Raw genomic sequence first — 224,664 nt, forward strand, 5'->3', positions numbered from 1 at the left:
TGCAACTCACTTCTACTCCACACAAAGCACTGCCTTGAAATATGTTCACTCCACAGATACTTACATTTTCCCTTTATTTTGACTTTGGGTACAAATACTTTGCAAGGAGTATGTCCCCACTCTTTCCTCCCCGCTCAGTCCCCACATTACTAAGAGCCCTTGGTAAAGCTCTTTTCCATGCTAAATATGCATCCAACCACTGTTAATGAGCTTTGGCCAGCTCGCAAGGAGTTTTGACAGGCCTGTTGAACCGGTGCCAAGCAGAGATGAATGTTTGGCTTGGACCAGCACAATGCTCTGTTTGTCTCATTGTTACATTGCAAGTGTTAGCAAACTAATGTGACAGGATGTAGACGCACACAACTGAAAAATGACTGAAAATATAATTCCATGTCAGCAGTGACTCCTGAAGGATTATTTGTCTCTGGTGACTTTGAGGGAACTTTTCCTTACGGACTCAAAATAAAGACAGGTCTGTGTGCTCGGGGAAGGCGATCAATTAGTTTTAAAGCTAGATGTAAGGAGCTGCACTCCACTCTCGCTTCCTAAGATTTACTTCTAAATCAACCAGGCACTCTACCACAATCCTTTTCTTTTTCTTTTTTTTTTTTTTTTTTTCCCCAAAAAAGCCCTGCAGCTGGCTGCTTGCACAGCCTGGTAAGAGCCCAAACTCTGCTCTGCTCCCTGCTATAGGGATGTGCTCCAGCAAACCCTTCAGGAAACCCTCTAAGCCCACAGGTACAGGAATTGCCAGACTTTGAGACAGTGCTGTTTGAACAGACTTCATGAGCAGAGCAATGGATCATCTCAATACAGACAGTGTGAGGAGTGGAGAACCATCCCTACCACGCATCTCCTCGCTTTCTGGCACTCCGCCGTGTAGGGAGACCTGGGGAGCTGGAGACCATCTGAACCGTCACGTTTAATAGCCACGTGGGGATCCATCTCCTTATGATCTATAGCTTCTGAGTTTGGGGAGTTATTTGTTTTTAATTGTTTGTTTGTGTGTTAGTTTTGGAACTGATCTTCATCCTTGTCTCTGCTGCATCATTTTTTTCCCCTTAACGTCAGAGGAAGGATTTTATCTTTAAAAAAGCATATGTATAGGCAGCCTTGTGCTGTTCTTTCCCATGAGGAAACAGGGTCACACAGGAATCTGTTCAAAGTTACCTCCCGATGTCTGTCCTCTCCAGACGAGGAGGAGCAGTAACCCCAGTAACCCAGCGTCCTGTCTCTGGCAGGGTCCGGCAGCAGAGCATGGAGCAAGCATACGGTGGGATTTCCCTGGGGAACTCTGGTGCTGAGCAGCCCAAAGCTTTCCATCACTGTGAGCACCACTGCGGTGTTTCTGGAAGTTGGTGCAGTTTTCTTTCCTGAATGAAAGGCATTGTTTTAGGACTTATTTGAAATTTTACCATCCTGAAAGCCTAGCGGCAGCGATTTCCACACATAGAGGACACACTGTGGGAAGAAGCACTTTTGGTTTTGCTAGTCGGAACCCTGCCACCATCCTTTGGGCTATTTTGGTGTATATGGTAATAGGGGAGGGCCTGCTAGATTTTCAAAAGGTATTTAGACCTCTGAATGTTCAGATAAAAATTTAGCGAGACTCACAAAAGGTACTTAAGTCCCGTTGAAAGTCAGGAGGAGCTGAGAGTCTCATTTAAAGCTCTTCAGTAAATCCTACTAAATGCTTATCTGTAGCTTTCAGGCCTCATAAACCCTTGTAGATCCAAACCGTGTTGGTAAATGACATTGTTTATGTGCAATATAGGTGGATTACCATCCCACCCCTAGTTCAAAATTACGAACTGTAGATGGACCCACCTCCCTCACGGACTACTCTGCTTTGCTATATATTTGTTCATTTGTTTCTTTCATTTTTATAGCCAGCATTGCACAGATAAATATGTATGGCCAAAGTCGACATACTGGGGGCTGAAAAGAGACAAACCACAAACATTTATTTGGATTCCGGGTGCGATATTACAAATACCAAAGTTCGTTATAAAAATCATATAAAAGCCTCTGTAGCATAAGAGCAGCTTTGCAAATCCTTTTAATTACATCTATATTTTCAACCGCTGACATGTCAAAAGGAGATGAGATGGTGCTAAACACATTCAGTTTGTTGTGGTTTCAGTCAGTTTTTCAAATCACAGAAAGGTTTTAGAAAAACTTGAGCCTCCTTATCTTGTCATGGGTTATTTTTTTTATTCATGAGACAATTTAATAGCAACAGAAGGTATAAATCTATATTTCAGTCTTAGGAAAATTGCTCAAATTCTTGTCTAAAGCTCTGGAAGGGATTGACAGAGTCAGCGGGTTGTCATGTGCGGACTTGCATGCACAGATGCTATCGGTTGTGGCTCTTTGGGGACGACGACTCCGTTGCTGCATGTTCCACTCATGCAGGGAACAGCACAAAGCAGATCCACTCTAATCCCACCAGAAAGGACTACAAACTTGGAAAAAAGACTTCTTGAGAAGTGTTGTTTTCATTTTGTAAACCTCTGGTCCATTTCTGTGGGGCTTTTCCATGCTCTCCTAATGAAAACTGTTTCCCAGGAGCCCCATACTGCTGTTGAAAGCTAGGGGTTTGGTATGCACTGAAAGAAACGGCATTGCATAAAAAAGATAGTGATGGAAAATTTTAACAATGCTGATTGTTTAGGCTTTCTTCCCCTTCTCAAAATGAAACACTTTTTAAATCAAGCCTTTTTTTTCACCGAGAGCTTTGTGAGCACATTTTTTCACCTGGTTCCAATCTGGACACTATTGCAACACAAACAAAGAGTGAGAGCATCCACCAAGGGAGTGAGCGAGAGCATGCTTCTGGCACAGCAAACCTCGCTGCTTCCAAACTGTCCACCAGATCCTGCAGTGGATCACACAGGAGCGCGCAACAAATACGACTCTGTACACGACAAAAACCCCCGAGGCCCGGAGCAGCTCGGAGGGGTGGCAGCAAAGGGCCCTCCCTCCGCTCTGGAGGTTTGATGGCTGCAAGGCACTAACACTTCTTTCTCCCTGTCGATGGTTTAATGGGTTCACACCAAAAAAAGATGCCAATTTGGATCCAGCACTTGCTTAAGAAACAGTTTCTTCAGAAGAAACCCCAAAAAATGTCACCGAAGAATAGGACTGGAGGGCTCAGGGCAGCTGTTGACCCAGCCCTGCAGCTACTGCAGCCAGGCAATAGCAACCGAGGCTGGGGGTCCATACCTCACACACCAAAAACATCTCCAGCACGCTCAGAGCAGTAGAGAAAGGCCACAGCACTTACAGGCTTCAGGAAAAGAGCAGATGAGGGGAAAAGTACCACCAATAACCCCAAACCTCACAGCCCCAGCGGGGTTGTTGAAAAGTGTAGAAGGCCTATAGCTGTCCTGTGGCACTCACAGGGCTCCAGCACTCACTATGCCCCATCTGGGTGAAAACCAGCCCCAAAATTCATATATATATCAATGGTACAAGCCTCAAATCCCTCATGGTCCAGCTCAGGACCAGGACAAGCCCAGACCCATAAGAGGAAAAAGGAAAGTTCAGACAAACAGGGGTCCCTTTCCCACCAGGTATCCTGGAGCCCGTGACGTGGAGCCCGTGTCCCATGCCGCTCTGCAGGCCTCTCCACTGGCTTATCAAGCTCCGTCTTGAAACAATTTGGGCCTTGAACAGATTTGTTATACAATGTAATATGGAGAACAAGGAATAAAGATGAGGAAAGGCAAAATTAGATTAATGCTGTAGATAACTTTTGAGTATAACTAATGCCAAATAGCTGGAGGGCGACATGTCAACAATTTAATAGGGCACAACGTAAAATAATGTTTTCAAAACAAGCAGTTCATTGGATGCTTCCCTTTTGAATCAGATAAAGCGTATCACTGCAGAGAGATTTGCTTTGATCTGCTCTGTAGCAGAAGGTCAAGGGTGTTTAAACCAGCTATTCAAAGCTTGCGAGTAATAGAATTAAACGGCTCAGATGACTGGATACATCCCCGAGTTCTCAGCATCCTCCAGATGCCGGGCCAGGCCCCGGGGTGGGAGCATTCGCTTTGCCCAGCATCGCTGCAGGCAGCTCCCAGCCATGCTGAGCCCACAGCCAGGATCTGCGGGGCTGCCCTGAGCACCCCGCCGAGCTGCCAGCCCTGGGACGGGGCACCCACGAGGAGAGGGCTGGGGTGAAACAAGTCCCACACGTCAGTCCTGGGCACAGCCAGAGGTTTGTGAAACCTGGGCACCGCAGGGATTTCACCCCAAGGCAGGTTTCCAGCTGGATGGACGCTGGAGGTAACAACCCCAAACGCCGGCATGCCTTCTGCTGTTTCTCACCCACAGGGCACGGGGGGGCTGTGCAGGGGGTTTCGCTCTCACCGACCTCCTCTCCATGGGTCACTTGTGCTCCCCTCCAGGAAGGAAAGACTGGTCAAATAGGAGGTGGAAGGATTAAAACAGAGCAACAGGTGTGCGTCTCATTGCCATAGTGTTTTGCTGCTTATCTCTGCTTTTCCAACCATAAAATCAAAGCAGGCTGGGCCAGCCCATCCCATGCAGACCTGGCAAAAGAGGTGCGGTGCAGGAGACCTCAAGGCCCAGCCGCAGAAGATGCCATCTCCCAACCCAAGAGACCATGACTTCGGGCTTCTTCTTGGCAGGGACGCTGCGGTGTGCTCTCAGCACCGTCCCAAAGCACAGAAACATATTTTAAGAGCAAGACCAAGTGAAGAGCTCTTGCAGGCGCCATGTGCACAGGCACACGTGCACAGACACAAACACAGGACCGAGCGCTGCGAGACGTGCCGTGCACCTCAGCCACCGCCTCACAGGGCTGCAGCAGCTGCCGGCGCAGCACGGGGTCCCCGGGGACTGCAGAAGGACAAGTGCCACGATGGGGCTCATTTGTATCCGGTGGCACCGCGACAGCACGCCACGGGGTGGGAGCAGCACACGGCGGGGGCTACTGCGTGCACGGGTACTCGGGCGGACAGGGGCAGTCACACAGCGGTCCCTCAGCACGTCTCCCTGTGGATCAGGTGCCTCGTGAGGATTTACGGCCTCACCTGGTTTGAACACAGCTCCCCGGAGCCTCCCACAGCCACAGGACTCCAGCTGTTATCCAGTTCTGCCAGCCGCACCGAGGCACGGCTGGGTTTGTTTTGCCGGCTGTCACGTCTCAATTAGCTGTCACCTCGGCAGGGCAGCGCGTGGCATGGGGCCACGGGGTCTCCACAGCTTCGTAACTTTGGAGTGAAAAGGTAAATCCATCCACAGGGCCCGGATAATAGGGCTGCCCTTTCCCTGTGAGGGGCTGGCCCCGATCAAGGGGGTGGGGGACCCCAGGTCCCCCACGATGAAGACAGCTCTCACCACCCGATGGCCTGAGCAGAAAGGCAATGAGACAGAGACAGGGCTCGGCAGGGACTGCCCGGAGCACATTTATCAGCAGCACCACTAACGAGATGCTGGAGGCAGGTGGGTGCCGCTGTGCTCAGCCCCAGCCCATGGAGCTGCCTGCCAGAAGCACTCTGCCCTGGGGACCGCTGTTTAAAAGCGAAGCAGACACCGAGAGGCCCCATAAATCCTCCACCTGCTGCTGCTGCAGCAGCCCCATCCTCTCCCCTGGATCCCCGCAGCCCCCAGCTGGCTGTCAAATGCCCCCGTGCCCCCCAGCACTGGGGTCCCCCGGGGCTCCCAGCCTTGGGCACGGCGCAGACATGATTTTTCGGTTGAAGCCCCGCGGCGGCAACTGTCCGCAGCCACGGGCTGCGTGTGGCGGGACGAGCTTGTGAAAGGAGAGCAAATTTAGCCCCGACTCATCTGGGATAAATTTGCCATATTCGCAGCAGGGCTGCGCCAGCTGTGTGTAGCTGTGTGGCAGCGGGGAGGGTGTCAGTGCTGCGTGCCCAGCCCCGTTTGGTGGCGGTGAGAGGCATCGGGAAGGTTTCCGCACCCAGAAGGCTGTCCCGACGTTTCATTGCCAATTGCGGTAATTGATAAGGCGGCTCACGAAAGCGTTAACAAAGCTGAATTTGACAAAAGCAGAACTGAAAGTTTGTGAAAACGGGAACGATTTTTCCACTCACTCTAATAGCTGGACACAACTGCTCGAGCCAGGCGGATCTGGGGACTGCTCAGCAAGGTGATTAGGGGTGCATCCTGCCAGCTGCACGGCATGGAACAGAGGAGAACGCACTTCTGCAGGACACAAATATCTGGGCTTCGTCAGCCAAGCCCGTGGGTGCCCGAAGGGGCAGGAGGGAGGGCAGGAGAGCTGCAGCCCGCGGGGCTGGGGCTCTTCTCCTCCCACGAACCCACCAGAGAGCAGCTCTGGGGGAAACCCCGCCTTGCTGTTCCTGTTAGACTAACACTTTACCTGCGAAATGGGGGTAGGAGGCTCTTACATGTCTCGTAGGAGGACCTGGAGGAGGTGAGAGCAAACAAGGCAACAGTCGGCTGCAGCCTTGCTTTGTGCTTTCTGTCCATGGGCACGTTTGTTTAGGGACCGGGGGGGGCTGCAGTCACAAATTTAGCATTAACGCAAATGCCCGCTTCATCAGTTTCGAGGGTGGGTTTTCTTTAAAGCTTTCATCCTGGCAGAGATGTTTGAGGAGCTAAAAATAGGCAGCAAAGTCACGTGAAAACCTCCGGATGTGAGAAATCACATAAAAGATACGAGCGTGAGTCCTTGTTTCCTTGGAAATAATAGTAGTAGTAATTCCTGAACGCGAGGCTGTGATGGTGAGATCTAAAACTGGCCCCATGCCCCTGGGGTGCTCCGTGAGGGTCCGGGGCAGGGCAGGAGCCCAGTGCAATGAGACCGAACAGCGGCAGCTGCGCCGGTGGGGCTGGAGGTCTCAGTTTGGGATGAGCCCAAAGAAAAAGCCTCCACCACCGCCCCCCCCCCCCAAGACTTGGTGTCTGGGTCTGGGTTTAAACTCACAGGCACAGCTGGGCTGGCTCCGAAACTGCGGCTCCAACAGCTCTGGGGAAATCTCAGACCTGGAAGTCTGCAGCACGAGCCCACCCATCCCCAGGGGAAATCATCAAGCTCAACGGCGGCATTTCTGTGGCAGTACAGGGCTCTCACCTATCTACATGAAATTACCTATATTTACTTTTTAACATCCCCAGCACCATAAGACACTCACGCTCAGCTCCAGCCGATCCCCAGGGAGCTGGGCAGTGCTTGGCACTGTTAGGAGAAGCTCAGCACCCTGCAGCGCCAGGCACCCATTTCCCATCACTGCAGGGATGGGGCCAGGACAGCAGCTGTGGCCCCTGTTCCTTCACCCAGCCTCTGTTTTCCACCTCTGCATTGCCAGCCTGAGCCACGGGCTACCTCCCATAAACCCTTTCTAAATCAGCATTAGCATTTAATTTATCTTAAAGAGACTCACTGCTTCTTATGCGTGGTTTCTACATGGGAACACAGCTGAAGAGTTCAGATCCCGCAGCCAAACGCTCCCTGGTCAGTAAATGCCAAAACGGAGGTTTTGTACCCCGTCCTGAGCCAAGGCTGCCCCACAACACAGCGATACTCAGACTTTCCGCTGACAGTTCCCAGCACCAGGCCCGCTGCTGGCCCTTGCTGTAAGGCACCTCCAGACACAGCAGCAGATATGGGTAAACCCCTTCACAGCTGGCATCGCTCGCTGCGGGTCGGGTTTGGGCAGGGAAGCACAACGCCAGATGCCTGCCCTTGCCTAAATCCCATTTTATTCCTTGGAATAAATGGATAAGCGGTGGCACAGGCACGGGCATACAGCTTAACCAGGATCTCAGACTGCTCAGGAAGACCTTATTGCTGCCTGCCCATCGCGGTGCCCGCTGCTCCGGCCGCTCTCCGTGCCCGTCTGCCCCCCGCTTTGCCAGATGCCTGCGTGGGGCTCTGGTATGGATGACCAGAAACCGAATTAGGCTGCCTCCAAAGAGACAGCGCGACGTTGCTAGGCAATTACGGCTGGCTGAAAGGAGCTGACAGCCATGCAGAGTTACTGATCTGTGCAGGATGCGGTGATAAGGTTATCTAATTCTGCATGTGGGACTGGGATGAATTTGCGCTAAACATGACTTCGGCCACGGAGGTCGAGAGGGCTTCGGCTCAGCTTCGAAGCTGGGGAGCGGCGCGGCGCCTTGGGATGGGGCCGCCCAGCAGCACCCACATGGGGTAACTGGTTATGGGATGGTGCGGGGGAGCACTCAGCTCCAGCAAGGCTCCAGGAGCAGATCACGTTCCTAAATCCAAAAAAAAAAAAAAAAAAAAAAAAAAAGGAAAATAGCTTTTCCTTATACCCCCTTAAATTTTACAGGTGGTGGGGAGGCTCCAGGTTAATTAGCACTTCCTCATTAGGGCTGGTGCCAGGGGTTTCTGTGGGGAGCACCAGGACAGTGCTGGGAGGAACCCAGCTGGGATCCGGGCAGCCCTCCACTAATTTTACCTTCTGTTAATAAACCGAGGCTGTGCAAAAACGTCAGTCAGGGGCTCTGACAACTGTGCTGGCGTTGGCTCAGGGTGGCTGGGGACTACACAAGCTTCCAGCCCTGAATTCAGCCACTGCCAGACACAGAAAACAAGGAGGAGAGGGCTGTTAAGCCAGAGCAGTGGGTAAGGGACTCCAGAGTCAGCTCCTTGGCAAGCCCAGAACCAGAGCTCGGGGATGCACCGCCAGCGGTCACGGCAGCGTTGAACAACCCTGAGCCACGGCGCCTGCAGGGACAGGGGCACATCCAGCCCGAGAGACCCGGGGTAGAGGGCAGGAACAGGCACACACATCTTAAATGTCATACCTCCTTTCCCCTCTGCTCTTTGGGACAGGAGGATACAAAGCTCCGCCTTGACACCATCCAAAAATATAGAACCTGTTCTGCCACGACAGCACCCGAGCAAGCCCCCGAGCACCCTGCCAGCAGAGAGGGAGCTCAGCAGGCACTGAAGTGCTGGGAGAGCAGCTCAGCACCCTGCTTTCCGCTGCAGCATCCCCTTTTTTACTGCAACACCCCCCTTTTTTACTGCAGCGCCCCTCTTTCTGCTGCCCAGGGCCCCTTTCTGTGCTGCGAGCCCCAGGCGCGGCGGCCGGGGCCTCCCGCTGCTGAGGAAGCAGGCGCGCACCCTTCGCTGCCTCGCAGGATCTTGGCTTATAATAGCAATTGGCGCAGAGTCATCCTTATCAGCTAGCACATTAATCTTAATTAACAGATCGACAGCAACAGTTCCTCCCTGCAGCTCCCCTGAGCATTCGCAGCCTTCGCTGGCTTTCGCAGCGCTGAGCCGCCACGCCGGCAGCCTCGCTGCTCCCACCGGAGGGAGGGCCAAATCCTGCACGGATCCGGGGGCATCTCCGTGCTGCACCTCTCCGAGCAGCCAGATTGATTCCCACTGCTTTGCAAAGCCCAGCCTCGGCAGGGCTGGCAGCGGCGGGTGCCGGCGTGCCCCAGGAGGTCCGGCCGTCTGCGCCCCGCTCCGCTGCAGGCAGGCTTGCTGTTCACCTGCACCGACTGCCTTGCTAAATAAACACGCACTGAGCCCCTACAACAACTTTGCGACTGCACAAGGATTTCCTTTTGCAAAGACTTAAAGTCCTAACATCACAGGACAGATCAAGTCCCGAACGTTTTTAAGACGGGAACCCGGAGCTCAACGTCTCTGTTTGCACAGATGCTCCCAGACACGCAGCTTGGTTTTCAGAAGTTGCTTTCCGAGGGTGCTCGGTGTTTGCAGAAGTTCTGGCAAAGAACTTCTTTAGTTCAAAGAACATGGCTTTAGACATGGACTTCTGAAAGCACTGACCTGAGTGTTTTTCCAGTTCAGAGGGGGAAAAACCCATCTCAGCTGAAATACCGGGGCCTTAAAAATCAGTTGCTGTTCATGTGCAGTAGCTCTTGTTATTAAAAACATCATAAAAGTTTTACTGTGCTGACTTAGGGTGCACGTAAAGAATCTAGTTTGTCTTGACAGACCGTAAAGGAACTTTTATGACCTCTCGGGTCAATGATTTGCGAGGAAGGATTTACACGGCGGCGCAGGGCAGGGATGCAGGGCAGCAGGAGGAGAGCAGTGGGGCTGCAGGCCTGAGAGGTGGCCCCGCTGCGCTCTGCACACCACAATTTGTACCCACAGCCCTGGTTGTTACAGGGGCCGTGCTAAGGCAGGAGGACACGGGGTTAGGTGCTGACTGGATGCAACCGACGGGCCTTTATTTGTTCGGGGTCACGACGGAGCTTTGGAAGGAAACCTCCCCATGCTCAGTGCTGCCCAGGGCTAAAGCTTTGGGAATGCAGGCTGAAGTCCCAGCTTTGCAGTTGCTTTATCTTCCGTCGCGAGGTGCTGGGAAAACATCGGCTTTGTTGGTCCAAGGTCCGGCCTCATTAAGGTCCTGGGGGAACTTGGGGACGAGGAGGCTGAGTCAGCACACTGACGGCAGCCCGGCAGGACACTGCCAGACCCATCTCGGACAGCTCGGATGGTGCGAAGGGAAGTCCTGCCATGCCACGCCGGTGGCCTCGTACCAGGTACACGAGGGCAGGGCATCTCAAAGTGCTGCTGAAATCCAAACGCACGGTGCACCTCCAGCCTTACAGGCTGGGCAGGGGGCCCTGTCCCACCTGTGGGCGATGAAAGCTGCCCTGGAAAAGAGAACAACCTCCCAAATTCATGGCTGGTGTCGGAGCCGTCCCCAGCGCCGGGCAGCAGGAGAGCATCCCAGGCACCCACCGACTGCTCCCTGCCCTCTGTGCTCGCCTGTAAGCACCACAGGGTGCTCGGCCGGTGCTGGTGATGTCCTAGAGCCCACGGCAGCTCCTCAGCCTGGGGCAGCCCTCCAGAGCCAGCAGCCTCCCAGAAAGGTGAAAGCTTTGAACACTTCCCTCCCGAGCGGCTGCATGAGCTGAAGGGAAAAGAAATAAGATGTTTTAAGCTGTAGCTCCAGGGCTTTTTCGGAGCAATTCACATGTAGCTGCTCCCCTGGGCAGCACCCTGAGGGTGAGCAGCATCCTTGGCCCCCCTGGGTGTCCCCGCAGCCTCGGGGATGCTCGTGTGGATGTGCAGCTGGATGAGGCTCTCCAGAGCCTGTCCCGGCCCCGTCGACCCTTCCTCCTCCAGCCAGCATCGTGCTCAGCGCGGCGGCTGTGCTCTGCAGGCCTCCTTCCCCAGCGCCCTTTCCTTCGGCCCTCAGCATCCGGACGGATGGAACCGGATTTGCTGCACACGTGGCAACCAAATGAAATGGTTTCTTTGGCAACAATAGCGAAAGCTCGGAGAAATTTTTGCTTTCTCTGTGACTCCAGCAGCCCAGGTAACGCAAAGAAGCCGTCTGACTTAAATTACTGCCTCTGATAGGAATCAGACGCACTCCAGCATGTCTGCTGCACGCTTATTTATTTATTTGGGGGCTGATTGATTTAAAGACTCCCCATTGCCCAAGCAGCGGCATGGCACAGTAACTCACTTGATCTCTGATTTATATTTCGCGTTCGAGCAAAGCTGGCTGCTGCTGCCCAGCACAGGACCGCGCTGCGTGTGCCGGCACCGAGCTCAGCTCTGGGGAAGGTGAGCACGTACAAGAGCACAACCCGGGGCTGCAGAAGGGAACGAGCACGAGGCAAACCCTGCCTTGCAGCACCCAGCTCTGCACGGACAAAACCAAACCAAACCAAAAGTGTTTGGTTCCCAAACCAAAGCAACGGCGTTATGGGGGCATTAGGCTTCAAGACTTGAAGCTCTTCGCACCTCAGCGTTGGCCATCCCCATCCCACTGCCACGTTCTGCCCCGCGGGGCTGGACACGTCCCACCCGCCCCACGGCAGCCCCCCGGGGACCCCCACGCCCCCCCGCTGCACCGCGGCACCAAAAACAGCTGGGAGCTATTTCAGTCCTTGCCCCTTTTTCTTTTTGCAGACCTCGTTGCGCGGAGCAGAGCTAAGATCTGCCGTTCTCCGTGCTGCCTCCCGCTTGGAAATACCCTGTGGGACTGGAGGAGGATAAAAATAGCAGCATTCAATGGAAATACAAGAGAGCTCTTCAGAAGGTGCCATAATCACACGGAGCCCAATGCTGAGCCCTCCGTCGCAGTGAATAGCACTGCCAGTTGATTTCCTTCAAAGTAGCGTTGAATGAGGACTTTGCCTGATAATTTAAGGGGATGAAGCCCTTCCTAAGGTTTAGAAGATCTGGGTTTTTCATTTTACATCACCTTCTCTTGGATGCCACAATTAGAGCCGGGGGCCCCCTCGCTGCTCCATCATCAGGGGCCCTTTTCCCCCGACAGGAATGTTATTTGTGCTGCACAGAAGATTTACCAACTGCCTTTATAGCCCTCCCTGCACTAAATCACACTCCTAATGGATCGCCTGAGGTAAGAGCACCACTGTTTATTGTATTTATTTTTTTTAAAAATCTATTTAATGGCAGGATCGCACACACCAGAGCTGCTGGGCTGAGCTCTGCCTCCTGCTCGGGCAGAGCAGCTCGGGACGTGCTGCAAGGCTCCCAGGGCCCGTCGCTTGCACTGGCCAAAAATCACGAGGAAAGGGGCCCCTCGTCCGCAGCCCTTCAGGCAAGGAACTTCTCTGCGCTGGCTGGAGGGCTTGGTAAGCCCCACATACCCCGCTCAGGGCACCAGGATCTGGACAAGAGGGCTCGCTGGGTGCCAGCAGTGCCCACGAACACTGCTCTGCTGGCTCCAAACCGTGCGCACATCTCCTGCCTGCCCCGGCCCCCTCCCAGCTCCGCGGGCAGGGGAACTCCAGGCGCCTCCCCGTTGTTCCAACTCATCGCCTTTCGCTGACGCTTTTGATTTATGAAGCCTCGTGGCATGTAAATCTGCAGGATTTATAGCTTGGCACGGGAGGGAAGCGCCGCCTGGCATCATTACAGGACGATGGCGAGTGGGTGGATGGGCCCTTAGGGGTCCTGAGGCTGGTGCTGCGCTGGGGGGCAAACGAGGCAGGAAAGGAGTGTAAGGGCCGGCACAGTGACCATCGAGGGTGGCCGGCGGGGCTGTCCCCAGGCCACAGCCACTGATCCCAGGCTCCTGTCCGTGCTGTGAACCCCGAGCAGAAGGGCCCAACTCGGTGGGAGCAGCACGGAGGCGGAGGCAGCCACCACAGGGCACTGCGAGGGCTGACCCCGAGCCCTGGCACCCCGCCGGCTGCCTCCCGCTGCCATCACGGAGCCCCGCTGGCAGCGATGCTGGTGCAGCCCCTCTCGCTTGCAGTGGCTGAATGTGGCCCTAGCCCTTGGCAAATGCCAAAACCTTTCCCTGTGCGCTGAGATGTGGAGATTTCAGAGGGTTCCCACAGTCATGTGGCATGTGCAAATGCAAGAAAATTTTACGTTTTGGAAGATGCCCTGGAGCCGAATGCATCTTCTCCCTCCGTGGCCCACGAGCATCTCCCAGCAGCAGAGCTGGGGCTGGAGCAGGGCGGCCCCGTCTCCTCCCCGTGCTGGTTCCACCCCAGTTAGTACCCAGCAAGGTATTAACATCTCGTCACATCTGGGACAAATCAGGATGGGTAAAAAAAAAAAATCAACCCTCCCCGAGAGCAGCAGCAGCATCAAGCCCTGACCAGGCTGTGTCCAGTCACCATGTGCCACCCCTCAGTGGCACGCAGGGTTCCTCCTGACTCTAATTTTGTCCTTGGATCGGAAAGAAATGAATTTAACCGAGAACTGTGTTTTTCTTACTCAATTTTACAAGCCACCCTGGGAATTAAGGCACGTGGTGAGCGGGGTGCAGCCCGCCTGCTGCTGGACCCACCCGAAGGACAGACGGGGTGGGTGGGATGTTGGAAACCCTCATCAGGGACAGCTTGGTGCAAGTCACGCTAGTAAACCCACCACCCCGTTAACCTGCCACGCAGAACACCCCTACAGCCCATTTAAAATCTAATGTATATGATTATATGTAATAGATTATACATATTAGCTATTAGCGTGCAGAGGAAGGTAGAATTAAAACCTCAGTGGCTCCAAGCGCCGCTCCAAGCTTTAACCTCTCCCAGAATACACACACGAACACTGAAAATTCCTCCTGCAAAGTCCACTTCAAGCCCCAGGACCGCATTTCGGGGATGACCAGACACAAGTTTATTCATTCCTGTTCCCCTCACCTGGGCAGCAGCGTGCTGTTCCTGCAGCACACCCACCTGCTCCTTGCCACGTGGGTATTTTCTGCCCAAATTCAGCTCCCAGGCTCATTTTCCCCAGCGGTCACGAGGAGCTTACAGCAGCCCATGAGACACCTCGGACCTCCTCCCTCTGCTCCGGCCAGCTCCAGTAGCTGTGGCCAATTAATGCTTCCTAAAAGCTTTTGATGTGCTGTTATCAAGCACGCGTTACACCGAGAATTTCACAATTTCACGGCGTTTAAGCGAGTGCTATCAGCATTACACGCCTTGAACGTCTCTGACTCACCTGCTGGCGGGAGGAAACGAGGATTGCCAAAGCAGAACAATGCGGATTTTCACACCGTAACTTTCCAGTATTTAACCTGCCAGTTTAAGTCCTTCTCACAATGATTCTGTAAAGGGAGGTGATCCGGGTGCTGGAACATCCTTTTAAGCTGTACCAGTTCTGACAACTCCAAATGTAAGAAGTTGGGGGAAAAATGGAGATGTAAGAAAGTCGTGAAATTTTCAGGGTCCTGGAAAGAATAAACTGGCATGGTAGAGACTTGTTTTCTGGTGTGCAGACAAAGAAGTATTTATCTCTCAGTTCCTCACCTAGAGGCGTGCACATCTCACTCCTCGGTGCTTCCTGCGCTGCCAGGAGCTGATCTCCCTGCTCTGGGGACAGCAATCCCTGTTCGAGGAGCGACAGGGGACTTCAGAATAGATGTGTAATAGTTGTGCTACAAGATTTACACAATTAGTTCCTAGCTTCATATTAAATGAAGACCAGAGTTACATACAGATTGCTCTGTACTATTGCAAGGTTCCGCGCTACCCTGTAAGGGTTTTGCAAGTGGGATAATTGCTGGTGTGACCTGAAACGCTTTGAGTTTGGGATTTCTGAGGTCGCTGTTTGATGTTACTGGTGATTTCTGAGCGCATCTTATTCTTTGCCGAGATACACAAACAAGCAAAAAGAAAACACTGCAGACGCTCCTAAAAGTCTTCCTATTAAACAGGTTCAGACAGGATCAGCACTGGCCTCAACCCTGTATAGAAAAGGGCTGCTTACAGGACCACGTAGCCCTCCAGCAGGACCAAAACCCAACAAACCCTCACCGCACCAACCAGCAGCGCAGACAAAGAGCAGGGCTTATGTACCTAAGTACTACAGAAAGGAACAACAGAGAAAAGGAAAGGCAGAAAAACCTGAGGTTTCCCTGTCCTTATTACAGCTGCAAAAGCCATGAACAGACTTGAAGCATTGCAGATCGCACACAAGGAAAGTCTGCCAGCCCCGGCACCCCGGCTGCCAAACCCAGCTGCTGGGGAGCACCCGTCCTCCCTGTGCATCCCTTCGGGGCACCTTGGGGCCTCCGCGATTGGGGCAGCGGACCCAAATGAAAAAAAGTGAAAGACGGTCAACCAAACATTCTGTGAATTTACCTGAATGCCAAGGAAAAGAAGGAGATTGAAGAAAAATCTTAAACAAGACAAGCATTGGGTAAGATCCCTACAGTTTTGGTGTGAGCGATTTCTTTTTAGGAGGGTGATGGGAAAGGAGCACAGGACAAAAGAAGAAAAAAAGGTCTGCAAAACATGGATTCTTGGATGAAAATTATATACTAGCTTTTTCTTCTTTTTATTTCCTCCCAGTTTGTGAATCACAGGCAAAGTCTCACACCGCTGCCTTTGAAGTACTGGAGCCTTGGGTTTCCACCTACCCAACCACACCAGCGGGGCGGCAGCAGGCCCTCTGCGAGCCAAGACACTTGCCTGAAGGCCCACAATTAGCCACGGAGGAACCACATCCAGGGCCAGCAGCACAGCAGGACCTCACTGCCCTGCCCTCCCGCAGGACCCAGCACCGTGTTCCCCAGCTGGGCTGCACCGCGCTGCTGCCAGCAGCACCCCCGGCCCCTCCTCACAGCTGGCGTGTGGGAATTAAAATAATGAGGAACTGGGGTTTTGGGGGCATGTAAAAAAGGAAATTTGGGCAGTAGCTCCACTGTGCCAAGGGTGATTTCTTCTGATGCAGCTCTTTGTGAGGAGGCAAGGAGCTTGCCCGCGCTCAGGATCCAAGCACAACCCCTGTCTCACGGCGCTTTGCTGGCCTGACAGCACTCAGCACTTCCACCTAACCTAATGCCTCGACAGAGCTGGGCCAGAAACAGCCGTCTGTCACCTCTGTCACGGCTTTTGTAGACAAACTTCTCGCTTCGGCCCCTGGGAACTCCCACGGTGACAAACACCAAAGCTGCTGCGGGCCGCAGGCCGCGCATCTGGTGCTTCGAGAGCAGGCACCGGCCTGCCGCCGCTGCCACAGTGCTTTCCAGACTTTTTTTCCTCCCTTGTGTAAGGGAGGTACGTTCAGATTTAAGTTTACATCCCCTGCAAGTAGCGAAGTAAAGCCTTTGAGCACGACACTAAGCTCAGCACATACCTTAAGGACTCGGTGCCCTCGCTGCTGCAGCCGGCTGCTGCCTTTCCACGGCTCCACGCAGACGTCGTCCCACGACGGGCTGGCCCAACCTGTGCTACCCAAGCCAGCGGTACCAGCACGGCTCAGCCCCAGCCTTACCCGTGCCATCGCTGCCAGCCCACAGGGCCAGGAGCCTCCGCTCCTCGCGGCCAGGCCGCTTCTCCACTCGCTCGCCTGGCAGGGCAAGCCAGCGCTCCTCAGGTCCGTACAACAAGCGCTACCTTTCCTGTTTCTTCATATTCTTGGCACCAAGTGTTTTGACTCGTTTCCAGCTGAGGTTAAAAGCATTTAAGAGAGTGTTTGCATAGTTGTTTTTTTTTTTGTTTTTTTTTTTTTTTTTAAAGCGACCTCTGGCTGTAACATACACTTCCCCCAGCACACACGAAAATATCCAGGTTGCTTTTGGTTTAGTAACTGTCTCGTATTCCTTGGGGGTTGGAGAGGAGGGAGAATCGACAGCACCCACACCTCTGGAGTAAGGCTTTTTCTTTGCATTTTACCCATCACTTGGCTTCCGAATTTCAACTTGGCATTTGGACTGGCACAGTTACACCAAATGTCTGCCCTCTCAGGTGGGGAAAAAAACAAACGAACTAGAAAGAGAACAGCAATTTTACATCAGCTTGCTTCCTAGCAGAGGAAAAAAATGCTTACAAAATACCTGCATTTTTATGTCACAAAAAAATATAATTAGGCCCTCAATTAAGTTCTATTAATTTTACTCGTGGGAGTTTGTCAGCACAAGACACCAGAAGGAACTCCCAAGGGCTCTCACTAAAATCTTCTGCACTGAGCTTCGCTGTTTCTGCAGCCACAGAGAGGGGAAAAATGATTACTTCACAGTAAGAGAACCCAAATTCTGCAGACACCCACCACGAGCTTTCCTTGTACCGGCAGTCCCGGGGAACAACACGGACGTACTGACGCGCCTGAAGCTTTCCACGTGTGTAACCGTGTCTGCAGAACTGGGGTGCTCAGGGGATGGCTCACGGGCAAGACGTACAGAGAGATAAAGTCCTTCAGCAGGACTCCACTGGTTCCGAATGCTGGCATCTCCCAAAAAAGAGAGCTTTCAGATTTAATTAAATTTTACTATTTTATTTGTGAAAAAACTACAAGCAGAATTCATAAATAGACATTTCTATTTAAAGCAGGAAAATGATAAAGTGGCTTCTAATAACAGTCGTGCACATGCCAGTAACAGGAATATATTAACATCTTTTATTTGCTAGACAAAGAGCAGTGTCCAATATAAATTTCCCGAAAACATTTAAGACCTGTGAATTTCTGACCAGTTCACAAAACCACCATTGACACTTTAGCATGAAGATTAAAACAAACCTAACAGGACTGTCAGCTCTAAAGACTTTACAGAGCGGAAAAACTTTCAAAAGCGTTATACAAGCTGTCTTTCTGGGCAAATGAAAAATATAGCTCGTATAATACATTAACATAAAAATCCACAAGATAAGATTATGTTTTGACATACTTAAACAAGCATTCTATATTTGTCTCCAACAAACAAAGCTAAGGAAATAATGTAACCATCTTTACACAGTAAATTAAGGTTACAAGTCATACACAAGAACAGAACTGCTTGCGCATTAAAAACTGTTCAGCTCCATTGTCATACTCTAAATGTTGGCTCTTAAAACCATTCGGTTACATACAAGCAAAGGTTATTATATAGTCAGCAATTAATAAATTTTCAATAATTTAAGTTTATGGTAGAGCTTAAAAAAGTAGACTGAGAATGATCTTGGTAAGGCAGGTGAAGACGTCTCAGTGGAAATAAACTCGCGGAAGCTACTGCCATGTTTTAGATCTGTCCAATTCAAAACGAGCAAAGTGTTCCAATTAAAATAAATAGCCTGGTTGTGTAAAATGCCTTTTTTTTTTTTTTAATTTCTCCTTTGCGTAACTATGTCAAACTGAGCAAGTCAGGCAAGCTGTGTTGGTGTATGTGTGTGTCTGTGTAAAAGTTGAAACTTAGCGAACGTAACACTGTGCTTTACTTACCTGCTTTCCGTGCCACTGAATACCAAGAGCCTGGTCCTTCCTCTATACTAGTGTTTTTGTTGGCTTGGTTGGCTTTAAACATGCTCCCCAACAACAGCAGGATAACCAGAGGACGCAACGTGTGAAGGGAATCCCATTTCCAGACACATGCCTTGGGGGTGCTAACTTCAGAAATCAAGTGTAAAAGCAAACGCTATCCTCCAAATCCACAACACAACAGCTACGAATGAGGCCGGGTAAGTTCAACGCTTAGCTAGCAATTTCTACTAAATGCAGAATTACAGGTCACTTGTTCCAAAGAAATTTTCCCACTTATGTATAGTAAGCTACTTTATCAAGGAGGCACACCCAAAGAAACAGATTTCACTGACTTAATCAGTAGCCTATGAGTAGCTGGTTACTGCGTTAAAGCTTTTTCAACTAATCTACAGGTCCATTCACTTTAAAAAGAAGCAATTTCCTGGTACACACAATGCTTTTTTTTTTTTTTTGCACAAATTCCCAGATTCAACAAAGAATGCAAGCACGTGTTTGACTAAGCACCAGAAAGAGCCCCGCTGAAGGGACTTGCCACTCGCTTACACGCTTTGCTGGATCACGGCCAAAATGCACGCAAGCCTAATCGATAATGGATCATTTATAAAGCAGTGCAAAATATACAAGTTCAGGGGCATCTTCAAAAAATCTCTCTTAAAAAATTATTCCAATACATTTCAGTAAAATAAATAAATATGGCTGACCAGTTTACCCTCCCTGAGACCCTTAAAGGAATAGTAAAAACTGGAAAAAGGAATGTCTTTGCAATATCCCACTAATGTTAAAATGTGGATTGAGAAATTCATAGTATTTAAAACTATGTATAATAAATTGTCTTGATGCTCATAGGAAGCATCTGTTTTCCTTTGGTTCTTTAATAAATACTTCAAAAATGCTTAAAAAGGTACAGACAGCCTATACTGTGAATATAAGCGGAATTAAGTTGGGGTGTCCATATCAACGTACTCAGAATAAAACCACCACCACAAAGGCATTGCCACCGCACGTATCTTCGAGCGGAGGTGGTAATGGATTGGTACCTCACAGATTTCTGTCGCTAGTGTGAAAGGAACCTACGTCTGCTACTCAAAACCACACGATTTTAAAGGAAATTTCAAATCCATTGCCTCCACAAAGAGAAATCACTCTTGCTAAGCAAATAATTCACAACACAACAAGCTGGCACGAAGTTGTCAAGAAGTGGCCCTCTTTCCTCACACCCAGAAGTTATGCATTTGATGTCGAATAAAGCCACAGCCTCTGTGCCTGAAATTACTGCAGGGCACCCTGGGGCCACTAAACAAAGATGAAAAGCCAAAGAGGTGTGTTTTTTTTTTTTTTTTTTTTTTTAAAGTTTGTTTCACCTCCTCAGACTAGTGTTTTAGCAGGATAGTGCATGGAAGGTAAACTGTAAAGCAACACTAACAGGCCAGGAGAAGAAGTTACAGCCCGAACAGCTTCAGAACGCAACCGAAGAGATACTGGGCGCAAGCAGGAGTCGCAGGCGCTGCGGGCTCGCCAGCGGGGCAGCTCATCACTACGCCTGCTTCCCCAGCAGCATGCCCAGAGTGTCCTAGTGTGGACAAGCCTAACATCCTCACCAGATGACACGCTGCTCAGAGATCATCCCTGGGATAGGGCCGGAATTCAAACAGAACAGCGATCCCGGCAGCACGGACAGGACAGGCGGGAGGGAGCGGACGATGACCGACCCGCACACCGCTGGGCGCAGCAAAACCCACAGCGAACAGCTCCAGTTTTAACGTTACCTCAGTCGTCGACGCAGGACTGGAAAACTGATAAAAGTCATTAAACCTAAGGATACCGAACTTCTGGGGGGTTGGCTATGCACGACATAGCAGTGCTGATGTTACCGAAACGCGTGAATCCGTGGCGTGCTGGCACCAGACTAGTTCTGAACACTTACGCTCCAGCTGGACACGAACCTGCAAGCTGTCAAGCTGAGTTACCCTAGTAGAAATACACATTTATCTGGAGCAATCTCCTGATTTCAAATCCCAAGGTATAAAAAAAAAAAAATCAAAACTGTGTCCAGTACACTTATAGCCATTGCTTAGGGAAGAAATGGGGAAGGAACAAATCGAGAGAATGGGTCCCATCTAGGTTCAAACCTTCAGGAACGCTTTTCACCTAAGACCAGTTCCATTTCAGTTTCAGCACTTTCACAGAAGGGGACTGTCCCGGATCTTTAACTGTTCAATATTTTTTTTTCACTTCACAGTGTTTCAAGCACCAGCGTTTCCATGTATTGGTTTCAAATAACCCTTTATATATATTTATTTATATATATATTTATATATAATTTATATCAAAACTGATAGTACACAGTATAACTGGAAGAAGAACTGAACTTAAAAAGGATATGTTGAGAGAGGATGGAGTTTGTGAATGCAATAAATAAAGCCCCCTTCCCTCCCCACCCACTCCCTATCCCAAAACAAAAAGTTGTAATGTTCATGGAAAATTGTGCACAGCAGATATTATAAAAAAGTAGATTCAGGAGCACATCCAATTATAAATGATTGTTAGGAAAATCATATAAAACAATGGAATACATAAAAGTGTCAAGAGTAATCGTTAGGGTGAGAAATTCCTTGGTGGCCAGATGCCCACGGCAAGCAGAAATTATCCTGGTTGCATCAGTAAGAGGTCGATGTCCAAGAAAATGTGTGTTCAAGCACAAAAGAGGCTCTCCAGGATCTGAACAGCATGGGCAGGTGGAGTGTTTGAATTTCATACCCTGATTCATAGTTTCCACAACTCCATGTGCAATTTTCAGAAAGATTCATCATTGACTGCCGACATGTCCCCCTTTGGCGTGGAGGAACGGGACGAGCCCTTGTCTGTGCTCTCAGAGCCCGAGCTGCTCTGATTCTGTTGTTCTGATCCTGCACTGGAGGTCACTGTAGAAGACGACGTGGAAGAGGAGCGAGTCTTTTCTTTAAAGTCTGTGATAATTACTGTGACATTTCCCACTGTGACTGCCAGCTGCTGTGCAGTACTTCTGTCCACATTTTTCAGTCTGGGTCTAAAATAAAGGAGAAAACATTTATAAACAGGATAAAAATAAATGAGAAAGGAAGAGTTTGTTACAAAAAACAGTATTCAACAAACTCGGTGACTTTTCTTCCACTCGCCTGCGCAGACTGCAACAATCAGGAAGAGAATCTAGGTAGCAGTAAGCACTGCTCAGCAGAGGACAAAGGTTTGACCTTCTGCTCCCTGCAGCAGCGCAGCCTGTGAGGGCTGCAGCAGCACGTTGGATCCCGAGGGGAGGACCTGTCTTGTAGAGCTCGGCAGAAGGTGCTGTGCTGTAGACGGTTATCTTTAATCCAGCTCAGCCAGAAAGGAGGACACTAGAAGAGAGTCAAGCAGACAGGAGCCAGGGAGACCTAGGGATCTCCTCCCCAAGGGGCAGATGAAAGAATTCTGTTATCTAAACTCCCCATCTCATCATGTGCCCTGATGCTATGAGACAAGGCTGTGACTCCGCAATACAAAACCACATGAAAGCATTTGAACACGGTTCTTTCATTCCCATATTGGAACTCTGCAGCTGCAAACAACACAGGCACTGGGACAACTTGGCTTTTCTTTCAACTGCTTTGAGCTCGTACAAATCAGATGCCCAATCAGGCTATGGATAAAATCGCTCAAAACATTCCCTCTGGAAACAAAGCTATTGAAAATAAAATCCAGAACGTACAATGATATTTCTTGCAGCTAGCTCTTTTTGGTTAGGGAAAAAAAAAACACAACAGAAGAGAACACACTGGTATTTATAGCTCAGGATTATCTCAGTAATTTGCATGCTGTGCTATCATTCAATTAGTAATGTAGCTAATAAGGGTCTAGACTCTAGGAAGCTGACATTCATGTGCATTTCAGGGGCTGGTCCAAAGCTCTGAAACAACAAGCTCTTGGACACTCCTCCAGCTACCAACCAATTCCAAGTCGGCTGCAGCAACTGCTGCAATTTACAGCTTTTGCTCCTAATTAAGGGTCAGACTTAAACAGTGGAATATTCCCAGTAGGGAAATTAAAAACGAGAGTCTTTATACTTCAGTGAAAAGTAGCTTGCTGAGAACTGCCTTATTTCAAGAGATGGAGGGAAGGATAGCGTACTTGGGGATCAAGCTCCAGCTTTTAAACCTATCTTCTCTTTGTCTACAGAATATTAGGCTAATGCAGCCTAAACAAAAACAGAGGAAATTAAGCTGACTTTGTGTTTGCCATGCATACTCATTAGCTTACAGCGTTAAGTTAACAAGAGGGAAGTCCTTAAGGAGTAGCTATCCAAGTGGTATTCCAGAACTGGACAGAATAGAAGAAAGTATTAAGGATGGATGTACAACTTCAGAAATAAACAACAGTATTTCTGCAAACTTCCTTAGCAAAAAAGAATTTACTGCACCAAAACCAGTGTTTTCATGTCTAACCTAGGAGGCTGTTTCAACATATCACATGTGGAACAGGAACAGCATTTCTAATAGAAAATACAATTAAAATGCTACCGTGTGAGAATAACTACAAGTAAAACTTCCTACTTGAATCTGCCCCTCGGGTCAGAGACTGCCCTTTTCAAAGCAGTACCTGTGCTTACTGAATTGCAGCAGCGAGACATACACCCACGTGTATGCGCTGTACGTACGCACTTGTGAGAGTTAGCAAACTTAACACGTAACCACAGACTAGATGAAATGATGTCACCGTGTTTGTGGGTAACAAGAAAGGCCAGCCAGCTCAGCAACTTTTGGGGTTTCCATCAGCTTTCGGCTAGCGTCTCAGCAGACCAGCGCTGCCCCCAAAGCACTGGCAGCAGAGGCAGCAGTAAACATTCCCGGAAGCGTAGTACACGTACGTATTTTCCTCCTTAAACTCCGAGTTCCTCTAGGAAACCCGGTTCTTCCTGTAATTTGACTAGGTCATTTGTTTTCTCTTGTACTCTGAAACAGCCAAAGAAATGCCGGCCCAGACACCGGAACAGACCTTACTGCCTCCACCTTTCTGCAGGGCTGAACGTGCATTCCTGCTATTGCTTGTCAGAAGCCATCACTGATTTAAACACACCGATGCTTCACATCCTCTTTTATAGCTGAAAAGGTTTATGGCCAAGCTAGGAATGTGTTTCAAAACAATCAAAGAGTGCGGGAAGATGCAGAACAAACCAAGGTATTTTTTTTCAGAAACAGCCATGGTAACCAAGAAGTTCAAACAGGATCCCTTAAAATACAAGTTACCAAAAAAAAAAAGCTAGGAAACCTGGGCACAAAAAATAATTGAATAGATAACTTGGAACTCTGTAAAAAATCAGGTCCTTTTAAAAGATTCTTGAGAGCACTCCTGAGGGCAGTGAGCTGCAAGAAAAGTTCCACTAAGCTAAGTACTTAAAAAGACAGTTTAATAACTGAAGGAAATGATACATCCCTTAAAAATACTCCAGCTAGTCTTGATACTATTATTAAGGGCTAATTAGGAATGAAAAAAATCTTGCCACAAAAGATGGACTAGATGATTCTGCACTAGACAAAGTGACTCCCTTTAAGGAGTAAAAACAATTATTTGACGCAATCTATCAATTTAATGTTATCTCATTAGTCAAGTGCATCAAGTCTCCTGCATCCTAAGCCTCAAAATAAGTACTGTTTTGAAAAGCACAAGACAAAAATATCATTGCAATGAAGCTGTATTTCTACAATCAAATCAGGAATGGACAGTTAAATCTTTGGGGACTGAGGAAGAGTTGGCAGCAGTCACCACAAAGAGCTCGGTCTTCCAGTTTAAGCACAGCAAATCTCACAATGCCTTCGCTACATTCCAGTGAATTACTCTGTAAAGGGCAGTCACTATTACTAAATGTTTTCATGTTATTATTTAAAATCTTCCAAGACAGTTTTCTGCAGTCATGGCTTGCCCATCTTTATGCTAACACAGAAGTGAAAGCCATGTTTTGCATGTACTTTATGACTGTTTGCAGCTAACAAAAATTGTGCTTCTGTTCACTTAGCTTCCCTATAAAACATTACGCGATTACAGGACGGATGCAATTCTTGTGTGCCCCACACAAGGAGAGTACCCAGTTGAATTCTGCTTCTTGCAGTTCTGTAAGTTCAAAAACGTAAGAACTGTACTTTGACTCTGAATTTTTGAATTATGAAAAAAGCACAAGACACCACCCTAACGAAAACAAGCATGGAGCATCAGTGTAGACTGAACAGCTCTCCACAAACAGCTGCTCATTTGAAATAGATAAATACAAAGCCAACCATTCATGCTTTTTGTTGATAGCAAGATTCCAACAAATCTGTTCATGCAGTCTTAACTCCAGTATACTCAGAGAATTATCCTGACAATTACAATTATTTAATTACAGGTAAGGAAATTTTTTAAAAGTAACCTTCGTTACTGCTACCAAATGACGGTATGAATTTGATAAAGACCACTATGATTGCTGGTGAATTTTGCCCAGTGTATTTTACAGCCAGGAGACATTACTGCCCAGTTGACACATGTTTATTTAAGCAGAAAAATGAGAACCAAGTGGCTAATAGAATGAGTATTTCAAATGCTTGAATCTGTCCTCACCATAAGTGTGGTTGAATGCTTATTGCACGCATGCAAGGCCCATAGCCACTGGTGGCCTTGTCATACCAACTCGGCCAGATCCTGTCAGTTAGACCATACTCTGATGGTCCACCAAAAAAACAGTGTCTGCAATTTATACAATTCTCAAATATTAAGAGCTTAACTTTTCTATAAAGTTACCTTGAAGTGTGATTTGAGTCGCTCATCTTTGTTGTAGTATTCCCAGATTGTATACTATTCGCTTCGCTAGGAGGATCTTTCACAATATCTGACTTTGGTCTGTAAAAATTGGAGGGAAGAGGGGAGATTATGATGTTAGTTAGATTAACTTTTAACTTAATTAATCAATGCATGGTACTGAAGTCACACCACATGTAATAGAGCATCCTTGAAACTTACTTAGTCTTCTTGTTAGTGTTCTTCTTTGTAACACTTGGACTAATTTCCTTCTCTTTGTCAGGCTTTTCTTTGTCTTGTTTTTCCACCTTTTCCTTCTTCTCCTTCTTAGGTGGCGGTGGGGTTGCATATTGCTGGGCAACTTGTTGTGCCACCAACTGAGAGTTTATCCTAGGTTTTCTATAATGACAATAAAGAGATCTGCAGTCAGACTTCATACAGCAAAGACCACTTCACAAAAAGCATCTATTTCAGCAACTGGGGAAGAATACTTCACTAATGAAATACCACATGGATTCACTTATTTAATGTCGAGTACTACAGTTGCTACCAAACAAGACAGAAGTTTTCAAATGAAAACATTGGTTTCCTTAGTATCTTCCAACTTAATTTTTCAAATGAGTTTCTAAGTTTGCTGACGCAGCGAACAGCGCATGTAACAAAGAACAAGAGAAGGTAACTGAGATGACTTTGTTCCAAACACTGGGATTGAAATTCACTGGAAAGAACACAGAAAACAAACAGGCATTCAGTACTCCATCGGCAGAAAGACTGTGCCAGCCTCCGACACACTGTCCTCATACAATTGTCTGAAGTCCCTGAATGGTGCTCAGTACTATACACGCTGCATGTTCAGACTGAAAAAGCAACAAAAAAGTCAGGCACTTGCGAAGCACACAGAGATTCCCAACAGGCCGATTTACACAGCAAGGGGCAGGAGAGCACGCCAGCATGCCTTTTTGCTGCCAGAGCATGCGGCAGGCCAAGGTAAGGCAAGGGAAGCGACACTCATGCTGCGACCACTGGCAGCAGGCTCCAGTTTGAGGGAGCTAACGGAGTTCAAGGGCAGTGCACGGCACAAGTAATGCTTAGGAATAAAACTCAGAGGTTGGAGTCTAAGAGAAAAGGAAGAGAGGTAAGCAAAGCTGTCTTTAAAAGGGCATTTCAAATTATGATTAATACAAAAAAATGCCTTAGCACGCAAGGAGAACCTGGTGCTCACGCAGTCTCACAGATTTATGCCTTCGTCTCTTCTGCATTCCTCGTCCAGACTTTCACCTCCTCTCGGCTTAACAACTTGAAATCTCACCCTCGTGGCCTAGCACATCACAAAGCAGTTTATTCTCTGAATACTCTGATTGCCCGTGATGGATGGACCTGCCAGAGACATCTAACGCCCCCTGCACCATCCATGCAGCTTAGGAGGGGAAGAAGGCCGGGTTATCAGCTCCAACCGTCTTCAATTATGAGCCGCGTGCTAATTGCAGCAGTTGTCTGTACCTGCCCACAGCTGTTATGCGGGTTACAAACACAACTCAAGTTTCTTGCACAGGTCAGATGTTAACACGTTGTGAACGGAAGCCCTCGAGGGGCAGCACACAACCACCAGGAATGTCGGGGAACCACGGGGCCTGAGGCCAGCCCTCCTCGTGCCACCAGTGGGAGCGCCAAGGCCGCGGCCTCGGCCATCGCCACCAGGCCTCGCCGAGGCGCCCGCGCGGCCCAAAGCTGGCCCGAGTTTGACTGCGCCACAGTTACTGCGATGATTGCTACTGAAACACGCACCCCGAAGCGCTGAACCCTGTTAGTCTGATCATCACCTACTTCATTAGTGCTGCACTGCTGATTACCCGGCTCTCCAAAATGTCATCCTTTGGCCCTGCTCAGTGTTAGCGAGCACAAAACCCGCGGCAGCTACACGCGCCCCGGGCGCTGGCGGCTGCTGCCCCTGCGGACAAGGAGCTCTGGTAAACCTGCTCCAGCAAGAAGCACCGTTACCCTCCAGAACCACCTCCCGTGCTTTAACTACACATACAGAGCCTTTTTTAAGAAGCTACGCGGTGTTTTCATGTTCTTAAACAAACATACAAAACATTAACCGCTCAAATGTAGCATCTGCATTTAGAGACCAATGCAGGCAGTGGGACTCTACAGTAGAGTCCTACCTTCCTGTCACATAAAAATCCAAATTCCTAATACGCCTCGTTCAGTGCTGGTTTTCTGTACAATGGTACGAAGAGGCTCGTAACTGAAGCCATATATACCCAGATATTCGATTTCACTACCACAGGTTATCATCAAGTCTACAGGTTGGAATCAGGCCACTAATCTATCCCAACAACGCTGGCATGTGGATTTTTCAACCATTACAGAAACTATAATGCATTTTATGCAACAATCTATATGTATTTCCAAGTGATTAAACAAAAATGATATGGACTTCAGCCTTAAATAACTATGATCCTCGGAAGTTCTGCAGATCAGATCAAGCAGCCACCTGTTCCACCAAATATTTTACAGAATAGTGGAAGTATTTAGCATCCTTGCTTTTAAAATCCTGGTATACAGCAACTTCTGTCTGGGTGACCGTGAATAAACACGTAAGAGTAAGCGTTTTGGTTATACAGAAGTGATTTTCAGATTGATGCGAGCACAATGAAAGCTGGCAGCAGCTTGTCTAAAGCAACCTGTTGACCTGCTGCTCTTCCAGGAATGGCAGAGCTGTGAAACTTTTCCTTGCCAGCAGCAAATTCTATTAGATAAAAAAAAAAAAAAAAAAAAAAAAAAAGGATGTTCACACACAGTTTCCTGATCTTCATTTCCCATATCTTAAAAAATAAAGTAAAAAAAAAAAAAAAAAAAGAAGTGTCAAGAAACCTTCAAAGGAAGGGCAGATACTATCTCCCTACGTGATTAACCTCACTGCTTGAAGCTGCCTCCTCTGCCCAGACTTACAGTTATTTGCTGTTTACACAGCCAGTTAAATCAGAAACTCGAGCCGTTCATGGGAAATCCCAATTCAAGAATCTGAGAGCACCTTCAAAGTCTTTTTGCTGTGCCTGGTTGTGATGTTATTTCCAAACCTTATTTCTAACCTTAACGGCTACCAACATGCATTTGGCGTTGCAGGAGCACTGCCCTGCTTGAATAAAGATGTGAATTTTAAAATGGAAACTTACCAACTAAAAGAAAAATGCAATAATCACACCGTATTTCCCCAGGGAAGGTTACACATCAAAAAAAAAAAGCTTCTTGCAGAGCCGCCTCCCCCCATGACCTCCCACTCCTTATCTGTGCGTCTGACAGCACACTCCATTTATTAAGTTTTATCATTTTCTGGCCAGCCACTGACATAACTAGCACAACTTCTCCAAAAAACGCATTTGCATACTCCTCCTTACGCACTCCCCTGCTCGCTGCTACCAGCAGACATGAAAGCAAAAGCCCCGCGGGCAGGAAGGCGCGTGCCCAAGGAGAGGGGGCCCAGCGGCGCTGGGGGCGTCTTCTGCACCCAGCCAAAAAACTGCCAGGGCTTTGGTGAACACACTTCAGGATCTGAGGAACAGGTTTTTTATTGTTTTTGTTTTGTTTAAATGATGCAAATGCCGGAGTGGCTTTCCAATTCATGACTTGGCCATTTCACTCACGCTAGCAGCAAGCTCAGGAAGGCTAAAGAACAGGTCCGTTAAGCAACTGGCATAGTAATAATAACTGGAGTCATAAAATCCTCAGAGGCAGGCCCACACTCCTACTACAGCCAGCATACACTGGTTACAAGCCCTTTACGAAAAGCCAAGCAAAGCAAGTACAACAGCACATTTTACCACCGCGAGCTATAACCATAGTAACCACAATCGGGCGAAATATCTGCGATATCCAAGCCTTGCTCCAAGACTCCCTGCCCACCAAAACCACACGGCGAGGGCTGGCACTGATGTCACCCGGGCTCCCCAGCACAGGTCACAGCTCCCCAGGCACGACCAGCACCGCACCTCGCTGCCACCCCTTGCCTCAGGCTGCCAGCTCTCCTCCAGCTGCGACAGCTTGCACTGCCTTCCAGAAACAGGAACGGGTATAAACTCAATAAGGGTTTGCAGTGGATACTAGCCGTCTTCCCTTTCAGAGTATGAGCAATAAAATAATTAAAAAAAAAAAAAACACAGTGGAGAAACAAGTTTCATTCCCACGTGGGCTACAATGATTTAGCATCCTTTGGCTTACACCACAGAATTTCAAGTCATAAAACCAGAAGGATCCCTTTTTACTGTTTTTTTCCTTTTTTTTTTTTTTGAACAGTACAATGTGGCTGAGTCTCTCTGCCCCTAATTTTGTTCCCATCTGGCACTTTTTTTTTTTTGGCACTCTCCAAAGAGAATGCTTCAACTCAAATAACTTATATTAAAATAATAATGGTGTATCATTCGAGCAGAATAACCTGAACAGAAATTCGAAGCCCCTTCCAGATCTTTTGTAAGACTGAAGAGCCTCAGAAACGTGCATTAACCATTTTTACCCCAAATCTGCCTGTCACCTTACTCTCTGTAACATTAAAACAATTCATATAAACCGCAAACACGTTTAGGTGACAGAAATCAAACCCCAGCTCAGGCCCTTCTAAGCCTTCCAACCGGCACTCACGCTTTAGGAACATCTCACCGTGCCATTTAGTAGGTCTGAAGTAACAGCACTGTGCACAAAGCACAGCCAGCAAACCTCAGCTTCCAAAAGCAGCTATGCGAAGAGATGAAATTCTCGGTGCTGCATTCAGTGCACGAATCCCCACGCAGATCCAAGAGCTGAGCCCCGGTGCCGTGCCCCATCTCGCAGACACCAAGAGCAGGACAATGTGCATTCTCCCAATTGATGCTCCACGCACACACATCCCAGGGTTTAATCAAGAGCCCAGCCAGAAGTGAGGATTTACCAGAATGGCTCAAACCAAGAGGTAAGAAAGGAGAAAACGGCAAGTATTTTCCTCTGGAAATACTAAGTATGATATCACGCTGTCTCAAAAAAGAGAAAAGGAAAAAAACAACACCTGAAACCCAAACCAAATTATTTTCCTTCCAGCTACAACATTCACCTCCATAGCGGTCTCAAAAGCCCACACCAGGGACAAGAAAACCAAAAGTGCCATCACGATGCCAACAGATGAGCATAAGAACAGTTCTTCAGCACACGTGTCTGAAAGAGCTAAGTTTTCTTCTACCTGACATTAAGTAAAGGGAAAATTGTCCAAGCAAAGCCTAATTAAAGTGACAGCCTGGGTAGACTCAGCTGTCACGATCCAGCCCTGATGTGACAAACAAATGAGCATTACCCACTTCTTCAGTATCACGTGAAAAAGATCGTCTTCTCCCGTTCTAAAACTAAGAGCAATTAAACTAAATTAAACTGTGCTTTCAAAGGTGTGTTCAGCCAAATTGTTTCACATTAGTTAAAGTGTTACACTGCGATTTGCAGCACAGGAGCAGGTATTTGCAAAACTCTCATGATCATTGCAGCAAGGAAATACTGATACATGCGAAAGCTGAAACATTTTTCTATTTAGAGTGATTTTGGCACTTAGGTCCTTAACATGAGCTACTGGAAATGCTGCACACAAATAGTCCCTGCTGCCTTTCACCAACAGAAGTGCTGTGCCTGCACCTACCGTTCCTGGGACTGTCCCAGGAGGTGGCACTGCCAAGGCTGGTTCATGGGGAGCGGAGTGTAAGCACCAGCCCGTGCACGAAGGGCTCTCTGCATGTGTTACTACATTCTCAAAAAAATCGGTATTTCTAAGGTTTTGCAAGTATCTCCCAGTGCATTTTCTTCCACATCTCAAAGCGTGCCTTTAAAAACCCGTTTCAGGACTAAATGCAGAACACACACGGTCAGGAATTCTGCTGCTTTACGTGCAACCGCTGCAACCAGCTGCACGCACAGATCACACCCCACACGTTCATGCTGTTAATGTTTACGTGGATCTGAACTTACAGAAGGATAAAGGAGGATAAGTTACACTTCTTTTTTTCCTCCATGTAACCTTAATTTCTTTATCTGTTTGAGATTTCTTTGGTCCTGCTTGAGCAAATGCAAGCCACCCATCTCCTGGAAGCATCGGAGGAGCGGAAATCGCAGCTTGCTTCATACCCACAGCAACACCCGCAGACCTTGAGGGACGCCACCAATCCCCAGAACTGTGGATCTAATTAAAATTGCTCTTACTTTCCTACAACTATGTTATCAGAAGAATGAAAGTAGCATCAAGTGGGATTTCAGAGCCAAAAGCCTCATGTAACATGAAGTACTGAGGATTTGGATAATTTCATTCTGTTCCAGCTTTGATGCAAGTGGTGATACAGCAGACCTCTGAGAGGCTCTCTGTTTCTTTGAGGAAATCTGTTTCATATGCAGTACAGTGTAAAGTTGAAGTACATGATTATTTTAATAATCCTAGTAACACATGAATATGTCTTTGCTCAAAGGAAAAACAAGACTAAAAGTATTTATGTATTTATGAAACCATTAGTGCCAGAACAATAGTACGATAAGCCTACTTCTGAGAAATACTGTACAGGGAGGTTAGAAACTAACCCATTACTATGTTAAACGGAAAAATAAATCACCTCCTTAAAAGAATTTCACATCTAGAAGACCCCAAACTTTAGAAATTAAGCCATAAGCATGACAGGGTGAGCACTCGTTCTTGTATGCATATTTTCCAGCTCATTTGTGATGACCACATTGACCTTTTTAGCAACAAGAAAACAGATGAATGGACAAGCTGTCCTTCGTGCCCAACTGCAGAGCACTATGGAAGCTATATACGTTTATCTGAAGTTCTCTGTGCAATACAAGACCGCAAGACAGCCAGCACTAGAAGGACAAACAAAGAAATACGCGATTGAGCAATATTTTGTCGAAAGAACAGGATTTTCCTTTAGCACTGATGTACTAATGCTGTACTGTTATTTAAAATAGACGTTTAAACATAAAGAAGTTAACCTAAGGAGCACTTCTCTTGGGTTGCAGGTTTACTTTTTCACAGCATCATGAGCAAGACAATTATCTTTCAGCTGAAAGAACAGGATTTGCTGCTGACCTTATACAGAAGGACACACCAAAGCGTTCTGTCAGTGTTAAGTCTGAACATTTTAGAAAAAACGTGAAAGAAAACAACAATTTCACAAAACCCCAAACAACTGTTCCCCACAGCATTCACTAAGCGCACTTAAAAATGCACAGCCACCTCCAGAGAGCCTCCAACAAACCGTTCGGTGACTCCTTGACCATCCCACCTGCTGCCACCCACGTCCTCTTAGGAGCTAAGAATAGGCAAAGCAGAGATAAAGGAGTCTCAGTTTCCTGATAACTCGTCCTAGCTCTGACAACAAACCTTGAGCTTGTTAGACTTCCCAAGGAACCGTATTTTGAACGTTCCGGTTGTCTACCAGAAGTTGTTAGACTTCAGGACATTTCTCAAAGTTTGAATACCTCCCGTAGTAGTTAGGATTTTAAACTTCCAGAAGTTTGAAATTATTAGCAGTATTAATTATTCAGTGGTCTCTCAAAGCTGCTAGGTCCCCTACCTCTTACTGGAAAAAGCTGCTTTCTTCCAATTCCCCACCTCCCTTTTTTAATTAATAATATAAAGTTATTAAATAAAACGCAAGTATTGCTGAAGAAAGCATTTGCAGGGAGCAGCCAGCTGCAGCCCAGCTAGCACTCTGTGCTTTTTGAGGCTCTTTCAATGATGCCTGTAAAAAGAATACCCAATTCTTGCGTGTTACCATGAGTCTCAACATTGTTTATTCCTAATTATTTGGGTTTATGTACAAATCATAGCACTATTTCATAGAATCCCATTGCAAAGTAGACTAAGAGGAGGGCCAGAAGGTGGTTTTGGAAGCGGTTTGACCAGAGCTTTCCCATGGCAAAGCTGCGAGTGGTCACAAATTCCTCAAAACGCTCACTGTAGCACAGGACAAAGCTGAAAGCTGCAAATACCATTTCATGTAATCGGTTGCACGGGCACCACCGCAAATCCAAATGTGGAAACAAATCGGCAGCATTACCCTTGCACCAAATTAAATAAAATATGCCTAATGCCGTGCTTGCACAGCACAATGTAAGAGCTGGAGGAGCACCAGCCATAAGCAAGTCCCCAGCCCGGAGCTCTCCCGAAGCTGTTGGGTCGATGGGGACGGGAACGTGCAGCTGCACCAGATGTGTTCGTGGGGTGGATTTTCTTCAGTAGAAGCCTCCCAAAGCAGCCCGGCATTGTTTGAAGACCAAGGCTTTTCATTCGGCCACTTCTGGAGCACTCATCACCAACCCAGAAATGCCCCCAGGAATAACGAGCTGCGAGGTTAAAGCCAGAGAGCGGGGATATGGGGTGTTTCTTGGGATATTCTTCACTGGGGAAGCACCACTGTCTGCTTTATTGTGAGTGTACGGGACCGGCACAAAGCTTCCTTCTTTAAAGGGAAAGTGATAAATCACAGAAGAGACTCTCTGGTTAAAATGTACTGAGCCAGGGAGCAATCATAAACTTGGATCTTTACCCAACCTCACGGGCTCTGCCAGCATTACTGCCCTGTGCCCTTCTACTTCTCTACTGCACACCCCTATGAAAAAAATCAAAACTATGACTAAGAGTGTATGGTGTGCATGTTTTGGACTGCAGGATTTTGACTAGGGTAAATGCTGATGCCAGAGAACCAAGGAACGGTAACACCTGTAACGAAACACCGAGGCTGTGCTTTGTCCTGTGTCCTTTCCACAGACATACTCTAGGTACCAAACACCAAAAAAAAAAAGTTTAAAGGTTTCTGATATGCCTCTGCACTTCTACTGAACCAGCTGCACCCACGTCCATCTACACTCTGGCTCCTGAAACAGGGCAGACCTGGCATCCTTAAAGAAATATATGGGACAGGCAAGAAATTAAAGTCCTTCAAGTAATATTTTATATAAGCCATGGCAGAAGGCCTCAGAAGAGTCCCCCTCAGTTTCCTCTGAAGTTTCCCATACTTAGAACAAGTGACAGAGCTCACAGCACTGAGCACGTGGGAGCGGCAAACATGAGCTCCTCTTGCAGACACAAGAGCAGCAAGGCAGCCTTACAAGGTCTTCTGCAAAACTGCACTTCTGAGAGCAAAATTCCTTCCTTGCAGCTACGTAACTACAAATTGCTACATGCCAGGAGGAAGAGTTGAGCACAAGTTGTTCTTTAGGCTCGTTTGATACCAGATTGTGGAGGAAAAGTAGCCACGTTAATTTCTTGAAGTTACTTCTCATGGGAACATCTTTTCAGGATGGGGCAGGCTGAATGACCATCTTCTTCATTCGTTACAAAATAAAGGACGTTTCCCCGAACACCAAGTTCAGAATGCACTCCTAAACTATTGTGAAATGAAGCAAGGTTTGGCAAAAACACCCCCAAGTTTACCTTTTAAGCACACTTTTTGTCTTAATGGAGACCTGCTCAAACACATCTATTCCCCCCGTAAAGATTTTAGGCATCTCTAATTAAATCAAGGTTTAGAAGAAGGCATCACGCTTCACTAGGCAAACATTGTAAAGCTACTGCTGATTCGTGTCCACTTATGAAACCTCAGACAAAAGCAGAGGACCAGAACTACAGCTTCTCAGGTGCTTTCTTTCTCTATTTTACACAAAAATTATTTTTCCACTAAGGTTAGGGTTTTTTAACGGCAGATTTTAAAATATGAATTTAGGAAAAAAGAGCACAATCTCTCCTGCAAAATTTGCAATAAAAAAAATCCACAAGTGAGTTTGTATGAAGTTAGATGCAGCTGTAAAGACCAGAGCAAAGCTGAACTCAAAAAGATGGCCCTGAGACTGTGAACTCGTGTTTCCTAGGTATTTTCTTTGCTCTCCAACACGCTTACTCTTACGTTGCAAGCACTGCACAAGCTTTACTTTTAGACTCTGCTTGCAGCCCCCCTCACCAGGCTGTTGCCCCGTTCACTGATGCACTGAGCTTCAGGTACTTGCTAACCCACCACCGAAAACTCCGGCCAGCATCAGGCTGTAGACCGGCACAGCACAATTTGTTGTTGCTCGGTTGCTTCTGGTGCGTTCATCTGCAGACACACTTGATTGCAAAATGGCAATACCAAACTATCGATTGTAAACCTACGATTTACGAGGACTTACAAAATTGTTATGGAAGATTCACTGATACCAGCACAAAGCTTACTTGCCTACCACCACCAAAACGGTGATAAAACTGAAGTGATTTCACTTGCTTGTCAAAAATAAGCTGCTCACACTAGGAAAAGTTTGAAAACAGTTCGTGAAGGTGGCAGCAACCAAGATTCATACTATTTACAACAAAAACAATTCCTTGAATACTTCTTCCCGTTTGGCTCTTTATTAAGCTATGTATAACCCTGCAGAAAGCCAAAGTCTCGAACTTCCTATTTAGCAACAAGGTGCATTTAGCAGCAACAAAGCATAGACGAGTCAGATGAAAATTTAACATGCAGATTCCCCAGAACAACCACTCACGCCTATTTTATTATGGACTGAAACAATGAGAATTTGAGGAAAACAGTAATTTTAGCAACTCTACCTGAAGCCAAAAACCAGGAATACCAGACTTGGTACTAAAAAAGCGTTTTGTAACCGCTGCTAATACATATTTCAGTTTCTGACACTGAAACCTTGAGTAGAAGTGGAAATTGTCAAGTATAGATCATCATTTAATTTAGCTTGACACGTCCCATCCAGGAGCATCTGCCTCGAGGCTTTGAGACATTTCTTCTTTCGTGCTAATTGAAAGCCAAGGTTAGCCTGACGGTTCTTCAGGCTCGGGTGGGGATTGCCTTCAGCAGCAGCTGAACGAAGGATTCATACGGGTGTCACCAGCTCCTCGTCCCCACTCCCGCAGCCCATCCACCGAGAGGAAAACCAAACCAACCCCAAGCTACACGCAGCAGGCAGCTTCCCCACCAGGGGATGTGGAAGAAGGAAAAAAAAAAAAAAGCAGCAGGAATGAGACCAAACTTGAAAAAGCTGCAAGCAAGGAAAAGGAGAAATGCTGATAAAGTGAGGTCCCTAAAAAAATAAATAAATAAATAAATACAGATTCGGCTGTCAAATTTACTACCTGAAGTCCTGAGATGTGATAGACTATTCTCTAAAACCACAACAAATACACCCAGTTCTGAAGTTGCTCCCATCCCCAAAAGTCTCTACGTAGAATACTTTTCCCAAAAGCATCCTTCTTAAAAGCATGCTGTCATGTAAGCAGAAATAGCAACGCACGTTTTTCTCTTACCGGAACACATGTTCTAACAGCACTTTCTCTGAACATCCTCAAGCACCTCAAAATTTGAGTGTGTATCAGATATCCAATGCCTAATAATATTTTTTAAAGGAGAAGAAAAGTTAACATGCTCTAATCTGTATCTGCAAAAAACAATACTTCAATACCACCTAAAAACCTGTTGTACAGCTAGTGCTGAACAGCATTTTAAGGCTTACAAGTTGCACACCAGTATCGGTGCAGATTTTGTACTTTGACAGCACATTCCAAACATTCATAATTTCTATTAGAAAAAGGAGGGTAAACTTTAAACCCTCAAATGATGGGAAGTTATAAACTTTGGGACTGAAATTGTAAAACGTAGAGCCTATCCTCCTGTAAATCAGCTCTGATGCAAGGTGATCAATTTTTTTTTTTGGCCATCACCACCACCCTTTCAATTGCTGTCCTAAGACAAGCAGCGGCAGGACTGAACCAGCCTGCAAACCCGGGAGCGATGGGCACTAGCAAGAACTATGGGACGTGGTTTGCAGTCGCCGTTGGAAAGCATAATGCCTAAACTTGCATAGCACTTAGCCTGTGAGAAATGCAGACACTCTGAACACCTATCCTTCCGACAGAAAAGCATGAGAGCTTTGCCTAAAAGCAAGCACAAAACGTCTATGGAGTAGCTGTGTTGCAGAGCTACGTGGCAATGCAGGGACGCGCGAGTTGCTCAGAACAAGATTGTACCGCACTGGCACGACACACTGGAACAGCATACACCTGGGGAAAACGCTTCTCTATCACTTACCAGCCAGCCTAAATTCCCACAGAAGCAAAATGAGAAACTACCTGTTCTACAACAGATGCCGAAGAGTCTCAATAGGCTCTGAATCCCCAGGGATGCAATAAAAAAAGAGCCGGCTGAGCAAGGCAGAAATTTTAATTCAGCTACATCAGAAACCGCAGGCTTCACCTCAACGAGGGACCTGGAGTTTTTCCAGCGAGGTAGACCTTTTTGTAAAGGAACATCAATGGCAGGATTTCCTCTCATATTAGGTGACGTTTTAAGAGTCCTTGGACATCGGCGATGGGCTGGCCGGCACGCGGTGGCAGGGCAGACGTAGCAGGCTGGTTTCTGGTGTCCGAAAGCTCAGCTGCAGCCCCAGCCAGGTGGCACGAGGCACTGCAATCCCTGCCCTGCACACGTGTTTCTGCCAGAGGAAGCCCAGAGAGAAATCAGGTGCTCAGCTGCAATCAGCAGCTGACGTTCAGGCACCTGCATGAAATGCAAAGAAGCACAAAACCTTGTGTTTTCACAATTATCACTCCTGGGCTCTGAAGGAGCTGACCTCAGCTCAGTTTCTCACCCTAACTAGAAAAGCCTTAGGAAAATAAACAACCGACTCCTCACTTGGAGCAGCAGTGCTGATGCCTACATGTGCCTAACACACACCCACAGGATAAGGAAACTCAATTACCTCTCCAAATGGAGCCAGCAGAGCGCTATCCCACACAACAAAAAGCTGGGAGCAGTTGATTAAAACAACAGAAACGTTTCCGAGTCCTCTACAAGTCAACTTCTGATCGGCAGATAACAATCATAACTGCTTGTCCAGACAAAACTATCCCTTTTAAATAAAGCCCTCAGATAGCCTCGAACCTAAACCACTCCCTTTCTCCTCGTTTTGAGCATACCGTCAGTTATTTATCATCCTGCTGATTACTGCGCTGCAGCCTCACACACACTTGCACAGCCCGCACGTATTTGTATACGCACAGATGGAAAAAAATCTCGAGCTGCCCTCCTTCTGGGCCCCAAGGAGGGAAAGAAAGCAAATTCAGTTAAGTTTTCCCCCCCCCCCCCCCGGTGCTCCATCCTAAAGAAGCGGTCAGCCTCGCTGAAAGCTACCAGTTAAACCATGAACCTGTGCCAGCTGCGAATCACTCCAACCACCCTGGCACCATCATTTCGAGTCATTTTCCATTTAAAGAGCCTCACATCAACGCCGGGATAGCCTTTCATTACCCGTCCCACTTAATACCCACAATCTCTCCACAGCTCGCTCGCCCGGCCTCCGCTGACCAAGGACCGCGCGGCGACCGACGTGTGGATTATTGGGATTCCTGATGCTTCCCCCCCCCCCCCCCCCCACCGGCTGAGCGCTTGGCAGCGCGCCTGACCCGCAGCACGTGTGGGACCGTCAGCCTAATGCAAGATGTCATCTGCAGCGGCCGCCGGCTTCCCAAAGCTCCCGCGGTGCCGGGGAGGATGCCGCCGGGTGCCTCCCGCCGCCTGCATCCCGAGGAGCGAGCACCAGGGGAAGGGCAGCGCCAGCACCCCGCACGCTCCCCGGGCTTCGGGTTTGGGGTCGGCGTCACCGAGCCCCGGCTAGCACCGGGCGCTCCCGCACATTTGCGCTGCCTCGGGACCTGAAGTCAGGATGCTGGGGTTGAGTAACTCCTTTTGCCACGTAGCCCGTCTTCTGCTAACGAAATTGGGGTAGTGAGAGATCACAAACTGGTGCTCACTGTATTAAGGAGCTGCCGCTAAACTTTTCTTATGCCAGGCACTTGGTTACGGCAGGCAGAGAGGAGGCATCGGTACATTCTGTATACGAAACATACACAGCCCTTTTCCAGTGTGGGGCAATACATCAGCCCTGTAAATCCTGCTGTTCCCTCTTACAGGCTGAATACACAACCGAGGGCAAAAGGAAATACCAGACAACGTGCTAATAGCAGACGGGTGCACATTTACTGTTGTGCCCAACTAAAAAGCGTCAGGAAAGTGAAACCCGTTTGTAGATGAACGAAATACGGATGCCAGGGGAGATCTTTCTTGGAAATGGAAGAAAAGGATACACAAAATACATCTGCAGTTTCACTTCCTCTGTACAGCACAACACGACCAGAGAGCCCAAGAGCAGCACGTGGCGCGTCCTTTACAACCCCCAGACATCCCCCGCTGCCCACACGCACCAAGAATTTCTTACAGCTGATGTCAGACTACCAGCTCCCGGCACCACAACATCCAGGCACCTCAGTCGCGCGTATATGCATCAAGGTTAGGTTCATTTCCATCTAACCGTGACGAAGCTGTGACAAACAGTGACTTGCTCGAGGGTGACTACAGCAGAAGAAAATCTATGAAGGCTTTCTGAACCCCGGGATGACACCACATCAGAGATGCACGTCTCCAAGATTAGAGATACTACTTGCTGCTACAGATTTGCAAAAATGAGTCAGTGAGATGCTACCATTTTACACTGCTTCCTCCTCTAATTTCTTCCTGGATTTGTGCAGCTAATTGCTTACCATCAGGATTTCCAAGTAAAAGCAAGCTAAAAACAGAACCGTGTTTTTACTCAAGTGCGCTGCACAAAACAGCGTGGACTGCAGCAACCACTTCCTAGGGAGTTCGTAACCCCACGCGGCACCAAAGCCAGGGACTGAAAAAGAGCAGAAGTTACTGGATTAGCATAATTTTGCGACAAGCCATCTAGAAGAAAAGCAGAAGGTATTTCCTCGTTATCTTGTCCCTTATTAATCTCCGGGGTGACTCTCAGTAGCGGTAAGTCACAGAATTTGAACCAAGCCTTTTGCTAGTACAGGGACAGGACCGCCCTGACACGAGGATTTCCAGCCTGACCCCAAACCCCAGAAGTCTGCACCACTGACTCTATGAAGATGCTTTAACTTAGAAAACGGTGTAGGCTTAAATTCACTGCTCGGAAATTATGACCTCTCCCAGGAGCGCTGGGGGTGTGCAAAGCAGAAAAGACTGCAGCAGCCGCCTTCAGTAAACACTGCAGGAACAACCGCAAAAAAGAGCCGTTCGCTTTGCAGGTGAATTTCCTCAAAAGAAACCCCAAAAGTAACACAGAAAAATGAATGGAAGTCATCTTTACGGCACAAAAACAAAAGCAGAAAGCTTTTACGTGCCTCACTTTAACAGAATAAAGCCTGACTTTGGAACAGCTGCCTCACTCCCTCCAGGACGCGCTCCCCTACGCAGGGGCTAGGTTTGGTTTTGTTTCTGTTTATTTCACAGCTTCCCTGTTTATTCAGCTTCTTCCCTCCCCCGGTAGCAGGCCGAGCAGCATGGGCTCCTCGCTGGTGGCTGCGGCGCAGGGCGAGCGGCCTCGTCCAAAACCAACAAACTCCCTCTGCGGCCAGCCGCTCCCGCAGCCCCGCCACGCACAGCGCTGCCCCGAGCCCGGGGGGCTGCTCCCTGCCCGACTCGGGCAAGGACTCTCGTAGCTTTTAATGAGAAGGCGGAAAATCACCTCCCAAGCTGCTTTAAAAAAATAACCTGTTTTTTTTTTTTTTTTAACCAAAGTGTCAGATTGAACTGAAAAAAAAAAGTAACAGAAGCTAAGAGGGCGCAGCTACCAAGAGTTACACAGTCTAAGCCCTGTGTTACACCCAGGGACCCTGATGCTACCTCTTACAAAGTGCCAGACCCAGGTCTCTGCTGCTGCTGCAAGCACCAAGATCCCTCTGGTTACTGACGCCTACACCTCAGCGGTGCTTCAGATGATCCATCCCATACTGGAGCTTTACCTCTGGGTATCAGTGCCACCACCTGCAAGGGAACTACTCGTGCAGGCGAAGGACTGCGCTCCTGCAGGATTAGGACTGAACCAAGAGTAACACGGCAAACCTTTCAAGCAGACACATTTGCAGCAGGAAGGCTGGCTACCAAATACCCTCATTTTTACATTAATGGTACAGCTCTTCTGTGAGGACTTCCGCAGAACACCAGATTTTTGACAGAGTACAGGTCTCGTTCCCCTTCTGTTCAGACCTCTGTGCCTGCATCACGGTGTGAATCCAGGGGTACAGTTCTCCAGATCTCAGGCACACCTAGGCAGAAACACGACTGCAGGATATAGAAGACACCTGTGCTGCTCGTGGTGTTGTAACAGGCTAAAGCAGCAGCAAAAAGCTGCAGGGCTGGGATTTGACACAACTTAGCCCCAGGGCCCTCCGGTGACACGGCAGCGCCCGCACTAGCCGGTGTCACCACCCACAGCGGGGCACAGGCACGCTGCCAGGCCTGTGCCATGGTCCAGAGTTCAAACTCACCGTCACGTTTTGTACAGCGAGGGAAAGCCAAAACGATCACGTGGGGCGAAGCGAGCGGTGAGAGCTTGGTGGCGAGCGCTGCAGCACAGGTTTAAATGGGAATTATGCTCGCAGGAAGGCACGCGTATCCTTGCTGCCAGCCCGTGCTGCTCTGTCCTTAACATCGTCAAGAGCTGGGCTGCAACCGTGGTTTGACTTCACTGCACGGATACAGCCTCGGCCTGAGCAACGCTCTTCCATCACCCGCACCCAACCAACAGCCCTGCTGGGCTCGGCACGTGTAACCCCCTTCCCAGCGAGGGGAGCCAGAGCAGGAACTGCAGCAGAGCCGGAGCAGGAACAGCAGCAGAGCTGGCAGCTTAAAACTCTGCAACACCCACCCTGGAAGTCAAGACAAAACATTTAAAGAAGGGTTATTGCGGAACACGAGCTAACCGCCCCTGTCTCATCTGAACTTCAGCCATGCTGCAGTGGTGGCCGAGAAATCCTCAGCCCTTTCAGCCGTGCCTGGCAGGTATCCACACCTCCGCACTCTCTCTTTTTTTCTTCCCCCCAAGCTCCGCAAAACCAGTGATGGACACCGTGTGGACGTAGGCAGGAACGTGTTACAGGTTGGGCAGTGCGGGCACCGTCTATAGCAAGAGGTCATCCCCTCACGTGGAGGCTTACCTTGAGCCACTGCTTCCCCTGCTGCTGGCTTTGTTCATAAAATAAACATCCCACCAGGTCTACATGTGGCATTAGCAGACGGAAAAGATGGAAAAGCAGCTCTGGTTGTGTTGTGGTGGGATACAAGCGGGGAGGAGAAAACATAAGCTTGACGGTGAGCCTGCTGTAAAGCCCGGCTGCCGGCTAGGAGGCTGGCACGGTGACCCTGCTGTAAGGATGGGGACAACTCAGAGATGCCATCCGTCCACATGCATATATTGGTGGTCACCTTTGTCCACTCTGGGGCACTCCTCCTTCCTCTTAAGTACAGGTGTTTGAAGTTAACAGCTGTAAAAAGAGTTTTACCAAAACAGACACAGACTCCCATCGAAGTCCCTAATAGAAAGGAGTCATTAAGGTAAGGTGCTTCTCGTATATAAAAAGCTTTCAGGAAAAAAAAAAGTCGCTTTTTAATGTTAACAGACGTTGTCTCTTAAAAGCCATCATTTTAATGACTGATATGTGGTGACATAAAGTAAGTTTATAGAAAGAACACTAAAACGTCAAGTCTAACGAAGCCGGCCTGTTCACCAGCAGCAGCAGTATGCCTGTGCTGAGCCCACTGGAAAACGAGGACCCGAGCCTTCCACAAATTATTTTGTGCTGCTTCATAAACAAACAAAACCACCAGGGTAGTTTCACAAACGCACTCATCTGCTGCTTTTGTGAGACAGGTTCCACTGACGACGTTAAGGGGTACGGATCTCCTGTGCTGGAGGCAAGTTTAAAAGCTCTCAACAGACAGCAACACACGGGGAGAAAAAGGAGTCAGTGGCTGTGACAGCAGCTTCGTTTTAAGTCTCTTTTGTTCGAGTGACTAAGTCTTCTACTCAGCTACATCGCATTAAACAAACCTTTCTGAATTAAACAGACACACTGAAGGAAAACCTAGTTTGAATATAAAATCTGTGGCCCAGAGCCACCTGGTAAGCCACCAAGGTGAGCTGGAAAGCAGCTACGCGTGTTATCTATCCCCTCCTTCTCCAGAGTGCTGGCTGTACTGGCCAAAACGTTCCTCAGTAGCCACTCCTCAAATGCCAACCTCCTTCAGCCAGATCCCGGTGAATTCAGAGGCAGCCAAGTCTTGCACAAGCCCGCTGAGGGGACAATGGCTACAAAGGGGACAATGTGAGAGTGTCCTCCTGCAACCCCAGCAGCAGTCACTGCCCACAGTATTAGCTGCTGCTGCTGCTTGTAATCCGGATTCTCGGGGAAACTTGAAAACAAAACCGTGCAGCAGTTTGCAAAGGAAAAGGAGAACTGCATATCAGGTACCCAGCCTACAAAATGAGTTGTTTCAGGACACGCACAGGCATGTGAATAAGGACCCAGAAATTACCGTAAGCAGCAAATCCTTAAGTGACATGCCACAGAGTAAGGTAGGCACGTATTTACCATAAACTTTTGTTTACTAAAAACATTCCAGGAAAAAACACGCATCAGTTTAGCAGCCCTGTGTTGATTTTGCCTGCAACACAGCCCGTCCGCTTAATCACCATTTCTCAGAACTGGAAGCACAGTGGGAAGTGAACTTCTTTGTGGAAACAGGTGTGGAAGTTAGAGCTGCGTCCCGTTCTGCCTCACTTCTGCAATAAACAGAATGCAGCCTTCCTTAAAGCTCCTCTTCTTTAAAACATTTCAGTTGTGGGATTTAGTTTGTGCCACTTGATGCCTGAATTTTTTTTTAAAATGTATTACATTTTTCTCCATAATAAACTTTACACAGTGGCTGAAAAGAGACCGCTTGCATAACAAGCGTTATGCAATTTCCCAAATAAATAATACCCTTGCAGGAGGGAAGATTACAAAGTCCCCAAGATTTTCAAGGCTACAGATTTGGTTTCAGAGGCCAAGAGTTTGTAAAAACTGCATGCCATCCCGAATCTTCCTGATAACTACAGACACTGCATCAGCACCCAAAGATCCCATCAGGAACAGCGTCCCACTGCGGATAACCAAAAGACACCCCAGCAAAATCCACAACTTACCTCCGCAGTTCTGTCTCTCAAGAATGTAGAGTGGTTGACACCAGCTACAAAAATCCAGCATGGACGCAGCTACACTTTTAAAGTCGCTTTTAAGGTTTGCCTAGTTTCTTCTAGTGCTCAGATGGTTTCATTGAATCAGTGAGACCAGAAACCCCCCCAGAAATGCAACCTTGTTAGCCACCTCCACCTCCGGAGCACTACGCCCTGCAAGTACAGTTCAGTATCTCGAGTGAAAATCCTACCCTAAGAAAAAAGCCCACCAAAATACCACGCAAATGAGTGAGTGATCATCGCGGAGATGTTTAGGACGCCGCAGTCCTCTGCGAACAAGCATGTGCCTTAAGGAGCGTACCAGGAGTGGCGCTGCTTTGGAAGAAGCGCGCGTGCTCCAGCATCTGCTCCGGCCACCCCGCTGCCCAGATCTCGAGCCCGGTTCAGCGTACAACAGCAGCCTTGTGTTTGCCCTGAGAACAGCCGAGCGGCTCAGTAAGTAAAAGCAGCTTGTATTTACTAGAGGGAAGAGGCTCGTTGCACGGTTCAGATTCTGGAGCCCTGGGAGACTTCCCCCAGCATCTTTACGCGGTGTCGGGGAGCAGAAGAGGGAGGGACGCCGAGTTCTGCAGAGGCAGCATCCATCCTGCCAGGGCCCGCAGAAATTACGCTTCCCCAGCTGAGCTAATCAGCCACGTTCCAAACAGAAGCTGCATTTATCTCCTCTGAGCAGCAGACTTTCTTCTTAATTATCCAAGGTCAGCGGCAGTGAATATTGAACAAACTAACACTCGGGGAATCCGTGTAGATGCGAAACTGGAGGGCAGGCAGTCTCAAACGTGCTTAGCAGCAGTAGCACATTTTAACAGAAAGTTGCTCTTTTTAGGCAAGGGAATCACTTTGTGAATAATCAATCAATACATTTGATAAAGCGCCATTTTTAGAAGCCTTTATCAAGTTGTGTACCAGCATAACTCTCCCCTTTTTTTCTTTAAGACGAAAAAATGTTTTCAAGTGTTGGAGTACGGTTCAGACAACTGAAGTCAGCAAGTGGAATAATGGCGTTAATCTTTCATCAAACTCGTTCAGAATTCCAGCAGCAACTCGGAATTTTGATCTATGTCCCCTGGACAGTCACAGAAGTAAATACTGCTAACCTGAAAGCATCACACACCCAGTCTGATACCAACAAGGCACACCTGAGGCGCACGGTCTCATTTGTTGTCCAGCTGCAATACGTAGCTTTTCCCAGCAGGTCCGAGCTCACCACAGAACAGCAGCTACTTTGGAAATCTCAATCACCATTTTGGCTTCCCCAAAAACACAAGTGGTGCAGCTTTACTAGTAACGCACAGCACAAGGCTATTGTACAATTTCCCTGAAATTTCTATTCCAAACGCAACCACAAAAACGCTGATGAACCTCAGCCTGAAGATTTGTTTCACGTGCTATCTGTAATTACACAATAATGGAAGACTTCTGCAATTACAAAAGCAACAAATAGATCCAACAAGTGGGCAGGATTCTTGGTTTGATCCTGTGCTGGTGGGAAAGGTATCAAAGAGGGGAAGGGGAAAGGCACTGCAAGCTGCTGCCACGCGTCTCGTGATGCAACCAACGTAACAGCAAAAAAATCTGTCCTGGTAGCTCCATTTCCTGGGGAGTAGCCACAATACCTCTGTCAATACCACCAAAGTCTTTGTCAGCTTCACAAAAAGCCACGTGTGGTGGCTGGTCTTGTTCACATGCCTTTTCCTGGAACAGCAGAAGCTAAAGATCACATAGGTGGGACCACATCCTGCCCTGAAATCGTAACAGCCCCAGGCAGAAACGCAGCGCCCTTTAAATACGCCGCGCGCCTCAGGCTGTGCGGGAACTGCACGGGGCTGTAAGGACAATTTCCCTCAAGAGGACATTTCTTTTCACCTTACCTGCTATTTTTATAAGCTTGCAGATGACATTATATAATATAACCATTAATTATACTGCAGTTCAGCATAATTCATCTGCAATGGTTCAAACTGCTTCCAGTAGTATAACAACCCAAAGTACGATCCTCTGACAGCAACTGACAGATTCGGAGTACTCAGCTCCTAACAAAAGGAAGAAAAAAAAAAAAATCAAAACCCTCATCAGCCCTGGAATAAGGCTGAAAAAAACGGCTAGTGATCCTGCTGACCAGCCCCACAGCTTCACCAGGCGAAATGTAGAAAAGTAAAGCAAGAAGCTGAAAGCAACTGCTCGCCCAGATGACACAGAGTTGGGCCAGCTGGTGGCAATCTGCACCCCAACACAGTGCCCTGTCAGGGGTTTCTACCCCTCGCTACCTTCTACGAGAAGCAAAGCTGGCTCCTGCAGGTACACGCGGGTTCTGCTCCGGTCCTGCAGGCACTGCTTCGTTCCTTCTTTCCAGGCCAGAGGGCTGTCGCAAAGCACACTCACCAGACAAATCCTCAACATATTCTGAGCTAAAACTAGTCTGAAATGAAATTTCATATTACTTTTTTTTTTTGAATGCACTTTTTCCTCCAACACGCCACACCGACACACCAAGTACGTTGGTTAACACAGCAAAGAAAGACTTCCTCCTCAAGATTATCTCAAAACCAGTAAGAAACATAGAAAATTGTGTCTCTTTTGCATCTTACTTATCGCGGGCACTACAAGATCTCAATCATCAGCATCCACTGGACCCAGCAGCCCCCTCCCTTGGAAGCGCTCTGTCTGCCCTTTCCACCCGCTCTGCCAGCATGAAGCTCCCTCGCAAGCTCCAACACAATTCTGCATGCATTATTTATCCCTCTTGCTAAGTCATGCAGTGGGATAATTACTTAACTATTGTAATGATATTTTGCAATGGCTGTACTCTATTATTCTAATTGATTTTCATGGGATTGCTTTTGCTGCATGTTTTGAGCACAAGAATTTATTTTCCTGCAGTACAAAAAGCTAAGTTTATTTTTAATAAAAACAATGTTGATATATTGCTCACATTTTTGCTCTCCCTGCTAACAACCACTGAATACGAGACTTTTTTTTTTCCAGAAAACTAGTGAGATAGAAAATTATATATTAACTAATGTAATAATTAACCAGAAAGTGTTTTCCTTACAATAGGAATTCATTTGACTTGTAAGACTCCAATGGGTGTAACTGCCCAATTTTTGAAAGGTGGGAGACCCACAACCTTTTCACAAACTAAAAGCTAAAGTCAAAATATATTTGCACGGTCTTGCTTAACAGCACACTAAGTTTTACCAAGATAAATGCTCAGCTTGAGATTGGGAGAACTCTTAGTACAGCACTAAATGAACATCAGCCCTGCCCGTCCACTCAGCACGACATAAGCCACACACCAGAGCAGCCCAAGAAAACAGCTATTTGTGCCACCCTGCCCCCGGGATATTCTTCAGGCTATGCATGATTCAAGATGTACTTGTAAAACTTTTGTGAAGAGATGAATAGGATCTCAAAAAACACAATAGCCCCAGCAGTTCAGAACTGGTAAGAAAGCTTTTTTTCTGCCTTGAGCCAGAAATTCTTCCAGGAGGAGCTCTGCTTTGAGCTACTGAAGATAAAGGAAGGAGAAGCAAGGAAAAGCAGCGTGCTGCTGAGAGTTTACTCATCATACCTACCGCTCACCTGCCACCTAAATGAGGAAAGGCATGGATACAACTCAGGAGAAGGAATATGGTCTTTATACGTTAAGATCAAAACCCAAGAACTTTACTCAGTTAGCAGCAGAAAGAAGAAACTTTTGACAGACGAGACTCATCACAGGCTAGGACCATGCCTTATTTTGTGAATATAATGGAGCATGCACTTTGTTTTCTTCCACTTAGTAACAAGGAATCATCTGGGTTGGGTTCGATTGCTACCTATGACGTGTGTTTAAATTAAAAAAAATTTAATTTTAAGTTTTATCGGTCTCAGCACTGTCCTAACTTCAGAGACTACCAGGACAAGGAAAGCAACGAGAAATCTGAAGGAGTTCTCTGCTCAAATGGGCACAGAACTCTTCCCCAGAGCCTCATTTCGGGCTTTACACAATACAATTCATTTCTCAATTCTTTTTTATCTGTTAAAAAACACTCTCTAGAAAAAAAATAGTCCTGGAAAAAACGCAGTTATTTTCTGTGATCTTGCTTAAGTTTAATGTCATCTTACTCCCATCCTTCTCAAAGTGTCAGCCTCAGACGCCTAACCCAGCTCCTGCAACTGACAGCCAAGCGCTGCCCTCACTTCTGCAGCCCCTGGACATGATTCAGAAAAATCTCGTGCGAACAATAAAAGGTCACGTTCTCTGCATGCGTCAGCTACCTGCCGAACCACGATGAAGTTTCAAAAGCTAGCACATTCAGAAATAAAGCCACCAACTGTTATTAAACTAATTTCAGAGCAGCACTCTGGATTCCCACACCCATGACTAAATAAGCACGCTCCTTACACTATATACCTTCACGTAAAAAAAAAAAAAAAAAGCCATTCCTGCTTGTGACAGGCTTTTAGAAACAAGCAAGCATAGTACACAGCTGTACAATCTCCTAACTTTGAATTCAGAGTGCCTGGTTTACAGTGCAAAAAAAGGCAAGAGGGGAAAAACTAAAGAGATGGAAACAAAACCCAGGTACTGCTAAGTGTTATCCCTACACATTAGAAAAAAATCTGACAACTGGCAGAGAAACGTAACACGTACCTTATTATGGACTGCTTTCCATGACTGACATCTGGCACAAGCGTGAGTCTTCCAAGCACAGGTGGTGAGACTGTCCTCGGACTTAAATCGTTATAAACGCAGACACTGAATATTAAGGTGCCATCTCCTATGCATTTAGAGTAGGCAATGTGGGCATGATGCTCTACCGCTCTGTTCATTGTTGGCTTTTGTATCAGTTGGTTAATTTGTAATTGGGAAAAAAACCATCATCCTCTTCACCCAGGTAAGGAGGCTGTTGTTTATTACGAAGTTTCGCTATCGCTTCTTTGAACGCCGGCTGAATAACAGCGAGTCCCAGCACAGCGCTGTGAATTCCCTGCACACTTCAACACAGGAGACACAAGCTAGGAACCCACGGGTCTGCACTTCTCAATGCAAACGCGCGGTCCCAGCTTGCAGAGGTGCTGTGAAGCTGCCATTCCACGTAAGTCATGTAACGAACCTCAGGGTTTCGCAGTTCGAGCCCTGGTGTCACAGCCTGTCCCTGCGGACAGCCCCCCAGCCTCAGGGGCACTAAGCGCACTCACCGGAGATGCCTGAGCTCATCTTGACCTCAGAAGTTAAGCAACTTGCAACTAACTTGCGTCACATCCGCTAACAAGTACTTGGAGTTAATGACTCTTAATTGCTCCCAGAGTACTATATTCCTACACCCACAGCTGAGCATGCTCCTCGCTCTGCTAGCCCACACGTGAAGTTATGCAACTCTAATGGTGCCGTGCCTCTGGTAGCCGTGCGGGAGGCAGCTGTGAGGTTTCACCGGAGCCGAGGAGCGAAGACGTCACCGTTTACAGCGGCGAAGCAGTGGACAAAGCCTGCCCACCTCCTTCCAGGAACCACTTCGCAGCTGCATCCTCATTCACTTTCTTGCTGCGCTTGCTCTCGTTTGGAATGACCACCTCTATGCCGTTTAGAAATCAGAAGGCTTGTTCTGAAGTCTGACTCCATGCGCAGTTTTTGAGAAAACACTTCGGGATTTTGTCGCGTTTTCCAAAAATTGACTTCGCCTCCTGCAAGCCGTATGCGGGGGGAGTTCTAATTACATCTGCTCGACAGGCAGGTAAGCCAAAGCACGCCATCACCTACCTGTGCTGTGACCGGGAGCTAAAGGGGAAAAGGAGAGGGACCCAGCCGCCCTGCCTCGCCCTCCCCGCTCAACCCGCCTGGCTCAGCCATGCCTCTGCCACCACTCCTGCCGAATTCGGTTTCGTTTTGTGTCACGTGGCAATCAAACAGCTCCGGACACCCAGGCACTACTCACGTAAAACGCCCAGCCCTGCATCTCGCAGAGGAATTACCCCAGACACTCCTGTGCTCGCGGAGGCGAGCGGTTCCCTGCAGACACCTGCCACAGCTAGGGACAGCTCCTGCACCCTGGGGAGAGCTCCTGCACCTCAGGAAAGCCCGGGCTGGCTCCTGGCAAGCGCCCCTGCCACAGCCTTTATGCTGCTGAGAGCCAGGAGCCATGGGGGAGCAGCCCACGCCGGTCAGCACTACCCTGCGAGCACACCACAGCGCAACCCCGCAGCCTCTCCAAGCGCCCACCAAGTGCTTTGGCTCCATCCGACCACAATAACCTCTGGGATCCGCAGGCTTCACTTCCAGTGGTTTTCCTCCGAGTAAGACACGCCATCCTTGAATCCAAGCGAGCAGATATTCCCTGCAAAACCGGGGAGCTCTGCTACCAGCAAGCCGAGCGGAGATGAAGCACGAAAGACCGACTCCCTGCCTTAAAGCCACACGAGGTACGTGTGAGGGAAGAAGCCCCTACCAGAGGGCATCTTCTCGCAGCTGTGCTCAGCGCTAAAGGTGCTGGCACGCTCCTGCTCTGACGTTTTCTTCGCACTTCTGAGGGTGGGAGAAATCCCACACAGCTACTTTTTTCCAAAGACGTTTTAGGGTTTATAAACCACTGGAAGAACTGCCAACAATTTGTGCCACAGGTTATAATAGAAATAAATAAATAACTGAGGAGAGCAGCTTTTAGGAGCCTGGCTCTATTCACCGAAGAAGTCCATTCCAGTTGCAGCCGCCTGAATTGCTGACAATTTTCCAATGATCATTTCTCACTGGACAAGATTACCAGAGTTACGCAGGCTACAACTCCTCGGTGACACGATAAAGCTTTACGGGCACTCAGCTGTTCCACATCAGGGATGTTTACAATTTTACACCATAACTTCACCTGTAAGCAGCACACACGATATTTGATCGAATCGTAAAGTACCACTCTTACTGACAACGCAAGTCTCGCTGCAGAAGATGCATCTGAAGCAGATAAATTAGTCCTGCTTTATTTTCCTACCGCAGTGAGGCAAAACACAAAACCCAGTAACTTTTTAAAATGTCCTTCTTGCTCCTTCTATACGTCACTTCTTAGACAAAAGCAGAACCCCAGTCCTACAGTTCCTTCAGAACAGGTTGTTTTTACACACAAGATGCACGTAATTCCCCCCAAATAAGCCTCAATCTTTACGACAAAGTTTTATCTGCTGTAGGTTTCCCTATAGCTAATAACATGCTGAACTGGAAACACCTCATAAAGCGTATTTAATATTTTTGTTAAGCTGAACCACACGCCCGTGCCTGCTGCAGATAACAACTGGCAATGGCTGTTTCCCCTCCCTTCTCCATACGGCACCTGTAATAACTCAGTAATAGCAGCAAACAGGCACCAGCGAGCTCCCTGGCTGGATTAGCATCACAGAGGAGAGCCTCTCCTGCCGATGCTAATGATGTGCTCTACCCTGCTATCCCCAGGAGACAAATGACTGCACTGGCTGATTGACTCCATCACGGGGCCATCGTCCATCAATGTATTGCCTCCTTTATTGAAATCTCATCTCGGGAAGAGAAAGTGCTCGTACCACTTCGGGAAAACAGCGGAAGCGCTTTCAGAATAAGAGCTCCAAGGCACGCAATTAGAGCCAAATGTTTCAGCAGAAACACACGTTTCCAGCAACCCCAACATATATACGGATGCTTTGTTCAACCAGGACAAGAAAGATTTACATCCTTATGCTAATCCAGGTCTTTCGGTGGTGGTGGGTTTTTTGTTTGTTTTTAAAAAGAGGAATGAAACACCTACTACAGGTGTAATTTACTTGGTCAAGCTAAAACACAGACGGCGAATATAGCCATGCAGATTAAAGAAGGGAACCTTGAGGGTATTTAGCTACCTGATTTGCTAAGAGATGAGTTCCAGCTCCTTGGACACAGGCTCAAATGACGCTAATGCGGTATTATCCCCAGTGACACCTGCAAACGGAAGTGAGCACATACAGATCTTTCTCATTTATCTACTACATCGGTAATAACATGGAAAAAAAGAAAAGGAGGGATCTATTCAATTAGGAACTACCCCTGTGATTCCAGAAATGCTGCACATTCTGCAGCAGGAACAGGACACAGGCACTAAACCCCGTCCAACAACGTTCTGATCGAGTTTCTAATACGGTCCTCCCACATCGTAGGTCCACTTCTGCGATTTGACTATGTTAAATTGCACGTGAATTACCCAGACATCGCTCCACCTGCGCAAAAATAATTTAGTTGAGGAAAAATTTCTGATTATAATCAGTCTCGCATTTGTCTGCCCAACAATATAAATCTGAAGTAGGCAGTTTTTATCTCAGGCAAGACATTTTGTCTCACTTAGCACCTCTGCACATTACAAGCAATCCGTCATAATTCTGAAATCCCAACGAACAATCTGCTTCAGAAAACACATCTAAATATTTATTCCTCGCTTACCCTTAAAGGGACTCCAACAAGTCTGATAAGATCCTCACGCTAGAGTTTCTGGAACTCCTGGAGATACCCAAGCGTTAAGTTGGACTTCTGGAAGTTTGCACCTCCGTATCGCAACTGACAAAAAGCACACGCTGTGCTTAAACACGGAACAGCCCAGCCCTCAGCAAAGTGCTCAACAATGGAGGTTCAAAATGTAAAAAACGTAAAAAAATTAAAATTCATTTAAAAGTCAGATGACTTCTGCTTCTGTGGTACCTAATTTCACATTTTACTGTTCTGACCCTCGCAGCACAGACTGTTACTCCGCAATCACAGGCCAGTGCCCCAAGCAAGACACCATACTTCTCCAAATCAGGCCTCCTGGTTTCAAATCAGGCCTCCTGAACTTCAAATCCGTACAACCCCTTTTCCTCAGGTAAATCCAGTACTGCTTATTAATAGACGATTAACCGTGGGTTTACTTTTCACTTGCAGAAACACGGGCAGCACCTTCAATAATAAAACACTGTCAAACTCAAACAAGGTCCAATTTTATCCAGCTGGTTTCATTTCTTTTAAGGACTTAAGATCCACCTCCGAAGATACCGAGTTAGTGAGCAGTCAAACAAAACACTCTAGGCCAGCAAGAAATGAAGCTTTTCCTTCTTTTAGTTGAGCCGCTCAGAATTACAATCTTCCCAGTGGTTAACAGACAGTGAATTTGTTGGCGTGCCAATTAGCAGTCTTCTCCAAAGAACACGTTCCTAATTAATAGCTGGCTTATGGGAAGAACAGTGCTGAGGATTTGGTCATACCTCCAGACATAACGAAAAAGAGTGAATCGAGCTGTGGTTGATATACAGGAAAATCACTGTAGTTAGCAGATGTAACCTGCAAAAGGGACTTACATAAGCGAAACAGGCATTTTCACCCTATTTCTGTTATACCATCTAATCCTGGACACCTGCTTACGGTAGGGATGTATATTCAGGATATGAGTATTTGAGCAAAAATGCCCAAATTTTTCTCCTTTCGCCTTGGGAAGAAGGAGAGTGCAAAGAGATGCGAAGTGCTGCTGCAAGATGCAGCCGCATCTGTAGTTTGTGTGAGTCTTATTTCAGGTCAGAGCTGCGTGTTACGAAACTCCAGCACACCTTGCAAGTGACCTACATCGTGGAATTAAAACCCACTAACCTACAGAACCATCTGAAAGCCCACAAAATAGGTCAGTGGGTTTCCTGGTAGGAAGAATTACACAGCCAAAAAGACACACACGTAACAAAGAACACTGAGATTGCGTCCTTCACCTAACGAATACAGGAGCACGCTGCAAATCCTGTTTTTTACCCTGCTGCCACCGTTGCGTGCAAGCGGGACTTCCCACAAGCAACACGAACTGCTTTGATTCTCACTGAGGGACCCTGGAAGAAGCCTGCTCCTTCAGGTCTGGTGAGGCAGGGAGGAAAGGAGCAGCCCCACGCGCAGAAGCTACACCAGTGAAGCTGTGTAAGCAATTCACAGTCCCGAAGCGGAGGGGGCCCTGAAGTAGCCAGAGCACAAGCGACACCTGATTCATAACCAGCAGCAAACTGGCCTGGAGTTATGGCAGAGGTACCCGAGCACCAAGTCTGGATAGAGACAACCAAAATAATTCATCTGGCCCACTGCACGTTCCCTGACACCTTTCATCCCTCCGGGGTCTCGGGTCACAGGCGTTGTTTTCAGAGACCTAATAATTCAGCCAAAACAGAGCCCCACAGCACTTGGGGTTGTTGGGGAACGTTAATATGCAGCACACGACAGTAAGTCAGATCATGCGTGAGCCGAGCGTGTCCACAGAGAACTGCTCCTCGCATCCACCACTTCCCTCCTCGCAGCTACTCCTCAGGGCGATGCTGTACAAAAACGTTCCTATTCCCAGGTCATACGAGGTCCCAGCTATTTGATGAACCTGCGTCAGGGCACGAGACGCACACGCCGATCTTGCAGCTGGACCAGCCTTTCCGCAGCCAGCTACCCGGAGCACGAAACGATCCGGTGGGTTTGAGAAAGGCACGCAGAGAAAGCCGCGCCGCATTCCTCGGCCCACGAGGACCTGCAGAGAGCGAGGCCCGCGTCCCACTGGGTGCGATGGCTGTTCTCGGCTCTAGGAGAAAGTTGCGTGCCCTCTCCTCCCACACGCGCATGCATACTTTGATTTAGATTCCTGTCTCCAAAAAAAGCAGCCTATGGAGGAAGGAGAAAATGAATAATATCCACGCTGCATACTATCGATGACAGATTAACGCACTCAGTGCCACGGTTTATCAATTAGACCTTTAGACTCTCTCCACTGGAAACAGGGGACGGAGCTTTAAATCCTACCACCTGCGATCACTTAACCCAAACGTGTCACCTACATGAAAACTGTAATACACCTTATCCACACCGAGCATTTTACTATGCTATTAAACATATTTTTTTCTTTCCCTAGTACAAAAGGGCCACAGTAGGTGCAGTTAGTATGCCTTACCACGATCTTCAGGACCAAAACGTGGTAGAAGAGTCACAGCAGCCAACAGCCCTGCTATGCTCGTCACCTACAGCATTTCAGGTACCCAAAGCTGGAAGCTAGAGCTAGGAGCCATCCCAAGACACTCCACACCAATGCAGAGGATCCTCCCTGCTCAGAACGATTCCCCAGAGGTGCTGAGGCCCAAGAGAAAAAAACACTTTTGTGGTAATGAGATCATCAATGCCAGACCCAAACACCAGCAAAGAGCAAATCAGGACACAACTCGTACTCCTTCCAGCAGCCAAAGCACAAGAGACTGATCCTATGCCAGCTTTCTGCCTGCACCAGTATGACAGATAACACCAGATCTGAAGCTGAATAGCTTCATCCGCTCAGATGAAGTCTTACAGACTAAGGCTATCCTGGTTAAAAAAGCATACCATGAATCTGTACCAGCAGACAGCTTATAATGGCTCATGGCTGATGCATTTCGGGTCTGACAACATAAGTCATGAAGTCAAACAGTGTATCGTCAAAGCACAGCCTCAGAATTCAGGTCTGGCTGGGAACAACCAGCGTTTTCTGCTTGTGAAGGGCTGATTGTATGTAAGATTCGCAGAAGGCTCCTATTCTTAGCTCCCGTGCCACAGTGGGTTTGCCAAACTTAGCGAAAGTACTCTTCCTCTACAAATTCAGAAAGTAAGAGCCAATTAGTTTTAGACAGTGCTGGTAAACAAGAATTGAGAAAACCGTGGTCTGAAGAGCTCCCTACACACGGTCGAACATTTAGCAAACGCATATTGTGAATCCCAGCACTCCAAGTGACCGAGGCACGATTACGTTGCTCTCATCCATTACCAACCAAGCAGTCCCCGAGCGGACTCAGCCTCCAGACCCAGATGGCCCAGGGGGCACTCGCACGGCTCCGGGCTGGGACAGACCTCGCTCAGCTCCCTTACAACCCAGCCGCCATTTAACTCCAACGGGAAAAGCAGAGACGATTTACACATGGTCCTAAACAGCCAGTAAGTAAAGCTAATATTCTAGAGAAGAGCACCAACTTCCCTTCCCCAACAGCTCTTTCTAGAAGTCCCCTACTCCATTTGTATAGATATAGCCCACTCAAAAGGGCAGCCCTGATGCAAAAATAAAACCCCGCCTAACACAGGTGAAAGATACTTAACTTTAAAGAACTGAATGAAAACCACTTTGCTTCTAATCTACACCACCATGACACACCAGCACGTATTTTTAGAAGGGTCCTGCTAATAGACAGCAAATAAGCAGGGCACATATTAGCTCCACAGAGGCTGGGCTCGTAAGCCTGATTCCTCATTCCAGGAATAGCAGGACTATCTGGTGTCTATTCTGGTCAGCCCAGCCTGGGTACAGAACAAGAGTACTTGCGCTGGTGACACGGAGAGCAGCTGATGTCCTTCAAGGTGCTAGCTTAGATACTGCAGACGTGCAAAGGGATTTTCTGAAGAACTGAAGAGGAAGGAAGAGCAGCATCCGAGGCACCTGCTCCACACAAAACAAAATTCATTTTAAAATTACGCTGCTTGGCCTCCCCTCAAAAGTATGGCACAAGAGTGAAACACTACGGATGCATGCTCCTTGAGCACTCCACAATGAAATACATGTTCATCTCCCCATGCAACCTCCAAATCACGTACTTTGGGTATACAGATATTAGCAACAAATACAACAGAAATTCTTATTACTAAGTGTATGCCTTCCAGAAGGCATGTATGCTATGATTTATTATCTTACTATTAAAAAGTCCCCCTTTTTTCTTCTTAATTTGCACGTCAGGTATCTAATTGCTGCTCTCACACCTTTTGGTGAGTACTTTCAGTGTGTTTCTTCACTATAAAGGACATGAAGCTCAGATAACAAAGTGCTTATCCTCAAGTTAGACAAAACCTAACATCAGAGAAGCTCCGCCACCTCGCACTGCTTGCCTGTTAAACCGAATGGAAAACTGCAGAAAATAACTATCTGTGAGAAATCAGAGGGAAGGGGGAATAATCTGCTTCATGATGATGCTTTGAAGCACACAGAAACATTCTGCACAGCCACGCCTGGGAGGAGAGAGAAAGCTACAAGTGCATAGGAACACAACATATGTGAACCAGAAGAGAAAGAACAGGGAAGAGGAGCAAGAACACCATTAGGAAAAAAAAAGGAAACAGGGAGACGGTCTCACGTAGGAACCTACGACTCCCCTTAACAGGAAATGCAAGGCCAAATTCTGCCCCAACATTCTCAGGAAATCCAAAGTAAACTTTCTTTCCATGTCTGGAGTAGTAATGGGTATTGGAAGGGAACGTGTGTTTGTGGAGCAAAATTCCCAGCAGAAGTTTTAATTCAAGTCTTCCTCTGGGTTCAGGAACCGACGGGGGCTCTAGCAGAGCAAACCACCAGGACAGCCAAGGGACACAAGTGGAAGCAGTGACTAGCACCACCTCCCTGAGCCATTACACCAATACAAAAACCTCCAGGAAAGAAAATTATTGCAAACCCCAGCAAGCACTTTACCATTATTCATTCCCAAGCTAGCCAATTAAATTGTCATCTCGCTGAACCGGATGTTGTGCTGAACACAGCTTGCATCTTTGCTGTTAGCCTCTGAGAGGAAAACTTAAGGAAAACTCAAGGTGCTCCATACTCGATATACTTACCTAAGTACAGAGAAATGAAGTTTAACCATAAAAAAGCAGGAATAGAGTTGGGGAAAGCGTGCTGGCAACATGTAACAAATTCAGGACTTGAGTACTACAGGTTTAATATAAGCTTTGCCTGAAAACTCTCAATTCTCTTGAGATGGATTTGACTTTTTTTTTTTTTTTTTTTTTTTTAAGTCTAACTGAAATATTTACAAACAAGCCCTTGAAAAAGCATTCAGGTGCAGCTTAACTGTTTAGCATCCACAGCGATTTTTATTCGGTACATCTCTAAGAGTTACTGTACGTAGCTAAAGCTCTTTTTTTGGGAGCCTAAGGAAAGGGGATAGTTGGATCTGAGAAAGCAAAAATTCTACAGGCTGCCAGCCACCCCTCCCACACACACCACACAAAGATTGTATCAAGTCTGAAAAAAACACACGCGCAGTAGAATTAGCTAACATCCTAACTAGTTCTCAAATAGGAGAATATTTGTCCGCCAAAGTAAATTCTACAGCAAATAACTGACTTCACGGGGGGGGGGGATGTAGGTCATACTAAATCTTATTAAAATACTGAGCATACTGTTATTTCCCACTACAATTTGATGAAAACCAGTTGCCCCATCACATCTACAATGTTCTTCTTTCACTACTCTGTTGAGTTGGTTTTTGTTGTGTTTTTTTTTAAAGAGAGTTTGGTAAGTTTCTGTTAAGTGTCACCAAAGCCAGCCTTAATGAAGCACGGTGGATTTAAATGGGGATAGGTGTCATCAACTCATCAAATTACAACTTAAAGGTCAAGCTCATCTCATATTTGAAGTAATAAATTATCAATCATAACTCACTAGGTTTTCTTCCACCAGTGACTTATTAAAAAATTCTGATGAATTTCCCAGCCATTGACTTGTACCTCACGTACTGTAACACTCAGAGCAATACCACAACAAAGAGCTCTGACCTCCCAGGTCTTCTCAATGCACAAAGTTCACTCAACATCCAGCCACTCCTGCTTTCGGTTAGATTTATTCACAAATCATATAAATATGCAAGAAGACATGATGGTCCGTTGAATATTTAGAATACTTTCTCTCAAACTCCACAAACAAAAGCAATTTAAAAAGCAGCAAAAATGAATAGAAAGCTGATGAATTAAACGAATTAAAATTAGAAGCCATTCAGAAGAGTCTATTAAAAGCTAAGCATAAGTATGACGTTCTAGACATGAGGATCACATCTGGCAAGTAAGGCTACAGTTCTTAACCTGAAATCAATTGCTATCCCTTTTAAGGGCCCTTTAAAAGAGAAACATCTTACTATCTCAACAAACCTTTTGAAACTTCTCATTAAAAAATAAAAAAAAAAGGGAGGAAAAAAAGCCTTCTGCTCTCAAAATGAATGTCAGTATGGTGGCCAAATGAAAATGATCTGGTATGATAGCAGATACAATCCATGTGGACTCCTACATCTCATTAAGACTCTCCTCCTACAAACACTCGTGCACATGCTCGACATTATGCTGTGAGAACTTTCAGCGACTGCAAGGCTGCACTGTGCTGTAGCAGCACAGTAAAATACCAGACAACTGCAGGATCAACGTGTTTTACCTGAATCAATGGGGAAGCCAAGACAACAGAAACCCACAGAAATCAAGCACGCTTTGAAGGTTTAGTTGCATGACAAAACAAGATTGAACAAAGCCGGTGAAGAATCAGATCTACGCGTGTACAGAACGCTACTGTCCCGAAAGACAGACCTTATTCAATGATGTAAAACAATTTTAAATAGCATAGTTAAGTTCAACACCTTGGCATATTCTGTAAAACGTGTAGGGATATTTGTAATCAACATGCATCATGAAACACACAGCGAAGTGCTGCAACTCTATTGCTGTAACTCAGAGAGCTTCCATGGCCCAAAAGCATGCTCCCCATTAAAAATGTAGGCACTTCACATTGTTTAAAGCACAGTGCAAACAATAGCTAACCAAAAACACTGTAACCTCCTTTGTCAATCAAGTCAACACACCCAAGTCACGAGAACAGCCTGCCCAAGAGAGCATCTCAACGCACATCTCAACACACTTTCAAAGAAGAAAACTGACACCTTTCACAACGCAGGTCTTACAGACCGCTTCCTTGACAGAGAAGAGTAACGTGAACTCATATTCAGGCCATACATCATTTACAAAAAGCATATCAGAAGACAACATCATAGAACAAATCAGAAGAAAGAGAAAAAAAAGCAGACAACGACATGCCTATTTCAGCACCAACTGGTATTTCCAGAACCAACTTTCTGAACCAATTAAACTGCAAAAGTGCAATTTTGGGTTTTTAGGAATTAAATTAGCCACTGTACTTCAGCTGCACAACCTTGCAAAGACTTCCAGTTACTCAGCGTAAGGCAATCAGAAAGAACTGACAGCTAAAGCTTTCAGCAGTCCGCACCATTCCCACGAAAGCCAATTCCTTTGAGATGACAACAGACAGAGAGATCAACATCTCAGGAAGGGAGTTGTTGTTCTTGTGGCATCCTTGGTTTCAGCTGTTTCCCTTCTCACTCCCTAATCCTCAGTTATTTTTTACTCCTGGGGAAAACACAGGTAGATCTCTCCCCAAAACACAGAAAACCATCGGCCCCAAAACACAGCCCGAACATTTTGGGCTGCCTGCAGAGCTTTAAGAAGTCTTTCTCACAATAGCAACAGAACGGAACAACAAAAAGATTCAGGTCGCTGCCACAGTCATGAAACACATTTTCCAGGTCTAATTAAGTGCTTGAAAGAGAATTTTTAAAAACCACAATATTTTAAACGGGGACAGCCAGGACTACATCTCAGGGAAGGGGGGGGGGGGGGGGGGGGGGGGGGTGGCACGAACAATGGGGATCTGGAAAACGGTGGAAATCAACAAGTCAGCATAACCAAAGGCACGGCTGAGAGCCGCGTTTAAAGGTGGGCATTACCTTGTGGAGGTGCCTTTCCTGACATCGCAGATGCTGCATTTGAAGGCTTCGGCGCTGTTCCGAAAGGTGCACACGCTACAATCCCAAAAGCCTTCGTCGGCTGCAGGTTTGGCTTGCCTTTTTGGCCTTGAGGAGGGAGAGGGAGAGGGAAAGTGTGTGTGTGTGTGTGTGTATGCGTGTGTTTGGGGAGGAGGAGAAAAGGAGGAGGAGAGAGAGAGAGAGAGAGAGAGAGAGAGAGGGGAGGAGGAGAGAAGGAAAACACACACATTAGAAACCATATTACACAGCCCTCCAGCCCGGCGCCTTCTCCCGCCCGCCCCGCTCCCCCCGCACACCGGGGGTCGCCGGAGCCCCGCGGGGTCCCGCAGAGGTGCGGGACGGAGCCGTGCCTCGGCCCTCCCCGAGGGCCGGGCCGGGCCCTACCGAGCCGAGCCGAGCCGAGCCGGGCCGGGCCCCCCCGTGCCCCCCGGCCCCGGGGGCGCCGCCGTTGGGGCGGGGGCAGCGCCGGTGGGGCGGGGGCCGCCTCCCCCTCGCCCTCCTTTTTCGGAGGGGCGGGCGGCGAAGAGTTTGAAGGCCGGGAGGCGTGTTCGGCACCCGCCCGCCGCCTCCACCTTGTTAAATCTCCCTTTGTCTGGGAGAAGTGAGTGTGCGGGGCGGGAGTGCGTGTGCGAGCGGAGCCGCCATGGCTGCTCTCACACCACAGCAGCCCTGGCACCGGCGGCGGGGAGGCACAAACACTTCTCCTCCTCCTCCCGCTGCTGCCCTTCCACGCTCCCCTCCATCTTAGGAGCCTCCCTCCGAGCCCGCAGCCACCCCGCGGGGCCGGGGCGGCGCGGAGTTGGCCCACCTGGCGGGGCGGCGCGGCGGCCCCCCGCCTCTCCTCCCGCCCGCCCGCCCTCCCTCCATCTTAGGCGCCCCCTCGTCGCCGCCCGCCCGCGGCGGAGCGCACGCACACCGCTGCCAGCCAGGGGCCTACCCGCCGCCGGCCCCCGCCCGGCAGCGCCGAGCCGCCGGCCCGCCGCCCCCTCCCCGCGCTCACCTCCATCTTAGGGGCCCCTACCCCGACTCTCTCCCTCCCCCCCCAGCCCCGGCCGCCCCCCGCCGCTCTCACCTGGTCGGGCTCTTCTTGTCGCCCATGACCATGGATCGGGGCCGCCCCTGCCCTGCGCACAAAGAAAGCCGCGAGGGGGAGGGCGGGCGGGTGGAGGGGAGGGGAGGGCGACGGGGCTGCCTGCGGCCAGCGGGCTCCGGCTGCTCCTCACCCCCGCGCCGCCGCTCCTGCCGCTGCCAGGCTCCGCTCCAGACTAGCAGAGCAGCCCGGCGCCCTCCCTCCCTCTCCTTCTCTCTCCCTCCTCCTCCTCCTCCTCCTCCTCCTCCTCCTCCCCGCGCCGCTCCGGCGGGCGGAGCTCGCCGCCGCGCCGCGGCCAATGGGGGCGGCCCCGCCGCCAGCCCCGGCGGGGAGCGGAGCGGAGAGGGGGGCGCCCCCCTCGCCGCGGGGTCCCACCCCCGGGCCGGGGCGAGGGCGGCGGGGAGCCCTGGGGGGACTGCGGAGCCGGGGCTGTGCCCCTCGGGTTTGGGGGGGGGCTGCACACAACCACCCCCCCCGCGCCGGGACCCCACCGGCGGGGAGGGTTCTTTGAGCCGGAGGCGACCCCTTCCCTTCCCTTGTTCCCCCCAGGACCGCTCCCCGCCTGCCCGTCCCCCGAGGGGCTCGGGGCTGAGGGCGGAGGCGCCCCGGCCCCGGGGCCCGCAACAGGAGGAGGCCGCCCCTGCCCCGCCGCCCCGCTGAGGGACGGGGAAGGCCCCGGGGGCCGGGCGGCCCGGGGAGATGAGGGCAGCTCCCCTCGGCACTGAAGGGGGCAGAGGGGCCGGGGGGAAGAAGGCAGGCCGGAGCCTGCCTCCTCCTGCCGTGCGGGAAAGGGGAGCGGGACGTGGCCCGCAGGGTGCCCACAGGCAGTGCTGAGGGGCAGGGGGGCACCGCTCGCCTCAGGGCTTCGCATTCCTGGGGTACATGCCTCCTTTGCGTCCACCAGCACCTCAACAACTGCCTTCACCAATTCCCTTCTCTCTTTGGGTCAAGTCACCAACCCAAGCAGAGGCTGCTCTGAATTTAAGGCATTTTGACAGCATTTCCCTAGTCTTTCAACAACATCCTTATCGATCCATTGCAGATCCATAAGCACGCTTCACCAGAAAGCACAAGCCGCAGGTCTGCGAAACTCCTGAGGCGGCAAAGAGTGGCTCTTCCCCAGAAGCTCGGCCCCAGGCCTGCGCTACGCCTGCCCCGTGGGCCTGGAGAAACGCTCCTGGGGTGGCTGGGGGTGGCAGGTTGAGGATGAGCCCTTGTCACCCTCGCTGCACAACCCCTCAGTGTCCCCTGCAGCAGCTGTGTGAGAGGAGGTGGGGCTGAAGGGCCATGAGTGAACGGCTGGAGAAGGACTGGGGCGGCTCCTGGTTTGTGGAAGTTCCAAATATTCACGTTGTTACAATCCAAGCAAGAGCAGACATGGCACAGAGCATGTTTTTTGCCCCTTCCCTCAACTTACAAAGAGCAAAGAATAAAGACAAAAGTTGGTTTAACTCTTTGTAGCTGCACACGTGCAAGCCACAGAGGACAGGCATTTTTTTTTCCACTGTATTTTCCCACTTTTTCAGTGGCAACAAAGCCCAGATAGCTCCTGCCAGCGAGGAGCAGACTTCACCCCAGACAAGAAATACAGCACAGTCAGGAAGGAGCCTGCAGCCTGCGAAAGGAGGATGAGAGCAGGAGCGGGGCTGCAGGGAGTGGATGGAGACAGTCTGAACAAAATTAACCCCTGGCAGAGTACAAGGAAAAAATGAAAAAACAAAATGCTACTTAAAAAGCAAACCAATGTAAGGGACTTAAGACAGGATATGCTCTTACCATGACAGGACAAAAGCATAACCATGTCCTGTGCTTTAAAGCGTTAGCGATCTGGAGTTCACAGGTGTTCTGGAGATCACAGGCAGAGGTTTTATCCCCCTCCAGCAGTGCCCACTGAGCAGCCACGTGGTGCTGACTGTCACCTCTCCATATTTAAGGGCTGCATGTAATCCTCTCACCGTGCCCAGTTCCCCACATCCACACGCAGGTACCTTAACCCTTGCTGGCACCTCCACTCACTTCTTGAACCATGGCTTGTGCAGACAAAGACTTCAAATGACTTTTTCGTACTCTGTGCAAGTTTCCAAACAATATGGCGAGAAGCAGACATACTCCAAGGGCAGAGTTAAGGTTGTGTAGTTATCACATGTAGGAAGTGTCATTTTCCCATTGCATCTGCTGTTTTCCAAACATTTTTGCTCTTTTAGATTGTAGCAGCAATGTTTGCTTCAGGAATCTGTGTGGGAACAGTCACTCAGCAGCATTCACAGGGGTATGCTGAGCACAAAGTCCCGTTGTGCAATTGCTACCAGAACTTCACTGCAGTGATGTTTACGGGCACAACAATAATGTGTTTGGGGACAACATCAGCGGAGAACCTGAGAAGAAGCACACAAAGACAGAAAGTCCTGAAACTTCAACTCAGAAGCAGGTCTGAGCACTGCCTGACTCCCATTTTCTGCTACAGCAAGAAGAGGCTGCAGCTATTCACCTGAGCTCTCCATTACCGCGTTAAACAGAGCAATGGCCATGGCAAGCACAGAGCAAGTTATTGTGGAAACGCAAGGGAGCTACAGGACATTTTTAGAAAGCAGTTTATCTCCTCAAAAAGTTTCAGGGTTGCTGTATTCACAGCAAAAGTTGTTTTCTTTCCAAAAACCTACTACATCCTTTATTATCAATTCCCCTGGAAACCTTCCTTCCTCAGCAAGTAAGTTTTCAAAGTCACATGGTAAAAGCTTGGCAACCTCTGGACAGTGTGACTTCACTTAATCACGTACATCCAACAGGAGGTAATCATTCCCGGTTTATTAAACACTCCTCAAGTAGCAATTAGGTCTCTCTACCTTCACAGGCTGGATGGCAAAGCTGGGATGGTTCCTGGAGCAGCACTGTGACTGCAGACGGGTCCAGCTGAAGCTCCAGAGCTGCTGCATCCCATGGGAAGCGCTTCCCTCTTAACCCCTCCAGACACCAAGAGAAGAGCCATTTGCGGAAATTAAAGCAAACTAAATTGTAGCTGTGCTGGTAGGGTGTTTATTTCACACCACATTGCTCGCACCGTGGATTATCCTGCCTGCCTCAGAAGTCGCCGCGATGACGTGGGCAGCGTACCCTGCTGAGCATCTGGCGATTTTTAATGGGGTTCAGGCTCTCACAGGCTCGCAAGGCAGCCTTGGGCAAGTCATTTAGCACTTCTTCTCATTAACTCCAACACTCTTGATTTGAAAAGTGAATGCAGTAAATTTCTAAGCTCACACATAAATCCATGGCACCAGTTGTAAAACTGAACTCATTCCAGCCAAATATTTTGGACTCCGTGTTGGTGGTGAGTCTAGCTGAAGAAATTCCTGCCCATGGATGCAGAAGATGCCACTTTCTCAGCAGTACCGTGTTCAACCGCCTGCTTCAGAGCTCTCCCAACTGCAAGAGGATCCTGTTAATCCACATCTTTCCACCTCTCCCCTTCCCCCATCACATGCATTTTAAAAACAAAGGTCTTGCACGGAGCCGCTGGCTGCAGACGCTTCCCAGGCAGGACCCGAGATGCAGCAGCCCCTCGCAGAGCCACCTCCCTCGCCCCAGCAGCACCGCAGCTGCTCCTGCTTCTGAACTCCAGCTCGAGAGCAGGCACTGGTCCAAAGCTCCAGTCTGCACCTCTGCAGCTGGCCAGAGATGCTCGGGGCACGCTGGCAGCTCTCCTGCCCCGAGCTGAGCATCCCGTGAACAGCCCCTGCAGAGGGGAAAGAGCTCCGAAACCTGGGGTGCCGAGAGCACAAGGATATTTCCATGCACCTGGACCACTCGTATACATGGGTTTAAAAACAAAGCAGGACGCTACGCACCCAGCCAAAGTCAGTATTTGTGCATAGGGTTCAATGCCAAATATAAATATTAACTCGAGCTTCTCGGCCCCATTAGTCACTGTGGTAAAGATGCATTTTTGTGATTTTGCATCAGATCTGCGTAACTTCTCAGAAGTGACTGCTGTCCTCAACAGCCTGAGTTCTAACCACTTGTAAATGAGTTTTCTGTTGGTTTAACAGGGAATTTCTTACACAGGAATTGGAATCGGGCTCGGGACACAGGGGTCCCTGTGAGTTTAGCCAGAGCTAAAAGGCTCAGAAGTGATGCTCTGGGGCAGGAAAGTTGTGTCTCACCGCGTGATTAGCACCTTTTAGTAGAAGTGGGTGAAAAGGGAAATTAGCAGTTGAGGGTGAAAAGGTGAGCCAGCTACAGCAGGCAGCATTCGCTTCATTGTGCCCAACACATCCCGCTGAATGGGATTAAATGTCTGGCCTCCCCAGGTTTCCAAGCTGGGGAGAAGACATCAAGGGGTGGAATGAAAAGAGGCTGTGTGAAAGCCGGTGGCCTCCACGCAAACTAGAGTAATGTTTGCCATACAGTAAGAGCATCCTTGGCAAGGGAGGCAGGAGCCTGCGCTCAGAAGCCTGGAAGTCTTCACCACAAAACAAAACACCAAACCGGAGAGCACGCGTTAGCCAGAGGCGCTGGTGGCCAACTAACCGCACCCTCCTCTGCTTTCAAAGCACAGCATTAGCTGCCACTGGCTCGCAGGTGCTGATGCCAGCAAGAAGTCAGGAGGAAACTACTCTTGGAAATCTCACTTAGCACTTGACAGGACCTTTAAAAATGTGGCCCGGGCTGAGTTTGTAGGCTTTTGGGGAAAGGGTTGTGCTAGGAGTTGTGTAAACAGAGAACTTGCTGATGGATGGCCCCGGGGCACCGCCGAGCTTGATGCATGCTCCTGCAAAACACACGGAGTTAACAAGGGAGTTGGATTAATACGGAGACACTGAGAGACTTTACTGATAATTGTGGGAGAGAAGCAAATGATAAGAGAGAGTTCCCACACAGCATGCCATTTTCCAGACTTCAGTAAAGACTCCGCTACACTGTCAGATGGGATATTTTTAGCTGAGCTGGAAGCACAGGCATGGCACAGTAGGCAAGGGATGAGGCAAGGAGAACCACTGGGCTGCAGGAAAATCCTCAGCAGAGCTCCTCAAAAACCTGCCTTGGGATGAACATCAACATGCCTTGGGTGTTTTCATCAGTGACCCTATCAGGAAAACGAGGGGTTGTGCTAATAGCCTGAAGACGAGATGTGGATGTCACAGCTGAAGAAAAGAATAACTTCTAGAGAAAGTGAAATGGAAATGGGGTGAAATACGGTGTTATCTGACTTACTCAGTGGGGTGCTCATGAGAAAACTTTCTGACTTCGCTAGGAGCCCATTGCTTTGGCGCACAGGAGGATAAAGAGCTGTCTCAGTAGTTTGTGTGCCACTGGTGTGACTTAGCTCCTGGAAAGGCACATGTCAAGCCGCAGCTATCAGAACTCCCAACAAACAGAGACAAGGAAGCATTTAATGGCACTGTGCAGTGCGCAGGCAAGATCTTATTGGAGTTGCCATTCTCCAGGCAATTCTTGACAAAAACTTGCATGCGGGCTGGGACAAGCACAGAGGAGGGGTTCGAGGATGGTCAGAGTAGTGGGAAGCCTGTTTTATAAAATAAGTCTCTGTGAGTTCAACTTGCTCAGCCTGGAGAAACAAAGGTTGAGAGGGGATATGGCTACTCTCTATAAATACTCTGAGGAAGGAGGCAGCACAATGGGGTAATAGAAGAGCTAACAGACGAGAATGAAGAGCGCAACTGAGCTATGCTGGCCATGTAGGCTGGAAATCAGACATCTGTTTCTAACCTTCGGAGGAGCAAGGAACAGAAACAGCCTTGCCATGGGAGGAGCAAAGGCAGGCGATGTCAATATGGACCTTGATCGCTTGCAGGAGGAATCACACGGCAGAGCAGCTGCCCCGGTCCCTCCTGCCCCTGGATCCCCGTGGGATCGGGTCTGCATCTCCTCCTCACCCACTGCTCTCACAAGAGGATGGGAGAGATACAGGAGGAAGAGAGCTCTTCATCCAGCTTTTGCCTCTAGAAACAGATTTCTCAAACACCCAGGGATTTCCAAATTGATTCTAAGTTTGGAACGTGTCTTTTTGCCATCCCAGAAAACCTAAAACTTCCTCTGTTCGGCAAAATAAGGGTCTTTTTAAAGTTCTCTTTTAATATGATCTATTTATAGATGGTCTTTCATGGGTTCTTTGGAAAATAGTTTTAGAACTGAATTAGCAAGTGATCAAATGCCGACTATCAGGAACTTCAAACAGCAAGCCAAAAACTTTCTATCAGAAACAGCCTGCCGAAGAACAACTTAGTAGAAAAAGGATCTGAAAGATGAGGAGCAATATGCAAGCGAGAGCCAGTGCCAAGAATCCCAGGGGCTGCAAACCCTTAAAATGCCAGACAGGCAGGAGCAGCAAACAGCCTGAAAAGGTAGGGAGGCATAAAAAGCTGCGTGCGCAACAGTGTTAAATACAGAACTCAGCTGAGGGAAAGGAAAGCCAACAGAAAGCAGAGGCACCACTTAAGCATCCTGCATGCTGTACTGTACAGATAGCGAGGGCTGTGCAATTTAAATCTGTAATCCCTTCCCGAGCAAAGAGGCTTTTGCAATAGCGCAATCTGGATGTCACCAGCATATGAATAGGCATCTTGGGACTGCTCTGGAGAGCAGAGGTCAAAGTTTAGTGATGTATGTAGTTGTCTCCCTAATGGGCCTTATTGATTATTATCCATAGAAACAAGCAACGTCTCCAAATCTGCCTCCCCCTTTATGTTAGACGCTGGCAGCCAAGAAAAAGTACCTTGATATCCTCGCTCCCCGCAGTTTGTGGAGCACTGAAGCTTGCAACAAGGAAAGACACGGCGCTGCTGAACAGACTTCTGAAACACGGCGAGTGGGAAATGATAAATAGACCTGTGCAGCATCTGCATAGCAATGGGAGCGCTGTGTCAAAAAGTAATATCTAGTAAAACACAAAACAAACAAACCAACCAAACAAAAAAAATAGAACAGGTTAACATGAGGGGAGAAAGAGGAGGGAAAAATAACAAGTCACCCTTGGTATTCAGCCACCTAAATAAAGTATGGAACACACTACAAACAGAGCCCAATTTTTCCTTGTCCAACTTCAGGTATACCAGCAAGGTATCTTAAGTATTGCCGTGACATTGTCATATCTCTGATACAAAATCATGAGAATAGTTTGGTGTCTTCACAGCACGGGCACAGTTCTGTTGTGGAAACTCAATGGGAGAGCAAAAATAGAAAAACCAGCACAAAGGCTGGACCAAAAGTACGAAGGCTGTTTTTTCCCATTGCAGTGAGCGCTGCTGCGGCAGCCAGCTGGCACCGTGATGTCGGCAGAGCCACACAGCCACCTCCGCTGGGTGCTGGGAGACCCCTGGGTGGGGGAAAGCTGATAAGGAACCAGGGGTGATTATCAGGCCTCTTCAAACTTCCTGGGTTTTCAAGACAGAGCCTGAGAAAGCAGGCTCGCTGCAGATTTTTGGTACTTCCAGTTGTGGCTGCTGCTAGAAAGTGGAAGTGGCAGGAGGAAAAAAAGTAAAGGAAAAGAAAAGCGAGCCCTCTCTACAATATTTCAGAATCTCAGAAGAAATTTCTCCCATTTGGTTCCAGAGTCAGAAATTGTCTCAGGCAGCAGGGAGGTCCTGGCTCCCCCCGGAGATGTTTGCCCACCTCCGTACGGGGACATCAGGCCGTTTAGACCACCCCTGCAGGTGCACCGCCTGGCTGTCTGCTCCGTCCATCCCCGTCCTCAGCCATTTTCACTGCCTGCAGGCTGAGCACCCCAGCACAAACACGCTCGGGATGTGGAGGCGCATCCCTCTGCAGACACAGGCACCGCCAGCCCCCCGCAGCCCTTTGCTACCTCCTGCAGGGTTTGGGAGCTCCTGGCTCTGCAGCACTCACAGCTTCTGTAGCGCAGGCACCCGAATGACCTCCACAGCACAGACGAGACACTTTTGGGAGGCAGGAGCAGTTTTGCACGGCCCACACAAAATTCCTCTAAGTCCTTAGGCATTGCAAAGTTTTGCCAAAAAGGAGTCTTTGTGCAGGAGGCATCTTCCCCTGCAGTTAGGAAGTCTGTACAAGCCTTATTTATTCCCGAGTAGCATCTGTAGGAAACCTATCATCTACCTGCGTGCCCTCACACTGAAACGCTGGGTCTTCCCACCTGAGAAAGAAGAAAAACTGGAGAGTATAAAGCCAAGCACAGGCTGTGTCATCTACATTGGGGCCGTAGCGCCGGCCAGATGGGCAGCAACCACCTTCACTTCAGCGGCACTGCAGCAGCACGACGCCGGGCCCTGCCAGGGATGTCGCTATCCAGCACGCTGCCAAGCCACAGAACAGCAACAAGCCTGTCGTGCCCTCGGTTTTCTTACAGGTACAGCGAATTTGGCTCGCTCTGGGGCTTATGAAGGGCCCAGCACCGGGGAATCAGAGATGCTGTGCTCTGTGCAGCTGGCATTAGGATCACCAGCATCTGGTGGGAGTGCAGCTCCACAGGACCAAAAGAACAAAAAAAAGCCTCTCTTTTCTGCTAGAGTACAGCTGAATTCCCTTCCTCCCATTCCCTCAACAGATGTCAGAAAAAAGAATGAATGGCTGCGGCCCCGTGTTTGACTTGCACCTTTCACACTTGCTGCCGAGCTGGCCTACTGCTTCTGAATTCGGCTCTGAAAGGTGCTGCTTTCTGAAAAGGGAAAGAGAAAGGGAAAAAAAAAATCAACAACCTTGAACACTTAATAGTAAACTCCTTCAAAAGAAAACTTGCTTCAAGCCAAAAAGCACTTGCCCAGTTTCAACTAAATGTAAATTTTCACCACGCTGTAATAAACATCTCAATATGGGGGGCTCAAAATGAGAATGCTGAGACAACTTTGCTCCAAGCAGCTAAGAAATATATAGAAATATTATATATATATATCTTTTTTTTTTTTTTTTTGAACAGAAGAAAAAATCAAACTACCCCAAGGAGACATTTTATGGTGTTTCAGTTATATACATATATATATATATATATATATATATATATATATATTAAAAAACAACCAACCAAACAAGGAGAACAAAATGACAAACCATGGGTTGATCTGCTGCTCATCGTGCAGGAGGATAGAGTCAGGAGTGGGGCTCTCTCCGCCAACCCATGTCACAGATCGGGGTGCTGTCGGAGCAGATGAACCCAGGACCGCTATGGGAAGGAAGATTTTCCAGGACAGAGAGGTGGCCTGCTGCAGAAACGTGCCTGCAGAGCACACCTGCCCATCTCATCTCGCTGGGGCTCTGCGGCACACAGCGCTGGCTCCCAGTCGCCTCCTTCCCCAGCTCAGCACCGAGGGGTGCTGGACACAGCTGGAGGGGCTCCGGCAACGTCCTCCAGCAACCGATGGCGGTGGCGTTAGCAATAAAACGTGCCTCGAAGGGGGAAGAGTCGGAGTCCTTCACTGCTCAGGTGTTGCACGGCTTTCCTTGCCCTCGGGCTGGCAAGGTGGGGCGCTGGGACCTTTGGGTGCAAAGGGCGAGCACGGCAGCGTTATCTCAGGGCCGCGTCTGCCTGCCTGCTTGGCAGACAGCTGCTGATTTGTTTTGGAATGTACAAAAATGGCCTTAAATCCAATTTAGGCATTAAGGAAGAAAAAAAAAAAACACCACAAGAGCCGTATGGCAGCTTTGCAAGCCCACAGGCTCCCCCGCAGCTCCTGGGAGGGCAGCAGGGCTGTGGTCGCTGCTCCAAAGGCAGCGTGAGGGTGCCACCAGCTGCAGCACCCCGCAGAGAGGAGCCCAGGGACAGCAGCTTGTGCCCTGCAGCGGCAGGAGAGCGCTGTGCATCTCTCCGGGAGAAGGGGCTGTGCTCAGGACTGAAGCCGTGAGTTAGCCAAACTTGCCCAAAAAAAGGGAAAAAAAAAAAAAGCTGCTTACAATGTTCCCCCAGCCTAGGAGAAATACGCTTCCCTAGGATCAATTCAAACCTAACAGGCTGCTGTGCTCAGTAGCAAAATTAATCTTACACCAGGAGGATGAATTACAAAAGGAAGAGGTTGCTGCATTCATTGCTAGAAATTAATCTTGTGCCGAGAGCTTCCCTGTCTGCTCTCCAAGTGGCCACCTTGCCAGGTGGAAGGGAAGCCTGAGTGAAAATGGGAACTTTGAGAGAAACTGAGAGACAACATAAAAACGTTTCCAGGTGGTTTTGGTTAAAGCAAAGGCAGAGCCATAAGTTGTGTCGCTGCCTGGTCTCAGTCGTGGCAGAAGGTAGAGAATTGGCCAGGAAGAGAGAACCGCTGCTGCCGAGATACCGTGACTGGCCTAATTAGGTGGAATCGCCATTAGCTATTCCACCTAATTAGATAATTAGATTAATTATCTAATTAACTGAAATTGTTGTTAGACAAAGGCAGGTAGAGCCTCAGAGGTGATAAGGAAGATATCAGGGCAAGGTTACTTCGAGATTTATATTGATTCCTTTAACAGTTCAAGAATTCCCCTGGTTCCCACAGTTATTTACTCTCGTCTTGCTCCTCCAGGATGCTTTAAAAGTGATTAAAGCAGGGAAGAGGGGGGCTGCTTTTTGAAATGAGGGGAAAAAAAAAAAAAAAAAGAAAGTTTCACTGCAAGTTCATGCCCCCGTGCTCTGAAAGCAGGGGGGCAGCTGGCCACGCTGGCAAGGACTGGGCCTATCCCCAGGTTCCTGGGGCTGGATTTTTTGAGTTCCTCCCTTCAATCCTTTCTGGCTGCTCAGCTGTGTGTGTTCGGTGAGAGGCACAACACACGAGCTAACGCTGCCCCGATGCTGCTGGGTTTTTCCTCCATCCCTCGCCCCGTGCTCGCAGCGCTGGTGGGAACCACAAGCCCATTAAGCAGCCCTGTTGCAGCAGGCAGGGCATAAAAGCAGCATTAGAGCATCCCGCCCCAGAGACCCCGCAGTCCTAAATACCCAAGGGCTAGCACGAGGCAGGTCTGCACGTTTAATAACCCAGCCCTAATCACTTAGGCGTGAAGCTGAAGGCACGGCAGGCAGGGCAGGGGCTGCACCCGGAGCCTCTGCCCACCGGGGCTTCTGCTGCCCCCCCTAAATTTTGCCCCGACCGAGCCCAGGCGTGGGGAGGCGCAGGAAGGCGTGCAACCAGCTTGACCCTGCCCTTCCCGTCCTGCATCTATTGTTAGAAGCATCAAGGAATTTGACCCACTTTGGGAGTTTCTGTTGGTTTTTCGCATTCCATTTGTCCTTTCTGACTAGCGTTTTGCGCTCGTGTGTCACGGCGCTGGCTCTGCTCCCCGTGGTGGATGTTCAGATGGCCGTAAAAAGATCCAGCTGCTGCATCCCACTGTGTTTAGAGCTTTTACACGCCGTGTGGATCCAAGATGCTGCCCACGCTGGGTTTTGAGGCATCCTCTCCACGTACCAGCTCTACCTAGCATCCTCCCTCCTCACCCAGCTTCCTTCCTCCAGCCAGACAGTTTAATTCGGATACAGACATTGCACTCTCGCTCACACCAACGCCAAAAACACGAGCTTTTTTAACTACAACACAATTTTTGCAGCAGCCCAAAACAAGAGCAAAGATTTGGTGAGCAAAACATCCTCAGCACAAGCTCTCTTGCTCACCTCCCTGCAGGAATCCGTACGAATCTGCCGTAGGGCAGAAGAAAAGTTTAAACACCTTGTCAGGAGCTCGAAGGTGACTTCTGGTTTACCTTCTGTAGCGTTGGCTGGTCACACACGTGGATGTCTCACCACCATTTCCCCTCTTCTGCCTATCTCCTGTGCACCTCTGAGGTTTCTCTTTCATACGCCCTCATAACACCTGACTTCTTTCAGCCTTAATACCTGTGTATAATAGCTTAATAACTCTTATAATAGCTCCAGCCTGTCTCCTGAGAGGCACAGAAATAAACCTGTCTCTCCTCGTTGCAGGGAAGACGTTAACAGATCCATTACCGGTCAGAACGGAGCCGCTGAGATTATCAGCATCCCTCGCTCCTGCTCCCTGGGAGCGCCTTGGCTTCCTTCTCTGCAGGATGAGAAGCGCCTGCACCACAGCAGTGCCTCGTGTAGGAGCCGTGTGACAGCACGCGGGGTAAGCGGCATCGTGCTGGGCCCCAGGTGCGGCACGGGGCTGGGCTGGTGACTAAGATTTAATCATTTTCACCTAAAAGTGTTCAGCAAACTCTGAAACCCGTCCCAGCTGGCAAACGTGCTGCCCTGGGGAGGAGGAGAGCCACAGCCCCAGGGCTGCCTCACCTCTGACAAGCCCCCCAGTATTTTCGCCTGTCTTGGAAATCTGTCAGCAGCGTGCCGCAGCTGACCCCGATTAGCCAGCAGGACGGAGGGAGACCACAGGCAGGCAGGAATGAATTTAAACCATGCCCAGCAGCAGGCTTTTAGTCCCTATCACAGAATCTGCCTGCTCTGCCGCTGTTTCCATCCGGCTCAACAAGTTCGCAGGGACAGCACTGCCAGCAGTCAGGCTCCTTCGCTTTAAGCTGGAGGCTGATATCCGCAGGATCTCGGGGAGTTGATGTGTCCATCGCATTCGGCTCGGCCGGGCACTTATTTCATTTTCAGGGCTTGGAGATGAAGCGGCACTTCTCGCTGCAGCGTCCGAGTTCAACCCCCAAAGGAGAGAAGTCAGGGAACGGCGCGCGGGCGATGCCTTGTGCTCCTTAGCATAAATATCAATTTTCACACTGTGGTCAGGTTTTGTAAGTGTGGGGAATTGGTGTGGCAACAGGATTGTAAAGAGGTCTGCCGGAGATTAATCCCTCCGTAGGCAGTCCCCTGCGTGCGCCGATTCCTTGCGATCGCTCGGTAATTAAGAGACTAAACCAAACCAGAAGGGACCGCAAAGAAAAACTGCCCCGAAACGTCCAAATCTGCAAAACCAAGGTACTCGCTGGGAATTGCTACAACAGCATACAGACGCAGAACTTACCAGAACAGAAGGTGTATCGGGGTGGGTGAGAGATGTGGTATTACAGACACAGCACGGTAGGGCAGGGCTGGGACTGCCCACGGCAGAGCCTCACGCCAGGAGCATGTCTCTGGTGACAAACCCAAGTCGGCCGCCTCAGTTCCTGCCCTACATCACCCGGCCTCTTGCTTTTACCCTGTGGCAGGGAAGATTCCCTGCCCGAAGGCAGTCCAGCCGCTGCCAGAAGGGCTTGCTCTGCAGGAGGAGCCAGCGCGGCCCCCCAGCAGACCTCCAGCTCTCTGTCTGCCCACGGCTGCTCCCGATCTGGCCCCGCAAGCAGGGAGCGCAGCGCTCCCAAACCTTCCCGTCCCTCCTGCCAGCAAGCTCGGGCAGCTCTGCGAGCGCTGGAGCCGGGGCTGGTGGTGCTGGACGGCAGACAAACGCATGGCTGGGCCAGCCACAGGGGTGCAGGAGCCCAGGCTCAGCACACATCCACAACATTACATCCCTTCAGCACACACCCACGACGTTAAATCCCTTTTATTGACCCCTCTGCCTGCAGCATTAGCCCCGTAGCCTTGCTCCCAGCTTAGCGGTACGGCTCGCTGCGCTCTCGAGCGCATCCATCGCAAAGGGACAGCTTCATCCCCGCGTCCCCGCAGGGACCAGCCCGGAGGGATGCTGCGGGAAGGGGTTAGCCCGTCACACAGCCCGTTAATCATATTACTGCGGAAACCTGACACAGTTCCCAAAGTGTGAGCCGGCGAATCCTCCCGGCGCCCGGCGAGCCTTGGAGCCTCGTTGCAGCATGCCAGAGGTTCTTTAATTCATTAATCATATTTGCTTAATAACCCTGTATCTCTCCAGCGGGGGGAACTGCCAGGCTCGCACGAGGTAATTGGGGATGGCTTTTCTGGGGAGCAGCCGAGCTGGAAGGACCGGCACCGGCGACTGGGGCACGTGGCGCAGCTCTGCGGTAATTTCCCCACCTCAGCCCCAGCCCCAAGGCCCGGGGGGCACGCACCAAGCCCCGCGGGTGTCAGGCACCCTTCTGCCAGCGCTCCTCTCCCCGTCTGGCAGCAAGGTTTGTGGCGGAGGATTTATGACGCGCCGGGTCTGCGCTGCCTGGTGATTGACAAGCCCGCGCCCGGCAGCAGCATGTTTATTGCGGGTAATTACTGATGATGTCAAGGAAAAAATTGCAGAGAAGATCCTGCGCGCAGCCTGCTAATTGTACCTGCTCCTCGCGCTCGGAGTTGTGAGAGGTGTAATCCATCAGATGGGCTTTATGCGACTTTGCAGCGGCTGGCTGAAGGCCAGTTTTACTGCTTCAGGAGCCAACGGCAGCAGCGGGGCTGGCAGCAGCAGCCCCGGCTGGCACTGCCCAGCACCAGCACCAGCAGCCCCACGCCAGCATGCGTGCGGGTGGACGGGGTCAGCTCCGGCGTGTGCTGCTCGCCTCCGCTCACTCCCTGCCCCTGCAGCACCGGTTGCTCTCGTGCTTCTTCCGTCAAAGCCCCCGAGCCCAGCACTGGGTGGTGGCAGCACTTGGTAGCTGGGGTTCAGGAGCTTCCCTTGGATTAGGCTTGTTGAGCATCAGGCTTTTTTAATATCCTGTGATAACAGCCCCAAAAATCTTTAACTGGCACATTTTCCAAAACTCCGCTGCTGGCAAAACGTGCATCGAACATCCCATGGCTCTGCAGCCCCCCAGCATGCCCGTGTCCACCCAGCACCACCCGGATCCCAGCCGCAGAGCTACAGCCCCACGCTCCCCCTACAGTGTCACCGAGGGGGTGTTTTTTCCTCACCACTGCTCAGGGAAAAGAGTCACCGCTGGCAAATCCCGTGGATGGGGCGGTATATTTGATCACTTGTTGTCATCTGGTGCCATCCACCTGAAGCACGGACTGGGCGCACCAAGGAAGATGCTGCACCCTTATGGGGGACCACGGGGGGCTCCGGCTGCCTGCGGGGAGCATCCCGTGGCTGCTGCCGCCTCTCTCTTCCTCTTCCCAGGCGAGAAGCAGCTTCACACCAGCAGCCTTATGGCCACAGACCAGGCCAGCTTTAAATCAGCCCCAGCTGGGCCAGCTCCTTCTTCCAGAGGGAGCTAAAACCTCACCAGCAGGCTCGCTTCAAGTCCCACCAGCTTCGGAGGTGCTGCGTGAGGCCCTGCAGGCTGACACGATGCAGGATTTAAATGGTGTGCTGCAAGCGCCACAAACTACTTGCTAATCTTCACGATGACCGTTCAAGATGGACAAAAAATCACATTAATTTCAAGTTTAGAGATGGAAAAACAAGGGAGGCAACAGGGATGGGCAGGGACCACGTGCGAGGGGCACAGCTGAGAGCACGACAAACCTCTGCCCCGCTCATCCTCCCCCACTACTGCCGTCAGAGTGGCTCATCCTACCCAATGCAACCCCGACACGATGCTGAGGGCATACAAGAGGTCGCACACTCGCTGGGTGCACCCACGGAGCCCCGGGTCTGGAAACAAAAGCAGGGACCTGCGGCAGTGACGGGCGAGCACTCCGATGAGGACCTGGGAAATTAAATTGAAATGCTTTTAAAAAGCAAAGGGAAAGCAGACACCCTCCCAAGACAAGGAGGCTGAAAAGGCTATTGAGAGCAGCTATAAATACAGCCAGGCTGGTTCTGGTGGAGTCATGATATCATTTAATAACATTGCTCGAAGGCTAATTGCAGAGTTTAAAAGCAAACTTAATAAGTAGCAACTATGAAAATGTTAGTTCTTAGGTTACAGGATTATAAGAAAGCAAACTAGTCTATGCTGTATGTTAATGTCAGAACCAACGTATTAGAGCAATAATCTGTGCTTGGTCTCTCTGTATAAACCTGCTCAATATTTCAGCAGCTGGATATTTTTGCCTTGGTTCTCAGAGAGAAAAATACACTCATTTATTTCCCCGAAATAGCATATTATGATGGATGCAACTGCCAAGCTCCAGCTAATGGATGTAACATGATGGAAAACATCATTATTTAGGTGTGGGAAATTGTTCTTTAGGAATCCAGTGTCTGCAGCAAACCTGCACTCCCTGAACCTCAACCCCACAACGCGTTTCAGATGTGGATTTTCGGTGACTGTTTCTAATTAGTGCATCACAGGGCCCTGTCAGAATACCTTCTGGTGAATAGCAACAGCGTGTGCACGGGATTTTAAATCGCACCTAGAGAGCGGCCGTGGCTCCCCGCGGCTTTGGAGGCAGGAGGCCAGCACCACGAAGCAGCGGGGCAGCCCGTGCCCGGTGAGCAGCGGGACGCCAGGCGCGGTGACCTGGGGGGCTGCGGGGCGAGCCCGGGGCTGCTGCTGGTCCCGTGCTGCTCGTCCCCGTGCTCCTCTTACAGCAGAGGTGCTGGGGAGACGAGGCACAGGCGGCACAGATCACATCTGTACGGAGACCCCTGCAGAGGCTTCTCCCCAGGGCTGCACATCGCCTGGGTACCCAAGGGGTTTGGGATAGCAGGCGGCACCGAGATGCTGCCAGCTGCACGGGGAAATCGTGAGCTCCCCAGAGCCACCTGACGCGGGAGGAGGGCCTTTTGTGCTATTTCCCACAGGAAAATGAAAAGGAGCTAGCAAGGCGCAGTGCTGGGTGCAGTGATGAGCCCAAGCAGCCTGGCTGCTGCAGGGAAAATTCCCTCCTGGTGTGGGATCTCCCTCACTACCCAGACTGATGGAGTCAGCCCGGTGTAATGCCTGCAGGGAGATGCTCTCCGCTCGTCGTGGCTCAGGAACTGGCCTGCACTGAGCTTTCTTTGTCCGTTTACTCACAGTTTGGCACCGACTCGTTGCCAACTCCCCATTGCACCACAGCCCGAGTGACACAGGCCAGAGCCCAGCAGCCCCGGTCCAAAGGCATTCCCTCGCGCAGCACTCACTCGCGGAGGAAACGAGACCCTGCTCCTCGGGCAAGGGCAGCAGTATAAACACTCGCAGCTGGTTCACATCAGCCCCGCAGAGGCGTGCGCTCCAGGTGCTTGATAAATGCTCCTTGCTTCCTATGCAGGGTTCTGCTGTACGTCAGGGAGGCACTCAGCCTGCCTCCGCAGCCTCTGGCAGGGGCACCCCTGGCGGTTTCGGCGGTGCTAGAATAACTTGCTCTGCTACCCCAGCGCTCGTTTCTGCTCCTGGAGGTGTGCGAGCAGCTCCCGCTGAATCCAGCCTGGTCGAGGCTGCGCTTCTGAGAGCTTCACGGCTGCCTCTGCCAGTTTGCAAAGCACCCAAAGGCTGGGTGCTTTGAGGTGCTGTCAAGCCCTTCCTGTGCTCGAGGAGGGAAAATCCAGCTGTAATTACGTGGGCTGTGCCCTCCTGGTCACATCCAGTCTGGGACTTGATGGCATCAGTGACCACCAGCCCTCGCTCCCCAGGCAGGGGAAGCAGCGTGCGCCCAGGCAGGCTGGTTTTTACCAACACTGTTGGTATTGAAAGGGCACCAGCAACGTTATCTCTCATTAGCTGACTGGGAAACCCCAATAATCAACCCACACTAAACCTGCAATGCTGGCAGCCACGTGATTGTCACCATCATTCTGGGGATTTGTTCCTACTTCTCAGCACTGCCCAGGAAAGCCCCCTTCATGTGTATCCTCAATGGCCAGAAAGCAAAAGAAATAAAGCAGCAGAACAATTATTATTTTAGGATCCCAGTTCTTAGCTCACTCTTGCTGCTCCCATACCCATCCCTCCTTCGGTCCCCCCTAGCATCCCATACAAGTCCTGCCTCTTCCCCTGCACCCCCGGCAGGGCCCCCCCAGCCCCAGAGCTTTTTGTTCCTGGTGCCGCTGGCGTGACCGAGCGCTCGCACACACGGACACGCGGACGGACAGACGGACGCTCTCCCCCCATGCCGGCATTGTTCCTGCCGTGGCGTCCCGCCTGCCCGAGCTGCTCAGCAGCTGCCCGGGGGTTTTGTCTGGCTGTTCCGTGGCTCCCGGCCGGGAGCTCATTGTGCATTTCCAGCAGCGCCCGGGTGACCCAGGTGATCGCTCAGCTGCCGCGCGCGGCCTGGCGCCGGCACAACTTGGACGGGTTTCAGACACCTGGCATCACGCAAGGAGGCAGAGAGACAAAGGAGATCGATACCCTCTGCCCCAAAGGCAAACGAACTGCATCGATTAGCTCTGGCGGCCGCGGAGACGTTCGGAAGCGATGTGGGTTTCGGCAGGTCTCACGGACGCCGACTGACCCGGTCCAAACACGCATCTGATGTTCGGCCTCCCCGAGCTGCCCGACGTGGTTCAGGGCTCTGTGGGGAGCAGCCACCCCCTGGCCAGCAGCCCTGAGCCCCCAGGGAGCTGGGGGAAGCAGCAGGATGAGCACTGCCCCTGCCAGCCAGCTCAGCACCCTGAGCCCCCGCTGCTGCCTGTCCCCGAGGTCGGAGGCCAAAGCCTCCGGGAGCAGCTGCGGGGCCAGGAGGACCCGGGGCCCAGCCCTCACTCCTCGGAGGTGAGACGTGTCCGGTAGAAGACACCTTTCTCCGAGGCAGTCTAAATATGAACAGTGCAGGTACAAGGTCTGGAGACAGGGGACAGAAATAAAAGAAATCCATCCCTGTAGCTGCCCAGGCTTTGTTTCGGCTCCGGGACATCCCCTGTGTGAAGCAGCGGGCGGCTGCAGCAATGCTCACACAGCTCACGACTACGGCCCAGGATGGGAATTTGGGTCTTGCCTTCGTGGAAACGGATCTAGGGCTGGGGGTCTTCATGCACAAATCCTCCTCCTGGGGTCCGGATCCCCCTTCTCTCTCCATCCCCCTCCCAGGGTTTCCTGCGGTCCCTGCGCTCAGTGCCTGGTCAGGCTCAGCGTGGCTCAGAGGACCCCCCCCAGCTCCATGCCTCACGTGCCAACACGTGCACTGAGCCAGGCAAAGCGGGGCACGGCCTTTGCACAAACACCTGACCTGGGTTAAGTCTCCGTGCTCGCTGGGCAGGCCCCGAAATGGGGCTGGACAGTGGGGTTTGGGAGGAGGGAGGCTGCTGAATGCAGCTCCGAGGGGTCAGGGCCTGTCCTGCCCCAGCCCTGGGAGGCATCCTCGTCTCCTCTCCTCCCCGTCCACCCAAACTCGTTTCTTTGGGCTGCCCAGCGTGATACTCAGTCAGCAAGGACACTAATAAAAGGAGAAAGGCTTTTATTTATTATTCAGCCCTCTCCAGGGTTTCGGTGCCACAACACATTACCGTACTTCCCACATCCATTATTTATTTCCTCGTTCAGCACAGGTAAAGCTAAAGCGAAGCTGAAAGATGTTTGAAGCCCATACACAAAAGCTTAATCCAGCCCAGCCTCCCCAAGCTGAAATCCCTTTCCTGCTCACAACCCGGACGAAAGAAATCCCACTTTTGCTGAAGTCAGAGAGTTTTTGTAACGAATTTCAAGGGGTCTGCACTCCAATTCTTAGCAAACGGCTGAGGGAGGGGTGGCCCTGGCTGCAGGCAGCCCCTTCCCAGCACCACAAAGAGGGTGTCCCCCCCCCCCAGCCCCTGCTGCCCCCTCCCTCTGCCCCCTGCCCCCTGCAGCGCTCGGTCCCCGGGGAGCAGCACAGGAGCAGAGCAGCAGGGAGGATCCTTGGACCCTTGGATTTTGCCTGGTTTCTCCAAAACCTCCTCCCTCAGCCCCCAGCCACCCAGCTGGTTCGGGGAAGGGCGGCCCTCACCACATCAAACACAAATGATTACAGGATCTGAGAAAAAGACAGCAGGCTGGTGGAGTAAAACCAGCACTGCAAAATCAAAACATCTTGGGATCTAGGTACTTTTTTTTCTTTCTTTCTTCCTTTTTTTTTTTTTTTTTTTTGGCATCTGGTGTTTGAACGGAGGCGAATTCAAGACCTGGAGATATTCCCAAGCCTTTGGGTCACGGCTTGACCGCCACCTGAAAAGGGAGTGCTCAAACCTCACCTCGGCACATCCCAGGCTGACATCGGTGGCACTGGGAGGGCAGAAGGGAGCCTCAAATCCCTTGCCTGGGGGCATCCAGGGATGTGGGGACGGGAACATGGGGATGGGAAGGTGGGAATGGGGACGTGGGGATGGGGACACACTGCTCTCAGGTGCCACGATGCCGCGGAGCCCCCCGTCCCTGCCCTACCAAGGATGCGCAGCTAGACCGCAAAGCAGGAGCTCTCCGGAGAAGCCCCTGCCAGGATGGAGGCAGAGTCTGGCTGGCTGGCCGGCCATCCTGAGAGGGGATTGAGATCAGCTGAGATTATTCAGGCATGTAAGTGTTTGCGGAAAGCCGGAGCCTGCTGTGAGCTCGCTGGCAGTGGAAATGCTCCTTTTTGTCTGCCCGGCTGCAGAGGACTGGCGAGCTGGGCTTGCAACACCCGGCACTCACAAATGTGATCTGACTCCCCCACGGACACCTAAAAAGCTGCTCCCGAGTGCAACAGTGCTGCCCACTGGGCACTGCTGTGTTACAGGTAATTAGCAGAGCCACTGCTAATAATGCACAGAGGTAAGAGAGTGCTTGACCCGCGTCCCCCTGCCCTGTCCTGGCAGTGACATGTTACCTGGGTCCGGGGGAGGCTGGAGCCCCCAGCTCCCTGTGCCACCTGCACCTCAGCACCGTCCCGTTGCCTCCTTGCCGCAGGGCTGGCATTTTAATTCTGCCTTCCCCTTCCCAACCCAGGCATCCCCTTCGCCCAGAGGCAGCGGGGACACGAGGCCCTCCCTGCGCCCGCTCCCGGGGGCTGGAAGCCTCCCCAAGACAGGGATCTCCCGGCCGTTGAGCGTCGATAACATGATTACCGATTTGTTATGTTAAACACCGCTGTTTAAACAAGAGGTGCCCTTAAGCGTGGTGCTCGGGAGCCCATGTCAATATTGGCTCACGAGCACGGACAGCAGATAAGCTGGCGGCTGCAAGGACACCGGGTGCCGGCCCTCTCCGTCTGCAAGTAGCGCCTGGGACCTCGCTCCCAAACCTTTGATCGCTCCCCACAGTTGTCTCGTCCTCAGCAAAGGAATGTGGCCCTTTATAAATAGCGCTCGCTTTGATGTAACATCCCCAAACTCTAGGCTAATAAAATGGCCTTGATTCGGCCCAGCACCCAGCGCCCAGTTAGAGCCTATAAATATTGCTCTTCCTCTCCTCAGAGCCAGCGCGGGTCCCGCCGATATCAAAGGGGAGCACGCACATGCTGCAGCGCAGGGAGGATTCATCATGAGCTGCGATCCAGCCGGGCACTTAAGTGATTTGCTGAACCGGAGCATTAAATGGGAAGCAGCGATTTCTTTTAACTGCCTATAAATACCATAACTTCTTCTCGGAGCTGGAGCTATTTTTTAATGACTGGTGCTTAGATACATTGAAGTTTAAAACCCCGTGGAAAAAAAAAAAAAAAAAAAAAAGGGAAAAAAAAAGCCCTGCTTCAGCACATGGGTAACACAAAAGCAACATTTCTTGTCCATATGGAGAACATATTGGCTGAACTCAGCTACGGATCGACCTTTATCTTCGTTCCTGAGATGAGACCAATTAAGTCACTGGTGGCAGCGCAGCCGGTGAGTTATCGCTCTCCTTCCTCGGGCAGATAAAGGTCAGGCACGAGCGGGCGGCGCGGGGCTCGCTGCGGTACCTGTTGCCCCGAGCTGGCTGCAGATGCCCACGTGCTGCCGCTCCTTGTGTGCCCCAGAAGCTAATTCCCAGCTAATCGGGGGGTTTGGAGCCCCCCTCCTCAAGCCGGGTGCTGGGGAGAGGCTCTTCAGGTGGGCACAGAGCCCCTGCTGCCCTGTCCTCCCTCTGGGGACACACGGTTTGATATCTCGAGCCAAATAATCCTCCCAAAAAACACTCTCCACCCTCCAATGGTGAAACCAGAGCACAGATTTTGCCCTTTGTACTCAAGGCCCTCCCTTGAGCAGACTCCTCGGGTTATCTTTTTGGGTGTGCATAAATACATGGCTGCATACGAGTGCCTGTATCCATATACACCCTGTCACGGTGCACAGCGGGGCTCCGGGCAGAGCAGCCTGAGCCAACCCCCCCGTCCCCCTGGGGGCACGGCCGGGGGCACGCGGTGGCCTTCGGTGGCCTTCGGGCCGTCCATCAGCGCAGCCAGCATCAGGGCCAGGGCGCAGGGCAGCCGCCTCCCCCGGGGGATGAATTACGGAGCCATAAAGCGCGCTCGGCTCAGCAGGAGGGTTTTATGCTCGCCATCAATCAGGAGACACAAACAGCTCCATTCCCGGCAGAAACCGTGGCAGAAACGGGCGCGCAGGGACCCTGGGGGTTGTTGAGAGGGTCGGCTTGGGGGGGCAGAGCTGGGCACCCCCCGTGCACCCATGATTGAGGGATTGCACCCCTGTCCCAGCAGAAGGAGCCCCAAAGCCCGGCAGCCCCCAGACCAGAGGCTGGTGCTGCTCACACCCATGCACCCGATGCTGCCTGCTTCCAAATTTCACCTCCCTGAGCGAGAACCCAAACCTGCCCCCAAAACCGGGGGCTTTGGGGCTGGTCCGGAGCTGGCAGAGCCTGCCTGGGGCGGGGGTGCTGTGGGGACGGGCTCCCTGGCAGACACCCACTGCCCTGCTCGTCCCTTCGGTCTCCAAAAAAGCATCGTGTGGGAGAGGACAAGAGGACGTCCTCTGTGTGGAGGCTGTGGAGGCGGGGAGTGGAGGTGTGCACGTGGGGCTCGCAGCCCCCGCAGTGGTACTGAGCTGTGTCAGTGCCTGCCCGAACGCGGCCCTAAACATCTGCCCTAAACGTCTGCCTTACCATCATCTGCAATTAGCAGGCAGAGCAAAATGTGGGCCAGCACATCCGAATAACCACACCCTGAGCACAAACACCTGGACAGGGGGAATCTCTCTCGCCTGGTACCTGCTCGCTGGTGAATCTGCATTCTCCTAATAATCCTGTGTCACCGGAGGAGTTTCTCTCCCAAACACCGCAGAGCAGCACGCTCCTGTATCGCTTCCTCGCTCTGCTCTGGAAGTTTTCTTTGCTGTTGTGTGGATGTTTTTCCAAGCTAAAAATAGGATTATCTCTCTACCAATCGAGTCTGTCTGGGATTATAAATTCAAAGGGTGTGATATAGGGACGTGGAATAAAGGTTTAATGAATCACAAAATTGAATTCTTTATGGGCTGGCAGCATTTTTCTGAATAAAACAACAACTTAATGTCCTACGTGTTGTACTTTACGAACTGGGACCTAAACTTATCTTGTACAAAGGAAATTATAGAAGCAATCATGGGAGGTCTTTTATTAGTAGTTCTTCTCTCCCCGGCGCAGAGCAGAATATGAATTGATTGTCAGAGATTTTTTAAGTGCCTGTGATTGAGGAGATGATCTCTGATAAGCTGCTGGAGTAAAATAGGAGCCAACAGCTGCTCCATTTAACATCGGTTAGCCTCCAGTTCTGGTGGCTTGCTAAATGACTATTTTATATCCCGAACACATCTCCGCATCACGGCGCCGCTTGCGCACACCTCCCGGCCGGGGCTGAGGAGGTGCCAGCTGTGAAGCCTGTGAGGCCTCGGGGGGATGCTGCAAACAGGGACGCTCCTTCCCCCCCTGCCAGCGTGGGCACTGTGTGTCACACCGCCCGGGAGCTTCTGGTGGGGATGTCTCCCTTCTTCAAGGGGGGGGAGAGATCATCATCTGTGCTTTAGAAGGGAGGAGAGAAGATAACTCGCTCTCCGTCGCAGCGTGTCCATCACGCAATTAAAGCACAGCCCCTCGCAGCTGGTGTGTTTGGAGGGGGCTGCCGGTCCCCAGATAACCCTGCCGTGCTTCCCCCGCTTGCAGCACATTACATCACATCACCACTGGACCCGTCTCATATCTGGGAGCTGCTCATTGCCATAAATTGCACAAATTACCTACACTTTAATGCCACCCACACCCGGCCGCATCCCTGGTGCCCGCAGGAGGGCACGGCCACCCCGGTGGCCCCGTTGCTCCCTCGCCGGGAGGATTTGTGTCCCACAGCTCTGCCACGAGACGTGCCCCAGACACCTGCAATGAATCCCGAGCGCAGCTTTACGGCACAAGTCAGGGTGCAGCTGGGAGATGTATGAGGGCACGGCGCAAAGGCTTGGGGACATGGAGCTGCTGATGCCCTCCGTGCCTTCCCTGCCCCTGTGCCAGAGCCAGCAGCCTTTGACACGTGCTGCAGCCCGGTTTCCTGGCTGCCTGCGTTTGATGCTACCCTTGGAAGACTCTCAGACATTCATAGGCTCCATGTTTCGGCTGAGCAGAGCCTTTTCCAAAGGAATCACTTAAAGGCTTACGCAGGAACAAAGCTAAAAGGGCTGCTAATTATTTAGTTAGGCATGGCTGAGTTAGCCAAGCAGAGCCATCACCCCTCTCAGCTCCTCACCGTACGGCGGTGAGAGGATGCAGATTTCCTCGGGCTGTACAGCCGGCCAACTCCCGGGCTTAATTTAGCCTCGGAAACCTCGGGTCTCCTAAACAAAGCACAGCTGTGAGCCTCCAGCCCTGCGGGGCAGCTGCCTCGGCCCCGACGGAGCCGGGAGCAGGAGCTGACGCTGAGAGCTCAGAGGGGCTCCAAACCACCCTGACCTGGCCTGGCCCGGCTCTCCCCCAACCCGTGGGGACACTGATGTGTTGTTCGCTGTGGTGGCTTCACGGGATCGTGTCCTCCTCTCACCCCAGGCTGCTGTGGCTCACAGAGGCACGGGGAAGAGCGTCCCCAGGCAGGGGTTTCCAGCACCTCCAGGCTGGCCTCCAGGAGAGGCAGGAGCAGGGATGGGGCTGTCCAGAGGCCAGGTCTGCTCTTCCCGTGTCGTCCTAGCAGAGCAGGAGAGGAGCTGTGTTTGCACTGTGGGTAAGGGTGAGATATTGCTGGAGAGATGAAGGGGAAACTGAGGCAGCACCTCTGCAGCAGAGCTGAAGCCTGCTGCCACGCAAACGGCTCTCGAGGTGCAGGAGCATCCTTCAGTGTCCCTGCTGACGGCGATGGGGAATGAACCTGCCCGCTGTTGGCAGCTCACGGGGGGGACATTGGGCGCTGGGACCCCTGAGCCGCACACAGCCAGCGCCGCACGGCCAGGCGCTTCCCGAGGTCTCCGCAGCGCAGGAACAAACCTCCCGGCATTTGGTTTCAAGACGCAATTCCACCATAATTGATATCGTAAATATTAAACCAAATAAACCCTTCTGCACCCTGCCACGCTGGGAGAGCTGCCTGGGAGAGGCGCGTGCGGCAGCGCGGGCTGGATTTACGAGCGCTGTAGTTATAGCAACAGGCGCTGCCCTTGTGCGCCGCAGCCCGCGCGGCAAAGGCCCGGCACGGCGGCAACAGAAACCCACAGCCATGGGCTGGGCTGGGCAGGACGCCCCTAGGGCATGGCCCAAGCCCACCAGCCGGGGTAGCGCGCCTGCCTTGCACGCCCCAGGAGCTCCTCGCCTACCTTTGTGCCAGGAGCCGTGGGCACAGACCCGTAGAAAAGCCAGGCAGCGTGCCCGCTCTGCTTGCTCTTTGGTGTACGGGGGGTCAGCCGGGCACCCGGCGTCTTCAGAGGACACTTTGCCGGCTTTCTCCTCTTCACAGCATGCAGCCAGGCTAAAGAGCGGTTCTCCTGCCTGCGACTCAGACACCCTGCTAGGAAATCAATAGCAATGTGGTGATGTTGTGGCACTTGGCTCGCTGCATTGCAATGCCCTGGGAGGAGCCAGTCTCCGGAGCAAGCAAAAGCGGCGAGGGCCAGCCTGGCCTCCGGCAGATACTCACAGCACAGACACGTTCGAGCGGCACAGCCTGAGAAATCCACCCGAAATGGCATGAGCCTCCTCGCTGTGCCCACCCACGGGGTACCAGCCAGCAGGGAGCAGGCTGGAAAGAGCCCTTCGCTTCCCCACGTCTGCTCCCATGCGGTGCCGCCGCGCTCCTCGCAGCTGAGCAGTCCTGCAAGCCCTGCAGCGCGGGCAGCGCAGGCAGCACACCTCCTCCTGAGCTCGCCCCAGGAGGCAGGTATCCCGTCCAGCATCAAGTGAGGGTGCCTGGAGCATCTGTGTCAGGAAAGCGGGCAGTGGGCTCGCAGGGCATGGGCTCAGTGCACACAGACCGGTTTTCCGGTTTCTGCAGCTCCAAGGAGGACTGGGGTCTTCTCCTGGCTGCTGCCTCATCATCACGTGCTCCAGAACAACTACAAGGTGTGAAAAGTAGTTAGAAGTTGACCCTTTTATTTACCTTAGCTTAGCCTATTTACCTACAGAAACACAGAGTAGGAATCACAAAGTTCTGGTCTGGAAACTGGCAGAAGCTGGGAAGTGATGCAGGATCTCGGGATCAGCACCAGACACGACAGCAACGTGGTCCCGGTCACAGGCTTGAATGCAGAGCCAGAGACAAATGAAAGGTGGAGGTGCCGAGCAGCAGCAGCTAGATTAAAACAATCAGGAAACTTAAAATAGATTTAGGCAGCTTTGAGCCACGAAAATAAAAGCCGGTGGCGTCTTTGTTTAACAAAGAACAGTTGTTCTTTCCTGGACGTTAAGGAGGGCACGGGCATGGCTGGATTTCAGCAGGTTTCAAAGGGCAGCACACACATTATTTTAAAATGATAAATAAAATGTAATAGCCTGACCTCAGAAATACAAGGGTCTGTTTCCAATGCACTCCTGTTTCTTTCATTTTTCTCCATTGGTGCAGACTACAAACTCTGCTGCTTCCCACCTGCGTGCGCCGCGGTGCTGGAGCTGCTCTGGGTCCCAGCCGGGCCGGGAGGCAGACCCCCACGGGGGCAGGAGGGAAGGACAGGGCTCTGCAGGGGGGAAAGCTCAGGGCTCTGCAGGGCTCTTCCCTGGGCGCTGCCTGCGCCGAGAGCAGAATTAAGACCTCCAATCTATTCCTAATGGAGAGGTTACAAGAGGGCATTTGGGAAGCAATTGAAAGGTCGGTGAGGAGAGGCGGCCAGGAAATGTATGGAGTCTCATTACCTTTTATCTTCCAGGCACATAAAGTTTGCAGGATCTCTGTTTAGGCTAGGAGGAAGCCTCTGCAAGAATTATACACGCTGCCCGCCTGCTTATCAAGCGAGAAAGAGCTGTGCTCCATCAGCCAGCTGTGGGGCTTCGCGGAGATAAAGCTGTCCCCCTGCCCGGCAGCGCCGCGGGATAAATCATCCTGTCCTCGCTCTGCCGTCGCGCCTAACCTCTGCCTGGCCCTGCCAGCTGCACGATTTAGCTGCAGAGCCCGCAGGAGCGAGTGTGGCCGTGCCTGGTTGAAGCATCCGAGCGCTCTGCCCGCAGCGTGGGCAAGGAGGGAGTGCTCAGTTTACAGAGTGAATCAGCTCCGTTCAGCTGCAAACACTGAGGTCGCGGCTTAAACACACGCCCAGCCCGGCACCAGGAACTGCAGCGCTGGAGCTGGCACTGGCAGGATGCTCGCTGCTCCTCTTCCTGCGGCTCCCCACGGCCCCCCGGGGATCCCATCCCTTCCCCTGGGCTCAGCAGTGCCGGCGAGGCGTGATGAATTAAGGAGGCTGCAAACAGAGTGGGCAGGGCACAGACGTACAGAGTCTGTGGGATTCGCTGTTGGCCAACGCCACTGAGTCATGAAGAGTAGGGATGCACGTAACCGAAATCCCAGCAGGCTCGTTCTTCTATGTAAGCACCACATACACGCCTGGAAAATAAAACTGTGCGTGTGAAAGGGAACAAATTAAAATTCAATTTCGTCTATAGCAAAGAGACGTTACCATCAGTGGAAGGATGTTAGAGATATATCGGTACTAGCATAATTCCTTGGTGAACTTTTATGGGCCAATTGATAAAAAATATCCTCCTGAGAGCAATGCACATTATTTCCAGAGCTCCAGTATTTTACTAGCAAGTCAGTGCGGGGATGTGTGATTTACACAGTGAAAACAGAGGGCTACCTAGACATGGGCGGTACAAGCACTAGTGCTCCGTGGGGAATTCTGCCCGGGATCGATGCACAACGTCTCTGCTCGGCCTGCAGAGAGGATGATCTAAGACAGGGCTTACGGGGATCTCTGCTGTTAAAGAAGCGGCAGGCGTTTATAAAAGCAATGTTCCCAAGCAGGACAAAACGCACTGCAAAGAAAAAAATAAGATCCACAGCACTGCTGCATCTTTCCTTACTACGGTCTTAAACACCTTCAGCAGAGCGGAGCAATTTCCTCCGGCACTCCATGTGCTCTCCAAAATGAAGATGGAAATCTAGATGAAATGAGTTCATCCGCGCCTTCCCTCCAGCTGTGCGGCACCCGGCTGGAGTCTTGCACAGGAGCGAGCCGCTCAGACATCGCTCGCCAAGCGATGCTCAGCCTCGCGCAGAGCGGGGCGCTGGGCTGCCACCGGTCCCTGCGTGGTGTGGGGACTGTCCTGCAAGGCTCCCGGCACCTGAGCACCCCCGGGCGCTCCCTGGAGAGCAGCAAACTGCCCGGTCCCTGCCCCGACGTGGCTGCAGCTCTCACCGACATCAATCACAGGGCTTCCCCGTGGGACAGAGGACGCTGGTTCAGCCCCCCGTAGATCATCAGTCATGATCTGCTGATGGAAAACAGATGGAAGTGGCGCTCTTTGAAGCCAGAATTACGTTCGCTGCTCTGGTCTCGCTGAGTTCAGGGAGGTTTCAGCCGAGCAGGCCGTGGCTCTGCCTGCAGCAGCACAGAGGTGACGCTCGAGCAGCTCCTCTGCAGCCCCTCGGCAGCGCCTGCTGCGTGCGGGCACCCAGCTCCTCTCTGCTCTCAGGGGACTGCAAATTTAGATTTAAGAAAGCAAACATTGGTGTGGTTTCTGAATTCTTTGAATTCACCCGTCACGCCTGTGAAGAAGAAGGTTCACTCATTTAATTAGTGCATTTTACATAGGAAAGAGCATGCAAAACCAAACCTGCAGCAGCACAGGAAATTTACCTCGAACCTTGGAAATCGGGTGCTTAAATGATAGCATTCTTGCATTTTACTACACCCCTGCTGTCTGTCCCGTCATGCTGACTCAAGCAAATCACAAAGGCCCGCGACTCCAAGGATGCTTTCCCTGCATGATCCACCTTGTCACTCACTGCAGCAGGAGCAGCAGAGATCAAGCTTTTTACCTGGGGCAGAGAGAGGGCTGCAGGTCAGAACCTCTCACCTCCACGATCAGCAGGGAGATAAGTCACTCAGCTCCTCGTGGCACGAGGGCTCAGAGGGAAGGAAATATTTACTGTGCCTCAACATTCGCCTGATTTTTTTTAACTTCTTCACATTAACTCGTATCACAGCTCAGCAATTTGTTGGGCATAAATTTATTTAAAAAATAATCCCAAGACGGGTTAAAAATTAAAACCTGCCCTTCTCTTTCTACCCACTCATCACTGGATATATTTTTCCTTTATCTCAGGGAGTTTCCCGGCCCGCAGGAGGAGCGTGGTGAAGTATCAGAGCCGAGCATCGTGCACCTGAGCAGTCCCCACTGCAGTCCCCCAGCGTGGGACAGACCCCGGTGGCATCCCACGGAGGGGACGGAGGACGCAGCCGGCGGGGCCAGAGCTGCTGTGGGAAGCAGGAGCTGATCCTGAAGGTAAAAACTGCTGACCATACTGACTTCATTATTTTTAGCAGGCATGGTAGTAGTCACTGTGATCAACTTTGCTGCATTTTAGCCTATTCAGCAGTTTTGTCCCTACTCATCTGCCTGTAATAACATGCGTAACTATTTTATTGAAATCTAATGCAACTACAGAATAAATAGAAATCCATCAGCAATACTGAGGTCTTCAAAGACAAAAACATAGGCCACAGCAGGCGGGATCAGAAGAGGGGACGTCCAGGCTGACCCCTCTGTTTGAAACCAACCACCACCACTTTGGCTTGGCCCTGCACCTTCTCCAACCTCAGATTCTTTTATTTAAATGGTAAAAGGAGCTTTGCAGAGTGTCAGAGCAAACCTGAAAATGAGAAAACCCACAGGTGCAACCAGGCACTTGCTGTGCCCTACAGGGAACACCGGCCGGAGCCTCGGTGGCAGCACCAAATGGCTCTGCACAGGCTGGCGCAGCCGTGCCTGCACTGTCCTGTGGGATCTGGGGAATTCCTCTGGCTTCTCAAAGTACAGCAAACACGCAGAAAAATGTGTTCTAGTCAATAATTTATTATACCGAGATGGCAGCATAATTAAGTTACCAGAGGGCTTTGGGCAAATATCTGGTAGCATAAGGTGCTACGTGCTTTTGGCACAAGCTTTATTTAAACACATTGGATCAATTTGAATCAATCTGACAAGTACACACTTCAGGGCATGGCTAGTTTCAAATCAATTAAACTCCTTATGAGTTTATGATTAGAAACTTGAGGTTATAAAACATTAATACAAAAACACAGTTTGTAAAGTAAAAAATAAAATCCCAGTGTAATGTTTCATGAAGATCACAGGAATCATTATATAGGCTTCATTAAACAAACAAGGTAGGGGCAATTAGGCTGTAAATTGAGTACAGTAGTTAAAAAAAGAGAAACTATAATTAGGATGTGATAGCCACTTAAACAAAAATAAGGAAGTACGGCTAACTAGTTGTCTTCTGATTACAGACAAAAAAGCAATTGATTTCTTCATGAGATGGAGTGTCCCAGCAAAACCTTCAACAATGAAAGCTGTTTGTAGCAAATGGCTCTAGGACAGGCAAGCCAAAGGAATTGATTTTCAGGCCTGGAAAGAGAAGACACGGACTTAAAGCAACAAAATACATACAGATCTCGCACAAATAGTGAGTAAAAGCCCAGCTGGTATTACGGCCACAGCTCATGCTGTAACGATATGATTCAGCAGAGGACTCGGGCAGGTACCTGGGCACCTTCCTGTGCAGCAAACACAGGCATGGACTTTCCTGGAAGAGCCCGTGCAAGTCCCACTAGCATGGATGGGACTGAGACATGCACCTCAGTGCCCAGCTGAAATAAATTAAGCTGGGGTTTGAAAGTATTTCTGGGGGAAGGTCTGCTAATAGATTTTACCTTCTTGTGCGTTAAGCATAAGAACTGCCAAATCCCAAAGTGCTGTCCCCTGCTAAGCAAATGTTCATTACCAAAAGTCACAGGGGGTAACTAAATCCTTCCATTGCATGTTCTGTGGAAGGAGCATGATGGCCATGCTCCTTGGCTTGGCACGGGTTACACTACACAAAAACCGTCCTGCCACAACCGCACGTCTTGGTCAGATCCAAGAGACCTTTTCAAAGGCTGTGAAAGGCCTGAGAGCAGTTCTCCTTCAGAAACACAAACAATGATTCTACATGTGCTTGCATCTGGCCTGACCAATAAAAACATCTTAACATAATTGTTTCAGTACAAAAAATAAAGCAATAATAATAAACAACAACAAACACAACACCAGGTGCCGCGGACGGGAGAACACCACGGGCTCTCCCCCATTACACGTGGGGCACGCTGCCTCCCCGCCGTGCCTGGCTGTGTGCTGGCGGGCAGGGTCCGAAGTCCAGGAGCCAGCAGAAACCCTCGGCCGCGGCAGACTTTGCTCGGGGCCCCGTGCACATAGGCCGTGTCCTTTGCTCCTTGTTTTACCATCACAGAGACCTGGGGGACACACAGGCTGTGGGATCCTGGTGCCACCCCACAGCACGCCCTGTGAGCCCCCTCTGGCCCGCTGATGTCCCCGGCCCTGTCCCCTTCCCGGAGAGCCGACCGAGCAGCCAGAGGCTGCCAGGCCTGCTCCAGCCTCCCCACCGCAGCAGCGAAGCCCTGACGGCTCTGAACACACGGCGTCAAGCCTTAAAACAAAACCCGAATCTGGATCGCTTCAGCCTTGCGTTGCCACTTTGAAATTCTTGGCAACTGGTCCGAAGCCTTTGAAGCTTAATCCCGGCCCTGCCTCCCTCCCGGTTCAAACGCGGCGCGGCCGGGCCGCCTCCATCAGCTGGCCGGCACATTGGGCAGGCGACCCGTGGGACGGCAGCAGGCCTCGTGCTTCTCGCGGGGAACCTGGAGCTGTTTTCCCCCAGTGTCCTGACCCCAGCTGCGGCCACGGGACCCTCCTTCTGCCCCCCTCCAAAGGAATTATCCCAAAAGGCGTTCCTCGCCACCGGCACTTGGGAAGTAATGAGCTCTTAAACCCCATTTCTTTTCTTTTTTTACTGGTCATCCTGCAGTAAGAGCTGCCCAAAAAATATAGCAGGGGAACACGTGAGGGACAGGGCAAAATTAGGAAATTAGGCCTTACCTGCTGCCTGGTAAACCAGGCTTTGCACTGCTTCTTTCTGAGGTGACAGCGCTGCAGAAGGCGGGGAAGGAAAAGCAGCAAGGGTGGAGACGCAGCGATTGCCAGGATCCGTGCATCTGCCAGATGTCTGGGTACCTGACTCAGGCCCCAAAACCAGGGCGCTGGGATACAGCACCAGCAGGCTTTATCACATCAGCTCACTGCCTGAGGTTCAGCTTGGTCCCCAGCAGGTTTTGGTTCCGATTTCAGGCCACAAACCAGCACCAGGCCTGTGGGCAAACAGCTCCAGGGAGGAGAAAAACTGGTTGTGTTGTGTCAGAAGCAGCGGCGGTGGAGGCTGAAAGCCAGCCCCATGCCTGGGAAGGGTTTGGGGGCTCTGGGTGCTGCAGAGCCCTGTCCAGGGGCGAAGGCAGCGAGCGCTTCCCCGTCTGGCTTACGGGAATGCAGGAGGATGCCTGAGCAACACTGGCGCGTTTATTAGGGGACCTGCTGGCTCACCAGGAAATTGCACAACAGTTAAATGCTTTATGTGCTGGACTAGTTTAGGAAGGAGCTATTTGAGGTTTTTCAGAGGGGGATCACTCTGGAAAGCACGGTACGGAGAGCAGGAGTCAGGCCCCGAAATGTGGCATGGCTCGGTGCCACTGCATCGCTGCTCACAGAGAACAGGAGCGCGGCAGGCAGCACACTGCACAGTGCAGAGAGAAAGAGCCATAATCCCAGGAGCCTGCAAACACATGCAAAAAGGCAAATAGCAAAAGGTGTGTGCAGGGCTGCAGCCACGTCTTGGCACCAGCGGCCACTGCTGTGACAGGGTCTGGTCCATGAGCGTGAGCGCAGGAGGTGGCAGCAGGATAAATGCCACAGGGATTAACGCCATCCTTCTGTAGGGGTATCCCTGATAATGCTGGTCTCAGGCTGGGGCACCTGGCAGAGGTGCAGGCATCTCGCTGCCCCCTCGGAGCCCCTCAGGCCGCGGGGCTGCTGCTTTTATTACCTCCATTTTCCAGCGGGGCGAAGGCAGCTGAGACTCAGGCTGGCCTCTTACACGGGGCAGGACTTGGAGGCTGCCGGAGGGTAAATGTCAGCGCAGCAACTAACGAGGAGCAATCCCCGCCAGGTAAAGAGTGACTCAGGCACATTCCCCGGGCTAACAGGTGCCAAAACCAACACAGATAAAGGACAAACAATGGACCTCGAGACAAGAAATAAAACAATGTGCTGAGCGGAAAGGTCATGATAGGGACTGACCAGTAAAGTCATCAAGGCTGTTGCGGATAAGAGAAGGAAAAAAATGCTCTTATCACGGCAAGAGGCAGCGAAGGAGCACCGGGCTGCCGCTGCCACCCACCCTGCCACCCGCCCTGCAGCGCGCCAGCCAGCCCTTCCCCTCACAGCTCTTTTTGCCATGGTCACTGCATTTTTACCTCTTTCTGCTTTTTGGAGCTGGACAGAAAAGCTGTCCATGGCTGGTGGGGTGCCAGGATGCCAACCTGTGAGCTCCCAAAGGAGCTAATTAAAATTACTTCTACCAACCTGAACCAAAAGGCTGCCCATAGTGGGAGGCAGCCACTCCCGCGGTCACGGCAGCCTTCCTGCAGGTCCCAAGGAGGAGAGGCAGAAAATGAGTTTTCCTTGGTGGCCGTAACTGTCAGAGCAGCTTTTGCAGTGCATTGATTATCGCTGGAAAAAACAGGGGCAGCGAGCGTGTTGACCTTTCCAGAGGAAGCAGCCAGTACCTGCGGCAGGCTCTGTGCTGCCTTCGCAGGGCTCTGCCCTCAGCCACGAGCCCAGTTAGCCCGGGCCCAGCCGGGCAGTAGATCATGTACAACTGCGGCACTGTCACTGGCGAGGATGTGGCAAGAGGCAGCTACAGCCGCTCACCCATGAAATGTAAATTTAATGCAACTATTTGCAACGTAAAGTGCTTTGCACTTTGAAAAATATGTCATTATTTGCGCCTTTTATTGGAGAGAGGGGGAAAAATATATTCAGAAACAGTCTCTTGTGCATGTTCACTTCTTTCTGCATCCAGAGTTATGGAGTTTATATTGAAATTTAGCAGCTGTGGGATACGCGGACCAACAGTGCCATCACCACTAAATCATCTCTTATTTAGCTAATGCCCTTCATCGCTTGCACTCTCCTGCGAAAGCCACACACAGAATAGAAAATGACCTGCCAGGCTTACAACAGGCTGGTCAAAACAATTCCTCCTTCACTCAGTTCCTGCAAAATGCACCATCACCAGTAATACAACAACATATTTATAAATATTCCACAAGTAGTGGGTTTGTTCTTAGGCATTAATGACATTTTCCCCAAAATCTTCTTTTTTTTTTCTTTCATTCACCTTACCAGAAGCATCCACCTCAAAATGGTTAAATCAGATGTGAAGGAATGTATGTCAATGCATTAAAGAACACCTATCCACTATTAGAGTATTCTATTTAAAATTGTGAGAAAGACTTAACTATCTAACCTCACACTATATGTTGAGTTTGTTTCTTTTTTTCTGTACATCTGTAGATCTTAACAAAGCAAAGGAAAAGGCTTGTAGAGAGAAGTAATTCAATTATTTAAAAAAAAAAAAAGGTTTTCTTTTTCATTCTCATGAGTTTCAAATTCATCGTCCTTCCACTTTGATTTCAACATGGTAAATTATGAGTTTCACAGGGAAGCCAGTGAGAATAGAAATGCAGATATTTGGGGGTGAGGGGAGGAAGCTGAGAAAAAAATGGTTATTGTCAGAAGTAATGCAAAGAAACTTCTTTACAAACATTACTCCTCATCCACAGACTCAGGAGGAAATGCCTCCAGCAAATCCCTGCAGAAGGTGGTTTAAGCAGAGCTCTCTCATATCACATTGCCAGGGACTATTTATGCTCCTGCAGTCAGCAGTTGAGTGCAGGAGAGGAGTGAAAACTCCTTTGGTCGTCTGGATCACTGAGAAGCATCCGGCTGCCTCCTTGGTCTTCAATGAAAAGAAAAGACATGGTGTTGGTGCGGGGCAACCTGCTCTGAAACTCACATATGTCCACGGGAGAGCTTTGGTCAGAATCGGGCACGTGTGTCCTGCCTCGTGGGCAACATGACATTCCTTGTTTCTGCTTAGATTTAGCAAGTTAAATACTACATGCTAGTAACTTCTTTATAAATCCCCCCAAAACCACACTTTTGCCAGGGAAGCCAAATTCTGAAACATCACACGATGCGACCTGCAAGCCAGCACGAACACTTGGCCGTTTCTTTTCCTTTCTTTTCCTCAAAATAAATCAGCTGTTTGGTTTTTTTAACTGAAGGCCAAAGGCATGCTTTGCTCCAGACACTGTGAATGCATTGCCAGGCGTACGCTGGTGACAAGACTGGTCAGTGGAGGTGACAAGTGGCTCAGATGCTTTGTGAAGAACATCCTGGCATCAAACCTTAATCTTCCACTAAAAGTCAGATGTAAAACATTGAAGCAGAGTGCCTGGCACCCCGATACCGGCAGAGCAGCTGCATTTTATCCCAGGTGTGACACCACACCTCCCAGAAGCTGTGGCAGGCGCCTGCAAGGGACGTCCGTCAGGACACGAGGTGCCACCAGCCCCGTCCCTCGCCCAGATGCGCCACGGGGGCTGCAATCGGCGTCTTGTTACGGGAGGCTGAAGATAGATGACGGCGAGCAAGATTTTCATCATTCAGTGAGATAACAAGAGGCAGAGATAAATCCCTCTTTAGGCTGCAAGGCTGGTGGGAGTGATCTTACCTCCTGGTTCATTAAGCTTCCAGAAAGCTTCATCTGCCATCGTTAAGCGCTGCACTAATGGGCCTGGCTGGGTTTCCAGTGGCTCGGCTCCCAGGGACACGGCAAAACTTTTTCCAGGCACTTCTTTAAACACAGTCTCAGGGTTGTCTGACAACAAAAAAATGAGAAAAGAGAAATGCAGTCCAGTAGACACCGTGAGGGTGGTTGTGTCACTGATTCACTGCGGTGCCAAGGGTAACAGCGATGGTAAGCGAGGCGACCCGGAGCAGGGCTGTCCCAAAGCCTGACTGCCTGATCCTTGTGCCATAGGAAAGCAAGCACACGAAGCACTGCATGCAGCCAGAGGAAATCAGGAGTGCCTATGGGGTTCCTGCCTAAAAAAAAAAATATAAATAAAAGCCTAAAAAACCAGCTGAGCACCAGAAACACCCAGCCCAGAGAGGCAGGCTGTGCCCCCAGCATCCCCGTCCTGCCCAGCACGGGGGGGCTGGCCCAGGGGAGGCTGCCAGGGGGACAGGGGCCAGAGGAAGACATCGCATCAGTCATCACCCTTGTGGGCTCCTGAAGGCTTTGTGCACTGCGTTCCTTCCCATTCGGCGTACACAGCGAAACAGGTTAAATCCTAAAGCCATTTATAGTAATTGTTCTGGAGGTTGTCTGCAGATAATGTAGAAAATAACAGTGGATTTGGAAAAAAAAAAAAAAAAGCGCTTTTTAACCTTAATAAAAGCATTTCAAAGCAGTGGAAGGTTATTTATAGGGTGTGTAAGTGTAACTGGAGGGGAGGCAGAGTAAAGGGAGTTCAAAGGGTGTCTGTGAAAAGGAAAAAAAACCACAGTGTTATCGACACCGCTTCCTGTTTTCTCAGACTCAACAACATTCTTGAACCAAACTAGAGGAAACAACAACAACAACAGCAAAAAGCTCCCGAGAGCTATCTGAGACTAACTAATACTTTTTGACAGCTGGGCTCCTGCTACCTGTTGTGGGTCGGGGCTGGCGGGGACGGTGCGCGTGATGCCCACGGGCTGGGAGGACAGCGGGGAGCTCCCACCGGGCGAGGACACAGCCTCCGTGTCCCCAGAGTGTCTGTGCCCCGGGCACCACCCCAGCTGTGGCCACCGCCACCTCCTTGTCCAGTTGTCCCTTGTACTGTGACCCTCCTGCATCACCTACAGCTCACAGCTGGGGTATACTTGCAGGAGAGGAGGTTTTCATCCCCTCGGACTGAAGTCACCGGCCTCAACTGTTGTGGGGTGCAGCTCTGGCCTCCCCGCCACAGCCCGGACTCCGGTGGGAGATAGCACTGGATGCTGCGGGGTTGCCCACACAGACACAGGTCAGGACGCGTGGGGGAAGCTTTCCTGGCAGGAACACGACTTCAGGCAGAAATAAAATCGTGGACTGCCCCTTTCCTGGGGCTCTGGAGCATCTGCAGGCTGCACAGGGTGAGGAGGGAGGCTGAGGGCTGCCCCGCGGCTCCGAGGAGCCCACATTCACCAAAGGTCTGTCCACCGCATCCCCATCGCTAGCTCTATCTGTGTTGGTTGCTCTATCCAAACCCACCTCTGGCCCAGCGGGGGAACGCCGCTTTGCCCCGTGCTGCCAAAAGCCTTGCTCAGCCTTGGATTTCCCACTCAAAATTCCTCAGCATCCCCGCTGTCCTCCCCCTGCCCATTTCGGGCACCTGAGTCAGACACACCGCGACACGCTCTCCGACCCACTCATCGCCCATTTCCCCATGAAAAAGGAAGTTCACTCGAGAGCAACAAGCAGCACAGAATTAAAACTGCGAAACCAAGTCTCACCGTGGAGATGAGCCCGGCCTGCCCTCCCGTCTTCCCCAAAAAGCAGTGAAGCAGAAATTGAGGGTGTGCCATTTGGAAATACTGGTAACTCTGAGATTTCACGCATTAAAGAAACCAAAGGGCAAAAGGGAGAGACGGCGAGCACCAGCTGCCTGGGCTTCTCCTGCCCTGAGCAGCACAGAAAGCCGCGGATCCTGGAGGGCTTTGCGTGCACACAGAGAAGCCGCTCCGCAGGTAGTGCCCCCGAGCTGGAAGCCACTTCTGCATCAGGACCCTTCTGTAATTGTGGCTCGTTAGACGTGTGCCCAGTGGTCCTTATTAGCTCAAAAATGTGATGGGAAAGAAGACAAAAAAAAAAAAAAAGAAACTCGCAGTCGGCTTGGAAACTGTTCGAGGGAACATGCACTAAGAAAAATCTGCAAATGCCCGAGTGTTGGAGGTGGCGAGAAGCCTCAGTGGGGTGGTAAGAAATGCTCCACGTCCTAGCAGTAGGCGGGAGAAACCCAAAAAGCCATAGAGGAGGGAGAGAGAGCCAAGTTCCTTGCAAGGAGCAGGGCAGGGAGCGAGGCACCCGCTGGCAGGGACGTGGGGTTGTGTCCCCCCTGCTGATCTGGCTCCAGGAGGGAAGGGAGGCAGGCACCCCGACTGCCCCCGGGTCCCACCTGGGAACCTGCACGAGCCCTCCCGGGCCCTTCCTGCCTCCCGCAGCCGGCAGCAGTGTTGATGGAGCCAAAAGGATACAGAGCAGGGGGCACAACAGCTCCACTAACACCCTTAAATGCCTTCTCTTCTTCGTCTTTCGCAAATGCCACAGCTGAGCTTTGGGTGCTGGATGCCAGCCCCATCCTGCACGGCCTGGGGAGGGGGACTTGGCCCCCTGCAGGGATTTTCTCTGGGCGGTGCGATGCAAGATGAGCGCTGCTGGTGGAAACTGCGGGCTGCAGAAGTGCTTTTCTGTGTTAAAAAATCAGCATGCTGCAGGAGAGCCATCGGTTCAGCTGCCTGCTCCCATTCTGTTTCCTGAAAGCCAGGCAGTGTATCGGATATTCATTCATTTTGGGCTAACTATCTTTTCCATTTCTGAACAGCTTCAATTTTCTTGATGTCTCGGGGAATGGTTTATGAGGAAATAGAGCCTTGAGGGTGGACAGATGGAGAAAAATCTCCCTTCTCACCAAATTGATCACCGTAATCCTTCATCCACTGCCTGCGGAGCCGGGCTGCTGGCACTTGCAGGCCCTGCCCGATGTGCGGCCCCTCTGGGAGCGCCGGTGCCACCGGTGTGTCCCCAGTACCGGGGGGCTCAGGAGTGAAGGGGCTTTGCCTCACTGCTGCAACACATCCATGCTCCCAGATGTACCAAAACCTTGCTTTTTGGACTTCTTCATTTATCCATTTAACCCGTTTATTTCATTTTAAGAGAATATTTAAGGACGGGTTTATTCTGGTGCAGCTTAATTCCTGATGTTTCTGGTTTCAGTCTTTTTTTTTTTTTCTCCCTTTCCATCGATCGGGCCAAAAAAATAAAGTAGTGCCATCTCCCTGCAAGCTGCACGAACTCAATTAAGCTGATTTAAAGCACTCGGCGCTAACAGGGCTGATTTACTGCCCTCTGCTAAGCACCGTGCAGCTGCGCGGCCGCCTCCGCGCCAGGACTCAGCCCTCCCCTGCCTGCAGCTCCCACCGGCAGCCCCCAGCCTGGGCCAGCCCCTGCCCCAAGCCAGGGCACGACCAAAACACACATGTATAGGGATGTCCAGAGCCGCTACAGCAACAGGCGAAAGACTTTCAAACCAGAGCCTGCATAACAGCACCATGGATCCAAATGGTTTTCCCACAAACCACCTTTTTTGAGCAGCAGGGACGTAGCTCTTGGTTTACGCTTTCATGTTTGTTGGCTGCCCAGGAGCACGTCCTCCTATTTCTCGTCACACCTCACCAACAAAGCTGTTCCCAAAGCTCTGAGCTGCTTTTTTGTTAGGATACGGCGGAATCAGTCGGCCGGGTGATTTCTGCCTGGGGAAAGAAACGGGCAGTCCTCACCTCAGCCACCTCCGGAGCGAAACGCGCGGGTTCTCCGTGGTGCTGCTCTCGAGGCAGGACACCAGCTGTATGCTCCTCGTTAGGGGCAGCAGAACAGAGCCGCAGCACCGAGGTCCCCTCTTGGGACTGGGACGGGTCGCGGGGAGGAACCGCGGCGAGGCAGGGCCTGCGCTGATCGCATCGATCGATATAAATCACCGCGCCAGCGGCGCCGCTGCGGCAGTCTGCAGGTTCACACCTCATTAAGTTTCCAAGTGCCAAATTAATCAATGGGGTTCAGCACAACTGTTCTTAATTAATTGCCGTAGCGATGGAGGAAAGTAACGGAAGAAGAGAACGAGAACTTGCCGCCAGCACCAGCTTACGCAGAGCGAAACTCCTCTTCTGACTTGGCGGCGGGCTGGGGACGCCCACACGCCCATCTCAGCCCACAGATAGCTGCCGGGGGCTACTTCGGGGCTGGGGTGGAGTGCAAGTAGGGGCTGGTGGCTTGGAGAGCGTTTTCACAGGCTCCTTGGTGGGTTTCGCAGGTTGGCAGTTATTTTTCAGTGATTATTAAGCTGAATCCTGCCTACTTTCCCCAAAGCAAGGCGCAAACCCAGCCGTGAGGGAAGGAGAGGTGGGTGCTGTGCTCTCACCTTCACGGTGCCCCCTGCTTGCTCGGTAGAAGTTGTGATGCCAGAGTATGGTAAGGACATGGGGTTGAGCTTTGGGGACAGAGCCCGGGAGGGACAGGACTACCCCAAACACGACACCCGTGTCCTTGTGGGCTGCTCTCCCCCACGCACAGCAGCACCACGAAGCTGCCCCTGCCCGGAGCGCACAGCAGCCACCACGGCACCAGGTCCCATCCATGCCAACACGGGCGCAGGGGCTGCCAGGCGTGCTCAGGGGCGTTATCTTCCCATGACGGCCCAAATCTGACCGATTCTTTTAAAGGACTGCTCTGGGACCTCGCCTGCTTCCGTGGATTAATTTGAGTCATGCCTCCCACCAACGTGGTACATCATCATTTTCCTTAGTTTCTCTTTTTCCCATATAAGTCCATACTAAATTAGCAAAGCTGACAATCCATTAAGCGAAAATGGTCTTAAACTGTGTTTCTAAGCCCCAGAATTCCTGTGCTAGTAACCAGCAATATAAAAAAATATTATTTGTAGTTCAGTTTTGATATGTTGAGTGGGGAAAAAAATGTTGGCTTAAAGAATTCACGGAGGTTACGTCCAAATCCCACTTGCTGGCCAAAAATATCTATTTACATTATAAATATTTTGTTCTCTCGTATTTATTACTGCAAGAAGATGTGATAACATTTCCATGCTTGTTTTATTTCGAGGGATTGAAGTCGCAAGTTCAAGGCACAGCGATGCGAGTAGCAGGAGCAGAGCCGTGCATCCAGCCCCGTTTACACGCAGCTCGGTGCCAAGCGGCCCCGCTAGCGGTGCTGGAGAGGCGAGGAGCCCACGATGTGGCAAGGTATTTCACACCTCAGCTGCAGTCCTGCCAGCCGCTTGAGCCCTGAAGCACACCGCGGGCTCTTGTGAGAGGCTGCACAGCAAGTGGGCAGCGAGCTGAGCGGCACCCAGGGAGCTCCACAGGCTTCTGGTTTTAGCCGCCTGGAAAAGCAAAGTGATGCACGTGCACACACGCACTTGTGAGCACGCACGCTTCCTCTGCCACCTGCACTGCTTAGATATTCCCTGGTACCCCAGCAGCTTTGCAGCTAATAGAAAAGGCTTGATTTAGGACTTTTCGTTAGGGTCATTAAGAGCACAGCATTAAAGCTCCACAAGCTTATTGTTTTGGCACTAGAGAAGAGGTCCAAGACACACGTATCGGTGTAATTATTCATAACTCAAGTCCCGAAGGAGCACAGCCTTGCAGCATGACCTCGTTAGCATCGCTGCCTTCTGGGGACAGAGACTTCACCCAGCTGTCGGACAACACCGTTCTGCTTCCTCTTGCCCTACTCTGTGACCAGGGGAGCAGGCTGTCGCACGCCTGAGGGCAGAAGGAGCTCCCTGCTGGTGCTTCACACCAAATCCTGGCATCCGGGCGATGGAAAGCACGAGAGGACACGCCATGAGCAGCAGGGACAGCCGCTCTCCTCCCACGTGCGCTATCCCCAGCACGCCGTTCCCTGAGCACTGCTCGTCGCGAGGGCACTCAGCACGCACTGGGCGGTTCTTGTTCCTCGGGTGTTTTCTGCCCGGACCGACAGACAAACCGATTTGCAGAGGTGCCTGCCTCCAGCCAAGCACAGGTGAGCAGCGGAGCACAACACGTTATCCTGTTGGCACTATCGATCCACCAGCGGTCCTGAGAGCCTGAAAGGGGGAAGCAGCTTGGAGGTGCTGAGCCACAGACAGCAAACACAGAACAGCGAGGACAGCCCCAGCCTGTGCTCGGATCGTGCTGATCCCCCTCAACCCGCAGCACGAAGCACGGCGCTCGTCTCGTAGCTCATCACCATCGCTGAAGTGGGCTCCCAGCGCAGACGCTCTGACCTTGGCTGCTTCTACGCTTCTCCGTTCCGCTTTTAAAATTAATCATCTCATTCCAGGTAAGTGCTTTTAAATTCCGCCGAATGGGACTTGAATCTCGCTGACTGAGAAGTGCGGGTCTCAGCAGGGAAATAGACTCAGCGCAGCCCCGCTCCCCGATCGGTTCCAAGGCCTCAGTCGCACTCGCCTGCGCTAATTTTAAACGGGAAGCCTCACTATAGAGTAATTAAGCGCATGAGGAGCTCCGCAGAGCTGCCTGTCAGCACCTGGCGGTGGGATTCCCCTGCCAGAGGCACCTGCTCGATGGTAATTCCTCCTCTCCGCTTCTCTCCTCGCTCCCCAGCTTCAGCCCGAGGAGCAGATGGAGCCATCGCCCTCCTCCTCCTCCCGCAAGGCCCCCTGCTGCTACCCGGCGCCCGGCACGGTGGTAATGCACGTAATTAGGCAAATCAGTGGACAATGCAGCATATTAGAGTAGGAGGAGTCACATCAAGGCAAAACACGAATGCCGATTTATTTGCCGTAGGAAATGGGACGCTGCTGCCTGATTGCCAAAAATTGCAGGCACGAGGCGAAACTCGGCGACGGCACCGGCAGGAATGGTGGCGCAGGCGGGTCGCTGCCTGGAGGGCTCGGGGCACGGCCCAGGGGACTTTGTTCTCCTCCTGGCACACGATTTATGCCTCAGACACCCATTTCTATTTACGTGCTGCACCCCCAGCCCCTCGCACACCCAACCTAGGCAGGGTGATGGCTGCTGCCATTCACCTCACCGCTGGCTCCAGGCTGAACGGCACAGCCGGAGGCTGCGAAACCCTTGCTGCGAGGAGCATTGGGCAGCCTGGCGTGGGGCTCCCCACCTCCAGCAGCAGAGGGGAGGCGTGGGACGCGGGATGTGCCCGTGTACGAGCACGGGGCTGAGCCCGACGCGGCGTTACGCGCAGAGCGGTGCAAGCCAAAGCGGTGCTGAGAATTGGAGAGGCCATTACATTTCTTGGCTCTTCAGAGAAGGGGCTCCGTCTGCCAAGAGGAAACACCAGGGGTGTGTTTCCAGAGCTGCAAACAGCCTCACACACACACAGCGGGGTTTATCCCAGCCTATTAACAGGAGCATGGCTGTGCAGGGGATCGCCCGAGAAGCCCAGACCTTCCCCCAGAGCACCAAAGCACTGGTCAAATGGTGACCGGCCCTCACACGTCCCGCTGGGCAGAGGGCACTTACAGATCTATCCACACACAGCAGGACAAAGGGCCAAGCCTTCGGGTGTTGCTGTGTGTGTGTCTGTTCTCCTCTGGCTTTTCGGGCTGCTTTCCGACACCTTCGCAGGACTTCGTCCCTAAGTGGCTTCACGAAGTGGGTCGGGACTGCGAAACCTGGGGTGCTTTTCCCCACCAAGCACTGCCCGGCTGAAGAAAACCTCCCACTGAAGCAGCGGGCTGCCAGGTCGGGGCCGCCGCCCATCACGGAGCTCTGCCAGTGCCCGAGCCCTCGCACAGCTTTTGTTCCTGTCCTCGAGCATCCTGCAAAGCACCGTCCGCTGTGCTGAGCCGTGCTGTGGCTTCTGAATATGAGAGAACATCTAACAAAATGCAAACCAACATTACCAAACTCATTTCAGATACGATCTAAGCCAGGTCTGCAAACGCAGTAGTTGTGGAAATCGTACTGTCACTTCTGCAAAGCCTAGGAAAATAAAAATAGTATGATTTATGGGTACCACAATTCTACAAACCCCAATTTATTTTGTCAATGCGAAATCGTACCTCACACACGCCTGCATAACCACAGCCTGCAGCCACTCACCACGAAAAAGGAGAGAAACAGCTCCACGCCAGCAAACCTTCAAACCTACTGATCTGCTTTGCTGACCAGAGAGGTCTGAATACCATCCATGGCTGAAATATTTAATAAGAACCTTGCAAGTTCACCCGGGCCATTGGCCATGCTCACGGGACACCCCGGGAGGGGGCACCGGGTTTGTAACACCACCAGATACGACCGCAGCAATCCCACAGTCGGTTCATTCCCCCGGCTTATCTTTTCACAGCTTTGGAGTGCATTCTTCCTTATCTTGGAGACAAATGGCCTCCACGGAGAGCTCTGAACAGCAGAGCTATTTATCTGTTTGACATGTGTTTCCCTGTTTGTTTTCTCCAGCCTTGAGACAATCAGCCCCAGCTTTGACACCGCTCAGCTGTGTCAGTGGCGGGGGCTGCCCGGCCCCTTCACTCCAGGGCTGTGAATCAATTTCTTTGCCATATTCATCATTTACTGCAGTAAATCAAGTCTAATCGATGCTTTCTTCTTTTGATATAGAACAAAGTCTCTATAAACTTTTCAGAAAGCTGGCTGGAGGGGGAAAAAAAAAAAAGAAAAATCAATTCAGCTCTTTTTCTTTCAGGAGAGAAATGAAGAGGTGGCAGTGTCCTGGGGGTGACATTGTCTCCACCAAAAAAAAAAAGAAGAGGAGGAAAAGAAGTTTTATCTGATTGTTTCCAGTAGTCCACTTGTTGCTTTAATCACAGAAACCTAACCCTAGTCCTAAAGCACATCAAGCGCCAACCTAACCCAAGTGCTGCTCCTGGCCCCGCACGCTGCTCGTGCTGCCCCTTACTGCTGCCAAGCACACGGATGTGCTGGGTAACACAACCACAGGGAATTCTCATCCCCTAATAAGGAAAAACTTCCCATCCCGCTGCTGCAAAAGTCACTTCCAGCAGTTGTAAAATTGCCAATCAATGTAAAAATCAACATTTCATGATCAGCTCCACAACCACTGAAGAGGATTTTGGAAAAAGGAAGCGATGAACATCAAAATGACCCCAAGTGGAAGTTAGTTGGGTATGGGACCGGGTCTTGGCATACCCACGGCACAGCACGTTTCCCCAGGTGCAGACACGCAGAGGAACAGCAGGAGCAGACGGGACAGGCAGCACGCAGCAGACCTGCAAGAATGGCACAGGCACCATTATGTTTTAGGAGACAGGAACAGAGCTCAACTGTGCAGGGCCTCAAAGGTGAGGACATACCCGATGGCATCAAAGCTCTCTGCGAGTTAACACGCGTGTGCATCCCTTGTTCTCGTCCGGACCCCATCACGGTGTCACGTCATATGGGCACTGAAGGTATTTACACCCACACGGGATTCACACGGACATCGTGCAAAAGGCTCACAAGTGGCATTCAGAAAGCATGCTTTTAGAGGGGCAAAGATCACGTAGATTAACTAAATGTTGTCCTCCCTAACTGGCAGACAGTCCCCACAAATTAAGTGGGACTACTGGAAAAGGGTACGTCTAATAGTCTGCCACAAAACTGGAAAAAGGAGAAGAAAAAAGAGCTGAAGATACAGGATATTACAAATGCCTATTAATTTTTAGGGTGTATATTTCCTAACTCATACTAATTTAAGGTTCTCCAGCCCATGTTCAACTGAAGGAAGTTTCAGAGTTCACACCTGTAATCTGGGGAGGGAGGGAGGGAGGGAGGAAGGAGGGTTACTTTTCCCTTAAACACATTTTTTCACTCAGACATACGCCGCGTAATTGCGGCTACAGCGCAGATTTTATTGCTAGCATTTAGAAGAGTAAGTGCTCCCTGACGTGATGGGAAAGGTTCCTCCCCAGGGGAACGGAACACAGAGGCTGATTAAGCGACCGGTAGGTATTTAAGGACATAAAAGATACCAACAGATCGGGGCTGCAGTTCTCACCGAAAAGGAGTCAGCAGAGGAACAGAACTGAGCAGAACTAGCCTGCTGCTTTCCAGCAGGGTATAGAGCACTGGGGAAGAACAAGTCTTTAAGCATGGGATTTTTATATGTTTTATAATAATAAAAAGGTTGAAAAGTAATCATAGAACGGTTTGGAGTGGAAGGGACCTTAAAAATCATCTACTTCCAACCCCCCTGCCACAGGCAGGGGCACCTCCCACTAGACCAGGTCCCTCACTCACTGCTTGTTCCTCCACAGGGGTGAATCTGATGGTCCTGGCTCCGTCCACCTGGTGATGGTCCTGGCTCTGTCCACCTGGGGGACCCAACCTGGTGCTTCATGTCCCGTCCTGCCCTCCTCCACGTCCTGTTGTAGAGATTGAACAGCGGTGCATCACTCGCAGCAGCCACCAGATTTCAAGGACCTATCTACAGCTAACAGAAGTTAGCACAAAACATACAGACTAGAGTGATTATTTCAACATTTTGAAGACAAAAAGGGGCAAACCAGCTGGCCAAAGCTGTTCACCAGCTAAGTGACAAAGCTAGGTCGAGACAGAGCAGGTTTGCTTTCAGTCCTGTACTCAAGACCACTGCATGACGCTGTTTCTTCATTTTGGTTAATACTACTTCAGTGAGAAGAGCATACAGAGAAAGAAGAAATAATTAGGACTTGTGTTCTTTAAAAAGCAATAGCCGTGCTCACATGTGGAAACATTTCAAATTAGATGAAAGAATTAAGTTACTTCAGCACTTGTGATGTATTAAGAACTGCAGAAATAAGCTATAAGCTCTATCTTGCACTGAAAAAATTCTTTTATTTTTGCACAAAAATAGAAAAATCTTATTTATAAGAATTTACATTTTTAACATTACAACCATCTTCGAAGTGGTTAGCTAAAAACCATTTCAAAATGAAAAAAGCAGAAAACGTGATATACAAACATAACGGGAGTATTTCTCCAAGTAAATCCCAACATCTAAAGATATCTTTAATGATTCTGCAACTGACTTCGGTTGTGATTAAGGACATAATTCTACTAAACAAGCCTAACAAAAACTTTTTTTTAACAAAAACTTTTTTTTTTTAATAAGTTCACTGAAATTACACGTTCCCTCATGCAGAGATCACACCTGACTCTGTAAAACCAAAGAATAAAAATAAAAAAAAAAATGTGAGGCTATCATACATTCACATCCATTCTTTTCAAAGCAGTCTTGTCCTCCAGACTGTCAACACAAAGAAGAAAAATATCGACTTCTCTCTGCAGCTCAGCATAGCCTTGGGAACACCTCATTACAGCAATGAGCTGTGTTGCTATTGGGTCACACTGCTCTGCCATGGTCCCTTAGTCTTCATCTTCATTTGTACTGCAAAGAAAAAGCAAAGGATTTGTCTTTGAAGGCACCTCCAAGAAATTTCCCTTCCCAGTAGAAACCTCTGAATACTTGTCAGGTTCAGACACATGGTTTTCTTCTTGTTCCCGTAAAGCAAAGCAACTTGCAGCAGCCAGTTCTTTGGGCTGTTCTGAAAGACTAATTGCAGTGTGCATTTGTTTTTCTAATTCTTCTATCAATTTTCCAGGAACAGACGTAGATTGCAAAGAAGCCTTTGATTTTTCATCGCTAACCTCAACCATCGAAGTGTTTGCGTCTTGCCTTAATCCATTACAGTCAATAAGTGGAGCTGTCCCCTCCTCTTGAAGCACGCCTTGTGAAGAATTTATTTTCCCATCTTCATCGGCTGAGGACTCTTGCTCATCTGAATCAGAGCCTTCTGTCTCAGATGAAGTGCTGCTCGATTCTTCAGAGTCACTTGTCTCCGACTCAGAGGAAGGCAGCTGTTGCCTGGAAACTGCTGCAGCAGCTTTTAACTGTCTCTCCTCTTCTTGCACCAGCCGCGCTGCTGCTTCCAGCTCTTCCAGCTCAAATCCGAGGTGGGACTTAGCCAGTGAGGTTTTCTGCAAGGATTCAGAAAGTGCAGCCAACTTTTTTGACCTTTAAACAAGAACAAAACGTATTTAATGTTACAAACAGAACATTCCCATTTGATAATGAGAACAAATCAAACATTTCTACTATTCGCTTGGTTTGCAAACAACTTCCTATTTCAGTTATAACTGTAAAAGTAGATACACAAAAGTATCCAAAGTACTGGTGATTACTATTATTTTGAGTAATTTTTCTCATATGGCTAGGCAATATCCCACTGAAAACCTTCAGTGACATTTTCAGGAAAAAATACTGCTTTGTTGTTTCAGCAATACACAGCAAACTACCGATTTCACAGTGATTTTCAAAACACTGATCTCAGAAGAAATCTTTTCAGGATTGCTGTCTTTAGCAGTGAACTCTGCAGTATTTGGCTTATTGGATTAAGTTAACATGCAGCAGAATCATTTTGTTTTACTGCCCTTCCAGATGTCTGCTAAATGCAGATGAACTGACAGAGCACAGTTGATCAAGTCCATCTCAGTGGGTTGTCTTCATTATTTAAATGCTTAATTTTTTACCTTTAACTCTCCCAGAACTATCTGATGCCTTCAAATTGTTTTCAGATTTTATACTGGTTACATGTTTAACCACCTCTTAACTCTGACCTCTTTAAGAAACACAAATGACAGCCGATAATAAGCTGACTCCGCAGAACAGCACGCTCCTAACGAGCATCATCAGACTCCGGGAACGCGGCTCTCTCTTTGCAATGCAACCAAGTGACATTCATTTCATACATAAAAGCAATTGCACTACATTGAGTTGTATTCTTAGAGTATTGAAAACTTCAGTGCTGCAACTCCAAACAAAAAGCATGACGGCTCTTAACTGAAACTACAACAGTTTTTCCTCTGAGAAGTTCATGCTAGCTCCAATGTACAGCTCCTGGTGACCACCTTCCACTCTACGTGCTCCACAAAACTTTTCGTTTGCTTAGGAAGCATTTTCAGAGATCTCATTTTAAAGCTCTGCTCTGCTATTCTCTGACCAGTCCCCGCTCTTCTGCTAATTTTGAAGACTTCTTTAAAGCCTGCCTCTTAGAGGAAGTGGATCTTCCCTTCCCCTCCTCTACAAAGAGGAAACAATCCTCGTTTTTAAAGGTTATTTGAAATTAAATCTCACCTCCTCTCAAAACACATACAGACTTTCTAGGATCTGTCTAAAAATATAAATATTCAGGAAAAAAGTACACAATTTAAGATTTGAGTTATATGCATTTACTAACACGAAACAAGACAATAGTTACAAAAAAAAAATTCAGGATATATTGACAGAATCCATAACCATACTCCAGGCCTCCCAGAATCAATCTTTCCTGCATTAGAAAGTTTGAGAAAACTATTCTGCAGCTATGCTATTTATCCTCCACTTGGTTTCTCTGATATATTCTCCTCGCTTCACAGCTCCCTTGGTGCATCCGTGAGGTGTCCAACACACTGTGCTTTACCCTGCGTTTGTACGACAGATGAAATGTAAGTGAAAAAAAGTTATCGGGACCGTTCAGATAAGCACCACTACTAAAGCAGGCACGTTACCTCAGCTCCTAATCTTTGGAGCCATATCCATTTCCTCGAGTGCTCTGCAGTCAGCATGTGCTTTAAAAAAGCTTTAAAAAAGTGCATCGTGGATTTAAAAACAGAACCAAAAGCAAGGGAATGCCTCGAATTGGGGCGGGGGGGACAACACCACACAGAGGGGAAAACAGGTATAAAAATGGCAAGCATACATCCTGTTTCTTGTTGCAGAGTTTTGCCCCAGACTATCAATCAACTTTTCACCACTTCCTGCAACAGCAGGTCTACTATAAATCCTGCAGTAACTGACTGGCTTTCATTTCCTCTGCCAAAACCTGCTAACCTGCAAGGCACGACACGCTGACACCGGAGCAAGCAGCTGATAATGTAATACATGACTCCTGCGAGGCACAAGTTGAAGTGCTTGTTCTCTCAGCTGAATGATTTTAAAGATCTTTATATTCTATTTCCCAGGGGGGATAATTACTCAGTATAACATAGACTCTTCAATTTTTTTTTCCCCCCGCTCCTAAAGGAATTGGATTTAAAATTGGGGGAAGGGAAATTGAATGCAGCTTCTTACACGTTTTTAGGCACAGCGCAACGTTTAAAAGCTGAACTTGGAATGAAATACACCAACCTTCCTTTGCTCAACCCACAGAGTAGAAAACCAAGAATTAAGTGTTTACAGGAAATAACAGAAGCAACAGAAAAATGATATTTTTAGGACTTTTAACTCCAAAGCTAAAAGTTAAATCACAAATCCAAACAGCCTCCAATGTAAACATGGGTTTCAAATTTTAAAAAGCTGCTTACTTAACATTGCCCGAATTTATTTAGGTAAAATACTTCCTTTTTCTTTTTTTTTTTTAAATCAAGATCTTGATTATTTATTTATTTATTTAAGTTCCAGAGGATTTGAGAAGTTGCCTACTTTGTAACAGAGGAAACATTTTACTTACTCCTTAAATAAAAAGAAAAGAAGAAAGAAACCCCAAATGATGCACAGAAAGGTTCATAAGGCCTGGCAGGTAAGTCGTGCAGGAATAACTGTCTTGCAGGGAAATTTATTTCCTGAACACACCGGTGAGAAGCTGGGTTACGCTCTAAGTCACAGGAGTTTACATCCCTTTCAGAAAGCATTTTTCTCCTTTGCTTCTGAAACACGTCCTTCCTCCTAACTTCTTGCACGTACTCGTGTTATGTGCCTCCTCCCACTGTAAGAGCTGTTAACAACATGAAGGCACAATTATTTTTGTCCTACTACCTGACTGTCCACAAGAACACAAGCCCCACAACCTCAACTTGCGTTGTTACAGAGATTATTTTTTTCCTTGCATCGTGGCAGAGAATACGTGGTTCCTTTTAATTTCACTGACGCACCGTTTCCTCTGGTGACACATCTTCAACTCCAGCAACCTCAGTCTCACTACGTGTTTTACTACTGGCATTACAGATAGAAAATCAGTTTTTCAAGTCTTGTTTACCCACACACCTTTTCTATCATGTCTGTCGCTGTTTCCCAGCCCTGTAGGTATCTGTAGGTATTCTTTGGCTTTTACTTATTTCTGCTATCCTAATTTTTCCTGCATATTTTTCCTCCAAGATGTTCTGTCCTTGAAATCACTTCCTTAAAAACTTCCTTCCTCCTTTTTTTAGTATTTTCTTATAATGCAGTTAACACTTCGGATAAAGGAATATGCCACATAACCGAGTCAAGTATTAAGGAGGTGTATGGCATCATGTACATTTTTACATTAATACTTCACTGTGCTCCAGATTACCAATGACAAGTGGTACAGAAGAAAATATACAGCGATATGCTCATTTAATTCAACACACATTATTTTACTAAATTAGATGTGTGGTACCACTGACAGATAAAAGAATGGCCCCTCTAAAGCAGCAGGTTTTTCAGCACTCTACACTCACATGCATTTTTATCAATGAATTCAAAGAGAATGAATGAAAATGCTGGTGCCTGACAGCGGTGAACATCTGTCTTACTGGACAATGTAAAACTGCAAAAGGCATTCTTCTGAACATCTCGCTTTAATTCCTCCTGAGTGATCAAAGTAGACTACAAAATAATGATAATTAAGTCATAAAACAGCTGTGGCTTCCAGACTCACGTGTACTCCTTTTTCCTCAGAAGTTCTGCAAGAACTACCGAAAGAGGAGATGCTTTTTATCTTTACAACAGATAACCAAAACATGCCATTGATTCAACCTCACAAATCGATATTCTGCTTGAATGAGTAAATGCCTGCAAAAGGCCAACAATTCCTGCTCCCCAGATCTGCCTTACCTCAGTTCTCTCCCACGGGGTCCCAGGGAGCAGTGTGATGGCCAAGGCCCCAGAGCATGTTTCAGAAAAAAGAAACGGTGCAGACTTCATGCAGACCTGCACCACCTTTTCTAACTGCACCGCCACCAACCCAAGAATCCCATTACACCAACCAGAATAGGAGTCTTCTGGTAAGCCATAAAAAGCCTACAAAAATATTTTCATAGAAAACACAGAATGATTTGGCTTGGAAAGGACCTTAAGGATCGTCTAGTTACAACCCCCTGCCATGGGTAGAGCCACCTTCTGTAGATCAGGTTGCTCGAAGCCCCACTACTATTTTTTAGCTCTTAGCTGCATCGGATATTTGATTTTAACTGGATTTAAAAGAGCATGAATGAAGTATCTTTTCAGTTACTCAGATTTCTTAGCAGATGAAATGCTTCCTCCCAACTTTTACTCTGGTCATCAAGTCTCTTCCAGAAAAAATGGAAAGCCTACAGAGCTCAACATTTCAAATAGGAAAAATAAATTCAAACCATCGTGCTCTTGACAAATTTATATATAAAAGCTGCAAACCCCACTCCCCAACTTTCCAATCTTTTATATTAAAAAAGACAAGGCACTCAAATAGCAGCATTGTGTCATTCCCTCCCCACACCTTTCCTGTGCAAAGGACTGACAGAACTGCAATTAGCTATCAGTCCATCTTGTTTAAGGGAATTATCTTATTTCAAGGAGAACTGAATTTCAGGAGTGCATTTCACATCAGCCTTAAGAAAAGGTGGCAGTACTCTGTGGACAAAAAACAAGGGAAACAGCTTAAAAATCAGAGCATGGAAATGCTTTCAAGGGATACTGTGGGTCTCTGAGCTGACAGTTTCCCTGGCTGAAAGATAAGGAACAATTCAGGAAACAGAAGTGAAACACCAGAAGCGAGATACGATGTGTGAGAGGCTTGCAGTAAATAGGTCCTGCTGTTTCCAAAATCTTTTGAGTAGCATTTTAGAGATTAAACAGCAAATACTTTAATTTTTTCAAGTATGATTAATGGAATCGCATGATTACTTTAAGACATGCTCATTCCGTATGCACATTGTGGTAATGATATCTTATTATTATGGTAATAGTGTTCTTACATAAACCTGCATAATAAGCTTTAAAGGTGCTACACAAGGTAATTATTAGTTATCAAGACGTCAGTTGCTTAAGGAAAATGCTTAATTACAGGTTAAGCTGATCAGTTGCATGTTTTGTTTAACGTGCAGCTTCAAGAAACAGGTAACAACAGAGGCATCTCAGGTCTTGTCCATTTAGTCTGAAATTAAAATTTCATGACAGAAGTACTGTAATCCTTGCCTAGGCAGCAGGAAAGTTTGTCTAAAAGAAACAATAGATGCTGTTCCACAGATCTCAGATTATAAAAGAGTAAAACTGGGGTGAAAAGAACAAAGAATCAAAGGAGATTTAGTAAATAAAGGGAGATAGATAAAGCAGGAAAAAAAGAGGAATATGGCAGCAGGAAAGGGAAAGCTGGGTGTAGGATGGCAATCTAAAGGACCAATCGACAGACAAATCTGTAAGTTCGAATAAGCTACAGTCTACAGTAACAGTGGTGTATAGGAACTGTAAGAGTACTTCCTGCCTCAGCGGCCTTTCAGAAAACAGAGATGGTCTTTGCTACATTTCCCTCTTCCCTTCTACACCTCCTGTAGTGCTGACCATTCAGGATGATCACCAGGAGAGGTGAGAGCACTGGGGACTGAGTGCAGTGCCCAGTGACACGAGGGGTGGCTGGGGTGGGTGGGAAGCAGGACGCGACTTCCCCAGCTACAGCCCGAGGGGCTCTGGTTCTACCTTCTGTTAAGGAGTGAAGAGGGCACTGGGGTCTGATGAATGAAGACAGCTGCCATCTCCAGAACACGGAGGTACCAGAAGAGGTCTCACAGAGGAAGACACACTGCAGGGACTTGATTTTTTTGCAGGGACGTTTAACGTTAGCTGGAAGGAAAGGTAACCTACCAGAGTTAACCTAGCCACAGCAGGTGAAGACCACAGGACTTGGGGGGATACACCCAGACTTAAGATCCACAAACAGTTTTCTGTTTGGGGACAAAAATCAAGCAAATATTCACCAAACATTAAGTAAAAAAAAAGTGCTTCTGTATAATATGCTCATCAGTCAGAAACAGCAGTACGAAAAGAAAAGGTTTAAAGAAAAAGTGTTAATGGGCCAGGCCTTTCCATCTGCCTGGTATCTGCCTTGCATCCAAATCTCTTGGTTTAGCAGTTCGGCTGTCTTAAAACAAACAAACAAGAAAACAAAGAACTTGAAAAATATGAAAATCAGCATTCTACTCCTCATTCTACATGACGTGTGGCACTGCATACTCGATCACAGCATTGTGAGTTGCATACCTAAAATGCTGGGCAAAGTATTTGCAAACATAGGAGTAAATAGTCAAATTGGCATGACAGCCTTTAAAAACAGGAGTCAGCAATGTTTCACTACGGAACGAAGAGCGTCTTCTTGTACTGGTACAAGCTTTAGCTTGCTTCTGTTTTTGTAAACAATAGAAAAATTATTTCTACTGAATCATAAGCCTGGTTTTGCATTTTACAGATGTATACAAACATCCACTTTTCTGAAGTTTGTGGTGTAAACTAGGTATAACAGATAACAAAACTATAACACAACAGAATTTTCTTTTTTTATCTCCCCCTGCTCAATCACAATCAAGTTAGTGCACAGAGCACGAAGTCATGGCAGATTGTGTCGTACTTGGGCAAGAATAGCTCAAAAGCAAGAAAGCATGGGAACCTGTATATCAAAAACACTGACAACAGCTTTGGTTACCAGCCTGGTGTTTGAATGCGACCTAACTGGTCTTGGAACCGAGATTTATAACTCAAGTCCTGTTGTATGAGGCTGTTCAAATGTGGCTTGGGCCTGTTAATTGCGTTACAATGGGGATCAGTCCCTAGCAATGCTCTAACTTAGCTCTACAGAGCTGACAAGCCCCGTTTTAAATGTAGAACACTTTCCATTAATTATATTTAAGCCTTACAGGCAAGATAAACAACTCTCAAAGAAACAGTAGATACTTCAAGTGCAGACTTGCCTTTGCAGTGTTGTAGGCTCCACCACGTAAGAGAGCAGGCCTGTCTTATTGCTAAGCAGCCATCCCCTGGTAGGCCTACAGTTCCATGAGATGCATTCAACGACAAACTAGCAGCATGCTGTGCCAGCCAGCAGGACTAACAGATATAAAAAGGGCAGTTAAATAACTTATCTCCACTCGACAGGAGCTCCGGACACCTAGGATTCATCTAACAGCAAAGCTGCTGCGTTAAGCTAAAGGCTTCCCGTCTGATGGGTCTTCCAACCTCCTCCATATGCTGGGATGGCTCCACGAGAAGCTACTGAGTTTAAGGAGAAAGCATCAGTCTATATTTAAATTCTCTCCCCTGACAAGGCCTGGCAAAATTCAGACTTAGAAGAGAAAGCCTCAGAGACATCCTTTTTCTCAGATACAACAGATAAGATAACAAGCAGCACGCCCAGCCAGTACAACCACTTTAAAGGTGTTCCAGATGACAGACCTGGCAGCACTGCTTATCGTTTCCCACAATTTCTTGTTAGCTGGAGGCACAGTAAGTATCAGAACAACCCTAGAGTTAATACTATCTCAGGCATCACCAGATATAAACCCAAGCAGAGCCCCAGCAGCTCAGACAGAGGGCACCTAGGTGTAAGTATCTGCACGACACTGAACGCTGGGTAAGCTCTGAGGGATAAGGGAACTCTGCCTTGCCCCAACGGCAGAGGACAGGCTGCCATCCGACGTACCTGCTGCTTCTGGTCGCTGGTCAGCTGGTGCCGAAGCTGCAGACCCTGCAGCTTGGCCCTTTTCCTGCCCATAAGGCGTCTCTCTAGATTCCATCTATCGCTTTCTTCCAAGCCCTATTTGGCTTACGTGGCTACACAAGGGGTATGAAGAGACCTTGTTCAATGTTCAGCCCATTGATAATGCCAACATCAACTTCCTACAGGAATTTTGCGATGACCTGGATGAAAATTCATCTCCCTAAGACAGCAAATCTACTCCTGAAGTTCCCTTGAGGCAGAGGACTCGGTAAGTTACAGCTGACCACATCAAAAATAAAGTTCATACGAGAGTGACACAGCTGACCGAGCACCCAGCTATTCTTATGTACACTTGAGAAGAGAATGTATTGTTCCTCCACCTAGAATTTAGATATCAGCTTCCATCCAGCCTGCACAGCTGCTTCAGCAACCAAAGTGGTGATCTTCAGGGAATGTCTTGAAGATGGTAACTGAGCTCACCCTTTTAAGTAACACGGTAAGTCACTGGAAAAGCACACTCTGACATCCAGGGGCGGATGATAAGGTGGGAGAGGGAGACACACTCCTGAATTACCCTAACAGGACTAAAACTTCAGGGCTTTGGGCCAACAGTAGCATGCTTCCCCTAGAAACCCAACTAAAAGTCAAACATCCCTCCACACTTGAAAAACAAACAGCTAATAAGAAAAACAAAATGATTTAATTCTCATGATAGAGAACTGAAAGACAATTTGATTTTAATAAAATATTCAAGATATGAAGAAGTCTAGGTTTGATTGACCCTGACTGCAAAACACAAAAGCAATAACAAAAATGACATCGAATGCAAAGGCAGACTTCATTAATGTAGAAACACCTAGAGTCAACATGCGCAAAAAAGCATAAATGGTCAAACAACGAGATTAGATAACAAAAAAATCCTCCAGTCCAGGAACATAATCCTTACAAACGGACATTTAGCTGCGATCGTAAGAAACTCCTCACACTAAGCACACCATCCATTTGCCAAAACTACTCCTAAAGCCTCAGAATCGGCGCGGAGATAAGAGTCTCTAACTCAATTACACCTTTTATCATGTTTTATATGAGACACTGTATTTCACCACATTTTATTCCACTTTCAAGGTTATTCCTAACGAGTGTTTCAACTTATCCTTGATGCAGTGACCTCCAACCAAAGAGAAATGGTTCTGAAAAAGCAAGCTCAGAATTAGCCCAGACTTTTCAGTGTTTATTTGCTGGCAGTAGTAACACATACACCAAGAGTGAGCCCCCCCCCAAACTAAGCTCTGAAAGTAATTCACAGCAGAGTCTGTAGTCTTGGTAAATTTTAAACAGTGACAAACAGCTTGCCTATCTGCACACTCTGTTCTATTAGGAACTGCAAGAACAATCTCTAACTTTACATGATTTTTACTGAAAACTACTTTACATACCCCTTTACCCCAATTTACCACAGGCTTGGGGAACTATACACAGATTTTATCCAGTTCTGGGAACACAACCGGTCTCTACTGTGAAATAGAGCTAAAACTTTAACGAAGCAGAACAACACTACCCTGAAGTCTGAGGCATGAAGTGGAAAAGAAGAATACACATTAACTGAGCCAAAGGGCAACCCTTTCTTGGAAAGGAAACGCACTCATTCGGAAGAATACAGACAGTATTTTTCTCTCTCTCCATACACAGACAATACCTTAGGTTCCTAATGAGCAGAGAAGTTCAGAAGTCTAAAATTTTACATTTCTTTCTTCAAAAATGGCACATCTACCCACAAAATTCCTCTTACTGTACCAGTAAAACAGGAAGCCATTCCTTTATGGAATAGACAACATCTACTAAGTTGCTCTTTCTGACCTTTACTGTTATTTTACCCGTTTTCCTGAGATGTACCATCTGAGAGGTGGCCAATCATAACCCCACCTGACTTCGGAGATCTGAAAGAATCACAGAGAAGGTGGTATCATTAACAGGCAGCGAGATAAACTCGAGCAGCTCCATTCAACAGTTCTGTGCACTTAGTTTATTACATATTTTATAGTAAGAGGCAGAACCAATAAATAACCCCATTAAAATCTCATTAACTCTGATCAATGCGTACCAAAGCTAACCTAAGAACGAAGCTGACTTGAATGTGTTTGTGAAGGAGAAAGAGGACCATTTTCTTCAGGACTTGGCTAAAAATTGATCTAAACTTTAACTAATCTTCTACATTATCTACAGCAAAAGAAAGACAGATGAGTGTAAACACAACACAAATAATGCAACATCTGTTCACACAGTTTAGTACTAGACTAACCACTAACTTTATAGGTTAAAAAAAAAGTCTCCAGAACACAGCACTGAAAACCACAGTTTATAAACATCCTTATGAAAAGCCAGCTGCTAAAATAACGCGCCCAGTCTATTCAGGGTATCTCATGCAAGTGCAGGTAAGAATTCATTTTTCCATTTCTCAAGAGAATAGATTCTGATTTTTAGCCTAAATAATTTAGGCCTACACAGTTATACTATCTCTATACTTACGGTTAATTATTTCCTTTATAACAAATTTTGGAAATAACAGGCAACTTCAATCAAATTTAAAAGCAACTACAGGCTGAAAAAGATCTTTGAAGTCCTGCATGTTTCATGAAAATAAGCAGAAATAGATCAGAAATAGACAGCCCCATGAGAAAAGGCAGGCAGAACACAACCATGGTGTACTGGGTTGGTTGGAGACCACAGCATGCACATACCAACTGCTTGTACCAACCAGCCCATCAGCGCTCAGACCAGCTGCTGCCTCTTGCCTCATGGAGGTGTCAAGGGATAAGATGAAATGAGGGCACAAGGACAGGATTTGTACAAAGTTTACAGAACTTTTTTTCTCCCTTCCTCCTTTGTAGACATCAGACAAAGTGGAGACTGGAAACGTATTCGCTGCTCACCGAATCTTTACCTTAAAGGTAAGAAAATCACGCCATAAAAATGGGAGCACTGGGTTCAGAAAGAAGTCCGGAAAATATGTCTCCCTTTACAAGGGAGAACAGACAAGAGAAACCCACCGCTTGTCTTCAGGTGACAGACAGAAGTCCAGAGCACAAAACAAAGGCTGACGTGGAAGAATCCAACAGGCTTATGGGCAATAGAAAATGCTTTCATCCTGCAACTCTGGCTTCCAAAGGGCATTGCCTGCATTCTGAGCTAAGAGCGATATACTTACGCTGCGAGCCAACTCGCAGTCTTGTAAACACGAACTGCTATCTACAGAGCTTAAAGTATTACAGTCTGTTAAACATAAATCAAATATAAAACACAGCACCATCATTTCAATTTAAGTGACTTCTTTATGTTAATAAATCTGAGTATTTCAAGTGACTTTCCCTCCATATTTATTCTGTAGTTCCACAGCATTTCTTTCATAAAGAATCTAAATACTGTATGAGCTGAACTTCACATTTATAAATATTTAAAAAAAAGATGAAGCTTTCCAGTGTAACATTTTACTTTCATTACTTGGTCTTTTGATAAGTTGAAACTAAACATATCATAGATTATAAAAGAAATCAAGGACAGCTTATGTATATGATGCTACGAAAATATTCAGAAGAAAAAACAGACTTCTAATTAATACTGGACTATAAAAAGAAACTGAACAGTGTTTATGTTTTAAGAATGCTTTAACTGAGTTTAGAAACAGCTCAGTGTTGCCAAAATAGCTTCAATAAGTTGCAACCAGCCTAAACATCCAGCAACTGCGCGGCTTCCAAAGTTCTATATGGTAAATAAAATAACGCAAGATTAATAGGAACTCGCCACAAAACAGACACAGTGAAAGGAACAGATTTTAAGATGCGATAGCAAGTGTTGGCTGTGTGACAGAAACAGAACGCTGACACTTGTTCTACGTCAGCAGCATCTCACTTGTAAATTTCTTAATTGCTGTTACCTGTAGCTTGGGCTTCACCGTGGCCCCTCACAATCTAGTATCTCTCTATGGCCTCCTCTTGTCTCCTCTGCCAACGCCCCGTGCTTGCAGGGCACCTCGTATCGGCTGCCCTAGGGCAGGATCACCCCTCCTACGCCTTTTGGTGACAATGAGGCCACATCCCACCGAGATGGCCGCATACCTGGCTCCCCACCACGACAGGAAAGCCCGCAGCCGCGGTCCTTGCGGGAAGGAGTCCCCGGGGAATAGTGGGGGCAGGCCCCAAGCTAAATGATCATCCCAACTCCTTCAGCATTGTTTCTCTCGTGCCATCGCTGTTTGGTCTTGAGATTTACAGGGGAATCACCGCGAGGGGTGGGAGCGGGCGGAAGAGACCGAGGCAACACTGACAGGGCTGAAAACACAACAGGAAGGCATTAGCAGGCTGCTCATCGGCTCCCCGCTTTGATCACAGCTGCACACTCCACCTGCTCAGAAAGGCAACAACTACACGAGCCTGTCCTTCCCCCGTCGGAGCAGAAGCCAGCCGAGATGTGCCGCCTGCAGAGACACGGCACCGAGCGCTGACCCTTCTGCAGGCAGACAGGAGCTGCCTCCCAACAACTTTGGGAAATCAAAACAGTGGCCTGAGGGGGAAAAAATGGCTTTCTTCTTTCCCTTCTCTACCCACAGCAAGGTGCATGCAGACACAGCCGGAAGGAATACGAGCTATAGAAAAACGATGGAATAAATAGGGCAAAAAAAAGAGAGGAAAGGAGAGGAAAACATCAAAGGAAACTGCAGCTAGCAGCTGGGAAGAGAGATTAAATCCCTTGTTAGAAATCCATGCTTTACAGGGCTTGCTAAAACATATATAAAGGGAAATTTCTGGCATTATACCCACCTGTCTATCACATTTTTCAGCCTTTAGGGCAAACACTGTTTTGCTTTAAGCCTCTTAAGTCAGTATATTACATTGCTTGGGTATTGTTATTTACAAAGTGCTCCGTGTACACCTACTGCTCTACAGACAATTGAAGCGACACCTCGGGCCTTAAATAAGATGCAATATTTAATGAGAAGCATGGCAGCTCAGGATGACAGTAAACAAAGAGAAACTATATTAAAAACATACATCAAAATAGTGAAAGATGAGACAAACACATAATGTGCCTGCAAATTCTTAGTTACTATTTTTAAATCAAAGAACTGTGATCTAAGGATTAAAAGCAGATGACTTGGCATGGAAATAAATAAAATTTGGATTCTCTACCAAATTCAGGCACCAGCAGCCTGTGCACTCTGATAAATTGGTAAGCCCTTACCTAAGGTCTAAGTGCTAAATGATAGCATTTCCCTTTAAAAAAAAAAAGGACTAGAAAAGCCTATTTTAGTAACAAATTGTGAAGAATCTCAAATACTTTCTGCACCATATCCATAGCCAGTGTTTGAGCCATAAGGTACGAACCAAGAGTTACGTTGTCTTGATGGAAACAGATAAAACAGTACAAAAATCACCCAAAAACTAGGGAGAATGAGGCAAGTCAACATATCACTGGTCTGAATTTTTCCTGTTTCATATTCAATTAGATGGATTTTTAGCTGTAATTTTTTGTTGCTCTTGTATTACACAATGGCTAAACAACGAATCTCTGCCCCAGCATACTTGCAGACATGTCAAAAATCAGTCTTTCTTAGGAATGACCCACTAAGGTTTTCCAGTTTCTTGCCATAACATAGGTCATTCAGACACGCACATTCATGGAGCTTTTTCTCCTGTAACTCTCTCCAATTTTCAACATTTTTTAAAAGTAGACACGAGAATTAGTCGGTTTGTTAGCAGGCTCACAAATGATGCAGTCTGAGGTTGTGCCACTTTTCTCCTAAACAATACCATTCTGCTTCTTCAGTGAAACACCGTACGCACGCTCTTACCTACCGAGAGATGAATAGGTACTCAAGTTCAAACTGTTCTCAAGCATGACCCAAGCAATTTTTCCTGCCCTCAACTGTCTTATGCTCTTCAATTCATAACCATGATCTACAATCTCTTATTGTAAATGTGCCATCTTATACTTGATTGTATTAAAATGCATGTTGTTCAAATAAGCGTATGTTGCCAATCTGGGTCAGTCTGTGCAACTCATCTGTTCAAATCATTATTTCCTACTTTAAAAAAAGAACAACTTTAAATGTCACCAGAAATTTTATCTAAAGAGACATACACTGTATTTTCTTACGAATTGCTTAAGATATCAGCCAGTACTCAGACAAAGACTCTGAAGACAATGGATGATCTTCATTTCGTAAAGAAACAAAAAATGCTGTCCCTTCCCAGTTTTTTCCTTTTTCCAGTATTCCCTAGAACACTGACACATTAGTTACTCCAAGGGTCAGTGGTACGTAAACTGAAATAGGCATAAAATGAACCTCAAGAGCCTGCCAGGATACCGTTTGAAGCAGCCACTCCCATTACTGGTAAAACTTTGAAAACCAGCTGAAACATCTGAAAGTTAATACACTACTACACGCCACCAAAGAAGTGGTGGAAAAGCAAACCTAAAGCAGCACGATTACTTCAAGCAGTAAGCAAACGCAGTCTGCATGCTGAACTAGCTGCCAGCAATAGTAATGCCAGTTTACAAAGCCTGCTAAGAAGGAAATACAGTAACAGAGGCTTGTAATCGTGAGCTACTATTGCAAGGCATCGCAGGATAGTAAGGGTGAAGTCTAGGAAACCAGATAAAACAGCTTTCTTACTTCAGTCATTGAAAAAGTGTGATCACAATCCAGCGCACCAAGATTTATTTTATCCCTGGTACCTGCATGGATTGTAATATGAAGTGGAAACAGCAAAGGAAAGAACAACCTTCAAAGAACGATACCCATAGTCCAACAAGTTGTTTCGTTTTACATGGAGTGTGTGGGGGAATTAAGGGGCTTCAGTGCATCCAAATAATGATACCATTCAAGGAGGATAGTGAAAAATATAATTCTCTAACTACAAGATATATCAAAAGGAGGGATTTTGTAATGGTGGCAAGGAGGTTGTTCACTAATAAATAATATAACCAGCTACATGAGAGCATACGCTAAAAGCAGATGCTAATGGCAAGGCTGCTTTCAGAGCAATGTGGAAGCAATTTTGCTTTTCTCTGCACCACCTACTTGGAGTACTGGAATTTTATCAAACCTGAAATTACCGTATCTTTCAATGAACTAAGCTTAATTTGGGCAGTAATGAAGGTAAATAAAACCTACACTACAGCCAAAGCAGAGCGCAGTTGACCATGAAAGTGTAATTCACATAAAATACAATACTGTCAGTTGTATTCTTCCTAAGATCTTAACTGTAGGAAATGCTTTAAACATACCATACCAAACAGTTTAATCCCACAGAACCAAGAAACAGGATTTTCATCCAGAATATATTACTGCTTATGCTTTTGTTCTTCTGAATCATGGCTGCTGAATCTGAGAGGTTAACAGCTGAAAATTAGCATATTCTTCTAACACGAGAATGCTTTGAGCCACTGATTAATACTTCTTCTCTGCTAATGATCCCCACACACACAGACACAGACACACACACACACACACAGCAAATTTAATAAACTAGCTTGCTAGCAGCATACCATTTAACAGTCTGTTCGGATAGTTTTGTTCCTGAATCTTCCTTTCTGAACTTAGTATTTTCATCATAGATGTGCACAGTCAACAAGATCTACTCCATTCACCCCTCATTTGAGGGTACAGTCCTTAGCTGGATGTTACAGGTAAGTTACTCCTAGGAACACTGCAAAGCCATGAAGAGAGAACAGGACTTCATGAAAATTAACCCTGTAAGTAGCAAAAAAGCAAAGACCGAAAGATTTTTCAAAGTCTGTTTTTCCTCTATTAAAGTATTTTGATCTTTCCAAACGTCCAAACCACTGAAGAAAACAAAAATGCCAAGAAACAGAGGCAAAAATGGCACAAAGTAGTTTCTACACAACCTTCCAGAGTTTTCCGGACCTCAGCAAATAGTAACGGGGTCAAATTTTAAGTCTGCAGATGAGATGATCAATTTCACAAATAATTTTTTACATACAGCTTTTTATATTCACCTAAAGACCGTAATATTTGACTACACAAGCTTAAAGATGTTATATGTTATAAAAAATATTTTCCCAAATCTAGCCGAAGCTTGAAGCAGTTCTTTCAGGAGGGCTGTCAGACGTGGTCTGCTCTTAAACGCTCTTTGCCCTACAAGCAAGCACAGGAGAGTATATGGGGGAGCTGACATAACAAAACAAAAGGAAAGTACTACAAGTAAGATGCTCCACAGAGTAGAGAACTTAATGTAAATTAATAACAGACACATACAGCTATGCAAAAAGCTAAATAAACTGAAAAGAGGCTTTTGACAATTCAATGGTACAGTGTGTTTAGATGAGCACAACAGCAAGCTATCAGCACCACTCTGATTATCAAATGTATGTTTGGAAAAAAAACATTAGTAGGCTGCCTTTTTTTTCTAAATATAAACAGATGATCACTTGTAAAATAAATATTTATTATCAGTTAAAGCCAACAAAAGAGGTCAGAACCAATATACAGAAATCTTCCTCTACCAAACTTTAACCACAGCAATGGACTGAAACTATGATGCCAAAGGCTGAGATCCTTATTCCCCCACTTTAATGCCTTTATCATTTCTAATCTTAAAAATCCTAAATCTCACTGATCATACTTTTTTCTGAAAGACTTGTATTCCTCGATGCCTTTGCAACAGCAGCCTGTAAACCTTCAGGCCCACATACACCGTATTGATTAAAACAGTAATTCAGAAAGCCTAGGGAAAAGAAAAGGGGAGCTGAACAATCACAGTCAATCTCATCACCTCAATGACACACTGTGAGTGTAATTAATCCTACATTTATTTAGAGAACTTCACACCCTACACATCAAGCAGCAACTCCCTGCTGGCTTCTGACTAGGTAATTATGTTGTAACAAGGACTAGGTTTTGATTATAACAAAGAGATGAAAAGGAAAACAGAGCTATGAAGCTAGGATATCTTTTAGGGTATGTCTAACCTGCAAATCAACAGAAGCAAACCTAACATGTTTAGGAATACTGAGTTGGCTTTAGTCTAGTTCCAGTAAAGACACCAGCTTCTACAGAGCTGCATAAGTGACATCAGGGATCCTGGTTCTTTAAAGCGTACTCTAAAGCAAACAGTCCATGCTTGAACCGGCACGTTATACCTACAGTCATCAAAATTAGCAAGATTACATTTGTCATAGGTGTAAGTATATGTACTCTGCAACGAGAAGGTGTGACTGCAGAGCATGTACACACCAAAGCAGCCTGTACGCAGGTGTCATAAATCAAGTTGCAGGCACAGTTCCACGGGACATGCTGAAGCAATTTAGTGGCTCATCCCTCTTAACGTAACAGATCTCCTTTACTGTGAGTCAAATCTACAGCAATACACAATGTCAATAATGACTTTAGAATTTTTTGCAATAGAACAGATCGTGAAAAGAGATGAGATGGTAAGATAAAAATAGTGCTGTTGAAAATACAATGCAAATTATATGGGATCAAACATCTTACTCTTCTGCATTCCTTGTACCCATGAACTTTGGAGATGTATAAACTATAAAGCTGCCTACGTGTAACTACCCCTGGAGAACTGCCAGGGCCCCTAACAGCTTCAAATCCATTTCAGGAACACAGGAAACATACGTTTACCAATAATGAAGTGGTATATGTTTAAACCTAAACATGTATTTAAATGTTAGGTAAACATACTTTAACTCGGCGTGGGCTCAATTGTTTTCTTCCACAGGGATACAGAACAGCATGCACTTAACTGCCTGCCTGCACCACGACTCGAAGCTGTTCAGCCCTGCACTTCACCACTGATCTCACAGCCAGCAGCATCACACGGCTGAGCTACAAATAGAGACCGGTGCAAACTGAGTACAAAGCACTGGAGAAAGACATCAGGCTACACAAAGGAACCTCAGCACAGCAAGAGTCAGTGGGTGAACTACTCTGACATCTATCTGTAAGGGAAACAACTCCTATGGGGTCACAGACAGAACTATCCTCCAGCAAGGAAAGGAAGGAAAGAAGTTCTTCTGCAATAAGCCCACACTTGATTCCCCGCTCTTCACAGCCCACATGTAGCTATGAGACAACCAGTGGTTCCCCAAAGCTCTATCTCCTCTCCCTCATCTTCCTCTGCTTTTTATACCAGAATGGTGCGAAAGACAGAGAAAAGCTCAGACTTGTAATACAAGTTCAGTTATAGCTTCACTTTGGAGAGGCTGCCATACGTATCATAGCGGTTTGTAAAAGCTCTGACCTAAAGAAGAAAAGCATGCAAACCAGACAAATTAAATTTAATTTTATTATGGAAATGAAAGTAGTAACAGAAGTGACAGCAGGGTGGATGATAAGCTCACTTAGCAGGGGGATCAAATGAAGTGATGACATGTCATTATGACCTCAGGGGTTAAAGATGCAATTTTCCATCTGGCTGCATCTGGCTTTTCAACATAAATGTTGACACCACCTGCCAAGACTTACTACAGGCTGCCTGCGTAGGTCTTTGTCTAGCTTTTGTTACCCAGGTTAACCTTTACTTTTCTCTCTTCTGATAGGTTTTGCTGAGCAACGTGCTTCCTTCCTTCAAAACACAATGAAGTTAAAATGATTTTACATGCCATTTTATACCATAGAACAAATTATTGATTTCACAAGCAAGCTAGAAATCTAAAAAGCAGGTAAAACTAAACTTAAGACTGCAAAAGAAAAGATGAAACTTTAGCTATACTTGCTAATATCTTTTATTATCTAAGATTTTCAAGAATTCACTTTTAGTAGCAAGTACCTCAATAAAATCAGTCTCTCAAAAAATCCTTAGAATTAAAGAACTGGATTGTACTCACCGTATCCAACTGACTATTAGCCACCTGCATTTGTTTTTATTCAGAAGCTTAATCATTTCCAATTCCAGACACACTGTGCTTAAAATAAATCATCTTCTGCCAGCCCAGTGACACATTCACTTATTCATCTAATTTAGCCACAGCCAAACGATGATCTCAAACCAAATTTGTAATCTACTATTGACACACTGCTGGCTATAAGGTTTTGTTTCCACTCTGAAATCTAAAAGCTAGTAACTACCTGTGGTGTTCCCTTCCTGAAGGCTTTATCTTGACTATTCTCTTACTACCATATGATATATCCATTGCATTTCTGCCTGTGCCATAGTTTTTTTCCTAAACCTACGACTCCCAGAGTTTTCTCTGCCAGTACAGGTAAGCTAAAAATCTTGCTTCCAGCTGTTTTTAAAGTGCCCAGATTCTTCACTAAAAATAACCTACAATCTGTTTTAACTGTTAAACAAAGAGGCCCCAACCTCCACTAGGACTGGGTCACATATCATGGAAAGAGAGGAAGAAAAGAAAAACCCTTCACAGATTTTTGAGGGTAACCTGGGACTACAACTATGAATAGAGAGGAGAAAATGGAGACAAAGGAGGTTAATAAAGCTTGCACAGAGCAAAGAATAACTAAAAAACAAAACAGAGAAAGTATCCAAACCGAGTGGGCACGCAAATTATTTCATTAAAAGACCACTAAAGAAACCTATAGATTCCTTCCCCTCCCAAAACTCTTTCCCACAGAGGCAATTATCAGAGAGCTGTAACAACTTTCTTCCCCTGGAATGGCATGTGTACCACCCTCCCATCCCAACACCGTACTCACCTTGGGGAGCTGGAACCCTTGTTCTTACCAGACCATTCACCAACCATTTCCAAATCTGTTAGGTATTTTCTGAGTGAAAAGTGGACTCAGTACTTTCCTTCAACACTTACAAGGGGAAAAAAAAAGTGCCCCCATTCACTTAGAACATGCTTAACTTCAAGCACATGCTTCACTGCTGAACTGAACCAGGAATGACTTATTTAAGCATATGCTTAAATGCTTTCCTGATTCAGGCAAATTCATTCCTAAAAATAGGCAATGGTTTCTACTGTTCCTCTTTCTCTTGTTCTCCTAATGACAGACAACTATTGTGCCATGTCATTATGACAGCAAGATAGCTTAATTGCCCTCTTTCCAGAAGCTGTCAGTTCTGCTTAACTGGTACATAACGTATGTGTCTGGGAGTAAATGTGTTAATGTATCAGTCACTCGTATCTACCATACATTTTCTCCTGCTATGTTTACAGAAATTCTTGGGTTTTCTGACTAACTTCCTTATCACTATATTCACTGATATGGGCAGCAGTGATATCACTGTTCTGTGACTCATTTCTTTGCGAAAGATCATGAAATAACTCTCTCTTTCATTTACTTTTTTGAGTCAACTTCAACCTGAACATGAATTTCCCCATACTTGTATTTAAGGCCTGAGTGAAAAAGACCCCTCAGAAATGGAGATTTGGAATGAACTGGTTGTTCTTGTAACTAATCAGGTTTCATCAATCAAAAACTTCGTAAACATCCGTAGTCGCTTTTGCGCATCATCACCTGCAGGAGCATGATCTCTTTTAACATATAGAGAAGAGTAAGAATCATCTAGTACATAATAAGCAGTTGTGAACAAAAGGCCTTTAACCTTAGAAAGAAAAGTAAGCCAGCTTGCACACTACCCTTTCTGATCGTGAGAATTACCAAGCTCCCTCTATATCCCCTCATCACTTCTAGTATCTTGCGCACTGACTTTTTTTTACCTCCAGAAAACTCCTCTTGAATTGTGAACTAGAAGGCAAAGACTATGTTTAACCATTGTTAGGAAATCCATATGTTGCTGTATTATCAAACGTGACAATGGCACTTTTTGTATTTGTATTAGTAAGGCCACGATTCCCAGATTTAGTCTGGAAGCGGCAGAGTCACTGTTTCCTCTCCAGAGAAGTGGAAGCCAAAGCATATTGCCAGACAGAGTGAGCCGGCAAGCAACTACAGGGGCAACAGTATGCAGCACACAGATTTGAGACACTTACTCTGGTGTTAATAATCAATTGGTACACCTGCTACAGTTCATAAATCAACTGTTTCATACAGATTTAAATGGTCTGCATGTGCATTTGACCTGAATTGGAAGCTGTCAATTCTATAAGAAGTTGTAAATTCAATGCTGAACTCGAATTTGTTCCAACCATCTTCCAAATGTTACATAAGTCCTCTAAAATCTCTTACTCCTGGGATTGCAATGGCATGAAAATTCTCCTAAAGCTGTTTTTCCCCTAAACCATTAATAATCAATGAAAATTCACACCTGTATTTAAAAAAAATGCAACTCCTCCCTCCCTTCTCCAGTGATGCCACTACATAAAAAATGAACCGGATGTCTTCTCCCATGTTGTAGGAATACCTGGATAACAAGGTTACAAAATGAAATGACTGAAAACATTTCCATTTATAGGATGTAGCGTGTATTTTGGTTTTACTGATTATTTGTTCCTACATGCAGTATGCTAAAAACCTTTCCCACATCGATAACAAGTTCAGAACTTACTTGGTTTTTTGAATCCAGACGCAGTAGTCTGTAATGAAGAGATCATTAAGGAGGTAGGCAGGGTCGCTCTCCCTAAAAATCTTGTGAATGTCCAGCAGACACTTCAGAACCGCAGCTCTTCCTGGAAATAGATTTTTATTTCTGTAATTCACTAGAAATCATAATGACTAATTTTTATCTTCTTCCCACCTTTGAGACTTTAATAACAGCTATCTACAACCATCTTGTAACTTTAAGTTGATTCACCGTCTCAGAATTGCAGTCAGATGACTGCCCCTCGGCTCCCACATCTCTGTGGATGCAGAGCCTCTGACTTCAGCAAGAAAATCTCTGCAAGACTAAAGCCTCGAGGCACAGTCATGCGTGTAATTCTCAACAGCTCAAGAAGCCCCCTCCCCCTGCCTTTCCTTTCTTCTCACTGTATAGCTCTATACCACATCAAAAAAACACTCAAGCTGGAAAGTAACTCACAAATAACAAAAAGGTTATGCCCCATCATCATTCCCCTGCTGAAAAAAAAACATAAAGCCTATTTCTCTGTATGCCTACACAAACACCTGCATTGGGAAAAACTAAGGTTGGAAACACACAGCCCAGAGCAGGATCAGGCACCCAGAAGCCACAGCAATTGTGTAAGCCCATGTAAGCGATACCATTGCCTAACAGCTAACAATTGCTTTAAATTAAGCAGAACTTTTCCTACTGCTCTTAGTTACAGAGTAACTTGGCAAAGGGAGCCTCCAGAAAGAAAAAAATCACTTCAGGCTCAAGAAAATGCCATTTGACGTACAGTTGATAAATGCAGAAAAAGATAAAGCCTTCAACATTTCCTCATTCCACAACCAGAAATCCTTCTGTAGTCGGCTTGTTTCTGTTCATATGCAACTATTTCTTATTAGTAACTTCTCTTCTTCATGTAAATTCCAATTAACTAAAATCTCCTCCTTTAGTTTTCTGATGGAAGTTGCTAAGGGGTTAAATGCTGGAACACTAAACAACAAAAAAAATATTTTCACTGCTTAATGGGGGAAAAAACATTCAAATGAAAACAGCCACTACTGCAAATGGAATCTAATAACCCTCTCCCAAGAGACCGGCTCCTCCTAGGCTATGAAACCTGAACATGGATGAAATTACATTTTACAGAATTACAAAAAAGGAAAAACGATCAGAACTCCCCCTGCTGTTTGAGCACAAAATTTTTGTTTGTTGGTTGTTGTGGAGTAATTCCATGCTGAAAAATACATAGACAGAGAAAAAAAGTGAAAAGATGGGGAAGACTGCAGCATGAAAAAAGAACACGGAGAGCACAAAGCAATGGCAAACAAAAAATGTACATCAAAAGTACTATTTTGGAAAAGAAGCAACTGAAGAAAAGTCAGGGAAGAATGCAGAAGAAATTACAATCCCAAGTATAAGTGATGAACTTTCAGATTCCATCACCATCAATGCCTGTCAAACCAAACCTGTCAAACCAAACTATTTTGACTACAAAGAAGTATACTCTTTCAAAAAGAAATTATACATGGAATTAAAATTTTGCTCAACTTTTTGGTTCTAGCTGTCAAGCTGCCAGCCTGAACCATTTACAACATCCACTACATTTACTCAACTGCCAAGTACCTATGTAAATTAGTGACTCGAACTCTAATTCTCAACAAAGAAGTAGTCCTTCTTCATTAATTACAATTTTAGTTTACAGTAGCTTAACATCTCTGTCCTCACAGAGGCTGCAGTTCTAGCCAGCCTTAATCCCTGCTCAGCATGGACATTCGGGAACCCCAGAGCTGTGCCTGTGTTAGCAGAGGCATCTCCTCTTTCAGCCCACGGCTGCACAGTGAACAGCTGCACGCATGGGTGAACCCCGGCATCTCCTGTACAAAGGTGACTTCAGTGAAGCCCACTACCTACCTTACCTCTGCCTTGGAACAACACTTTCAAATCCTGTACATATTTAAAACATGCTATACATTCTTGTAATAAAAATATGATTTTGTATACCAGTACGGGACACTCCATTTGTGAAACATGACCAGAAGATTACACTATAGTTACAAAATTGACTTTGAGTAAGTATGCAGATAAAGCATTCCAGAGACAGGGCACTACAGTCTGTCTTCACGGTCTGGGGTGTTTTTCTGACTCTTCTGACAATTTGCTATTACAACTAACATACTGACTCTGTAACCTCATGGTTTCCCCCCCCCCCCCCCCCACTGGAAAGGGAATATATAACTTTATATTTAATTTACAGATTGTGGAAATGATCTCTACTAAGTCACATTGCACATACCAAGATAGAATGGGAAAAAAGACAGCTGCTTTTTTTGGCAGCTCAACCCTTCTTTGCTAAGATACACCGACATTAATGTAGATTAAATTTTCATCGTGTTGCCTCTCACAATCATACATCTCTTCTGTTACGAGAATAAAAAAATAAATTTGTGTATGAGTGACACACGAGTGGGAATGCTAGAAGGTGAAGACAGGTTGGGAACAGCACGGGTGAAAACGTGGCTCTTGAGGACTCTGTGACACTGCCATCAGCAACTCCATCCCAGTCCTGACATTCCAGGGGAGACCGATTTAAAGAAAGTCAGCAGAAAGTTATATCAAGTGCAGTTCAGTTACATTGGAGACAGGCATTCCCTCTGCTTGACTGCAGCAGCCCTTACGAACAGCCACCCTCCTCCTCCTCAGGCAGCCGAAGTCCTGCAGGGGGTGGCCGAGCAGTGACAGAAGCACAACATCTCCCTGCCTTTGGGAACTCGGAGCAAGTGCCTGGTACCGCTGTTGATCAACAACAGCGATAAAATAGCTGAAGGAATACAAACATGTGGTATCAGATGTGGTAACAAAGATAGGAAAAGATGAAAGTGTCAGCAACATACGCATGACGATCTTCAGCTGAGGAGACAGAACACTAAAACAAAATGAAAGCAAATGGAAAAGAAAAACAGCTCTTCAATGGATTTGCCTGGGTTCACACGTTCACACGGAGATTTTATGTATGCACATGCATGCAATACATCAAACAGGGAATCCTACACAGGAGGAACACAGAGCACAGCAAACAAACTTCTGCTTTCACAATATGCATCTTAGACATGGGGTCCCCGGTAAGTAAGTCCTTATAAGAACTCCTTACCACAGGAATCAAAAATAAGCACTGAAGAATAAACACTAATTAAGCCTTTAAGTAGGGTATCCCATAACACACAGATGATTCTTAGCCAATTCTTGTGAAATCCCACACCTTTAGGTTCTGTCTTTGGATACGCCTACTTCAGTCTCCAGCAGGCATCTGGCCCTAACTTTCAGGCTGCAGCTCAGTACCCAGCACCATTCCTGCTTACGCTGCCTTCAGTACCCTGCCGCACTCCTGCACCTCCCGCTTTTGCACAGCTCTTTGTGATGTGCCAGTGGCAGCGTTTGTGAAACCATACAGTGAGCTGGAACACGGAACTGCTGAAGCCAAAAGATGAACAGGTACGGGAATTTTTTGGCAGTTATGTCAGTCCCACTCACAGAAACGTTGCCTGTCAAAGCAAACCTAAAACGTGCTAGTTTTAAAAGTCTCACTTCTTTTCTAGCCCTAAAATTCTCATTTTTTAAAATTCACCGTACATTGTAGTTAAGAAAGCCATGGAACAGAACACGAAGACGTATCAAGCACAACCAATTTCATTTTCTTCCCATACCATGAAGAGGCAAGCACTGAAGTTCAAGGGTGAGGAAGGAAAATAATCTATTTAGAAAAAAAAAGAACTAAATGTTTACAGTCAGGAACAAGAAACTTCAATAATCTCAGGAAAACGTGAATGACCTGCGTAAAGTTACAGTTCTGCATTATATTGATCAATAAATATACCACTTTTTAAGTACAGATACTATTTCTGACTGTTTAAAAACCCACTAGTTTTATTTAAAACTACACATAAAAAGACTCCGACTTCTGTAATGGAAAGTCAAGTATTTCTCATTCTAAGCTATTAAAATTAAAGATGTAGAACCTAAAAGCGTATGACAATACAACCGGTAATACCCTCTATCTTTAGCCTAAGGATCAGTGTTAGAGGTAAAGGAGCACAACATCAACTTGAAATTGGATATATTGTAAAAATGAGATCTCAAGCCTAAGTACTAACCCACTGTTTTTCTGAGACAAAGGTGGTTTCCTTTCCTGACGTTTAAAAATCATCCCACTGCTGTTGGGCACACGATGAGGACAGTTGCAGCCTCAGAGGAAGAACAGAGAGGCTGAGCACCCAGGGCCGAAGTTCCCGAAGTCAGAGCACCCGGCTGCAGATCACTGGGTTCTGCTGGAGTTCATTGCTACAACAGCTGGCAAGGGGCAGCCCACAGCTTGAGTCGTACATAGTTTCAGAAATCCAGTTCTTCCCACAGATGACTTTTGAAATTGATATAATTCAACCCCAGCTATTCGCCACTTGATATCAAAACTACTGTTTTTACGCAATCATGAAACTCTACTGGTTTTAATACTGAATGTTTAGAAGTAAATTCATCCTTTTATTTTACATTATTTTGCCTATAGCCTATATTTTTCCATACGTGCAAGAAGGAATATTCACCTGAAGAAACAAACCAAACTTCGCTGTCTCATTAAGCAGAGAGAAGAATGCCATTCTGAAAAACAAGCAAAGGACTCTTCCCGACCTCTGAATGAAAATCTCCTGGCAATAACTTACCCTGCAGCCAACAGCGATAATTATTTCACCCTAAATCTATGAGCGTTAACTTCTGTGTGAAAGAGGCGAAGCATATTTCACGTCACAGAGGATAAATAAGTCCCCTATTTTTAGCTTACAGATGATGGCTTCCAAATCAGCATTAGGCAACGGTAGCACAATGGCAGTAAATACTGACAGAACCAGCTCGTGCCACGTACTTACTACAAGTCTCCTGAAAAGGGGCTCCATATATTTCCATAAATGCAGAATACAGATTTTGCTGGAAATAGCACTGTAGCTAGTACGTGCCGCTATTTCATTCTTTTTTTTAATTATCCAAAGAACAATACAGCACATATCCTAGACAACACTGAAGTTTGAACAGTATTGCTGAAGTATTTTATGTATTATTGCTAACTAAAACAGAATGAGAAAATCTGCTAAAGACCTTAATATTAATCAGCTTAATGCATTTTGTCTTATAACACTTTGTTGGGAAGTCATAATTCAAATTAAGAAGCGTTTCAACGACATGCAAAGTCCTTAATACCTTAAAAATGAAGTACCCTGTATTTTGGAAGTGATACATCAAGATAGCACCAACATTTAAAAAATAAAGTCAAATAGCTTGACATATAACTGTTCAATTCCATCAGAATTCTTTACTATTATTGAATAAATTCTTTTACTGTGCTCATTTCTTTAGAATATGAGAACTTTTTAAAAGCTGAATATTTCCTTAATTATTTTGTTAATAGTGGAAAAATTGTACAGAAAAGCTTTCAAATAGAAATGACTTTCCTAACATCTGTCTATTAAGTTGCTTCCATTTTACACTTGGACTATTCCTGTCCTGGTACACAAAATTTCAAATCTGCAGCTAAGATTTTGAGCACATTATTAATAAATACATGTATGAACACACCTGAGCCAAATCGCATCCAAAATGTCCTGATTTTATTATCAAATACATTATATATCCCATCTTCTGTTACCAGCACCCTGAAAAGAAAACTTAAGGACGTGGTCAACTCAACCCAGTACTTCCTTGGAGTTAAACACTTGTCCTCTTGCATAGCAAGAAATAGTTTTGTGGTCCTGTTTAACTGCATTCATCACCTGTTAGCTGACAGTCATTTTTACCTGCAGTCATCACACCTGCATTGCAACACAGTGCTGAATCAGGTTGGTGATGATGCATCCCGTGCACTAAACAAGAAGGGTAACAGAGCATTTAATGCTGTCTTCAATTGTTATGCTTTGCACGTTGCATAGTTTGCCCAGTATTCTGTAAAAACAAATCCCTCAAAAGCATGGCTTGACTTCCAGTGAAATCTGAAGGCAAAAACATTCTCATTAAACAAAGAGGTCTCAGCAGTACAAGCATTATCTGCAAACCCATTTCTTCTGACGCTTTTTCCTCCCCCCCACTGACTGCAGACAGGTATTATAGCCATTTTTTTTTTTTTTTATCTTTCCCAATACTTTGGTAGTTGGCTATTTAAAAAACATAGCACTTTTCACTCTAAACACACACGATAATAGGAAAGTAATAGGAAAGACTAATTTGATGCACAAAACCCAGACTTTTCACAAGAGCCAGTAATAATCACTACGACTCTTACCACCACGCTGCTAACTTGCTAACATCCCTCCCAACAGCCTTACAGCCACATGAAGAAAATCACATATTTGTGTTGGCCTCCCGGGCAGCACCCGGAGATAATCACTGCTCCCGCTCAAGATATCGCCCTCCTCTCTGCTGTTAACAACTCTGGCTGAAACGGGCACAAATCCCTTTTTGTGAGGCTCGCACGTGCCTTTCCAGTGCCACTGAGGCAGCCAGAGCTCCCATCCTGAACCCTTGTTAGGATGCACATCCACGATCTATTCTTCTTTTGGTTACTGATGGGTACACAACTGTGGCTGTGCACAGCTGCACAAGTGAAGCTGGAATAACCACAGCTTTGAAAGTTTGTCCTTTGGCAAGGAGAGCAGGAATTTAATGTTACATTAAAATTCCTTTCTGTCAAAATCCTAACAGGATTGACAAGGGTTAAATTTAAAGAACTGATCTTCCAAACAATATATCCTATTAAGGAAGCTGTTCAGATTCATCACTGCAAAACTGTGATCAGCAGAACATGAACTGAACAGGTGAAACAACTGAAGAGGATGCTTTAAAAACTTCCTTTAAATAGAGACAAATCATGGAAGTTATCAGAAATCCTTCTAGTCTTTTTCAACAGGACTTCAGTCAGGCAATTGAACACAAAGAACAACAAGACAACACAACTCCTGCTACATTTGTAGCAATAAGTGACTCTGCTTTGAAATATATCAGAAATAAAAACATAAGAAACCTTTAGAATAGGGTCTAAAACAATTATAGTATCTAACCTACCATAAAAAAGCTTTATTAATGTTATTTACTAACAGAAAAAAAAAACTTTAAAAACAGAAAAATACAGTATAAAGAAAAATACTTTAGAATTCGACATCATGTTAATAATTACAGTAATTTTCTCTGAAGACCTTTTCCCTAAAGCTTTACAAATCACAGTTGGGCTACACTGATTTATTAAGATACTAGCTCTGATCAAAGCTTTTTCTGAGGATGAGATATTCATAACACTTGTGTGGATTCTCTGGTGTGAATAATGTAGCTGAATTTCCCCCCCAACTGCATGCATTATCTGCTGCCTAATTAATGAGGTGCTTCACAGGCTCTTTCCTGGCAAGTACACTAATTGCGTTCCCTTCACTCCCCAGTCCCCTTTTCACAAAGCCAGCAGATGTCCAGGAATGTGGCTATCTATCAAGTTCAGGTGAAACTGGCCAAAAGATTAGGAAGTACTTTTTATTGTTGTTTTTTTGTTGTTGTTTTGTTTTGTCTGTGTGGATTTTTTTTTTTTTAACAGACATACAAACAATGTGGCTGAATGCTTACCTAGTTGTAGTATCATGACTGTATCATTCAAGGCACGTGTCACCAAGTCGAAATGTCTGTGCAGTGGATAGCACAGCACTCTTCTTCCAAAACATACCAGAACATCATGAATGTCATAGAAACACTGCATATATCAATGAAAAATCTGAATTAGTCTGTGTACTTTTCAATACTAAGAACTACTATTTCTTTTTATATATATAAGGAAAAGTAGCATAGATAAAAAGTAGTTTATGTATTATGCATCTAAAATCTGTACTTTGATAGACATGAAAATCAACATGTTAAATAGAAACAAGACTGTGCAGCTAGTTTGCAGAGCAGAATAACAGAAGTCCTATACATTTCAGTGGTTTTGAATTTAAAAAAAGTAGGGAACATTAGAATAAAACGTCTAACTTGAGACTTTGTCATTCTTTAGATTAAAGCAATAAATTCCATCTGCCCCACATTATTATATATATTAAAGGGAAGCTATAAAAAGCCTTTTAAGATTTTTTTTTCTTTTAAGAAAAATTAAAAACACATGATATTAACAAAATACATGTGTACATGTAAGAACTCTAAAAATGATACACGACGCTGCCTTTCATGAAAATTATAGATATTTGAGACAAGGATAAATATATCTGCCTAGGGAAAGCAGTTCATTGTCCTCCTTTATGAGTGAGGAAGACCTCTAATTTACGCAGACCAGAGGCATTAATGAGTTATTACATACTCTCTTACAAGAGCGATTTCTTTTCCAGCTTTCACTTTTCAAAAGACAAAATATTCCATTTATGAATTCAAATAAAAATACCAATTTCACCTTCAATACACAATTTATTAAAATTAATAAAAGTGCTTTGCTGACAGCGAGCACTTTTTTGTATTACATGACCACCTCAACTCGTTTTTCATTTTAATGACTGCTGATAAGCATTTTAATCATATTTTGTTATTTGAGTCTAAGGTGTGTACACATGACAATCAGTTCAAAAACGGCAGTCAGTTCAAACAACCCATAGCTGAGGCAATTTTGTTTACAGACTGATGAAAACACCCGCCTCTACATGGTTTGTATAACAGATATAGTTATTAACAGCTTGGTGCCAAGAGACTGAATTTCCTGGGTGTGAAGTATACTGTTGGCGCAGGCTGCGCCAAGAACTGCTACGTTATAGGATGAGCACATGCAGAAAACTCCTTCGCTGTGTTAGGATATGAATCTGAAAACATTTGGGAGTTGAGGCAATCACTATTTTAGCTGCACTCCATGACTAGCTACCACAGGATACCCAGCCGGACACAAAGGAAGACTGACCAACCTGGAAAATCAGTTGTGAACAGAACAAGTTCTTGTTACCCAATACATCTCTCACCACTACTAGAAGTGGTCATAGGACTGAAGCCAAATAGCCTGTCAGATATCTCATTTTTGATCCCGCAAACTGAGACGTGGCTCAGTAATTTCAGTAACGAGGGAGGGCCAGACCTTTCTAGCCCGCTGCCATCATGAGCAGTAAACGTCCGCAGGCCAGGTTACGTCCCTTCCACTCCCAGCTGTGTGACAACTTAATTACAGAGGCCTGTGAGCTTTCAGTAAACAATATGAAAGCACACTATAGAAAAAAAAGTTTGTTCCCTCTAGTCTATGCTGATTTCAAAGGGCTAGCAAATCCCCACAAGTAATGGGACAACAGTGCTGAAAAGAAAGGACTGAGTAAAGCAATATATGTCAACTGGCTAACTTTGCAAGAAATCTGAAATAAAAGCATTCAGATAAGCAGCTTTTTTGTATTGCCTGAGCTCAACTCTTCCACAACAGTCCAGAGCAAGGCCGAGCACCAAGAAACAGACCAGAGGTCATGCTCGAGCCTCTTGGGGCTACTACTAACTGGGATCCCAGAGGTCGCAATCAATTTCTTCTAATATTTATCAACAAGTGGATATACAGTTATTTGAGCTTCAATACCGAACAAGTAAGCTTTCCTCAAATGCAACGTACAATGCCAAGAACAAATAATACTGCAAATATGTAATGCAAAGGAAAAGTTTGAACTCACCTCCAGCCAGCACAATGTTGCACTCAGTTTCCTGACATTCCAAGATGATTCAACCTGATTTTAAGTGGAGACCATAAAACAAATATCATCTAATTCAACATTCAAGACTGCTGGCAAACTATTTAAGATAACATTCCTGCAGCAATTTAAGAACCTTTGTGAACATGAAGGAGTAATTACATTATATGCATTGAAATGGTCACAGGACAGCATTAAAAGTTTTATTGCAATGCAGATGTTAAAATATCTGAAATGGTTTCTGTATCGGGAACATCTAGCCCATGCACAAAGCCTTTAAAATACAACACCAATCACAAAGAAAATTATTTTTTGTGGAATTCTGTCCCTTTTCAGCAAGCAACAGGGACATCAATCTGCACAGTGCATAAATACAGATCAAGCTAAAAGGCCTTGTTTCATGAAAACAGCTCAAGACTTCTGGCTTTCAGAGGGTGTCCTAAAGCCAGCAGTACACACAAAATGTCATTATTCTTAAGATGCGGCAGATTCGTAATATTTTTGTGGTAGCATGGTCTAGGGGGATGATTATGGCTAAAAGCCAGGAAGCCTTCAACTATAACCCTGACTTTTGTAAAGATTTGTGTGGCCTGAATGTCTTAGTCTTCCTATTAAAGAGAAACAAGACAGAATGTGTTTTCTGCATATACCAACATATAACTATTGCAAAGCTCAATGAAGATTTGTGCATGTGTTCCTCACACATATGCATCTTTGTGCAACATTAACAAACGATACAGGAGCCCTGCGATTACTCTGTTCAATAGGCAGGTCTGCACAGTTCTGCCTGCAATTCTAAAATCCATGCTTCACAATTCAGTCTGATTAGAACAGAATGGTTTTGATTATATGTTGCAGTATTTTGATTAAAAGCATACAGAAAACATCTCCTTGGTTAGTATCAGCAGAGATGTTAACATTTTTATCTGGAAAGCAGGTCCATTTTAAAAAGACAAGTTTTCCAAAGAACTGCACAGAATCCATACTAAACTTCTGTTATTTTCTTCCTTCTTTATACCCTACAAAAAGCCTAGGATACAAAACACAAAATAAAGCTGGCTGCTGTTCTGTGCAAGAGACAGAAACACCAGAATACTGAAAATGGAAACCGCCTTCCTACTTCCCCCCAGCATTTGAATACTGGAGAAAAAAAAAAAAACTTTGTTGTTGTTTTGTTTTTAAATGTGTATTGATTTTAAGATTTTAAATGCCTAATGACAGTTTCCAGAGTGCCTCAAACATTTTTCATACCCACTGCAAAAGCTTAAAAATAAAAATGAATCAGTCTAAAAAAATTCATTTTTGTTAAAGGCATGTACTGATTGCCTATATAAAACACTGAATTCATAGTCTCAGTCCTACAGACTTAATGATTTTCCATGCTTTTTCAGAATCCAAATCAGCATAGATATCTATTATGAAACTGTCAAAAAAATCTGAAGAACCATCTATATAGGAATGCTTTCATGAAATCCACGTTTACATAAACAAGACACATCACAAATCAGAACCAAAGGGAAGTATCTGTAATCTCCCACATCTCCTTCCACTTCGCTCCCATAGCTAAAATTCTGCTCCCGAAGAAGTATTTAGAAATTGCAATAATCCCTAAATGCATCCCAACAGCTCAATCTAGAGATGGAATGTCTTTCATTGTAACTTAGTCAATTATGTGTTTTTAAACACTTGGAACTAAGTTCACTTTGAAAGTTAAGTTTTCCAAACAACAAAACAGGGTCTGGCAACAGGTTACTAAGACGTATTACACTTCCTTTTTTCTTTTTTTTTTTTTTTTTTTTTTTTTAATTACTTACATTTTGGTCTCCTTCGTTGATACAGATGTCATAGCAATATGCCAGAAGGATATCAATTAAACTCAGATACACGTGATGACGGCTTCTTTTATCCAGAAGATAGGATTTATTTGTGAACCTTCTCAGCTGCTCTCTCTCTTCTTCAGTGAAGACAACTACATAAAGTAAAAGGATAATTGATTATGAATTTAAAGCTGACACTTTGATTTAACGGGTGGTAACACTATTTCGACAGTATCTTTAAAAAGAAGCATTACTACTTACAAGTCACTCATCACTCAAGAAAAAGCCTAAATCATTCTTTACTATGTATTAAATTCTGATATACTCTTTGCAAAGTGAAGTTCCAGCCCTGGAAAGGATTGCATGTGTACACCGGCAATTTTGAAGCCCTCAGAAAGCACCAAGGATTTCCGTGGATGCGTTGGTAACTCGCATAGCAGTAAATGCATAATCGGGACCTCGAGAAATTTTAATTTACTAAGTCCGTGTTGTATGGGATAAGAAGAACACAAGAAAACAAGTGTTTTTTCTTATTTTAGGAAAGTGTAAGAACTAAATAAATAGGGAAGAAAGAAAGGGAAGATACAATTTTGTATTTCTAAACGTCAAATTTTGACTCAGGACCTAGATATAGGATTTAGGAGCATCATTTACACTGTCTGATAATATCCTCCTGGTGTTTAAGAAAGATCAAAGAAACATGAAATCCTATGCCACTGATGGCAGTATGAAAGCTACAGTTCCTTCCAAAGAGCTATGGTTTCCACTGCCAGTGACCATTGCATTTTGCTCACCTTCAGCGTACCTCAGTTAGTTAAGAACAGCTGTACTGAGCCAAGGCAGTGAACCACCTCACCCAGCACCTTCTCTTTGGGACACACAAAGAGGAAGGCACCACCACAGCAGTCATGCTGCGATAATGCATCAAAATATTTCTCTAGGGATCTGTGGTGCAGGCATGGATAGCTGAAATAGCATACTGAATGGCAAACTTCCTGAAGAGTACTTCAGGCACTTCAGAAAGGATGTCAAAATTACCTTGAAATAACAGCACAGATTAAGGAGATAACTGACTAAAAGCCATCTCTGCACAAACTCAAAGTACACCGAGAAGTCATTTAGTAAAATTAAAACAGCTAGAAGCCTGAGCTAAGAGATTTTCATCCAGGCAGCATGGAGTGCAGGCGTTCCGTGTCAACAGGCTCTGATTTACTGAGTCGGATGGATGCGGCAGACACATTTTGGTCACACCACAAGAGAAAGTTACAGACACAAAGCGACTTGACAGGAGAAAGCTGTGTTACCAGCTGATGCTCTGTTGCATTGCAGAAGCCCCACTCCGCTGTTTTTGCAAGTACCAGCAAAACTGGAACCAGCCCGAGTTTAAAGATGCCCTTCATTTAGGGAGATTTCTGAGAAGATAGGTACAAGCCTAATGCAGCGCTCTAGTTACACCTTCATAACAAGCCCCAAGTGCAAGGGTTGATACATGGTGTTCCACTTAGTTTATTGAATTTGATTTATTCTAGGAAAGGAGAAAAAACAACACCTTACAATATTAAAACCTCTCTTCAATTATTCTTTTACCACCTCTGAGTCACCGTGTTCTGCCATACTTAGCTGGGGGCAGAGAGAGGCTGCAAGCAAAACATTCAAACGCCGAAACAAAAAGCAATTATTGGTCAACACACCAGGATGAGGGGGTGATACTGACTAGTAGGTTCAGCACCCTGATAAAACACCTGGAGTCCCTGGTAGCCAGGCACCAGTCAGGAGGGGAAAGGTCAGCTTCTGCAGCTCTCCAAGGCAGATCCTCAAATATTAGTGAGCTGCCATCTTCCACCAGCTTCATTAGCACTAACAACTTGACCTGATAACCCAGAAATTCCCACCTCGACTCCCTGTTTTCCACATCACCATTTACCTCTGGAATCCTTAAGCCACTAACAATCCTGTCTCCACAACCTTACCTGTAATTTTACCACTGAATTTTCTGTGGACTTTCTCACAGCTGTCAACAGTGTGAGCCAAGGTTATGAGGCTGGGACATATCAGAGCCCCGGACCCTTGGAACACAAATAAATCCCTCGGGAGAGCTTACAACGCAGCTTAGAGAGAGAAAAGGTTACAATTCCTGGTAAAACATGTTTATTTTTACATCCCTTACTCATTTCTCTATTGTAAGGATGATGATCACGAAGGTGCTTAGAGATGTTTCTCCTCAAATAATTTATACAATCCACATTCTCAGAGATGTTACCCGTCTGCAAGACATGTGAACTTCTTCATCCAAAGAGCTTTCTACAAGACTTTTAATTTTATGACTGTTTTGAAACAAATGTTTGTGATACCAAAGGCACATACATATGCACACACCTCGTATTCAGGCATCAAATTACAAATTAAGAAAAACATTTTTGAATGTTTCTTCTTTATGAACTTTTTAAACGTTTCTCTCAGCTTCATAACCATGAAATACTTGATTTAAATTCCTATGGAAACTTCTTTATGAGCTAAAACATTTCTCTGGAGCCGAGCCAGTCTCCATTTATTTACAAGCTCCACAAAAAAATTCCAGCTTTTATGTCATCTTAAGAAAGCCGATCTCTTCCATTTGCTATGATCTAGTACAACATGACAATTTAGTGAGACTGTGGCAATTCGACTGTTCTCCCATTAATGCCATGCAGCTCAGTATTATCCCCTAAATCACCAATATAGATGGCACATCTATATTCTATCAGCAAATTTCTTGGCAAGTTCTTAAAATGCATTGATTGTTCAGCGAGTCACCTCCATCATTCATATTAAAACTATCCATAAAACCATATGCGCAATGTTGTAGCACACTGGAAAAAAATTAGTTTCTGAAAAACATAGCATAAAACCACTCTGAAAGTTGCTACAGTAGGGTGGGTTTAATGAGGTATCACAACAGGGTGTTTACAGTTAGGAGATCCAATTGGGAAGAAAAAAGGCATTTCCAATTTCAGCAAGCCTTCTACAGAAAACCCTCTCCTGGAGTAGAACACAATTTGTTATTAATAGTATATGCAAGTGGCACTTTCATCCTGAAGAGAAACACAAAACAGCAGAGGTGAAACCAAAGCTAAAGGAGCAAAAGAAATTCTGAAAGAAAAAAAAAAAGGAAAAAAGCCCAAGTCTGTAAGCAAAGACTCCCATGTCAGATCACATTCATAAAGCTTAAAATCACTTCCAGGGACTACAGTAGTAAAGCAGTTTGTTACAAAGAAACTAAAGATTCTCATGCTTTGAAAGAATTATATCACAGGATACAATTTCTGCTGGATGCAAGACACTTACCCCAGCACTCTCCGATTTCTAGGTCCATCTCACCGTGCTTGCTACAATTAGCAGCCAATTAGCAGCCAAGATAGATGTGCATCGGGATCGCTTCTGTTCACCTCTAAATGCTCACTATATTGAGTACTCGATCTACCACTGAGAAGTCTCCTTCCACTGTTCTTAATCAGTGACTTAACGACTACAAGTGGACATTTGTCTCACAGCTTACAACAGTTACTCTCATCCAGGTTAAGAAACAACCCACCATTGACAGCAAACATTTTTAATTCTACTATTGAATACTTGTTAGATTACCTAGAATCCACATTCCAGAGGTACATGTAAAATGTCAACAATGGTTCTACGTAGAAAGCAAAGAAATTGTGAATTCAGTGAATTTCATGAAACATGAGTCTTCTCTTCCTCTAAAATGCAAACTCTCTTGAAGCATTTTACCATATACAACTGGACCATAAACACGGAAAAAAAGTCTACTAGACAAGAGCAAAGAAGCAGCAAGACTAGACAAATCCCAAGGGTAAACGCTACAAGATGTTCATTAACTTAGTTACTGCAAAGTACCAGGTGTTCTTAACAAAATTTCTCTCTGGAGAAAATACTTGAAGTTTACAAATAAAGATCTATCAATTCCTTAAAGATCTTGAAGAAGAAATTATCCAGGCCTAAAACTAATTATTAACATGTCAAAACCACCACCTACTTTGTTTTCCTAATTCAAAAATACAAGTGTATAGTACAAGGTAATCAGAACAAGTAAAATCATAATTACATTTTCTGCTATATTAAGCCTGTTTTGTCCATTGGCATTACCAATGTTTTATCTAACAATGCCTCCACAACAATCCATATTCGCTTTCTGAAGAGCAGCATCTGCTGCTATTTATCAAATCCTAAATTTGCAACTTAACTTTGATTTTAAAGCATTTTATGTTTGTCACTGCCAAAATCATACCTCTTCCTGCTACTACAGGACTGTGTATTCATACACGCACATCTAAATGAATCGTGCAAATTAATCTCATAAACAAATTTCCTGCTATACTGAGACTACCCTCACTTTTTTAATCACTTCATTTACTTATTTTAAACTACAATTTCTCATTAACACATTTCAAATTGCTCCTCACTACCCAACTGTCAGTGAAGTACAATTTAATCTCTAAACAGTACGATGAGGGTGCCTTCTTACTGTGTGGCTAAAATTTTATACAGCTGATCGCATCACTTAAATTCTAGGTAAGGTTCAGAGTATTCAGCACCCAAGAGAGTGTAGTATCTGTATCTCAAGACTGTTGTGAAACTTACAGTTCCACATGTGTTAGGGGTACTGAGATAACATGTGCCACCTAGAGAGAGCCAACTCAGTGGTCAGACTCGCAGAACCATAGAGCAGTCTAGGTCAGACAGTCAGACAGGACTTCTGGAAATCAGCTGCTCCAGCCTTCAGCCCATGGTAGCACACCTATTCTGAGTTGTAAACAGCTTTAAACACCATAAAACTTGTAGTCTCTTCGCAAGCTGTATGCGTGGAAGTACCTCACCCTCTCAGCGGCTGTTCTTACTAGAAGCACCATCTAATACCAGCAACCGTCTCCACATCCTTCTAGGTACGTAACACACCTTGGCGGAATGCAGTCAGATTTCTCCCCGCTTCTAATGGAAATGATGCAAAGCTTCTCAAGTAGTAAAGAAGGTCCTTTACTCAGCACAGTCCTTATTTCTTCTGTGTGTGTTTTCTGTGTCGTTTCCATTTACTCAACATGCATACTAGGAAACACATTAATGCAGATATGCAATTAAATCGCAACCAGTTTGTGAGAATTCCTGGATCTGTAACCCAGATAAAGCAGATCTGTAACCCAGATTATCCAATCCCTTCAACTGGATAAACCGTAAGAGCGATACAAGAACATTTTAATCCTCCTATTGATCATCAGATTCCAGATCGAATAGCCTGGACCCCCTCCTGCCCTTATTTCCACATAAGAGAACTTCAAGTGGAACCTGTACTCCCTCTCATGGTGGTTTCTTTTACCACAACTCATTCAGGTTTAGCAGCCTCCGATGGCTTCAGATCCCCTTTCTGCTGCCTGCCATCGCTAGCTGCTGTTGCCATCCAAACTCTGTTACCAGAACAGAGTTCTCAGTTGGAGGGCACATGGGGCCTGTTGTCATTACCTAGCCCAAACACCAGATGGACACTTAACGTTATTCAAATTTCCTCAAGATCCTCAAAACTACATGAGCCTCTTCACTCTGCCATATGAAGGCCACACTAAGCTTTTTCTGATCATCCTTATTACAAAGAAAAGGCTGTTTTAACAAATGCTTTAGAGAAAAGATGAGCCTTTGTGAAGTCCCAATTTCTGTATAACTTTCCTTAGCAGGCTTGCCAGGCTTTTGAGCAGCTTCTGTATTGTTGCTTCCCCTGAAGTCCGAGAATGCTATGCATGTGGTTTTTTTTTTTTTTTAGAACTTCTATTTGGAATAAAAAATTATTCTTTATCAAAAAAATCATCCAGCAGCTCTTCATTTTCGTTACACTCCTTTACACAAACATTATGAATATTTCATTCACGAAAGAGAGAATGGGTAAAAACAAACAAAAGAACTCCTCATTATTCTATTTTCAAGCCTCTTGTACCTTTGTCCAACGCCTTTTAAATCAAACGCTTATGGTGGATATAATTAATTTCTAGTTTCAAAGGCTGAAGAGAGATCAGTAATGAAGATCAGATTACATTTGCAGTAAAATACACAGCATTTACCCAAATTCCATTGTTCTACCCCTGTAGACAATGTGAAAGTGCAGGTATTATTAGTGCGCTAGTATTTTATTTGTTACAGAACCTCTGCTAAAGGGATTATTGTTATCTGCTTCAGAAACATAGGATTTTCATACTACAGAGGAAATGAGGAAAGGACAATAAAAGAATATGCATAATAGTAACTTGTAATAGTCTCTACAATCATTGTGTTCAGAAAGGTAATGTCAGTTATCTGTTAACAGTACTCTTACAAGGTCATCTATTTAGCTTCTAAACTGACACAAAGATTTTCCCTTGAAAAAAAGTCTCTCGGAACCATAAAAACAGTTAAGTAATAAGTACCATGAACGTCTGTGGCACTGTATAAATAAAATGAAACATCCCACAGAAGACATGACCATCAAAGAGAGATAAGGGCTAGGAGTCTTCCACAACTGCTTGTTGGAAAACTTGCTGTGAAGTGTCTGCACCACATTTTTAAGTGGGCGCAAAATACAGTTTAGACTATCTCTTCTTTCAAAACAACTAGAAAAGGGGAACAATTACCTGAAAAATCAGAAAAGCACCAGCAACAAACAAGTGACTCACGTTCTAACTAATACAATGACAACACAAAGACAGGCTTCATTTGAGTGCAGATGCTGTGACTTGCTGACTGTGGCAGCTCCTTTAAAATCTTGAAAAGTCCCGGCATACTCTTAAAAGGAAACTTTTTTTTTCTGCACATACCTGAAATTCTAAGATGGCCTTCAAGAACAGTTGATTCCCAAATTTATTATGGAGACCAAAACCAGATCATGCACTACACTCCACAAACTAACAGGTAAATACTTTATATGAAATGACCGCTTTATAATGTACTGTGAACTGCTCCACGTACAACTCTTCCCGATTTCAGTATACAACCGTCCTTCAAAGAAGCAAGACAGTAACAGAATACTTGTCTTCCAGACCAAAAATTGTAGGCTAACACCATACTTTTTCCTTTAAGGATGATAACCTAGAACATAACAAGGCTTCACAGTAATTATTCTGTAATAGGTGCATACATACACATATATATATATCAAATACCCTCACCTAATGTATTGCTGTCGTGTTTCTGATGACTTTCTCCCTGCAAGGCTGTCATTTTTTCATGAGCCTCAACCCACCACGGTTTGTATTTCAAAACATGCTGAATAGCTTCATCTTCAAAAGAGTCAGCTCTGGGAAAAAAAAAAAAAGTCATAGCATACGGTCGGCTTTCTGGGCTGCAAGGGCACACATTGCCAGCTCACGTCAAGCTTCTCATCAACCAACACCCTCGTGTCCTTCTCCTCAGGGCTGCTCTCAGTAACATCCACCAAGGCCTACTGTGATGAGACAAAGGGGCAGATAAGAAGTAAAGCTATTATTTCCACAAGTGTTCTTAAAACCAAGCACCCATTGAAGACGTGAGTATTTCAATTGAGATACTTTTACTTGACCAGGTAAAATAAATCAGTACTCACAGGTAATGATCAGGATCGAACTTGGCAGCTTCTGCTGCCAGGCGTTTCTTCCTACGTTCACATACTGGAGTTCTGTCTGGATCCTTAATGTCTACAACATCACTGAGTTCGTCCTGAAAACGCATCAAGAGTGAGATGACAAAGCTAGAGATACAACATGCAAGATTCATTTAGTAAAAGTTTATGAAGGATGCTTATAAGCATTACAGTGTAAAGCCTAGATGCTGTCCAACCTCCCTTTCAAATCTTTCAAATCCAGGCTCTGCTATCAAATAAAAAAATCAAAATTCCAACGAGTTACAATTATAACAAATTCTAAGGAGCTCCAAATATTATGAGTTCTATTAATGCCTTTTTATCATCAGGCAGACAGGTTATTTTACAGTATGATGACAATTGTAATGTTTAACAAAGGCACACAACCACAAGAAGGCAAGATAAAAATCACAGATATTGTTCTTGTGACTCTTGAGATTACTGCTACACTCTGAAGTGGCCATACATTAATTAACAGGCAATTGTAGTGCCCTTTTAAATATCATTAAGCAGCGGTACTTTAATGCTGATGGGAAATGTACTTCAGAAATTTCATGGTAATAAACCAGTGTATATATCTGAACAGAACGCAAATACTTTCTCCATAAATAGCAATCATTCTGCTCCAAAGCCTTAAAATCCTGCAATTCATGCAGTAGTAACTTACAGTTATATGGTTTGTTTTAAGCACCTACTGCCAAAATTGCTTGGTGTAAGAACTTAAGCAGAACATTAAAAAGAAATAAATTAACTACTACTTGAATAAAAGCTTTGTACACTATGAAAGGTATTCTCCTACCTTGCATGTTACTGGGTGTAGATTACCTTCCATCTATTCATGAAATAAAAGAACTTCTGAATGTACAATAGCAAAGTAACCACATTTTAAAACTTCTGCCCTGCCAACTAATCCACAAAAGAAAGTTCCAGTGCATCAGCATAACCCTAGTAAATCTAACAGATACCAGGTGGTCTATCACCTTGAAGAATCATGATCTCAACCAGTAAATACCACCTAGTTATATTTCAATTTATTTTATTCAACATAGTAGATAGCTAGGCATCGCCCTCTTCATGAAATATTTTACAAGTCTAACAGCAGAAGGGCTTCACTCTGCATTTTTTTTAAATCTAAATATTTATTCAATTAAAAAAAATCACCTAATATGAAATAACTCTGATACACAATTAACTCGCTCAAGCATCTCTATTTTCGCTGAAAAACAAAGATCTGTCTGTACTATTACATGCAAGGGCATAATATACTCAGTCTCAGAATGGGACAATAGAGATCTGTTACCTAACAATCCCCTCCTGACTATGGAATGAGCCAGAAAGCCTATCCAACAGGAAATCTACCCGGAACTTTTGTTAGGAAATTAAAAACGCATCTACCTGCAGCCGCTGGAACACCCCCGAACGCAAATTCCCAAATCCATAGCAGTACTGTAGTGGTGGAAAGCTTTCTGCAGTTTCTTCATAAGGGGTCTGCTCTATTTCCCATTCAAATTCTTCTTCCTCCTCCTCCTCCGACAACGCAGCAGAGGCACCTGCATACATTGCATGGTCAAAGGAACAAAATTATTGTGTAGGAAATGTATATGATTTAAAAGAAAGGCAAACACCAATAACAAAATAAGCATTTTTCATTGTTATGTCTTTAAGAAATGTTTTACTACACTGGGTCAGCTATAACTTCCAGAAAAACAAAGAGGGGAAAAAACAGAGGCAGCAGACAGAGACAAACGTGAACAGCACAACTCCAAATCTCCCTTTATCTTATCCAGTTGACTGAGAGCCTCCTGAGAACTTCCCTACCAAATAAACCAAGTAGTTTGCATTAAAATTAGCTATAACAGACTAGATTCATAGATAACAAAAAGACAAAGATTAGGAAAAAGCTTCTTTTTTTTTTTCTGTTGATGCAACGCACAAATTCCCAAATATGGATGTTCAGAATTTGTGAGGTTTCATTGGACTTCTTGTGCCGCTATCTCCAAAGGGCAGTCTTCCAAAAAATTATAACTCTTGTCACCTGGAATCTGCAAAAGTATCACTTTCACACACAAGCCCCATTTTTTTTTTTTTTCCAATTGCATCGTAAGGTTGAAGGGTGGCATGTGCCTATATCACAGTTCACACTGGACTAGACTGCCTCTATCACAAAGGATTTTAGTGAACAAAGAAAAAAAAGACATTCACTGGTTACTAAAGTGTTTCAGACAAGCAGATGATTAAACCAATAATCACAGATCCTGCTCTAGATTCAACAAATTTCAAAAATGGAGATGAGGAAAACTAAAGCTTTTTGAGTACACTCACTCGAAGTCTGAAATCATTGTTCCACTGTATACAGCCACTAGAGGGGTACAAAGATCTACAGAGGATTAGCATATATTAAACACATTTTAAAAAATGTGATCACAACTAAGCCTACAGATACAACACCGCTAACTCCTCAACTCAAGACATTCCTTACAATACTTACTAGTAATTCCAGTCTCATTCATACTCTGCTTGTACCTTGGACTAGGTAAGAGTAGAAATACTCTTTTATTTTATATAGATAGATAGATCTATTTTCCTAACTATTTTATTATGTATCTGTATTGATAATATAACTAAGACTTTTTGTCTTACCTATCTCCTCCACTAAACGTTTTGCTGATCTTGATTTTTTTGGTGCTAAAAGGGATGTCACCATATCCAGTCCTTCAAAATACTGCCCAGGACTCTCCTTAGGTAATCGAATTGTCAAGGTCCCTTAAAGGAAGGTCAGAATATAGTTATGATATTAAAATAACCAAGACAAACAAAAAATGTGCATTTTTCCTCTAATGAAAAAGGCTCACAGAAATTGGGATACATGCAGGTAGCATTTTATTGTGCATCTATCTCTGTGCATGTTTTTAAACACCCTTAACAAGTTTCACAGAAATCAAAGATTTTTATGATAAAGCACAGAGGACAATATTTAACGAGTTGTGGTCTCTTGACTCACATTGCATAACACACCAACAGAAAACAAGCTTGAGTTTATTCTGAATCCTTCCACCAATCAAGTCATCAACAGAAGATCATAGGAAGCTATTCAGCATTCTGATTGTTGTTCCGAGTCAGTACACAATGAAGGCTTTGCAAGCCTTTTGTTTTGTTTATGAATGGATTTATTCCAAAAGGTAAACACTGTTTTCCAGAAACACCATCCACCTTAAGAGAGAAGACTGTCATGAGACCGCCTCAGGATTATCTCATTTCTACTTAGTACTATCTGACTTCATTGCGGATTTGCTAGAATAATGATCTTTGTACAATGGCATGTCTGGCCCCTATGGGCTTGAAGGGGACTTGTACGTATTTTTTTCATTATTAGGACAGTTATGGAATGTCATTTGTGCTTCATGATAGCCTAAGTACAGCAAATCCCCAGCAATTTTTTTTAATACTACATAACATAGGAGAAGCTTTGAATTTTTTTACATTATCATATACTTTGCTAAATGCAATGCCAGTGCGAGGAAGTATAAGTTACTGGAGAGTTAGTAACATTCTTAACAACAAATATACTAAGAACATTAAGCATACGTTTGTCTGCATTGTAAGATGCTTTTTCTCTGCCATCTTCCACAATTCTTCCAGGAAGCGTCAACCTGTGGGCAAGAAGTGAGATGATGACTGAATACCTGACTAATTCTGCAACTTAACATCTCAGCACACAGACGCGTAAGGTGCATTCCAAAAGCAGCACAATTGAACTACATGACTCCTCTTGATAATAACAGAAGCCATGAAGCTAAATCCCTATGAAGTTCAGGGTCACAGCCACCACAGAGACGAACAACATCCTTGGCATTACATGCAGCATTTGGAAGATTCTGTAATTTAAAAATTCTAAGCTAATCCACAGTGACTTGACGCAAGGTAACTAATTCGCTGCATTCTACCAATCTATTAAGACCCCTTGTGGTCTGCTAACATGTATTGGGTAAGCTTACCCAAGAACACAGGAAACAGAAAAGAAGAAGGGTTAATAACTCTCATCAGCTCTTACATGCCAAAGGTTCCCTTAGTAATTCCATACTGAGATTGCCTCTTGTTCCTTTTACTGCAGCATAGCGGGGAACTTGCAAGCTGTAGACTGGAACATCACTTCCTACCACCTGTACTCACATGACTTTTCTCCGTATGTTATTGGGCATCAAAATACATTCTTCATCAAACATATTGTATCTGGCTCTCTATCACTTACATGCATCCAAAGAACCCTGTCGTCATTTTACAACTAAAACTCTATGGTATGATAAACTCAGAAAAGCAGTTATTTAAGTTCCTTTTAAGGTGACTTAATGTCTGGAAAGAAAGAGGACGGATCCATAAATACAATTCCTTCCAAAAAAATGGGCTGCCTGAAGTCAAGAACGTCAGAGCCGTAGATAAAGAATGATCTGAAATACCCCACATGAAGTTCATTTTCTACTGACTTTTATATATTTGATGAAGCCCAAAGTTTTTTTTAAATGTTTCCACTACTTGCCTGAGAAAGTAAGGCTTAGAATAAAATTTAAAATCTTCCCCTTCAAAATACAAGTCGAACTCTGAAGCTCTCGCATAAGGTACTTCAATGATTATTGTAAGAAAATCCGGATCCTGGCTCAGCTCAAAAGCTGGAGTTATCATGATGAATGCCGCAGGCAAAGCAACCACTGACTATACGGCCCTATCAAAACAGGGAAACAAGAAATGGTTAATATGTTGTAGTTTCCATTTTATGACAGTAAATAGTCTCTTGAAAATTTTGTACGAAAAACATTTCAGATTCTCACAGAATTATCTTCTACATACTCAAGAAAACAGCAACAAAAAATGCGTTCCTATCAAGAATATGAAGGTACCATCTTGCTGCACCATAACGAAAACTTATCATAAAAGAACACAAACATTTGGAGCGCACAAAAGTACTTACTACATTCATCATAAAAAGCACACCAAGTTCAGTCCTAAAACTTGACAACTTCTTGTAACCGTTGTTTACTACTTCACAGCAAACTGACCATAAACCACAATTTAAAATGTTGACAAACAGCAGTATTTTATAATAACTACAGCTGCACTTTACAGTGGGATGCACACGAGCCAGAACACAAGCAACAGACTAAGTACACCCCACAGAGAGGAGCTGAGCGCACACCCTGAGCATACTGCCCTTCGTGTCACATTTACCACACAGGCCACGGGGACTGTACTTGCAGGGCAAGTCAGGGGTGCTCCTGCACAGTGGGCTCGGGCCACGAGAGGTGTCTCAGCAACACAAGCAACTGACAGCCTCAGGATTTCCTCACCTCCAAGGCAAGCACACTTACTATTTTGATCAGTTTCAGCAATCCTGAGGAAGCAGTTCAATGTCAGTTCCGCCTGAAGATTCAGCCAAAGAGCACCTGAGTACAACAAGTTGCACTGGATTAAGTTACCTGTACTTGGAATCTCCTTCAGTGAGTGTTTTTAAGGTTTAAATTGTCATCTAACAGCATCAGATGTATGTTTGTACATAGGTGAGTAAATATTTTGAACGAGGGAAGGACTTTACAAAGTACCATCCATCTGATATATACCACCTGTCTCACCCTTCAAAAGCTTCCTCATGCAGGTTATTTTTTTAGGTTTATCTTAGAATACAGTTGTAATTAAAAAAAAAATTACCTAAAAAAAGAAAAAAACGCGGAGCACCACCTGGAAAGTGCGGCTCCCCCCGTGCCGCCCCCCAGCCCCAAACGCCGGCCCCCCCACACCACCCCATCCCCAGCAGCGCCTGCTCCAACTTAACGCCGGGCTTTCCCAAATAACTAAGTTTCCCAGCCTTTTCTCTTTTTTTTCAAAACAAAACAAAACAAAACACACAACCCGGCCCTGCTGCGCACGTGAACAGTTGCCTATCGCAACTCTCCCCCGGGGCGCCGCACGGGACCCGCCTGCCCGCCCGGCTCCCGCAGCCGCCTCAGGAGGCGAGGGCTCGGCCGGGGGCCGGCTGCAGCCCGTGGGCAGGGCCCGGTGATCGCACCCGGGGCACCGCCGGAGGGACGGGAAGAGGCACGACGAGGCCGTTCCGCCGCCACTCACCATACCCGAGGCCGCCTGTGCCGAGCTGTGGCGGCAGCGCATGTGCGGGCCCGGGCGGCAGCTCCGCCTTGAGGGGCGGCCTCGCACAGAACCGGCCCCTACAGGCCCCACAAGCCCGTCCCTCACAGGGCTGTCCTTACCAGGCCGCCTCCGGCCCGCTGCACGCCGTCGGAGGAGGGCGCTGGAAGGGATGCGAGGGGTCCCCTGCTGGCCCTGGGCTCGGTTTTCCCCTCACAGCATGGCGCAGGCTCACCCCCCCTTCTCCGTAGAGAAGCCACGGCACTGACTGTGGTGGTTTAGTGCCCCTGGCGTCCTGGTTCTGGGGTTGTGTAAACGGTCTCAACAAGTGAAAGCAGTATTTGATGTTGTTAAGGCCCTAAGCCTCAACTACTGTCACCGCAAGCCTTACAAATCTGGCAAAATCCTTCTCAGAGGATGGGGTGCTGTGGGGGGAAGGCTGCCCCCATCACCCCAGCGCTTTCCTCCGATCACCGCAGGGATAGCTGAAAGTGTTGGCATCGGACATGGCCAGATACTGATCCTTAAATACAACAGACTGCTGAAAGTAAATTCAGTGCCACGGCTCAGAATATAACTGCTTGTATGTATAAGTACAGCACCTAGTGAGAAGAAATACCTCTGGAAAGAGGGAAGCTGAGAACTGAGTAGGAATGGAAGGTTTGGGCCTAATGTAATTCGAATTAAGGTATTAAGGATAAAGTGATTTCAAAAGCTGAAATGCAGAGCAGCGCAGGGGAGCAGGAAAACACAGAAGATCAGTCCCACAAGTACTGCTGGAACAGGATGCCCAGTTCCGTAAGTGTCTCGCAGGAGAGCGGGCAGATGTGAACCAGATTGTCCGTGTGAATAGAGGCAGAGCCTGGTGACGCCAAGGAAACAGCATTTGGGACAAAATACAAGAGGCTTAAGGAAATTGATAAAGGCAGAAAAGTCTGTTTAAAAGCCAACTCTTTAAATATAGAATTTAATGTAAAATTAATCTGATTATTCTGTTATTAGACGATGATTGGTATTCTGGTTCCACATCATTCTCTACATTTTTAAATACTACTGATTCTCTTCTTCCTGTCCCCTCTGAAATGCATTCAAATGTTTGTCCTGAAGGGATACAACCTCTGCTGACAAAGCTTAAAAAACAAAATAGACAAACATTCTTCCATGCTGATAAAGATTGATCTTCTTGCTGGAAATCCAAAGGATCTGGCATCTCTTCATGAGAAAACATCATCATTCTTGAGAAAACATCTTCACTCATACAGAACTCAGTTCAGCAGTTTCTCATACAGAACAGCAGTTTAAATACTGTGCAGTGTTTTGTTGACATGCACAAAAAGCAAATACTTGCTTCAAAATAGATCATTCTCCCCGATGATCTAAAACGGATGGACAGTTTTAATATTCAGCCTAAATGTTCCCATGTCCCATTTTTTCACATGCAGAAATGGACGATGCATTGTATATAGAATGCATTTTTTGTATTAAGAAGTTAATGGCATGTAATTTCAGATGCTGATTTGACTTAGACCAAGGCCTCAGAAACTTTTGATGCATTTCCAGAGAACTTCAGCACTAATTAACTTTTGGACCTTGCCAGTACAATCTATGGTAAGTGTGTTGGACAGGAAGCTAAATTATGAACCACTAGACACCATTCTCTCTAGATAAGTTCAAATTCACATACGATGAGTCTGTGAAAGATAAGAAGTTTCATCAGAGAGCTCATCCTGGTCTAACTGACGCTTTCCAAGACTGCCTCAGAATTATTTTTTTCAGACTCTAATAACTTCTAGCCTTTTTTGACTGGTAGTACTTTGCCTGTAAAAGAAAATTTATATGCTGATTTCAGTAAGGAAACTGGCACATCAACCAAAAGTTAAATTGACTATTAAGGCTCCATATTTAATTTTTCTCAAAATATAACTGTACTTTAAATTAGTTCCTTACAGATCTACATAATAAATCTTACGGTATAGCACAGGCCTTTGAATGATTTGCCTCTCAATACATATGATGTCATGGTACCGTGGCTGCAATATAAAATATGCATAACACACTTGATGTTAATAAATTTGTTCAAATGAAGCCTAAAGTATGTGAAGTTTTACTTAAAGCATGCTTTCACTGTTTCTTTTCTTTTTTTTTTTTTTTTTTCCAGACCTAAGCCACCTGTTTGATTATCTCTATAGCCACCGCCATGTAAGAAGACTATACATCACGACCAGTCCATTGCTTTGCCACCAAAGTTGAACAGTTTGGAGAGCGCAGTGGATTTAGCAGTGCTGACTGGAAGCTGTGCCATGGAATTCTTCTGCAGTCTGGTAATGGAACTGATTTTGTTTGAGTGTGCATGTTGGTAGCCCAGAAGAATTGATATCTTCACAAATGAAAGTTTGAAAGAAAATGGTGCACATAGGCAGGTAAGTGTAAACTGTAGCATATTACACAAATGAAGGGAAAAATCTCTAAAAATCCCTTAGAATGTTTTGCAGATTTCATAATGTTTATCCTGGTATTTTTATGCAGACATTGCTGGCATATCTCCTACATATAAAATAAATTTTATTGATAAGTAGTATAAAATCACACGTTGCACCGGTTGAGGATTTCATGGGATTGCTATTGATAATCGTTTTTATTAGGAAGGAAGTTTGGTAGGGTTTTGTTGTGGTACATACATTCTCTGAAGAGAGCATATGGTTATGCATTGTGGTTTTTCTGTAGCTTCTCATTTAGTATTGCTATTTTCTCCTTGTATGAAGTAATTTATACTTTGACATCTGCTCAGAATCAAAGTTGGATGAAATTCTGAAACAGTACATTTTCTTCACATTTCCATTGATAGTAAGGCTAAGTATTTTATAGGATACCATTGATGAAGACTCGTTGTGACATCAGTACAAAATGGCCAAGCTGCATAGCTTTGCTGGCAACTGAATGCATTGTAGTAGTGAAGGACCAGCTCTAGCCTCAAAGTAAATAGGAGTTTACAGAGCAGGGCAGTGCAGCAGGAAGATTCACCCTTTTGTGTGAGGTACATCATTTACTGTACACTGATCCTTACCTTGGTAAGGTCCTGACCCGCAAGTTCAAGCGGCTTTGGCCTCACAGCCTGTGGTTACCTGTCTGCAATGGCGTGCTTTCCCTCCGGTAGCACTGCAACCACTGTGGTGGTCTTCACATTACAGCAGCAGCACTGAGGATTTATTTTAAAACTAGCAGACCAAATAGCCTGATGGAGAGCACATCTCCAGAGAGAGGTGAGAGGCAGCAGGAGAACTGTGTTTGGCATGAGCCCCGCGGCTGCTCCAGTGCAGCTTGTTAGCTCACGGTTGTTGTCCGGCACAGCATTCCCTGGAGCTGAAACGAGTCTAGCTGAGCTCAAGCACTAAGACCACGAGGGATGGGTGAGGCTACAGCTCCTGCTCCCTATTCCAGTGTTTGTGCCACTGTTCTTTGAATAGCTTATGCTCCAGCTCCATGGGGCAGCAAGAATCCTTGTGTTTCTGTCATACTACACATTTAATGGCGATAAATTAGCTTACAAACCTAAGCAGGATTTATTTCTGTGAGGTTAGTTCTGAAGCTTATTTCTGGAAGGGGTTGCCCAACGTGTTTAAGGAAAGCTGGACGTGGCACTTGGGGACAAGGTTTGGTGGGTGATACTGGTGGTAGGGTGGCAGGACACGATGGTGTTGGAGGCCTTTCCCAACCTTGCTGCTCCTGTGAAGCTGGCGGCGTTGCTCTCCCTGCTGATGCCGCACAGCTGGGTGACCGCTCAGCCCCTCCAGCACAAGTCCCAGAAGTCAGACACCGCTCCTACTCCCGTTGTTGTACGGCCATGAGTTCCTTCACTAACTTTAATTTCACCCCGTGCAGCGGGCGGGACGACACGAGCCCGCCGGCAGGCGCTGACGGGAGGGCCGCCTTCCTCCGCTAGCTGCGGGGCCGGCCACTAACCGGGGGCCGCCTTCCTCCCCCCGGCGGAGGCAGCGGGACCACCCCGAGCCGCCTCCCCCGTGCCGGTCCCGCCCCGGGCCCCTCCCGGCCGTGCCGTGCCGTGGGGCCCGGCTCCTCCCCGCTGCCGGCCGGGGCTCGGCGGCCACGTCCCCGCTCGGGGCCGCTCGGGGCGATGGCGGCGGCGGCGGCGGCGGCGGGGGCGAGCCCTGGCCCTTAGCCCCTCGCCACACCACCCCCGGCCATGCGGCTGTCCTGCAAGGTGGCGGCGGCGCTGCTGGGGCTGGCCGGCCTGCTGCTGCTCCTCTACCTGCTGGCCGGCCGCCACGCCGCCCCCGCCCGCCGCCCTCCGCCCGCCCCGCCGCCCGCCGCCAGCCGCGCCTCGGCCGGAGCCCGCCGCGGAGGAGCGGGGCCGGGGGAGCCGGCGCCAGGTAAAGCCCCGGGGCTGCCCCCCCCGAGCCTGCCCCTGACACGAGTGGGGTGCAGGGGGGCTCGGAACCGCCGCTGGGGTGTAAAGCCGCGGTGTGCCCCGGAGGGGAGGCTTTTCCCCGGGGTTGGGAGGGGTTTGGGGTGCGGTGAGGGCCTCGCCGGCTGGGCTGCGTGGGGCGGTGCTGTCACTTCCAAAACCGTGGCTGGGGAGGGTGTCTTGGTGCCGCAGGAAGGCGCGAGGTGGCTGGTGCCTGCTGCGTGGTACTGCCGTGTCCTGGACGGGTGAGCCAACAGCTCGCCGACAGCTTTTAAGCTGTCCACGTCTTGTTCTGACTGCTCTTTACACGTAAAGTACTTTATCATAAGGGATTGAAATCGTGCAGTCTTGCACTCCCTCTTCTAGTACCTCACAGATGGAATGCTTAAAAAATAAAAATGTGAATATTTACAAAAAAATCTAATTCCTTCAGAAAAAGATAGAGGCAGTGTGTGCTTTCAGTGGGTGGAGGACTGTGTTCCCCGTCGCATTCCAACTTTATTATGGTCAGTGTGACCTCATATATCTAATTAACTTGGTATGTCTTTGTGCCTTTCATTCGTGATTTCACAGAGATGTTCTGAATGAAAACTATTCCTGGTTTTTGAGCTCTTATTCCTTAACTTACTGAAGCAGTTGGTTTCTTACAAGCATTGTTGCCCTGCTGAATGCAAGAGATGTTTACTGTGGCTGAGAATGCGTCATGGACAGAATTCAAATGCGTGTATTAAAGCAGGATTATTTCCACTAGCAACTGTACCTCCTGAAGTCATTTTTCTTTAAGGCATATCTCTGCGATTATCATGGAAATCGAGAAGAACACTGAGGGAAGGAGCCTGGAAAGCATGAAACTCTGTTAAACAACTGCTCCATTTCAAAGAGCTTTTCAGCGAGCATCTTCATGTTCCAAAAGTTGACGTTATCTGACTTTTCTATTATTTATTGATGACTTTGCAAGTATTTTTGACCAAAGTTGTAAACTTTTTTTTTTGTTCTGCAACACAGAACAACAACAGCAAAAGAGAGGAGTGATGTATCTCAACTTTTCTTCAACTTTTTTTTTTCTTTTCTTTTTTTCTCGCATTTGTTGGCAGCATGTGATGCTGCACCACTGACACCAGCAAGAGTTTGCATCGCTGAGAAGCACAATTCTAGGGGCCCAATTATGACCCTTGCTGAAAAACCGTGTTGCATTAGGTACTACCAAAATAAAATGTAGTTGTTGAGGGTATCCATACGAAAATAATTTAGGGGGAGTGACGTAGCGTGGTCGAAGTCGAGGAGGTGCCTGCCTTCTTGGAAAGGAAGCAGCACCTGCTAACAGGTGCCGTGCTAGTACAGATCACAATCCGCACTAGCACGGTGAAGGTATCAGGTGGGAGGATCAGCTTATTGTAAAAAGTCTGATCCAAAATATACTGAAAGCAGTGTGGAGGCTGTTTCCAGGGGGCTTGAATTTGGACCAAGGAAAACTGACAATAGTTGAACTAGTTCTTGACTTCAGGAGTGAGTATGCCCATTCATTTAGTAGGCTTTGCTTGGGCTTGTCCTTACAGAAAAGCACATCCAACTGATACGCTGAATCGGGGATTCACTCCTATCCTATAAATAGTGATTATTTTAGTTATTTCTCACGAGCCAAGAGAGATTTACAAAATTATTTTAAGACTATGTGTGATCTAGCCAATTCCTGCAGGATAAGAAGTCCGATTATGACTATGTAAGATCTATTATGACTATGTAAGATCTTGTGGTCTGACCGTGGTGTATGCGTTCATATGCAGACTGCGTGAATAAGTCACATAACCTCAGTGAAGTTGTGTCTGTGTAAATGTAAAAAGTTGTTTAAATTCAGTTTTGCTGAGTTGATTAGTGTAGTTTAGTCAGGTTTTGGTCTGAATTCAGAAATAATCGATGCCTAGTCTAGGACACGCATTTGTTTTTCAAGAACCACTCACGCTGCAGGCAAGGTAGTTTTGCAGGTTCACAAATGTAGTTTAACTCCGAGTCTCTAATGCTGCTTTCTGTAGTTTCATGAGAACAGCAGAAGGCATTCGTTTTCAGTTTTGAAGAAATTTCTCCTTATGCAAGTAGTGATGCGTGGTAAGAGCTCTACGAGCCACGTAGTCCCAGCTGGCTGGGACCTGGCAAGGAGTAGGAAGTAGGGGTACGTGTGCTGCCTCGGTCGTTAGATGATTTTGGCAAGTCTGGAGATAAGCATTACATTTGAGTTTCTGGTTAGCTTGGAAAGCGTGGTTTTGATGGGGTTTACTGATCCTTCCTCTCGGAAGCGAGAAGTCCTGGGCCTTCAGTAAGATTTTCTTCCTGTGCATAAGTACAAATACGTGCCAGACCGATGTGTGCAAAGCATCAAAAAGCAAAAGGGTTATTTTACATTTGAAGGGCAGATGTGACCACACTTTCTATTAAACCAGCGCGGCAAGGCTTGGGAAGTGAACCTCTGCCAGGATGTTTGCTTCCCTGGAAGTAACTTTCCCAAAGCAAAACATCTCTTATGTGGCAACCAGTCAAGACACTTTTTCTCTCTTTGCAGCCTGTGTGCACACGTGCAAGTTTGGCTTGAGGTTGATGGCCCAGAATACCGCGGTGGTTGCCCCAGTACCTCATACTTCTCTAACAAAGAGCACCCTTGATAAAAGAAGAAGATACAAACATCCGTTCTGCTCTTGAGTGTTTTCCCCCCTTTGTCTGAGTGGTAGGAAGAGGTTTCAACAGTTTTTTGGTTGTCAGCGACTACAGTCAGTTTTGTGCAACTGCATTAAAGTGAGAAAACTTTAAACATTTTGAGCCCTTCTGATTTATATTTTAAGGTGTGAGAGAGCGTTTCATGTAACAGAGCCACTGCTGGGGCATTGACTCAGTGTTGAGGCGCAGGAAGGGAGCCCATACAGTGAATCACGTTTTGATACATTGCCTAAATCTAACCTTGTTTACGCTGCGGGAGTAAATGAGATCATAATAAGAAGAAGGTTTCAAAGGCTAACAACTATATTGCGTTTTGTAAGAATCTGCATGCATTATCTTCCTCCCTGGAATAATTTGAAGGTTTGAATGGGTTAGGAGGCTCCGTAATGAGATGGGAATGCGTTATTTTGAATGGATCTGGATTGATTTAGACAGGTTTTGGGTTAATTACGTTTGAGACACTTTGGCTGTGACTAATAAGAAAATTGCATGTAATCCAAACTTTAAGGCCTAGAAATGTACGCTATTGTGCTGGAGCACTCAGGCTTCTTCTGTGATGTCAACAAGCATGCCTGTCAGGAAAAAATGTATGCAGTAAGTAAAATGCCATTGGGCATCTGGGTAGGAGCTGGTCTGCATTGGTGGGAGACCTTTGCTACAAGTATTTTGTCGTGCTACATCCTACCACCTCTGGCTTCAGCTGTTTCACAGGGATCTATTCTGCTGGTATTTTGTTAGGCTTTCTGCAATGCTTAATCCTCGGCAGCAGTGCTTAATTTTAAAGTCATATAATAATGGGGAACAGAAGGAAAGGGAAAGCAGGAAGCTATTTTCTCTGAACAGATGGGTAAAACAGGGAACAGAGCAGAGGGTTTGACGTAATGTTATATTAGTTAGATTGCTAATATATTGACAAACTACATTTATGTATTGAAATGAGAAGATGGGGAGCAAGGTAGCAAAGACCTAGTGTATGTAATTTCTTTATTTGTTCTGGTCAAACATTAAATTTTAAGGACCAGGTCATTGTATTGTGTTAGATGCATTTAAACATTAATTGGACTTTATGGCCTAAATTAATAGACTGTATCTGTAACCGGTAGGTTGGACTATAAATGAATGAAAGCCCGTGTGCATGTTAGGAAGAATTTGCTAATAACAGTAATTGTGGTTCTCTGTGGATCTGTGTGCCTTTTTTAATATGTATGGAATTCTCTAGAGGTAGGCAACTATTAGTGCTGTAACAGCCGTTCCTACTTTTACAGGCAGAGCAACTAAAGCACGAGGAATTAACGACTCACCCCAAGCTTTGCAGGGGCTGAGTTACTGAAACAGCCCCAAATGGTGCTCGCTCACCCTCAGCCACTGCCCGAGGACTTCTCTGGTTCAAACGCCTACGAGTGTCTTTGGTGCACGTAACCTAGCAGTATAATCTTGCTTGCTTGCCAGCTGATTTTTATTTTGCGTAACAAATTGCATCCTCTGCACTGCTTGCCGTAGTATTTGACGTGCTGCATCCTTTGAAACAAAGCGTGCATCTTTGGTCTGTCCCTTTTCTTGTAGCGTCTAGGAGCATCTGAGCAGGCGGGTTCAGAAAACTCTTGGCTGCCCAGTCGGTGTGCGTCACCCACCGGTAACTGCACGGTGAGCGTTTGTGATGAGAGATGGACAGCATTGAATCAGGAGTGGGCCTCATATGAAATCTCATCTTAGAGAAGGCCTTGTCGTTAAGCCGTGAGTCTAACAGTGTCTTTGGCCACCTGTACTGTGCGTTGTAAGGTTGTAGGGTCTTCTTTCTCCCCGCTGGCTCCCCAGCTCTCTGCAGAGGCAGAGGTGGTCCCGACCCGTGCTATTTGTAGGGGAAGGCTCCTGGGCCCAGCCTGCTCCACCTCTGGTAGAGCTGAAGTGGTTGCCCCTCTGGTGTGAGCACAGTGCTGACCTCGGTTTCTCTGTTGCCGACACGTGCTGGAAGCCCTCCTGTATTCAAGAGGCGATCCAGGCAGGCCGGCGTGCCCATCTCTTCCGTTTGGAGCAGAAGCATCCTGGATGCTGTCGGTCAGAGCTTTCTTCCCCTGTCCCTTCCTCACTGCCCTGTACACGCGTGTACGTGTAAGCAGACGAGGGAAGGAGGGTTGTGAGGTTCTTTGCTGTAATCTGCTTGTTTGCCCTCCTTGAGGTCTGACTTTGCCTTTCACTTTTGCTTCTTTTCAGGCTTCTGGATAATAATAATTGTGTAAGGGCTAAACTAAAATTCCTGTTAATGCCTCCTGCTGCGGTACTCTGTTACCTCCCTTTCCAGCTCACCTTTGTTCTCACGGTCCTCTTGGTTTCCTAATGTACTTACAAAAAGACAAAATCTTGTGCTATTTGTCATCTTCCAGCATCCCTCTGCTCCTCATTGCAGCTTTGTTCGCTAACTGTTGCCCTCGGTGTCCCAGACTACTAATGAGGTAGCTCAAACACTACCTCCTGCTCCTTTTCTCAGGCTTTTTATTCCTGCTTAGACCACTGCAAGCTCCTGAATGCTTTCAGCCCAGCTCCTCGTGACTGATAATTACTGCAAGGCCCAGGTTCCTCCTCCGCTCCGGAGCCAGGACGGTGTCTGTGTTGGCAGCCGGGATGCCTCCTGTTCCTGCACGCCTCCCCTGGGCGTACGGGGCTGTCTGCTTTCATCGAGGGGCTTCTTCTGCTGAGTCTGTTTGTTGGAAGCGCCCGTCTGCGTGTACGGGGCTTCTCAGTACAAAACACAAAACAGCTGCAGAACGACGAGTTTGCTGTGCCTAACATTGGCAAAAGGTCGTAGCGCTTCAGTGTACGGTTTGGAAATGTCACAGAAAAAGCTTTAGTCCCTCTCCCAGTGACTTCCACTGCCACAAGCTGTATCAGAGCAGTTCTCATCCTGCATATGGCTTGATTTAGAGACTCAATTAAGAGGAAACATTAAAGGGATGGGGGTAGCGTGGGGGGAAGCAGGATCTGTGTGAGCAGCTAATTATTCACTTTAATAATTCAGCGGTTTTTACACTAATAGGTTGGTAAGTAAATACCACTTCACATAGATGTAGTGTTCTATTATTTATACGCTGATGAAATTGGGGTTTAATTAAGACTAAAGCCCAAGACTTTAAACCATTCATGAAACATGTTGCTTTGTCTAGCCAGGCTGGTATTCCTCAACACAGAAGTGGATTACCCCGTGGTACAGAGCGCTGCCGTTACACTGAGCTGCACTTTAATGTGTGGGAAAGGATAATGACAGCTTTATTAACTGTAATTTTTCTCTTTATTTAGAACTTCTGTTTATAGTATTAACTTTACTGATTAATTGTATGTATGTAATTGTGTGCAGAGAGCAGGCAGGGGCTGATGTCCTGTGCTCGGCAGTCTGTCAGGAGCTGGCAGTGATCTATGATTAGCCTTTTGAACTTTACTAGAACGATTCCGATGCTCGTGATTTAGTCCCTTTGTCACCATGAATCCATCTAACGGAGCATAAATGCAATCTGTGTTGGAATGTGAATACAATACAGTAGCAGCATTCCTGGAGGATGTGATTTTACCTCCGTACTGACAGCAGGGGGGAGGACACAGCCAAAAGGCCCCATTTTCAGAATGTCTTCAGGTCCCAAAAAGGACTCTGATTTTTCTGGGTAGCAAGTAGCCTGAATATGCCTTTTACACACAGATTCTCCTGCAGTCTGGCTGAAATTTCTGTAACATCCACACAGATGGGTGTTAAGTGAAAAACCCTTAGCTTGGCCTTACACTGCTTGCGGAATATAGTCTGATTCATCTGGGACAAATAAACGTGTTTGTTTTTTAAAAATCTGTATTTTAGTAAAATCTCAGGGATTCCATCCAGTGAAATGGAAAGCAGTCCTTTGAAGCTACGCCAGTACCTTCAGGCCAGGATTAAGGCATGCATTTTTAAAAGCCAGATTAATTAACTGTTAAAATAATTTGCATATGGATGGGTGAGTTATTTATTTATTTATTTTTATGATTGGTTGTCCTCTGCCAATCTAGCCAAAAGTTACGGTCCTGGAATGAAATTACTGGATACAGTTCTGTAACCTCCACTCTGTTTGAAGGTTATCTAAGTAGAAGTAAGCCCGTTCTGGCTTTGTAACCTCAAAGCTGGAGAGAAAAGCTATCATTTGCACTTAGCAAGCCGTTGTCTGCTTTGAGGTGCTACTGAATTAGTTTCGTGTGTGGATATAGTGCTGTGATTTATGCCAGTCCAGAAATGTAGGAAAACCCAGATAAATTTTTGGGAATAACGTATTTCTTTTTCTTGTAATTTTAAGATTCCTGATTTGTCTTGATTAACAAAATCTGGCCTCCCACCTGCATGTTCTGTGGGTGTCTAATCAGAAAAAAACCTTTCTGATCCCCTACATCATGGAGAGGAAGAAAAAACCCTTATCTCTCGTTGATGCAAAATTATCTTCTTGTTTACCTCAGTATTTTTTTATATGTCTGTTATGAATTTTCAGGAAGCCTGGAGAACAAAAACATTCAAAAGAGCCTTCATCTCTACAATGTATGCATCTGGCAGTTGTGGCATGTGGGGACCGGCTGGAAGAGACGCTAATCATGCTGAAATCAGCAGTTCTCTTCAGCAACAGGAGGCTCTGTTTTCACATTTTTTCTGAGGATTCCCTTAAGCCAGAATTCGAGAAGAAGGTGAGTTTTTTTTGTCATTTGGTAAATAAATACATGAGTCACTTATATGCTCCAAATCCCGGAGCAAAATTACACTGACATCAACAAGCAGCAAGTAAGTACTTTGTTACTGTAAGCGGTTTCTAAATTCCTTACACATGTATATTAAAAAAGAAAAGCAATATAACATGTATTGTATAATTCCTTCCTTCATGTCTTCTAGTTACAGGAATGGCCCTCCTCATACACGAAGAAGTTTGAATACAACATTTATCCAATAACCTTCTCAGTAGGAAATGCTCAGGAATGGAAAAAGTTATTCAAACCATGTGCTGCCCAGCGCCTTTTTCTTCCGGTAAGGCACCTGGCTTTCTGAGTAGCTTGCTTCAAGAAAAGGCTAATTCCATGGAAGGGAAGCTTCGCTGATATAATATTAAAACGATTTTCAGGGTAAAATATCTGCTTAAAGATATTTTAACCTGCACTATTGCCACTTAAAAACAACAAACCAGAAATCCAACCTTGCTTTTTTTTTTATGCTAGCAAAAAATGTGTTTCTTATTTGTCTGCAGTTCCACTAGTCTCTCAGTGGAACTTCCACTTAGGACTCAGCGCGAGAGCTCTTTCAGGGTAGATGCTGCGTGCTTTCCATAAATAACATTCTTTTCAGCGCGCAGTCATCATATCCTCTTTATCCAGTATCTCCCTTTCCATATGTTAGTCCTCAGACTGATGCTTTCAGGAATCCCTTTTCTTGTGTTGTACTTCTTTTTCCAAGACTGTAAGGTTTGCCCTTAAGGTAATAATTCCAGTGTGCTCTTAAGAGTCGTAAACTTGGAAACTATGTGAGGCTGCTGGAGAGAAATAAGGTGTTGATAACAATTTTGCATATGCAGAAATATGCAAAATTGAAAGAAGTTTTGCATAAAGCAATTTCTGTGGAATTGAGAACAAACAGCAAATTATCTTGTGCATTGCTGTTGGCGGGGGTGACTCCAGTGAAGTGACATGCTGCTCACATGGTCCAGATTTCTTCATTGCTGTCTAATGAGAAATGGGGGGACAAAGAAATCTCTACTTTCTCAGATGGAAACAATCAGGAGACAGCTGCACGTCCGGATACGTTAGCCTATGAATACATATGTGAGAAAATATGTGCTGTCAGCAGTTCTGTTTATCTGCCATTTAGGGGTAGATTTTCAAATGCACAAAGGCCAGATGGGCTGGAAGTAATTCCAGCTTCAGCAGGGATCCTCTGCTCCCTGAGTAAATATTTAGATCACCTGGAAAATAATCCCCAAGTGTTAGCTTGTTCCATACAGACCAGTTGTAAGGATTTACTCCCATGGGGATGTTTTCACTAGGAAAACACAATTCTCTGCTCTTCCTGTGACTGTGGTATTTTTTGTCACTTTGGTAGAGACGCTTGTCACAGAAATGGCCTGGCTTATATTTGTCATCAGCCGTCTGAAGACAGGAAAAGGGTTATGTATCGATGACAATTCCTTGAGGCTGGGCAGTGCTTTCTCGGTTCCTTTTTTTGTCACTTGCGTGTTGCTGAAGTTTGGTGTCCCCAGTGACTTCTTGCAGGGAATGATTAGACTGTTAGGTGTTTTCTTGGGAAAACTATGAGGCAGCCTGAACTGTAAATGTTTGTTTCTCTCGGGGCAATTGCAAGGTGTTGTGTGTGGCCAGGCCGAGGTGTCTGACCCTCAGTAGGTTGGGTTGTCCCAGAACAGTTGCAGCTGACGCTACGTTGATGTGGAGATGGTGAGGAACATAAGTTGTGCTAAGAGCAGAGGTGGCAAGTGTCCACTTGGCCTTCTGCACTCAAGTTCACAACCTGCCGGAACCTTATTCTGGGTAATTTCAGCCGCCGTTATGTTTATTGTTACTCCATGACTAGGTTCTGATGTCCCCTTTGGATGAGACAGAGCTGTAGAAGTCCAGTCCGCACACAGCGGGAGCAGAGGGTGTCTAGTGTTGTTGTGTAGTGGAATATTTTGACTTTTTAAATATATCAACAGGATGTCAAAATCCTTTTTATCCCCCTCCCCTCCTTCCCGGCCCTAAGCATCTTCTACATTTCTAAACGTGCCTGGATTTCGGGAGGACCCCGGGAGAGCAGTGGTTGAGTTGATCAGCTGTTGAGCCCTCAGTTGTGCAAATTGTCTTGTTCCTGATAATGCGAAGCCTGAGTGGAATGCGAGCCTTTGATTCACAAGTGCCTCTCCTGCCAAAGCAGTCTCTTCGGCAGCAGCGACAGCAGGCATGTGAAAGTGGACAGGAGGGAGCGAGGAATGTGTTAAAGGAAAACTGTGTGAAAATCTTTCGGTGGTTTTACTGGCTGATAAAGCTAGAGCCTATGGGATGTGGTCCTACAGCTTGCAGTAATGAAGTGTTCTGCCCTGGGTAACAGGTTGAAGAACACATTCTCAATTTGTTGAATCTGTTTGGGTTACTAAAATATTAAGGAAGATCATGTGGCATCCTACATTTTGTAGAGGCATTCTGTGACATCTGATCTTACGTTAGCTACAGAGAGGCAGGGGAAGTGGCCGCTGTGTAATCTCACAGAGGCTCCATGTGATCTCACAAGTCTAAATCTTTTCCTGCAGTCTATTTCAATAAAACCGTCAATGGGTTCTGCAAAGGCAGAATAAAGATGTGGATCATCATCAGCACAGGATGAAACCTTAAAAATAAACTAGGAGGATAATGCTCTCAGCAGTCACTACCTGACACCTCTGTTAACAGGAAGGTAGGGTGGTAAAATCTTCATTACCAAGTAGAATTTTTGTCCTTGTGCCATCAAATTCCAGGTACCTGGACATTGTGGCAGTTGGCAGCTATATACAACCCGAGACGGCTACTGTGCAATGTTAGGAAGATTGGCAGAACACAGCCCTGTGATACAGCTCAGTGCTGTGTGTGGTTCACGGATGTGGGAACTGAAAAATTCCCTGAAATGCTCTGTTCCAAAAGTCACGCAGGAAGTGTGAGGCTAAGACTTCTCATCTATCACCTTTTGTATGCCAAGTTGGTTATATTCTCTTCTCCTTCCTGCCTTCTCCCCCTTCCTCCCAATAACTAAGTCATCACCCAAAGCCAGTTTTTATTCTGTGTTCTGGATGTCTGCGGGGGTTGTTAGTCTGACTGGACCACAGGATCACTGAGGATAATCCTAAATATCTGTGTGTTTTTTTTCCCCATTGAGAGCACAATTGCTACATTGAAAGCGTTTGGTGGTATTGACATGGATGTTAAAACGGGGTGAAAAACTGTGTTCTGTTCTCATGAATGCTGTGTGCCACAGAGCTGGCTTTCAGCTGGCTCTGCATTGCTGCTTTGGAGCTACCCAAACAACCGGCTGAATATCATAAAATGCTTAAGGGATTTTTGGATGATTTTAATTTGAATAGTAACTAACATTTACAACCTTTCTCAAAACACTGAATCTACTTAAGAGCTTTTAAGGTAGGTTAACGTTATCCTTGTTCTATAGATGTCCTCTTGAGGATGCTGAAGTAACCTCCCCAGTGGATCTGTGACAGCGCTGGGAATAGAGGCCAGGGCTTTACGTAGACAAAATTCTCTGTTGTAACTTGAGTTAATTGCTAATTACAATTAAGTTTAGTAACTCAACTTTACGGTACTGCTACATTAGCATGGAGATGCAAGCTTAATTGTGATTTGTCCCTAATTTTGCATAAAGCTTTGCTAAATTGACACGCTGGCTGTTGCAAACCATTAGGTAATGCAGCTTCTCGATACGCCAATATGTGTTTACACAGTCGTGTGTTATTACTTGCCAACCTTGCTAACTACAGAGACAGAAGTTGTGAAATCAAATTGCAGTTAATTGAGTGTTTAAGTGAAGTGTCAGGCTAAATATAGCAAGTTCTGTGCAGAACTTTTTGACAGATTTACTAAGAATACTGTATAGCTGCAAATGAGAAAAAAAATAATCACAGTCCTTCTGAGCTGCAAGTGCCAGCAGAGCGAGGAAGAAGACAAGGCAGTCAACCCATATTCCTGACCGTTCGTTTCAAAAATCACAGTCTGTCAGGTATGTCTACATGGTGCGTGCTAGCAAGTGTAAACTCAGAGTACCAGACACAATCTTGTGCTGCTTATGCTGCAGGTCGGATGTGCATCTTCTCCAGCGTGTCCCCCGGTGAGCCCCCAGCAGGCTCAGTGCTGCTCTGCTCTGGCAGAGGCGGCTGGAGCAAGGTCTCCTACCGCTGCCTGCCTCCTGCTGCTCACCTGCTTTTGACGTTGAAAAGCAACAGTCAAAAATGCGTGTTGTCCTCTCCTTTGCTTTTGAATAAGTAAAGGATAAATACTGTTTTAAGGTCTGTGTAAAGCACAACGTATTTTTGTGAAAACTCTATTTAGCTTGGGTACAGAGCTGCCTGAAACCTATGGGACGTTGGGAATGCCAGAGTTATTTAAATGAAGTTTTATTCCCAGTGTAACTCCATTAATATCCAGGGAGCTATGCAAGGAACTCTACAGACGTGATTTCTGAAATTAAATTCCTCTACCCAAGGCACAACCAGACAGGGATGTGATCAATTCAGACTGACATGTGTAGGTTTTAAATAAGTCTTAACACTTCGCATGCGAAAGAGGAAAGTGTGAAGGGCTTAAAAGGAGGAGAGCAGCTTTTCTTTCAGCCTGTTGGGTGTCACTGCAGGGCAGCACCTCAGACTGCAGAGAGGCAGCAATCTTTTGACAGACGAGGAAAGAAAAGCGTGTGAATCTAAGTGGAGGAAGACAAGGTGGAAGGCATGGGGTCGAATGCCTGTAGGCACCCGCTTGACAAAGAACTGGAATACTTGCTTGAATCCGTTTATATATTGGAAAATTGTTACAGTCCGTTTAAGCCTTCCACAGGCCTAAATTTCTGTGTATGTTTGCAGTTACTGAAAGAATATTTTCTGCTGGCAGAGGCAGTGCTGACACTGTCAGTTATGCTTGAGAGGAGTTCCTATATGCACCCTTTAAACTCCCCCCTTAACCCTCTGCTAGGAAATGCCTCAACTTGTCTCTCTACCGTATATATGTATTAAATAATTATATATATATTAAAAAAAAAAAAAAAAATCCTGATTTGATCTGCAGTATGCCGTGGGTCCATTAGGCAAATAGCTTCTTACCGTGCTCTTCATATTTGAATGTTATCACCTGTCTCACACTAAATTTGGAGGGAATTTTTATTTTTAGTATTTTCATCTTTATATGAATTCACATACTGGGTCCCTATGAATTAGGGCGTGTCAGTGCTACAGAATAGCATGCAATATCCAGAATGTCCTTAAGCTAAACATCCTTTTCATCTTTTCAACTACCTGTCTTCTGTTGATTTACTCTTAAATCCCAAAAAGATAGCTACTTTATCTTTTTTTTTATATTATTGGATTTCAGCTCTGTAGTGTGTTATTGGACTGCTAGAGTCATTCATTATTGGTACCTTCACGTGCTGTTTTATGTGGAAAAAGAAGTCCTGAAGGTGTATTGTTACAACCTTCCGTACAGCAGAGTGCTCTGACTGTTGGACTTGTTTACGTGCAGTTTCTTGTAAGCAGATGTACAGACATTTGCCTTCTCCTGCTTGTCCTGCTATGTGGGAAGAACATACAGTTATGTCAGGAATTTGTTAGACTTGGCTAAATGTCCATCGGAGTCCCAATGTGTGCAGTCAGGTGAGAAATCTCACTCAAATCTGTACTTGCACGTTTGGCATCTCAATGGATGCCTGCTGAGCATACTTAAAAGCAGGTTTTTTTCACTTGTTCAAAATCCTGTTGTTCCCTCTGTCTTTCACAGGTAATCTTTAATCGTGATACATTTCAATTCATGTAAAATTAAATTTCTTTGGTAGTATTAAGTCATCTGCATAAATATGAGAATTTGATGTTAGTATCCTTGCAGTTGGACGAGTGACTGGTGGTTCCATTCCACAGCCTGGTGTAAATCAATAGCCCTTTGGATTTGCCTTTCAAGTAAAGACAGGGAGAGAAGTGGCCTTTCTGACTGAGACCACAGTAAGAAAATTTGAGTCCTTCAGGAATCCTTGGACAGTTTTAGCAATTAATGAAGAAGAGCAACAAAAATTCAATTGGACCTGATGGTGAACCTTAGCTAATGGTATTTGCTACCTAACAAACAGCATTACAAATAGCTGGTGCAAACAGCAAGGGAGTTTTCTCAGGCTGTTGAAGCACTATATAATTTGCCCTACAAAAATTAATGAATGAGCGTGTAAGCACTTGGACAGCCACAAGGGGGAACATTGTCAACAAGAATAGATTAAATATCCTGGATCTAATTTACAATTTACACCCCTGTGACTTGACTAACTGTACTGTGCTTATTCCTGGTGTAGAGTCTGGTAACAGAGATCAGAATGTGACCTGATAAGTCTTAAGAGGACATTTCTATCCACCAGGCAATTTTTTGTTCTTCAGGAGGATGTGTATGCATTTCTGTGATTAGTAGTCTTCTTAACGTAAAACATTTTTATGTACTAATATTGAATGTAATTCTCCTTGCGTAGGAAGACAAGGTTGTAATAGGAAAAACATAATCCCAAATGGAGATGAAAAGTTTTCTTTTACGTGAGCTGTCTGTGGTGGAAGCTTGTATGTTTCATCAAGGTCCATGGTAGCCAATCTGACTGCATGATGACGATCCAAATTAGGTTTTGTGACTGATTCTGAAAGCATCTTTTACATACATACAGAGTAGCAGATGTATGTTATACTGTATGGTATATAATTTTCAATACTAATCCTTTCAGAATCCTTGTCATACAGTGTGCAAAAATGACATGTTTTCTAAAACTGGTTAATGTATTTGTAGGATTTTTTTTTTGTACAGGCATAGCACAGTTCTTTAAAAGAGCTAACAAAATTATGTAAATATATATTCTTTGCATTTCATTTGTGAAGTGATACTAAATAGGCCTTGCAGATATTTTTGAGAGGTAAGAGGATTATTGTTGGATATGAAGGTTAGAATCCAGCGTTTGTGGTCTGGTAGCTCTTTTGCTTTGCAGTTGAAACAAACAAACAAGTTATAACTGTTGTTCCTGTATGTAACTGCATTTAGCTGATAAATCAGCTCTTTTAAATGATCAGTTTGAAGTATTGACCTTTTGCCAATAATCTTCATTTTTATTGTCTTTTTGGTTCCTGTCTTCCTCTCCTCACTGTGCAAACCCAAAAGGTTATTTTAAAGGATGTGGATTCTCTCCTTTATGTGGACACTGATGTTCTCTTCCTGAGGCCCATCGATGACATCTGGCACATCCTGAAAGAATTTAACTCAACACAGCTAGCTGCTATGGCCCCAGAACACGAAATACCAAAGATTGGCTGGTACAGTCGATTTGCGCGTCACCCGTATTACGGGACAACTGGAGTCAATTCCGGAGTGATGCTAATGAATTTAACGCGGATACGCAACACTCAGTTCAAGGTGAGAAGAAATGCAGCTGTTGCAGAAAGTAGTGATTTATGGATTTTTCACATCTTTTAGTGAAACAGAGATATATTAAGAATTAATATTAGTAGATAATTATATAAAGTTTATGTTATTAAGAATCTAAAAAATATGGAATGCGTACGTGGGTACTAAACCCAATTATTGTGAAAATGATCACTAAAACAAGTGAAATATCTACATGGGGCTGGAGCACTGAGAACTTGCAGATGAAGCAGTCTGTTAGCAGTAGAGAAAACGTCATCTTCAACAGTTCACACTCTCCCTTTGCAGGTACATAAAAGGAGAAATTCAAGGACCTTCAGTGTGGTCACTGTGTTGTTTTAAAATTGAGAAGCTTGATGTAAATATCCAGTTACATTTGTAACTGTTTGCATCTGCTGTAAATAAAATTTTGTATTCTGCTGCAGATAAAGGGATTCTGTGAATCGATATAAATGAAAAAGGAATGTTTTCCCTCTTTAAACCGACATCTTTCCAATTTTGCGAAAGGCCTGACAAGTTAAATTTTGTTTGCTCTGTTGAGCATGTATTCTGTAATCTCTTTAAAAACATTATTTACCCCCTGAGTGGTCTTGTTCTTCAGTCACGGCCAGGGGTTACTCATACCATTACAGGAACAGCTTGTTTAAGAAAATAAACAAACTTCCTTTTAATATCAAAATCCCTGGGAAGGGAAGATCATTTTCAGTTTGCATTTTCCTCGCTTCTATACCTCAATTTTCACCGTGTCCCTGCATTTTTACATTTTTCCACATTTTCTCCCTCCTGTTGCTCAGAATAGGAAGATTCTCAATAGCAGGAGCTGACATCAGAGCTAGACCCAGGAGACCTTGCTTTCCTGTTCAGTTAGATTAACAGAGCACAGTCAGCTCCGCTCTTCCAACCCTATCCGGGTCAATGTTTCCTAGCAGTTCTTCATTTTTCTAGGTATCTGACATGGTTTAGCAGACTTAAGAATATGTGGGTGCCACGCTCTGAGTCACACATCACATCACTGTACCCAGGATTAACCCATTGCTTCTGTTTTTCTTCCTGCAGAACAGCATGATACCAAGTGGTTTGACTTGGGAGGAAATGCTGTATCCACTATACCAAAAGTACAAAAATTACATTACGTGGGGAGACCAGGATCTACTAAATATTATTTTTTACTTTAACCCAGGTAAGTAAGGATTCTTGGAGTCATGATTATCTGTGCTAAGAAAATTTATTGACTTCACTAAATTAAGAAAAAAAATAAAATCTGTTTGTTACTTTTGATATGCGTAGTGTACTCTGCCATGAAGATCACGTTACGTGCATGTAGGATTTACCACCTATAAAAATACTTCTGAAAGTGGTGCGGATAGTGAGGCTCATACTTGGCTCTAATGAATATGTAAATTTGTCTTCTGGAGATTGTGAGAAAATAAGTGTAACGTTAGTTTCATGATCAAATGCAGAAATAGAGTTTAAGTTGCATATGTGCTTAAGAGCTTCACTGGACCAGGGCCTAGCTGAAAAATATTTTTGTTTCAGATGTTTATCTGAGCATGAGGTTGCCAAACGTTCTCCAGAATTATGGTCTATTTTTCTGAAATCCAGCTGAATTCTGACACTTATGCAAATAACTAACTGTGTTCCTATAAACAGAAAACAGAAATAGCCATTGAAATACCTCCTTTAAAACCTGCTGCCCTCCTTCACTGAAAGTTACGTTTTGAGAAACGTGCTTCTAGCCTCTCACCTGAATGACTCATCCTCAGCAGGCACCAGAATGGTGTCATTTACATTCTGCTATTTAGCTGTGTGTTTTCTACTCCTACATTCTGCTTGCTCTGATGCTATGAGGAGCTCTAGAGGACCTCCTGTCTCTCGAGATACTATCAGAGGTCAGACGGCATACCCCACCTATCCAGGCTCAAACAGAGGGTTAGCATGACCAATCAGTATATACTTGTAAGCACAGCAAAATAATATATCAGATTCCTGTCACTCTTGCACAATGTCTCCATAAACAATTTGCAACATTTCTGGCTTCTCCTTACTGTCCTCTTGATTTTCAGTCTTACTTGCATGAGTGTGCATTTCCAAGGAACTGGCAGCTGAAAGCTTCTTCATGTTAAAAGGGCGTGTCTTTTTTCCACAAATGCTGAGGCAGTTTCTGGAAGTTCAGCTCCCTTGAAGATCACACAGAAACGACTTCAAGCTCTTCCAAAAACAGTAACATCTGAGAAAAGCAAGGATTTCAAAACTGCAGCATAGTAGGTGCTTTCCAAAGAAGCTGAGAACCTTATTTCACACTTCGGAATGTGCTAAGCATCCATCCTTATTTGCTTTTCCTCGTTTCCTATGTGACCTTGTATTCCCTCAAGTGAGCTTGAAAACAGACCAAGTTTGGATTTATCTTTCTTTATTCTGTCCCCTTTCCTTTTACTCTAAGGAGTCATAGTGGAGGTAATTGGATGTACTCAAATCCAGCCAAAAATACGGGAGAGCAAAAGCAAAGCAGGAAGTTAACATCTGTTTATTGCAGACAGATGTCAAACATCAGCGTCCTTGATACACTGTGCATTAGACTCAATCCTGGGGAAATATAAAGTGGAAGAAATCTTCATAATGAAATTATAAATTAATTTCCAGAAAGACATAAATATTACGGGAATAGGGTCTTCTGGAGAAAGATGAAGCCAGATTGGTCGTAAAGTCAAACTCAAGTCGCTAATTTAAACGTGGAGAGGAAAAAAAAAAAAAGCACAATGAGTGTTCTCTATCAGATCCATATGTTGAGACTCTGTTCTGCACCATAATCTGCCTTTTCCTTGTAACTGGTAAATAACTTTTTACAAATCAAGTAACATCAGACTGCACAAGGAAAAGAAAACAAAATAACTGGAAACGACTAAAACAGCAAACTGGACTTTCCTGAGGTTTTAAACTGCTGGATTGTTGAAACTGACCTAAGAAGGAATCAGTTGAGACTGTCTCAGATGGCTTTCTATAGATGCATTGGCTTAAAACTGCACAGAACTGTGCTACCTGGGGCCTGGAAAGCTGCCCCCTTCCTTTCTCCCAAGGCTGTTCTGATGATTAATGTAACTGAAGGCTCGTAGAGCAGCTGGAGGTCAAGCCCAGCTGTGACAGCAAAAAATGTGCAAAAGCATCATGGTGAGAAGATCGAGAATACTCAAGTAACACGCACAGAAGCTGATAAGCACCTGATGACATCCTCTCTCCCCGTAGTGACCTGCTGAGCGGTTGTACTTGCAAACATCTGCTCAGGCTTCCTGGAAAGTCCCCGTTAACCGGATCAGAGTTTGAATTGGGGAATCACAGCCCTCCCTGTCCTTCCAGCAACACCAGGGATTTTGGATGTGTGGTAGGTCAGACTGAAAGGAGACAGCTTATAATCTACCCTCTCTTGAGCAATCTCCTGCTAGAGACGCCCTTAGGGAAGAGCTCTTTCAAAAACATTTTCTCTCACTTCCTCAAGAACCATGCAGGACCTGCTGCACATTTCTTGGGAAGCTAGGAAAGGCCAAGTGGAAACTTCAATCTTCAGCGCTTCTGACACGACCTGCCAGCGTAGTGGAATGATTCATTGTGCTCCATTTCTGTAGCAAAAAGGTCACAGGCAGTGGCATGATTCATTGTAAGCATGTTACAAATACTGTGGGTGTATGGAGAAAGCTTAAAAAAAAATCAGTAGGGGAAATGAGGTTAGAAGCCATTTTGAGAAATTAGTTTGATCTTTAAAATAATCCGGACCTTTGAAATTAATGGATGACAACTCTTAGGAAGACTGTGGATAAAATACAGTGCCTCTTACGCTCTGCTGTATCTCAGTTTAACAAATTGCCATAGCCTCAATGAAAGCTTCAGCAGCAAACACTGGATATACTTTGCAAGCTTCCCCTGCTGTCTCCAGAAGGATTCAGGATTTTGCATACCCATCAGTGCTCTGTGTGCTTCCCCCATCATTTCTCTAACTCTGGAAACTTCCTCCCGTGGCAGAAGAGCCTGAATAGTGCCACATATCTCATACTCTCTGGGTTTGATTCTGTCATTTCTAACCTTGTAAATATACTCTTGGTTTATATTTGCACCCAGCCTTTTCGTTGCTCTCCCCTCTTTTCTGATCAGTTCCAGTCTAGCAGTGCTGAGAGAGGCGTAGACATCCTCTGAGGAAGGGAAGCTTCTGTGTCTAGTTTTGCTTTGGATCTTTGTAAAAGAAGTAACTGATTTTTTCTGATCATCAGTCCCAGCTTCTCCACAGAAACGTGGCTTAAGTTGTAACTCATTTAATGTGTCTTTTTTTTCCTTTTTCTCCCCCCTTTTTTTCCTCCCAATCCCCCCAACTGACACTGGCAGAGTGTCTCTACGTGTTTCCGTGTCAGTGGAACTACCGGCCTGACCACTGTATGTATGGAAGTAACTGCAAAGGTGCAGAAGAAGAAGGTGTCTCTATTTTGCATGGAAATAGAGGTGTCTACCATGATGACAAACAGCCTACATTCAAGGCACTCTATGAAGTGATACGTGATGTAAGTCTTTTCTTTTGATAGAGGCAGTCCTTTTTTTTCCATGTAGATTTTGGCTTTAAGCAGCTCACTCAGATTACTATTGCAGCAGATCAGGCTGAGCAGAGCTGGGATTCATGAATACCCTTTGGTCACAAATAATGAGGTTGCTGTGGCCTGTCCTGTTTACTGAGATGATTTGAATAATCTTCCTTCGTGTTACAACAGACTTCTAATCAAAACGTCTAGTAAATTGCTTTTCTGTGATACTGGAGGTAGAAGTAGTGTTTGAATGGAGTTCTTTCTGCTGGCATGGCACATCTGGTCCATAAATGCCAATGCCCAAAGCTTGTACTCCCTGAGTACCTGGAGTCTCAAGGCACAGGGAATGCAGAAGAGCATTTCAGTGGCTCATGTACAGACACGCAGGTCCGTATTTTGTCTTTGATTAGGAAAAGTTTAAGTTGTAGACTGCCTGGGCCATATAGAAAATGACAGACTTACGGTTACCAACTAATGTAGTTACGCATAACCTGCATGTGCATGGACACGTGGATTTGTGCTGAAGTTCCCTAATTCGGCTGAAGAACACTGCAATAGCCATCCATTGCTGTCTTGTAAGGAGAGTTGGAGAGGACTGAGTTGATTTAGGCCATGCCTGCATCAGTAAGTCGCTCTGCACAGTAAGAGCACACTTGTGAAGTCAAACAACTGTTTTTGACGACCTGGTATCGGCAGTCTGTGTGTTCAGAGGTTTTGTTTCAGTCTGCCTTGGGACTGGTCCTATGGGCTTGGAAGCCTGTTAGCAGTTGGAATGTGTAAAGCATGTTCCTACAGGATGTTTTCAACCTGTTTTAGTTCTATCCAAAAGGATTTCAGTTCTTGCTTTCCAAATAAGCTTCTTCAAGTAACTGCCTCACTTGTACGTGTACAACTCTACTCTAAAACGTGTTTCATAACAGTGTGCCTATGTTAGCGACCTTCCTTGAAGTACAGACTCTAGAAATGCAGTTTTGGGAAGCTGACTGTTTCGGCTATTATGCCCAGACAAACTTTTCTGAAAACAAGCATTCTAAAGCAGACCAGTGTTCAGATGTTTGAAGTTTAATGGCGCATTGGAAGGGTGAGATGCAGGTCACCACCTACCCTATAAAAGGTCTTACAGCAACTTCTAAAAAGCTATTTTATAGCTACTGAAAACTAACAATTCTCTTTCTCTTTTCTTTAGTTTCCATTTGAAGACAATCTCTTCCAGTCTTTGTACTATCCTCTTCAGTCTAAGTTTCTGGACACAGTGCACACTTTATGTGGGAGAATTCCACAAGTATTTTTGAAGCAAATTGAGAAAACTATGAAGAAGGTGTATGAAAATCGTGTCATTGTCTACCTGGGGGCCAACCACAGATACTAAACGTAGCTGTGTTTTTTACTTGGAGTTTTTCATTCTTGCACTCAGACATCATGAAGCATTTAAATGAAGAATATGACCTCTTTTACTCAAAAAAAAATATATATTATTTTCCATATCCAATTTCTTAATAACTCTCAAACTACAAAAACAGAAGAAATCCACCTCCACAGAGATCCACCTAAACTGTCCTTTTTTAGGCATTCTGTTGTCTTCCTACATTGCTCTTGGTTGCCACACAGAGAGTTGATGATTCTCACTTTTGTTCAATGAGTTTGGTTATTTGTTTAAGAACAGCTGTATTCACTGTACTTTTTTTTTTTTTTTTAAGTTGTGCAGAAGTTTGTACTGAACTTAAGCTCCACAAAGAAGTGACGATTTGAGCTATTTAATATGTATGGGATATAACTCTTGAAATGTTAAGGCAAATATTCTTGGCTGTCATGAAAATGCTAAATTACAGCAAAGGTCACTCTTGTCACATGATGAGTTAAAATTTACTGTAGTATAGGGAAAGCATTTGCTTAAAATTGAAGTTCTGTCTGAAGGTATATTACTTGCTGTTCTTCACACGTAGGACCTGAGATTTCTCTCACAAAGATTAGGGGAATAGAAGTGTCCACTTTATTTTACAGCACTTCTTGTCTAGTGATTGTCAATTTTACCCTTTGCTATTCAGTAGTTTTATGAGGGCTTCTCACAAAGGAAATAGATGGAAAATAATTACAGCATAAACAGCAAAGCAGCATGCAAGTAATGGGAAGGTGATGCTGTGGAAGCTGTGGCACCTGCACAGGTAATGCACAACAGAAAGAGAATCCTTTCTTGCATGGAGTACAGACCTGGTCTTCCCCTCCACTCTCCTACAGATTTAAGAATGTATTCCCTAACTCGGTAATGCTCATTGCTTTAGATGCAGTACAAGAATATTGTGAATGAAGAGTCCAAAATCAGGTATTATTGATCTGTTTTTAATTAATTAATCCTCTTTAATTAATCCTCTTTAATTGCTATTTACTGCGCAGAAACGATGGTATGCCACGGAGAACCTTTGTTCTGTACCTAGGTTGGGAGACAGAATGCTGGCTGTGACCTCTGCTTTCGGCATTGCCAGAAGCCCGGGCCATAGAAAGGTGACTGCCTGGCACTTTCCCTCCTGGACGTACGGTTCTATGCTAGGATCATAATGGGTAGCTTCAAAGTGAAAAGGGGATACAAGAAGGCTTTGATGTCTATTTGAAGTACTTCATTTAGTTTAGATGTCAGAAGTATGATGACCATCGTACGATATGCACAAACAAGAACTTATTAAAACTTGCAATGGCCGAGAGGTGATAGGGACAAGCTACTGGGGAACAGAAAATAAGGACACTCCTCAGGAGCAGTGATTCAGGAGCAGACTTTCAGAGAGCATCTTTTAAGTGTAAGCAAGCCCTAATGGGTGCGTGTAGGTGGGAGCATGTAGAAAAGAGCAGAAAATGATCTTACTTTCCAAGTCTGTTTAGCAAAAGAAATTCACCCTTGAAATTACTGCATTTTATGTCTCGCAGGCCAAGTAGGAGAGGGGTGAGGAAGGTGAGATGCGTGAAGCTTTCTTCTAACGAAAAGAAAACGGATACAGTTTGCATATCCTGTATACGTAACACGCGTTTATTAGAGATAAATATCTGTTGCGTGTGGAAGAGGGGTAGGATGTGTTTCTGAAGTTAAAAAGTAGGATTTCTGAAGAACTGTACTTCTGGAGGTTGCTGCCCTATCCAGACAGGACAGATGCACAGCTTCATAAAAACCAGCCTCCAGCAGAAGGTACTCGTAGCGCGCACATACCTCTCCTTGTGTGGCAGCTCACAAGAGGAGAGAAAACACAGACCTTGCTGGCATCTCAGGCTGCCAGATAGGCTGCACGCGGGATTAAGTGCTGACAAACTTTTTCCGAATGCACGGGGTGTGAAAGTGGCTGTGACACATCCCTGAGCGTGATGTGTGAGTGACACGGCGTGGCAAACTGCATCGCTACCCAATCGTCTGAGCAGAGGGGGTGTTAAAGCAGGGGGTGTGCAGTCTTGGTCCTGGCAATTTCGCTGCAGGCCTGTGCTAGCCCTAAGTGAGCCTGACACGCAGACGTGTCTGCTGTTCGCGCTTCTGTGCTGCAAATTCTAGTCCACAATTTGTGCATGTTTTGTGACTCAGAGACATCTTACAGTCTTTGCCACATAAGTGTAAATTGACTTGTAAAGGACAGAGGCCCTTCTGCATCTGCTCTGATGGAAAGCTCAGAATTTCCTAATGGGAACCAGAGAGACATTGAAGCTTCAGTTTAGATGTTGCTCTCTCACACAACTCGCCTCAGTATTTTCTATTTCAACTGAAATTCTAGTTGCCGCTTAAAAAACACTACATTTCTAGATAGAGCAAAGCTTGAAAACATAATGCAAATGGACCTTTAAGGCTTCAAAACCAGAAGGCAATGAAAGGAAAACTCAGCATGCTGTTTTAAAAAGTTTAAATTAATGTAAGGCTAACATAAGCAAACCTTTTAGGCTAGCAATACTGAGAACTTGTAGAAATCTTAGCTTGCTTTTTGATCTTTATTTTTGAGTATCAGGGTAAAGCTGCCTGTAGGTCAAATGAGGATAGATGAGACGCATGCTGGGCTCTTTGAATTCCTCACTTCCATGGTATCTAGAAGCCACAGAAAGTTGCAGAGCAAAAGTCTTGTTGCCCAGACAGTTGCAATACCGATGGTAAGTCTCTGAAGTTTAGGAGGCTGTGATTGTGTAAGCCATGATTCAGCAAAACCCTGCGTTAAAATGAAGGAATGGAATTAATCACAAAACAAAGGCATAATTACATATAAAATGATTAGACTTTAAAACTGCTTTTTATGTTTACAGGAGGTGCTACATTATTTTTAGAAAGAACTGCGTTATGTTCGCAACAGCTATTAAAATGTATGAAGTATATGCTTTAACATGGAGACGTCTGTTCATACAGTATCAGCTTGCAGGAAGAATGGGGGAGTTCCACCCCGCTGAGCTTTTTCTGAGGGGGAAAAAAAAGCTATAATTTGAACTCTCCAAAGTGTATTAAAACAATTATGTAACTTTGATTCTGCTGTTGTTAGAATTATTAATTTATATTCTATTACAGCTTTCAAAACCATATTGTATTTTGGTTTTAACAGTAGTTGGTTCTAGTATTAATCTTATTTAGAAACCATTTTCATTCATTTCGTATTTCGTACTTGTGGCTAATTCATGTAAATTAGCCTTCATTTATTTTAATAATGGGATATGTAAATACTTACATAGACCTTGTATCCTCTTTTCTGCTTCCTCTCATATTTTAGTTATTTCCAGCGGTATAATGTAACCAAAACACCTTTGTTAATGTAACACATTTATTGGTGTGTCATAACATAGAAGGGAAAACCAAAATAGTTTTCTGTAAAGGAGCAGACACTCCAGCACGCTGAATGTGTTGATAACAAAGAATCACCTTTAACGTGGAGAAAGAAGCAACAGGGTGCAGCCCGCAGAGCCGTGCCCTGGTTAGGTGAAGGTAAGCCCGGACCCAGCGACCGTTTGATACTCTGAATTCTGCCTGTAGTCAGTAGGCTTATATGCAGTGCATAAAGTTCAGTGTGTAACCAAGTCCTTGCTGTATCAGCGTCAAATATTCAGGTTTTAAATTTGCTATATTATACTTGAACTTGCTGAAGATAGATAAATAGGGGCTTTATATTAAGAGCTGCTGAGCACCTCCTTTTTGCCCAAAGCCATTTAAGAAAGTGTCAGGTTACAAATGCACGTTGTAGAACAAAGAACTGCCAGAGTGGGAAGCACTTGGTTGCATCATTTATATAACGTGAGAGCTTTTCTAGGTTATTTGCCTGCATATTACAAAGGAGGCTTAGATAGCTTTGTTATCATTTCTTTTTTCTTACAAGAGGAAACTGGAAACTGCTGTGTGTGTGTGCATACCTCCACAGCAGGAGTGTATGTGTACAGAGCTGTGTACCTTTTCTGTATCAGCGGGTTCTTGTGTATTTTTATTTGACAAGTGCACCAATTGTTTATAGCTCCCAAGGAGGCATAGCAGTGCATTTCTGTGTTGATTAAGATCCTCTGGCTTACAGTACAAATAAATGAAATTTTAAGCAAGCTCTGTATTTTTATTTATATATATTTTTAAGTGTGTGTGTGTACTGGGTCTCGTTGGGATGGAGCTCAGTACTAGTGCTGTTAACTGTCCATTGTAGCGTTTCTGTCCATGCCCATTTTGAAGAGTTGGTTACTTTATCTGTGGTTGACGCTAGAATTCAGTGATGTCTGTTCTTAAATTTGCTTTCAGTGCTGCTCTATTCTTTGGTATGTTGTAGCCTTTCTTTTTCTTGTTCAAGGTAAAAGGGGTATGGCCTCAGGGAGGTGTTGTCTTCTCTTCACCCGGTGTTGCATTTAAAATGTATGGCTTTTGCAGTACAGCACAAAAATCCACCAGCAAGGTAAGGTACTTGGCCGCGTGGCTTTTGATGAAGTAATGGAGAGCAAAGTGGAGAGGGAGATACAACACTGGTTGAAATGTCTCCATGCATATATATGGTCTGTCTGCATCGAGCAGAGAAAACTGGGCTTACCGTTCCTCTTTTACCATATTACTCTTACCATAGTGAAGGAGTATTAGATTGGATGTATCATTGAATGAGACAAATACATATGTTTAACTTTCATCGAAGTGGTAATGAGTCCTGCTCCACTCGAGTTGTTTTGTGGTGACAGAGTTGGGAACCTAGTCTCAGAGGAAACTGAGGTTACTACCTTCTGCAGCACTTCAAGGATTTGGGCATTTAGCATCATTTGCCTTCCCTTCTTTCCTTCTTCTTTGTTTCGTATTGTTGTTTTGTTTTTTGACACTCTGGTGTGGTCACTGCTGCAGTGTCTGTGGTTTTGTGGCAACACCTGTGTGTGACAGGAGCTTGTGAGCTGGCTCTGCAGCCAAACCAGTTGAATGCCTGGTGATGAAATTGTTTTCTCATTTGCTCAAATTGCTCAACTGTATGGTATGTTGGGCTCAGTCACACTCTCTTTGAAGTCAAGAATAAAACTCCCATTGATATTCATGAGAAAAGGTAAGGCCGGCTGTAAACCAGTAGCACTCTGTACAGTGTTTCTTCATTTCTGGCCTGGGAAGTGTGTAGTTCGGTGGTGTTTCATTACATGCCCCATACTCAGCCTGGGCAGTGCTGTCCTCATCCAAGAATTTTTACTAGCAAGCATGGCTTCAGTCAGTATTGAAACTTGTGGGGAGAACATGCCCAAAATTTCCTAAATACAGGGCGGGCAGAAGTAAGAGGGGCACAACAACAAACAAGCTGGGCATTTAGCCCTTGCTGGTGATTCAGAGGAAGGGACCTGAACCGTGATTTCCATGTCCTCATTGCCGTCCTGCTGGGTCTGTTGGATCAGTATGAACCTTGTTGGCTGCAGCAGCTCTGTTGGGCACAAAGAGACTCTGAGCTCCCTGAAGCACAGCCTTGGAGCTCAGTTACCACAGCTGGGGGACCTGGGTGCTGGACGAATCCCCTCCCCTGCTCTCGCTGCTGTACACACGTGGATAACCACGACTGACGCTAGGAGACATCCCCGTCGTGTTCTCCATAAATGGAGCTCAGATAAGACTTTACGTTCATCGTTGTAAGTATGATCCTAGTAGAGATAACTCTGCATGTCTGTGACATTTATAGCTGAGAATGAAGTACCAGTAATGGAAAAAAAAATGTGGGACTTTCATACTGCAGTAAATCTTGACATATTATCAGCTTTAACACAAACCATTGATCATTTAATTTCAAGTGGTTTCCTTCCCACTGCTTCGAGAAGAGATTCCTCTCCTAACGATCAGGCACCTGTAACCATGAAGAAGCTAACGCTCAGAGAATGTTTTGCACCTTTCTGTCGGATATAGTCAAATATTTTCCTGGCAAATAGACACTATGGACCCATCTAGATGGGACAGCACAGCTACAGGGAGCCCCCAGGGAGGCTGGAAGCGTTCCAATGCTGGGCTCTTGTGGCAAATGCCTATCTGTACTGGGATCTACGAGGGCTACAGCCTCCTAAAGACCGGTAGTTGCTGTGAGATAAGGAGTTGTTTGTGCTTCAAAAGACACAGCAATGTTTGGAAATTTTGCTTTCATTCTGGACTGGAATAAAAAACAACCTGTCAACACCTCCTTTGAAGTGAAAACGGAAAATTGAGACAAAACAAGAATCATCATTTAAGATTAACAAAACACTTTGTTAATGTTTGGAGGTAAAACATTTTGCTTTTATATTTCTATAAATATACCATAATTGCTTATGTTATTTTGTAAAGATTATAGTATAGTCCAAAAATGTCTTAGAACCAAAATATTTTGGTCATAAATGATGCACTTTTTAAAAAAACAACTTTTTTTTTTAAAAAAAAAAAGGTCATTGATTGATCTGCTCCTGCAGAAATGTCTTTCCATGAAAGGGAGGCTGTTCCTGAATCCTTTGTTGTTCCTGAGTCCTTCTAATTACCTGCTCTACTGGTTAGGGTTGTACAAAGCTGGTGCCTTCTTGGTGTACACGCTTTTCAAAGATCTCCTTCCTGTTCTGCTTGGCTCTTCTGAAGGGCAAGTTGTTTTGAATACCAGCTTCCTCACACCTTAGGCTCCAGGTGAAAAAACAAGTCTGCTGGTAATCTGAACGATCTGTTAGTTTGTGGGGTGGTGTAAAAGCAGCCTTGTGTCCTAGGGATGTACTGGGAGGAAGGTATGAGAAAGCCAGCTTGGAACGAGTACTACACTGGCCCTGAGTTGCTGCGGGCTCTCATAGTTCCAGAGAATCAGGGGGACTTGATCCGAGTTGGTTTTGGGGCCAGCGGCTAACTTTGCTAAAGCCTGGAATATTTACCAAATGTAGCTTTTTTTTTTTTTTTTCATCTTGCTGTTGGTACTTTCAACATAAAAACCCAACTCCCACAAATACAATTTTGTTTTCAGCCTTTTCTAGATTTCAAGCACCCCAATTGAGCTATTCTCATCTTTTGATATTCCCAGGCCTTCCGGATCTATTAAATGATCTTCAGCCATTTCCTCAGAGGAGGGATGTAATTTGTCTTGAAGTGGCTATGAAGTACTTTTAAATTAAATAATAAATACACAACTTTTTAATGTCATTTTTTTTTTGTATCGTGCTGGTGTTCCTGCAACTATTAACTTAATAAAAACACCCAAACCCTAACCTCCTCATGTAAATCCTATGATGTATATTGATATATAATTTTTTTCTGAAGATCTAAGTGGGTCTTGAAACAGGGTTCTTCGGATTTTCTTATGCTCACTCCTCATATTCTGCTGCATTGCACTTGATATTGAATTGCTACAGATTTTTTCAAAGCGTGCTAATCAATTTCGGTTCAAACTGAGTTAAAATACCTTACAAATTGCTGTCACACATCAGTGAATGAAATTAAGCCAGGTTAGGTCAGGAATCTCTAGATACCTAATCTAAGCTTCATTACTGAAAGTAAAGGTACCTGCTGATCGTACGTCTTACGTTGTTGCATTCAGCATTGCAACTATTGATCTGTGCCCAGGGCTTTGATGCTGTATAATTCCGTGGAAATTTTCAGGAGTGTTAGAGACCTAAAGCTCAAGAATCAGGTTTTGGTTGTTGTAAAGACCTTCCAGGGCAGTGAGGAAAAGCAGCGCACCTGAGCCCCTGCCACTGCTGCGGGCAGTAATCCTCCCTTCCCCTTCTTCCCCCGAGTGCCGCTGCTGCTTCCCCGGTGTTAGCAGTCCGGCCACGCTGCTGCACGAGAGCTGCTGATGGTGTTGAGTTAACCGTGCGAAAGGAATAGTTTTCAGTTGGCTCAATGCAAAGGAAGGAACTGGAAATGCAAGAATGCTCTTTTTGGGGAGTGCGCATTAATCTCTTAAAGATCCATCAGAACTGGCAATATTGGCTTCTGTCTTTTGTCTGCATAGTGTGACACGGTTATGTTGCTGTAACTTGGTTTCCAGTTTGTTCTAATTTCTGTTGGTATTTTAGGAAGATGAGAACATGGAAGCACATGATAATGCTATATAATTTGTATGTTACGTCTGTATTCCTTCAGTACTGATGAGTATGAACATAATTCTTATCAAATCAATGCTTGATCTGAGCTTCTCAAGTGTAAGATCTTTTTTATTTTTTTTTTTAAATGAGATTTGTCCAACTGCATCAGGCAGAACTGGATTCATAGCGCTAAGATATTAGATCCGGTCCTGCTCTCTAAAAATTCTAAAAAAATAAAATAAAATAAAAAAATCTAAAATAGGCTTTATATAAATTTAGTGCCAAAAGAAAAAATCTGGATTGGAAAATGATTTCTCATCATTCTTTTGTTATAAGTTTAAAAGCACCACATCTCCTTTGCTAACGTGAGTTTTTTCATTGTTGATTCTCAGTAAATACTCCACAAGCAGCATTGGGAATTTACACAAAATGAAATCGTGCTCTCTGTGTATGCTTTTATTACAAGGTGTGCCAAATACCTTTCAAAGAGTAATTAACACTTCTGTTTCATTAATGAAGAAACTCAGGTATGACTGCCTAACTCATTTGGTTGAGATCACACAATGTATTAATGATGAAACCACACACAAGTTTTTTTGTCTTCTAAGATTGTATTTAAATGTTTCTCCTTTGAAAATAGAAGGGAAATAATGAATTGCTGTGAATCGAAATATTTTTCAGTTAGCTGCGGGGATGTGGGTTTCAAAACATGCAGGCCTCCCCTAATGTGAGCTTCATCCTAAAATGCATTTGAAATAATCTTTGTTACCACCCAAACATGCAAAGTCATTTGTGTGCTCTCTCTGCCTTATTTCCAGAGAAATAATTATGGTTTTTATTTTGTTCCTGCTCCAGAGGAAATGATTGTCCTCTAAGAAAGAGGTAGACACTATTTGTCTATCTTTAAACATTTTCCCTGAAACACAAAACAAGCAAAAAACCCACAGTGTTTTCATTTAATTTGCAAGTCTGTGGTTAGATTTCCAAGACTTCTTGATGCCATAGTTCAATGTTTTTATTTTTTGTTTCTAAAAAAAAATCTATTTCAATGAAAATGTCTTTCCTATAGGAAACAAAAAGCTGTTGGAAGTATATACTTTGTAAAAACAGTCTTTTATTAATTCTAATGGAGGAAGGAGGGAGGAGAGGGCTGAAAAATAGAAAGCATTTTCTCTTACTGTTCCTGTGGTAAGAGAATGGAGGAGAAATGACAGGGAATATGGCTTTACTATTTATTTTCTACAAGTTGGGGAATGACACTTTTAAAAATGAAAGATTGTTGTCTCTTTGAAATAACCTTTGCACTGAAAAAGCAAGTTTTTATAGATTTATGTACACATTCTATATCAGTGAGCAGTATGGAAAAGAGGACTGAAAAAAAAAAAGACAGAAATTAGACATCTTCTGTTGTGCCAGTGCCTGCAAGGATTCAAAGGCATATTGAACTGTATAACTGAAATTTCTCCATAAACTGTTTTTCCAGGTCTTAATAAGCATTGCTTTCCACAGTCTACTGGTATCTTCAGAACATAGTCAACTTTTTAAATGATTCTGAAGAGGGCCTGATCTAGTCAAATGTCTATGCTTTGTCATTTTAATAAAAATTGCTTTCAGTCCAAAGATACTGGTAACCAGCACATTTTGTCAGTCTTCCAAAAAATTTGGTTTTGTCTGGCTAACAATAAGGAAGTGGGCATGATCTCACCAACGGCAGTGGTTTAATTAAGCTTATTGAATGGAGCTACTGCCTAAATGGCAGGCCGTTGTTCAGTGTTCCTTATGTGTCACTTGCGTATCTGTGAAAATACAAAATGTTGTCATTCTTACTTGGTAAAAATAGATTTGAAACTAGAATAGATTTGCTTTCTGGTCTGAGCAAGTGGAAAGAAAGTTCATCGATAATGAGGAGTCAATGTTAGCATACAGTTGGTTTGACTCTTGGGATTCTCTCGCACTATGAGATAAAGATCTTCCTTCAGTGTCATTCCCCAACATCTTATTTAATGTACTTTGCTATTAAATAAAATTATATGACATGTAAGTGCTACACTTCTTATAATACAAGTCCACTTTTTTCAAAACAGAAGTTAAAAGGATTGGAGTGAAACCAGAGGCACTTTTTCCCTATTGATTAAATCCTGCCAAAAGTATTATATTAACTTGTATCTCACTTTTAGAGACAAGATCTGAGAGTGGTGGCCCCTATTGGCTTTGCCTATCCTCAGAGCAGCATCTGTTACAGCACAGTGCCAATGAAATTCATAACTTGACAGCAGTGGCAGAGAAAGTTGGAGGGCTGCAAGCATGCCTACCACATCATGCAGCATTAGAATCAAATGTTCTGCTACTGCTTTTTACTTTCTGCGTGCAAAGAAGTAACTCTAAAGTGCTTAGTAAAAAGGTTGAGTGTGTTTTATTCTATTACAAAATTAGTACTTAGTTCCATGTTCCTGTGCAGAACATAGAACAAGAATTTAGATAAAGTTTTTTTTCAACTTTAGTGAAGAAATGCAATGTTTTACCAGTTTAGGACACTGTCTCCTAGGGTTTTTAAGTAGGTTGTAGAAGTGCACTGGTCTTTAAAATGTATGTTTATGCCTCTAGGCTTGTTTTGGCTGGTGGAATTCTTTAAGAGCAATCGTGCTGGGAAATGCAGTTTCTTGGGAAAAAACTGAAAATTGAGAGCACGTGACCACCTCCAAGAATTGTTACAGAGAGCAAGCTGGGCTGTGGATGTGAGCTGATGTGGTATCTGAGCGGAACTGCAGTCAGCTGGGGTATAGAAGTTATTTAAGGGAAGCTGTGTTTTAGGAAAGGTATGTTCTCCACTCTTTTGTTGTAGTTAAGGTTGCAAAGGTAAGCTATTATTTCTGCTGCTTTAATTGGACTTTGACACCTCTTTTAAAATAAAGGGGACCTCAAGGAAAAGAGCATAGAGTAACTTGTAATCTGAGTTGTATTGTCGTTTTCTATCATCAGTGTACCTGCGTGCACTTAGCACTTCTGTTTTCAGCCCAATATCCACTATTTGCTTTGAAACCTTCCCCTGTCCTGTCAACTCTTCTCAACACAGCTTTTTCCATGTTGAAGAGATTTTTCACTTGCTTACCATGTGGAGTACCAACTGATGTTTTAGGGGAGAATGTTGTTAATTCTGTAGGGAGGATATTATTGTCTAAGTATCAAAGCAGATTAATGTAGTTTCAGTTGACAAGAGACTTCTAACGCTGGAAAGGCGAGCATACCACCGAGGGTATGACGCAGAAGGAGTCACAGTAGAAGAGCTGCAAGGGCAAGATAGCCAATAATAAAACTGGTAACAGTATCCTTGTTGGCTAACTTAGGGACAAACAACTCGGTTCATTTGCCTTCTCCCTAACTCTGCCGTTACTAATTCTTTCATTGTATCTCTGTGATGAGCAAAGTGGTCAGAAGAAAAATGACAGCTAAATTCAATATGGTTTTAATGCCATCTCATGCAGTGTGCTGTTTGTTTGTCTGGCCTAGGGTTTCAGTCATCTTTATCTCTGATCATTTATTTGCTTAACAGAGTTAGTTAATGATGCTGCCTGGCTGCTAGGGAAATAGGCAACACAACAGACATAAAAGTAAGTAAAAGTGCCAAATCTTAAGTATTGTTGGGATTTTTCATGTAATTGACGTCCAGTGGGGAATACCATTTTCCTTTTTAGAAGCTGACAATTGATCCATGGCATCAAAGGGACAATTCCTTTGTAAAACACTTAGCACTTGAAAGCAGCGCTTTAGAAAGCTTTGAGCTATGGCATGTTGGTCAGAGAGAGCCCCGAAATACTAAATCTGACCTATCTGTACCTGCCCAAAGCCATTTTTGGAGTCAATAGAAGAGACTTGTCCTAAGCTCCCTGTGACAGCACAGTGCTCAAGGGCAGCAGCTCCACGCTCCTCGAGGTGCCTCGAGCGATAGGGCCCATCCCCTGCGGCTGGCTTGTTGCACTGCTGCTGCTTCTCCCTCCTTTGGACCAGAGGCCCAGGGGGCTGCAGTAACTCCCCTCTGCCTGATCAAAGCCTTCACCAAGAGCCCCAAACTTTTTGTAAGGTGTGTGTGTTTTCACAATAGTGTATGAACCAAGGATTTCGTACAGCACAGCTGTGAGTATGAAACCATAAACAACTTGGATTAGTATTTTATGTAGGCTTCCTACAGTCAGAGACCTGAAAGGTTCTTGATTTTAGAAGGCATACTTTTAATGTATGTTTCTATATGATGAAATTGCCAGCAGAGACCACTCATTCCACATCTGTGCTCATTCCTGCATGCTGAAATCAAGACAAGGCATCACAGAAAGTTGCTCGCAGCAGGGCTGTACTTGCCATGGGCACCAGGTCTGTCTTTTAGCCCTTGTGGTGGTCCCTGAGGCAGGTTGTAGTGCTGCGATGGATGCTAGCTGTGTTTCCACCCAGGGCAGCTGTGTCAGAGGCTTTCTGCTTCGTTGTTGTGCTGCACCTGAGAGGGAGGAGAAGGTGGCACGGGCCTTGACCTACAGACACCATTGGGACCCCTTCAGGCCTTAGGAGCCCCTTGGGCATTAGGATCCCTTTGGGTCGAGGCTGTGGGGTTGGAGCAGGAAACCTCTGTGCCCCCAGACCCGGCCCAGCTCTGTACCAGGATTTTACCTCACAGCAACCCACCTCAGCTGCCATACGCCTAGAAAAACAGCCGGCATTGCTCTTTGGCTACCTTACTTAAAACTTTTTTTTTTTTTTTTTTTTCAAAAATGAGCTTTCCCCTTTCCCTCCTGACACAGCCCCGCTCCCCACGGGCCTCGCCCGCAGCCCCCGGCCTCCCGCAGGGCTCCCTCCTCCCGGGGGGGCCTCGGCCTCGGTGAGGACGAAGGAGGAGCCCCCGGCAGGGCACCGGCGTGAGGTGAAGCCAGCCGGGGGCCGGTTCCCTCCCTCAGGGCCGCGGCGGCCCCGCCTGGCGGCGGCAGGAGGAGGAGGAGGAGGAGGAGGAGGAGGAAGAGGAGGGCGGGCTGGCGGGGCCGCGCACGGGGACGGCCCGGGCGCCATGTTGGAAGCTTGCTGAGCCCGGGTTGTGTGTGTGTGTGAGTGCGCGGGTGTGTAAGGGCGGGTGAGTGTGTGTGTGTGTGCGGGTGTGCGAGCGTGCGTAAGGCCGTGTGAGAGACCCGGCTCCTGCGCGGGGTGCGGCGGGGCCGCCGGAGGGCAGCGGCGCCGAGCGCGGCCGGGGAGAAGCCCAGCGCGGATCATGGATGTCGAGAGGCTGCAGGAGGCTCTGAAAGGTGCCGCCGGGGCTTGCGGCGGGGGGAGCGGGGTCCTCGCGGTGACGGGAGGCGGGAGCTGAGCCCCGGGGGAGCCCCTGCGCCTTCTCCCTTTCCCCGGGGTGAGGGCCGGGGGCTGCTCCTGGGGGGGGGGAGACGGGAGCCCAGGGGCGGCCTGTGGGGAAGGGGGGGGGCCCGACATCCTGCCCTGGAGCCCCCCACGAAGCCCCCCGGGCTGGGCGAGGGGCGCGCGGCAGCAGGGGGAGGCCGGGGGCCCCTTGCGGCTCCCCCCGACGGGCCCGGGGCTGCCCCCGCCTGGGGCCGTGCCCTGCGCCCCCCGTCCCTGTGCCCAGCCCCTCGGCACCCCCAGCCCCTCGCCCCTCGCTGGCAGCCCCCCGAGGAGACCCGGGGCCCTTCCTTCTCCGCGGGGGCCGCTCCAGAGAAGTTGCCGACCAACTTCTGCTGCTCGGATGCGCGCAGCTTCTCACGAGAATGCCGAGCACTGTATGGGCTTGGGGAGTTGGTGGAGCTGCCGGCGTTGTGAAACGTGGGGGTATTTTGGTGGGAGTTGTGCCTGTTGTTAAAGCAGTTATTGTGGTTTTTAACTGTGATTTTTTTTTTTTTGTTCTGTCCTGTCTTCTTTCTCTGTTCTTCTTGTGTCATCCTCGTGCCAACAGACTTTGAGAAGAGAGGGAAGAAGGAAGTGTGTCCAATACTGGATCAGTTTCTTTGTCATGTTGCTAAGACTGGAGAGACCATGTAAGTGTGACTTTTTGGTGATCCTCAGCTGTACCTTGTAGGATTCCTGACTTTTGAGTGAGAGGCTACCTGGATTCTCCTTTTTGTGTCTGCAGCGTGATTTTTGAGCTAAACAAGCTCACCTTGGTTCTCACACTAACTTTGGACGGGCTAGTTTCGTGTGCTGGTAGGTGGCTTTATCCGATAGAGGGGACTTTTGTGCAGGCCATGCCGGGGGTATCAGTCAGGTTTTACTGATCCTGCCCCACACAGCACAGCTGCTGCTCGCTGTGCTTGTGTGACGGGCAGGGGGGTTCAGGTGGGAAGTTAGCTGCTTGCTCTCGGGTCTGCCGTAACGCCTGCTGTGTGCAGCGGCCAACAGCACGGTCTGCGGGACCACAGGCACGGCTCAGCTGTTCCATCGCCGCTTCGTGTGACGGACACGCAGTGCTGGTCATCATCTGAGCCCCTTTGGCCAAGGGGGGAAGCGCCAGGAGGGGAGACCAGGAGGTGTTTTCTGCCGGGGAGGCACAAAACTCGCTCCCCGCTTAGTGCTGGCGCTGGTTCGCTTTCCAGCCTGCCGTGACCCTTTGCGGGGCCTTCCCCTTCCCCTCCTTTTCCCTTTCCCCTTCCCTTTCCCCCTTCCCCCCCCCCCCGCCGCGCCGTGCTCGCCCCGGGCTGCCCCGGCCCACTTCCTGCAGCTCACTATTTGGCAGGAAGAGGGCGGGCCCCGCCGGGTGCGGCGTGCGTGTGCTCACTTTGTGGCACCCGGCCTGCCTCTGCCCCCGCGGCCTGGGGCCGGGGCCGGGGACAGGGGACACGGACAGGGACACGCACAGGGCCCTGTGCCGCCTCCCCCCGCCGGGGGAGGGCTGTGCTGTGGCTCCTTCAGCCCCTCCAGTCTGTAACAGCGTTGTTTTGTTTTGCTAGCCCTGTACAATCGCTGGTTCTGAGCGAACACGGAGCCCTGAGGTGCACTTTGCTCTTGGAGCAGGAGGCTCCGGCCCGGCCGCCAGGCCTGGTGGTGTGGTGTGGTGTGGTGTGCTCCCAGCGTGCGCCTGCTCCACTGCCTCCTTTGGGTCTGTGTCACATAGAGAAATTTTATCCTGTTCTGAAGTATTTTTAAGGCTGTTTTTCTTGTTTCTGCCACCAAGACACATATTCCAAAGCAGTTTTAAAAAGTGAGTGTAAAGGAGCACGTCCTTTACAAAATTCCTCCCCAAGTGAAACTTGGAGTTTGAATAAACTTCGTTTTATTTCCATTGGGAAAATCTAGATTTTCTTAAAAATACTGTTTGATTATTACAAACTGGGGGCTTAAACCTCAACAGGAGTCAGAGGAACTCCACGCAGGCTCTGGCCTTTTGTGTTTTCAGGGTTTTCTTTGGATTTGTTTCCTTTTTTTTTTTTTTTTTTTTTTTTTTTTTTAAGTCTGTACCATTTTTGCAGCATTCTCAAACCTTTCAGTTACATTACATTGTTTCTAAAAAGCGTCAGACATGAGCATCAGCAGTGTTCAATGTAACCTGGAGACAGACATGGAAATGCTGTTCCAGTACATCTGATTTGCTTCCCATTACCTATTAAATTCTGATTCTTCAGATAATACGCTTCTGTTCTCAGTACCATGTTGTGCGTCAAAGTATCAGGAGAAAATTAGTGAAAATTAAAATGTCATTGTGGACATTCATGTAAAGACTGGTGGCTGGTAATACACATTTATAAGAGCCTGGTGTATATTTAGGCTAGTACCTCTTGACTGCTGTGATAGAAGTGTTGTAAGTGTTCCTGAATACAGACCTACTAAATGTGTCAATTTAAAATGAGCTAAATATTCTTTATTTCATGTTGTGCAAAAATAATTTTATTTAATAGAAATCCAAAACAGTAAGACAAGGATTGTCTGGGAAGCTGAAGTCTTAAGAACATGATTTGTAGTAATGTTAGTTAGGATTTTTATGAAGTTCAGAGCTCAGTTTGAAAAAAAAAAAAAAGGTGATTAAGTTGGGTAATTGCACAGTTTGCAGACTTAGTGAAAAACAATGGGTCTTATTCAGCCACAGCCTGTTCCTAGAGTAACAAACAAAAAGTACCCGCACAAGTGAGGAGCAAGGCAAATAAGGACAAGTGAAACGTGAAGTATTTTTGCTTTGAGTTATTGTTTCTGGTAGCGTCACGTAGTGCTCGTGGAGGTTCGCTCTGCTCTGTAACTTGCTCTGACGACTGCTGGTTGTGTTCTGCAGTCTCCATCCTGGGTTAAAACGCAGCGTTCTCACCCCTCATACCTCCTTCTGACGTGGTTGCGGCAGACCTTGTAAAATAATTGATAAAATCAGTTTGAAAGGATGCTAATAAAGTAAACAAACATGATTTTGAAGGTTCTCCCAGCAGAGCGATCGTGGCATGCCTAACTTGCTCGACAGACTGGAAGCACAGTCTCACTCCTGTAAGGCCATCGGGTGCCTCCCTGCCCCTGTTTGTTTCAATGTGCTTATTCATCTCCGGGAGTTAAGAACAGGTACATGCAGGTTCAGGTTAGGCTGTAATTTTACCCTTGTTTCTCTTGGCAGCGGTCTTGGCGAATACAGCCCTTGTGTCACTGCCTCACTTGTGCTTGTTCAACTGTTTATGTAGCTGCGTGGTAACCTAGAGCAGGAAAGTGCTCGCAGTTGTAAGTTTCTCCTTGGCAATGGTGCTTTTAGCAGGGATCAGTTCCCAGACCCAGCTCGCCGTGCCCGTGGTAGCTGCTATGTCAACACCGCGGCTGCCGAGGCGGTGCAGGGGAGGGACAAAGGGTGAGAGCCGTGTGAGCCAGCAACGCAACCGTGATAAGGCTCTCCAGAGTATCTTTAGTAATAAAGTCTTTTCCATTTACACTGAAGATCTGGAATAAAAATGTTGCTAAATTTGGTCACCAGCGGAAATTTGGATGTTTTGTCAGTACCTCGCAGTAAAAGCGCAATCATGCAACCACCTGTGTTAAATTCATCCACTTGGAGCCTAAGACTATCCTCTTGTGCATGGTTAACCATTCACTTAATTTGCGAGATTATGAGCAGCATTTACAAAAGCTGGTCTAAACTTCCTTTGGTATATCTCAACAGGAGCAAAAAATGGATTGCTTGACTGCTTTGCAATACTTGACTGCTTGACTACTTTGAAAGTATGGTTTCTTAACAGTTAATATGGTAAGACTTTAGCCTCAGGTGAGATGTAAAGTATATGGCTCAAACCTTTTTAATCCTGTGTTGAGTTTTAGGATATATATATATATTATTTTTTTTTTTTTTAAGGGAGTTATATATTCCTTAATTGATTTGACTTTACTAAGACATTAACATGGGTTTTCCTTGGCGAGACCAAGGAGAGCCAGGAGAGGATCATTACAATGTGTTTTTCTATAGATCGTAAAGGATCAGCATGACTTGCAAAACTGAGTAAGGGGAAGAGACGAAATTTGTTATTCTTAATACTTCACTGTATCTAAAAGACTTCTTTAGAAATAGGATATATTTTTGTGCTTTTATTTTTTGCATAAAAATTGCTTTTTATCTTTTTCTCTATTATTTCTAAGGTATAAACAGCTTTAAAAGGCGGTACAAAAATTCACAACGCTGCAATACTAGGAGCAGAATACAAAAGTGAAGTACAGTTTTTATAAAGAATTACAGAAATAGAAATGAAAATCACTTACCAGTGTCTTGCCTTTAAAATTTTCTCTTACCTTTTAGGAAGTTATCTTGGATGTAAAATCACTCTGCCCCTTCAGTAGCAAAAATCCATTCATTTTGGTTCTTCATGAAGAAGATCCAATTTGTTTCTTACTGGAATTTTCCTTTGGTTCTAAAGTTAAAAATAAAATGTAGAAAACAAATGAGATCAAATAATCATTTGTCAATTCTTTCCGAGTTTCCCCTGTTCCTGCCCTAGGGCAGGCAACTTACAAAGCGCAGTTTTAACGTCTTCCTGTAACGCAGGGTATAATACAGGTCCTTACTGACAGGGAAGGAATGCAGAAATGTGTAGTAAGGTACCAAAATACGGAGGAGGACAGTATATATGCAGAAGTGGTGAACTACCATAGTTCTGTGCTTGAGCAGAGAATACTCGGCCTGGCCAGGGCGTAAGGTGGTTGCACCAGTTTGTGCCCTGGATGCAGAATAAAGAGCCATTCAAACACACTGACTGCACATTCCTTTGTGTAGACAAATTCTTTCCTCCGAGTTTTCCTAGAAGATCTGAAATGCTAGTCCGTACCTCCTCTAAGGCTGAGGACAGAAGTTGTCACTTCACTGGTTCCCTGGAGGATCAACATAACTGCTGTTCTGCAAAGCGTCTTGGAAATACGTGTGGTTGTAGAGCGAAGAGGAGCACCTTCGGTGTTGCCGTGGAGTAGCAGAAATTGGAGAGGACTCCTGGAGGGCGGCCAGACTGACCAAGGGGAGCAAGCTCCCAAGTCAGATTGGGTTGCTCAGGTTTCATTTTCTCAGGAAGGTCTCCAGTGATGGCAGTTCCACAGCCTGCGTTTGTTGACTCGCTGTTTGACCGCTCGCCGTTTGTCCCGGTGCTCGTGGCTCCCCTCATAACCAGCTGGGATTCTCCTCGCAGCACCTGGCTTGCAGATGCACCAAGTGATGTTCAGCTCGCTGTCCCAGCACCCCGGCTCCTTCCCGTGGAGCTGTTACCTCGCTGGCACCTGCCCCTGCTGTGGCATGGCCTTACTCCATTCTAGGGGCAGGACTTCAGGTTCAGACACCCCTGACCGCTGCTCTGGGGGCCGGCTGCCCGCCGAGCCTGTAGCCGTCCGGTTCAGCTGCCGAGGTGCTGCGGGAGGCAGAGCTGCGTGTCGTGCTGAGGTCCCGTGAAGCAGAGTTCGCTGGCCTGCCCCCGGCCGCAGCGAGTGGTTCCGTCGCAGAAGGCAGGGCGCTCGCTCGGGCGTGATTTGCTGTTGCTAAATTACATAACCGTAACTGGAAGTTAGATAACCGCGGTTCTCTCCAAGATAACAGCAAAAGGCGTTTTCAGCCCTTTTGATGCTGTTTCACGTACCCTGCGTAGCAGAGTGTATTTTCTGACTGTTCCTTCTGAGTGCAGTTCTTCGACTTGGATCCCTCCAGCTTTTATTTTGTTACAGCGGTGAAATAGTTGGTCGGCTGCTGAAGAGGTTTGAGTGGAGATGGTAGCAGCGAATGCACACGGGAATAAATTCCTGCCTGCTCTCAGCTTTAGTGTTTTAGGGATGTGTTCTGACCTTTTGCGTGGTAATTTGTTACAAACATGTAAATGTTCATAGCCCTATTTCTTTTAGCTCATTTAACATGCTTAAGTCTGTTTTTTCTGTGAAGAATGTTGTTGGGCTTTATTTGACTCTCAGTTTCGTTGCTTAACATGTGAATGATAGGGTTTTCTTTTAATAGTTTGGAAATCTTGCTCTGATTTGGAGGCAAATCATTATCTAGAAATCTTTAAAAGTAGTGGGGGAATGTAATTCCTTAAGAACTTTTAAAAATGAAATAAGGCGATTCTCAGTTTCCTGCCATAATAAGCAAGCTAGTATGTTCTGAAAGGAGCCTGTGTGCCTTTGTTAGCACAGGCCTCTTCCATTTCAACAGTCATCAGTGAAGTGATAGAGGTGTGAGTAAACTTCCTTGTGTTGCTTCCTGCTATTATTCCCCACCAACTCCCACTCCACTCACACTGCGTTTTCTGCCTCGGAATCCACTCGTGCCCCCAACAGACTGGAAACCCAGTTGAAAAGCCTGCTGGTTTACCTTCAGGGACTGCGTGCTGTTGTTCTGTTTTAATTTAAATGCTGCCACTCCTTATCTGTTGGGAGTGGGGTTTGTAGTGCAAAGGTCAGACTCCCGGTGTCAGATTCGCATGGTGAACTGATCCTAACAAATTTAGTCTCTCTGTGAACTGGACATGAAAGGAGAAACGAAAGGCAAAATCCTGATGGTGCTGACTTTTTGCAGTGGCTGGGCTGTTGTAGCTGCAGATGTAACTACGTGCATGCAGGTTTTCCTTGGTGCATACGTCGTCATGTTCTTAGCGGCAGGCTTTGTGCAGGCAGTTCGCTGCTGCTTTGCACAGGAAGCCACCCCGCCGGTACTCTGCACCACTTAGCGTAGCTGCATGTGCTTTTGACCATCACCTTTAATTTTCTTCTGTTGTCCTTCTACTCAAGCTCAGTTCCACGCTCCTTATTCCTCTGTCAGTTCTTACCCTTACCTCTTAGTGCTATTTCATCACATCTGCACTGCCTCAGTTTTATCTCTGTTTTCCAGTGGGCCTCGAGTCGACCGTTCTGTGGTGGCTTTGCTCGTTGTTATTTAATGTAAGCACTTCCCCAGACCACTGGCTATTGTCCTACTCCATATTACATTTTACAGAAGCAAGGATGTTTATTTCTGGTTTGGTCCTGTAACCCATGAGCCTTGTTCTTCCTGCAGGTTTTGGGAAGGTTCCTTCTTGATGGCACCCGTTGGGAGGGAGCGAGGTGCTGGAGCCTGCAGGAGGGAGGGTGCAGAGCAGTCGGGTCGGCCCGGTGGTGTGGTGGTTTATCTGGTTTGTGCCGAAACAAGACTGATACTGCTTTTCTACAAAGCTGATGTGTCTGGCAGGTCTCGCAGGTTCAGAACTAATGGTGCCTGAAGACAGCTACAAGATTTCGGTGGTAGCCGAGGTGCAGGAGCAGCAGAGCAGCGCCCTGGTACCATGGCTGCACCTGACGAGGTTTTGTGCTTAGAAGCGGTAAAGCAGCACTGTGATGGTGCAGAAACACCTGATGGCTGTTTACCAGGCCAGACGGAGATGGCGTACGCTGTCTCGGCCTAGGCTTGGTGTGTGGGAGCCAAAGTGCCTTGCGTAGAAGTCGTTTGGGTGGCTTTTGTTCCTGGTTTTGGAAGGAATTAGTACCAGAAGCACAATTCACTTACACTACTCCCAGGCCTGAGTGAGGTCTGCGTTTTTGTGGGATGAAGCACGACCTGACAAGCACTGCGCTGCAGTGCAAAGTAGGTTCAGATCCAAAAGCGGTTGTACAGGGCGCCTTTCCTTTATCTGTTTTCTGAGCTTTAGTGCTCAATACAGTACAATTTTGATAGTAGTATCTCAGTGGGATCTGCTGCTCTTGTGAGCAGTAACCTGTGGATCTCTACACGCCGGTCATTTAAAAGTTACACTTACTGGATGAGTTACAGAATGTTTTATTTGTTCATTCTGTGCAAACTGGTGAAACTGGAACAATTTCAGTGCCCTGTATTACCAGATATGTGGAATTTAGTTTGTATGTGGACGGGGTGATGTATATGTGATTATCCAAACATTAAAGTTACGTTACTCAGAATGATTTTACTTAGGAGGCAGCTTCTATAGAGATAGTAATTTTAGGTGCAAATTCAGGAAGACATTAAAGTACACTTTGGTTGTTGCATAATAGTTTGCTTAAATTTCACTCCTGGCCTTCTGCTAAACAAGTTTATTGAGAAAGTGCAATCTCTCTCATGTTTCTGTACTCCCTGCGTCAGCTCTAGCCTACTGTCAGTGTATTGTGCCTTTGCCTGGTGGATCATTTTCTTGCAGAATATCTACTGTATGGGATGCACTCTGAATTATGCTCTGGAATTCCTGCAGAATCTCGATGATACAATGCACAGCATCACTTTCAAAGCGTGCCTTAGTGAACGTTAATCTTCAGTGAAATTTTAGTTGAAATAGAAATGAGTAAAAGCAAGGAACAATGCAAAGAATTGTTAGCGTTGACGTAATTAGGGTTGTCTAAATTTAAACAGAATGTCCAGTCGTGTTAAAGGCAGCTCTGGGCACCGTGTCAGTGGTTCTCGGGGGGCGTTTTGACACACGGACAAAGCCTGACTGCTGTTGCTGCTCTGCTCGGCCAGTGCTGCTCACATGCAGCTGCGGTTACCTGTGGAAAGCAGCTGAATGTCGGCGTTCTTGGGCTGCGTGGGACTGGCACTTGTGAGAGGGAGAAGTCAGGTACACCCCTACTGCCAGCTGCGGTGCTAGTGCCTTGGTGTTCACAGTCCTAAGGTTGGTGTGATTGTCCCTCACTTGAAGGTTAAAGAATAACAACGAAAGTTCAAAACGTGGTCACTGAAATCGTGCCTTTTTGAAGTAATTATTCCTGGGGTAGTTTGTTGTAGTAATAACAGAGTCCAAGTCTTGAAAAAAAAAAGTGACTAAGCCATAAATATGTTAATATACAGTCAGTGCTGCTTAGATGGCAGGACTTTGCTGGTTGTTGATGCTCGTCCGAAAGTCTGCATGCGGAAGGCTTGCAGCACTGTGTAGTTGGTGTGTACTTTATAGGAACATCGATATCCAAGGTAACTGTTCTACTTGTAATAAAACTTGAGATTTATAATAATTTTTTTTGAATATGTGCGTAACTGAAATTACACGAAGGAGAAATCAAAGTAAGGTAAGAATTTACACAGTGCAGAAGCCCAGTACGTGGAATATTTTAGTAAATGTATCAGTTTATTCCTATCAGCCAAAGAATCCTTAAATTTTCAAGTGAAAGAGAGAAATGTAATGAAAATATCATCTACTTTTACTTTTATCTTCATAGATAAGCCACTGCCTGTGGTTGTGGAAGTTTTGGAGGCTTGCAGTTACTGTGTGCGCATTGCTTTCAACTCTGCTCTAAGGAATTTATTTCCCAAATGAAGAAGAATCAATCGAATTTTTGTCCTCTTGTTCTGTGGTCAGTTTTTGCCTTTAAAATAAAAGAAAACAAAAGGTAGTTGGGTTTGTTTGTGTTTAGATAACTATATTATGAAATACACTTTCCTGAGACGTTCAGAGTCAGTTCAGAGTCTTTCTGTTCCGTACAGCAGCTGTATTCTGTTGGAGTCAGCTGAATATTTATCAGGAGAGATCAGAATTAGTCCCTTGATGATTACAGATAGTACTTTAATGCCTTTGTCAGCTGTCTGTTTCCATAGCTAAGTTTTAGTCTTTGTTGTTCCTGGCAATAATAGTGGTAATTTGCAAGCAGTGGAGAGGTGAGCACTCACCACCACAGCAGATGCACCTCTAATGCATTCCCGTTTCTGTGGTTCTGGAGTGAGCTTGTCCTGCTCACCAAGAAAGAAAGCAAGGACTTGATTTAGGCTGACAGCAGTGAGTGAATGGAAACGGAACAATACCTTTTGTGCTTGTGGGAAATACCAGTTTTTCCTCTTTTGAGCTCTTCAGTATTTTTTTTTTTTCCTTTAAAATGAAAGGTAAAATGAGGTCAAACCCTACTGAAGATAATGTGAGAGCATTTTAATTTTACATGAGTTAGGAGGTGAGGGTGCTGGCCGGACACTCCCCCAGGAAGAGCGTTTGCCAGCGTGTTTTCCTAACAGCAGTGTGCAGCAAAGCACGATGTTCCAGTAAATTCATAGGGCCCTATCACCTACAGTTTAAAACCTACCACTCATTCAGGAACACGGAAAAATAACCTAGCACTTTGGGAACTGCCTTGTTCCTTCTGCTCACGGTGTTTCTCTTTTGGTGCACGTGTCCTCAAGGCTGTGGGAGAGCACGCCATGAAGTTTGCTGCTGCTACAGGGAATTTGGACTGGGTACATGATTGCTGGGTGCACTTCATTTTCTCTGCCTTTTTGGCTTATCAGATAGTTTCCTAGACCGGAATAGGAAAGGAATTAACTTGTCTTGGATGAGAACTTAATTTTACTTCTGACAGCACGGGAAGATTATTGTGTTCTGCAGGGTATCTTCATCTTCTATGAGCTCTGGAGCAAAGCATTAAAGAGAAGAAAATTATTGAAGTTGGCAAGTTATTTCACTTCAGAAAACACCTGTTTCCTACTAGCAAATCTCTGTGGGAATGTAATCTAAATCAACAATAATTGGGGGAAGCTAATATGAGAGACGTGTCTCTTGTTAGAAGTTAAGAGAAGTCCTCTGAGATTGTCTGACGGTTCTTTCATTCTGTAGCTTGGGGACTTTATGCTGAAATCAGTTTAGCTGAACATGATGGGTTTGAGTGCATCCTAAACCCACCATATTTAGGATGCCAATAATAGAAGAAGGGTGGAGAGGGAAGTGCTCCTTGCTTTTGCCTGATACTAGGTTGTGATGTTTCTTCATGGCCTGTTCAGTTAACAGAATCAGTAGTGGATCTGCTTTGGTTTTCCTATTCATATTACGTACTTTCTGGTATATAGCATCTCTCCAAAACAGATGGCATCCTCTTAAAATTTAAACCAAGTGAATTTGTAATGAACTTCAACACTGTGAAATCTGAGGACAGCCATCCCACCGGGACTCTTAATGTTTTAAGTACATAGTTAAGTCTCTAGAAGCTTAACATCCCTCCAATATAATGTTGTTCTTAATTACACCTATAATCTGTGGAACAATTCCAGAAAGGTTTATGAAATAATTGCAGTACCTTCATTCCGGGGGTAGCCCTATTTCAGGCATACTGAGTTCTTCCTCCTGCTCTTCTAGTTAATTTTAGGTATTGTCCTGACTTACCTTCCGTGGGTCTTACAGAAATTTGTGACTTAAAATCCTGTAGGGCTTAGATAAAGTGTGTATTAAATCTGATGCTTTAAAACAGGTGCAGAAAAGGGAGATGAGTAACTTTCTGCAGTTTTCTTAGGCACTTCTGGGAGCTCGCACTCCAATCTCCATGTAATATCCAAGGCATGTAGCACTGCTAGGGATCCTCGTGTTGTAGCAAAGCAGTGCAGTACTAAATACACGAGGAAAAAACTGCTACCGCGTGTTGGACGTGGACAGGTTTTCCTGGAAGTAGCAGGGAGGGCTCTGTGTGCCTGAAAGAGGCAGGGGCAGTGCAGGTGCAGCTGCCCTCCTTGGCGTGGTCTGTTCCCTGTCAGTCCGTGTGTGTTTGTCAGCCTCCGCACTGCCAGACTCCTGCCTCTCCGTTTCGGTTTCCCCAGCAGCCTTTCAGATTTACTTGCTACTTGCTTTTCAGTATTTGTCAAATCTCGCCTGACCAACTCTGCGGAACGTTTGGGTCTTCCTGCTCTTTTTGTTGAAATTCCGAGTCTCCTGAAGTGCGTATGCCAGAGGGCAGCAGAATCGATGACAAAAACTTGTCCAGCGGTAGGAAGCACATAGCAGCTCATTCTCTCACCTCCAAAACCTATCTTAACGGTGCAGGGTATTGACAGGTGGTTCTCCTGTCTCGCAGTAAGCGGGGCAGTACGGGAGAAGGCTGCTGTCTCAGTTTGATCAGTACAAATACCTTAAGTACGCAGGAGATAAGGGAATCGGGGGAAGTCTTTTTGCATTTTGACTGCTTCCCTTTCCCCGTTCCCAGAGAGTGGGAGTGATAGGATTAGATTATTTCCGTGTAAAATGCAATTTTGTTTTTGCTGTGCATGCTTGGAAGGATGAGTTCTGCACAAATCATGTTAGCAGAGAAGCAATCTTATCTTGCAAGGAACTTTGTGCTAGTAATTCTTTTAAATCAAGGCCCAGCATCGGATTACTTGAGCTGCTTTCTGTCTAAGGTCACCTCTGTCCCTTGTGCTATTTATCAAATAGGTTTGGTGGATTTCTAAAGCTGCGTGATGTTGCTTGGCAAACTTGTATTGATCTGTAGTAATGGGTTACTTCCAGCAGATAATCAGGTAGTTTAAGGCCAGGTGTGAAATAGTTTGCTTTTATTGGAGAAATGCTATTTGGGGTTGTGTTCTCCCTTGTTTAAGCTCTGGTGCTGCGAAGTTGTGTCTCTCTGTAATTCTTCCTTCTCCATGCAATGAACATCTTTTGCTGCCTCATCAACTTGCAGTGAACAAGTATGTTATTGTCCTCCTAACTGTAGGGTTGGCTTATGCTCCTTCGTGGCTTTCTTCATAGGGCTTAAACTTCCTAACTTCACGTACTTCTGTCCGTATCCAGGGGCTGGCCGTGTTTGCAGGGGTGTGGGGAGTGGATTTTTTAAATATTTTTTTTGTATTTCTTGTGTCTCTTTTTGCCTGTCATTTCATTTCACCTCTGTGTGCTCATTTCATGTCTTCTGTATTTGATCTTTCTCTCCCCCACTGATTTTTAGCCTTTTCTCATGCTTCCTCTCGAGTCACACGTAAATATTCTCAAATCTTGCTTCTGTTTTTCATGTTATTGCCTGTTGGATCAGTTGCTGCCTACTTTCCTGTTTAATTTCTGTGAAACACAGCTGAGTAGCTTCAAACACAGAAGTCTTTTCCATCCACATCTCTCTGTTATCGTTCTAATGTAAACTGCAAGGTCAGGGGCTCCGTAATGGTAAAATATTATGGTGTTAAACATCTGGTAATACCTCGTAGTGTAATTACCAGCAAACCTAGGACAGAGTATCGGGTATTTAAGTGATTCACAAGGACAAACTAAACTGTTGCGCTGTGTTAATTCCTATGCTTTCATCTGTGACCTGCCTATTACACTTTTTTTTTTTTAACTTAAAATTTTTGAGTATATAATGTCAGCGTTTGCATCCCTCCTGGGAGGGTTTGAGCTGCGTGGCCCTGCTGTGATGCGGGTACCGTACAAGCTGTAGTGCTGGAAGCAGCCTGGGATTGCTTCCTCTCAGCCGCTCACTCCTGCTTCTGGTGACTTCTTTCCTGGCTGTGCGTTTTGTTTAATAAAATCACTTTTCCTTTTTTCCCCCTCTAATTTTCTGTGTGTCGGAGCAAAACCTTTCGGCTGACGTAAGGGAAGGCTGGTGCAGGAGCTGGTGGGAGGGAAGCAGGAGGGTTCTTCCTTTGAGCAGAAACGCCAGTTCACCCTGATTTAGAGTACCTGTGAAGTTCCAGGCTCATTAGCCTAGGGGAGCTGTCTTTGTACAGATATAATCACACAGGATGACCCAGATACTGTAGCGAAGGATGCTTTAGATGTACGTAAGATGTATATAACTTAAAAGTTGTTCGTTCTCTGCAACGCGAATACGCTGTACCAAAGCATCTTAGGATAAGGCCGTTTTTTGAAGTATTCCTCCTTAAGGCGTTTCTACAGATCCTTCAGTGCTCACGGGGATTTTTGTGTTTGTGAGTTGCTGTAAAAGCTCTCAGAAGAGTTGGTAGCACAAAATCACAGGTTAGTGGACAGGAAAAACATGGTTTAGAAGGCTGGGTGTGCGTTTAGCAAAGGCTGTTTCTGTACAACGCTGAGTGGGAAGAACAAGTTTTTATAAACAAGTCTGCTCAGAAGAATGCATGAATAGTATTTCTGCCATGGAATTTCTTCAGTTTGCTTTCTTGACAGAGCTTAAATTGTTTGCCAGTTATTTTCCAGTGTATAAAGCTTAACGAGGTTGTACATAAAGCTCTATGGAAGCTTTTCACTTCCATTTGGCCATTAACTCTAGAAGGCATTTAGCAAACTTTGCTCAGTTTTAGTGTCTCCCATTTTAACAAAGCAGCTATAATAGACATCTCGTGCACTAATGCCGGAGTTATTCTCAGGGAGCACGGGAAACGTGGAATATATATCCTTTTTTCCTTGAAAACAGATATTCCCTCCTTCTTTCTCTTGTCGTTACCGTTGCCTGGCTAAGTGCCTAGTCTTTCAGCATGTGCTGATAACTTAAAATACCCAGAGGTGTAGCTATAGATTGCTTTGCAAAGTGCTGGGATAAGCCATTTGTAATCTTCACCCTTGTGTTGTATGAGGTAACAGACTTCTACGCATCATTTGTGGACCAGTCGTTTTTCTCCATGTGCGAGCTGCAGGTGAGTTTCAGGAGGTTAGGAGCAGCTGACACCGACTTCTGCTTGTCAGTTTCATAGGCTGGGGAAGCAGGAAAGCTGACTCTTCTCCTCTGACACTCATTTTCGATCGCTTTCACGGAAATAAATAGGTAGTAGGAAAAAAAATGTTACCGCCTGTGCAGAGATGATATTTTTGTCAAAAGGAAGTTCATTATTTTAACAATTTCTTTCTTGCACAGCCAGGCATTCTCGAGTTTTATAGTTGGAGTAGAATTTTTCATAAACAATTACAAAAAACAAAACACCTGGGTTCAAGCTCCCTTGCCTTTAAAGTATTTTCTTCCTCCTGTAAGAGCGGTGTGTAGTGCTGACCCCTTCCTAGCGGCCTGGCGGACGCAATGTGAGGCTGGATGAGGTAAGAAAGGGGGGAAAGGGGCTGCTGCTGACTGAGTTCTGGACATTGCTTGTCCTAGGATGAGGATAGAAGAGCAGAGCCTAAAAGAAACAAATGAGCTGCACCGCATCCCTCAGGAACCGTCTTCCTACCTTCTAGGAATGCACTGTGCTGCCCCTGCAGGACTGGATTCTGTCTGTGCAGTTGAAGGCTCTGGAGCTCTGTTATTTGTGGTGTGGATGGTACTTCCTACTGAGTGGGCAGAGCTCCCCTGTAACTTGCTGGTGCTGGGATAAAAACGTTCATCGGAAACCAGTTGCATAGACTGAAAGCGCGTCGAGATGATTTTCGGTGGGGGCTTGTTTCGGTGGCCATGGGACCATCCTGGGGTTCCCTGAATGTCCAAGGCGCGACCCTGAGCTCAGGAGGCGATGCTCCAGAAGCAAGGGGGAGTTCGGGGCCTGTAGAGCAGTGGGTTACATTGCTCTTGCCTTGAGATCACAGCAGCAGCCGCGGTTTGTGCCACTGGATTTGACCAGTTAGCTCTCCTGCTGCTAGCAGCGCAGCCGCGGCAGCGTGCAATTCGGCAGCGTTGAAGAAACCCTGTTTGAGGAGGCTGAGTACGTGGCTGCTGCGAGTCTGCCCTGAGCTTCTGCCGCGGTGGTCGCCCTGCTTCTGCCAACAGCTCGTTTGGCTGATGGAAAGTTGGGGTTGCGACGCCTGGGGTAGCTGTAGGCACGCTGTGACTGCAGGGTGAGCTGATCCTTAACCCGTGCTGCTCCTGGCTGTAAGCTGGGCCTTGTCACCTCATCGGCAGGCATCTATCATTTATTTGTTTGGTCTGAAATACAGGACAAAAGATGCTTTTTTAGGTCAGTATTGCAACATTCAAATCACAGCGCATTGCAGCTGCGGGTTCTTAGCCTTTCTATGTAATAGTAGAAATACTAATTAAAATACTTGAATTTAGAAAAAATAACGTTTTTCTAGGCTTCTGTAAAGGGGTAAAAGGTTGCTTTGTTTTCATAGAGCTTCAGCACTAGAGGAGGAGGCTGTGGATACTGCCTGCAGGCAGTAGATTCACATTTAAAACATGTTTGCTGTTTTGTGTTGGGTTATTTCAGTAACACGATGCTGATGGGTTAATCGTCTACGAAAAGAGGTGTTACTATTCAGCAAGAAATAAATAAAAATAAAGCACAGCTTAAGTTGAGACTGAAAAAAATATCTAAACAGGCTCATCAGAAGCTTTAGCAGAATAGTGGAATCCCTTTTCATGAGGCAAGTAACAGTGGGGTGCTCCGTAGGACGTAATCCTTCCTTGGCATGAGGTTATTGACGGGTTTGTTCTGCCTGTGCTTTGTGATGTGCTTAGGTATTAAATGTGTGCTTTGTTGTGAAAGCTTTCATCTCACGGTGGTAGCACGGCGTAGTTGGAGAGCTTTTTCATTTCAGCTTTGCAGGTGTCGTGTCTCATACTGTACGTTAGAAATGTTACTGTATTTTGTATTTTTCTCTGTAATGCTAATTGGGGCAATAATCCCACGAGAACCAGTGGTTCTGTTTAATCTGTCCAGGACATTCCCTTTTGGGACCTTATTTCCTTCTATTTTGCTTTCTGGTTTTATAGTTAGCCACCAAGTCCTGCGTTCCCCTCTGCAGCAGTGCTTAATGATTTCCTGGAAGGCGAAGGAAGGTTTGCCTTTCCTCTCCAGATTTTCTTCCCCCGTTCTTGCCAATTTATTGCTCCTAATGAAAGACCAAGGCTTTGCCTTTCCACCTCTAGACAAATCAGAGCTAAATTTTCCCGTTTTCATCTCATGAGCAAGGGGGAAATTCAGGTGGAGGTGACAGGGCACTGTTGTGAAAGCAGGCTGGTGTGACTTCGCTGGATTCCCACCGACGTGACAGTGCCCGTGCGGCCGGAGCCTGTTGGTTTCAGATCCCACATGCTGTGGATAAATGCCATCCGGTAGCTGCGAGAGCTCCTGTGTTGCGTCAGCGCGGACGGACTACAATTGGTAGTGACTGAAGGAAATGAGTTGTTTGCAGGTTGCTCCCCGCGCTGCTGAGACGTGCGTCAGCGGGAGGAAGCCCAGAGTCACTTCGGGGGCTGCTGCGGGCTGGTCGGTGCAGAAGGGGCTCAGATATCCATTGTATGCTGCTTAGGAAACCCGTTTTCTTGAAAATTTCGTTGTATAGAATTCTATAAATGGCAAAACTGGAAGTTGTAAGGCAGAAGGTAATCGATATTTTTAGATTACTTACAGCTGTGGCTGTATTTCTCAGAATTTCAGAATTGTTTTGCTCAAATATTCATGAGGTGCTAACCGTGATACAAAATGTGTTTGCCTTTCTGAGAACAAGAGGTCAAGTGCTTTGAAGGTGTGTGGATACCCAACAGTTAATTACAAAAGGCCCAAACCAGAAGGGCATTATAACAGAAGACAGACAATGCTGTGTGGTTTCCAGACTTGAAACTTTTTTTTTCTTCTGTAACCTCAGTGAGAACTTCAGGCCGCGCGTAGGCTCTCTGGTAATGTGACGTGCACGCATCCTGTGCAATTTTAGGTTGGAATTGTAATGGTTTGTGAAGGAACTGGCTTATCCTGCTACCTTGTTAATGGCAATTAACTCGTATAATAATGTTTTACTGTAATTATTTAAATAGTTACCGTGCTTTAAATTCAGAAAGAAAAATAATACTTCCTTAGTTGCTGAATTTATCTTAGGATTGGCATACCAGCCAGAATTTTGTTTTAACAATCATAAAATCACACTGTTTTTCTGTGGTTTTGGGGCTGACTTGTATACCTCTTATTTCTTGTGTCCTATGCAGGGTTCAGTGGTCTCAATTTAAAGGTTATTTTATCTTCAAACTGGAGAAAGTAATGGATGATTTCAGAACCTCAGCTCCTGAGCCAAGAGGGCCCCCCAACCCAAACGTGGAGTATATTCCCTTCGAAGAGATGAAAGAACGAATCCTGAAAATTGTCACTGGATTTAATGGGTATGTAACATTTGTTGCCTAAAATCAGGATAAGAGAAATACTCAGTTTTTAACCTTAGTAATCTGCTTGGTGACCATTTATTCTACTTCCTTAAATCGATGAGCAGAAACAAATTTATACCTTGGAAATATATTGCAGCAGTTTCACAAGTTTCTCTTAATATACTTAATAATATATACATATATATAAGTATAATTTACTATATAATATTTGAATGAAAATACTGATGTCTTGTGACACGTCAGTCATTTCAGTTTTTTCAGTGCATAGGTAGGTTTGTATTAATACCCTTCAATGAAGCACGGTAGCGTTACCAGCACGTAACAGGTAAAATAGCCATTAAAGTCAGATTTCTTTCAATGTATTTTGAAATACGTAGCTGAAAGAACTCTTTAGGTGTTCAGTTCTTAATAACTCTGTGGCAGTTCAGTAGGCTTTGAACAGCTAATGCTGTGGTAGACACGGTGTGACCAGGAGGCGAAGTGAACCTGGTTTTGAAGTGTTAAATTCCGCCAGATTCAGATATATAGTTCAGGTGATGCTAGTCGAGAGATGTGTGATATTCAATCTGTTGCTGACTGTGTCTTAAGTGTGTACCCTTTGTTGGTTTTGTAATTCTGGAAGTTTTGTTTCATTTTAAATAAAGCTCCTGATTTATTTTTTTGTCAAGGGTGTCTTTTATTTGCTGTATTGTTTTAATGGCCTGTATAGTTATTTTTCTTGTTTCTAAACTGCATTACGTACTTGCATAAGCTGAGTTGTTCTGTTTGAGTCTCGATATTTGCTTATGAGAGACTTATTCAGCCTTTTTCTCAGCTTGTCAGTAAATGGGCATACTGTAAGGCTTAGCTCCCTGTCACTTCCTGATTTCAGTTTTGGAGGTACTGCTGACGTGTCCATAGCATGTTATTTTGATGTTAGCTTAATAATTTTTACTGTCATTGTTCCATGCAATGTTACATACTTACAATATAAGTGTCTTTTATAAGTCAGGCCTGGTTCCCTTTAAAAAAATAAAAAAGCTTCAGATTGCTCTTATACAAGACAATCCTAAGAATGTGAAATTCAGTGTGTTCTCTGCTGCCCAATATTTATACCAGGCTGCTTCACTGGAGGAATTTAAAAATAAACCTGTCCTTTATGCCAGTCTGTCTCTCTCCTACCTCCGCCAGCTTTTTGTTAATGCTTCGCTGCCCCAAAAATCTGTAATGTTCTCACGTTGAGACAGCTAATGAATGGGCTGCTGTTATCTGCTGTTTTTCCGAAGAGCACTAAACAAACCTGTGGGTGACCCAGGCGTGCAGCTTGCTCTGTGGCTGTGCTGTTCTCAGCTGGTGCTGAACGCTTGAAAAGTGTGCCGCTTCCTTGTTCTTTCAGCTGAACCACCTGGTCTTTGAGGGAGCAAGCTGTGTACATCAGCTACCTTTAAGAAAGTCATAAATTAGGATGTTCCAGAGTCTGGGGTTGTAGAATAGTCCATTAGTAAATACCACAGTTCCTACAGGGAGGATATGAATGTGAAAGTTGAATCACGTGAAGATGTGTCCTGTGGGTCTTCCTAGGTGAAGTGACTTTTAAAGAAAGCTCAGACTGGCTGTTCTAGCCTTACTGTGTCTTACCGTACTTCGCGTAATGTGCTTCTAGAGCCAGGTTCTTGCGCTAGGCTTTAGAATTGCTTTGGAGGGTCTTGAAAGACGTGCTCTTCTCTTTATCTTTTGCTCCTGAAGCAGAAAGTTCCAAGGTATGTTACCCGAGATCTCAGGAGACAGAGGAGTCTTCACAGCACCAAAAAAAAAAATAACAATAAAAATACATACTTACAATTATACTCCAAATGCTCAGTTAAATGCTTTTTAGTTCATTCTGCTTTCTGTTTCCTCAGTATCACATTTAAAATTTATGGTATGTCCAATAATCGCTCTTCATTTTGAACAGGACTTAACCTTTTAGTTATAACAGCTGGGTTTAGAAGGATCTTAAACTTAAGGCGATCCATGCCTTTCCTTTTTATTTCCCCTGTTACTTTTTGACTGCTGTCTACATGAAGAATTTTTGGGTTGAAATTCATTCTGAACTATAGCACTAGGAAGTGCAATTACGAATGTCTTCATGGGGAATTTTAGACGGTTACCTTAGGAAGGCAGATAAGGACTGACTGCCACGCAGTTCATGTGCTGCACTAGCCGTCTTCCTAAGCATTTGGAAAGATCAGTTCTCATTGCCCACAAGCTTTCACGTTGGTGTTTACATACGGATTTGCACCGATTTCGGTTACTTTTATTTTAACATCATATTGTTAAACTTTTTAAAATTTGTAGTTACATGAAAGAGTTTATAATTAACTAGAGGTGAAGTTAACTTTGGTTGGGGTTTGCAAACTAAAGCACATACAAATGTTGAACAAATGATATGCAGAGGAGGTGATACCGTGACACTTGGTGCCATCTACTGCTCAGTAAACAAAGTTCAGTTTACTATGGAAAATTTTGGAGGAAAACTGGTTTTAACTTCTGTTTAAACATTTTCTAACTGAGAGTAAAATAGGAGTGCGACTTCAGGCTACGCATTTTCTTGAGTATTTCTCAAGTAACCAGAACTCTGTTGGCGCACAAAACTACTTCGTGTCCTTGTCTTTGTTCTCCAAGTGCCCAGTTAGATGCAGCTAAATAGGAATTAGCCTGGAAATGATTCTTCAGAATTTTCATCAACCAAACGTATGAAACAATAATTTAAAATTACGTGTATTGTTGTTTTTCTGAAATAATTTGATTTTGCACAGACATTTTAGTCTGTTACAACTTTACAAAGACATTGTAATTAGGGGACTTTTAAACCCCAAAGTGAAATAGCCATTGATGAGAAACAGTAGTAACAACTAGTGCTGTGCCTACGGGGAGAGGTTAACAGATCAGGTAAATTCTTCTGTGTGAGCGAGTCACAGAGGTGGGAACTTGGTTAAAAGAAGCTGAGCATTCAGCTGCTCGGAAGCTGAGCATTGTGAAGAACTGGGGTGTCTGGAAGGATTGCTAGCTGACCAAACGCTGCTAAAGAGCAGCAATATTTGATGAACAGTAAGGCAGCTTTAGTGAAATTCAGAATGAGAGAAGCATTGTCAAGCCCAAGAGCTTTCATGTAATAAACTGAATGAAAAAGAACATTTGTTCCTAGCTTGTTCTCATCAAACTTTGGGGTTGGGAAAGAGAGAATTCTGGGTCAAATAGGGAGGTGAGGTGTATTTTGCCTGTGTGCCAAAATATTAAATTTCTGCCATTTGTTTTACTTGCTTTTAAGCAATCGTGTCAAAACAAATGCTTTAGAAATCGCCCTCTTTTAGCATTACTTTTTGCAAATATTGAACGTATTTAATGCTTTGTCAGCTGTATTCTAACTCGCCGCAGCTGACTGATGGAAATTAACCTGACCGTCTTCCTATTCCTAGAAGTCAAGTACAGATAAGCTGGTATGGTGTAATTCGGGCTGAGAGCAAGGCATTAACTCATTGGCGGGGTAAACGTGATAGGCAGTCTGTGGTTTTTTCCGGTGGCAGCGTTTGAGCTAGGGCTGAGGGTGGTTGTACGGTAGCATATATCCTTTCCGTTTTCAAGTTGAGGGTTGTAACTTCCTCAGTGACATACCACACAATGCTGGAAAACACGATTAGATTGTTGATACTTGGTCACTCTATTTCTGCTCGCTGCTTGCGTTGAAGTGAATTGTCACGTAGTGTGAGTAAGCACAGTGTGCTGACGTCTTCGCTGACCCAGTGGTACATCTGCGCATCTTTAAAACGTGGCTTTTTAGCTTTTAGGTACTGTGTTAGCTAATGAAATAGGCTAAAGATACTGTGTACCAAGGTCCTTAGAAAATAATAAAAGTTAAATTAAAAAAAAAAATAATCCAGTGTAGTGCTGTATATGTATGCAAATGTGTATTGATAATGCTCTGGATTTGGTGTGTCAGTCATATTCTCAATCAAGAACTGGTTCTTAAGTATCATTGTATCAAATATTCTTTCAGGTGTATTTTTGAAATGTTAATGGCTTCAATTCCAAATAGTCAACTGTAAAAATATGTAAATGTTCATTATTTTATTGAATCAACCTGAAGTATTTCATTATTTTGTCAAAAGTCATAGAAATGTGTTAAATTGTGACATTGTACGTGAATTTTCAGTGAAAGTGTATGACAACTCAGGGTAACTGATCGACGTATGTAAAATATCGCTTGCTCGAAAGGCCAGTTTCTCATTTAAGTAGGATGAAACCGAGTGCAAAATTGTCAGAAAACAGCGTGAATGTGATGCTCTGGATCTGTGTAACTTTTAAGTTTAATAATGATTTTACCGAGGTGTTCCATGATAGATAAGTACTGTCCAGGTGTGGCAAAATACAGTGTGTGTAACAGCTAAAGTTAGTAATTCCACCATTTAATGCTTTTTCTGTAAATGTATTTTGTAAAACATGAAATAAACTACGAGTTGAGATTTTTTTTTAGATCTAGCGTGTATGACTCAAATTTGTTTTGAATCACTTCCCATTTCTGTTCTATTCGAGTTATCTAATAAATGCAGTCTTAAACTATTTTACTGTTGATGATCTGGTTTCTCAATTTAAATACCACTTTCCCTTTCATCATTTTAGTGGATTGAGTTGCGGGATGATGCGTTTAGGATGCTACTTAAGAGTTGTCATGGTGAGCACAAAAGAGGGTGCCTTATCTCAGTATGTGAAAGAAGGGAAATAAATAAGGCTTTGAGTTACTACCCTATATTGCTAATAACAACAGATTTCTGTACTATTTTCTTTCTGTCCTCTCAGTAAGGGGAGGAAAGCAATAAATTTTTGCTTCCTAGCAGTCATACTCATAAAAACCAAATTAAATTGTTATAAATCTATTTCATTGCAGCATCCCCTTCACTATTCAGCGACTCTGTGAGTTGCTGACAGATCCTAGGAGGAATTACACAGGAACAGACAAATTTCTAAGAGGTGTGGAAAAGGTATGTATTTTGCTGAGAACATGCAGCTCAACAGTCACTATTTAAATAACTATTTAAATAACTTTTGAATTGCTACCAAAAGTCTGTTGGTTTCATTATGGTTCACAGTCATGTAATAGCTAATAGCTACTCTCAACTCTGAGTTTCTTCCTTTATTTTTAATGTTGTAAGAGCAGTTTGAAAGAACTTACTTAAAACTTGAAAATAAATTTCAGGAATGTAACTGTTGTTTCCTAATTACTGTGCAGTACTCAAACTAGTTTCTGGAGGGTATAATATCATTCGTAATACTGAGTCCTAACTAAAACTGATCAAATAATCACCTGAAATAATTTGAATTTTTTGGTTTGATGCTTCCTTCTACTTTTGGGTTCAGATTAGATGAGGAAGAGAGGAAACCTCCCTTCCCCCCAGTGTCTTTTGTGTCAGTATTTAAATCCTCTTGTATAGTGGGATGAATCTTCATAAAAGCATACAGATGTCAGTAAATGGTATTTACATTAGAATGCAGTTCCACATAGGATTTTCTTGATAGCAAAATTAGCTTGAGGTTCCTACTTAGGCTACTCAGCCCCTCTCCCCCCCCCCCTCCAAAAGAAGTGTAACTTTTAAATGCAGCTGATTTCACTGTTACAGCACATACAGTCAGATATATTCTTGCAAGTTTGGAAAAGGAAGTCAGCAATAAAGGATGAAACAGGGATTTCACAAAGCAAAAATCAGCTAGAGTGAGATCTGTGAAACAATACTTCAAGTTTTATGGAGATCCTTCATTGAAGTTAGTCTGGGTTAATTTAAACGGTCCTGCAGAAATGTTGTATTTACAATTTGACTAAGCATTGATTAAAAAAAAAAAAAAAAGAGAAACTTGGCTCTTTTTAAAGTGAGGTTTCTAGATATTAAAATGGATTTAGTTTGCAGTGCCATTCAAGAGGGAGAGGGGGCTAAGCAAAACACGTTGAGTTAGTCATTATTTCTCCCCTTTTTTTTTATGCAGGGGCCAAAATAATGTAGCAGATGAAATATGGCTGTGCCAAAAATAGCTAATAATGCTTGCATGCTTTTCAATATAGGACTCATACGTACAAATAGAACGTTTCTTCACAAGTTCAGGAGTTTTTCAGCATTTGAGAACATTTTGTTCTGATTTCCAAGGATACTTCAATTAGAAATTACAAACACTTGGGCCTGGGGTTTAGTGTGGTTGTCTTGTTTTGACCCACTTAGAAAATACTGGCTTTTAATGTAATTGTGGTCTGATCTTGTTGAAGGGGAGCCAGGATGGTTTTTGTGTTTTTAATGTGTTGATACCTCTAAAGAAAATTTATCTGAAAGCTACTTCAGCAGATATGACCAATATCCTGTAACCCTTTAAGTTTTGGACTGTTGTCAGGTGCAGAAGTTTCTGTTTCTGAACTCTTAATACATGTATTTTTGTGTATTACAGAATGTCATGGTTGTCAGCTGTGTATATCCATCTTCAGAGTAAGTAAAATCTTCAGTTTCTTGAAACTTCAGGATTGCATTAGTAGACAGGAGGACGTGTGTCTGCATGTGTAATGTATTTTGCTTCCTGACAGTAGTTGAATCCCGAAGTACGACGTGCAGAGTTCAGTTTTCAGTATCAGTAGTTAAGCCAACAGTAGTGATAGTGATCTGCAAGTAAGTGTTACGTGTAGTAGTTTGGAAACATTCCTTTATTCCTAACATTCTGATTCTTACTCTATTTATTAGGAAAAACAATTCCAATAGTTTAAACCGGATGAATGGTGTAATGTTCCCAGGAAATTCACCAGGCTACTCTGACAGGTAAGTTTAGCTTCAGGAGCTGAATTTTTCAGGATAAAAGCAAGGTTGTTACGGAAATAGCTGGCTCAGATCCCTTATCTTTGCTTATTCTGATCCTGAATAGGTAGCCTCAAAAATGGGATATGATATGGAATACGGGTGAGGGAGAGAAGAGCAGTCATCGGGATACGTGTCATGTTCTTTTTTAATATTTTTTGTAACCTCGTTTAGAATTTTCTTTAAAGTTTTGGTGATACTGGTTCCATTGGAGGCAAGGAATTTTATTTGTTGCAAAATAGGAAGTTACACTCCCCCACCCAGTTCTTTTAAGAACTAGATTATAGCTGCTCTCTGTTAGGAACAAATTCCTTTATTAAAAGGATGGGGTTTATTATTACTATTGTTATTGTTGTTCTTAATTTTATTATTATTATTTTTTAAAGATCTAATGTAAATGGCCCTGGAACTCCCAGGCCAGTAAATCGACCGAAGGTTTCTTTGTCATCTCCTATGACAACAAACGGTTTGCCAGACAGCACGGAACATAAAGAATCGAGCTTGCAGCAAACGGAAGATAAGAAACACAGGTTTGTGAGGACTAATGCATTTCAATTTTTTTTTATTCTCATGTTTTTTCACCTGCATTTGAAAAACATTTTAAAAGGGAAGGGCCTTCCAAGTTTAAGCATTTTAAAAGGGAATGGCTTAACTATGCATAGTTAAGCCTTAACAGAAGAATGTCTGCAGGAGGATTCCCTTGTGTGCTTACTGCTGTTTGGGCTGTCTAGGTAAATAGTAGCTCAAGTTTTCAAAGTTGTAGTAACACATCTTGTAAGTGTATGGCACGTATAGTAAAAATGTAGAGTGAATAATAGAGTTCAGAAATCCGCAGTTACCATATTTGTGCCAGGATGATGAAGTATAACCAGACACGACATTTCATAAATGTTTGCCATTAATGCTGACAGTAGGAACGGTGTGTAATTTAGACTCGCCAGAGCAGTGTGATTGTTGTTTTCATCAACAATCAGGTGAAGCTGGAGTGATGATTTTGAGGTTTTGTCATGTAATGAAAGAAGCAAGTTTTACTGTTTTCTTGTAAAGTGTTTAGTTTGAAATAGCTACTTTTAAAAAGAAGTGTAACAAGCTACAGAATGTTTTTCTAAAACAAACAAACAAAGAAAACCAAACACCCTACAGCTGCTTTTGTTGTTTGTAGTGAATCACCAGCATCTGAATCAGAAGGTGCTCAGAGCAGCCCTGTAAAAAATAAGCACTCTGAAGATGATCCTGCAGAAGCAGAAGAGCATGAGGTAAAAAGACTTAAATTTGACAAGGAAGGGGAAGCCAGAGATGCACCTAATCAAACTGCTTCCAGTGAAGTTTCTTTAGGCATGGGGGAAGAGACAGAAACATCCTCTACATCTCAGGATAAAGAAAAAGATGCTACTTGTGCCAGACAGCACTGTACAGAGGAAGAGGAGGAAGGTATTTCAGATTTTTCGTTATATTTGTTTGGTGCATTTTCCAAGAAGGTTGGATTTTCTTTGCAGGAAACCTGTAATACTGTTGGGATTGTTGAATGTCTCCTGTTCTGGATTCTGCTTTGTTTTTTTACATATTCTCCCAGGATTTCTTTTAATAGTTATTTTTGTGGATCCTGTATTTTTAACATGTTCCTTTAGATGATGACTGATGTATACTTGAAACAGTAATGATTTCCACATTTCCAGAAGACTAATTCTGAGGACAAATGAAGAAATGTGTGGAAGCAAGAAGTTATTTGTTGTTTTTTAGACTGTCTTTATCCACTGAAGTTTTATTAAGTGAAGCTACCTATTTAATCCAAAATATGACTTTATTTTATGGTTTATTAGTACAGTGTGGCTATCCTGATGAGGTTGGCTGATATTTTAAATCTTTTAATAAAAGCTGGGATTGTCACTTTTTCTTGTCCTTGTCTGTGTTGTAGAAACTTTGCTCAGCGTAGCCAGGAATAGAAAGTAGCAGGATTAAAATTTTCAGGATTAAAAACAGCCTTAGTAATACTGTCCTTTCACTGTTTCTAGAGTCCTTCATGTCTCCCAGAAACACTGGTCCAGACAGAAAAGATCGAGAAAAAGACACTGAATCCTCAACTGTGAATGAAGAGACCTCTGAGGAGAGCAATCAAATGGAGGAGTCTGATCAGTCTCAGTCAGAGAAGGATTCACATTCAGACAACAGTGAAATTAGTGGATCTGGCAGTAGTGGAGCTGACTGCAGCGAAACTGAAGAGTTAGGGTCGTATGCTAGTGAAACTCCAGAAAATTCATCAGAGACCCCTATGGAAAACAGTGAGGAAGCCACAGAAGTTGCAGATGAACCTATGGAGCAAGACTAATTTAAATACACTTAGATGCAGTATTTTCCATAAGGCTCCGGTTTTACACTGTATAAATAATTTTATGTAATAAAGTGGACCTTTAGTTTTACAAAAAGAAGCAGGTTGTAAAATAAACTTCTCCATGGATCGAACCTTGAAAGAGTTGTACATGATAAGAACTGTGAATACCAGCTCCTTCAGGTCCTGCTTACCGCTGAACTTTCGTTTGGTCAAATCAGTGGTTTGTGTATAGTTTTTTTTATTTAGAATAAAAGTTTTTAAACTGGAAGGTAATTATAATTTTGACAACTTTTTTGGAAATTACCACACCTAGTTGTACGTAAGCAAGAAAGCTTTTTGTCTTGTCTTTTTCTGACAGCTATAGCAGTTACTTCATATTTTGGTTACAGTTTCAACATTTAACATGTGAATTATGGGGTTTCATGCTGGTTTCCAGATTTTTATTTGAATACACACTATGAAACCTTATGTTGTGTGTTTAAAATGTGTTACATTTCTCACACACATATGCACGCATGCACACGTATGTGTACCCTCACTGTTCTAAGGGGGAAATGTTATATTTTTCTGTTTCTATAAAAGTTAAATACAGCAAATACTTTTTCTATAGGAAAAGACTAAGTTCACCTCTCAAGGCACTTTGTTTTGCCTCTGGGGAAGAAAAAAGGCAAATGAAATCTGGCCCATATGAAACCCTGGAAATATGAACGTTGTTGAAAACACCAGAGTAAACACATTCCAAGAGAACTGTTCAGATTACAACACTTTTGTATACTTCTGAGGTGCCTGAGTGAAAGGATTTCATTTATTTATGAGAAAATGTGCTTTATGTTGAGAACGTTGTAATCAAAACATTAGCTTAAACTTTTTGTAGAAGAAATGTTTGAAAGTATGGTAAGAAAGTATCTCGGAAGAAATTAACAGGTACTTGCCTTCTTGAGTGCTTCTCAAAGCATTGTGAATATTATAGAGAAGTCTCAGAATTATTCTAAGGTATGCAGATGGCATTGGTATGATCACATCACTGTATTGGAAGAATTAATATATGACAGTAGTTATGTACCTGAGCTAAAAAACTAAAAGGTGTAGAGGTGCATAGAAATCGCCATGATTTGTATAACATTTTGGAAGTGAACTAAATATTTTTGAACATGCTACTTTGACAGCCAGTGTTACATTTTTTTCAAACCAGCTCAAAGCACAACTACTGCTTTACTCTCGATATTTTCCAGTTCCCATATTTAAAGACATGCAAGCTGCAACCTCCCAGTCACAATTACTGGCTGCCAAATTTATACCTGTTTCTTCAACTGTACCTTTTTGATATTTAGGATTTTTAAATTTCTGTAAAGTAGATTTTTGTAGATTGTAATGAGTGCTCACTGCCATTGTGAAACGGTATATAATTGTATAATTTCTGTGTGTAAACTGAATGCTTGGGCTTTCAATACAGTATTCATATAAAGCAATAAATATTAATGTTATGAAATACCTGAGTACATTTTTATCAGAATTGTCCCTTTTTGGTTTTAAACTCATACACCTGAAGTACAAAAATGACCTCTAAAATGCATGCTGATAGTTTCTTGTACTACATGGTATGCTTTGTATCATTTAGGAGAAATCTAGGTTTCAATTGTTACCAGCATAATTTGGCTCAGTTGGAATATATAAAGTCATTTCTTGCTGACTTTACCTATCAAGTTCTAAGCAAACAGAGGATTCAGGGAGATGCTTGCCAAAAAAAAAATAATAAAAAAATCCTATTGAGATTCCCTTACAGAAGGAAAATTGTACTTTGAGTCATTTTCACTGTGCTGAAGGGTTGGATGTGTATTATAAAATGAAAGGACTGAACCAAAATGTTGGAATTAGGGAAGTTTAAGAATGTAGTGACATTTTACATTTCTCATTCATTTTTTTGGCGGGGAGTATTTTGCCAATGAGAACAAAATTTTAAATTTTCTAAGTTTAGAGATTTCTGAGTTTTTCTTTAGAATGTTTATTTGTGGAGATACTGTCAATAAACTTGTTCTTAAAGCACCTGTGACCCACTGATAAATTTGTTTCAGCAGCACTAATGCCACAGTAATAAAGACTTGAAGAACTTTGAGGTATGGATCCATTTGTATATCTGCCAATATGACTTTTTTTTTTTTTCAATAGCTAATAAAAACTGAAATAGTGATTTAATGTCACAGTAAGCATCTTAATACTAAATACGTACCTACATTTAAAGGCTGCATATACTATTTTTTTCCCCAATTTGTCAGAAGCACTGTGTGCCACCAAATATACAGGCAGCTGCTTCTCAGGGTGAGTGGAGCCATGCTGTTGAATCTGTTTTCTAAATCTGGGTGCTTTGAGTTTTGTAACTACGTGTGCCACAGAGCATGTTTCTGTATACAGAGATTTAGACAGATTTGGTCATTCTGTTTCCATTCATGAAGGAAGTGTGTGGTTAAACCCGAGAAACAATGGAGCAGGTGTTTTATATTGTTCACAGGTGTATTTCCTATTTTAAAACAACCGAAACTATTATATGGAGTTAGAATATAAATGTGATGGAGTTTACTTTTCAGACTGCAAGGTAAAGGTCAGCCCTAACCTCTGCTCTTGACAGTAGAAAACAAAACCACAGCAACTTAGAGAAGTTCAT

General features: G+C 45.7%; 4 protein-coding genes and 2 long non-coding RNA genes across 10 annotated transcripts; 2 read left to right on the plus strand and 4 right to left on the minus strand.

Annotated features, from left to right (window-relative positions):
• Positions 1–6,820: 6,820 nt before the first annotated feature.
• LOC121075606 lies at positions 6,821–9,098 on the minus strand. Its single transcript, XR_005823065.1, has 2 exons — positions 8,791–9,098; positions 6,821–8,238 (listed from the first exon to the last, which is right to left on the minus strand). It is a non-coding gene; the product is annotated as an uncharacterized LOC121075606 (long non-coding RNA).
• Positions 9,099–17,683: 8,585 nt separating this feature from the next.
• LOC121075437 (RING1 and YY1 binding protein) lies at positions 17,684–62,427 on the minus strand. 2 transcript variants are annotated; one of them, XM_040568717.1, is made up of 5 exons: positions 62,157–62,427; positions 61,046–61,171; positions 25,652–25,828; positions 25,433–25,531; positions 17,684–21,695 (listed from the first exon to the last, which is right to left on the minus strand). In XM_040568717.1, the coding sequence occupies exons 1-5, from the start codon at positions 62,186–62,188 to the stop codon at positions 21,443–21,445; spliced, it is 687 nt and encodes a 228-aa protein (XP_040424651.1). In that variant the 5' UTR covers positions 62,189–62,427; the 3' UTR covers positions 17,684–21,442. The 2 variants fall into 2 exon arrangements, with proteins under 2 accessions (XP_040424651.1, XP_040424649.1); XM_040568715.1 differs by lacking the exons at positions 61,046–61,171; positions 62,157–62,427 and adding an exon at positions 49,167–50,633.
• Positions 62,428–63,193: 766 nt separating this feature from the next.
• Positions 63,194–74,229, minus strand: LOC121075577. Of its 2 annotated transcripts, XR_005823027.1 has the most exons (4): positions 73,827–74,229; positions 70,394–70,821; positions 68,905–70,299; positions 63,194–65,594 (listed from the first exon to the last, which is right to left on the minus strand). It is a non-coding gene; the product is annotated as an uncharacterized LOC121075577 (long non-coding RNA). The 2 variants fall into 2 exon arrangements; XR_005823026.1 differs by having other exon boundaries at positions 68,905–70,821.
• A 34,618-nt stretch (positions 74,230–108,847) lies between these two features.
• SHQ1 (SHQ1, H/ACA ribonucleoprotein assembly factor) lies at positions 108,848–157,289 on the minus strand. 3 transcript variants are annotated; one of them, XM_040569283.1, is made up of 14 exons: positions 156,414–157,287; positions 155,660–155,734; positions 154,834–155,016; positions 153,885–153,949; positions 152,940–153,062; positions 151,695–151,849; positions 150,264–150,376; positions 149,851–149,978; positions 142,673–142,827; positions 140,841–140,894; positions 138,793–138,916; positions 131,149–131,269; positions 109,677–110,043; positions 108,848–109,416 (listed from the first exon to the last, which is right to left on the minus strand). In XM_040569283.1, exons 3-14 carry the CDS (start codon positions 154,974–154,976, stop codon positions 109,408–109,410), a joined length of 1,557 nt encoding a protein of 518 aa, XP_040425217.1. In that variant the 5' UTR covers positions 154,977–155,016; positions 155,660–155,734; positions 156,414–157,287; the 3' UTR covers positions 108,848–109,407. The 3 variants fall into 3 exon arrangements, with proteins under 3 accessions (XP_040425217.1, XP_040425216.1, XP_040425218.1); XM_040569282.1 differs by having other exon boundaries at positions 108,848–110,043; positions 156,414–157,289; XM_040569284.1 differs by lacking the exons at positions 108,848–109,416; positions 109,677–110,043 and adding an exon at positions 129,265–129,494 and having other exon boundaries at positions 156,414–157,286.
• Positions 157,290–160,617: 3,328 nt separating this feature from the next.
• On the plus strand, positions 160,618–185,807 carry GXYLT2 (glucoside xylosyltransferase 2). The gene is given in 8 exon segments (XM_040569285.1): positions 160,618–160,717; positions 160,720–160,819; positions 168,057–168,246; positions 168,449–168,580; positions 175,459–175,710; positions 176,776–176,899; positions 180,088–180,260; positions 181,465–185,807. Coding segments are annotated over 8 exon segments (1,239 nt in total). The 5' UTR covers positions 160,618–160,632; the 3' UTR covers positions 181,648–185,807.
• An 8,900-nt stretch (positions 185,808–194,707) lies between these two features.
• On the plus strand, positions 194,708–223,489 carry PPP4R2 (protein phosphatase 4 regulatory subunit 2). Its single transcript, XM_040569286.1, has 9 exons — positions 194,708–195,010; positions 195,667–195,748; positions 212,661–212,831; positions 217,738–217,831; positions 219,279–219,316; positions 219,566–219,640; positions 220,063–220,206; positions 220,839–221,107; positions 221,689–223,489. The coding sequence occupies exons 1-9, from the start codon at positions 194,977–194,979 to the stop codon at positions 222,000–222,002; spliced, it is 1,221 nt and encodes a 406-aa protein (XP_040425220.1). The 5' UTR covers positions 194,708–194,976; the 3' UTR covers positions 222,003–223,489.
• The last annotated feature ends 1,175 nt before the right edge of the window (positions 223,490–224,664 follow it).

The sequence above is a fragment of the Cygnus olor genome, chromosome 10, assembly GCF_009769625.2.
Source record: "Cygnus olor isolate bCygOlo1 chromosome 10, bCygOlo1.pri.v2, whole genome shotgun sequence".
NCBI classification, from domain to species: domain Eukaryota; kingdom Metazoa; phylum Chordata; class Aves; order Anseriformes; family Anatidae; genus Cygnus; species Cygnus olor.

Excerpts from the sequence above, each read along its gene's own strand:
- LOC121075437 (XM_040568715.1), bottom strand. The coding sequence starts at position 49,345 with ATGAACAGAGCGGTAGAGCATCATGCCCACATTGCCTACTCTAAATGC. Across the intron at positions 25,829-49,166 it reads GGAAAGCAGTCCATAATAAG|AAAACCTAGGATAAACTCTC; the intron begins GTACGTGTTACG and ends TTGTCATTATAG. Across the intron at positions 25,532-25,651 it reads AACACTAACAAGAAGACTAA|ACCAAAGTCAGATATTGTGA; the intron begins GTAAGTTTCAAG and ends CAATTTTTACAG.
- SHQ1 (XM_040569282.1), bottom strand. The coding sequence starts at position 154,976 with ATGATAACTCCAGCTTTTGAGCTGAGCCAGGATCCGGATTTTCTTACA. Across the intron at positions 151,850-152,939 it reads ACGTTTAGTGGAGGAGATAG|GTGCCTCTGCTGCGTTGTCG; the intron begins GTAAGACAAAAA and ends CAATGTATGCAG. Across the intron at positions 142,828-149,850 it reads ACACGACAGCAATACATTAG|TTGTCTTCACTGAAGAAGAG; the intron begins GTGAGGGTATTT and ends TACTTTATGTAG.
- PPP4R2 (XM_040569286.1), top strand. The coding sequence starts at position 194,977 with ATGGATGTCGAGAGGCTGCAGGAGGCTCTGAAAG. Across the intron at positions 212,832-217,737 it reads ATTGTCACTGGATTTAATGG|CATCCCCTTCACTATTCAGC; the intron begins GTATGTAACATT and ends ATTTCATTGCAG. Across the intron at positions 220,207-220,838 it reads ACGGAAGATAAGAAACACAG|TGAATCACCAGCATCTGAAT; the intron begins GTTTGTGAGGAC and ends TGTTGTTTGTAG.